Here is a 288,358-nt window from a genome sequence, read left to right on the forward strand (position 1 = left end):
GAGGTGCAAGCAGAGCTCACAATTTGCAGCACCATTCCCAAAATTGATCAGAGTCCTTTAATTTGGAGTCAAGTGGAGGGGCTCAAACAAAGGCTTCACCAATTTTCTCGCAGTCTTGGCTACAGATTTTTATATCTGCTTTAGAGGGTGGAGAAGTGTAGGACTTCCCTTGATATGTCAGGGGTGCGCTACACATAGGAAGCAGTGCTTGGGTCCAGGGAGTGCACATGAGGTTTTTTTAAGCCAGGCAGTATTTTGAGGTGTTCTGATGAATGTTCCCCTGTCAATATACAGAGAATAGAATCAGACTGCATACAAAGTAAACACACTTTGACTGTCAAAATTTTTGCAGTAAAATGTCAAAGTATTTGTAACTATGTTCCAGAATTTACTGCCCTCCCAGAAAGTTGTCACACTTGGAACCAAAAGCTGGCTTAACCCAGAGTAGAAAGCTCTGTAATATTTAGCAAGGCATGGAATTTATATCAAAAAGACAGATCAGATGCCATAGGAGGGGAAGTGTTTATTGCAGTTGACAAAAATATTATGTCTATTGAGGTGGAAACTGAGTCTCACTGTGAAGTTATCTTAATGGTTCTACCTAAACTGAAGCTAATTATTAGATATTTTTACTAGTAATCCAGTTCTGCTGTGACAGTTTTCGAATCATTTGAAGAAAGTATATCCCCAGTAGCACAGAAATACCCAGATCGTGAAATATTAGTTGGAGGTGACCTTAGCCCACTAATTATGAGCTGGGACACCTATGAATTCATTGTGGTTGCTACAGACAGGCAGACTTTGTAAAGTACTTTTGAACATGCTTTCCAAAAACTGTTTTGAGCAACTAGTTCAACAACCCACATGCAATGAACTTTGAAGCAACAAGCAGGCCTGGCCTTATCGACAGTCTCAGTATAGAGACAGGAATTAGAGATCATGATGTCACCACAGCGATGGTGGTTACTAAAGTTATTAAATGAATGAAGAAGACTAGGAGGGTAACTTTGCTACAAAGAGCTGATTAGCAGTTCTTAGCATCCCACTTAGACAAGACATCCTTTAGTTCTAATATGATATATGTAGAGGACTTATGGGCAAAGTTTAAATGGATTGTAAAACATGTTCTAGAGAAGCATTGCCGAGTAAGAGGATTAAGGATAGAAAGACCCACCATGATTTAATAACAAAATATGGAAAATGATAGGGAAGCAGAGACTGTTGCACTCTAAGCTGAAAAACATAATGCACAAATGACGGGAGGCAAAAGTTAGTAGGAATTAAAGTGTCTGTGAAAAGATTGATGTGCAAAGCATACAACTACCACCATTGTACCTTAGCAAAAGATCTTGCTGAGAATCCAAGAAAATTCTGGACCTACATAAAAATCACTAAATGGGCCAAAAACTTTGATCCAATCCTTGTTGACCAGTCTGGTGTGGCAATAGAAGACAGAAAAAGGAAAGCTGAAATGTTAAATTTTGATTTTAAGAAATCATTCACACAGGAAGATCATGCAAACATACTGTCATTTGACCATCAGTCAGCATCCAGAATGAAGTAAATAGTAATATGCTTCCCTGACATAAAGAAGCAACGGAGAAAGGTGAAAACAGGTCTGTATGGAGTCCCAATTCAGTTTAGAAAGAGTACTCTATAGCATTGGCCCCTTACTTAGCTTACATTTATCATGAATTTCTCATCCAATGCAAAGTCCCACGTGACTGGAAAAAAAGCTCCTGTGTGTAAGAAGGGTAAAAGAAGGGGCTACAAAATTACAGACCTATACTCTTAACATCAGTTTGCTGCAGAATTCTTGAAAATATTCTCAGTTCAAAGATGATAAATTTCCTTAAGACAGGGAAGCTTCTGACCATAAATCAGCATGGATTTAAAAAGCTTCACTCAAGTGGAACTCAACATGTCCTTTTTTCACACAATATCGTGTGAATAATGGATGAAAGGCAACAGACAGATTCCATACTCAGATTTTTTGAAATCATTTGATAGAGTGCCCCAATGCAGACTGTTAATGAAGCTACCAGCATATGGAATAGGTTCCCAGATGTGAGAGTGACTCAAAGACTTTTTAAGTAATAGAACTTACTGTGTGGTCCTCGATGGTGAGTGCCCTTTAAGGACAAGGGTATTGTCAGGAGTTCCCCAGGGAAGTGTGATAGAACTGCTCTTATTCTCTGTATACATAAATCATCTGACAAGACAGGGTGAGCAGCAATTTATGGCCATTTGCTGATGATGCTGCAGTGAAAGGTAAGGTGTTGTCATTGAGTGGCTGTAGGAGTATATAAGATGACTTAGACAATATTTGTAGTTGGTGTGATGAATGACAATTTGCTTTAAAAGTAGAAAAGTGTATGTTAATGCAAATGAGTTGGAAAAATGAACCCTTTATGTTCAGATACAGCATTATTAGTGTTCTGCTTGACACAAAAGAAACCCCAACTGCATCCAGTCCCTCCCTCCCCCTCTCCAAGATAGTTACAGAGTGAAGAACGCCTTCTAATTGAGAGTTTGTAATAGTAAAAGTGAAAAGGCTAAATAAAAATACAATGGGCATCAGTTGGACCAACAATAACAAAATAAGGTGAGAGAAATAATCATGTCAGTAGGTGGGTGGGACCAAATGAGTGTAAATCGAGATTCTGCATTCGATGGGGTCTGTCCTGCCCACAGCTGTCTCACCCGTCTTCCATTATACTCAAAGTGTTAAAGATGGAAACAGAATCCACTATTCAAAAGAGTGCTACCCTTAAAACAGAAAATAGGGTGCAGTAAAAATGGGCTAATCACAGCTAAAAACAACTGAAACAGAGTAAAAGAGGGATCATCAAAGCAGCTGGCGAAGATGGTAAGGTCGAGGGTCCGTCACACCGAGTATACACATGCACAGACAGATTCACAGGCATGACCAGAAAATGCTGACTAATGTTCTATGGAGGAAAAATTAGCTTAAAGAAATAGAAGTAGATCTTAAACAAGGAGGAATCAGTTAGGAAAGGATAAACGAACAAGCTAATTCAGAAACAAAACTATGCCCACAAAATTTTGATTAAAAGAAAGAAAACAGGGAAAACAAGGGCAGAAAAAAGGAAACACAAAATAATTGAATAATCATCTAACATTCAAGTTTAGACACTGTCTTAAGGGCAGAGAAGTATAATAATAATCATTAATAACAATGGAAAATCTAATCCAGCAGTGTCAAGTTTAAAAAAAAAATAATCTTGGTACCAGTCTTTCATTTCACTTTAGACAGTACTTGCATAACCAGAAGGAAATAAATGTGATCTTGAAGCCACAAGGCATTAATAATCAACTTCCAGTATTAAATCACATTTTTTTTATTAAAAAACAAAATCATATTATATGCAATTTGCACACATATGGCATTTCAGATTATCCATTCAGGTACTCAACCACTAAAAATATTCTCTGTTTCTGAGTATTTTTCATTGTTAGATTTCAGTCTTGTTTGTGTGCCTTTAAATGACAACACTTCTACCATTCAATGAATGATTACCTTTAATCCTAAATTATTGACAGGTTTGGAGTTATAATTGTGGTTGAGGATGAACAATTTAAAATCATCCTTTGGAAAATGTGTGTCAGTTTTAATGATGTAAGTCATGTTTATAATCAACAAAAATTGTGACTGCAGGGACACCATCTCAGTTTTGAAGAACTAGTGAAATTATGGACTTCATCTTTGATGAAAAGCTGATCTGGACACTACTCTTGAAAAACCTGTACACAAAGAGCCCTTAAAGCTCTAAACATGTTAACAGAATGTTGCTTAAGTCAGACAGGTCCCACTTGTAATTATTCTGTGGAATCTTTCCTCAGCCCAACTAGGCAATGTTTGTACTGTGTGTGGTACTACTTGGCTGGTCTGCTATAAGACCTTGGAATACATCCTCCATGATGCCATAAACTGACATCAATGATCTGCAGAACATTTCCCAAACCTCCATTAGCACCCCAGTGAAAATTTTTCATGACTATCATGCTTCTCTGGTCTACTTAACCCCACAGTGTCCAGCCTTTAGACTCATTGGTCCTCTGTAAAGATATTGTGTTTCCATACCACAACAGAGCAATAAGACCATTTGAAATTTGAGAAAAAGACCCAAGTATCTGATGTGACAGATCTCACTGTTTCAGCACTTCTTCACTTATATTAAAGCCTAGGCTTTTTCCAAGTTCCAAAAAGCAAAAAACCTTGAACACCACTTTTAATTTTTATATAATCTTTTTAAGCATTTACAGATTAGCATTGAACCTTTACAGTTATTTGCATTGATGGTCCATGAATGATGCTATCAGCTTTTCCCCAGGTAGTACTTAAGTTCTTTTTCTCCCCCACAGAAGTTATTGTAGACATAGGCAACCTTCAAGACACTGAAACTGCTGAGTTGCGAGTGATGGTCAGACTCACCATCACACAATTTATTAAATGTACTGAGTGCACAATATGTCACAAAACATATAGAATACGTATCATTTACCACAATGGAAATCAAAGGGTCACGAAGTAACATGAGTATCCAGAGAAATGAATTAATTGATATGAAAACAAGAGTCACTTACAATAAACATTCTTCCCCTGGGCACTAGAATCTTCCTTGTGTAGAGAAAGGTGATGTTTAGGTGGGAGAATAAGTAGCTAGAGGTACAAAATAAGTTAAGGCAGGTTAAGCCAAGAGTTCTGACATGTTAGGCATGGAAAAAATAGGACACATGCACACCTCCACCAATGGGAGAATACAGAAGTGTAAGGTGCTATTGTGTCAGTTTTTGCTGGACATCTCATAACTTAGTGCATTTTACATTCTGACAAATGAGCAGCCTTGGTGTAGCTACATTATTGGTTTCTATTTTTGGTAATGAAGAGAAGAGAGTGCAAAAGATTTTGGTTTTGTCTCTCTTTTCTTGTCTCTTACTAAATTTATTCTGGGAAATATTATAAATCTGATGGAGTTCGTTTTAGATCTTCAAACTACTATTATCTTTTGCTCCTTAAAATGCTATTTATTTTTATCATTCTTTGTTCTGTTTTAACAAAATGGCGAGAATCAGTTTACCTGCTGTTCAGATGCACTTGCAAGAACCATAACATTAATGTCACCCATTCATTCATTTGTATATAATGTTCTGTAATTCCCATTATGAAGAAGAGCCTTCAGAAATGTGGAATGAGTCAAGTTATAAATTAAAAGGAAGCAGCCACTAGACTAGAATTGTATACATTGCATTTAAAAAAGTATCACCAGTGCTGATGTAGTTCATCTTCTGTTATTTATATTTCTAGTACTGTGGTTGTAAATTTCACTGTTCATCTTAACTTCACTCTTATTACAGCAAATATAATTAGGTTTAAATGTATTGCTGCATAAGTGTAAGAATACTAAGGTCTCTTCCTGAAAAAGCTTCCGTAAGATGTTGGTTATCAACTTACTACATGACTCTGTAAAACTAATTTCTCTTTAACCTCAGCTGCATTACCTCACAAGATTATATTATGTAACAGCACTTAAAGAATGTATGCACAGTATGCTGCAGTTCTCTCCTGTTTAAAAATCTATTTACTGGGCTTTTTACTCAATTTACCCGTGTGACACATCAGTTTATTGTCCATCTGGATGTGTAAAAACTTCATCTGTGGAGACTCATCCTGTTTTGCCCACTGATCTCTTACTTTTGGTACCTATAAGTCATTTTTGTTTGTTCGGAACTGCACAATATCAGACTTTGTAAGATTATGGGTTAAGGTGTTTGCTGTGAACCAGACCTAAGCCTGTTCCCTTGTTCTCCTGACTGTATCTGGTATTGATATGATTTAGCACTTTATTAGTACACTTGTGTCATCAGTAACTTTTGTATCTCTTACTGTACTCCTTGGAGCAAACCCAATGCACCACTTAAAGGAACTAGAACACAATTTGGAAAACAAATTTATTATCAGTCAAACTGATCAGAATAAAACACAAGAGTCAGAAATATGCATTGATGAGCCTGCTTAACAGTGTGTTGGTCCACTTCTGGAACTTAATATAGCAACGAGTCTGCATGCCATAGATTCGGCAAGTCCCTGGTAGGTTTCTAGAGATACATAGTATCAGATGTCTATACACAGGTCATACAATTTCCATAAATTAACGACCAGCGCATTTTGGGTGCAGAGCTGGTGTTCGATAGTAACCCAGATATGTTCAGATCAAGTTTATTTCGTAACCAAGATATTATCATGCCCTTCAAACCACTGTTGCACAATTCTGGCCTTGTGAAAAGGCCTGAATGGTTGCAGGCAATCTGAAATAATGTTTACTTACACTGCAGCTTCAATTCCTATCACAGATCCCACGAAAGCTCAAGTGAATCTCCTGCATAGCATAACACTGACCCCACCGACATGTGTCCGGAGCACAGTGCATGTTTTGAGCAGTCGTTCATCTGGATGAAGGTGTATCTGGACATGACAATTGACCTTGTGTGACCTTTAATCTCAATGATCCTGTTCCCACTGCAATCCTAACAGTTGATTTCTTGGGCCAATAAGGGAACACATAGCAATTGAATCTACATTTCAGAAACAGTCATAGAGTTCGTGCCAACCTTTGAGTTAACACAATATCAAATATAGCAGTTTTGAAGAGTTGTCCAATGTCCTTGATAAATCTTTCATGTGTACCATGAATACTTCTTTATTCTGAATTTAATTATATTCAGTGATATCATCTGTTAGTGAAATCCTCCACTTTCTGTTGTTCAGATAACACTCCATCCATGGGGAATGCATTTAATGCCATAGTATTTCAATTTTCATAGTAGAATTGTATGACCTAACGTTTGAAGACCATATTAAGATCACAGAAAATGCCAACAGCTTCTAGAGCAGAATTTTGAGATCACGGGTTGCTTCCACAGTGGAAGAACCTTTACAGAAGCCAAACTGAGTTGTTGTTGGAATATTATTCTCAATATTCTATTGCAAATTATCTTCTCAAAAGGCTTTGAGAACGTAGATAGCAAGCAGATGTATGTCTCTATTTTTATAAATAAGTCTTACAACTGAATACTTCTTTGAGAAAATATATTTCAGTTGGTTACAGAGGTAACTCGAGGAGGGGAGAGAGGGCATTACCAATTCAGCATAAAAGTTTTGCACTTCGGCTGAAATACTATCACAGCAACAAAATGTTTTTTCTGAGCTCTTTAATATTTGATTTGGCAAACAAAACTGATGTCTGTTGGTGGTGCCTACCCAATTAAGTATAATGGATGAGTTTCTGATGATCCGTTATGTTTTCAGTTACTGTTAGGAAGAATTCATTGAATTTAGAGTTCAAGAATTTGAATTTATTACCATTTGTCATATTACTACTGCCCAGCAGGGAACTGACTATCATTTGCCTCGCTGAGTTTGTAATAATACTTTAAATTTCCTTTACTTTGTTCTTTGAATTTTGCGCATAATACTAGTTTTTGCCTTTTAATTCCTGATTAAAACTAATCCTCTGCATTAAAAAAATTCTCTTGCTGGCACCAAATATTTTGCTACCAAATGTTAGCCATCCTTTCTCTCGGTTTTCAGCATAACTGTTGCTGACTCACTTCAAACAGAAAACTAGATTCATGGAGCTGTAAGAATAATTTTGGAAAGAATTAAATTCCTCATCTGCTCTGCATTCTTGGTAATATTCTTCCCATTTTACATCCTGCAAATTCTCGCTAGATAGTGTGACTTGATTCAGCAGCTATGAGTCTGTGAACATTTCCCTCCTTATTTAAACTGTACTGATGGGGACACTTTATTACTATTTGACCACTATGGTCATATAAACTATTTATTATGGGGCCCACATCTGTGCCATGTCAGTTTGTTTCAGACACAAATTGTCACTCGCTGTTGAACTATATCAGTCTTGATAATCTTGTTACGTGTGATACCGAGAGTACAAACCAAAGCTGGATGTAAGTAACCACCTGAGTTGAAATCAAAATTGAAATCTCCACATACTCCAACTTCATAATGAAGTTTAAGACATTTGTTGTTACTTGTCAGTACACTGTCGGGAAAGCTATCTTGTATATTTCTAAGTCTTATTACTGAAGTACTGCACAGAGCTATTCAGTGCAGTACTTCTTTTGAATCCCATCAGACTTTATTGGACTTTTTATTTACGTAGCCACTGTCACTTTCTTAATATTATTCCTACAGCAATGTGATACTAACTTGTATCCATGTAGGTATATTTATTCAGTTCCTACTAATTACCAAATTTTTTTCTGTTTCATATGAGACATCAGTAGCAGTGCCTTTCCAGTTGTGATATGACAAGCTCATCTTTCCTGTTTAACAAACTTGATGGGTGTTTCATATCTTTATGATTTGGTGCAATGTTTTTACCAAGCAGTATTTCAATAATTGTCAGTATGCATCAACATACTGAACAATTAGACACTACAGAAAAAATGGATGCATATCAGGAAAAGTTGGAAAAAAATTTAATAACATAAATAATGTTTCTATTTACTTTATCATTTGTCTCTGTTCAAATACTGTACAAGGGCAGTCAATATGAAAGCTTTGTTACATGTAAATAAAAATATTCTACAATGACTTCAGCTTTGTATATTAACAACAGATTTTTTAAAAAAAAAAATTCATACACATATGTACATATTCTACAAGTGAAGACATTTTTTTACAGTCTTCTGTGGAAACATGTTATTACTGACAGACCCGAAACTGCCACCACACGAGCCATTGAAACTTAATTGTTCCAATTCTATTAAAATAAATATTTTGGTCATCTCTTTAAACTCTGCACAAAATACACAGAGGATGCATAATTTAAGAATCAATAGTCTAAACATGTTATCATATTTCACTGGCATCAGCAACTGAAAAATATCAAGTTACATTATTTTCTCCCCGAATATCTAAAATTTTAAATAATAAACCATCTGAGATACATTTTTACCACACAGTCAGACTAGTAATCGATTAATAATCAACATAATGGAACAGGCAGAATTCTTGCAGTTGTATGGGACCAAGAAAACTACATGTGGTCTGAAGCCAAGATCAAATGAATGGCAGAAAACTTTCAACTGTATTTAATGCAGTTCATGTGACCATGCCACTATGGAAACATTATATCCATAATAGATTCTATTATATATATTGAGCAATATAGGACCTTCATTAACAAAGCCCTTTAACAGAAGTATATATGCTTACAAAATTTAAATACACTGGTTCGATACATATACCTTTTTATATATAAATGTATATAACATATCTGTATATATTTAACATTTGGCGAATTATCCATCACAATGTTGGAAATGAGAATACAAGCTCAGATCATAAGGAATTAAAATGAGAATTTCATTGAAGATTTGAAGATTCAAGAAAACAAGTTTAATTCCTTTCTCCCATCACACACACACACACACACACACACACACACACACACACAAATTACACACTATCTATCTGCTGCCCCCCGCCCCCACCCGCTCTGGCCACTGGCTTGTAATCAGTGTATTAGCCAAGAACCGGTACATGAGCATTTTTGTTTTGTTTTATTGTGTTCTTATTCTTTGTGGCATAAAGTAAAATTACATTATTTCCATTGCATGGACTACCTCACTGAGGGGTACAGCCCAACATTTTCACATTAACTCCACCTCCTAATAGCACCAGACTTTGCAGGAATTAAAAAAAAAAAAAAAAAAAAAAAAAAAACAGTATAAATACTTAGAAGGTACAAGGCTTCTATACAGAGTTATTGTAAAATCTGTGACTTTCTTTGCTGCAAAAACATGCTTGTACAAGCATCAGTCAGCAAATGTCCTAATATACCGAAAACCTAAAGAACAGGAATGAAACTACGTCATACATATTTAATATGATGAGTAAGAGTTCATTTTATGGGAGCTTAGCTCTGATGAAGTTTTGAAGACATGAGGATTTTATGAAATTCAATATATTTTGTGATATGAAATGGCCACTAGTTTAGAAATTCGGTGGGTTTTTTAAAAAATCCACATAAGAGCCTTGTGCAATAAATATTTCAGCAACTTTTAAGTTGCATCAGTTCACTGTACATTTGTTATTTTACATGTTTACAAGTTCAGAACAATAATAATAATAAAAAAATAACAACACACTGCACCACTCATGGCACTATAACCAATGCTCTCACAGCACTCATGTCACACTTCAACACCTAGCACTCTGTCAACAACATAATGAAACCTTTGTGTTTCACTGTTCTCTTCTGTGCATTCCCTTCCCTCCACCTGGCGCTTATCCTCAGACTGTTTTGATTCTGGTGGATGCTGTGTAGGAGGCTGTTCATGAAGGCTTTCTCCATGCTTCAAGGTACTGCATTCTGAACTTGTGCCATCATCCGTAGGCAACACAGGCAAAGGAACAGTGGCTCGCGTGAAGAAAGCCATCTTTTCCCTAAAATCATTAATTCCACATGAAATTTTCAATATATATAAGTTGTGTTGCTCAACAGTAATGTAATTTCACATACTATACTTATGTCTCACTGCTGTAAGGAAGTAAAAACTAATGTTTGCTCTTCTGCAAGTCAACGTGTGTCTATGGATAGTTTTGTTAAACATGCATTGTTACAAATGTTGAACTGATAGAAAAGTAGCTTACTTGAAAGATATGATGTCTGGTTTTCCTTTCCCAGCTTTGCTTTTGCGCAGTTTGTAAATTTCTCTGGAGGTTTTTTTAAGCATTTTCTCTATTTTCCGTTCCTCTGCACTTTTTCCATTTTTGCTGCTTTCCGCCTGGAAAGAAACAAAATTGTCAGTGTTGAGACAAACTATGTACAACATTTTAAGAAACCGGCAAGAAATAAATCTCAACCATTAATAATGCCTTCATGAAGCAACACTTACTCAAGGAGAAGCACTGCAAAACTATGCTCATTGGGCAAGATAGTAAGAAATTTTTAATGTGAGAGGCAATGGTTCTTTTTGGGACACACAGGTGTAGAAAACTTAAGAAAAAGTGCTGAAATTTGTGAAAATGACACAAAAAGGTAAAAATCACACAGAAATAAGTAACTGCCTTGGTCATGTGCACTAGGTGATAAATTCCATCAATGCATCTTTCACTATTTCATATGTCTGTTCTTCATTTATTGTCTTCATTCACAGAGATAACAATCACAAAAATGCAAAATTTCTTCAATTTGTTTAAATTGCTTTTTGGAAGTATTCTACATGTTTCTTGCAGTACAAGCTGCTTATTCCTGTAACATATAGTCGATATTCTAACTACAGTTTTTCCATTTTGAAGTATCATTATATGGCTCACAATGGTCAGAATAAATTTGGAATTTAAAGGGGTCATTATTCATATCTACAGAGAATGTGCTCTCTCTCTCTCTCTCTCTCTCTCACACACACACACACACACACACACACACACACACACACACACACACACAAAATGAAGTAAACACCTGCTGCAATGAAGGCATAATAAATTATACCTACCCAATACAATATATACTACTGTTACTACTAAATAAAAGGATTTTACGGTGCACCCACCCAATACAATATATACTACTGTTACTACTAAATAAAAAGATTTTACGGTGCAGCACCTTTCCAAAAATACAGCTGTTTTCACAAAGACAGGTCAATATATGCATTTGGGGATGTGAAATGAGGCAAGATAAGCACAGTTTGTTGCGCCTCTTTGTGAGATTACTACATTTTGCACCATTTCCCTTCTGTTCTATGCTTAAGCATCTTTCACCCATTTTTATCCGTGTTCTTAATAGATTAGACAGAATTTTGTTCTCCTCCTGAACTGTACCTTAATTATTTTTTTTAAATTGGAAGTCAACAATGGTCAATATATATTAAAAATGTAATTTATGGAAAGCATCGTCTACCAGCAACATTGGCCAAACTCAGCAACAATAGTCAACCTCAGTAATAATGGTCACACTGCAGCTAATAAATCAAATAAAATTTAAAAAATGATGCTGCAACAGTTGAAACCTAAATTAAGTCAGTGCTGGCATGGCTTTAACGGTCTAGTTGGCTGTGTTAGTGTTTTCCCAGAGTGGATTTTTCACAACAAAATCATGCCAAAGATTAAGAAGGAGAAGTTGTGTGCACTGTTACAAGAATTCAAGACTCAGCTCATCGAAACTCATGGCGTTATTCTGCAATGTGCTATCTGTGAAGTAAATACTGCAATCAATGACAAGCATCAAAGAAACAGAATGAACCAGAACCTGTAGAAGAACAAATACTTAAAGAACCCTGAACTTTGCAAGATGAAACCTAACTAAACTACTCTGACATACGCCTTTACTTCAGGGTCTGAAAAGCAGTGGTCATTGAATGAGTTTAGTGTGGATCTTGTCATATCATTAATCCAGTCAGGAATTCCAATCCATAAGGACATTATCCTGCATTCAAATAATATCTTGAGAAGTACACACAAATATCAGTACCAGAAAAGAGCACTCTCAGAAAAATTTACATACAGACAATTTCTGAGAACGTTTTAGAAAAAATAAAAGAGGCAGCCAGCAGACATGAAGTGGGATTCATTTTAGATGAAACTAGTGATGAGCTGCACAGGTATATTTTGAGTGTGTTGGTTTTTCTATTATCTGGTGAATGGGTAAAACCTATGCTTTTTAAAATTTAGCAATTTGAAAAGACAAATGCCTGCATAATGCAATCATTCAACAATTCATATATGAACTTGTGCCCAAGGGGCATACAATACAAAAAATTCAGGTCTGTGGTGACTGATTAAGCATACTACATGCTTTCGGCTTTCCAACAATTACTTGTGCCCCACCCTCAGCCGTGTGACATGTACTGCACATGGTCTACACTTTGTATGTGGAAGCATTGGGAACAATTACAGCACGTCAAATTACTTCATTGCTTCATTACTTCATTCTAGTAACGGCTTCCAGTTATCAAGTTTTGTATCCTGTCATCAGAAGGTATGGTACTTGGATAAGATGCACTGTTTTCTTATGGGAAAACTTTGAAAAAGTCAAACACTTTATAACTGAACTAAACTCAATGGACACAGCAGCCATCAAGCAGGCGCAACAATTAGTCAACAACAAAGACTTTGGGTTGGAACTTTTTGCAGTGTAAGGCTATAAGTACTTGCCTGATGTGATTCACTGTTAGGAAGAAGAAGGTATTGAGGAGGAGGAACTGTGGAAGAAACTGATGTGCGTTAGGAACATCTTTCATGGATTTGCTAAAGAAATATTTGAGTTAAATTTGAAGAGCAATCCAGATGTGGAAATATTTGCAATTCTGACTCAACTTCCTTTAAGGGGGAGTTCCAAGGACATGTTCCACCGCTTTCTGTTTGCGAAGTTTCTCCATATGTAAGGACCTATAGAGATCAAAGCACCAGTGACTTAAATGTGAAAAACATTGAAACAATTTATGTAATCCACTGCAACAGAGCCCTGTAAATGGGACAAAGAAAGTTAATGGAACTGGTTTAAACTCAAACACAGTAATTTCATCTGCATCTTTTTTGCAACTTAAAACCCTTTCACTAGTGATGCCAGCAACAGCAACATCATCATCATCATAACTATGTGGACACCATCTAACATCATGCTTAAATCTGTATCTTTCTTTCACTGAAAGTAAAAATTAAAATACCTTATGTATATTAAGTTATCAAATGCCCACCTGTGCAATGAGATTCTGGAAGGCAGTGTCCTCTATAACCCAGGCTGCCATTTCTGGATCACCCTCAGCACGTGCTGTTTCCAAACGATCCTTGAGGACACGTAAACGACTCAGTTCATCTTGTAACATCTGCAGCCTACAGTGCTGTGCTCGTAAATCTAATTCAAGATCCAGTGATGTACGGGCAGTTGCACTGCAAAATGTAAGTTTCATTAGTTTTTTTTATTTATTTCCTTGTGTGTGTGTGTGTGTAATACTTCAGTGACTCTTTATGTACCTGCTGCTGACTCCGCTACTTGAACTGCGGCCATGCTTTGTTACTACTACAGTTCCTGGTGGTCTTCTCCACCTTAGTGAACGCCTTTCAACTGAATTGCGTTGAAATGGGCCACCTTTCCGATACAAAGGCATTGAACTATCACTGTCACTGCGATTCAACTGCAAAAGCAAAGGACACACATAATTAAAATGTTGTTTATATGTTAAAAATATCATCAAAAATTGTGTTGTGACATTGTAGACAGGTGCAGGATAAGAAAATCTTCATTTGTTTGTGAATCGTGTAAGATACATTGAACAGAGTTTGATGGATTTTTGACTGTTGTATTATTTGAGTCTTGTAGCTTTTGTTTCAATCAATTCACATTAAAGAAGTTGCAACTTTCATAAGTTCGTGCAAAAGGAGTAATTTGAATTTTAAAAACTATAAACACACTCTAGAGACTAGAGAACATAAAAGGACCATCTACAAAGGCTAGGATCATCTATATTGGCTGATTTGATAGTGTACTTTGCACATGAATACATAGTACTGTATGTTTAATAAACAAACTAAAACAAATGCCAAATAAAATGGTTCACTGAACACATGTTATTTACAGAATACATTCAGTTACATACATCTGTTCCATTTTGACTTAATAAGTAATGTCTATTGCACAATTCTTATCACAATTTTGGTATACTGATATTTGAGAGAGTTGTCTTGTGATTCGGTTACACATTTTTGAAACTTTAGTTTTACTTTTGTTTACAGTGGCTTCTTGGATGTTTCTCACTACTCACAAAATAGCAAAACAAGGCATGAGATTCAGTCAAATTTGAATGATTTGGAGGCCTGGAACTGGTTGAAACCCTCCTAAGTAGAATATTGAGCTTGACAGAAAACGAGCACATACTGTTCACCTATGTGTGACATAGTAGCCATGGTCATTTGAAATAAATGCTTTTACTGAAAGCACCCCATGTCATGTAGTAAGATAATAATTGCTGTGCCATCATTGAAAATAGCAGTCACTCTGTTGCATGACTGCAAAACTGTGCACTTCACTGTTAAGATGCATTTGATTGTGATGCAGGATGTAACAACAGTGTGTGAAAAATTCTCCAATGTACTTTTAAAATTTGGTACAGGAACATGCTATAAAAAATTAATCTGTTGGATAATTTGTCCCAAATATCTGCTTTATTTTAAGACTTCATCTGTTATGTGGCTGGAGAATAAACACAAATAAAAACATTTTCATGAGAGAGAAAAATACCAATACCACAAAATAACCAGCCACAGCCACTGATACACAAATATCCATGCCTACCAGTGGGGAAAATCAGCAACTTAGTTAATAGGAGTATGCAGCAGGGCACAAATATCAATTATCTGATTACATATTTAAATTTATTAGCCAGCCATGGAGTACACTATCAAAAAACAGATTTTAGAGACAGCAAGCCAGTTTGTTGCTTCAAATAATTTGTTCATACAACACGTTCCTTAAACTCTAAATCCTCAAACTATACATTGACACTCAATATAAAGTTACGCGTTTGTAGTGTAACACAGTAGAGACATAAATATTTTTTTCAGGTGGCACAAGTGTTCATATTTTTAATGTATAAACATCACTGAGCCCCAAAAACTTTGCATCCCATTTTAAACCCATTCTGCTTATGGCGCAAGGGTGTTTTTCCATGACATTTAATAAAACACATAGGCAGTATGTGCATGTAACTCAACATTGGTTTCTCAGTGAGGCTCTCTCCTGTGTTTACAAAGTTAATCATCCATGCCAAAGGTGGTACTGTTCCAAACATTAAGTATGAAGAATTTTTGAAATAATCTGCATTGCAAGTTTAAAGCTTTGATACATTCAATAGCACTATTAAATAGTTTCTTGTTTTCAGTATTCGTCACATTGTTATGCAGAACAATTGAGAGAAGACATATGAATAGCACTCACCCTGCAAATATACTGATTTCTGCCAATAGCTGCACTAGGGCTAAACGTCTGAGACCGTTTAATGACTATTGTTCGAGCTGACTCCTCTGGTCGTTTCCTAACACCCTTCTCGGGGATAAACACACATTCTGTGTTTGTCTCCTTATCAGAAGTATCTACAGAGAAATCATTTGAGTCCTCCGGTACAGCTGTGTCCTCCTAAAACAAAGTAAGTAAATTAGAGTTTCATGAACAAGTTATAGATTTCTTCTATTGAATGTTCACTGTCTATTATATACAGCATGTTCCAGAAAATTAAATCAGACTTATAAAATCCTGCAATGGAAGAAGTTCTTGACTTACAGCATGCTCAAGTACAGCTTCTAGGAGGTCTTCTTGACAAAATTCAACAATAATTCCATCTTCTTCTTCATCATCTTCATCATCGTCGTCATCGTCATCATCATCCTCTTCATCTTCTTCTTCCTCTTCCTCCTGGCTATCAAGTTCTTCTAATCTTGTGCTTACAGTGGAATGGAGACCTATAACAGAAGGTAAATAGCACTTTAGAGAAATATATTTGAGACATTATTAGGATCAAAGTAAAATTAAATATAGAGGATGAACATTAATAAAATCAACAAACTGCAGGGGCAGATTGCTGACTGGAAATTGAGGGGAAAAGGTCCTAACGAAAAGGCATTGTTGCCACGGTAGATGGCACTGACAAATGAGAGTTTCTCCGACCAGGTGCCAAGTGTTCCTTGTGTGTTGAAAGCTGTGTGATTGACGCAGCCTACTGTAAGCAGCAGAATGGTCTGGTGTTCATGTTGGGAACAAGCCAAAATGATGTTTGCATACAACCAAGCAGGTGGAAATGGCTGACAGCCAGCATGGCTATACCAAAACAGAAACCCTCACAGATACCGACCACAACACACAACATTTCACGCCCTCTTGAGCATTTGTGTGATCATGGGCCCTTTTAGTGAGATAAACGTGCAGGGAAGAGCAAGACTGCAGATCTGGAGGTTTAGGTTCTACATGAGACATACCCTAGTACAAGCTCTATACAAGTGGCCTGCCAAAATGGTTTAAGCGAAAGTACGATTATGTGTACCCTGCATGACAACTGCTACTATCCCTATCAACTGCTATACCATGAAGGCCACTTTAAACATCTGTTGTGACATGAATGCAATGCAATTCGGTACTGTGTTCCAGGATGATTTGTTGGCATGGCCAGAAACATGTTCATAGGACCCTTTTTCCTTCATTTTCAGTCAGGAATCTATTCCTGCAATTTGTCCCTCTGACAACCATGCCTCCATCCTTGCTACCTTCCCTGTTTTCCTTTCCCTGTTGCTTCATAACCTGGGTTGTGAGTAACTAAATCCACTTTCCCTTCTTCCCTTTCTTTCCCCTCTCTCATCCCTGATGAAGGAACATTTATTCCGAAAGCTAGGAACTTAAATTTTCAGTTGTTTTTTGTGTTTCTATCGGCTGTACTGAGCTGAGGTAAGTACTGGCCAGCCCCTCTATCTCTTTGTTAGTAATTGATTCTTTTATGACGTGTTCAGCTACAGAAGGCACCAAATAAAACCATCAACTGGTAATGTTAGAATGTCGATTCTCCAGAATAAAGAAAGACAAAGTTGTACGAGAATGGTAAGTCAGAGTTCTCAGTGTCTTTCACTGTGGCATGCTTCAATAAAATCTTTTCAGTTTACAAGCCCATCACCTCTTGTAAGTTTTGGCTCAATCATCGTTATACTGGGATTATGTTATAAAAGAAATGGCTGAAATTAGAATAAACAGCAACAATTTTAACAGAGACCAGGAGTACACACTTGGTAGGAAATGGAGGCAGGAGTTGGGCATTGAGTGAAAGTAAAGACAGAGGCTCGATGCTTGTAGTGGTGCTGGACCGCAGTTTCAAATGTGGCACTGGTCTCTCGCACCACATGACATCACTTTGTCCCATGGCAGGACAGACCTGCTAGGAGATGCCCAACTTGCCTCAAGCACATGCGTCACTCTGGCCTTCTCTAAAATGTTCCAGATGCTGCCATTTCAACTATACAAGCAGTTAGTGATTTTAACTCTTGAGGATGATGGAGAAGAGAGCTATCAAACGCTTGAGTGTTTTAGTGAGATGGATTGTAAACTGGGAAGAGTTTATTGAATAATAAATCTCATAAATCTTATAATGGTGTGTTCAACTTAGTGACAAGCCATCGGAGGACTGCTGTCCCTCACAATCATACAAGTTCAGTAACCAGTACTGGGCTTTCGGTGAGTTCCTGTGCACTGTACCTTCTGCTACCATCAACAAACTGATATTGAAGTCTCAACTCGATGACATTAAGAATTTTATGAGCCAGCTCCGACTGGAAATTCTGGTAGTGGTTGGTTTACCCTAGCCATCGTTCATTGTGAAAACACCTCCCTTCCTGGACTAGAATCTTTCACCGATCGAGATGTCATCGTCTACAAGATGTGGCATTCTGGTATTGACCCGAAGACTCAAAGTAGACCTAGCTATGTTTATAGTAATATGCCATTTACATTGTATACATGCTCTTGTAGAAAAGATACTAATGATAAAAAAAATTCTTTCCAGTATTATCCCAGAGCAGTAAGAGAAGAAAACCATCCAACATTGAGCTGGGAATTATAGTTATATAACTGAGACTGAAAAAGGATCAAATCTCTAATGTACATAGTTTCCCTAAACCACTCCAGGAGACTGACAGAATGATTTCTTAAGTACTACAATGAGATTTTTTTTGGTATTATGAATTATAAAATAGAAAAAAGCTAGATTGCTGTTAAAGAACTACACTTTGAACCAGTTAAGAGTGATAGCAGAAGCTTTGATTTGAAATCACAAGTACCTGAAACCTTTCTGCTATTTGTTTCTACTTAAGTATTTTGTGATGGCAAGTCTTCTCACCAATGTAAATTATCGATACTAGGTTTTTGCTTCTGATGCCATGACAGTACATGGCAGTGTCTATAAAATAGTGCAGTCCTGTCAACTGAAATCTCTGTCTCTCACACTCACTCAAAACACACACACACACACACACACACACACACACACACACACACACACACACTACTTGGTTTTATTTGACAGTATTTAATTCTTTCCTCGTCAAACATAAGAAAGAACTACACTGTTTTATAAATGTTATCATATGCAGTTTTGTGCTAGAACGGATGTGTTGTACAGTTGAAAGACTTACCTTGACTGCGTGTCAGCGTCGATGTCTGAGATGATATTATTGTAGATTCATCAGAGCTCTCTTCCTTAAGAACTGCAATCTGCTTATTAAATACTGACACATCACTCTCCTGCTTGTCATGATTTTTTGTCAAAGCTGTACTTCCACGTTCCACAACTTGATTTGATGTATTAGTCTCTGGATGCATCAAACGGAAGGCAAGTATATTATACCACTTAATGGACACTGCTTCAGGGCTGAAGTCCGCTAGGCTCACCTGTGCACTGCCCTGAAAGTATATGAACATTATTAGAGGATATGTGTCTGGGTGCATTTATCACTATAGTAATACTTGAATTGTTTTAGTGTAGTAATTGTTGAATTGTGTTAGATGTAGAACTTCATTTAATTTAAAAGGTTTTCTGAATGTTAACTTTTCACTCAGTAACAAACTAAGTAACAGAGAATGATGTTATTTAATGGTTAATATTGCAATTTATAACTAATAATAACAGCTCCTCTGTGTTACAGAATATACTAACCAAACATTCTTCGTGGTTTGCCGAATCAATGTTCCACACATTGACTTGCAGAGTTTTGGTAAGGAGTTTATTCAGTGGAACAGGAAGTGGGAAATTATCTCCAAATGTTGGTTTTCGAAGATCATCAATTGTTTTCGTGCAACAGGCACTCGTCAGTGGAGGAGAATTGGGAAGCAAAGTTGCCTTGATGTATCTGTTTACAAATAAAAGCACACTGTAATTCACTATACGCCAGACACAAAGAAAATAATTTTCAGACAAAACTCTATTTTCCACTCACACTCTGCTCCCATCAGGAATAAATAAGGCTGCTAGGTTACGTGCTCTCTCAATTCCAACATGAAGTAATCCATCACTTATGGAATACCTGTAAAGGGTCAAAATCTCAGTTTAAAAGAAATCCCTTTTTATGCATAAGATTTAAAATGGACTGCTTTCTATATTCCAAATATATGTAGTATTTACCTCAGTTTGATTTGTACTTGAGCAGTTTCCAAGCTCATTTCATCAGACACTGTATGATCAACACCAAAAAATGAGTGCCTTTTATTTGAAGCTTCAAAAACACCTGAATCTCCTGCAACTGATTCATCACTAACAGCAGCTGACACTGATCGAGTATTTGTGCCAGAAGATGGATTTGATAACCCTGCAACCTGCAATGTGAGCACAATTTTTTAATGACATGACTTTTTGTATGCTGAAGTAAACTTCATTTAAGGGAAAGTTCCATATTTGTTGAATAATAAAATGGACTTCAACAGATAACAGATAAATGTTCTGGGAAGACCCAAAATACATAGCACTTATTATACTTTACAGTAGTAGCAATTGCAGTTTGCCAAGAAGTGTTACATCGACAAAATATTTTAACTTTCAAAAATAGCTACAGTAAATCACACAGCAGAGCAATATGTTACCAGTTAGTCCACTGGACGAATGAATATTGGTTTTAGGAGCTCCTCATAGCTGTTCTTCCATTGTAGTTAGAAATTTTTGAGAAATGTAATGTTATTGAGGACAGAACAGTGGCTACAGCATTGGACTCCTCTTTGGGCCAGTAAGTTTTCATGGGGTTTCAGGTCATTATAAGTCAGACTTTCTTTAGTTTCCCTAGCTTGTCTAGTTTCCTTAACTCATCTATGGCAAATGTTAGGAGGAGTCGACCAGAACTAATTTGTTATCTTATCCTCTCCAAAACTAAGCTAGTGTTCCATCTGCAGTAACTTTAACAACAATGGTGCACCGAACATGAATGTGACATGTGACTCAGAAATAATAATAATATAAAAATAAGAAAAAACCACTGTTTATTTTTCTATGTCTACATTTCAGCTCCCCAATTTAGCCAACTACTAACTCCTAGGAAATGACTGTTTTTGACTTGCTAATTGCCTGTAAAATTTTCAGTCTGCCGTTTATAATTTTATCCAAAGTACCTCTTCTTCTTTCGTACTTCTAAAGCTTCACACGACAACCTACAGTTCTCCCTCACTACGGAATTACAAATTTTTCTACAGCATTTTGTAATTAACTTGCTTTGCCCATTAATGTATTTCCTTACTTAGCTCTAGCATAAACTGAAATGCCACAGCAGTTTACATGAAAATAACTCACTTGTAAGAGTTCTTGTGATGATCCCACAAGAGGAGGTGGAGTCTCTGAAATTGGAGAAAGTGGTGGTTCAGGTGTAGGCTCAAACTGACACCTTCCAGGCCTCCCTAGGCCAGAACCCTGCGACATGTTGCTTCCGTGAACAGAGAGTTCCTGCAGGTCAGGTCTCGTGGAGCCAGCTGCTGCCGCAATCAGATCTCGATGACGTATCCTCAGTTCTGCTAGCCTGTCCTCCAGCTGTGCACGATCCAAACAGTGGGTTACTGCACCAGGGCGACCAGGAACAAAACGAATCCATCCTGCATTAGGAGGTGGAAGAGCAGGGCTGCCTGCTGTTGAGGCAATAGAGGGTTCATGCAAAGGTGACACAGGAGGAGATGCAGATGATGGGGACGATCGTGGTGATAATGACGGTTGTGAACGTCCGGGGGAAGGAGAGGGAGTCGCAGGATCACCACGGAGCAATCGTTCCACACGCCTGTGAAGGTCCGCCATATCAACACTTCCTACACCTGAAGAATCGACGGGTGTTGCAGTTGTTTGATACTGTGGTCCTCCGTATATGTCAGTGAAGCTTAACCCAGAGCTGAGAGAACCTTTACTGCTAGTTGTTGACAGGGATCCCAAACTTGAACTGCTGCTCACTGACAAAGTGCTCGCTGACATTGTTTTGAGCTGTGATTCCAACTGGGTCATAGCACGAAGCGCATCACGTAACTGTTGCAGAAGGAGCTGCTTCTCTTCATGAAGCCGCAACCTGATAAAGAACAACCCAAAAACAATAGGTTACTGAACATAGTTTAACAAATATGAGGCCACATTTACAGGTCCTACAGTTTATAGGATCATGCTAATTAAGAAAGTGAAATTTTGTTTTATAAGTGGTCTAATTACAGATATTTTATGGGGGAAAAAATCAATGAGCAGATTCGCACCATATGCTTTACATAAAAAATAACATGAACTATTCCTTCATAATTGTGCCTGTTTCCACCTGCAATTGTGAGTAAACACTAACCACAATAAATCTTCCAGACAAAATATTCAAATTACTGATAATTTGGTAAACAGCCATTTGCAGTACACTGATGTATGGTAATTTGAATTCCATAACAAAACGGAAACTAGTGGAATATGTGGGACAGTGGCAGCTGAACACTTAAAAAGCTAATATATCTAGTTTTCTGCTATGACAATGGTCTGTTTATTTCAGAATTTGTGTGTGTTTCTTACAGTGCAGCAACAAATTTTTCTATCTGATTTGTCTACAAAAATAACGTTTAACAATGAATGCTGTGATACAAAAAACCACCCTCCAATATCTGTATTTTGTCAACAGACCTCTCAAAATAATTTGTTACCACAAACTGTGTGCCCTTTTTCCTGGAAGGCTAACAAAACTATGTGGATTTTATTATCTATAACATTATCAGTTATATAATTGAGCTATACCCTATTGATACTGTTTGACATCACACACTTTTTGTTTTCTCCATTAACTGCCATGAAAATACAAAATATAACAGATTCGCAGAAATATTTAATAGAAATACCCCTCAGTTTTCACAAATTGCGTATGATGAATAAATATTTAAATTATTGTTAGCAAGTTACTGCAATTACTAAATCTTTACACATAAAAATTGTACACTCACTTGTAAAGACTGATTATTACTACACACAAAAAAAAAACATTATGAAAAACAGTCAGGCTAATAATCCTCTTAGTGTGCATTGTGTGTTTGAACATTAAATCAAAGGTTCTATTCTGAAAGACAGTTTTTCTCACCTGTCAGCAATAGCACGATTGGACATTTCAAGTGCTTGATTTAGATCTTGTTCTAGTCGCCTGATCTCTTGTTGAATATCTTGCATCTCTTGCTGACTTCGAGAGCGAGGTGTTATACTTCGCAATTCACGCAACAACTGCTCTTTTTCTTGGAACAGGAGCAACCTGGCCGGAACATTAATCATCAGTTGTATGCAGAAACAGAGTAGTAAAAAACACATGGTAACTAAAACATACATCTTATGGCTACCCTTTAAGTCTGTTCACAAACTGGATGAAGGCAATATCACACTCACATCCATGTGGTCCATTTTTAGCTTACATTCTGTGTGGTATAAATTTAAATAAATAGTAAAAACAAAGATGATGTGACTTACCAAACGAAAGCGCTGGCAGGTCGATACACACAACTGGAATCTGGTGTGAAAAAAGGCGAAAAAGTGTTGGTTAAAGCTGGGTTATGTTGATCCTGTGGTGAACTTGGGTTGGTAGACAACGATGTGCACAAAGGTTAGGTGGTTGTGTTGGTCTGCTTGTGTCTGTGTATGTGTGGATGGATATGGGTGTGTGTGCGAGTGTATACCTGTCCTTTTTTCCCCCTAAGGTAAGTCTTTCCGCTCCGGGGATTGGAATGACTCTTTACCCTCTCCCTTAAAACCCACATCCTTTTGTCTTTCCCTCTCCTTCCCTCTTTCCTGAAGAAGCAACCGTTGGTTGCGAAAGCTTGAATTTTGTGAGTATGTTTGTGTTTGTTTGTGTGTCTATCGACCTGCCAGCGCTTTTGTTTGGTAAGTCACATCATCTTTGTTTTTAGATAAATAAATACTAATGTACTCATAAGTTGACCAAAACATTTCTATAGAGAAAATTTGTTCAAAGCATCACAGTTGGATACACCTTGTCCAAATGTTTCATACTTTCTTTATACTCTACTCGAAACAGTACAGTCTATGAGTAGAAAATGACAAGGAAAGTGTAACAACTCTGTTGGTGGTTCACTACATCAACTTAACAGAGCAGCAATAGCACCCAACAAGCCTTGCTTAAAACTCCAAAATCTGAATGAATTATAAAGAAATAAATGAAACATGCTTAGAAATGATGTTTAAATATGTATAAAATTTGCTACCTACCTGTCCTTATCAGATTCTGCTTGCCCTGGTTGCACTTTTTCTTCCAGATCTGCTAGTTGATGCTGAATATGCTGCACCCTTTTCCTAGCTTCATCGTACTGCAACCTCATACGAGCCATTTCTGCGAGTCTTGTACCAATTGGCATCAGCTATTACGTAAAATAACAATGTTAACAAATTAAATTCATGTGTTGTACCTAATCAATGAAATAGTTGTACTTTTCTACCACTATCAATACTGAAATTATATTTCAGCACAGGTATTGTCATTAATTTTTATAAAAGCATTTAGCTGTCTAAGTCCCAAATTTATTCCTAACACTCAACTAGTAAATCTAAGGAAATAATTAAAAATCAAGTATCACACAAAGCAATGACCATAAAACCATGAACACTGCTAAATGATATAAAATTAATGCATGTTATTGAAGGTATCTAAAGAATGTTCTTGTGTACCTCTCCTGACAGATCGGTCTGTGAAGCAGTACTGAGTTTTTCTTGTGGCAAACTTAGCGTAGAAGCATCTGGTGAGCTCTCACACAGCTGAAGCCGAGTTAGGTCGTCCTTCAGTTTTGCAAGTGACTGCATCAGCTCTGCCTTTTCCTTCTCACCCAAAGAGAGAGACTTCTGGATATTTCTTAGTTCAGTCATAATTGCTTGAGCCTCTGTAATGTTATAGCAGCCTCCTTCATGTGAGCTCAGTTTCTGCTCAACACTGCAATGAAGAGACAGACAAATTTTAGATTGTTCAAATTCATAGCACATCAAAATACATAATAAGATGTGCAACTCTATAATACAGACATTTCATTGAAAGGCCTTAGTAGTGTGGTCCTTCATAATACACATGGCATTTCTATTATTAAAATTTCGTATTTGTGGGGATCCACAGCCTCCAGATATTTAATAAACTTAAACATGGTCCATTATAGGCTGTAACGCAATGTTTATTTAATCATGTGATAGCTAATTTCAACTACCTGTCATTGTCAAGCACCCATAAAACCAACATCGAAAAGCACTACATTGTCTGCATTCATCGCCATGTATAAATTACACTTTACACACCTCACATTAAGATAAAACAAAGCCTAATGTTTTATTAATGTGAGGTGTGTAAAGTGATATTTATACATGGTGATGTATGCAGACAATGTAATGCATTTCCATGTTCGTTTTACAGGTGCTTGACAATGACATTACCATCTACTATGGACCATACTTACATTTATTAATTTCTGTTATTATGGTAAGTTTATAACATCAACACATTTCACTTAATTTAGCTTTTAAACTTATCAACATTGTATTTTAATGAAATGAAAGAAATGGATATTAAAAAACTAACAAACAGGTGAGTAAGGAAATTCAAATATTTGATAATATAAACCAAATTTTGAGAAAAGACAAATGCATTTAAGAATACTGATAATACTACATCCCAAACATCCATTTTCTGGCAGAACTCTGCCACGCAGTTCATGTGAAACTTAGGTCATCAACATAACCTAATGTGATGGAAGAGATACCAGTTTTGAAGATGAAAGAAATTATCATGACCAGTATTTGGTCCTCAAGGAGAGAAGAGGTTGCAGCATAAAGTTCCTGATCACCACACTGTGTGACAGTGTCCTGAATCACACTTCTAATTACCTTTCTGTGACATCTTATGGAATAAGGCCTTTTGACACTTCGTGATCCATGTGTCAGGTGGAGAAATTAAGCTTTGTGGTCCTCTTGATGCTACTCCTTAGTAGGGTATGTGCCAGCAACATCTTATTCTCTTCACCATTAAAATGCAAATACTTCTCTGCACCCAGTTATTGGTAATCATTCCAAACAAATATCCTTAAAAATTCAACTACTGTCATCATGATGTGAAGGGATACCACTTGGTGTGAAGAAAAATAAAATGTTTCCAAGGTAATCAAACAAAGCTTCTGCATTTCCCAGTTACCAATGCCATACAACTCTTTTATTTACTATAACACAAATTTTGCTGAAAATTTGGGAGATTAGCTCATGCAACAAGAAATGAGGGTTGTTAGAGCTGATCGGTCTCCTCGTATTTTCATAAGAGTGATGTGTGACTCTCAACAGACAGCACTCCATCAGCTGCTTCTCTTGTGTACCTGCCTTTCAGCAGGTATCAACTGGATGCACTGCACTTTCCTCTGCCCTTTGCCTTTTCCTTAACTTGCTGGTGACTTTGTCCACTTTTAATGTCATCCGGCATTCTGTGTCATATTATTCTTCTCCCTCCCTTTCCTGTACTTTAATGACTCTTCCTTGCAGGGTATTGTGGAGACATGGTTTAGCCAAAGCCTGAGGGATGATTCCAGAATGAAATTTTCACTCTGCATCAGACTGTGTGCTGATATGAAACTTCCTGGTGGACTAAAACTGTGTGCTGAACCAAGACGCAAACTTGGGACCTTTGGCTTACAGGCAAGTGCTCTGCCAACTGAGCTTTCCCAGCAAGACCCACGACCCATCCTCACAGCTTTACTTCTGCCAATACTTTATCTGCTACCTACTACCTAATCACTTTTCCTCTTTCTCTTTGACAGCTCATGTTCACTGCCATATGATACTACATTCCCAACAAAACATCTGGCATCTCTTTCTTAATGAACAGCATAAAATCTTAATACTTGAAATTAGTTCATGGCCATAACTGTTTATTAGATCTACCCCTCTCCTTCTAAATAAAAGATGTTTTCTCTATTAGATACGCCAGTAGCAACAGTGTACTCATATTTTGATGACCTCACTGCAAAACCTTGAAGCGCAGAATGAATGTAGATTTAAGTTCAAGGGCTTTGTTTTGAATATAAAGGACAATTGTGGGTAATAGTGTGAATACAGTACAGTTTCAGCCATTGCGAAGGATTCGAAGATCGTATTACAGCCAAAATTGCTAAATCAATAATTTGAACATGTCACTTTATGTACACACTGCCAAAGTAAATTTCCAAATTTTTGCTACCTGAAAGAAAGAGGAAACACTAAACTGGCACACAAAACATTGCACTGATTGATTGATGTCAGACTTATTTTCTCGTCATTCATGCCACAAACAAAATTATGTAGTGATTATACAGAGTGCGACAGTGTTCATAGTAGGATACAAAAAACACACCATCAGACAGTAACTGTAATTTATTTATTACCTCTTATGTCAATCAATAGTTAAAGGTATGTCATTTACTAATGTGTAAGTCATTGTCCATTGCGTGGATTAATTTTGAATATGACTCCTGCCAAGTGATGCCACCTCTGCACAACACATTCATCTAGGCGGCATTGGAAGCTTTCCATAACTTGGCATAACATATTCTCTGGGACATTGCTGGCAGCAGTTCTGATGCGATCCTTCAACTCAGGAATGGTGGTACAATGTGTTTGGAACACTTCTTGCTTCAGGTAGCCCAAAGGATAAGTCTGCACATGAAAGGTCAGGTGAGTGAGGCAGCCAGGAAATATCACCAAAATGGGAAATTACTCTACCAGGAAATGTCTGTCACAAGAAATCCATGCAAAATTCTGGCCACCATTTCTGAGTTGAGGGATCACATCAGAACTGCTGTCGACAATGTCCCGTGGAATACAATACGCCGAGTTATGGAAAGCTTCCGACGACGCCTAGATGACTGTATTGTGCAGAAAGGGTATCATTTGACAGGAGCAATACTCAAAAAGTAATCCACGCAATGGAGAATGATTTACACATTAGTAAATGGCAAACCTTTAACTATTAATAGACATAAGAGGTAATATATAAATTACAGTTACTGCCTGATGTGTGTTTTTAATATCCTACTATGTACATTGGTACACCCGTTACTACTAACTAATAAGGCATACGAGTAAATTTAATAATGTAGATAACAATAATACTAGAATGAAAGTACCACTGACAATCAACAGAGCACAATATCACAAAATTATATGGACATAAAAAAGTTTATGAAGCAATAATGGTACTATGTACAGCCAGTGTTGACAATATTATGTCTCAAAAAGTGCTGACTAAGCTACAATTATTAGGTACTTACGAAGAGAGTGTTTCCACTCCTCTCTGGGTGCAGTGCATCTCTGCACGTATTTGTTCCAGCTCTCGCTTCAATCTGGAAACCCTGTTCCGAGCTAGTGCCACATCCGACTTCAGGAGGTCCGGATCATACTTTGTGCTTAAACTGCTGGAGCTGGAGCACACTGTGAAAACAAGGAGTTCCAGGTTATGCTAAACACAAACACAGTGTAAGTAATAAACTACATAAGGAATAAAATAAATGAATCAGAAAGAAAGGCACTACTAAATATGCAATGACAAATGTCAACCCTTTGGAAATGAAAACTTATTTCTCAGAAACACCCACTGGGAAGGAAAAATTAACATACACAGTAAAGTAACAGACAAAACTTTAAAGAAAATGTAGCTATTTACAATAGGACATTAAGCACTATATCTAGTTATAGAAATGAAAATTAAATAAACACACATCCAAAGACAACAATAAGGGATTTTAAACACACTAAAGGTGTATGATATAGTGACAGAGAAATTAAATTTAAGAGATGAAAGATAGATGAATGTAGTGTGTGTGTTTTCTGACGAGATGAGTAGAGAGAAAAAATGAGCAAAGGCATATATGAGTGTCAACAGACAAAATCTGTGAAATAGGTTTCCAATGGGTTGTTACTGTGCAAGGGATGGAATTCTGATCATACCCCATTCCTTCTAGGGCACTCAGCTGGTATGTTGGAGTCATAATTTATTCCGGTCTTGATATTTATACCCCAATTTCTGACTGTATCAAAACTTGTGAGCCTGCTCATTCAGGGCAAGCCCCTGCTCACCACAGTTTAAGTGAAAATAAAGATTTCTGTGTTAGTGAATGAGCTATCTGTCTTTGAGTCTGTCAGAGGTGTAAAATTTGGTGTCGAGCTCCAATGAAATTTGCAATTTGGGAGGGAGTGAAAGGGACGGGGGGTCAAATGTGGGTTAGAGAGACGATCGGGTATGCACTATTACAATAATGTCGTGAACAATTTGGACCACTAATAGCACCCTTGGAAGTCTGCACTAGATACAATGGCAGTTGTGTGCTGCCTGTGGACCACGATTGTTACATCTCGAGTACACAACACCACAAAATAACATTACTTCTAGTAGCGTCCTTAACTGTATCATCCCACAAATGATCATATTTGCAAAGTTAAAAGAAGTAGTGATGAGTGAAAGAAATGTGCCCAGTATTACGTTACTAATCGAATCTCGAAAAAATTAGATACTCAAAAGCATTGTTGAGAAAGTTGGAACACACCTGTTTTGGCATGCAGTTATGCCTGACGCAGGGAGAATGAGGGGGGGGGGGGGGGAGGGGGGCGGGTCAGTAATCCCTCCCAATGTTCACTGAAGGCCACGTGTCTAAACTGAGGAATGTGCGTCGGCCTTCTGACGCAGCGCTCCATTCAGCTGGCCGGATGGACACTTCGAACACCGTTCGGTGTGTCGTAAACACAGAAGAATGTCACGTCGCCCTTGGTTCGCTCACTTGCACTCAAAGCAACTCACTGTTTGAGACGTCGCGACACGAAGAGAAAGTTTTGAGTACTTACAGCTCGTCCGCGACGTGTTCAATGTGGTGAGGACATTGTGCAGGTGGTTGTACTCGTCCTGCGCCAGGTACAGCCTCTGCTGTTTGACGTCGTAGATCTCCTTCTTCGCCTGAAAAAGAATGCGAACAGCGCATTAGTGATGACAATACGGAAAACTGAAAAAATAAGCAAACAGGCTGCTAGAATGTCGAACAGTGGGGGGCAAAACTGACAGCGGGATCGTCCTCGTCGTAGAGGAGGAGGTCCCCGCGGCAGCAGTACGGGTAAGGCGGCGTGGGCCACACGAACAGCATGTCTGCGCGGCTGGCGGTGTCGCCGCTGCGCTTCCCCTGCGGCTACTGCCGGGGCCCGGCCCGCGTGCTTGCGCTGGCCGCTGCGAAGGCCAGGGGTGGCGGAGGGGGAGGGGGGGGGGGGGCATGGATCGCTCGCTCTACAGGCGGGGGCCGGGTGGGGCGGCCCTGGTACCGTCCGTTCCAAATCCTGCAAGGAATGCACTCCGCATTCCAACGACGCTTCGGGGAGGGGGGGCTCTTCTTCCTCGGGCAGCGGAAACTCGCGCACTCGCCCCGTCCCCCGGCCGCTTCATACCAAACAACTCGTCACGAATACAACGCGAGGGTCTCTCGTCATAAACTATAAAAAAAAACTATGCTGAGCTTGATACATCATTGTTGTGAGACGATCTCACCAACAAGTAAATATAAAATATTACCATATTTTATCGTAGCTCGTAGACTCTTATCAAGAGTCAGTTCAATCACTTGGCGATGAGGCCTCTTTGAGTTGGCGTGCAGCGTAAGATCGCTGCAGGTTTTTTCCAGTTCTGTACATCTGGAGCTTCCCTCTGCCAACGGAATCCAGCTGTCATTCGCTAGTCTCCGTCCCATCTGTTCGAAGGTATTCCATTCGGTGTTTTTTGATAAATTGGACCAAAAATGTCCGAGGGGAAGGCCACCAGACAGATGGGGCAGAGGGACTTGCCAAAGACAGCCTGGATTCAACTGGAAAGAGTGGAAGTGGAAAACGTTCTAAGTGTCAGTATTTTTCAAAAACGTGTAGCAGTGCTATTGTGTTGTCGGTGCTCTGTTGCATATCCCTGGACTAGTTCCAAGCGTCAAATCGCGGAGAAAAATGTTTCAAAAAGGTTGGTAGTGGAAGGCATATGGTCATTGTAACGAGCAATGCTTCCCTCAGGAATTCCAATTGTCGATCCAATACTGCTGAATAGAAGATGTCAGTGCATTCAAGACCAGCCGTGTTTATATGTTGCAAAACAGAAGAATTGAGTTGTGTGAGAAACAGAACGCATATCGAAAAAAAATTTCATGGATTTAATTTAATTATTTGCTTACCAAAGAATGTAAAAGAAATGGGAAATGATTTTCTACTAGTTACAAAATATTTCTGCTCCATTTATGTACTTGTATTGTAACAAAATTCATTGTATCTGTATTAATGGCACCTGGAACCAAAACTTTCTTATTAGCACTTAGAACGGGTCAGTTTCCCAGTGTGGCGCTTAGAACGTTCTTAATAAATTATTTATTTTCTAATTTGCCCCATTATTTATTGCAGTGTTGCGGTGGGCAGCATAATTCTGTCGGGCCAGTCATTGGGCGTCCCAGGGAGTAACATTCTAAAATTGCCAAACAAATACAAGGTATACAGTGGATTCTAAAGCGATGGTACTGTCCCACCACGGGCAGCCAAGTAATGCTAAAATTGGCCAAACGAAAGGTGTAGCGGGTAGCGGAATCAATGGAAATCACTTCTAGAAGTATATGAGAATTCCGTTAATTCAGCCTATGATAGGAGTAGACATTTCCTTTTGAACTCCATTTTGAGGAAAAATTTAGAATGTCATTTAGATGCGGCCTATTTAAATTGTCGCTAATTGTCGGTATTACAGCAACTGTACGGGATCTTGTTTCTTGATTTTGATGTTGTACTTATACATTTCAAACACAGTTCCTTGTTTCGTGTCTAATAGAAAATTGGCGAAATGAATGTCCGTGCAATGCCAAGTTTGGCTGCTGCAAACTTCTCCGTCTTTTAGAAGGGAGTGAGTACATAATATGAATAAGAACGCGTGTCCGGAAACGTGTCCAATTACGCTACAGAGCGTCAAAGTTACAGGCGCCGACGCCTGTAAATGTGTGTGTGTACAGGGTGATGATGTCATCAACTTTCAAGGATGATGGAGAAGGATAAATGTATCAGTTTGAGGTAAGGATCCCTGCACTGGAACGAACGAGTCGAAAGTTAAAAGCTAAAACCGTTCTGATATCTCTGACAGTGGAACATATGTACCGGTACTGTTGTTGCTAAGATTGTAGGGTACGAGATAAGGACCAAGACAAGAAAAGAGGTATAGTAAAAACGAGCTCTAAAATGCATTTCTTAAGAGCTATCAGCATTTGTTCAATAGTGGAGATGTGTTTCATACTAGTGGGGATGAACAAGTGCCCACAGCTCCTCAGGTATACAGTTTATAGAGCCCATATGTAATGGACATTTTTCCTTGTTTTGTCCATACTATCTTTGAAAGTTGCCTACTCTACATACTTGGCAACAACACTACCGGTACATGTATTCCACTGTCAGAGATACGATTTTCGATTGTAACTTTCGAATCGTTGTTTCCGAACCAGCGACCTTTACCTCGAACTGATACATTTATCCGTCTTCATCATACTTAAAAGTTTGTAACACCTTCGCGGAATCACCCTGCTTATTATTCATAGATTTACAGGCGCCTTTGCCTCAAACTATGACGCTCTGTAGCGTCGTTGGATGAAGTTTCCGGACATGGGTTCCCGTTCAAAATGTAATGTATTCGCCCTCCTCTACGAGCCCTAGAAGTTTGTAACGGAAATTTCCGAAACCCTGTATATCTCTGTAGTCTCTCTAAAATGGTCAAAAATCTGTTCATAATTTTTAACTGGGGTCAAGTTACGGTTTTTCCTGAAACAGGCCAAACTTTCGCGCCTAGAATGTTTCACACCGGAAAACTGACAAGTACACCTCTTTGTGCAGCGGAAATGATAACACAGTGGCAGACGACAGTGCCAGGATTCCACTGGTGTATTGGTGGTGGGAGGAGTAAAGCCCACTGTCAAATATTGACTGTCAAATGTCGACCATCTTGAATCAGTACTTTCCAGACTGCCTCCAGTGTAGGTGGTGACTGCAACAGCCATCCCCTAGCCCTTCACATACAAAACGTCGACAAGATGTTTCATCACGCATGGTCGCCGACCACTTCCATATCTACATCCATACCCAGCAAACCACCGCGAAGTGCATGGCAAAGTATACATCCCATTACACCATTTATTAGTATTTCTTCTAGTTCTATTGACGTATGAAGCGCAGGACGAATGATTGTTTGAATGACCCTGTGCGTGCTGTAGTTATTGTAATCTTGTCCTGACGATCCGTATGTGAGCGATGCATAGTGGGTTACAGTTCATTCCTAGAGTTATCATTTAAAAGCGGTTCCTGAAACTTTGTTAGTAGACTTTCTCGGGATAGTTTACGTGTATTTTCAAGAGTCTGTATGTTAAGTTTCTTCAGCAACACTGTAGCAGTCCCACGGGTCAAACAAACCTGTGACCATTCGTGGTACCCTTCTCAATACTCCTCGCTAGTCCTATTTGGTTCGAGTCCCATCACTTGAGCAGTATTCTAGGATAGGACGCACGAGTGAGTTGTTAGTAGTCTCCTTTGCGGATTGCACTTCACCAGTAATCTACCAGTAAACCGAAGTCTATCACCTGCTTTACCCACGTCTGTGCCTATATGATCATTCCATTTCATACCCCTACAACTCTGACTCATTGACGTTATAGTCACAGGATAATACGTTTTTCGTTTTGTGAAGTGCACAATCTTACATTTCCGAACATTTAAAGCTAGTTGCCAATCTTTGCACCACTTTGAAATCCTATCAAGATCTGAGTATTCTTCTTTCAGACAATACGCCATTACAGATAACTACATCACTTGCAAAAAGTTCCAGGTTGCTATTAATATTGTCCGTAAGGTTATTAATGTACAACATAAACAGCAAGGGTCCCAACACACTTCCCTGGGGCACAACTGAAGTAACTTCTGCATCTGACGATGACTCTCCATCCAAAACAACATGCTGCATCCTCCCTATCAAAAATGGTTCAAATAGCTCTGAGCACTATGGGACTTAACTTCTGAGGTCATCAGTCCCCTAGAACTTAAAACTACTTAAACCTAACTAACCTAAGGACATCACACACATCCATGCCCGAGGCAGGATTCGAACCTGCGACCGCAGCGGTCGCGTGGTTCCCGACTGTAGTGCCTAGAATCGCTCGGCCACCCTGGCCGGCGCAACCTCCCTATTAAAAAATACTCAATCCAGTTACAAATTCTGCTTGATATCCAGTATGACGGTAACTTTGACAATAAGCGTTGATGTGGTACTGAGTCAAATGCTTTTCAGACACCAAGAAATACTGTATCTATCTGACTGCCTTGTTCCAAAGCTTTCAATATGCCACGTGAGAAAAGTGCGAGTTGGGTTTCACATGATCGATGTTTCGACTTGCTGTCTAATTCCACCACAGTGCGTACGGGATTCCCCCCCCCCCCCCCCCCCAAAAGGTTACTCAGAAGTGTCACGTGACCATGCAGCTGAGGCGTTCGGGTCAATGATTATCTGGCATGAACGGAAGGTGACTGTGGTGGTCCCAACGGTGAAAGGACGTCAAACGGGGAAGATAAGGCGCAACAACAGTTGCGTGAATCCGAAGCCAGGCGCCCGCCGGGCAGCCGCCCGGAGTTGGATGCTCGTAAAAAAGCTGGCACGCCCATCGAGGCCCCGCTTTTTGCGTCCTTCCGTTTTCACTGAAGAACTCGGGGTGACCTGCGAGCGCGCCACGCCGTGCCCCGGGCGGAGACCCAGGCGCGGAGAAATTTATGCCGAGCTGCCGGCTAAAAGAAAACCGCCGCTTATACCTGCGCCGCCGCCACCGGCGTCGAACGGAAGCTGGCGGCCAATTACCGTGGCCGGTGCTACCGTTTACGAGCCTTCTGCCAGCGCCTGCACTTGCGCCCGCGGCGCGGCGCGGTGCAGGACCCAACAATTAGGTACCCGCCCAGGCCCTCTGCTGGCTACGTCCGCTCTTCAACAATTACGTCTACGGAAGCCGGTACCTTGGAAATATCGTCTTTTACAAGAACAATAAATCTCTCGGGTACGACCAAATGCTCTACATCTACATCTACATGGATACTCTGCAAATCACATTCAATTGCCTGGCAGAGGGTTCATCGAACCACCTTCACAATTTTCTATTATTCCAATCTCGTATAACGCGTGGAAAGAATGAGCACCTATATTTTTCCGTACGAGCTCTGATTTCCCTTATTTTATCTTGGTGATCGTTCCTCCCTATGTAGGTCGGTGTCAACAAAATATTTTCGCGTTCGGAGGAGAAGGTTGGTGATTGTAATTTCGTGAGAAGATTCCGTCGCAACGAAAAACGCCTTTCTTTTAATGATTTCCAGCCCAAATCCTGTATCATTTCTGTGACACTCTCTCCCATATTTCGCGATAATACAAAACGTGGCGCCTTTCTTTGAACTTTTTCGATGTACTCCGTAAGTCCTATCTGGTAAGGACCCCACACCGCGGAGCAGGTTCTAAAAGAGGACGGACAACCGTAATGTAGTCATTCTCCTTATCAGGTCTGTTACATTTTCTAAGTGTCCTGCCAATAAAACGCAATCTTTGGTTAGCCTTCACCATTACATTTTCTATGTGTTCCTTCCAATTTAAGTTGTTCGTAATTGTAATACCTAGGTATTTAGTTGAATTTACGGCTTTTAGATTAGACTGATTTATCGTGTAACCGAAGTTTAACGAATTCCTTTTAGCACTCATGTGGATGACCTCACAATTTTCGTTATTTAGAGTCAACTGCCACTTTTCACACCATTCAATATCCTTTCTAAGTCGTTTTAAATTTGTTTTGATCTTCTGATGACTTTATTAGTCGATAAACGACAGCGTCATCTGCAAAAAACCGAAGACGGCTTCTCAGATTGTCTCCAAAATCGTTTATATAGATAAGAAACAGCAAAGGGCCTATAACACTACCTCGGGGAACGCCAGAAATCACTTCTGTTTTACTCGGTGACTTTCCGTCAATTACTACGAACTGTGACCTCTCCGACAGGAAATCACAAATCCAGTCACATAACTAAGTCGATATTCCATAAGTACGCATTTTCACTACGAGCCGCTTGTGTGGTACAGCGTCAAAAGCCTTCAGGAAATCCAGAAATACGGAATCGATCTGAAATCCCTTGTTAATAGCACTCAACACTTCATGTGAATAAAGAGCTAGTTGCGTTTCACAGGAATGATGTTTATTAAACCCATGTTGACCGTGTATCAATAGACTGTTTTCTTCGAGGTAATTCATAAGGTTCGAACACAATATATGTCCTAAAATCCTGCTGCATATGGATTACACCTACTACCTTTCTTGAATATTGGTGCGACCTGTGCAACTTTCCAGTCTTTGGATACGGATCTTTCGTCGAGCGAACGGTTGTATATGATTCTTAAGCATGGAGCTACTACATCAGCATACTCCGAAAGGAACCTTATTGGTATATAGTCTGGACCAGAAGACTTGCTTTTATCAAGTGATTTAAGTTGCTTCACTACTCCGAGGATAGTTACTTCTACGTTACTCATGTTGGCAGCTGTTCTCGATTCGAGTCCTCGAACATTTACTTTGTCTTCTTTTGTGAAGGCATTTCGGAAGGCTGTGTTTAGTAACTCTGCTTTGGCAGCACTCTCTTCGATAGTATCTCCATTGCTATCGCACAGAGAAGGCATTGATTGTTTCTTGCCGCTAACATACTTCACATACGACCAGAGTCTCTTTGGATGTTACGCGATAATTTAACTCTAGCTTACATTTCTATCTGGGATTGTGTTTCGGACGTGCATATCACCAAGCAGAGAAACAGTTTACTTTGTCTAGGTCTGGAGTTTAACGAAAATGAAAATACCACTACGAAAACATGTATACGTACAATGAGATGACAAAAGCCATGGGACAGCGATACACACAGATACACATGGCGACGGTATCGCGTACTCAAGGTATAAAAGGGCAGTGCATTGGCGCAGCTATCATTTGTACTCAGATGATTCATATGAAAATGTTTCCCATGTGATTATGGCCGCAAGACTGGATCGCCCGTAGCGCCTCTCCTGGGCTCGTAACCATGTTGATTAGACCCTGGACGACTGGAAAACTGTGGCCTACTCAGGACGTCGGCACGCTAGCTCCGCGTGTTCAGAGGGCTAGCTGCCCTCTGTAATAAAAAAACTGAGTTAATGGATCAACAACTAATTGAAACGGGTGTCTTTCGACGTCAGCCCAGAGTAGATACAACGAACGAAAACGAACAAAATGAGATTAAAAAAAATAAAAGTTGAGTCCCTACCTCATCTGGCAAGGGCCGATGGTAGCTTACGAATGTGGTGCAGACCCCACGAAGCCATGGAGCTAACCTGTCAAACAAGTCACTGTGCCATCTCCACAACAATAGCGTGAGCTGTGTTTACGTGGAATGGACTGGGTCCTCTGGTCCAAATGAACCGATCATTGACTAGAAATGGTTATGTTCGGCTACTTGGCGACCGTGTACAGCCATTCATGTACTTCATGTTCCCAAACAACGATGGACTTTTATGGATGACAATGCGCCATGTCACCGGGCCACAATTGTTCCTGACTGGTCTGAAGAACATTCTGGACAATTCGAGCGAATGATATGGCCACCTACTGAACATCTGTGGGGCACAATCGAGGGGGCAATTCATACGCAAAATTCTGCACCGGCAACGCTTTCGCAGTTATGGGCGGCTCTAGAGTCTTCCTGGCATGGGACTTTCACTGACTTGTTGAGTCCTTGCCACATCGAGTTGCTGCGATAAGCCGGGCGAAATAAGGTCCGGAACAATATTAGGAGCTATCCCCTGACTTTTGTCGCCCTCGTGTAACTGGTGCATTCGACGAAAGTAAGTGAATCGTTAAATCCCACAGTCTCAAAGTGAGCCCATTTTATTGAGCAGCAGCAGCTTTTTTTATTTCAGGTAAAACTAACTTTTGATCTGTTAACGTACTAAATGAAATTAATGATTAACAAAGTGTTCATTTCTGGAAAAAAATGGGTAACTTTCAGACTACGAATCCAAAGTCTGTGGTTCAGTCGTAAGTCAGTCTTAGGATTTTTTAATCGCTCCTTTCATATTTGTCAATCTGTTAATATGGAAAAAACTAAGTTTCATCTTGGTTCGGAGTCTACCTTAGACTGTAGGTATCCTCTTATGCTGACTGGATAAGCCAGGTCAAAGGTCGGAGATAGAGAAGCGAGTCACTCACGTAACTTAAGTGGTATTCAACGAGTTGAATACAAACCTACATTTTTTTAATTGAAGTAAACAATTATTTGACTAAGTGAGAATTTCCATTTCAATCACGAACGCCAGTAAAAAATTTTTTTAATCAGTTTCCTCTTTATTTCCATATTTTTTTATTATTTGTGACATAACTATAGCTGTAAGAAAGCGTATTATGAGAAATACTTTCCGTTGAAAACAACGTGCTTCGCCCTGTAGCTTCCTTTATGAACAATGACATGTGATTTTACTAACATTACATGACTGTTGTTTCCATTGGATCCAGGCAAACGTTATACATTGCATAATTGCAATTCGTTTTAAGCAGGATTGATGCAAAACAGGAACGGAGGAAGCAGCGAATGGATAAACGTGAGGGTAAGATTCAAAGACGAAACTGTTGTGTACATTTTGCGAGGGTATTCATACTGTCATGTCTTCTATGATTTTAACTGAACAGTCGATGAACACTTTAAACAATAAGTTGTATCAGGTAATTTCAAAAAATTATTACGAATTTAGGTATTGCGAATATCGACACAACTTCCGAAGAAAGAGTATCGTGTGACGCTAGGATAGGGTGACCATTTCATTTTTATTAAAAAACGAGGCATTTTAAAAATTTACAAGAAAACCTTCAACGGTTAGGAAAAACGGAACAAAAAATGTTCTGACAAAATTTTTAATGGACACAGAAGTTTGTCGTTGCATCACGCACTCAGATGAACCCAAAAGACTTTTTACAATTATTCTGCTATACTGTCACCGTATTTTTCGGTTTTATGTACTTAATCAAGAAGTACATTTTCTTTTGAGATTTTGACATAAAAGTAAGGAAATGATACCCCATTAAAGTGTGTTTTGACAGCGAGCAAAGTCTTCACCGTTTCAATCCACTGTATTAGTCTTCAGGCTGCTTATCAAAATGGAACCAATCGAAAATACATATTAATATGAATCGGTATCACTATCAGTGCAAAACATTAACAGTAAATAAACAAAGCCTGTAGAGCAGGTTGTACAAGTGGCGCTTCCCAGCGTATATATTTGCGCAGTAAACTGCTAGCGCAGAATACCTTGGCCAAGTGGAATCACAACAAATCGGGATGTTTGAGCGGCCGGCCGGGATGGCCCAGCGGTTCTAGGCGCTACAGTCTGGATCCGCGCTACCGCTACGGTCGCAGGTTCGAATCCTGCCTCGGGCATGGGTGTGTATGATGTCCTTACGTCAGTTAGGTTTAAGTAGTTCTAAGTTCTAGGGGACTGATGACCTCAGAAGGTAAGTCCCATAGTGCTCAGAGCCATTTTTTTGTTTGAGCGTCCCAAAAAACAGTCGTGACAGGGAAACTTTTTTTGTTTTTAAGAAAGGAACTGCCCCGAGAAAAACTGGACGGATGGATATCCTACGCGAGGAGTGATAGAAAGCCCACCTCTCGTCTCTGCCCAAGCAGAGTCGATGAGAAGCCGCGCCTGCGCAGTGCACACACAACCTACAAGTGTTTGGCCTTCCGCGGCCACAGGAATTTCTGGCACTCCTCCAGGAAATTCCCTTACAAAATCGCCGAGCGACGGCATGTCCACAATGGAATGCAGCCGGTCATTCAAGTTCTCGCCGCAGTGTGCGCGTCTAAATCGGTCTCCTCGTCTTCGCTGTCTCACCGACTCCTTTACTACGTCGAGTTGATTTCGGAACCGTCTTGAACACGAAGGCAAACAACTGAATTACTCGCACTTGTTTCAAAACATCTGCGATTCGCTCAATTTGTATGTACAGCGCCGAAACAATGTGCTTACTACCAACAATGTGCTTACTACCTTCATGAGTCGATGAAACGGTGATAAACTCTCTCTCTCTCTCTCTCTCTCTCTCTCTCTTTCTCTCTCTCTCTCTCTGCTATTCAGGCCGCATAAAATGCGCAATATTCGTTCTATTTTTCCTGTACATGTGTTCTTCACAATGGACAAATGTGTTTCTCATGAAATGCGATGCTATATTACACCATTGCTTCTTTTTCTTTTGTTGGGTTCGGTACCAAACTCGGTAAAAATTGACCCTATATACGATCGCTTTGTTGTCAGTCAGTCAGTCACTCTGCCTGTCCGTCTGTTAAGAACAGGCAGCCGTATCAAGTTGAAATTTATGTCGTATATTAAGATCTGCAGTCCCTGCGAGATGTAAAAACATTAAAGCTTCTACGTCAAAGCAATCAAAAGATACGATCATCTGTGTCACAACTTTTGCTACTCGCACTCATCATGCTAACCTTTCGAAATACTTTCTGTTGATCTAGACTCATGAAATTTGGCAAGAATCCTGGTTTCACTGTACAAGTAAAGGAAAAAATCTGAAAACTATTGAATTGTAATTATATCACATACAAAATGTACTTCTGCCATTGGAACTTAACAGTGCGTTCGTCATCCGCCAGAAGCATAATAGAGAAATATTACTGCTTGTAAACATGTTTTAGGTAGTAAATAAAAAAATATATTGTATTAAATATTCTCTATCTACAATATAAACTGAATTCTGGTGATCGCTTCTTCTCCTTATTTCCTGGATAATCTCTTTAAGTACTGTAGAGATTTTGATACCGTCTTGGAATTCTCTTGCCAGTATCGATACCAATAATATTAAAAAGTCGCAGATTATCGATCCCAGGGATTGGTGTCGCACTTGGCCAGTTTTTTTTTAATACTGAATTGCACACAATCTGAACACATAAAAGTTCATTTATGGGAAAAAAATGAGCTCCCAATTTACATTCTTAATCTTATTTCCAGCCCAAATATCACAGTCTGTCTCAAGACCTGCACAGAAGAAACAGCGGGAAAATTGTACTTTCTTTCGCGACATATTCTGTAACGAATTGTCGTGCTGTGGTGTGGCGGTGCTTATGGCACTCGCCATAAACGAGCGCTGTCGAAACCGAGAGCGAACGTGGTACACTGTGAACGTTGACTATGTACAGCATATCATGACGTGATGCTGTTTTCACAGGCGAGAAGGAAGTAAGTAAACAACATCCACACAATTATAGACTGAGCAGTTCTTGGTACTAGACAAATTTTGAGGAAAAAGTTGGCTGCGGTCTTGGCAGAATAAACATTCTGGAACTCGCCTGAAGCGACTTAGGGAGCCAACGATAACCATCAACTAAAACAGGAGGACTGATATTTGGAACCCATTCCTCCTGTAAGAAAGTCTGGTGACTTGACTACCGCTCTCATGGAGTGGTCATCGGTTCGACAGTGGTTCGACTGGTCGCATTAGCTGTACATTAAGTTTGTGAAAGCTGAAAGTCGACAGGAATTCTCCAGAATTGAATGAATAGACCACGAAGAGAAAGCAAAAATTGGATTAGACCCACAAGCTGCCTCTGTTTGTGTTGGGTGAATAAGTTGTGGGCAGCTGAGGCACTTTACAGGTAGTGCACCGTCATCAGTGTCTTGCAAAATGTTCAGCAAGAACATCTGCGACAGAATACGCCACACGGTTAATTTCTTAACAGTTCTAACTGGAGGGAACGGGTGGCCCCCATGCAGTAGGACTTGCGTACAGTGACACTGCCGTCAAAATATATAGAATTCCGCATGCGGAAACAGTGGAACGACGAGAAACAGTGGAACGACGAGATCCAGACAAGTGGTAATTCCAGTAATGGGTACAAAATGTGCCAACGGCAACTTCCTATATCTATTGCAGTGACTTTGCCTGGAGTTCCTGCTCGAGTAGTTGAATATGTGCCAACGCTACGCGTATACTCAGCGAATAGCATCACCTATCACACTGCAGTCATTGGCTGTGCGCCTGGTCCCGCCGGAGGTTCGAGCACTCCCTCGGGTATGGGTGTGTGTGTTTGTCCGTAGGATGATTTAGATTAAGTAGTGTGTAAGCTTAGGGACTATTGACCTTAGCAGTTAAGTCCCATAAGATTTCACACACATTTGAACAGTTTTGAACCAATCACACCTTCTATTAGTTACAGCTATTAATCAAACAAGATCACAATATGACAGAAGTTATGGAATCCGCAGACGATACCAGTCAATTAGGGAAGTTAAGGAATCCTAAATCACCCTACCGTTAATAGACCAGAGTCTATATTTTTACAAATCAACGTATACCATTCGGCACTCTTCGAAGCAAAGCGGACATTGCTTCAACACTGGGCTACCATTTTGCAGTCGTGTCATCGTTTGGGCATGCACCTATTTGGTCTACGCTTAACAGCAGTCAGATTAACAAGGGAGAGGCATCGCGGAACATCCAAAAAATTATAATCCAACACCTCTTTCATTCAAAGTCATAATGTATGATTCCCTTTATGCAATTCGCAATGGAAAAAAATAGTATTACTCTACAAATTAATTGCAAGAACTCTTTTTTCCAGTAAGTGGGTATTAAAACAAAAAAACGACTTTGATAACATAGACCGCTATTGCAGTTTTTTGCCCTTTCTTTATACGTCTGCAGTGCAGTGACCGAGCGAGGTGGCGCAGTGGTGAGCACGAAATCGCTCCAGGCAAATGCCGGGATGGTTCCTTTGAAAGGGCACGGCCGATTTTCTTCTCCATGCTTGACACATTCCGAGCTTTTGCCCCAACTCTAATTACCTCCATGTCGACGGGACGTTAAACTAATTTATGACATTGTAATTGTAGATCAGATTGCGAAGCATGCAAAGAAGCATCAAAAACACACTTGCTGTCACACATATCCTTTCTATAAGTACACATTGCACATCGAGTCCTAGGTGTCCTTCGTAAGACCCACTCCTTTTTTTCTCATGTATAAATGAACCAAAGTTCACATACGAATGTAGCCCCGCGGTCCGAATTTCACCGTGTATTGCAATAAATTGCACATTTCCGCCTACTCCATACGTTTGTGTCTCTAACAGAGAGTACGCATAGTAGGCAAAGCCTACTGTATTAGTGAATGGTTTTGATCTTATGTTTGCGGTATAAGAGTTACTTACTTTATACCATTACGTAGTTCGTCGCAGCATCCAATTTCAACAATCGGAGCACAGTTATGCTTACAAAGTGAGTGCTTCTTGGGGCTTCTTTAGTTAAAAAGTTACAATGTAACGTATTTAAGTAGGCTATTCGATCAAAAGTATCCGGACACGTTTTAGCGGACATTAATATGGAGTATGGCCACCCTTCGCCTTTATGACGACTTGTACTCTGCTGGGGACACTTTCAGTCGGGCGTCTGAAGATCTGTGGAAGAACTGCAGTCCATTCTTCCTAAAGGTGCGAAACCAGAGAAGGTGGTGTTGGATAGCTGGGGTCTGGAGCGAAGCTGACGTACCTCGCCCCAAAGGTGATCCATTGAGCTCACGTCGGTACTCTGGGTAGGTCAGTCCATTTCAGGAATGTTAATGTCCACAAAGAACTGCCTCATAGGTGCTGCTTACGACAGGGTGCACAGTCCTCCTGATACAAACATTCATGCTCACCGAACTGTTCCTTACTATACAAAGTACTGAGTGACGTGAAATGTGTTCCATGTCCTTCGGAATTTAGCGTTTCCTTAAAGGCGATAAGGACGCCACATCGTAACCACGAAAGTCACCCAGATACCGGAACACCACCTCCTCCGTATTGCACTGTTGGCGCTGCACATGATGGCAGGTAAAGTTCTTCAGACATTCGGTGAACCCAAACCCTTCCATCGGATTGCACCAGGATATAGCCTAACTCATCATTCCAAATCACTCGTTTCCTGTCTTCCACTGTCTAGTGGCGTTGTTCTTTACACCCCTTAAGTGTCTCTTAGCACTGACTAAAAAAATGTAAGACTTATATGGAGCTGCTCGATCACTAACCCCGTTCATTTTGATCTTCTGTTCATGGTATTTGTGATAGCTCGACTGCGGTAGCACATTGGAACTAACGACTGATTCCTTCCGCTGATTTCAAGCGACATTTTACAAACACATTTCGCAATGGTCGACGGTCCCTGTCCAACAGTACGTGGGCTTTGCGCTGGTCTTGGTTTCGTTGTGGTTCTTCCTTCGTATTTCCACTCCACAATCACATCACCAACAATCGCCTTGGGCAGCTTTATAAGGGTTGAAATATCTCTGATGTATTTGTTTCTCAGGTGACATCTAATGACTAGTCAACGTTCGAAGTCACTGACCTCTCATGACCGACCCATTCTGCTGTTACTGCACGTCCACTAGCCGGCCGGAGTGGCCGTGCGGTACTAGGCGCTACAGTCCGGAACCGCGTGACCACTACGGTCGCAGGTTCGAATCCTACCTCGGGCATGGATGTGTGTGATGTCCTTAGGTTAGTTAGGTTTAAATAGTTATAAGTTCTAGGCGACTGATGAACACAGCAGTCCCATAGTGCTCAGAGCCATTTGAACCTTTTTGCACGTCCACTGGCAACACAATAATCCCCGCCACCTTTTATACTGGCATCGCGCCTCTCGTGACATCTAATGGTCAATACTGTATCAGTCATGGGTTTCCGGATACTTATGTTCAGATAGTGTACATATACAATGAGGTGACTTAGGTCATGAGATAGCGACAATCACATATACAGATGCCGATATTATCGCATACACACGGTATAGATGGGCACTGCATTGGCAGAACTGTCATTTGTACTCAGGTGATTCATGAAAAAGGTTTCCACGTGCTTATGGTCGCACGGCTGGAATTAAGAGACTGTTGCGGAATGAGCGCTGGAGATAAATACACGGGACATTCCACTTGCGGCCGTGCGACGGGAACTGACAAACTTTGAACACGGAACGGTATTTGCAGCTCGAGGTATGGGACATTCTATTTCGGAAGTCGTTAGAGAATTCAATATCCCGCGATCCACAGCGTCAAGAGTGTGCCGAAAATACCATGTTTCAGGCATTGCCCTTCACCACAGACAACGCAGTGACCTACGGCCTTCACCTAACGACCGACAGCATCGGTGTTTGCGTAGAGTTGTCAGTGCTAACAGACAAGCAAATACTGCGTGAATAAACCAGTATGACGAATGTATCTGTTACGACAGTGCAGTGAAATTTGGCGTTCGTGGATTATTGCAGCAGACGACCGACGGGAGTGCCTGTGCTAACAGCACGAAGTCGCCTGCAGTGCCTCTCCTGGGCTCGTGGCCATATCGGTTGGACCCCAGACGAATGGAAAACCGCGACCTGGCCAGGTGAGTCCCGATTTCAGTTGGTTAGAGCTGAAGGTTCCGTTCGAGTTGGCGCAGACCCCACGAAGCCATGGACACAGGTTGTCAACAAGGCACTGTGCAAGACGGTGGTTGTCCCATAATGGTGTGGGCTGTGTTTACATGGAATGGACTATGTCACTGGCTGGATATGGTTATGTTTGGCTACTTGGAGACAATTTCAGCTATTCACGGACTTCAAGTTCCCAAACAACGATGGCATTTTTATGGATGACAAAACGCCATATCACTGTGTCACAGTTGTTCGCGACTGGTTTGAATAGCATTCTGGACCATTCTAGCGAAGGATTTGACCATCCAGATAGCCCGAAATGAATCCCATCGAACATTTTTGGGATGTAATCGAGAGGTCAGTTCGTGCACAAAATCCTGCACAAGCAGCGCTTTCGCAGCTACGGACGGCTATACAGGCAGCATGGCTCAATATTTCTGCTGGGGACCTCCAGGGACTTGAATCCATACCATGTCGAGCTGATGCACTAAGTCGGACGAAAGGACGTCCAACACAATTTTAGGAGTTATCCCATGACTTTTGTCACCTCATTCTTTTATACATAGAATGACGGCCGAAGAGCGGATAGCTTCAGTGAAGACTGAACAGGCTATCAGGCTGCTCCACGAAATGAAAAAAAGGAATGTTTGATTTGTAAATTAGTTTCCTAGTATTTCACGATCCATTCCCCTTTTTATTTTCTTTCAAACAGATGATCTGATAATTCTCTCTCTCTATCTATCTATCTGACATCAAGCTTCCCCTGAGATATTACTCGCATTCCTCCTCTTTCGTTGTTTTGGTATGCAGACTTGGCTACCGAGTACTGCTATCTCACTGTTTGAGAAATGACATCTATAGGAGCCTCGAGGTATATCAGAGATATCGCCAGTCGGCAGAGCGTATCTCCACCTCATACGGGGCAATAAGATACAACAAGTACTCCCCCTTGGAGCTCCGCCTTCTTTTTGTGATGTACACACGGCGATGGGATAGACCGCGTAGCCGGCGGCCGCACGTAACCTTGATAGCCGGCCGGGTCCGGCTGCGGCGCGCCGCGCCGCTCAGCGCCGGACCGGCTCGGGCGGGCTCGCCCGTTTCCGTGTGGTCGCTATGCGCCCTGCGTAACACAGGTAGCGTCGGCGCCGGCAGGCGGGCGCAGGTGGCGGGGCGGGGAGGGGGAGCGCGTGGCGCGTGGTGGGGGCCGCTAGCTCGGCCGCGCCGCGCCAGGATATAAAGCTATGCTATGCCAGAACTGTGGCCCCGTTGCCAAACGCTTCCTCGCGCGCGGTACAGTCGCGTCTCTGCGCCAACGGACCGTGAATCCGCGCTGGCGGTGGAATACCTCACAAACAGAGCGACTTTTGAAGATTCCATGCGCCAGTCGTCATCAGTCACAGGCAACTTTCGATTTAGAACTGGAAAATAATCCTAAAAATTTGATAAAAGAGTGTAAACGTCCACAGTATTGTCTCCGTATATTAGCGATGCATTTTAGATTTTTTTATTTTTTTAATGGGGATCAGAAATTTCCTTGAATAAAAATTTTAAGTCCGCTGTGAAATGTGTGTTTGATATAACATTGATAGGTCTAAAAGTGTATCGTTTGATACACCATGGGCGCTGAACACGAATTTTTCTATTTTAGTGGGATCCTATGATTCGAACGACGTTGTCGTACGTTAAATGCAGTAAGCTGTTCGTCTGGATCAATTTCAAAAAATCTCAAGAAGCGAAATTAAAACTGAAATCTGTGTACGTCATTAAGAAGTGCCTTTCTTGCCAAGAGATCACAACGATGCATCGTAGAAGTCCAACAGAATTCTTAATATGAAACAATAACAAACACTAACAGAGGCGGCGCAATAGTTAACACGTTAGACCCGGCGCTTAGGACTGTTTAGCTAGTGTCCGCAGATTTGCGGACAGGCAGTGTCACCTAAAAATATGCAGCACGGTAGCGTCTGCAAGTAGTATTGTTTAAGCTACGTACAGCAGTAGTGACTTCCTTGCTCACTCCCGCGTAATTAATACTGACGTGCGACACAGGAAAGGCAAACTGTTCAAATAATAGTATACTTTTTCTAGTCTATAAACAAGCACAAATTGTTGTCTGGCTTCAGAATACACCTGAAACAGCATTATATGCGTCCACGCAGGTCTTCGCGCAAACACATTTCAAAGAGTTTAATCTGAGGAACTAGGTTTTTGGCTTGTTTCAATAGTATTTAATACAAAATTCTTAAATAGCTTATGTCTACCCAAGAATAACTACATTTAACATTCGGAATTTGGTTAAGAAATGATTTTCTCGGACGTTACTTCCAGTTTAAATATTAAAATATCGTTTTAGCTTGTCGAATTAAAAAGCAATATACCACACTGCAACTGCGGGAAAACTGCTTCCATTTCGAACAACACCCGGTAGTACGTGCAACGCATGTCAGTCTCATGAAATTATCACAAATTATTTCGGAATCTGGACATTCGTCTGCAGCAGTGCTTAGTGCCGATCAAACCCAGAGTCTGAATTTAATCCCCAATTGATCTAACAGGGTACGACATAAACAATGACCCATTTTAAATCATTTAAAACTATTGCTTACCATTGTTGCATACGGCCGCAACCTGACGATGGTGGTGTCCTCGAGTCTGACAAACCCGGATGTCCGTATATCTCCGTGTCCGCGTGTAAGCGGTTACAGTATTTCAGTTTCATACGTAAACACAGACTCACCCGATGGAAATTCATTTGGAATGGCACAAACTTCTTTGACTATATTGCGTTATAGAATAAGGTGTTTCAGTAAGTTCCCGTACCCCTTAAGAAAATGCGAGAGCAAACGTGTAACACCATCGCTCAACCAAATGAGCTGTCTTCAATGAAATCCATTCGCAAAAGAACAGCTGAATTTCAGATATCGGCAGTCGACAAGGCATGATCACATTAAAAAAGGTTTAAAAGTGAAATGATGCAGACCGCTGTTTCTGAATGAGTTATCTGACGACAATGGAACAGCGAGTTGCAAGCTGCCATGCTTTCTTGGCACAATTTCCGTGTGCCGACTGCCAGTGTGTTAATGTTTGATCTGACGAGTGCGCAATACATCGAAAGTCTTACAGGACAAATGTGGTTTTCCCAGGACCTTACCACGCCAGTCAATTCATTACGGAGAATAGTTAAGTCCTATGTGACTCAAAGTCCGTATGCGACTGATGAAGAATTCCGCAAAAGTGTTGAGGAAGTCTTTCGAAGAATAAATTCTGAGATGCTCCGCTAGATGTCAACATTTATCTCTGTGTAAAACACTCTTTTGAACTACGGGTACCGGGACGTCTGTGACACACTGTAGAAGAATTTGATACATCAGACCCTCATCGTAGTGACCGCTGACCTGGAGAGAGAATAAAGAACTGGTAGTAGAACTCTCGACTTGATTTTCTGCTTTTCCCAAGCAGTCGTCTATCATTAGGCTATCCAGGCAATGGCAAAATCCCATAGACCCGTCACAAATTCTCAAAGTCATTCGATGTTTGCTCCTATCTACCGAACACATAAGGGCTTGACTCCCGATTATCGATACAGATTAATTTCCCAAATAACAGGATAGTGACCACCAGGCTTAATAAGAACGAGACATAGAATTTAATCCAGGACTCTCTAGTTATCAGGAAGTGCACTTCTCCCCAAGAAGAAGAAAAAAAAAAAGAAAAGAAAGAGCATCGGCACGTTACCATAACGTCGGCGACGAGCGATACCTTTCCATCACAGTGCAAACATTGAACCACATCCAGCGAAGGAGGCAGAATGCAGGTAAGAAACGAAGTCCAAAGTGTCAGCGAATAATTTAAGGAAGAGGTAACACCCAACAGTATTAGTATTTCACTGTGCAACGTGCGTGTGACTGCTGTTTTAGCAGCACAGTACGACTCTAGCATAAGTCGAGCTTCCTTAGGAAGTTACAAATTACCAAGATCAGTCACGTGGCATGTGACAGAGGGTGTTTACTGAATATTCCCACACTGCGACAGCATTTATTAAAGCAGCGCTTGTGTGCAGTAGTATACGCGAATGATACCAGAAGAAAGCAAAATTACATCTTTTAAGAGATAAGAGCGATCGCGATTGTGTGTATGTATGTGTGTGTGTGTGTGTGTGTGTGTGTGTGTGTGTGTGTGTGTGTGTGTGTGTGTGGGACAGTTTGTGACGACATTATATTCGACAGTCAAGCGATGAGAGGAAGTTCTCGAAGAAATCTCGTTCACCAGTAGTTTTCTTCGAACTGTGCTCCACAACGGAGTTATTAATGGAGGTCATTAACCCTTTATTTGGCAGAAATAATTACTCGAAAATCTGCACGTTTGTGCAATAATCTGATTTCGCCTGAAAAGTAACTTTCCAGTGATCAATTCTTCATCATCTAATTGGTCATCGTCCAACCGATTGTGAAAGGCGTATAGGCTTATTACTGCCAAATAAAGGAAAAATGACTTAACTTAATAAGACACAAAACAGCTCAAGGCATTTAGCGAGTGAAAATTGAAACCGTCTGCTGATTCGTTTCACTCGTCGTAACTTCTTCGACTTGAATTATCGGCAGATGGTGGAGAATGAAAGGCACGTCTTGCGAACCTTCTGAGTAAGCCATTACAGGAGGCTTGAGGGATGCGCTTCCCATGAACAGTGAATGAAAAGCGATGTGATGAGACAAAAACGAGCTGTCTGTAAGGCACAAGACACGGCTGGGACTCTCGTAGCCCCGCGGGCTGCTCCTAACAACCGGCGCTTGTTCTTCGAAATTATCTTCCCGATCGCTTGACCTGGGGTATAATTAACGTCAGGCTTCTTTCAGGAGGCCACAGCTCTCGTGTTGTTTCTTTGGAATGTCTGTAACAGTCTAAGAGAACATTATTCCCGATTCTGAGATGGGGAAGCAGAGATCAACGTCAAGAGGATGTGTACTAGTAACTGGAACAGTCCATCAGCCAGAAGCAATAAGTTTTTCCGTCGCTGCAAAGAGGACCTAGTACCACGAGTAAGCGCCAGGTCAGTAATTATAATCTTGTCCGACAGGACAAACTGTCGATAATCATGTTGCACACCGTCTGCGGCTATGAAAATATGTGTTGTTGCTCGTAGTTTCGCCTTGTTCTTCATCATCATCAGACACAAGAAGTTTTTCCATAAACTAGCTGTGTAGATAAAAGTTGTAATTGAAAAGAATCTTCTGCCTGATGATGAGTAATAAAAAAAAACTGGTTTTCATAGCAGCTGAGGGCGTGCAACATGATTTTTGACCGATTCCTGAAAGCTATGGTTCGCTAACCAGCCTACTGAAAATATTTCGCATTACAAATATAACGTAGTATAAGTGTTAGCTATTCTAACATATACATCACATGGTCAACCGATGTTTAGTTTGTTGGTTGTGCGGTTGCATAAAAAAAGGCTTGAAGAATTTGCCGTAGAGGCATGTACCGTAAATGCTTCAAACATTTTGTAATGTGTATAACACTGAAACTCACTTCTTCCACAACAATGAAACTCATTTCTTTCACAGGACTTACGTGCCGCTCCGACAGAAAATTACTCCCATGTTTTCTTACATCTAAGAAGGAATTCTGGGCTACAGAGGCTCTGTGGGTGGATCAGACCGAAAATATGATTCGAAGTTGCAGACACTGTACTTCTTCAAACCACGAGTTTTCGAAAGCCACAGCAAGTAGACGTTTCGGACAACACAGATAGAAACCTTTCGTGAGCACATTAAATATTCTTAAAATACCAACTCCATGAAAGAAAACAGCACAACACTGAGACGACACCACGCAGAGTTTACATTCTATTTCCGAACGGCATTACAACTGATATGTGAGCTTTTTATTATTCGTTGCACCCAGTCGCTGGATAATCTGTGTGAATTAGCTTATCGAGAAAGTTAAGACAGTCCCTTGTCGTTAGCGGGACTAAGAAAGACGTCTCTCACCGCGGGTTTGACACAATGTTGACAGCTGCATAGTATGCATCGCCCTAATACGCAGGAAAATATACTCTACCGTGCGATTAACTTGAAAGTAACGTCTTTATCATCAGGGTTTCAGGAAAAAGGCGTCCCTGATTCAACGAGTAACAATCGTACTCCATTCGTAACTGGCTCATCTTGATCATAGAAAAAGTAGACAAATATTCAACGAGGTTGTTAATTCAACGAAACTTTCCCTTTACACTTTCCGTACTTCAGCACTATTCTTCTTTGTAATAGGCCTCTGGTGGTTTACACAATTTTCACATCTCTGACGAGTTCTTAAATTCGCTAGAGCGATTGTTGCACGCTGAAGAAAGGAACATTAGTGTTTGTGTTCCGTAGACGACGAGACCATTCGGGAAGGATCACGAGGTCAAATCGGTGTAGATATAAGAATACGGGTGTAGCCTCATTCCGTCGTTCTCCTGAAGTGACTTAGCGAAACCACAAACGCAACCTAAATCTGTATGACCAGATGCAAAAAAACAGTAACCTGCTCTTCCTGTGGGCGAATCTAGCGCTTTAACTACTGCGCCATCACCCTTGGCTTGTGCGAGTAATCTGACATTCTCGTGGCAGAGTGGATAAGACCATATGGAAGGCAAAAACCTAGGGCAGAAACTTTCCTGAGCACCGTAGTGGAAAACCTCTTGCCGCAAACGTTTCTAACCAGCTATAATACAAGCACTACAAAGGTAGACCAGATGCTCCGAAACTGCCGTCGTTTGGCTAGCTACAGCATTATGTTTACCTAGGAACTTAGTCAAATTAATTGGTGTATTTTTTTTAACGCAATCGGTTCATATAGCGAGGACTACATTTTATTAAAGACCGAACACAAAATTTTTATGAGAGCTGTCCAAAATCACTTTACAGTGTCATCCCAATAATTGAAAGCTGATTTTAATGGATGGTTGGCTGGTTGTTTCGGGGAAGGAGACCAGGCAGCGTGGTCATCGGTCTCATCGGATTAGGGAAGGATGGGGAAGGAAGTCGGCCGTGCCCTTTCAGAGGAACCATCCCGGCATTTGCCTGGAGTGACTTAGGGAAATCACAAAAAAACCTAAATCAGGATGGCCGGACGCGGGATTGAACCGTCGTCCTCCCGAATGCGAGTCCAGTGTCTAACCACTGCGCCACCTCGCTCGGTTGATTTTTAATAGACTAAAATGAAACCAAAGGCATGGTTAGCGAACGTCATTTGGAGGCAATGACGATACAAGCTACACAAACTTGTGTGACAAGGGCATTTTCTTTTTTATATATGTAAATATCAAACAACCATCTTCCAACGAGGATGATGTGCAATATTGTTTGCTTACTTTGAGCCAGTTTTCTTCAGGAACGCTACCGACCCAATCAGTACCTCAAGTTATTAAGTCTCCGCGAAATGATGGCGTTGAGTTATGTTCGGCTCAAAACATCAATAGTCATTCGAATCGCACTCACACAAATGGCTGCAATATTTTTGTGTTTCATCACAGCTGCTTGGGATAGTTTCATCGAATACATGCGGAACGAAGGCGATAAGATACGCAGACAACTGACACACTTATCGTTCTCATCGTTATATATTCATACAACGTACATTCCAGTGCTATAGATTTTACAAATCTGAGAAAGAGGAGAAATGAACAAACAAAGGGAACTTGTTTCCAAATAGACGATGTGGCAGCAAACACACGAGTGATGCAAGAGCCAACGACTTGGCTTGTTGGAACTTCGATGATTTTTGTGTGAGAAATAACACGTGTCCTCTCAAGTAGCAACGTCGTAGCCCTTGCTCCTCTCCCACAACCGCTGCTTTGGCACAGTGAGCAAACTGGGGCGCTTCGAGCGCAGCGAACCGTCCCCAAGGAGTCAGCCAGTTAGCTGTGGCCTTCTGCATCCTGCTGCCACCGAAAATGTTAGCCAGCTCCATTGCCTGCAACTTCTTTGGCTACGATTTGCGAACATCCTCTGCCGTAATGGAGTGTACTTGAGTGGCTGTCGGGAATGATTCCGAATGTAACATCCACGGGCTGCACAAAAATTATATTAGGTCTAAGGTCAGGCCGCATGGAAGGTCTGCTAAACGACCTCGAAGTTTAATGTGGACACAAGAAACCGCTTATAAATTTCCAAACCGCGCCAAATGTACGGTGAAGCCCTTCAGCACCGTAAGATTTACGGTCTTGACACAAAGTAAACTAGGAACCGTCATCATGTCTAGAAGTGCCCTCCAGCAGAAAGATTACATCGTGAACTATTGTTGCCCACAAAACTTAGCCCTGCATCGGGAAAATTATAAATTCCATAGACGTAACACTTGTCTGTTTGAGAATGAACTTTTTCTTCTATTTTATTTTAAGAATGGTGTGTGCCGAACCTAGTGAACATCAAGAAGGAACACGAAATGCCAGTCAAATTGACATAAAAACTCTGAATAACAAAGCGTTGCAGCAAAATTGAAAAGTCAGATTTCCTTTTACGTGTAAGCAGTCACGTAGAACGGTGCCAAAGAGGTAGAAGATGTGTGCTAGGGGCTGTCTAGATTAATGGAAGAATTACACCATAGAGTTCTAAAGGTGCAGCCTGACGAAACTGAGAATATTCGAAAACAACTGCCTTCCTGAGAGGGAGAGCTGTACGTGGAACGTGTCAATTGAAGGGAAGCTGCACACATTTCTTGAAATTATATATTTGTGTAGCTACACGGTGTCCCTTACCAATTTTGGAAATTTGTGTTAAGGTCTTATGGGACCAAAATGCTGAGGTCATCGGTCCGTAAGCCTACACACTACTTAATCTAACTTAAACTAAATTACGCTAAGGACAACACACACACTCATGCCCGAGGGAGGACTCTAACCTCCGACAAGAGGAACCGCACCCACCGTGACAAGGCACCTCTGACCGCGCGGCCACCCCGCGCGGCTGCCCCTTACAGATTAGTACTTGTTTACTTATTTATGTTCGAGAATCTATGGTATAGAAGAAGTTGTCAAGGACAAACAATTGTATTGGCATTTGAAAATGTTCGCCAGAAAGTAACACCAATCGTATCTGATTCTAGTATTTGTGAATGTCTCAATTACTCGAAACTTGTGAGGCTTGTTGACAACATCTTAAATCCATGAAGGAACTTCAGGAAAGGTTCAGACAACCTGTCAGGCATCTAGAGATGACAAATCCTATCCCCTGGATTTTTCTGTTGCATCGTATACGAAAAACTTTCTTAATACGACGTCCGCTGTGTAAGACTTTGGAGTGGACCATCGATGAAGTCCAAGGACACACGGAATGTGCTGTTACCATCAGCGATCGTTCTCTTTGGTCCTTCTTAGAACATTAAACGGGTTTTTGTCGGCAGTGGAGTCTGGTGGGCGCCCGCATAGACTTTCCTCTTCTAGGTAACTTGCCTTGCTCCTGAATTCCTTGCAACAATACAAGACGGTGACAGTGGAGGAAGGAAACTCCTCAGATTGCCAAATACAGTGGCAGTGATTCGTCTTTAAACAGTTCTTTGTAGCAGTACTGCACATCACGCACTTTCTCCCGTTTAAACGCTGTGGTTAACAATGATTCGATATCAAGAGAAACAACACAGTGGAAGACTTTCGACTGCTTGGAACAGTCACACATAGTTGAAACTTGCAACAATATGTTAGAGTGAACGCTAATGTCGCTTATATTTCTTGGATTTGTGACACTGGGCCAATATTCGGTTATTCCTTTAAACTGTCAGGCCAAGCACATGCTCCTACGATTATTACTTTCGCGTTTTCAGTCCCTTCACTGGAACTGTGCAGATCGTAATAATGGCTATGTCGGGGACAACTTCCACTGCAATCATGTGTCTGCACGCTTTCATACGAGCTGTTATTAGCTTGACGTTATCGTCACAGCCTCTACGCGGCGATATATTTAATATTTGTTGCAGTTAAATTGGGACACTCAGTGTCAAAGTTATTAGCGCATGGGAGCAACATGCACGATGCTAATTAATTTTCGCTGCTGTATGTTTTCTGCGCAGCTTTTGGTGAGATACGAAGCGTCTTTCTTCAGGTGTCTGCTATCAAATGTTGCACAGTTTCTGTTACACTCTCCCTCGAAGTCATTCAAGCCTGTGATCACTCACGTTACTCTTCTTCTAGACGCACGATGCTCTCTGTCACTAAAAGATAGATCACCCATCACTCATAGTAAAGCACAAATCTGTTTTAGGCAATCTCCTTCGCATACAAACTACAGTTTGTTTGGCTTCTTCTTTCTGCAACACCAGTAAACCCCCGGTTCTGTAAAGAATCGAACTAGCATACCTAAAATAGCTTCAAACGTCTGATTACTTTACAAATGGCATGAAAATGTGTTTAAAGCCTATCGCAAGTTACTAAAGTTCTCTCTTTATCAAACTGGGTGAGTATAGTCTGAGTGCCGCGCGGGATTGGCCGAGCGGTCTGGGGCGCTGCAGTCATGGGCTGTGTGACTGGTCCCGGCGGAGGTTCGAGTCCTCCCTCGGACATGGGTGTGTGTTTGTCTTTCGGATAATTTGGTTTAAGTAGTGTGTAAGCTTAGGGACTGATGACCATAGCAGTAAAGTCCCATAAGATTTCACACACATATAGTCCGAGTAATTTGCAATTTGCGCTCCGTTATAAGCAACAGCCAGTTTTTCACACATCTCAAATGTTTATGACGTCACGTCTCCTTAACAAGGTGTCGTACAATTGTATAACTTTACAGATACAATCAATGGTATACGTGGATACCATATACAAAACGTGTTGTGAATAGAGTTAGTAGTAAAGAAGTAATAACTTAAAACCTCACGCCTGCTGCTGAAGTTTTACTGGATAAACAGCGATAATGCAGTAAGCGATGAACTTTCATCACATTGTAGGGGATGTGAAGGGGGTGGGGGGCGGCGGGTGGGGGGGGGGGGGCGGGAAGGGTCAGCTACAGAAAGTTTCGTAAAAGTTTTAAATTAAGTGTAAAGTTTATTGGAAGTTGCTAAATGCTCTCATTTTAAAATACTGGATGAATAAAGTCTGAGTAATTAGTGCAGCCCCAAGATACATACATAATTCCTAACTGTAGTACTTGTCTTACTGTGTTAAACCTGTAACATAATATTGCAGCTCTTAATAAGTTAATTATGACACCATTTTAGATTTTTAAATTTGGTCACTAATTATATGAAATATTGAAAATCAAAGTTATGTTGCCCCTGCAAGCCAAGAGATAGACAACCTGCAACTGGGGCCCGTAACCCGGGTTAGACATTTAAAATATAGATAGCCTCCCTTACTGTTAGCTACACTCCTGGAAATGGAAAAAAGAACACATTGACACCGGTGTGTCAGACCCACCATACTTGCTCCGGACACTGCGAGAGGGCTGTACAAGCAATGATCACACGCACGGCACAGCGGACACACCAGGAACCGCGGTGTTGGCCGTCGAATGGCGCTAGCTGCGCAGCATTTGTGCACCGCCGCCGTCAGTGTCAGCCAGTTTGCCGTGACATACGGAGCTCCATCGCAGTCTTTAACACTGGTAGCATGCCGCGACAGCGTGGACGTGAACCGTATGTGCAGTTGATGGACTTTGAGCGAGGGCGTATAGTGGGCATGCGGGAGGCCGGGTGGACGTACCGCCGAATTGCTCAACACGTGGGGCGTGAGGTCTCCACAGTACATCGATGTTGTCGCCAGTGGTCGGCGGAAGGTGCACGTGCCCGTCGACCTGGGACCGGACCGCAGCGACGCACGGATGCACGCCAAGACCGTAGGATCCTACGCAGTGCCGTAGGGGACCGCACCGCCACTTCCCAGCAAATTAGGGACACTGTTGCTCCTGGGGTATCGGCGAGGACCATTCGCAACCGTCTCCATGAAGCTGGGCTACAGTCCCGCACACCGTTAGGCCGTCTTCCGCTCACGCCCCAACATCGTGCAGCCCGCCTCCAGTGGTGTCGCGACAGGCGTGAATGGATGGACGAATGGAGACGTGTCGTCTTCAGCGATGAAAGTCGCTTCTGCCTTGGTGCCAATGATGGTCGTATGCGTGTTTGGCGCCGTGCAGGTGAGCGCCACAATCAGGACTGCATACGACCGAGGCACACAGGGCCAACACACGGGATCATGGTGTGGGGAGCGATCTCCTACACTGGCCGTACACCTCTGGTGATCGTCGAGGGGACACTGAATAGTGCACGGTACATCCAAACCGTCATCGAACCCATCGTTCTACCATTCCTAGACCGGCAAGGGAACTTGCTGTTCCAACAGGACAATGCACGTCCGCATGTATCCCGTGCCACCCAACGTGCTCTAGAAGATCTCCGGATCTGTCCCCCATTGAGCATGTTTGGGACTGGATGAAGCGTCGTCTCACGCGGTCTGCACGTCCAGCTCGAACGCTGGTCCAACTGAGGCGCCAGGTGGAAATGGCATGGCAAGCCGTTCCACAGGACTACATCCAGCATCTCTACCATCGTCTCCATGGGAGAATAGCAGCCTGCATTGCTGCGAAAGGTGGATATACACTGTACTAGTGCCGACATTGTGCATGCTCTGTGGCCTGTGTCTATGTGCCTGTGGTTCTGTCAGTGTGATCATGTGATGTATCTGACCCCAGGAATGTGTCAATAAATTTTCTCCTTCCTGGAACAATGAATTCACGGTGTTCTTATTTCAATTTCCAGGAGTGTATATACATACGACTGTGAGTCAGTAATCGTATAGTAAGAGGAATCAGACAGGAGGGCTACTGAGGTACTTTTGATTGGTCGTGAAAAGAATGCTAGAACAATAAGAGTCTTTCGCAAAGTGTGAACTACATGTCATCATTTCGATTTCTTCATGGTGAGGGATTCCGCCTGATTTTATGCAGCCCACATAACGTAACTGCCATGTGTGACAGCAAAGTGCGGCAGGGCCGCCTGAACTTCGAAGCAGGACGTAGGGACGTCCATGATACAAGTGGTCAGGGAAGGAAGCGAGTGTCAACCGCTGATCTTGTTCAGCAAGTAGAATAGGCGATACGGGAAAATTGTCTACGGAGGACAATTCAGAACAAGCGAGGATGAATGTTGTCGTCTGGCATTGTCCTTCTTCATGACAATGCTAGGCTGCACACTGCGGCTAGCACAAAGGCGCTCCTAAGGAGTTTTCGATGGCAAGTGTTTGATCACACTTACCGCCCAGCATTTTGGCACAGACAACGAGCCGCAGACCAGCCCAGAGAATCAGCGTAAAGCACTGGCGGCTGGTATCTATGGAAAATTGCCAAGCAACGGCAGATGTCTACCGTCGGAATGGCGACTATATAGCTGGAAGGTGTAGTTAAATGTTGCACATAAAACATTTTTGTTTTTCTTTGCGGTTTCTATTTCGTGATCGATCGGATCTTGAAGGAAAAAAAATAATAACACACATAGATTTAGTGTCTCTACACTTCTGGAAAGCTATCATGCCTTTATCTAGCGCTTGAGTTTATTAAGAAAATATGTGAAGTACGATATGTAAGCAGAAATGGGACTGCATGTGATTGAGCCATTAATGCAAACCAATTACAACCATCCTCATGTGTTGTGTAGTTTGTGTGTCTGTGTGTGTTTTTAATTGAAACTCTCTTTCTCAATACTCTTTCTACTGGAGGAAATAGCTTTGTACAGCCGTCCGTGTTATGGAGGTAAATGCAGAATTGTTACCTCAGTGAAGTTCAGCAAAAAGCGCCGTTTCTCCAGTCGTGAACGGGACATTGCGTTGTTCAGTTTGTCAACATGCCTCGAAGGGTCAACTCAAGCTTACACCGTGCAGCCACTGTCGCTTTACGATAAGGACTGTCAGCACGAGAAGATGCTCTGCGAATTGTTGAACGTGTGAAGAGCTGCAGTGGTTAGCACACTGGACGCGCATTCGGCACGACGATGATTCAAAGTCGCGTCAGGCAATCCACATTAACGTTTCCCATGATTTCCATGAATCGCTACAGGCAGATGCCGGGATGGTTATTTTGAAAGGGCACGGCCGATTTCCCTTTCCATCCCTGACACAAACCGCTACGTCTCTAACTATCTCGTTGTCGATGGGTCGTTAAACCCAATCTTCCTTCTTCCGAATTATTGAGGATTTAATATGTACTCAAATTGAAAGACAAGGCAGCCAAAATTGGCTGCTACTGAGCAAATAGCGCCAAGTAAAACTCTCGTGCCAGGTTTCGTCTTTGTTTCAAGCTTTCGACTGTCTACTTGTTCCCATCAAAGCTTCTCGCTTAAAAATGAAACTTTAAGCACATTTTAAATAGTTTTTCTAGGCCGCTTCTGATACGCTAGAAGTTAGCATAGTTCCGTTTACACAATTCGTAGCTGACATTGTATCTGTGTCGTATAATGTATGGCCAAGCGGAAAATGTTCAAATGTGTGTCAAATCTTATGAGACGTAACTGCTAAGGTCATCAGTCTCTAAGCTTACACACAATTATCCTAAGGTCAAACACACACACGCATGTCCGAGGGAGGACTCGAACCTCCGCCGGGACCAGCCGCACAGTGCACGACTGCAGCGCCCCAGACCGCTCGGCTAATCCCGCGCGGCGGGCCGAGAGGAATTATGTTTAATCTTAGTGGCGCAGGCCTGTCTTCTTGCTGCATACGAGTATATCGACGAAGCTTGGCCCCACCTGATCGAGTTAACACCGCAGGAGCCGGTTCCGGCTGACTTCTAATTTTAGCACATTTCTCGGTTAGTTCTGCGAAAATTGCCAAAGCAAACATTAAAAAGCGTTAGATCACTATACTAGTCTTTTCAAGGGCTATCAAATACTGTTAAAAATTACTTCCCTGTATTAAAAAAAATATATACAGTTTATCCGGTCCTCACAGATGCGGATAGCAGTAACTGCAAAGTATTTGATGATCAGGATGCTAACAGTGGCTACAATCGATGGCGACAATCATTAAATTTAAATTCAGCCAGTCGCCATACATCAGTGTCCAATACTGCTCCGTATACTGCGAATGTAAAATGACGTCAAAGAGAAAGAAGGTGGTAGTGTCAATGGCCATAAAGTTACATGTGCTGCATATAATGCATCAATATGAATTGTTGAAACAAAATATTGCTGTCTTTGAGAGCTGAAACTTCAACGGTGTCAGACTGCAAGCGTAACGGAAGCCAACTGAAAGACATTTGTTTCAAATTGACAATTCCTGTTGATAAAATTATCGCTGTGTGCTAGTGTTAAAACAATAACGATACATATTGTTGACGGATTAGGTGACAAAGTTGGCGCTCGTTATGAAGACATTATGAAACCGAAAGAGGCAAGAACGCAGGCGGACAATATAATAACGGTTTATTTGGAACGTCAGGCTGAAACAACTTTGCCTGAACTAATGCTGGTAAAATACAAGAGGGATCGTTTTGTACGTAAACGAGATACGAATGTGGCTCAAAAGAAACTTATTGATTATATCATAGCATGAAACACACAGTGTTTTCTTTTGGTATGTTGTCTAAATTTATATGAAAAGAATGCATAATTTGAGTGTTTATGCGAAAAATAATTTAACTCTCGTGTATATAAGATTTATGTGAAGACAATTCACAATCTATCCGAAAAATAGCTCGCTCGCATGCTATAACATTTAACCAGTCATTCAATTTTTTTCGCAAATTTCCAGATTATCCGGGTTTTCGATAATCCGGTTGATCAACAGTCCCACCTAATCCGGGTATTACTCACACAAAAGAAGTACGTGCCCCTCTGCCTGCCATCATTTATTTGCTGTAACCCTTATTTCATTGCCGTGTGCAGGTATTGGCGATGCACCCTTACGCTGTCTCATCAAAAGTATCCGGATGCTCCTATGTAATGCGGAACTGACCAGTAGATGTCACGAGAGGTGGACTCGCCAGTATAAAACGATGTGGGGAATACTTAGATGTCGGTAGGAAAGCAGTAACAACAGAACAGGTCGGTCAGGAGAGCTCGGTAAATTCGAACGAGGTCTACTGATTGGATGTCACTAGAGTAACAAATCCATCAGGGATCCTTGCAAAGCTGCCCAAGTCGACCGTTGGTGACTGAGAAATGGAAACGCGAAGGGAAGGAATTGCCACAGCTAAACCAAGACAAAGCAGACCTCATGTACTGGCGGACAGACACCGTCGAGCATTGCGGACGGCGGTCGTCAAGAATCGCATGAAATCTATGGAAGGAATCAGTCGTGAGTTCCAATATGCTACCAACAAAAGTCTAGGGGACTGATGACCTCAGATGTAAGTCCTATTTGTATTTATTCCAGTCTTCTATTATCCGTCTCCCATCTCTCTCTGTGCTCATCTCCTCCTCCTTCCCTCTCTCTGTCCGTCTCCTCTTCTCCCCTCTGTCTGTTGACATCCTCCTCTTTTGTTTCTCTGTCCGTCTCTCTGTCCACCTCAACCTCTTCCCTTTCTCTGGCTATTTCCTCCTCCCCTTTGCTTGTCCATCTCGTCCTCCCCCCTCTCTTTTCCCGTCCCTTCCGTCTCCCTTCCCCTGCCCATCTTCTTCTCTGCTTTTTGTGTTCATTTAACCTCCCCTGTCTCTGTCGATCTCCTCTTGCCTCCTCTCAATTTGTCCATCACCTACCCAACTCTCTCTTCGGGTTCCACTCCTGTCCCAATAAGAGAGTGGTGGTTTTTACCCACGCAGTATTTATTTCCAGATAGTAAGCAAAATGTGTACCAAGTTTGGTTGCCGAGCAGCTTTTTACCCGTGACTTTACCAGCTTACGCACATATCACATATATGTCACATAAATTTAAGATATTTCACACATATTTGTACTCAGAATTCCCCTCTATCGAATTTCTCTCTGCAACTTTCTGAGCGGTCTAAGGCGCTGCAGTCAAGGACTGTGCGGCTGGTCCCGGCGGAGGTTCGAGTCCTCCCTCGGGCATGGGTGTGTGTGTTTGTCCTTAGGATAATTTAGGTTAAGTAGTGTGTAAATTTAGGGGACTGATAACCTTAGCAGTTAAGTCCCTTAAGATTTCACACACATTTCAGCATTGTTTGAACTCTTTGTTTACGATGCCATCTCCTAAAGTATGTGCAGGTACATTCAATGGTATATGTAAATACTGTCTGCAAAAATGTGTCGCGAAACAGTAGTAAAGAAGTAATAAATTAAAACATAAATCTCGATGTTGCAGTTTTGCTGTACGAACAGAGGAAATGTAGTAAGCCATAAACTATTTACCGTTCATCATTTTGTGGATGCTGTCAGCGATAAAAAGTTTCGTAAAGGTCTCATGTTATCTGTAAAATTAGTTGTTAGTCAGTAGCGTACTGTCATTCCCAAATACTAGATAAATGGAGATCTGGTATTTGCGCGCCATGAGCTACAGTTCTTTTTCACCCTCGCTCCCCCCCCCCCCCCCCTTAAATACTAGATAAATGGAGACCTGGTATTTGCGCGCCATGAGCTACAGTTCTTTTTCACCCCCCCCCCTCCCCCCCTTAAATACTAGATAAATGTAGATCTGGTATTTGCGCGCCATGAGCTACAGTTCTTTTTCACCCTCGCTCCCCGCCCCCCTTTGACACGCAGATGATTCTCAGGCGAACAGCGATTCTTTGCAGACAGTAAGTGATATGTATACTGAATTTGGCTGAAATCGATCCAGTGGTTTAGAAGGACATGTGGAACGCACATCCATTTTTATAACACGTAAGAATTCGCCCCCGATGGAGCTGATGGGTACTGCAGTGGTGCCATAGAGTTGTCCGGCCGTGGTCCGCGTTGTCGGGACAGTGGCGCGGCGCGGGCCACGACGCGTCCGCGAGCCAGCGAGCGCGCGCTGAAATTTGTGGCGGGGTCAAAGTGGGCGCGCGCTCGCCTCGCCTCGCCTCGGCTCGGCTCGGCTCGGCTCGGCGCCGTGGCCGCGCGTCGCGTGCCCCGACTGTACGGCCTTCAGCATTCCTGCGCGCGCCTGCACCGCCCGCCTGCCGCGGTGGCCGCGCAGGCTAGAGAGCCGCGCCGAGCCAGCCAGCCCGCAGCTGCCGCCGCCGCCGCGGAAAACACCCCGCTCTTGTTTATCTTCTTTCCGGAGCGACTGCCCAGGGGGCTCCGGCCATGCCGCATCGGCCAAAGGTCAAATGAGACTGCCGCATATCGCCGCCCACGCACGGGCGCTGCCCTCGCGGACAAGACAGCTCCCACAGATGCACGGTGGCCGCTACTGTCGTGTGCTCTCTCTACCGGACAGACTTCTTCCGTTATAGTTTTCCTAAAGCACAGCACGCGTACTTGCCCCGCTTGCGTATGATGCTATGACAGAGCAGTGACGCGTCGCCAACTTTTAGACTTGATTGAAAGATACCATGCTGTACCCAATGAGCTGCCTGTAAAAATATTCATTTGTAACTAGCGAACCCGGCAGCGCTTCGCAGTTACTACATGTGTGTGGGAATTGCACACACATCCTGAATTCCTTCCTCCCTCCTCTCTGCCCATCTTCTCGTCCTCCCTTTCTTTCAGTATGCCTCCTTCTACCCCATTCCTATCTGCATAAACCTCTTCCCCATCTGTCTGTCCATTTCCTCCTCTCTTTGTGTCCATTCCCTTCGGAATATTCAGTAGAGAATGATGTAGAACTTCGAAGTAAATCCTTCGAGTTCTTTTCGAGATATTTCGTAACGACGTTCCCCCTTTACACATCACATGCATATTTATGTAAGTTGTTGTTGTTGTGGTGGTCTTCAGTCCTGAGACTGCTTTGATGCAGCTCTCCATCCTACTCTATCCTGCGCAAGCTGCTTCATCTCCTAGTACGTACTGGACCCTACATCCTTGTGAATCTGCTTAGTCTATTCATCTCTTGGTCTTCCTCTACGATTTTTACCCTCCAATAATAAATTGGTGATCCCTTGATGCCTCAGAACATGTCCTACCAACCGATCCCTTCTTCTAGTCAAGTTCTGCCACAAACTCCTCTTCTCCCCAATTCTATTCAATATCTTCTCATTAGTTATGTGATCTACCCATCTAATCTTCAGCATTCTTCTGTAGCACCTCATTTCAAAAGGTTCTATTCTCTTCTAGTCCAAACTACTTATCGTCCATGTTTCACTTTCATACATGACTACACTCCATACAAACACTTACAGAAACGACTTCCTGACACTTAAACCTATATTCAATGTTAACAAATGTCTCTTCTTCAGAAACGCTTTCCTTGCCATTGTCAATCTACATTTTATATTCTCTCTACTTCGACCATCATCAGTTATTTCGCTCCCTAGATAGCAAAACTCCTTATGTAAGTATATATTACAAAAATATGTAGCCCATGCCCATCCGAATGTTCATTAGAGTATAGTGTAAAAATTAGAAGTAAATCGCTCAAGAACTTTTCGAGATTTGTGGTAACAATGCTTCCCTCTATATATATATATATATATATATATATATATATATATATATATATATATATATATGTTAAAAAGTATGTAGCGTATGTTTGCCTATGTCCGCCCGGGCGTTAGTTACAGCATTGCGTAAAAATTTGAAGTAAATCTGTCAAGAACAGTCCGAGATTTTCAGTAACGACGTTTCCCGTTCGTATATTGCACATGTATGTATATATAACATATGTAACTGTCAAACAGACTTTTTTGTTATGAAAACATTTGACAGCAGAACGGTCAAACAGAACGCAATTTTTTTATTTTCTTTCCATACCAAAAATACCATTGCCATACATAATTAGCAACGCACACAAAAAAAGAATCAATCAAGACGGTCCAACCATTTTCAGGTGATGATATTTCACACACGCTTTTATTTATACAGGCACCTGATATGGTTTGGTGTAGGCGGTACAGCGAGATGCCCTTGGCCGTCCTTTGCTGTCCAGTATGGGATCCTTACAAGATAGGACTGACGGAGGACTACGAAAAAGTTCCAAGGACGGCAGCTCGTTTGTATAATCGAGAAACAGGGGAGAGAATATCGCGGATATGAAACGCAACTTGATGTTGCAATCATTAAAACAAAAACGTTTTTCACTGCAGCGAGTTCTTTTCGCGAAATTTCCGTCTCTAACGTTCTCCTCCGAATCCAAAACATTTTGTTGACACCCACAGACATAGGGAGAAATGATCATCATAATAAAATAAGAGAAATCAGAGCTCACAAGGAAAGATTTAAGTTGCAGTTTTACCTTGTGCTGCTAGAGAATGGACCGGTGGAGGAATAATGTGAAAGTATTCCATGAAATCTCTGCCAGGCACTTGAATGCGAAGTGTACAGTAATAATGAATATGTATGGGAAAAGTTTAATGAAAAATCAAACTACAACTTGCTCATTACCGGTTTCGGTTGACTAGCAAACATCTTCAGGTCGTGCTTAGTGAAGAATCAATGTCTGCGTCCAATGTTGGGCACAGCACTGTCGTTACCACGAATAACTCAGATTATGGTGAGTTACATTTAGTAAAGATAGTGTTGTAGTCAACACTGTACTTAGGTACTGCAAACATGACCTGAGGGGAAATTAGAGCTCATACACAGGTTTACCGCCAGTCATTCTTCCCACGCACTGCTGGAAGGGAAGCTGGCTGCTGCGGCTGTGCGGTTCTAGGCGCTTCAGTCCGGAACCGCGCTGCTGCTACGGTCGCAGGTTCGTATCCTGCCTTGGGCATGGATGTGTGTGATGTCCTTAGGTTAGTTAGGTTTAAGTAGTTCTAAGTATAGGGGACTGATGACCTCAGATGTTAAGTCCCATAGTGCGTAGAGCCATTTGAACCGCCCCCCCCCTTTTCTTTTTTTTGGGAGGGGGGGGGGGGGACGGGAAGGTGGGGTCAGACAGTGGTACCAGAAGTACCGTCGGCAACCCACACCGTGCACACAGGTGGTTTCCGATCTATAGATGTAGATATATTGAATACAGTTTTCGATATTTTTGAGTTTTGCAAGGGCGAGCTGAAAAGAAGAGTCTCTGAATTTTTTATTTCAAAAATTCTTGAAGCTTTTTAAACACAACAAACTTTATTAAAATTCAACGTCTTTATTCTTCATACCTAAATATCTATTTATCAACATAGTCACTCTGACGATGAACACATTACTCCAAACGAGAGACCAATTTGTTGACACCATCAATGTAGAATGCTTGACTTTGTTAATGGAGCCACAACTCCACCTCTGCTTGCACCGCTTCATTACTATCCTGAAACCCGCGAAGGAATTCTTTAAGTTTCGGAAACAGATGAAAATCGGGTGGAGCTAAGTCGGGACTGTATGGAGGACGACAGATGACGGTGAAATCCAAGGCGTCGGACTGTTGCAGATCTCGCAGCGCTCGTGCGTGGTCTGTCATTGTCATGGTGAAGGAGAGAGTGCGCCATGTATGGACGAACTCTTCCAATTTGGAACTTGATTATAGTACGCTGTTTCTCACGTGATACACGCTACAATTCGTAGCCCTCTAGCGGCAGCCGGCTACAAATACGTAGACACGAATAAAGACGTAGAATGTTAGAACGTTTGTTATATTGAAAAAGCTTTAAGAGATGTCGCATAAAAAATTCGGATGCATTACTTTTTTGAGCGCCCTCGTATTTTGTAAAGAATCATAGTTTGCTTCCTGCCCCTACAATAAAATTATCTTTGATTTTAGTAGGGTCTCCATCCATCCTCTGAGGATCGAACTCATCTCTCTCCGTTGATGATTTTTGGCTCAAATGGCTCTGAGCACTATGGGACTTAACATCCAAGGTCATTAGTCCCCTAGAACTTAGAACTACTCAAACCTAACTAACCTAAGTAGATCACACACATCCATGCCCGGGGCAGGATTCGAACCTGCGACCGTAGCGGTCGCGCGGTTCCAGACTGAAGCGCCTAGAACGGCTCGGCCACACAGGCCGGCTGATGCTTTTTGGCGGGAAGCTTTACTATATGCGAGTTTCATTCACAAACTGTTTCGACGGTCACACCGTTATCGTCACGTAGATGATGTCCTTTTTGCATAACTGCCGTTGGTGACACGCAACGGCTATTTCTTTCAGCATTTCACGAGGCAGCGGTAATGGTTAAGTTGCGTCCTCCATGTGCTTCTGGTAATAACGCCGTGTCGGTGGAAACGTGCCGTGATTATAAAACTTGTGACTGACGCAGATACTGTACTACTCTCACTAGTAGCGCTTCTATGACTGCGTGGAACGTGAGACAGACAGTCGTGACGAGCAGCGAGCACTCACACACATTAAAACGCCTTCGTCCGCGCCGCGCCGCGATCTGCCGCAGCCAGCACACGCGCTCCTCGCTGCCTCCGCCTCGGCGCCCACGGACCTTTCCCACAGCTGTTAATGGCCCACACGGCTGTTACGGCTCTTTAAACGCATCACGGCCAAAGCGCTACGAGCTAATAGTCCTGAGAGTCTGTGTGTGGGACACATGCGCTTAGTGCTGCTGGCTCGCGCAAATATTCGCACACTCACTTGCGCGCCCACACCGGCCCAGCAAGTGGCGAGGGCAAACGCAGTGACCGTCTAGGGCAGCGTTTCTTATTCTTTTCGATAAATGAGACCATCGCTTTTTACGTACACGTTGAATGTGGGAGTCCCTTGTTTGTTTCTGTAGTATGTTTTTAATGCGGCATTACGCAAATGTTTATTTGGAACAAAAATTACACTTTCATGTAGATGTTTTTTCTGATTTTCAGTTCTACAAAATTTCATCGGATTAGGAATAAAAGTGGAGATTTCTACAGGGAGTTTGACAATTACAGGAACAAAGCAAAGGGGCGAGAAGAGAACAATGAAACAAGTACATAATCCCAACCAACACTGGTTATGATGGCTCTGAGCACTATGGGACTTAACTGCTGAGGTCATCAGTCCCCTAGAACTTAATGGTTCAAATGGCTCTGAACACTATGGGACTTAACATTTATGGTCATCAGTCCCCTAGAACTTAGAACTACTTAAACCTAACCAACCCAAGGACATCACACACATCCACGCCCGAGGTAGGATTCGAACCTGCGGTCTTAGCGGTCGCGCAGTTCCAGACTGTAGCGCATAGAACCGCTCGGCCACCTCAGTCGGCCAACCAACGTTGGTCCGGAAACAAATGGCTTCCCCGATACGACGCATTACAATTAAATACATGAATCTTGTAACCTACAATTCAAACCGCAGATATGAAATTGAGGAGAAAATACATTACAACAAATGTACCACGCAGTCAGCATCCAAAGAGGACAAATAAACTGTTGCGTTATAAACACGGTGATTGCAATGGTTTAATACTCAGCTAACTTGACGGCGTAATTCAGCTAGCTGTTGGCGAACAGCACTCCCTGTACTTATTTACGAGCATTCGTGGAGGGAATAAGATCGGAGTTACCTTTACGAGACTTTTTTTTTTTTAATTGGTCACAATACATAATCCCTGAATACGAGAACTTTAACCACTTTGATTACCTGATCTCGTGGTTTACATTATTAAATTTTTAACAAGAGATTTAAAATGTGAAGCAAACTGGATACTGATTCTGGATTTGCGGCAATCGGCTGCCTGCATTTCAGCTATAGGATGTCCCTCTGCATACCTCACAGCTTGAAAACATCGGATCCCTATAACAAGCGGTCATCGTTCTCAAACACTCCACTGTTGAGTGAAAGTTATCAGGGACACTTGGTCTTAAAGTCTACGAAGCCACAATTATGTTTTTTTCTTATTGAGCTGTAGTGTTACAGGGTTTGCGACACTGCATCTGGAAAGATTATACGACTAAAAAGAAATCATGACAGAAAGCGACACTTGTTTGGAAACAGGTTTATCATCATGGTCGTGGGTGGGCTTTGAAACTATAGTGTAGAAAACACTTTCAGAACAGTGTTGCCCCCGCCTCCCGCCTTGTCCACATTAGTCACAATTACAGCTGAAGTTGTGCAGTTACGTTTAACGCAGGAGAAAAAACTATATTACGGAAAGTGTCAAGTTTCCTACGGCTGCGTGCGTCGACCACTTCGATGACGAGTTTCATTGCTTACCGAATTCACGATGCGGTACTTCTTTCTGCTGTCCTGATAACAGGGCCTACAGTGTCTGCTGTTTGTTACGTATTCTCTACCGATTTTCCTCTTATAAGCAAAATTACTTTCCGCTGAGCGTAAGGAGATTTTGCCGGAGTAGTTTTCTACTGTTTCGCCGAGGTATCTGACCAAAGCAGATTAAAATGCTGAATAAAAATTAGCTGAGTACTCTGTGAAGTACAAGACAACTGAAGACGAACATTTCACACATTTCACAAATGGCGGGGAGCGAGTCGTATTTGGTTTTATGTAAGTAAACTCTCTTACATTGAAAGGGAGCGTTGTACAAAGGTAGATGATGGCGGTCAATGCGGCATCTGAACCGCGAACATCCTAATGATCAATTCCAGCGCTTGTCTCCTGCAACACCTCGCTCGCACGTTACAGAAAGTCACTTACATACAGTATTTACGAATTGCCTCATTCGCAACGAACTATTAACCTGAGCACTAACGGCTTCCATATCACTCGTTGGCTGCTTCGGTGTCAACGTACCCTGTAACAACTCAATTGCCATCCACGCGCCACAAAAAGAAGGCAGTATCCATTAGCTTTCGAGGGACGACATTCGCAGCAAAATTTATTATTCAATCAGCAATCGTTAGATGCGCAACCACATACGCGAACATTAGCCAGAAATACAGGGCGGTCAAGTGCGGAAACGCAATAAAAATTAAAGGAACGCCGCAACGGCAGGTCCTAGCGATAAGCGGCGCTGATTGGCCCATAAAGGAACGATGCACTTCTTTATGGCGGTGCTCCGTTAAACACAGTAATACTGTTTTTTTAATACGTTAAATGATCAAACCGCGACTATAATTACAAATCTGACGATAACTGCTAATAATAGAAATGGTATGCGATTAAGTCTTGCGGAACGGTCGCTTATAAACGGGAGGTCAAAATTAAACATTGGACGCCGGACTGCGCCACCATAATCAGCAGCGGTGGAGTGCTGTTTATTACCAAGTTATTACTGGCCACCAAGGAATAGAACTGATGAATCAATTAGCGGTCGCAAATGAGAAATCGATCCCCCGCTTTTCGGTTAGACAATCCTACCGATATTATGGCTAAGAAGGCCTCTGGAAATAATGGCAAGTATAACGAATACGTGACAAAAACTAAAAACATATAAAAAGCCGCAGAACACATACTCAGAGAGGGGCTTTCATACTTTGTGTTGCAGCTTCCTAGAGCGTCACAGCCTCAGACCAGGGGAATTTGCTTTACTTGCTTTCTGAGTAGACGGACAACGTGTGCATTGGTAGTGGTATCTATCGGGCCGGCAAGAAATTGATATTAGTGTGTGGCAGCACGGTAAGTGACAGTCGAATCGTACTACGTGACTCATCTGTTTTTATACAGTAACAAACAGTCTAAAGGTTCGTTTTATCGAACGCAGATGGATTTTTATTGTTATTTGTCTTCTGTGGTTTTTCTCTGTCACCAAGGTCAAATTTTTACATTTAAGTACAAAACCTGACATTTCAGATGTATCTTGCAGCTCTAAAGGCAGGAAAAGAAGAAAATGTAGGTACTATGACAATAGGCACCTGAATTTCGGTATTACGTGTACTATTATTGAAAATGGAGAACGGTCACAAAGTGTCATTTGTTTCAATGTCCGAGCTACTAAAAGAATGCTTCCGAGTAAAATAAGATTACACTTGGTGTCAAATCACGGTAGCTTGGTAAACAACGAGAATAATTTTCCCATATGTTAAAAGAAATTACCGGGAAGTCCTATCACCTACTCCTCATCTTTTTCTAGAAGATGCTAAAACGCTGCATATGATAAAGAGTGCAGGTCGTGCATACTAAATATACACCATAGTCTTTTATGTGAACGCTGATACGTGTAGAAATTCTGTGTATAGCCTACTTGTGGAAGGACTAGGTTCTGCCAACTGAATAATGTCTTATACTTTAAACACACACTGTTGATTCTCAAGTTCAGATGAAACATGTCTGCTGGGCTCTGAACCACTATCATACAGTGTCGTGAAAACACGAGTAAGCACTCTCGAACTAGGTACTCTGCTGTTCGGAAATTGTCTCCTGTATTCTCTACAAGCAGCAGCAGAGCTTCCATTACGAAACTCTCACACATATATCATATCAGCATACTCGGCATGCGGCACACTTAAACGATTCAGTTTAAATTATCACCAAATCACAATTACAGTTGAAAAGTTCAGATGTGTAAACTCAAACACAACTTAACAACTTGAGCTTCAAAAAAATAATGACAAACGGTAAATAAATCCATAGCAAGTGGAATACCAACACGTGAAATGAAATCTCTGTAAACAATAAAAAGGGGGCGCATCTTAAACGGAATGTTTGATTCGAATTAATCTATACCATAAGTTTCTGAAATATTTGCTATTCCTCCTGAAACACCCCGTATATTTCTATACAGCAACGTCGGACTGTAAACTTATCTGCCTGCGAGTTGCGTCGGGTCCCAAAGTGCAGGGAATGTGCAATCAATTAAGAAGAAAATGTGCAAAAATCTGTATGCGTGGGAATCCTGTTCTAACTTGTAATTTATTAGACTTTCCCGGCGATTTGATGACATCTCGTGGAAATCGGGTTTTCTGCCGGATATCAGCGTTTTCCAAACACGACGCTGATATCCGGCAGAAAACCCGATTTCCAGTAGCTGTTCTGACTTGTCCAGTAATCGATGTTTCTTTTGGACTGGGAGCACGATAGTTTGTAGGGTTTTTATATTTCAGCAAGTACTGAGGAACTGCTGCAGTCGAAGTCGGCTAGTCATAAAGAATGTATGAAATTGGTTCACGAAACGGTGTGTACGAAGTGGTTAGAATATTCTGCGCCTTCATATCATGAATCGCGTAGGGGCACCATTGCGAAGTTTCGAATATTGCTGTAAGGGTGGAAGAAATTAATCGCCATCTTGTCCGTGTTCCTCGCATAAATGTAACCAGAAGAACACGCGAAAGGAAAACTACTCGTGGTATCTACTGTGTCCGTTAGACTAGCTTGTAAACCTTCGGGAGTAATACCAGAAGATGTGTATTGTGCAATGGATACCTGTTTCATTAGTAAAGGATCTCCACTTTTATCGAACGTGATTTAGTGGCTTCATTTTTCTATGCTGAATAATCTTAAGTGTGCTGTTTGATTGTAGGTGTGTTGCGTGTATATTATTTCATTAACAGACCGTTCTTTTAAATAATTGTTTAGATTCATGAAGTTTTGTGCTTTTTAGTTGAGATGTGCTATTTGTCTGCAGTGTGTCTAGTGTATTTACCTATCTACTTAATATTTTTTTCATATGGTTTATTATGATGCGTGTTTTTACTTTGTGATGTATTATTGTCTGCGTTATGTCACACATTATCCAGATGGTATACGAGAAAAAATATTAATCAGATAGGAAAATACACTGCATGCAATACAAAAAGATAGCACATTTGAAATGAAAAGCACAAAACATCATGAATCTACAGACTATGAATGATTCTTCTTTATCCGAATTGAGCCGAATGGACGCAAGAGTCGGACAGAGAGAGTAGACAATTTTTTCAAAAAGCACTCATTCAAGAAACGTCGCAGATTTGTTTCTCGTGAAACTGGTAGTGAACCAACTTAAGTGGTTTTCGAAGCATCGTTTGTTTCAATCACCCCACCGACAAATAATTTAATAAAAATAGTATCAACAACGAGAGCACGAAATCGTGGTTAATATTGCTGTCACTCTGGAATGCATGCTCTAGTCGGAAGCATTTCATTATTACCCATTCTTACACCAATACGGTGAGAAAAATAAAAAAAGCAACTATACAATGGAAAATATTAGAGACAGATATAGATTACAAGCTGGCTAAGCGTGTGTGCGTTACTTTCTAATAAAAATCCGCAAAAAATTACTTCTAAGAACATCAAGATGAAGATACTCTATTGAAGAGAATGACTGCACACGAAATATAAATTTAAAAAACATGTAGCTTACATAAAACCCGCTGAATGGAAATGAAAATCAGCATAACATTCAATCATTTTGCTGTGATGTACCCTTTAGCCCCGAAGCAGTTGAAGCATTACAAAAATAATCTTTTGAAATATTTTAAAATTAAATAAAAAGATGATTTAATTGGGATTATTACGTTTTCTTATTGTAAAAAAAATACATCTTAGACTACACTCCCACTTTTTAAATTTTGAAATCGCATTAACATGTGAGCACACGAATACAGGAAAGAATACCCAAAGTTCACGGAGGAAATGGATGGTATCAAATGCAAGCCAAAAGCCCTGAAACGGATCCACTTGTACTGTGATAGAAACAGCTCTTGCAGTCTTTATTCCGGTAACGCGCCTGTTCTATTGACAAGATATCAAGAGGCTTTTTACTGCAGCATCGGCCCCACCGAAAGTCTGGCCGCCGGGAATAAGGGAGTTCCCGCGCAACGTACGTGATACGCGTGTTGCCTACTTGCCGCGCCCGAAGGAGCTTTCCGAGATGACAGGCAGCGTGAAAAAAATTTCATTGATCCAACGCTTGCAGCCCATGTTCGACGACACGCTCAGTTATATACTGTGTATACATGTCGCCACTAATCACTATTCCACATACGCTTACTAAGACTTATTTTTGCTGCATTCGATTACGAAGTAAAATTATGTGCATCCGCGCAAAATGTGCTTAATGTAACAGCATCTTCACAGACTTACAAAAGCAGAATTATTTATAACGTATAAATTGAAGCCAATTCTTAATTTATAACCGACTGCAAGATATTTCTAGATTCCTTGCACGAAACTGGAACCTGAATTTTATAAACTTACACATAAGAGCAAAATATTTGTTTTCTCTGCCTACCAATTTACAGTTTTTAACACTTCCATAACAGTCAGTCTCCCTAAAGTCAAACTTGCGAAGACCCACAATGCTCTAATTCGAATACAACTTGTATTCCTATTACTCTGCCCTGGTATGTTCGCTACATATTATAGTAATATTTTATCAAATGTCGTTCAAATTATTTATTAGTAACATCTCTTGTAGGCGAACCAAAATTACGCGAAGTCCTGCAAATGAACCGAAGATTTTTTTTTTGCTTTATACATAAATGACCCTACGTGGTTTTCATTCTTATCCCCAAACATTGTTATTGACTCTTGCTTTTATAACAGAATGCAGTTTGGAGTAATCCTATCATCAAACGCCAAAATTATACATATAGTAGCTCTCGTAACTTCACATTTCTCATGTTTCTGACCAGTTGTTAACAGTTCCACATGGCTAAGAACTTCACACCGTATGGAAATTGGATTTCGATTTTTAGTTGATGATTTTATCTTCAGATAACAGTAATATTTTTGAAATATCTGGAGTCTTATATATTATCATGCGCCAGATAGTGACTTCACAATATCAGCGATTGCAGATCTAGCATAGTGGCGCTGCTGGACGTACTTGCGTGTCTGCCATTTTACTTACTCTCTCACTATCCTTGCGTAACTAGAACTGATAAAGACCCTGATAAAAGAAAAATCATGACGAAGGAAACTAAACTGTTGCTCCAGCATAAAATTTACCAGTTCAATTTACGGAAACGCGAGTAATAAGCCTACAACTCTGTATTCCGACGCATCTGCATTTACATGCGAGAAGTGCAACCGTTCGTGATATAGCCTTATCTTCAGAATTTAGTTGTTTGTAAATATTCAAAGATTACTTCCGGATGGGGTAATGATTAGTTTGTAATTGAAATGCATAGCATTTGGTCTTGCAGTTTCACCAACTACCTAACTTAGTAGCAAAGACAGAATATTGACGTGACCGGATGGTGTGCAACGTTACAAGCGTATACCTGGGGGGCAGAATAATGAAGTGACGGATAGCTAGTTGTATACAGTAACACCTTCTGTCCTCAGCATAGTTGTCATATCGCTCTGCTTCCTCAGCCGAGGGTCACCAGTTAGTTGCGGACAATTGCCGCTCGTAACGTAATTGTTGTGATTTGTTCCTACATGTTCTATTTTTTGTATGTGCTGTAGCTTTCTTTTTCGCGTTAATACCTGCTTCTGGGATTCGGGCCCGGGTCGAATCGACTCAGCGTATTAACAACGAGAGCCGATGTGCTGACGACCTGAGTGTAGGATTTAGGATGTTCCCAAATCCAACTATGAGAATATCAGCCTCGTATTCGCAAAATTTGAAAAAAATAAAAAATTAAAAGTGAGATTTCTGAAATGCTTAGAGATAATACCGAAGTCTGTACCATATGTCAATCTCAGAATTATTACGTGATTTTTGTATGTGACACAGCCTTTACACTTCATACTTGTTTCGAGAAAAATGTTGATAAAATTTGAAAGGAAAAAAAGCGCTATCTTTCCATGCTTATACAGAGGTAACTGAATGCTACACAAAACTTTGGAAAGACACATTCCCGGGTGAGCTATTTTGGCAAGCAACGAAAAAACGGTATTCAACAGTTTTAGAGGTATGATGCGATAAAATTGACCCTATTTCTCTGATGGGAAATCGTCACCCACATCAAAAATAATAATAAAATAATTCAAGGCTTAAGAAACAGCCTAGAGATCCATGCCGTACATGAAGTCCAGGTTTTTCATAAGATTTTTGTAGGGAAGAGAGACTTAGAAGAGAGATTCTATCGCTCCGGAGCAAGGAGCAATGTGGCGGCTGCTTGCAAACAGTACAATGACAACTTCGTCACTTTTGACCTAAAACGAAAGATGCCAACTAATTTAAATCACACTATAATTAGTACGCTTCGTCGGGTCTCTTCTAATGACAGGCAGACAAGGTCGCGTACATGGGTAATCTCCACATAGAATCGTAAAATTCAAATAGTTGTTACGATACAGTATCGCCATCATTATGTGGATAAATTAAAAGAGGACTACCTAACAGTGTTGTTGTGGTCTGCAGTACGAAGACTAGTTTGATGCGACTCTCCATGCTAGTTTAAATAAATACAAGAAGCTACATCCATTTGCACTTGCTTCCCATATTCAATCCTTGGTCTCTCTCTATAGATTGTTATCTTCAGTATTGTTCTGCATCACTACATTTCAAAAGCTTCTATTCTCTTCTTACCTTAACTTTTACGCTCCACCAAGACTACAAAGACGCTACTGACAAATTATCCATTCCGTTCAACTGCTCTTCCAAGTCCGCACTGTTTCTGATATATCCACAATGTCATCAGCAAACACCAGTTCTTTTATTACTTCTCCTTGAACTTTAATTCTGTTTCCAAATGTCTCCTTGGTTTCCCTCACTGCTTTCTCAATGAACAAATTTAATAACACAGGGCATAGGCTTCAAATCCTAAAGCATACCATTCTGGAACTAGTGCAGCTCTTTCCTATCCTTTGACCCTTATAACTGCTATGTGGTTTCTGCACAAGTTCGGAATTACTTTCACTCTCTTTATTTTATATTTGCTACCTTCAGAATGTTAAAGAGTGTAGTCTAGTCAACACTGCCAAAGGTAGTAAACGCTGTAAAAGTACTGGTTGATTTTTGCAGAGAAGAGAACAGCGACCAGCCACTTTTAATAACCTTAATTATTCACATAAATAGTGCCGTTACCGGTTTCGGACCGACAGGTTCAACACATTTATTGCTGTTTACGTCAGTTTTCACTTTTTATTCCTCTTTACGGTGAAAATTCCTTGGGGTGCCCTACCACCAAAACATGATGTGAGAAACATTCTGTTTGACTGTAAATGTACCTAATAACAATTTAAAACAATGTAAATAAATCATTAAAGCGAAACTGTTTTAGCTTTACATTACATACGCCTAAAATTCCGCGCAATTACATTGCAATGCTCGCTGCTCGTGTTTATGCAGTAGATTCATAAATCCGCTTGAAGAGATTGAAATATATGTATACAAAAGTAAATCACAAAAGAGCCCTCAATGAACAGACTGAATTAGCCAATGCAACGTCTTTTCAAATTTCATTCACCTGTTTTCCTTTTTGAAACATGTATTAAGCACTTATTCCTTCGACAGAAACAACACGCAGACACTACCTCAACATGAAACAGTACATAAATATAACAGATTGCTTAGTCGTGCATTATTAGAACAGTCTAACTGATTTAAACCTTCAACTAGCAATGGCATTTTAATATAATGTCCGCTGTCGTAATACTTATTTATGTACTACTGTCTCTCATAGTTTACTTTCTTTCCAGTGTACACCGTAATATTTACGCAATGCCATTTCAATAACATTTTTTACAAACTAGATTCTTTCTTTATCTTAATTATAATAAGTGACCTCACTGAAAACAAATTGCATGAAATGAAACTTTTATACTCGGTTAATTTCTAGTGTCACATCAATGTACCTATTGAAATATTTCTGAGAGAGAAATTCTGTAGCACTGTTAAAGTTGTGATATCGCCATCTTTCTAAGCATATTCCCATGTTACGAAAATTTTGGTGTGTGTGAGTGGTGCTTTACACAATGTGCATTCATATAAATAATGATTCATACGGTCTTTGCTACTGCATGAACACAAGCAATCTGCATCGCCATGTAATGACGCGGGATTTTCCACGCAAGTAACGTAAACCTAAAACAGTTTCTAATGATTTATTTACATTGTTTTCAATCGTTATTAGGTACAATTACGTTCTAATGTCTTCGTTGTATGGCATCACAACCCTTAGAAATTTTCACCACAAGGGGGAATAGAAAGTGAAAACTAATGTAAACAACAAGAAATATGTATCTTAAAGAGGAAAGACGCCTGATGATGAACCTGTCGGTGTATGTGAATAAATAGCATTATTACAAGTGGCTAGCTGCTGTTTTCTCCTTTATAAGAATCAACCAGTATTTTGTACACAGTCACGGTCTCACAATGTCAGTTTCCACAAAATACCTATAGGTTTGCCTTTCTTCAGTCTATGTTTTAAGATAAGTAGTAGGGTCGAGATTGCCTCGCGCGCTCCTCCTACATTTCTCCCGATCCCAAACTGATTTTGCCCAATGTCGGCCTCTATCAGTTTTTCCACTCTTGTCATTGTTTCGTGTACGATCGACATCCCCTGTCATAGTAGTATTTGATACTGTGACGAGGTAGGCAGAGTCAGCGGTCGAAGTACGAGGCGAGCTCTCGGCCGCACCGCGGGAGAGCAGGCAGGAGCGGGATGTGGAGGCGGCGCGGACAGCGGAGCTCTGCCGCTCGCCTGATTGCAGTCGGATTTACGGCCGGAAGCGGGCGCAGCGCGGGGCGCGTGGCCGTGGGAAAGCGCTTTCCCCCCCTGCTCCCCTTTCTGGGTCGCCTCGCCGCTGCTGCTTCCTGCGCCCATCTGTCTGCCGGGCGGGCGGTGATGCAGGCGGCGGCGACTCGCGTCTGCTGCTCGTCTTGCTCCAGCTAACTCGGGGCTTCCGCTGCGGGCGCATCTCGCTGCATTCTCGCTTACGACCAGCGCACCGGGATCACCCCTATGCGACCGTACCAATTGCTCTAATCCACTATCTGATCTAATATACCCGGACAGCCCTACGGTATGTGGAACTTACCACTAGATGACATGAGAGGTGTACTCGCCAGTATAAAAGGAAGGGGGTGGGGGGAGTATTGCATTGTCAATAGAGATATAGCAAAATGGGTCGGTCAGGAGAGCTCGATTTCGAATGTGGGCTAGTCATTGGACATCACCAGAGTATCATCAGCGGCATGTCAACCCTTCTAAAGCTGCCCTTGTCGACTGATGTTGCTGTGGCAGTGAAACACAGAAACACGAAGGAACAACCGTAAATAAACAACGCCTGGCAGATCACACGTACTGACACACAGGGAATGCCGAGCGCTACGGAGTGCGGTTGTAAAAAATCCCACGAAATCAGCGAGAGGAGTCACTCGTATGAGCTCCAAAGTGCTACTAACAGTCCAGGTAGCACAATTACTGTGCGTATGGAGTTAAAACGAAAGGAGTGCAATGGTCGTGCAACTCTGCATTAGCGAGACATTACAGAAATGCAGAGGAGATAATGGCAGTGCGAGAGAAAGAGAGGGAATAAAAAGTGAAACATAGTTGACAGTAATAGAACAGTGCTAGGAAAAGAGTAAAGGGGGGGGGGGGGGGAGCAATAAAGAGAAAGCGAAAGTGGAAATGGGCGAGAGCTAGTGATAATGAAAGACAGAGTAAATGACAATGACAACGACAAAGAGAGAGACAATAACTGTGAGAAAAGACAGTAGCAGCAGTAGGAAGGAAGGAATAAGGTATCAACAGTAAGAGAGAGCAAGGGGGGGGGGGGGGGGCGGTGACAGTAACACAGTAACAGGAGACTATAATAGTATGACAGAACTAAGGGGACTGTAGCTGTGACAATTGCAGACACAGAGACTTAATGGCAACGAATTCGGCTAAATGAGTAGTGAGGAAAGTCAAATAGGAGTGTATGGGTATGAGCGACTTAGAGCGATAGACTAGGGTGTGTGAATGAATTACAGTTTGGGGAGCTTGTGGGAGTTTGAGGTTAGCTGCACGTTAAAAAAGGCACGAATATGTTCGCATGCCAAAATATTTGGAAAATTTTTAAAGGAGCTGAGGAAGGTAGAATGAGGCAGTCGTTTCCTAGTCTTCACTCAGAGACTTTTAAATAATCAGAAACAGTTTCGCATTTTTTGTGTTCACCTAGGGACATTTTCCCGCTGGTAATTTTTGAATCAGTTGTTAGCTGATACTCTGATTATATATACGTTTAAATATTGGCACTGAGCGTCGTTTCCAAAATTTCAACGTTTTGGTGACTGAAATTTCTAAGAATATTTTTTAACTTTTTAATTTGTTGTGGCACGATGTTGTATGATATACGCACCCCACTCTTTATTTTCCTTTAATCTGAATTGCAGATATCTGATTATGGCAGTAGCCAAAACGGCGCAATAAATAAGGAAATTCATTTAACGATCCACATAGGTCTTTTTTAAATATATATTGGGTATCTGCAGCTTAGTAAGCACACGTACGTTCTACTGATCGCGCGAAGCGGAACGGAGGGTTGAAATAGTCGGTACTCACCTCGAGGACGTCTTGCGCCGTCTGCAAGTAGTCCCGCAGCATCGCCTCCTGGATAGCTCGCCACTCGAGGCGGGGGTCCTCCAGCTGCGTGCATTCTGTAACCACGGATACACATTATAGCGGGCAAGTGCTCAGGAACAGAAACAAGCAGATAGCGGTGCAATTGAATCAGCGAATTGCCTCTTCGATAAAGTATCTCTTGAGGTCCACTGTGATACGATGTTACCTAGTACACAATCGATGTATTCTGTATCCTATGGAAAGAATTGACAAACTTGTAGTGAGAGGTGTGTACACTAAATAATAACATATAATAATTTCGCATCACTTTTCTCCCCAGGGAAAAGTGACCTACAGTTTAACGTGGAATCTGAACCACGCGTCGTTTCTGACATGTCTCCACATCACTGAGAGGTGAATGCTAAGTTAAAAAGTAGAGTTAAAAATCCGAGCCCCGGGGGAGATTCGATCCCGCGATCTTTCACCATCTAGGCACGCACATCACCGCTACACCTCAATGCCCGACACTGCGAGCGATCAAAACTGTGTGATAGTTACTTTTCGCAGAAAAATTATGACAAATAGTGCCATTATACGCGTTATTGCAGATCACCTTCTACACAGATAGCCGAAAAAAACTCGGATAATCCAAAACACACATGTTTTTTACCGGTAACTGCCATTTGCTTTATTTTTCATAACATGTCGTCTGGACTACCTGTTTAGTCTTATGTTGTCAGAAGTTGGCGTAGAAAGCCGAGAGTCCGCTCAAGTGAAATATAAAATAAATATTATTGTGGACCATCAATACTGTATTATTCAGTTTTAACTTATTTACAAAATTACAACAAAACGCACTGTATTTCGAGTCACTTTCCCTCAGTTCGATTTTGGAAAATAATCGTCCTTTTAGTACTGTTTCAGTTTTTCAATTACTTTTTCCCCGACGTCGATTCTCATTTGCCGCAGAGTTAAAACATTGTTATAGTAAAATGAATTTTGTCCCGCATAATCCACTAACTAAAAACGCACTCCAGTACCTCGGTGTGCATGATAACGGTTTCCTCACTCGCCTAGTTTTCGCTGTGCTCTACTGAACGCACTTTACTCATTGTATCCGTGTCAATTAGCTGCTCAAATCTCCGCTTATTTAACCACTCAAGGATGTTTTCGTTACCATCCTCTTCAAAACCATAGATTTTTATTCTGAACGAAAATAATCGTGGTATAAAGGGCAATCAAAAAGTTTCGTTATGAGGGCGTTGTAGCGTATATGCACCGTAGCGCAACTCCGATGCGGGCATATAAGCACCGACACGTAGGCAAGAGATTAGTATGGGATTCGTGTCTTTCCGAAGTGGGTGTGGCAAATGCGGAAAGGTGATCTATGGTGACGTTAATACCAAAGACGTCCAAACAGGACCAACGTGCTGTTAACTCTTTTCTTGGCAAACACTGGTAGACATCCTAGGGAAAACGTATATGCGGCAACACGTGTGTCGAAAGACATCGTTGTGTAACGGTGCGCTCCGCCACGTTCCATGCTGGTCACTATTCGACACAAACCGCCGGTCAATGTAGAAGGCCAGCCTCAACCATTATCAGAAGTAAAGCCAACAAATGTGAGAGGCACTCGTTCACCCGTCCAACAGTCTTGATATCTTCCCATGCGATTGTCACGCCTTCAGTCCCTTAAAAAAAAGCCTTGAAGGGTCGACGATTCCTGTCGGACGACAATGTGCAGTAGGAAATTACTGAATACTTCACACAACATGGTGCCGTGTTTTACCAAAGGGGTTTGTTCAAACTGCTGCATCGTCGGCGACGTTGCCTGAACAGAAACTTTTTTATCGCCACTTATAACAACACTTCAGGCTTCAGTCGTTTTTAAAACGCCGAGCTGTGCACGGACATTTCTCAGGCTGGATAACAGCATTTTTGATAATAGGGACGTTGCTGATAATCAAACCTCCCTAATAGAGTGGCTGTAATGCGGTAGAGATCCTCAGATACTGTGCGACAAATGTTAAATTCGGTTTTTATGCGTGAACATGCTGAATCCTGCAAGTGCAAATAGTGACGCGGATGTTCGCTTACATGAACCATGAGTACAGGATCTTCGCCATGTTCGTTCAGGGCATGGTCTCGGAAATAGGGATTCAAGAATGTGCGTGAAGAATAGTTTATAGAAGTGACTTAAGATACTAGAGTTGGCTGGTACGAGTTTATCTGTTTTGGTGATCCATGCCGGTATTCCAATCGATTATCAACCTCTGGTTTCAAATGCAGGAACCTGTTAGTTACGAAATAATGCGGTTAGAAAACACACTGGGTAACGCCACGATGGCGTCGATTTCCTCTAGTAGGCTATCACAGAAGACGGAGACTTTGAAGATTTTTGCGACCATCCCGCAGCAGGAGGATGGTGAGAGATGCGGACCCACTGGCCAGCATCCACCATCCGGCATCCCTTTTTTCGGTGCGCTGTCGCAGACAAGTGTGGGCCCTTCTAACGCTACATCAGACGCGCCGCCGTCGGGTATTTTTACGGCCGGCACTTTTGAGGAATTTAAAGCCAGCAGGCGGTGTGGCGTGGCTTGGAGTGGCGGCTCGTCTGTGTCGCTCACCTCTCTCGCCCGTCGGGCCACGAGCCGCTCCCGGCCTCGCGATGAGTTTCCCCAGCACCCCGTGAATGTGTACAGCTACTGCTGGACTGGGTGGCAGTAATTGTTGGAGGTTCACATGAAGCTAAGTCTTCTCCAACGCTAATGCACCATCACTACTTGGGAAAAGTTTCATGTGGGCGTTTCATCAAATACTGGAAACGAGCATATCATTGTTTTTGAAAATCACGCGTTATAATCAGTCCTTGCTGTTGAATGCATGGATGACAGAGTGTAGTTTCGATGCAGATGTAGTACTGAGACGACAGAATCCACGGGATACCTACTAACATCGTATCGGACCTCCTTTAGCCCGGCGTAGTGCAGAAATTCTACGTGTCGAGAACTCAACAAGTCGTCGGAGGTCCCCTGCAGAAATATTGAGCCATATTGTGTCCTTAGCCGTCTGTAATTGCGAAAGTGTTGCCAGTGCAGGATTTTGTGCACGAACTGACCTCTCGATTGTGTATGTTCTTCAAACCAATCGCGAGCAACTGTGGCCCGGTGACATGACGCATTGACTTCTATAGAAATTCCATCGTTGTTTGGGAATATGAAGTTCATGAATGGATGCTAATGGTCTCCAAGTAGCTGAACTTCGCCATTTACAGAGACAATGATCGGCTCAGCTGGACCAGATGACCCAATCCATTCCATGTAAACACAGCCCACACCACTGTGGAGCCAACACCGGCTTGCACAGTGCCTAGTTGACAACTTGAGTCCAAGGCTTCGTGAAGTCTGCGCACTCGAACCCTGCCATCAACTCTTACCAACTGAAATCGGGATTCATTTGACCAGGCCACGCGTTTTCCAGTCGGTTAGGGTACAACCGTTATGGTCACGAGCTCAGGACAGGCGCCGCTCGCGACGTCGTGCTGTTAGCAAAGCACTCACGTCGGCCATCTGCTGCCACAGCCCATTAACACCACATTTCGCCGCACTGTACTGGCGGATACGTTCATTGTACGTCCCACATTCATTACTGCGGTTGTTTCATGCTGTGTTGGCTGCATGTTAGCACTGACAACTCTACGCAAACATTGTTGCCCTCGGTCGTTAAGTGAAGGCCGTCGGCCACTGTGTTGTCTGTGGTGAGAGGCAATGCCTAAAATTTGGTATTTCTAAATACGTCCACTAGGGAGCAATCTAACGGCTGTGTTCAGTTGCGCGGGAAGGTTAGTGCTTCACTAAGTAGGCCTACAACTGAATTTAACTTTTAGTGTCTTGGCAGAAAGTAACTGAATTGTCATTGCGCGTGGGTATTCACACGTGAAACTACGGTGCCGCTGCAGTATTCCACGACCAGTGACGTCACTTCAGTTGCGATTTTCAGCGCGAAGTACGAATTCAGAACTTCCGTTGGAGCCAATGACGTGCGCTCCTAACATCTTTGAGATCTTCAGACATTTTAGGCGTTGTCTGCTAGAAGATAAAGATTCTACGTTTTATACGACGAAATGGTCAAGCTAACGGAATGAAAAGACTACAAAACTACTGTGACAGAAAAAAAACCGCAGCAGCAAAAAATTAAATAATATAGCGTAATGAAATTTCGGGAATGCATCTGTCTAGGTAACATATTTAAGTGATAAACAATTGAAAATATTACAGGTTAATGTAAGCAACAGATAAGCCGTTACAGATGTGAAATGCTAGTATATTAATAACCGAAGAAACCGCTAGAATGTTGAGTGCAAGCACGCAAACGTGTTTGCATTTGTTCTACATGCGTCGGATGTAAGCATGTGGGATGGAGATCCATGGCTGTTGCACCTGGTCGGTTAATAAAAGGACAGTTAATGCTGCTGTGGATGACGCTGCTGGAGTTGTCATCCGATGATGTCCCCTATATGCTGGACTGGAGGCAGATCTGGCGTTCGAGCAGCCAAGGCAAGATGTCGACACTCTGTAGAACATATTGGGTTACAACAACGGTAAGTGGGCGATCGGCGGTATTCGCCGCCAAGTGATACCATTCCACGGGAGTAGACTAAAGGACAACCCGGAAAGTTCACCCTGTCTATTCTTTCAGCAACAGGCCAACATTACGGCACGATTTTTACAAACGCAGCCACAACCGGGGAGTCGAAAGGACGCGCGCCCGGCGAGCAGCATAGCACGCGACGCGTGCCGAATAAAGCGGCGCAGGAATGCCCCTTATCGAGCGCCCGTGATAACCGTAATAGCCGGACGACGGGCATTCCGGTGCTATCGCCTGTCCGCTGTCTCGTCTTTTGTTCTGGACGGCGCGCCCAAACACAAAGGCAGTCTGTCAGCGCGGCCGCAACAGGCGAGCGCGTTGACCGTTCTCTCCGGAGGGCGACGTTTTGACGAGGTCGATGGCAGCTTTCCTAAACAAAAGGAGCGCACCCGTCCCACTCGACATAACCTCTTCTTCGTGAGACAATCGCAGGAAAATCTTATGCATATATTCGAACCCGTGTGGATCTCCTATTCTTTGTTCAAACGATAGCCAACATGGGTAAATTGAACATTGGTTGACTGATGTTTCTAAATATACGACTATATTTGATGCTGAATGACAGAACTCTTCGAATTGTGGGGAGAATCGCCCACACAATGGACACCACAGGAAAGTAAAAATCGAGAAACAGCAAGTAATGGGCCAGTGAGGACCGACCCATCGCCGTGTCACTCTCCGCCCATGGCGCACTGGATGTGTTATCTATATCTACAAGTAAATGATTACTCTACAATTCACAATTAAGTGTCTAGCAGGCGATTCAATGAACAAGTTTCCAAGTTACTTCTCTACCATTCCACTGTCGAACAGCACGTGGGAAAACGAACGCTTATATATATATATATATATATATATATATATATATATATATATATATATATATATATATATATATTTCGATTTTCTCACTCTGAGGAGAAAGTTGGTGACTGAAATTCCTTGAGAAGGTACTGCCGCAACGAAAAACGCCTTTGTCTTCATGATTATCACCTCAATTCGTGTATCATATCCGTTTGGAGCCACCATTTCTCCATCAAGTAACTCTTCAACTGCTATCACGACGCTGAGCGCACCCTGTACCACCTCTCCCACTAAGGAAAAGTCCTTGACAGTAGCGCGACTCGAACTCTGGTCCTCCAGATAACAGCCAGCTGCACTGAGCTACGGAAGCTAAAGCAATACAATAAAAACGCCTCAAAATTTAAGCTTCAACATCAGTCGTCTGAAACGTATACACATTTTCGTTTCTATGCAGCACTTTCAACTGCTCGACTTAACCTTTTTGGATCATATAGGCGCGTTTGGTGTCACCTTACATCAGTAGCAAAATGTGGCGGTACCCCATCATGCATGGACTACATTGCACAAACATGGGCCATGGTTAAGATTTGACCCCAATTAGATGGAGCTTAATCGCACCGTGAAAACTCAGTCATGTTTGTACTACGTAGAACTGTATTTCATACAGAAATTAGTGTCGGGTCACAACCACACACCCGTACTTACCTCGCAAAAACAGCCCGTTTCTGGGTTCGTGTTTTCCAAACGGTTTTGCTTCTGTTAGCATATGTTTTAACGCCTGTCAGTTTTCACTATTATCTGTACTACATCTCGTGTGTCTGATTACTTCACCATTATCGATAGACAGTAGCATTTTCTTTAAGTGGTGTATGCCTTCTAATACCATTTATTTTTTGAGAGTCGTATGGGCGTCTTGAACAAAAGAAATGCTATAGCCACTACAACCCTCATTATAAGCGTATTAACATCGCCGCTGGAATATCAGTGACCGACTGCGGAAATTCTCGTGCTTGTCTCTTGTAGACATGACCTTCCTCCATGTCAGCACTGGAGACGCTCATCAGCTGCTTCAGAGGGCAACACAAAGAAAGAACGCGTCTCTCCACCCGGCCTCTTCGCTCGACTGGCGGCACAGCACATTCCTGCGTCAGTCGTGACACGTGCGAGTTCCGCCATTCTAGTGTGCACGTGTGTTGGCGTGACAGTGATTCACGGCAGCGCTGCTGAACCGAGGGCACGAACGGCGGCTTCCTCATATCAACATCGTCGGTCCAGAGTGCCAGCAGCAGATGATAGCTACAAAATACGAACTTCAACAGCCGCCGAATACAATTATTGTTATATTTTATTGCAGCTGCTCGAATAGAGGAGAGGATAAAGGTGGTATTGTCTGGTAGTGGTAGTAGAATAAGGGCAGAAGAAATAAAAATCATTTGTTATGCTGACGATACAGTTCTGCTACCATAGAGTGAAGATAATCTACAGAAACGTTTACGTATATTTGATATCGTTTACATATATTTGACATGCGTTCTACGGATCGGAGAGTGGAATGTCAGATACCTTAATCGGACAGGTATGTTAGAAAATTTAAAAAGGGAAATGGATTGGTTAAAGTTAGATATAGTGGGAATTAGTGAAGTTCGGTGGCAGGAGGAACAAGACTTTTGGTCAGGCCAATACAGGGTTATAAATACAAAGTCAAATGGGGGTAATGCAGGAGTAGGTTTAAGAATGGATAAAAAAAAATAGGAGTGCGGGTAAGCTACTACAAACACCATAGTGAACGCATTCTTGTGGCCAAGATAGACACGAAGCCCACGCCTACTACAGTAGTACAAGTTTATATGCCAACTAGCTCTGCAGATGATGAAGAAATTGAGGAAATGTATGATGAGATAAAAGAAATTATTCAGGTAGTGAAGGGAGACGAAAATTTAATAGTCATGGGTGACTGGAATTCGTCAGTAGGAAAAGGGAGAGAAGGAAACATAGTAGGTGAATACGGACTGGGGGGTAGAAATGAAAGAGGAAGCCGTGTGGTAGAATTTTGCACAGAGCATAACTTAATCATAGCTAATACTTGGTTCAAGAATCATAAAAGAAGGTTGTATACATGGAAGAATCCTGGAGATACTAAAAGGTATCAGATAGATTATATAATGGTAAGACAGAGATTTAGGAATCAGGTTTTAAATTGTAAGACATTTCCAGGGGCAGATGTGGACTCTGACCACAATCTGTTGGTTATGAACTGTAGATTAAAACTGAAGAAACTACAAAAAGGTGGGAATTTAAGGAGATGGGACCTGGATAAACTGACAGAACCAGAGGTTTTACAGAGTTTCAGGGAGAGCATAAGGGAACAATTGACAGGAATGGGGGAAAGAAATACAGTAGAAGAAGAATGGTTAGCTCTGAGGGATGAAGTAGTGAAGGTAGCAGAAGATCAAGGAGGTAAAAAGACAAAGGCTAATAGAAATCCTTGGGTATCAGAAGAAATATTGAAATTAACTGATGAAAGGAGAAAATATAAAAATGTAGTAAATGAAGCAGGCAAAAAGGAATACAAACGTCTCAAAAATGAGATCGACAGGAAATGCAAAATGGCTAAGCAGGGATGGATAGAGGACAAATGTGAGGATGTAGAGGCTTATCTCACTAGGTGTTAGATAGATACTGCCTACAGGGAAATTAAAGAGACCTTTGGAGAAAAGAGAACCACTTGCATGAACATCTAGATCTCAGATGGAAACCCAGTTCTAAGCAAAGAAGGGAAAGCAGAAAGGTGGAAGGAGTATATAGAGGGTCTATACAAGGGCGATGTACCTGAGGACAATATTATGGAAATGGAAGAGGATGTAGATGAAGATGAAATGGGAGATATGATATTGTGTGAAGAATTTGACAGAGCACTGAAAGAATTGAGTCAAAACAAGGCCCCCAGACTAGACAACATTCCATTGAAACTAATGACGGCCTTGGGAGAGCGAGTTCTGACAAAACTCTACCATCTGGTGAGCCAGATGTATGAAACAGACGAAACACCCTCAGACATCAAGAAGAATATAATAACTCCAATCCCAAAGAAAGCAGGTGTTGACAGATGTGAAAATTACCGAACAATCAGTTTAATAAGCCACAGCTGCAAAATACTAACACGAATTCTTTACAGATGAAAGGAAAAACTAGTAGAAGCCGACCTCGGGGAAGATCAGTTTCGATTCCGTAGAAATACTGGAACACGTGAGGCAATACTGACCTTACGACTTATCTTAGAAGAAAGATTAAGAAAAGGCAAACCTACGTTTCTAGCATTTGTAGACTTAGAGAAAGCTTTTGGCAATGTTGACTGGAATACTCTCTTTGAAATGCTAAGGGTGGCAGGAGTGAAATACAGTGAGCGAAAGGCTATTTACAATTTGTACAGAAACCAGATGGCAGTTATAAGAGTTGAGGAGCTTGAAAGGGAGGCAGTGGTTGGGAAGGAAGTGAGACAGGGTAGCCTATTCCCGATGTTATTGAATCTTTATATTGAGCAAGCACTAAAGGAAACAAAAGAAAATTTCGAAGTAGGTATTTAAAGTCGATGGAGAAGAAATAAAAACTTTTAGGTTTGCTGATGACATTGTAATTCTGTCAGAGACAGCAAAGGACTTGGAAGAGCAGTTGAACGGAATGGACAGTGTCTTAAAAGTTGGATATAAGATGAACATCAACAAAAGCAAAACAAGGATATTGGAATGTAGCTGAATTAAGTCGGGTGATGCTGAGGGAATCAGATTAGGAAATGAGACACTTAAAGTAGTAAAGGAATTTTGCTTTTTGGGGAGCAAAATAACTGATGATGGTCGAAGTAGAGAGGATACAAAATGTAGACTGGCAATGGCAAGGAAAGCGTTTCTGAAGAAGAGAAATTTGTTAACATCGAGTATTGATTTAAGTGTGAGGAAGTCATTTCTGAAAGTATTTGTATGGAGTGTAGCCATGTGAAACATGGACGATAAATACACTCCTGGAAATGGAAAAAAGAACACATTGACACCGGTGTGTCAAACCCACCATACTTGCTCCGGACACTGCGAGAGGGCTGTACAAGCAATGATCACACGCACGGCACAGCGGACACACCAGGAACCGCGGTGTTGGCCGTCGAATGGCGCTAGCTGCGCAGCATTTGTGCACCACCGCCGTCAGTGTCAGCCAGTTTGCCGTGGCATACGGAGCTCCATCGCAGTCTTTAACACTGGTAACATGCCGCGACAGCGTGGACGTGAACCGTATGTGCAGTTGACGGACTTTGAGCGAGGGTGTATAGTGGGCATGCGGGAGGCCGGGTGGACGTACCGCCGAATTGCTCAACACCTGAGGCGTGAGGTCTCCACAGTACATCGATGTTGTCGCCAGTGGTCGGCGGAAGGTGCACGTGCCCGTCGACCTGGGACCGGACCGCAGCGACGCACGGATGCACTCCAAGACCGTAGGATCCTACGCAGTGCCGTAGGGGACCGCACCGCCATTTCCCAGCAAATTAGGGACACTGTTGCTCCTGGGGTATCGGCGAGGACCATTCGCAACCGTCTCCATGAAGCTGGGCTACGGTCCCGCACACCGTTAGGCCGTCTTCCGCTCACGCCCCAACATCGTGCAGCCCGCCTCCAGTGGTGTCGCGACAGGCGTGAATGGAGGGACGATTGGAGACGCGTCATCTTCAGCGATGAGAGTCGCTTCTACCTTGGTGCCAATGATGGTCGTATGCGTGTTTGGCTCCGTGCAGGTGAGCGCCACAATCAGGACTGCATACGACCGAGGCACACAGGGCCAACACCCGGCATCATGGTGTGGGGAGCGATCTCCTACACTGGCCGTACACCTCTAGTGATCGTCGAGGGGACACTGAATAGTGCACGGTACATCCAAACTGTCATCGAACCCATCGTCCTACCATTTCTAGATCAGCAAGGGAACTTGCTGTTCCAACAGGACAATGCACGTCCGCATGTATCCCGTGCCACCCAACGTGCTCTAGAAGGTGTAAGTCAACTACCCTGGCCAGCAAGATCTCCGGATCTGTCCCCCATTGAGCATGTTTGGGACTGGATGAAGCGTCGTCTCACGCGGTCTGCACGTCCAGCACGAACGCTGGTCCAACTGAGGCGCCAGGTGGAAATGGCATGGCAAGCCGTTCCACAGGACTACATCCAGCATCTCTACGATCGTCTCCATGGGAGAATAGCAGCCTGCATTGCTGCGAAAGGTGGATATACACTGTACTAGTGCCGACATTGTGCATGCTCTGTTGCCTGTGTCTATGTGCCTGTGGTTCTGTCAGTGTGATCATGTGATGTATCTGACCCCAGGAATGTGTCAATAAAGTTTCCCCTTCCTGGGACAATGAATTCACGGTGTTCTTATTTCAATTTACAGGAGTGTAGTTTGGACAAGAAGAGAATAGAAGCTTTCGAAATGTGGTACTACAGAAGAATGCTGAAGATTAGATGGGTAGATCACATAACTAATGAGGAAGTATTGAATAGGATTGGGGAGAAGAGGAGTTTGTGGCACAACTTGACCAGAAGAAGGGATCGGTTGGTAGCACATATTCTGAGGCATCAAGGGATCACCAATTTAGTATTGGAGGGCAGCGTTGAGGGTAAAAATCGTAGAGGGAGACCAAGAGATGAATACACTAAGCAGATTCAGAAGGATGTAGGTTTCAGTAGGTACTGAGAGATGAAGAAGCTTGCACAGGATAGAGTAGCATGGAGAGCTGCAGAAAACCAGTCTCAGGACTGAAGACCACAACAACAACACATATTTGAAATGGCAGCCAAAAATCTAAATATGGACATATCTGCTCGAGAAACCAAATGTATGATAATGCCTGCGAAACCAATTAGTTCCAAATCGAAGTTAGTTAGAAAATTATTTAACAAGCAATGGCATTTAAATACCTTGGTATTGAACTGTCCAGCAGTGGAAATGTCGCAAAGGAGTTACCGAAAGAACGGAAAAAGCAAACAAAGTAGCAGTGTATTTAAATGATATAATTTGGCAAAAAACAAATACCTAGGAAAGGTGTAAAGGCAAGAATATACGAAACAATGATGAGACCAATTATAATGTGCACAGCTGAGACAAAACCAAAAACATCAAAAATTAGAAGACTTTTTGAAACCACGGAAATGAAAATTTTGCGGAGGATTGCGCAGGAGACTGCGGGAGAGGGAGAGGGGGAGAGAGAGAGAGAGAGAGGGAGGGAGGGAGGGAGAGGGAGAAGGAGAGAGAAGTGAAAGTATTAGAAAATAATGCAAACTGGCTCCATTAATGAGAGGGCACATTAGAAAATGCAATAACGTAGCGAATACATAGACAATATGGATGAACGGAAGATTGTGATAATCGCAACAAATAAATCACCATCCGGCCGTCCAAGGGAAAGATGGAGGAGCGACAACCTGAAGGTTGACTGAAGCATACTGTTATCTGACTTCAGCCTAGGAAGAAAGGAGGAGGAAGAAGAAGAACAAGAACGAACAAAGACAAGGGGAAGAGGACGAAGCTGACAATACACAACAATCCCTACTTTGCATACATACAGTAACTCACTGGCTCAAGAGTACATACTTTGTCGTTATTCTATTCAAGAGTGTTTGTCAAAGTACAGACGGTAGGTTCGGGGTGAACAAAGGCGAAGAGACTTGCATATTTCTATATTATTCGGAACCTTTGATCACTACTTAACGGACCCCAAGCTATGTAGAGTTACGCTGTATGGAAAAAGCTTGTAACTTCAGTTGCCCCTACTCGCTACTGTCTTACGTGTATGATACCAATGGTCAAACACAAGCAACTATTACTATTGTCTTTGATATCTACCCACTGCGCTTGTCCATTCTCAAATTTGTGTATTCTTCCAGCTAAAAATAACCCGCTTCCTCCCACATACCGACGCAACGAAGAAATGGCTCAGCCAGACAGCAAACACCTGTCTCTGAATCATTGCGTGAACGTGCCAAGCGGAACGTTGAATCATCTGGAGAGCTCGCACTCTGAGCGCGATCGCGAGCACGCAGTAACGAATTGCGCCACAAACATTGTGTTATTACTCTTCGTTTTACTTTTCTCGGCAGATTTTTCAAAACAGAGGCTATCTGTGCGCGCCTTCAGTATTTTTTTTTTTTTTTTTTTTTTTTTTTTTTTTTTGCGACGAACAGATAGTTGTTGCAGTGTCACAAATCTATCATAATCGTCTTCGGCTGTGGTTTATGAAACAGTCCTTAATTTTGTTGCATCAGGATTGCGATAGGACCACCGTAAGGTTTACCCTTAAAGCTGGACTTAAATTAACTACTCATGAGGCAACATGATATCTTTGTATGAAAAACAAATCTGAGGGTATATTATTATTAGATAGCGCTCATAAGTAATATTGAGTGGTGTTGAAGTAACTTAGGGAATGCAGCCGGGTGACGTCATCGACAACCGCCGATATTTCAACAGTGGCACACCCTGTCACGGCTGTGTGAAGGTCCTAATCGTCGGAAAATCTCCCCAACCTGAGATGTTTTGCCTCTATTGGCTGGACATTGTTACTTGCGGTCGATGTAAACGACTTTCTTTCCCTATCAGCGTCATCTGCGCCTGCGTTGCTTTGGTCAAATTGTTGGCACCATTTCACCACTGTCGGACGCTACTTTGCATTTGGTTCTTAATAGTGCCAGAATTTCACGGTGAATTTGCCCACAGGAATCATACTGTACCACGTAATTCAACGTTGGAGAGCACAACCAGTTGTCGCGATATTTTACTCGGACGCTCTGATGCGCCTGTTTTAGTTATCACCCGCAAACATTATCACGCTACTTTGACAAATAACAGAAAGAAATAAGAGTTCCGGCGCCAGGGTCTCAACAGTTTGCAGTTCACCTGCTGCAGGTTCCCAGTGACCTTGGTCGAGCAAGCCATCAAAGCAGGTGGCCCGAGGATGGGTGGAGTTCGCAGTCACCGCCTCTCGCACGAGCGGGAACAACGTGACTGCAACTACACGGAGTAAACGAGATTAGTTCCGCGCTAAAATCAAAACATGCGGTCGCACTGTGAACATTAACTATCCAGGACTGACTACTTCGAGGAGCTAATTCTCCAACAGGAGAAGATCTCTACTTCGTGACAAAGGTCAGGTTTATGTGATCGCTGTTGCTTTTATTATTGCACTATTGCAGTACAGATACACCGAAAGTGTTGTACACTCTTAACAGGTTCCCCTCGGCACGTGTGTTTTAACCACTTGCATTGGCACTTAGACGTCAAGTAGTGAAAGAACGTATGCGAACACAACTGATGTTTTGAGAAATATGTCTATGTCAGTATTTCATATGTTCACTTACATTATTTCAAGCAAATGTTTAGTTTTTTGATAAATAACACATCACTTATGACTCCCGTGAATGTGATGGTCATAACAGTTTGTCACAGGGTGCTTCTGGTATCTTTTAAATTCGTTAAACTTCAAACATCGACTGTACGTAAATGCAGACCTTTACAGCTGAAGGACGTCGATGGGTAATAGAGCAGACACATCTCCGTATTTTAAAATACTTACACTGTAAGAGCTATATTCTTTATCTTGACGGTGCTCCTTTACGAAACTTGAGAACTTGGGAATCTTCCACTCCCGTATAGCAGAAATTTTGTCGTCTCATATATATATAATTTTTTCGGCTCATATATATTTCTTAAATAGAGAAAATAGCGCCTTAAATATTTCTAGAAAGACCTGGCCTACTCAACAACGTGATTTTGTTGGACATAAGCTGATGCAGTTAACCTTTCTACGACAACGTAGATATCGGCAAAATGTTGAGCAAGAAAATCGGACAGTGCGGAAGAGATGAGCGGCGACTCTTCTAGGACTATTTCTTCTTGTCTTTTTCGCTGGACATCAGGATGTGCGGTGTAAAAATAGACCTCGAGAAGAAGAACCTCGCAACGCATCGGAGACAGACCGCAGAACTTGTGGACGGCTGCCTTCCATCACACAGAAAGAGCGTTCTGTGAGATGATACAGCCAGTGCTTTCTCGACAGAGCGTCGAACTGTTTACGTTCCCCCTACAGGTTCGACGCAAATCATCGAACGACATAGCTTGTTCTGCAATAGGGAGTATAAAAGAAGAAATCGAATTTTGAAGTAGGTTTCGCAACATTCACCACCTGCATCCATTTTCGAATTAGTAATTAATTTGTTTTCGGTAAATATGTTCAACCCCTTCCCACTACCCCCTCCTCGATCAAATCACGGCGAAAATTGTTGCGCAGCATGAGCTACATAAAGCGTAAGGCCAAAACAAGCAAACATAATAGTTTAATAGTTGGGAGGGAACTAGAGTTATGTGAAAACTGCAAAGAGTGATCTATTTCGTTGAAGAGAGAGATGTTTCAGATAATATAAGTTCACATCTACGTCTACATATATACTGCGCAAGCCATCGTCCGGTGCGTGGCGGAAGGTACGTTCTACCACTAATAGTCATTTTCTTTCTTCTTCCACTCGCGAACAGGGTGAGGGGAAAACGACTGCCTATGTGTTCCCATACCTTATCTCGTTATCTCCGTGGTTCTTAGGCGAAATGTATGTTGGCGATAGTAGAATCCTTCTGGAGACAGTTTCACACGTCGATTCTCAAAAGTTTCTCACTACTGTTCTCGAAAAGAACGTGGTCTTCCCTCAAGGGATTCCCATTTGAGTTCCCGTAAGCATCTCTGTAGTTCTTGTGTTCTGATCCAACCTATCGGAGGCAAATCTAGCATACCGCTTCTGAATTTCTGCGACGTCTTTCATTAATCCGACCTGGTGGGGATCCTAATACCAGCGCGACACCCAAGAATGTGCTGCTGTAGTGTTCTATATGTGGTCTCCTTTATAGATGAGCTACACTTCCCTGAAATTTTCGCAATTAACCGAAGTCTACCATTCGCCTTCCCTATTACGATCCTAATGTGCTCGTTCCATTTCATATCGCTTTGCAACGTCACACAAAGATATTTAATCGACTTGACTGTGTCAACCAGCTGACTGCCAACGCTATATTGGAACATAACGGGATCCTTTTTCCTACTCATCTGCATTAGCTTATATTTTTCTACATTCATCACACCAACTGCAAATTTTGTTTAAGTCATCCTGCGTCCTCCCACAGTCACCCACCGACGACACTGTCCCGTAGACCACAGCATCATCAGCAGACCGCCGCAGATTGCTATTCACTCAGTCCGTCTATCATTTATGCATAGGGAGAGTAACTGCGGTCCTATCACTCTTTCCTGGTGCACACTTCACGACACATTTGTCTCTAATAAACTCTCGCCATCGATGAGAACGTATTGATTTCTAGCCAGTGACATATCACGGGGAACTATTCCGTGTGCTCATACCTTCGTTAACAGCCTGCAATGGAGCACCGTGTGAAACACTTTTCGGAAATTTTGTAATATGGAATCTGCCTCTTGTCCTTCACCCATGGTTCGCAAGATATCATGTGAGGAAAGTTTCACGCGAGCGAATCTTCCTAAAACCGTCCTTTACAGTAAAGTCCATTGTTTAAGACTAACACCAAACTCAAAAATACTTCACCATTTAAGAACTAATGACGTCAATGAAGTGGTTATCACAGAATAACGGTACTCAGTTTATAGGTAAGGTTGACATCAACCCCGAGGTTGTTATGAACACCAAAGTGCGTTAGTACGTATGGTCTTACAGAAGCTGGAATGCCGACCTTAGAGCTGGCTCAGCCAGCCAGCCTACAGTTTAACGTGGCCTCAGAGCCGCGTTGCAAGTCAGATTACATCCGTCATTAATTTCAGACACCTACACTTCAGCATAGCTCCGTGCCTTGAGAGATTTAACAGAAAAATAGTTTTTGCGCACACCCTAACATCATAACCACGTAGTGGACACTTCCTTGCGTATACTATTATTAGTCATCAGCTGGTACCGGCTGTAGCTGCTATTACAAGTTGCTACCGTGTACCTACATTGAAAAACTGCTGCAGTAAAAACATTTGAGTTATAAACAAAGTGTATACAAACGAGTCCCAATCGCCCGGGGCGCAGACGAGCTGCATCGACGAGGTAATTCGTGCCCGCATTCCAAAATAAGAAATAATGAAGCACGTAACAGACATTAGACACGCGAGAGCCTCGGTTTCCAAGAGGGACGGTAATAAGAACAAGATGATAACTATGGTACACATTATGGCTCCCAAAAAAGTCTCGGCAGAGCCTCTCTGAGAGAGGTAACAGCCCATCACGAAGCGCTGCGGCAGACGCCTGAGGAACGCCAATAAAAATATTGTGTTACTGCTCGAGGCATCTGGGGCGAATAACGTCAACGAGGAAGCCCGTACCCTATAGGTACTGTCATTAGCTGTCGACTCGTCACAAGAGTCGATTTTTTAAACAAAATTTCTCAAAGCATCCTGAATTATATTAGCATTTAAGAGGTGATTACGACGTACAATAGTAGAGTAAAGTGTGTAAGACTCCATACATTTGAAGAAAATCACAAGATTATATCGAAATGGTATTAACGTTAACTACACCGGTAGTATAATAAATTTCACAAATTTCGTGTTGTTTGTGAGAAACTGGGTAACAGCGATCAAAGCAATTTTAGGACCGAGGCAGAACAATTACAGGAATTATTGACTTCGAACAAACAGTGCTTCTCCGGTGACCGAACGACCATCAATAGCAACTTTATCGGTGGTACATGAAATTCACATAGCCAACAGCTCAGAAGCACTGAGAGATAATTCGCTGTGTTCTAGAATCTACACTCTACACAGTTCGTCTCTCGCACAGTGTTTAGTCGATGGTTACCGCAGTAAAGAGACAACACCAGTTCTATTTCGATCTGATCTGCAGTAATACAGCGCTGCTGAAGTTGAACGCCTCACTGGTAGCGAGGTCATCAGAAACGAAACATACAGATGGGAAACCATACGCGAAGGAAATAGCCACCGCCGTATCGGTGAATCGTCCCTGTATGAGATTGAATTCATTTAGGAATCTACTTTTTGGCTGACGACAAGAAACTGCTATTAACATGTGGGCGGATTTAGTGAATGATAACTCAGTATCAATTAATTGGATCAGTGTGGACTGTGTGGGGAATCTGCAAAGGAACTTGTTGCTCTAATTGTTCGTTGACAAATGTGGGTTCACTTTGCTGACATAAGTAAGTTCACCACAACTGGGCAACGATTCATTTTGTACACGGTTCTCGTGAGCCCCACAACAGGAAAAGAAGTTCTATTACTTCGTCGGTACTTTCACCTAATCTGATCCTGCTAGTTTTTTATTCTTATCGTCACTTAAGCTTTCGCAGGAAACTTGCAGTGAGCACAGATGAATTCTTGCCAAGAATCGTTACCATGGCTGTTCTTGCCCGAACTACTTCAGGACCGTATGAATGGATGCACTGTACTTACTCCACAGTATCCCTCCGTATAATAGATACGGCCAAACTTCCCTAAAGTACAGGAAATTATACTCCGAGAAAATTTTCACGAAACAAACATCGGCGCTGCAGAAGCAGCTGTGGAAAAAATTTAAACAGAACTTATATGGAACAGTCTACAGCTTGGAACCACTGCATATTGTCCTTTATGTCAAAACAACGATAATAAACGCACGGACACGGAAAATCCTCCGCTTCTTCGGATTTGACTTGTCCCGCTTCGTTTAAGAAACCAATTGCTAAACGATTCTTCGGGATCTATTTCAGTATACAGAAAAACAGGAGTGAATGAAGGTTTTGTTCCATGTTCATTGACACTTACTGACAGCTTTAAATGTCGCTCGCTCTCTACCATTTCACAACTCTCAATAGCTAACACTAGGACAACTCATTCTATCTGTACGATTCTCTTGAATGTGATAGCAAGGAACTCAATTAAATGTTTCCGGAAGAAAAGTTTGAATGGCAATGGCAAGTTTTCTCAATGATGCACGCAGAAAATATCCAACGGTGGAAATAAATTACTCAATCTAAAATCATTGTTACAATTATTTTGAATTGAATTTTCGTAAAAATAATATTTTAATACTTCTTCCAAGAGAGAAAATGAAATAGATAAACGACCAAACCGAGTTATAGAAGATGAGAATGTAGTTTTTACTCGGAAGGCTCTGGAAATAGCAAAGAAATATAAATAAATAGTGATGGCGTGTTCCTTTGCAGGATGTCCGACGAGTCGCCAGTCCCCTCTTGAATTTGCAAAACTGGGGAAAAAAACAGTTGCTTTATAGCCATCGCTACTTTGAAGCTGATAATGCACGATCATATTACAAAATATCAGAAAATAAAACGATATAGTCCGATATTTGCAGTTCAAAATGGCTCTGAGCACTATGGGACTTAACTTCTGAGGTCATAAGTCCCCTAGAACGTAGAGCTACTTAAACCTAACTAACCGAAGGATATCACACACATCCATGCCCGAGACAGGATTCGAACCTGCGACCGTAGTGGTCGCGCGGTTCCACACTGTAGCGCCTAGAACCGCTCGGCCACCCAGGCCAGCCCGATATTTGTTACTGAAGTATCTGATGACGTAGAGCAGAGAGCAGCCTATTGTGCTTTGTTCTTACCGTTTTTAAATTCTGTGTATGGTTCTAGCTGTTATTTTCTGCAGAATATGAGATATTTCGCAGTTCATACAGTAGCGCTGTGCTCTTCTGCTCCAAAGAAATAATTGTGCGATAATTGGAAAGGTACTCGCCTTCTCATGTTATGATATGTGCCTGGATGTAGTCGCGAGATATGCGTACGAAGCAATTTTTTAAAAAGCCTACTTGAATAGAAATTCTTTTTGGACAAGTCGCACACGTGGTTAATATCTCAGTTAGACAACACCACGGTCGGCAATGCGTGCTCTACAACGAGCTCCCTCGCTGGCCGCAGTACTGTAAGAAGTTCTTGCGGTAGGGCGTTCCATTCCTCAACCAGCGTGGCTGTCAGCTACTGGATGCAAGTGGACGTCTGCAATACGATTCCCCAACGTATTCCACACGTTCTCGATGGGATTTAAAAAGGGGGCACTACCAGACTAGACAATTCGTCGAATATCCTCTCGTTCCAAGAGATTCTCCGCATGCACTGTGCAATGCGGTTGCTCATTGTCATCCACAAAAATGAAGTCAGGCCGAGTGCACCACTTAAAAGTCGTACATGGCGAAGGTGTACAGTGCCACAATAACATTGACAGGCGAGTGTACAGTACACATTTGGAGGCCAGTATGATCATGCAACATTACGCCTCCCCAAACAACAACACACGGAGTGCATTGCGGTACCTCCCGAAACAGTCCTCCGGCTGCGTCTGCTCTCTTCCGAGAACAGCACGTGAGTCCACTCATCGAAGGTCGCGTCAATCTGCTCTTGGCACCATCGCAGACAGTTCCGCCGATGTGCGGGTGTCAACGAAATAGGACGTACATGTAGGATGGCAAAGAGACTACCTCCATGCAGTCGCCGTGGCTCAGCGGAGCCTGCGATTGCATGCCTTGCAGTCATGTTAAATGTGGTTGCTATTGGCCCCGTTGTCTGACGCGGGTCCCTTCTTACCCGTGGCGCACCGAGCGAGGTGGTGCAGTGGCTAGCACACTGGACTCGCATTCGGGAGGACGACGGTTCAATCCCGCTTCCGGCCATCCTGATTTAGGTTTTCCGTGATTCCCCTAAATCGCTCCAGGCAAATGCAGGGATGGTTCCTTTGAAAGGACAGGCCGATTTTCTTCCCCGTCCTTCCCTAATCCGATGAGACCGATGACCTCGCTGTCTGGTCCTCTCCCCCAAACAACCTAACCCAACCAGTGGCGCAATGTAGCGGTCACCTGTTGATTCAGTTAACTCCTCTCCTTCGGGCCAGCAGTTGCTTCGGTTCAGAACGTTCCCCGTGCACCTGGAACAACGCTGTGAACTATGTCAAATTTCTGGGCTACATCCGCCACACTTCGTCCTACTTCCAATTCCCCGATATGTTTTCCCTGTATGAAGACATCCAAATGTTGTCTCTGACTATGTTGTAATGAAGAACAGCATCACAGTGCACCGTAACTGCTCGCTGATTGCCACCCGTTGTCTTTTCACGTCCCTTCAACTGCCACGAGTTGCCGGGCCAGCTCTATCTGACGGTACTGTCACACTCACCATGTGGTCACACTCGCCATTTGGCGTCCAGCTTTCTGTGCACAACTGAAAGATCTCTAGCAACATGCTTCCGCACTTTCATTCAATTCCACTGAGTTGTCGATACAGTACGTTAGTTTATCCATCTCGTTCTTATTTTGCAGTGCAATGTGCCATATATTATTTTGATCCAGGAGTACGGGAACTTCTTGTACACCTTAAACAACGTTTGAACCTTGAAATATGTATATATCACTTGCTTAAGAGAATCTTCATACGGGTCTTTGTTAACAACCGACTAGATAAATGGGAACTTAGTTGTGCTTAATGCTAAGCACGAATAGGCTTACGAAGTTCAGAATAAGTTGCTGCGTTGATTTATACATGTTCATTTCTCTTTAAGCTACAGCTGGAATCAAATGTCAGCAAGCCGGAGGCAATATTTAGCTTGAGTCCGGCGCTGTTACGTATTGCCGCCCAGAGCAGAGACCTCTGCGAGCTGGGCTTAACTGATGGGCAGCGCCACGTTTTGGCGTTCCCAGCACTGAGCGGCTTGTTTTACTCGCCTGCACAGCTGCTCCACCGTCGCACCGTGAAACTGTAGCTCCATCGCCACATCGCGAAACAAATTACCGACCCCAGCGATCCCTCAGCGAGGAAAATGCCGGCAAGAAACTAAAACAATTGTCTGAACGTAACACTTCGCATCGGTAACTGAACGTTAGGCGCAAACGTTTGTTTTCCGTTAGTTCATCCATCTCGTTCTTATTTTGCAGTGCAATGTGCCATATATTATTTTGATCCAGGAGTACGGGAACTTCTTGTACACCTTAAACAACGTTTGAACCTTGAAACGATCCCTCAGCGAGGAAAATGCCGGCAAGAAACTAAAACAATTGTCTGAACGTAACACTTCGCATCAGTAACTGAACGTTTGGCGCAAACGTTTGTTTTCCGTACGCTTCCTTCAACAACCTCGCTAATGGATTACAGCTACACCTCTTATCAAGCTGCAGTAAAACGCAAATGACGCACTTTTAGTTTCACAAAATCATTTGCATATTTTCACGTGGTCAAATTTAAGCAATGCTTCGCTTCTCTGACATTAGTTTTCATTGCAAATACTTCATATCGTTCGGAAAGGATGGGGGACCCACTATATCTGTGCATAAGAGCAGCTATCGCTAACCGTAAGATGTCCTGGCGATACCGGCAGGGGGGTGGGTCGAGCGGTTCTAGGCGCTACAGTCTGGAACCGCTCGACCGCTACGGTCGCAGGTTCGAATCCTGCCTCGGGCATGGATGTGTGTGATGTCCTTAGGTTAGTTAGGTTTAAGTAGTTCTAAGTTCTAGGGACTGATGACCTCAGAAGTTAAGTCCCACAGTGCTCCGAGCCATTTGAAAAATTTGTCCTGGCTATTTCGATTCTACTTCTGATTCGCGACGCTGTTTACACCAACTATTTCTTCCTTCTGAGATGCAATTCGTCAGAAACAGACCCATATGATCCAAGTATGTTACCATCGTAACATGAGAGGCTCTTCAAACTAATGTGACAAAACCTTGTAATGTGGAACGTTGAGTCTTACTAGATATTGTTTTTAGTGTTCCTAGATTTCTTTGTGCATCTGATGTGGAAATTTAAAAAACAGCATTGTTGTAAGCCTCCACTAATTCATGTAAATGAATTGGTTCGCTGTTCATTAACTGCTGTCATAAATATTTTCATACACAGCACGACCTCGTATTGTCCACTTATGTGAGAAGAGACAGTGCTCAAAACGTGTCAGGGTGTATAAATACACAATAAAATTTTTATCTGTTGTTGACTACAACATTATCCTTCCACATCCCAGTACAAAGAGCACTGTGAACAGCGTACATGTCCCGTTGTGTTGCCAAAAAATATCAGTATCAGTTTGAATAACGCTAGAACATGTAGTATGTAATGGATACTGACAAGCAGCTAGTGCAGTCACAGCCGTTTCTCGTGAAACTTGAAAATTATTCCGTCGTCCGCCGCGATTCTCCTTGTAACTAACATTCCAGATGATCCTGGGTTCTAAAAGCTTCCAATAGTGTTGTACCTTCCATTAGTGATGTTCTTTGCTTTTTGATTAGCCAGCCAACGTTAACTATACTAAAATGTGAATGTAGAAAGTATTCGCGTGTATTTGAACGTTATGTACCTGAGACCAAATTAATACGTACAAACGTCACACTGACTGTACTGTCACAGTTAAGTACAAGAAGGCTATTTTAAAATGGTAGCATTAGTTCGTTTGGTGATTAATAACCACAGTATATCATCTGTTCCGAGTTCCATTATGTAAAAAATTGTGTTTCCTTCACCCCTCCCACTCCATGAAACACACACACCCTCTCGTTGTAGACAGTTTTTGTTTGTCTCTGTTCTTGTACAAAGTGCCCACTAACTAAGACAATAGCGTACAGGAATATAATTATGAAAAGAAATTCAATCACAGAAGATTGCTTATTCGAGTTTTATTACTCCCCTTATTTCCGCCTCTTGACGCTCACGAGAAACTTCGAAATCGTCGCAGGTGAGGCAAAATCTTAGGTAGCGCACACAAGAAACATACACTGTGGCAGCAGTACGCTGGAAGTAGAATCAGCTGAGGTATGTCGCTACGTCTATACTGTAGTCGAGATACTACGCCATCACGATTGCCCCAGATACGAATCTCATCTTTCTCTCGTGCACGTATGATACTGAGAAGAGGAAACACTTATAAGTGGAGAGTAGCTTTGAGATTTGTTCTTGCTTATGTACGCTAACTCAAGGAGTACACGACGTATTGTTGAATTACCCCCCCCTCCCTCCCCAACCACATTACACCAAGACACCAATTAATTCGTTTCGTTCGAAACGAAATACAGAGAGACTCTGAATTAAGGTGTCCATCATGCACATTTGTTCTTAATTATGAGCGGAACGGTTCTGAAGGAAGGCTACGACTATATTTAGCTTCCGCTATTAGGCTCGTAACAGTTCCGGTGATAACGGGGACTAAATCGATATCTGATAGTTCGTGGCACTTGGACTCCATCACTCACCATCGCGTACTTACTTGGGTGTAATGTGACACGTGGTGGACAAGGACTGTTTACCACGAGTATAATTCATGAGATCTTTCCGTAAATTACACTTCTCAATGTTTTATTCATACACGTTCGTTGGCATGGGTGTAGTTACAAGAGCCCTGTAAAAGAAGCATCGTCAACAGTTATGTATTGCGTCTGCAAAATGCTTTCTACCAACTATATCAGTCGAAAGATTTCTTCCACAGACACACTTATGAAATGTGATCCCAGTTCTCTCTACATTCTACATTTCAAGTCACTCCTCCCACAGACAGCAACTGAAAAGCTGGTCTAATAATGAAGTAATCAGCTCAGTGCAGTGATGACGCGTGCCGTTAATCTGCGTGCTCAAAGATAACAAGTATATCATTTCGAGCATCATGTTACTTATCACGAGTAGCTATTTCAAACTGCTGCAAAAAAAGACCAACATGAGTAGCCTCACACCTAGCCTCAACAATACCTCGACATCAGTTTCACGCTGGGAATGGCACGAATCCATTCCAACGTATTACAAACTTTCTGAGGACCGATGCTTAATTTTACATTACCCATAGTTGCCTTTGGCGGATTTTACACACCGTTCTAGACAAAAGCAAAGCTGTCAAGAAAGGCACATACATAAGTGCTGTGACACTCACTAGCGATAAATGAAGAGGATAGAAGATTTTTACACATGCAGAAGAAACACAATTATTACTGCTTTCGTCATTAACTCACAGCCGAGAGGCCTGTAGTGCCATCTAACAAACTCTAGCCCGACTCAGCCGCTTATGCTTGCGCGCACTCGCGCTTATGTGTGTGTTTCGGTGGGCGGAAGGGTGGGGGGGGGGGGGGGGGGATGCGTGCTTGCGTACGTACGTGTGTTCTTTCCACACATTCGACTTTTCATCATCGAGCTACGAAAGTTAATTATGTACTTTTGGAATAAAATGAAATGTTCCGAAAATGTCGGATTTGGATGGTTTGGCTTGTAATTTGTTCCGAACGCGTCAGTCTGAGTGCACTTGACTAGTCCATCCCTCGTGCATACAAATGTCAGTTTCTGCCTAGTGTACGTCGGGTTGACTATTTTTCGGCAACGATGTTGAAAGTTTGTCAAGTGGATGCAGGGGAGCTACCAGAGAACTGAGCCACCAGTTTCGTTCACTTCAATTTATTCTTAGAAACGATTTCTGAACGGCAAACATTTCTGTAACTGCGGAAGGCGGCCTGATTTCAGACGCTTCCAACTGCTCGGAAGCCTAGGAAATATGATCTACGACTTAACTAAAGCAATTATAGCTGTTTGTGCATCAGTTTTTTGACAAAAACGTAAAGTAGAACCCTGTCTCCGCAATGAAATTCTGTTCTACCCAGGACAAAAACATCAAGGTAAGGATACATCTAGACTGTAGGGTACGCTGTCTTCTCGCAGAATAGAATGATTGATTATGAGTACATTCCACAAGCGCAGCGTCAGCAATGGTATTGCATCTTTTTTCCTTGTATCGAAGAGATGAAATAGTTGGCAAATGATCAAAACTGGATGGGGAGTGACGCATGGTAGTTTTACCATTGCAATGTGACTGCGCAACCACCGCGCCATTCGCAAGGCTCTGTTAAGCACCGCACTACATTCCACTGTCCGACAGTCATGATAAATCTTCTAGAATGAAACCTTCAAGGTAAATCTTACTCCCTCACCCACTGTCCCGCAATAAAAATTCTCACACAGGAAAAATATATACTGGTATATTCAAATGTCAAGACGACAGTTATGTGCGTTTTCTGAAGACATTTTGAAAATAAAACTACTATGTATGAACGGTCGCATCGCTGCCGTATTCTGCCATGAATTTAGTGATTTTAACGAATTGAAAACGGTTTTCTTTGGTTCAGTTTTTTCGGCACAGTGGCCCATGTAAACTCTCCTTAGCGTACTGAACCGTTACGACTTAAGGTTCGATGTGGCCACGTTTAAGAATGCAAGAGGATACAGTAGTTTAGGTCTAAAATCTAATTAGTAAATATTTGTGATTACAAGAGCAATTACGTCATAGTGTACACAGCGTCTTGTGTTCGATGCACTGCTTATCGTTTCCGGAACAAAGAAAGGCAACGGCGATCTCAGTTATTAGGACTTTCGTCCAGTAGTTTTCGCTCAGACTATTCAATCGAGGATAATGACAAAGACGCACCGTTCTGGAGGTTCTCCTGTTGCAACATAGTTTCTCCTGTTGCGACATCTGATACGACGAACATCTAAGCACTTTCCGTGGAGATCATTCGAAAGTACCGACCAAAAAGGCAAAAATTCGATTTATTTTTTTTATTAATAAAGCGCTTACGTTCAGATACAGCCAACGTAGAAAGGCAACATTAGAACAGAGGAACTGAAACGACAGTAGTTCCATCTAAGACGCTCAGCAGTAGCATGAGTGACATTCACAAGACCTGTCTGGTATAAATAATTGTCCTTCCTCATTCTTCGAGCAATGTTGCATTTAACAGCACATGAACTATTCGAAGAAATTTTGCAAAGTTTTAATTTGATGATTTTATAAATTTTTTAGTTCAAACATATTCTTCTTATGCCTGCGTCCCGCATCGGCGCAGGGTCGGCAAGGTTATTAACAGATTTTGCACGGTTAATTTAATGGGTGACCGGATACTCTGCCCCTTCCCCCTCCTCCCGCGACACAATATGTGTATCCCAACTATTTGCGAGTAGAGTTATTCATATGAAAGTGCGCGGAAATTTTCTAAATGTCTGCGAATCGTGTAACTAAGGCGGAACCTGGGTTCCAGCCCGGTATTCAGTTGGGATGTGGGAAGCCGCCTAAAAGCGTCATCCAGGCTCGCCGACACACCGACTCTCGTCGTTAATCCGCCGGGTGGATTCGATCAGGCGCCGGCGCAGCTCCCCGTTCCCGGAAGCAACACTTCAACACACACGGCTGTAAGGGAACGATTATTATTATTTTTTATTTTTTGAGTTCACATATATTGAAGTGAAATTCACACGTGTGTTTTGTCTCAGTTCCTCTGACGAATGTCTAGAGAAGAGCGTTCTAACTACCAGTTCTGAGACACCCCTCATGAGCCTTCTACCGCCAAAATTTGCCTAGCGAAGACTTCGTGTCGAGGCAGTATTCTGTATGTCAACACCGGTAAGAATGTAGAAATAAAGGAGTCGGCTTAACAGGTGCCCGATATGAGACGGTGCGATTGGAAATCAAGATAGCGATGCTCTTGAATGAGACTTTCTGATAGCGAAGACAATTACTCTTCAAAGGCACTCGAGCACGACGTGGAGAGATTAGCCGCATTCCACAGACAAAGTATTACGACGGCACAGCGATCACCGCAAGAAATAGTGCCACAGATGACATCGAGCTACGATAGAATAAAATCAGTATGCTCTTATGGAAGTAAAAGTAGTTGTGATAGATAGGCATCATCAGGTGATCTCTATCTTTTGCTGTTGCTAACTATCATTTGCTTGTACGTGATCACTTTTGGTTAGGGTTTTTTTCGTAATTGCGAGTGGCACCATTTTAAACTGTTTGTGCTTGCTACAACCATGTCTAATATTTAAATCTTCTGCCTAGATTCTTCCAATTACAATAGGAATACTGCGATATTTAATCATGAGAGAACTAGTACACAAATTTATGCACATAGCGCAAATGGAAATGAAATGCAGCTTGACACTGAAAGTAAAATAAAAAATGTGTGGAGTTCATCTGAAAAATCTAAATTTTGTATTCGAGAGTAAAAAAGGGGCAGAAGGACAAATAAATTTATAGAACAGGTATAAGTTGACTTCGTCAAAGTAACTTATGCAGTTGAAATGCAAACAGCTGAAGTATATGGGGAAGGCCTAAAGGGAAGTCGGCTAGGTTTCCGGAGCTATGTGCTACTATACGGCTACGCAAAGGTCACGCAGTCCCCATAAATTACAGGCTCGTGTTTCGAGGGAGCGGAGCTGGCGTCCGAGAGCGTCCCAGATACGTGCTATTAGACCCACACAGGCGAATTTGGTGCCTAGGCAACAAAATTAGTTCACTATTATACTCCACAAATCACTGTAGTACTAATCTGGTCTTGTGACACATATAGTTATCCTGCTGGAAGATGCCATTGCCGTCGGGTAAGAAATCAAGCACGGAGGCATTCAGGTGGTCCGCAACGATTTTACGCAGGCCAGAGCTATCATGATTTCTTCGAATCATACGACAGGTCCCATGGAAGTGCTGGCGAATATTTCTCCTAGCATAATACTGCCACCACTGTCTGAGTTCGTGTCGCGGTGAAATTTCGAAACAGCTGTTCGCACCTATAACGGCGTATCCGGGCAAGATCCTCGACATGGTGTAACAAAAAACATTATTCATCAGACCAGACGACACGATCCGTTAATCCATGGTCCGATTTCGATGATCCCGTGCCCAGTGCAGTCGTATTTATGATGATGTTGAGTCAACATGAGAACACGTAAAGGTCGTGTTGCTGTTGAGTCCGATGTTCAACAATGTATACTGAACAGGGGACTTCGAAACACTTGGGTACTCGGTCGCCAGATCTCGCAAAGATCGCTATATACCTTGCTTTTCAGAGCGGGCAAGCCTCCGACTTCCAACTGTTACGAGGCATGGATGTTCAACGCCTTGTAGCCTACTCGTAAGTCTCATCATCCTTCAACCACTTAGCCAGAAGCACACGATAGTAGCACGCGAACAGCCGATGAGCTTGGTCAGAACAGATGATGGTGATGTTTGGTTTGTGGGGCACTCAACTGCGCGGTCATCAGCGCCCGTACAAAGTCCCAAGTTTTACACAGTCCAATGTTTTTACATAGTCCAATGGAGACACTGTCACGAATGATAATGATGAAATGATTAGGACAACACAAACATCCAGTACCCGGGCGGAGAAAATCCCTAACCCGCCGGGAATCGAACGCGGGAACCAGTGATCCAGAGGCAGCTAAGCTAGCCACTAGACCACGAGCTGCAGGCAGTCGGTACTGAGATACTCCCACCCCGGTGTCGGGACAACTGCCTACCCTTTGTGAAAGTCGCTTCCGTCCAAGAATTTCCCAATTTACTATTTCCCCATTAGTCTCTGCTTCGCTTATATACCTTCCTCACCGCTTCAAGCACCCGCAAAACTATCAGGTGACAATCTCGCAGTGATCATCAGCGAATATTGAGAATTGCGTTTTGCTTGAAAATAATCTCACTACGCTTCAATTTCAGATTAGGAGGCAATTGTGTATTGTGTATTGAACCGGGGACCTAGAAACTACGGAGAGGCTTCGTCCCAGCCGTAGCCCTCAGTGGTTCACAACCCCACAACAGGCCACAGGCCACAACACACCCACCTCACAGCCGCCCCACACCGAACCCTGGGTTATTGTGTGGTTCGCCCCCAGTGAACCCCCAGGAACGTCTCATACCAGACGAGAGTAACCTCAATGTTTGCGTGGTAAAGTAATTATGATGTACGCGTACGTGGAGACAGTGTTTGCGCAGCAATCGCGGGCATAGTGTAACTGAGGGGGAATAAGGGGAACCAGCCCGCATTCGACGAGGCAGATGTAAAACCGCCTAAAAACCATCCACAGGCTGGCCAGCACACCGGATCTCGACACTAAACTGTCAGGCGGATTCATGCCGGATACCGGCAAGCCTTCCCGCTCGAGAAGCAGCGCTTTAGACCGCACGGCTAGCATATATATGTGGACTAGATTTGTGTGTTTAATTGCTGCTACAGATATTACGCCCAACAAAACATATTTCTGAAAGTAGAAATTGCACACACATCGTCGTTGCAAACGTAAATTCCGGGCCAGGCGGCGTCGCACTGATTGCCTGGCACGTCGGATGCTGCCGCTATCTCACATGCCACAGTCAGCGAGTGAGCGCGAGTCCTTTGGAACGCGGCCAACAGTGGCGTGACACACGCGTCATTACTCCGGGTTCGCGTGCGAGACATCAGCACTCGCCTGGCGATATGGGGGCAAAGGTCGCGTGCTACGAGGTCCTCGTGATGTATCTCGCGGTACCAGTACGAACTGCAGCCAGAAAGCAAACGTAGTGCCTTTTCTTCGTCATCGACCTCCGCCCGTTTGTTCGCTCACTGCAGACGAACTTTGGATTCTTTTAATAGGGACCGATGTTGGAAGTCTTAGGAGAAATGCTCAGTATTGGAGGAATGCTCAATATTCAGGGATATGACAGGAACGCTCATTTGAAGCAAATAATTACATATGGGCACATGCCCTAATCCGAATGGTTTATGAGACAGAGCACTTTAAATGTACCTTTGTTTTTGGGCTAGTGCGCGCCTGTGGATCTTACCCACCAAACCTCTTTCACATTTTATTCTAGCCCAACCTACCTCGGTGCTTTCAACTTCTTTTCCCGGGACGGCTTTCTGGCATAGGAAGAGGAGTGGACCCAATATTGAACCCTGTGGGACACTTATTGTGATTTAGATCCGGTCACTAAGATTTTCTACCTTCCGTTGTTTAAATTTGTCTTTGTTAAATACGATTTTATACATTTGTGCGTAAAGCACCACTTCCATAAATAACAATATTTATTAAATGTGTTCTATTTCGGAAACCATACGGTAAAGGGCATACGTCCATAAGAAGTTTTTCCTAGCGTTTCTCTAATATCTCTGAATACTGACCATTCCTCCTGGGACACTCTTTACAAATACGTGGTCTGACCTGCTCGTAAAATGTAACAAGCATTGCGCTAGCTTGTGAAAAGGGGAAGTGGACACCACAGATAGATACGGGCGGCGGATTAATTATCATGGGCTGGTAAACTAGCCAGTCTTAGTATGGTTTTCGACGGTTTCCCACTCTTCTTTACACAAATACTGAGTTGGTCCTCCAACTTCTGCCTCAGATAATACGAATATGATACAAAAACCGTTTCAGTACGATAAAACGAGTAACAAAAGTTTATATGATGCACAGACAGACTGCGCACATGGCTTCCCTCTCCCACATTTCCCTGACGAGTGTGGCGTCAGAACGTGCTTCTGACAAACGCTAAGAGAAAGAAAGCACAAAAGCAAGTTATCCAATATCTAAAACAAGAGCCACTAGCACACAGTAATCACGGTGGAGAACATGTAGATTCTTTGTTGAATGAAACCAGAGAGTGATTTGATGCAAATAAAACAAAAATACATTGAAACAAAACGCAGCCCCGCAGTGTAACCGCGCGGCCCCCTTGTCACGGCTCGCGCAGCTCCCCCCGTCGGAGGTTCGAGTCCTCCCTCTGGCAAGTGTGTGTATGTCATCCTTAGCGTAAGTTAGTTTAAGTTAGATTAAGTAGTTTGTAAGCCTAGGGGCCGGTGACCTCAGCAGTTTGGTCCCATAGGAACTTACCACAAATTTCCAAATTCTACCACCAACCAGAATCAGGCAGGTCTATACAGGCCACAAAGTCGACTGACCAAGACACGAAATAGTGTCTCAGTGATGGCCGTGATAATGTTCAGTCCATACCAGTGGACCTGTTTAATGCAAAAGGCTTTAAAAAACACCCATTATACTCCATGAATAAATAGTGACAGAACAATGATACCTAGTTTGTACCTCAATGTTAAGACGGTAGCAATGACTTTTACAGGAGCAGTGTCTTCGGGCAGCCTGGCCCGAGCCGACTAACATACTCGAAGGGTAACTTTCACTTCTGCTGGCATGACTCCTGGCAGCGATGCCTTCCAATTCATCTATTGCAATTTTCAGCATTCATACGACAATTCAAACAGCAATTCCTGTTTTTTTTTTTAAAGAAGTCTCGCAGCATTGTTTAACAGTCCACCGAGAATACTGCACATCAAGAGAGAGCCAAGAAAAAGTCTAACCCCAAAACGAACCTAGTAGGCTCCGGCCACAACTTTCAGCATGCACGGTATATCTTTCCTCCACTATCAACCTCAAAACGTGAAAATCTTTGCCCTAATCGCAATCGGAAAGAGATAATTCCTCCTCCGAATCTTTGTCTCAACAGGTTCAGAAATTGGGTCTCGTTTGTGTGCTTACTGACGAGCTGTAAGAGACTTTTCCACAAGTGGTGCGTTTTGCTATACCAGAAGGAGATAAGTGGTCTTATTTTTGGAGAAGGCTTCTAATAACAATCCGGGAATAAGCCCAGAGCAGGATATGGGACGAAGAATAGAGCAAACTTTTCCGTATGGCCATAGGTCGCAAATACAGCACGCTCGCGCTATGGCCGTAACGATAGTTAATGAGCGATGAATTCGCAGACGTGTGTGCATTTGAACTACCAGGGAAAAGCTTAACACTTGCTATGTAAAAGACTACAGTTACTAGTTAACTAAGCTGAAGATGAAGCCAAAGCTACACAACTTTCCATTTCCTATCCATAGCTGCTTATTTTAGATGCAAATTTGCTCTGATGTCTAGTGAATACAATTTGACTATTAAATCAAGTACGCAAAGCCATTCATTTGTTAAGAGAATAAGGGTAAAATTATTAATAATTAAATCTACAGAAGGCATGTTTTAATTGTTGATAATGTACAGAGAGTATGTGCGAACTTTTATTCCTATTTACAGCACATAGTTATTGGAAAATTTTCCTTATTAACACTTAGTTCTTTCTGCAGCCTTTGTGCAGCAGATAGAAGCGCAGTATGTTTCACATGAAAAACTTAACCCCTGCCTAAGGAGTCTCTACTCCAAACATCCTTAAAAAAGAATACGGGCTGTTCCGTTCGAGCAGACAATAATATAAAACTCAGATAGAGCCACAAGTAGTTTTTTGGGATACTGTTTTTCTTTTTTTTTATAAATGAAGCTACACGTCAGAATCTGTTATAGATACCTCTCTGTTTTTCAAAAATTATTTCCATCACATCTGTATACGTTTATTTTACGATGAAGACAGCGCCTAAATTTATGACAACAGATATTAAAATGACAAAAGATGTTTATACTTACGATTAACATGGTTGATATAATATGATCCTATCTGTGGGTCATACGCCTCCTCCCAGCCAAGAGGTAGTTCGTTCCCGATGCAGTCCGCGAAAGTCTGTGGCTTCGTATACCTGCAAGTCAAACAAAACAAATTACCGTATACACATTTTGACTGTGAAAAGCTTTATAAACATATCTAAAAATAACAGAAGCACGTAAAAATGAATTTTAGCGCACATTCTGAAACTGTTTTCGACCGTGGGCATTACTGGACGATATTACAAACATGAGTAAAATGAGGCTTCCCCCTGATACAAGTTCTGATGCAACAGTATTTTTTTCTTGTGATGTAAACAAGTTATCTTCTGCATCTGAGCCACTGTCCTAGAAGAGGTACGGTCATTGGTGCCGCAAATTCTCGGTCTCTGGCATGTGACTAAGAAATCTGCGCCAAGAATCCGTATTATCCCAGATACAAACATATAAAACACAGAGTTATCTTACGCTTATGGGCCAGCATTTTACTTTGCGTCTGTTGTTATTTTGCTCACATTTACTTAGAAACCAGCAGACAGAAAAAGTCTCTGTTTCCCCGTTCCACAGGCAAGGGCATTATTTCTTAAAATGTCAAAAGGCGATACATGTCACACGCATATGCTGAGAAGCCCTAAAAAACGACGCAAGGAACTGAAATGCATCAGTTTTCCATAAGCGCAGAGGAGGAAATGAAAGAAGGCACTCATCCCGCAATTTAGGTAAAATTAAATAGGGTCATAAGCAAAATATAATAACAAACTGAGTCCAACCAAGTTTATTTTATCCTTTTTGGCAGACGACCACAAGTGTGCATAAAATGTAAAGTTGTCTCTGTTGATGCACGGAAACATACACTGTAGAAAATAAAAACTTTTTAACATTAATTGTAAAAAGACGTGTAAACTCGACTGTAGGTGTGGGCTAACGTCCCACACTTTAGGAGGCGAAGTAAGATCACGTCTCTCGTTAGACGAAAATGCCCACATTCCTGAATCAGAGAACACAGCGATAAAGTTACTGCCTTATCTCCGACATTCCAGAGATAACTCTTAGCTGGCGAGAGCTTCCTACATTCTCAACAACACGTACAGTCTGTGTGCGTGACACATACAGATGAGAGACAACACACGAAACTACTAACGAAGGACGACTCACACTATGCTATCAGAAATAGTTTCACTAATCTATGTGTGACATTACGTCAAGTGCTAAACGGGCTGGCTGAGAAAACGAACAGCGGAACTCCTTGGTATAGGCTACTACCGAGAACTACTGAAAAGTCTATGTACACGAATAGCTCTGATTTGTTTTGCTTCGGTTATAATAACTACACTATTTCTACATTTAGTAGTAGAGAACGGCACTCCAAGTATTATACGGTTCTTTTTTCTTTTTCTTTTTCTTTCTTTTTTTTAAGTAGGGTATACAACGTTTGCAATTCTTGGTAATGTGATAACTGTACAACCGCCTCCTACAATTAAGATATTGAAACAAAGCAGACTAAGTGTATTTTCGGGTAATTCGGTTGAGGATTGGGCTAAATCGGAATATTAGCAAATCGGCGCCACCACTGTCTGTCAAAAGTACGAGTGATTCAGCCACGGGCAACATGACGATTTGAGGCCAATTTTTTGTGCTTGGATTGTAAGCAGAGATCTCTGACTAAACCTATATCGGATAACAGTGTGTCGGCCAAAGATCATCGTACGACAAAATGTTGTCCACGTAATGACACTAAAATGCAAAATAAAACACTTCCAGTTCTGCACACTGACAAGCAGACAAATTATTCTACTTTATTTTCACTTACGGCTTTATTTATATACTGATAAGACAAAAATGTATGACCACCGGCTTAATAGCAAGGTGGGCAACCTTCGGATCGCAATACAGCAGCGTTTCTGGACAGCATGGATTAGACAACCCTTTGTAAGGTTTCCGGAGATATCTGGCACCAGAGGTCTACACAATTCCGGTACAATACGGGCCCGTGGTTCGTGGACGCTGAGATGGTGCCCAACAGCGTTCCAGAAGTGTTCCATCGGGTTCAGACCAAATGAATTTGGTGGCCAAGACATTAACGTGACTTACTATCAGGCACAAGCACTGTTTCGAGCTGTCATTTAACTGGATGACGGCGTATCCGTACACGATCATTGGCCTGGAGTAACAAGAAACGAGTTTCATACGGTCACGCGACGCGTTACCCTTGATCCACGGTCCAGTCTCGATGATCCCGTGTCCACTGCAGTCGCAACTGACTATATGTTGGGTCAACATGGGAAAAAGCAGGGGTCGTCTGCTGCGTAGCCTCATGTTCAACAATTTATGCTAAACCGTGTGCTAAGGAACAATGGTGTCTCCGCTGTCACTGTAATCTGTCGTCACATCCTACCCTGCTCTAAAGAGCGGGCAAGCCTCCGAATTTCATGTTCTGTGATGAGGCGTGGATGTCCAACACCTTGTCGCCTTCTCGTGGATTCGCCGTCCTTCAACCACTTTCCACAAACACTCCAGACACCAGCACGTGAATAGCTTCGCCGGTTCCGAGATGTTCGTTCCCAGGCTCCCGGCCGTAACGTCCTGCCCTCTGTCAAGGTCGCTTGTATCAGTGACTTACCCCACTTGCGCCCCTCGTCGTCACTAAAATAATTTCCCCTTCATGTCTGCTGCGCTTATGGTCTCCCATTATCGCGTCATGTGCCAGCAACGACACGAGTTGGCATCCCATTTCGCGGTGGACAGTGCCCATAATGATAATGTTCTTTCTGTCTTAGTGTGGCGCGAAACGCAATCAAGAGATGCAGTACAGATCGACAGAAGCTGTATCACCCGAATCTTTAAGTACGTGTAATTCTTAAAGTGAGGAGTCTCATTGTAGAAGCCACTTCAGCGAAGTTCACAACGTTCACTCAAACACGCCACTGCTGATGATAAAACACTACGAAGGAACTGCGGAAGTAGTTCTTAGTCATTCATTTAAGGACACCACCCTCCCGATCGAAAACGAAATATATCCTTTCATACTCTGTATCTGCAATAATGCACATACACTATGTTGCTATTCAGAATCACAGAGAAACTTACTGTAAATGTGGCAGGGTATTTCTCTCAATAGGGTATTAAACGGCAAGTTATCAGGATTTTTTTCAGGCAATTGTGTACAACAAATTTAATCGTAATTTTTATTGCCATTTACAGGAACAAAATGTAACAGAGACCGCAAAAAGATTAGTTTATATGAAGGAAGGAATTATTCTGGTTGTGTGGGCGTCATCTTATGAAGCAATTTAATACTGCGCTCCCACGACGCTTCCCCGTTTTAAGTACTATTTATTTATTCTCGTATAAGAAACATACATATTATACACAGTTATAACTATATTACTTTTGCCCAGAGTTGGGCACTTTCATTCCACATTCTGTTCCTTGATAAGTTCAGCATCCGTGCAGGAGGCTGAACACAGCCAGTATTGAAGCATGTGACGAGCAGTCTGGTCTTCTCCACAGTCACATTGTGATATCATGGTCAGTATAGCCCCGTCTTACCAGATAAACCTTTGATCTGCCAACTCCAGATCTCACTCCATTGATGAACTTCGAAGTCGTACATTTCTCATCATAGCCAGCTGTTAGAATATTTCTGATACTCTTTTCCTGCCAGGGGGAAGGTACGCTATAGCCCTCCATAGTTTCTTTCTCTCCTCGTTCGCGGCTACATCTCTTCGAACTGGGGGTGGCACTATCCCTGCAAAGTGGTAAAGCCATTTGACTGGAGTGCGTTTCAACAACAACTAGCAATTAATCCTTAATGACGTAACGCGTGTTGGCGCTCGTCAGGATCTTCGGTCGACGTTTAGTGGGTTTTTCCGACGTTCCGCCGCCGGGGAGAGAGACTAGCGTTACCAAAGATTGATCATTCACTGTCAACAAAATGACAAAAAAAAACACAAAACTAACACCAATGATCGAGATGAGCCCTAAATTTTTGACCTGAATCACTTACAGACTGCTCAAAACTTCTTTCACCGGGGCTGTTATGAGTATCAATTGAAACTACAAATTACAGTCAACAGTCACAATTATTTCATGTCCACTATGCGCTCCGAAGGGTTAAACCTCCATCGTCAGGTGGGTTTATGTCTATTAATGGGACATGCATTTATTGTATGGACGACTTTTGGGTAACCTGCGGCATTGTCTGATAGCAAAAGACAAAACAGAAGACTGTTTTAGTCAAGGCTCAATATTATGTGGACGTTTTTGATTCCATGAGTGAACAGTAAAATAAGTTTGAATATCTTTCAGTGGTCAAGGCCACTGAATTCGAAGAAGAAGGTCATCATGACCTCACGTCATGACACCTTTTCGAGCCCAAGGGCAATCGTCAAAGCCGACATTGGAAGAATCCCACATCTCCCCCTGCCAAGGAAATCCAAAGCTGTTCACACAAGTTCCGGTAAGGTCATGACGACTTCTTCTTCGACTGTAGAGGCCCTCTGCTCGTCGAGTTCCACGAACATAGAAGCACAATCAATGCGCAGCGCCATGAAGACACTTTGCAGAAACTGCGACGCACCGTAAAATAAAAACGCTCAAGAATGCTGTCGGACAGAATCATCCGGTTGCACGATAACGCCCATCCCACACTTCAGAGAGTTGGTTGGGAAAGACTGCAACATCCTCTATATAGCCCGAATCGTTCACCGTGTGATTTTCACATCTTTGTCGACTTAAAGAAAGACGTACGTGGACGTCCGTTTCAATCGGACGAGGAAGCGCAAGAGTGCGTGCGAAGAACCATTCCATGGTCCCGTTGTGGCGAGTGCTCGGTTTTCATTTGATTGCCCCTCGTAAAACAGTGTTTTGTTTTTCGTTTTCTGCTACCAGACAGTGTTACAGATTAACCAAAAGTTGTACATACAATAGGTACATGCCTTATAAATTGACATAAACCCACCAGATGACGCATGTTTAAGCCTTTTATACGTGTACTGGACATAAAATAACTTGCGACTGGTTACAGTAATCTGCCATTTCAATTGATGATAATTTTCTTTTTGTCAAACTGCTTTATAGTATGGGAAGCAGACGACAGGAATCTGCAGGCACGCAGACGTCGTACGTTCAGATACGGGAGTTGCCCATCCAGGTAGTGTTGAGATCACAGAATGGCGAGCAGCTGGCGGGTAATTTAAAGAGCGTGGACGGCGGGCGGGTAGGGGAAGATCGCGACACGACCAGTACAGTACGGCCCAGCTCTGCCCGGCGCATTGCCGCGGCCAGTTGTTCAGCCGCCTGTGAAGGTCAGCGTGGGAGTCGCCGCTGCCGAGGACACAGTTTCGAAACCCTGCGGCAGCCCCCATTCTTTGCCGGCACAACTCGCCTTAGGCGCCTCGCGAATCGTTGGGATTTCTCCGCCTGGCCTCGGAATCCTAACGCCCAGTGGAGCGAGCCATTGTTTTTGACAGTGCCTCTACCGGAGAAATCCTCGGAAAACTGTCAGCTTGACCAATCGAGAATCCAAATTAGCTGATACACAAGTGGATGTATCAGTGAATTTCACTCTGATCAGAAAATCGTTGTAAGTTGTGAATGGTTTGTAGGCAGTAGCCGCTTTATGCTCACACGGAAAGATTTGCTTATGACGCCACGTTTCCTCGTGCGTGTAGATGACCGCATAGCACGGGTTTGCGCACCGAAGACTTAACCAAATAGATTCTGTCCGATCCAACTGTTTCACGCTTCGTTTATAACCACATTCACCAACTTTAAGATGTCACCGTGACAGTTGGCGCAATGATCACTGGGCTCACGTTCTTTAGCAGCGGGTTTTAAAGTCCTCATCCGCCCTTCCAGATTAGAGTTTTCCGTGGTTTTCTAGAATCTCTAAGGCGAATGCCGGTATACTTCCTTAGAATAATAATGCTGCCTATATCCTTTCCCATCCTTGTTCAGTACAAAATTTTGCTCCATTTCTAATGGATTCCATATTGATAAGATGTTAACGCTCACTTTTCTACGTTTTGGTACGATGAAAAAGATCACAGCATCTTTCACTAAACTGTGCGTTATGCAGTGTTATTATTATAGTGAGACTAATATTTATGCCAAAATCTGCACCAAACAAACGGAGACTTTAAACAATGAGGGAGTGATTAAAATCTGTTAGACCCTTAAAACAACCCATCACAGATGACAGTTATGAAATTCTCAATACTATTTTCGCCCACTATGATAGGTCACAGATCTATAAAGAGATTTATACAAAACACTGCTGTCGAAGTTTGCAAATGAAAACATATAAAGATTCCTGTTCAGAACGGAATATACGACGACCAGCATACAAAGTTCAACAGCAATTCATGCTTTTGTAACTGCTTACAAAATCTACGGCAGTCGGAGTATGGCGAACGTCTTTCGAGGAACCGCTGAAGTTTCCATCGAACCACTATTTGATAAGTATGATTCCGAAAGAGCATATAATGAAGAGAAATTTGAAATTAGAAACTTCCGCTCCTATGTACCTTTCAATCATAATATGTACTTTTATCACCCCGTTTCAATCGCCATTCCAGCTCTCGACTCAGGAATTGATCTAAATGGCTAAAAACAAATTGGGTTTGAAAGCCTGGTGGAAGACCTGCAACGTTTTGCATCGTAGGCATTATCGTAAGTATGTCTTGCAGCGAACGGTTCCAAACGACAGAAAGAGACCACGAGTTAATCAAGTGCTATGACAATGAATGAAATTATAGTTCTGTAAAAAGCGTATGCCACTGAGCTCTGGGACGTATTGTAGATCAATACAGCTCCATTTCTTCGAAATGAAAAGTTTATCTCTGGAAACCAGCATTAATCTGAATAGACTAAGTACTAAAAATAGAAATAAGGTTACTGTTTATCATTTCGACCTGATTTCCATTAGAGACTGCGGCCACACTACTATCGGGCTACGACCGAGAGGGAAATGGGTCGTAGCCTGGCATTTTCCTGAAACGATTTATGAAAATCGAAATAAAGACGCGCAAATGGGATTTGAACCTCGCTATCGCCGATAAGTGGATGCACTCAATCTCATGAGCCAGATAGATAGATGATAATTAGCGGCTGCAAAGATTGGAAACCTGACAACGTTGGGAGTGTTTATCCTATGCCCCTCCACGCTGCAGCCTATGTCGCCTTTGGCAGAGGATGATTCGGATATCTTCAGCATCTGATCACGGAGCTAAGTTTTATTCCCGATAGTAGGCCATTCCCATACCTATATCTCTGTGTACAAGAATACCGAAACAAACGGTTTAAACTAAAAATAGCAGCACATACTTCAAAACTGTACAAAGATTTCTTGTTAGAAGAAGTGAAATGTGATTAATAAAGAGGCTACGAAAGCCAGCACAGTGCATGTTACCGAGCGAGGTGGCACAGCTGTTGGCACATTGGACCCGCGTTCGGGAGGACGACGGTTTTCCGTGATTTCCATAAATCGCTTCAAGCAAACGCCGGGAGGCTCCCTTGAAAGGGCACGGTCGATTTCCTTCCCCATCCTTCCCTAATCCGATGAGACCACGGTTTGCTCGCCTTCCCTCAAATCAACCAACTAACCAACCAACCAACAGCGCATATTCCGCTACGCTACCCAGTATTTCCATGGCAATGAAAGTGGGACTGAGTGGTTTTGTCTGAAGATGATAATGTAATATATACACTGGTGTGCAAAACTTTAGGACGAAATTGACTTTCGCACGATGTGACTCTGCCAAGTAACATAGCTCAAGGAAAATTGGACCGTACATCGCGCGGCCGCTACGGTCGCAGGTTCGAATCCTGCCTCGGGCATGGATGTGTGTGATGTGCTTAGGTTAGTTAGGTTAAAGTAGTTTAAGTTCTAGGGGACTGATGACCTCAGATGTTAAGTCCCATAGTGCTCAGAGCCATTTGAACCATTTTTGAACACCCTGTAATTCTTCTTCACTTCCGCTCAGGATAGCAATGTGATCAGCAAATTTTATCACTGATATTCTTTCACTTTGAAATTTATCCCTACTCTTCAACCTTTCTTTTATTTCCGTCTTTATTTCTTCGATATATAGATTGAAGATGCCTGTTCTACACCCTTTTCAATCCGAGCACTTCGTTCTTTTCTTTCACTGGTATCATTCCGTCTTGGTTCTTGTACACATTTTATATCAACCGTCTTTCCCTATAGATTACAGATAGTTTCCTTAGAATTTCGAACATCTTGCGACATTATATTGTCGAACGCTTTTTCTAGCTTGACAAATCCTACGAACGAGTCTTGATTTTTCTTCGGCCTTGCTTCTATTATCAACCGCAACGTTAGAACTGCAGTCTGTCGTCTTTACCTTTCTTAAAGCAATACCGATCGTCGTCTAGCGTCAAAATAATTCCCCGACACAATACGCACAGCGTGATAGCTGTTTGAACAGCGAGGTTAAATTTGACAAATTTATCTGTTACATCTGTGTGTTTGTTTGACAAACTAAGCAGCGAATTTGAAAAACATGTGCGCTCGTTTCAAAAAATGGTTCAAATGGCTCTGAGCACTATGCGACTTAACTTCTGAGGTCATCAGTCGCCTAGAACGTAGAACTAATTAAACCTAACTAACCTAAGGAGATCACACACATCCATGCCCGAGGCAGGATCCGAATCTGCTACCGTTGCGGCCGCACGTTTCCAGACTGAAGCGCCTAGAACCGCTCGGCCACTCCGGCCGGCACGCTAGTTTCTATGGGTCCTTACGCGATTCCACAGTTCATTGTTTCCTGAGGAGTGTCACACAGTAATTTGAAACGAAATGGCTCAGAATATTCCTTTCCTTTAACGAAGAGTTCACTTCCCCATAGAGTGTATCAGGATTCCCCCGAGTTTTCAGAACTCTGCGAAAGTTACCAGACTTTTCCAGTGAATCCCACTTGCCGGTTATCCAGTTTGTCAAATACGTCGCCAAACTTTTACGAGCGGTAAAGGGTGAGGCGCAGCGCGCCCGCAGAGGCGCGCGCCGCGGCTGCCGCGCGGCGAGGTGTCGGCGCTGGCCGCGCTCCCCAGAAGCCGGTGCCATCACTTAGCCGGGCGGCGCTACGTGGCGCGCACTGCTGCGACCGGAGCGCGCGCATTCCAGCGAGGCGGAAACGCGGGCCGGCCAGCGGCTGTGGCAGCGGCAGCCGCATTCCTCGCTCGTGGGAGAGGCTCACGTAAACACGCCGCACCTGCCGGAGCACGGCGTGCGCAACTGCGCTGCCACATGCCGCGTAGCTCGTGGAATCCCCGCTTTCCGATGACAACTATTACTTATCGCTAAACTCCCTATTACTAGTAAAAAATACAGGATGTAGGCGCTCGCTTGCCAACATATAAGATGCTATCTGTAGCAACAGGAATCGAAATCACGCAAAGTGCGTCAGTCTATAACATTCTTGTAGCAATTGTACTCTTGTCCAAAGCTAAGAAATATTGCAAACGTAAAGTACCATGTGTTGTGTAGATGGCTCAAGACGTCCACAGCAGTACCGCAGAGAGTACCACTACACTCTCCAGGCCCCTTCTGAGTTCCGCGATGGTGCTCGCTAATCGTGTCTAGGGCTGTTGATAAAATATCTATATTCTTCCAAATACAATCGATATATACCGGCGAAATTTCCTTCCCCGGTATAAAGTTATCGAAATGGTAATATCGAGTGCCAATATTTTTATTTTATACTATACTTATTCGCAATTTTCGGTAAATAATTGAAACTGTTCTTTTGGACTCGTAGTATAACATAATTGTACTTTCACAGTCTGAAGAAGTCTTACAACTTTTCGAGCTTTCATCACGTCCAGTCTTTCTCTTTAACTCAGTAGAACGAAAAACCAGCCCAAGTTGCACTATTTACTTTTCATTCATTTGATGACTAGTTTGGGGTCAAGACCCATTTCCAAATCATCAAAACAAAGCCAAAACTGGCATTCCTGAAGATGTCGAAAATGTGCAATGAACATTTACAATGCATACCGATCATTTACAGTGACTGTGTGAAGCAAGTGTAGGTGGCACAAAGAAGAAGTCCGATTGCACTGGGGGTGTGTGGGTGTGGATGGGATAACAAGATTTCCGATGTGAAGAAACAGCACACCAGTTGCGTTAAAAAATAAAAATAAAGAAAGAAACAATTTTTAATGCAACTAGCGTGCTATTTCTTCACATCGACGTTCTTCAAAAGCAGTTGCTAAAAATGATTAATAAAAATCTAAATGACAAGACTGGTCCTTGCAGTGAGTGGAGATGTGTGAGGGGAAATGCTGACGTAATCGGCGCTACGGACAGGAACTATAACGTTTATACCTGCCGGTGTGCCGAGCGGTTCTAGGCGCTTCAGCTAGAACCGCGCGACCGCTACGGTCGCAGGTTGGAATCCTGCCCGGGCATGTATGCGTGTGACGTCCTTAGGTAGGTTTAAGTAGTTCTAAGTGCTAGTGGACTGATGACCGCAGATGTTAAATCCCATAGTGCTCAGAGCCATTTGAACCAATAAATACGGCATCCATCATGCACATAATTTTCCTGTACTTAATTCTATGCAATTTTGACACTAAGCTTCGCTGGCGTTGTAGAAATGAGGAAAAACAGAGAAGACGACATGATGTGTTCCGGACCAATCCCATATGTGACGAAACCGAATGACGGACCCATCGAACACCTTTCATTGTGCCACTTACATGCAGCTACGATTATTGACACAGTGGTTCCCACCAAGTGCGAACGTGCATCGTTTTCCTTTCATTTCTTGCTCCAAGAGGGATAAACAGGCTGCTAGCTTGTTGATGTACAGAATATCTAACAATAAATCAGTACATAAACATACAGCTCTAAAACCAGCAGTGTATTTACAATACGCAGCCGACAATTTCGTAGGCCGTCATATCGACATATCTAAACATCGATAAGTTTCCGATATATCGAAGGGCGATAATTACATTCCTTTAAATATCGATGAATCGGATACTCGATATTTTTAAAAATATTAACCGTCCTAATAGGGACTACCTTCTGCTTCGGCCGCCACGTCCACCAGCAGGTCAAATTCATCTGTCGATAGGTGCCAACCGCCAGCGAGAGCGCTGTGAACAGTGGTCTTCTTTGCTTCCGCCTAATACTGACTGGGATGCAGATCCTTCCACCAAGAGACACAAAATACGACACGATGCCGACACACTCTTAGTTCCTGCAGTTCAGACGTTCTCACAGTCACAGCATTTCCTGATTTAGGCTGCGAAGCACAGATCCACTAGTTCAATTCAGAAGACAACAGTTCCCACTTAGCACTCACTATTTGCGGAGTAGTAGGAACAGTCCACAAGAAATGTCTTCACGAGTATTTTCAGTCATAGTGGCAATATCATAGACTGCCAAGGGAGAGCAATGTTACGGAAATTTCATTGCATTTCATGCCAGGGATGGAACTGTTAACCGCGTTAAGTACACATTCCGCCACTTGGACTTCGACGAAAAGGAGCTTACTCCGTGAGTTTCAACGCATACAGGGCAACCCGCAACTCCCTACCTCCTGTAGGAATATCTGAAACTTTTTCATACGCCCTGCATACTCGTATTACTGATTCATTATGTATCCAAACATGGCATGATATGCGGGAATACGTTTATTAACTGTTAGCAACACAGTCTCTAAACATAAATCACTAAACACAACTTCGACCAACAGTGCAATACTTCTCCTCAAAGCAGCATGTCAGCGTGCCTTGGTGATTCACAGAAGGTTATTTAAAACCCGAGCTGTGTTTTTGATCAACATTTTCCTCGTCTTTCTACTTGCGGAGCCGGTATTTTGTGTAAACGGCCGTAAATATTACAGTCACATAATAATGTAGCTGATATCTCATATACCCCATATCGTTCGTGGAAGGCAAGTAGTCAACAGTTCGTTGCTGTTGGCTACCAGATATAACAAAATGATTCAGCACCTCTTTTTCAGTGATTGTCGTGCCTCTGTGGGTGAAAACATATGATTCAAGCATCCAATTGAAGTGACATCATACTCACAACTCATTAATCATGATTCGATGCAGACGACTAGAAAAGAACAGTGACTAAGTCTCATCCATATAAACAGTGTTAATTTGAATTACATTTGCTTGAAACGATGTACAGCAAGGTTTTCGGGTTGCACAGGCTTGTATTTCGGAATAAATTTTGTCTCTTATAATTCTGGATTGATTCCACCGGTTTTCCCACTGGTAAAGGGTTGCTTTTTTTTTATATAATACCATTAATTTCAACTCGTGATGGTATGATATTGTTTGTTGGTGTTGTGTTCATTGCCTCTTTGTCTAGTCTGGTTACATGTTCATTGAGTATTATTCCTGAGAGGCCAACTTCGTTGTTTTTTAATTCACTTCTTGCCTGATATCTCCTGTAAGTTTTTGAGGCGACTGGTTCAAAAAAATGGTTCAAATGGCTCTGAGCACTATGGGACTCAACTGCTGTGGTCATCAGTCCCCTAGAACTTAGAACTACTTAAACCTAACTAACATAAGGACATCACACACATCCATGCCCGAGGCAGGATTCGAACCTGCGACCGTAGCAGTCGCACGGTTCCGGACTGCGCGCCTAGAACCGTGAGACCACCGCGGCCGGCGGAAACTGGTTCACATTAGTCGATTGCAAAGGTTGAAGTGTAATATTCGGTGAGACAGTTCTACCACACGCCATTGCTACTCGAGTAGCAAATGCTTCTGCGTAGAAGACAGGCGGTACTTTAGGGAGTGATAATTTGTTTTTTTTTAACTCTGCCTTCTGCAAAACAAAATAAACTGTTTTCCTATTCTTTACGCAAATTTGGTTCGACACCTACATGCCAACTATAATGGGTCTTGTTTCATTTGTGAGATGGCATTAATTGTAAAGATGGAACTGTACAGGCTGGCCTACATTTATCAGTTTTGTGACTTGACTGCACGTCATCTTCATCCTAGGTGAGTTCTTTTGTGCACTGGTGTCCCAAGAGGAATAGTGAATAGTCGGGGATATGACAGAAACACTAATTGAAAGCAGAAAAAGTCTAGTAAACATTGTCTCTAAAACGCAAGCATTAAGAGCAGTGAGCACTTGCTTGTCTTCGCTACTGTGAAACACATGTCTTCTACTGAACAAATAGTCATACCTCTTAAGGTATGTATTTTAGATCACATGCGAAGTAGGATTTTTTTCTTTTTTGTCCATATTACCTCCCACCAAAATACGGAAAACAAAAACTGCTCCATAGCATCAAAGACGAAGTAGTGCTCATAGCTATTAAGGCATACATTATATAGCTCACTTTACAACATATCTTTGCTTTCCATGATCGTACCCGTCATTTCCCGAAATATTGAGCATTACTGCTGGGATACCCTGTAAACGTTGTTTTACGTACGTTTTTCACTTCACTATCACCTGTTACCACAAGGTTTCATCGACAAAATGGGATGTAAGAAAAAATTGGTGTCGCCTCACTCATCGAAAGTTGCTACGTTTATGTCGCCCCTCACTTGTTCCTCGTGCTGCGACAAAATCGCAACGTCTCTTCATGAGTGTGGCTACACAACTTTCTTTCTTAAATTACGTTTGTCTTATATCTCGTTTTAGGCTCCTGTACATCTTTCGGTAAAAATGAAATCCTTTAGGACCACGCTGTTGTCCGTTTGTCTGTGTGTCCGTCTGTTCGACGGTTAAAATTTTTTTTTTTTCTCAAGTACGGGTATATGCCTGAAATTGAAATTTACGGCACATTGGCGGTGTAAGAGATTTAAGCTTGTCATTCAATGCAGTGTCAAACGATACGCCGATGTATGTCACAAATTTTGAAACTCGCAAACTTACTCTTCAAAACCTACAGCGTTCTTCGAATTGACCTGGAGTCATAAAATTTGGCAGGTAGCGACTGAGACATTCGTAATGGCACTGAAGCAACTTCTCAATACCCTAGTCATACAAGGCAGCCGCCTGTTCTTTCCGCCAATTCCCCACGCTGATCTGCAGCTCGTTGTCCGTACCAAAATGTTGTTTTCATGGCCTGCGGTTCATGTGAGCAGAGATGAAAATCAGAGGAAACCAAGTCCGGGCTGTATGAGGGGTGATCACACACTTTGCATCAAAAACGCTGGTAGGTTGGTAGGACGTGCTCATTCCCGCTGCAGTGTGCGGCCGAGAACTGTCATGTGCAAGGAAATGCGTGACAGTTACGTCGTGTCGGCTGCATTACATCAGGCGAAACCTCTCAGACGCACTCGTACTTGGCGGTAGGCACTATTTTGTAGACGTCTTTACGTGCTCATTGTGCACTCGGAACTGAAATGAGCGACTTGACGTGATCGACGGTTATACTAGAGACACCGCCCAAACTATCTATGCAAAGCTTCATCGGATTTTCGCTGTAGTTTCCATTTCGCTATCGATCTGACCTTGCTTTCTGAATAGCTCTCGTGCGTAAGAAGCTCGAATGGAACCCCCGGAAAGCCACTGCAACCAACACCGACCCAAAGGAAGGCCTCATGCTTGTTGGTGACGTCACGTCAGCTAGGCGCGACGAACGCCAAGTCTGTTGCAGGCAGAAATGCCTGGGCGTGCTTATCACTTTAAATCTCTTATTTTTGGACAAAATGTTTGGTATCGTTTTGGATTCTGCAGTTTTATTTAGGTGAAATATTTTCTTACTACCGTAAAGCTACAAATGAAGATCATAGTTCTGTGTTACTGAATCCTGTCGCAACAAACGTAGATCAACATGAGAAGATACTTTGCCCCATTGCAAGCTTCGGAAATTTTACATTCAAGTAACTATATTTACTTAATCCATTTTGTTATCGAAACTTACCCCAACCCCCTTAAAATTAACTCGTTTCTTTTATTTATTTATTTATTTTCGTTTGACATCGTCACTGGAAATGCGAACTAATTTACATGTGTAAATGTCCAACTCTTTCCAGTCATTAGATTAGAGTCGTTTTCAACGAAAGGAGTTCTAAACAGAAAACAAAATAGCTTCATACATCGAAAATACTGCTGAGCTTAAACTTTTTTAAACATGCACATTAGAAAATATAAATATTCCCCTCTTGCAACTGAAAGGAGAAACTTTATAAGATTAAAAACTTTTATTTGATAAAACAAGTATCTCTCTTTTGCCTCTTCTTCTGTCCTCCACCCCCTCCCCATCGTGTACAATCGCAAGATATTCAGTGCTTCTCACCCCATTGTCAACCAAGATACCTAAAGAAGAGCACCAATATGTTCACAGTTTCTTGTAAAAGCAACCTAGTACAAACGTAACTTCCTCAGATTTACAAATAAGGTAAAGAAGCACGAATTCTGTTGCTGCTGGACCATGAAGTTGTTTTTGTATGTCAATCCTTAAAACAGGTGGAAATTTAAGTTCGGGAGTACACTATTTGCTAGGAAGTGTAATGAATTGCACAATTAATTGATTGCAGAAATCTCTCAGAACAATGTGTGTTGGTCAATTACCGCCAATAGTTTCACATCTTCCTGTGTCAGAGAGGGAGGCACCACCATTATGAGTATGCCTGCAACGGACCTGGCGTTCGCCGTGCCTAGCTGACGTGACGTCACGAACAAGCGCCGAGGCCTTCCTTTGAGTCGGTGTTGCTGCGACTCGCACCAGGACAATTTTGTGCATTTTTTTCTATTCTACGCTGCACGGCTCACAAGCAGCAGCGCTTCAGCTGGAGGCGAGTTCCTGTCAGTGGAGGCCGGGACCGCTCAGCTGCCCGGGCGTCATTACCGGTGGTTGGCAGCGGTGCCCGGCGTGGTGCCGCTCGAATTACAGCGAGAGTGGTAAAGCTGACCGTGGTCCGCCTTACGTAATGACGGCCGGGCCGCGCCAGCGACAGGCCAGTTCGCGGGGCTGCCGCAGCGGATTGTTACGGCCAAACTCGGGCTGACGCCGCATACCTCGGCGCGGACAAGTAAGCAAATAGTTCCCGGTACAGCAGCCGCGCTGCATGCCATTCACGCTCGGCCGATCTCAGCACGTTATTCCGGGAAGCGAGCAGCGTCGTTCTCGCCGTCGGAATTCTCACTACGCGCGTTCGACGAGCGGCAGCTAGCAGCCTCCGCAAGTTTGTGGCATTCGGCACATTATTCCGAGAAGCAACGTCTCTGGTTTTTCTCCCGCTGTATGGTAACAGTTTAAAAGCTGATAGCGTTACAGGTGATCGACGACAATGCTTGCGATCACAGGTTTTCTTGTTCTTTCTCAAATCCGTACCTATACTTTGAAAAATGGAAGTGCTGAGTGTCGCATAGCTCACTTCCTTTTGTACCATATAATATCGTTTATTCTCGTTTGTTGGAATGTTGAGAAAACGATCCTTCTATGTCTCTGCGCAGGCTGCATTTAGACTCACGTTACCTTGCACAAGCATCTTATGGCGCATAACCGAAGAAAGCTTTCTTCTGTAAAGTACTTCTACTGATATAAAACACCGATATGGATCTGAGGAAGTAGTTCCTGGAGTTTAATGCCGAAAGCAGTTACTACACACTAATTCATCCATGATTCCAAGAGAACCACGGTATAATACGATACAAACATCACGGAGTTTCACGACAGTTATAGCACAGCTGAAATTTAATCATTGGAGGTTCAGCAAACACCTCTGTTGTCAGGTCAACCTAAGCGCTACGCCTCTATGCTTTTGCGGAGAGGATGAAGACACAAACCACATATTTCTACTTGTCGTCGGAACACGTATCATGTAAACGGAGTTGCAAGTAATCTTCGGGTTCTTGGTTATGAGTTCCCACGCAGCCTCCAAACCTTTTTAGCATCCAACAATATAGCAACGTACAAACTACCGGACGAATTCGTCAATAGTGCCAACATTAAAATATAACTCCCTCGGCTGTTACTCAAAAGCTGTTGGTAATTAGAACACCAGGGAAAGACCTAAGTTCAGTTAACTGACCATTCCCACGTGCTGCTCAGCAGAAAATGGTACGCTTAGCCCCTAGGTGTATGTCACTATGTACCTCATATAAGTCTGTATCTGGATTCTGGTGTAACTACACGTATGGCTGTAATACTAACGGCGGCCGAAGTGGCCGAGCGGTTCTAGGGGCTACAGTCTGGAACCGCGCGACCGCTACGTCGCAGGTTCGAATCCTGCCTCGGGCATGGATGTGTGTGATGTCCTTAGTTTAGTTAGGTTTAAGTAGTTCTAAGTTCTAGGGGACTGATGACCTCAGAAGTTAAGTCCCATAGTGTTCAGAGCTATTTGAACCATTTGTAATGCTCACAACTTAAACCAAAGTCTATTTTTAATTGTCAAAACATACTTGCAATATAACAATTCCAGTGTTTATGAGGCTGTGTTGGCACATTCCTAAAGCCAATAAATTAAGAAAAAATTGAGCATATGGTGCACGCCATTGTATGGAAATGTAACAGACGCTATGAAATACTAAGAAGAAAAAATCGGAAGCATTTGAAACAACTGAATCATGCTCCTAAGTCACTGGTGCGAACGAGATAGGACTGATAGAGGACATGAAGAGTATTCTAAGAACCGCGTTACGTTTCGTCAGAGGGTCATGTAGAAAGCGCGAAAGCGTCATGAAGATGCTCAGCTATCTCCAGTGGCAGCAGCTGCATCACGCGCGTTCTGTTTCACAATGTGCTTCACTGTTACAGTTCCGAGAGCGTACGTTCGTAGAAGTCAACCAATATATTATTTCCTACGTATATCTCGCGGAAAGACCAGTAAATTAAGAGAGATTTGACCTCATACGAAGGCTTACCAGCTATCTTTCTTCCCACGAAACTTTCGCGACTGAAACAGCAGAAGAGGGAAGCGAAGTGGTACACAAAGTACCCTCCGCCACACACTGTAATGTGACTTGTGAAACACAGACGTACATGTAAAGGTAACCGAAAAATGTCAAAAATTAAATGGACTGATAAAGTAAGAAATGAAATACTAAAAAAACTCGGGAATGGAGTCTATGGAATGCCCTTACCAGAAAAATGAGCAGGTTCATGGGACATCGGCTAGGGCATGCACGAATAGTTAACGTGGCGCTGGAAGGAGCAGTAGAAGGCAAAATTACAACAGACCAAACTTAAAATAAGCAAAGACATCAGAGATGATATTGGAAGTAATATTTACACAGAGATGTAAGGGTTAGGACTGATAACATAAAAAAAATCTTCAAAATCTCTATGATTGTGGCGTACTGTGCGCCGTAAATTTCGTACTTAACTCTTCCCTGAAATTCGGTTCTCGTATTTTCCAGCCATATCTTCGATTTGGAGCGTCTGATAGTTGGCTTCTCCAGCTTTACTGTGACCCACATAACTCCTTTTAGTGTATACGTCCTATCTTACCCGTCAGTCTAGCTTAACAAGCGAAGCGAACCACACTCTAATTTCCATAAATCAGGTGCCCGTTATCCCATTATCCGTCTTTGTGTGTGTAGTTCAAAAAATGGGTCAAATGGCTCTGAGCACTATGGGACTTAACATCTGAGGTCATCAGTCCCCTAGAACTTAGAACTACTTAAACCTAAGGACATCACACACATCCATGCCCGAGGCAGGATTCGAACCTGCGACCGTAGCAGTCGCGCGGTTCCGGACTGAGCGCCTAGAACCGCTAGACCACCACCGCCGGCGTGTGTGTAGTACCGTTACACAGTGTAAGAGTTGTGTGCTTGTATACGGAATATGTCTGTCGACTTAGTAGTTGTCGTGATCGAATCCAAAATCGTCTAAAACCTATTTTTTAGTCTCACTATTTCAACACGCCACTGCTTATTGTTCCAGTCCCCGGCCCACTTATCTCTCCTGCAAACACTAGCTTTGCGCTAAGCGAATGGATCGATGAATGCATTAAATATGTATTTTATGCACCAAGAAGGCACGGCAGTTCGATTGGATTTTCTGTGTTACCAGTATAATATGTCTATAAATACGCGTGTATCATTTCGACAGTATCTGGTGCGCGCATTTTCTCGACAAGGCAAACGTCGACCAATCATGGGAACCAGGGACAAACTTCAATTATCTACTAATATCTTCCGCAGCTATTTAATGTGGAATAACTATGCAGATTCCTAAGGAATTTTAATTCAGTCACTTCTTTCGGCCGTTACCTGAGTTTCTCTGTTGGTCCGGGGGTACTTACCCAGTCGCATTAACAGAAGAGAGAGGGAGAGATGGAACGAGGGAGAGAGAAAGTGATTGAGTGTGTGTGTGTGTGTGTGTGTGTGTGTGTGTGTGTAAGGGACAGAGATGGAGAGGCAGCTAGAGAGAGTCTCAGGAAGAATGTTAAATACTCAGAGATATCGATGGAACGATCAGCAAATCAAAAAAGTCTAATAAACACAGGTTCTAAATTGCATACCTTAAGAGCTATGTTCATCTTCGCTACAATGAAACATCTGTCCTACTGAACAAGCTCTCATAACGCTTGAGGGATGCGTTTTAGAGTCCTTGTTTACTACACAATCGTTTTCGTGTTTTGGTCCATACTACCTAATCCCGAAAAATGAAACGCAAAGAACTTGCAGTAGAAGAGCTTTTTGCACAGTACCGAAGATGAAGAAGTGCTCATAGCTACAAAGACATGCATTTTAGAATCCATGTTTACTAAACTTTTTGCTTCAAATGATCGATTCTGTCATACCCCTGAATATTGATCATTCCTCGTGGGACATCCTGTGTATAAAAAAAGAATATTTCATATGGCAGTCAGATAAACAGACAAACCACCAATCAGTCATTCCATTAATTGGACCCGGTTCTTTGAAAATCTATTCGTGTCTCATTTCCAGATCAGTACCGCAAAAATTAACAGCGATGGAAAAGCAATTACTTCATCCAACACAGGAAGTTTCTTATGTACGAAGTTTCTTGTGTATGTTGAATTACGACTCCTTAATAGCAAAGAAAAAAACGCCCCGTCGATAAGGATATCATCAGATTCGGAGCCCCATAATTCCCACGGCGTTAAAATTAGAAAGAACTCGATCTCCTACAGATGGGCAGCGACAGTCTTTCTGTTCGTGAACAGAATACTAAGACGATAAATGAATTTGCACACACCGTACACTCCCTTCCGGCATACTTTAGGTGACATCCAGAGTACGGTCGTAGATCTACAACATGCTGTTCTGTTAGCGAACACTTACTGACTGGAAATGTGGTGGCACCCAAGTTTTGGGTACAAAACGCTCGCTCAAATAAACAACAAATGTTGAAAATTCGTCCAGGTACCTCTCTCCGAATGCTAATATTCTTAAAACCTCATGAGAATATGTGCCCAGTGGGAATGGAAGTTAAAAGGCTGAGATGGGAGGCAAATTGTTTCTGACTTGAATTCGTAATCGTCTTGGAACTTAACAATTTCTAGTCCGGTTACTACTTATGTTGGGAACACATAATGACTTTAATTTCATCTTAACTCGTCTTTGAATTAGTGACTTATAAAAAAATTAAGTTTCTGATAGCATTAAACTAATTTTACGACGTATACATGAAGAATGACCTACGCGTGTAAGCTTGCGTCCTCTCACCTCAGCTAATTCTGTGACATGTTCGCAACGGTCTTGCCTCGCGTCGTTACCTTCAAAGTTGGTGACGTACGAACGCTACGAAGCTGACAGCAAAAGGGCCAAATCGGATACGTGTCCGTCTCTTCCGCGTCAGGTGAGGCTTTCACTTGTCGCTTCGAGTATAGCCCTGCACTGATGATAGTGGAGGGAGAGGGGCGAAGGGCAGGGCAGGGGGAGAAGCATTAGAATGCGGAAGACGCGGCAGCCAAGACAAAAGCAGCTCTCGCGGACACGGAAGAGGCGCGTGTTGTCAATCATCTGTCGAGAAGCAGTATCCGACAAATTAAGTCATTTGTTGTTCAGCTGTCGTGAGAAAAAGAAAAAAAAAATCAGGCTCCTCTTATGTTTGAAAACCTTCAGAAGTATAAGAGATAATATACAAGATGAAATCAAATTAAATATCTCGCTACATACGCGAGTGTTCGGCTTCGGATAGGAACGTATTGCCCACAGACGGCAAGAGAGATGAAATCATGGCTTGACACACAGTAGTAGTCGTAGTAGAGGGTTTTTTGGGCGCACGACAGCACGGTGTTCAGCGCGCTAGACACACAGTTCTAACGACTTACAATAACCTTTATGACCCTCGCTGCAGGCGAAAAGATGCTGCTGCGATGTATCGCATATGCCATGTGGCGTAAAGATTAAATATCTACTAGAATTTTCGTTTAAAATACGATTCAGTGGTCACAAATTCTCAGATGAAAATACGAAATCCACTTGGAATTTTATAAACCGTGGACAAAATATGAACTCACACCATCCAACGTTTTTACATTCGAATGCAAAAATTGCGATGAAAGCTATAGGAACTAAAATGTACAGACATTTTACACACACGGAAGTATAAAATTTTAATTGGAATTAGTGTGGGAATATGCAATATGATGCATAAAACGACTACTTTGGAGTCATATATGCAATTACCTTTTGTAAACTCGATCTGCATGTCAGTACATTAATCCATTCAAATCACTTTGTATATTTAACACAGTATGCCACATTCAATGCTTTCACTTTACTCTCCTTAGTAAACATCACATAATTCCATGATGAATGAAAACACCGCTGATAGCTGGTAAAACTTGGATGTAATTGACAACACTGCTTCGAGCACCATCTTCAAGTGCAACAAAAATTATTGCATTAAATTATCATAAGTGAATCCAACATTCTCAGTCAAGGTACCACCATTCAAAGAATACTGTCAATATTTATTAAACTAGACGAACAAAGGCTATTAGTTTTTTTTTAAATGCTTACAATTTCTCTAAATAGCAATGCCTAAACTAAGGACGTTGAGTTCACCTATGATGGATTAATACAAATATTTTTGTTGCGCCTGAAGATGTGAACTTAACGCCGTGCAACTGGTAGTGTCGTTAATTAAATCGAAGTTTTGCCATCTGTCACCGGTGTTAGCATTCATCATGAATGTAGCAGCTACAAATGCCCTCCATATAAAATTGCTTGTGATCACATAATTCGCCTTTTATGTTAAACTGTTAACTCAAATAATGAATGTGTGAAGACGAAACTGATGTAATCACCTGAAGACGGACATACGCTTGCAACCGTCCTTTTTTTTAAAAAAAAATAATAAAATAAACCGCGTTTTAAACGTGACTGTCAGCGGATTTTCTTTATTATTGCCCTTTAAAGGAACAAGCACGGAGTTTACCAGCAACCATTATGGATAAAATTGACGGTCGTACACGTTCATGGAGAGGTAAAGTCGTTTTATAAATGTGCTGTTTGCTTGGTCTGAAACGAGTAGGCGATTGCGTTACCGCTAAAGTTTGCAGAGGAGAACACGGTCATTCTAACGTAGTCTGACGTATGAGACAGTAGATATCACTCTCCGAAGTGCAGCGGATCACGATTTACTGTCCTCTGCGAAGACAATTTCGTAAGGGTTACTTATTACATCCGCATTCCTTGTTCCTGGGAAAAGTTTCCTACGCGTCGGTTGCAATGCGAGCAGAACTGCAGAGCGAGTCCCGGCTGCTACTGAAAGGAACAGGTGTGCTGCAACCGGCGGCCTGTTCAAGGACTATCTGTGCTGCAGCAGAGCCCCTCGCGAGCCAGCGGGCTTACTCACCAGCGCCAGAGCGTGCGCGGAGTGAACTCCAAAGCACGGTCTGTCGGTGCGCCGCGGCCAGCCGAGTCGGCCATCCACCGGCGTCAGCGCTGCGGAATGGCATTCCGAGGCGTCACCACACCGCCATTTCCTCCGTGGTCACGCGTTTCCGGATTTCCAAGTTTACGTACTAATCACCACCGACGAACGCTCGTATAGTGAGATTTCGCTTGCATGCTCCGCATAACTGCCACGTACTTCCTCCAGACACCGTGTCCTCCTACACATTTCGCAAACGCTGTTAACTCATGAACGAAGACAGTGAAAACAATTTCACTGCAATGATATTATTCAATGTCTGTGGCGCTCCAACAATACACTATTTAATTTCAAGTGGTGCCAGTATTTATTGGTGATCCCATATGTCTGAGATCCTGTCAAAATAAAAGGTTGGTTGGTTTGGGGAAGGAGACCAGACAGCGTGGTCATCGGTCTCATCGGATTAGGGAAAGATGGGGAAGGAAGTCGGCCGTGCCCTTTCAGAGGAACCATCCCGGCATTTGCCTGGAGTGACTTAGGGAAATCACGGAAAACCTAAATCAGGATGGCCGGGACGCGGGATTGAACCGTCGTCCTCCCGAATGCGAGTCCAGTGTCTAACCACTGCGCCACATTTCCGTAACCTGCCAGTAGAAGATGAGAACCTTCTAGGATGGAATGCAATGAGCTGCTAAAGATACATACTCCTATGTGCCGTTCCACCTGAAGAGGATTTTTTGTCAATGAAACCGACACCTCGATTTCTGTCGAAATGCACGTGTCGCTCATATCGAGTACATACATGAACAGTGTAAAACTTTCGAAATGACAAATTTCAACCCACCAAAAGCTGCTATATCAATAACTTTCTATTTCCGATCTGTTTCAGTCATAGGTGATCATCAGGTCTACATACTACTGTAAATATAGGCTGCAAAGCCAGTTCTTTGACAAGAGACATACTAGCGAGATGCAAGAGCCAAATGTACAGTGGGTCTACAAATGGTTCGGGGTTCGTTGAAATCTTGTGTACGAAAAAGTCATTATTATTGCGCATAATGACTGTGGATGAGCTTGGTAACATTTGTAACCACCTCTTCACGGTTTTTGACTGGTGTCTCAAAAAAAAAAAAAAAAAGCACATAATAAAGTCTAGTGGTGTTAAATCGGGCGAACTGGGAGGCTGCTCGGAGTTCACCACACCCAACACATCTGCGCCCCAACACTTTATCTATATATCGCCTGACTGCCGGAATGGAATGCAGCAGAACACCATCCTGTTGGAAAAAAATCCTTCGGCGCATGTCAGAGGACTTTTTTTCAGACAGCGTGGGTAACTCCGTTTGCAAAAATTGTAAATAATTGTGTCCATTTACTGGGGGAGGCAGAAGTCCTCACCACCAATTCCTGCCCAGACGTTTACCGAAAACATTTCCTGGTGACCAGGTTCTTGAATGTAATGACGATTTTCATACGCACACTTGTTACCGCCGTGACCGTTAAATACTGCTTCCCTGGTAAAAATAGCCCCATTCGTAGACAGGATGAAGTAGGGAAAATTCAAATCGATGGGACGCAGGCACCTAGACACAAAAATTTGATCGCATTGCTTAAACTTTCATCTCTTGGGTTTTTTTGTGCACGGTTAAGATGTGCAACATTCCAAAGAAGCCCATAGTATCATCGAATTCGTGAGCTGCTGCTCTGATACTGGTTGTAGATATCGTTTTCGAACACTGGAGTACTTCATCAAATTACAGAATCTTCACTGTTCTTCGCCTTCATGTATCGGCTCCCTGGTAGCAAACATGTCCGTTTCTGTCAGTCGATAGTCCACAGTCCTAAAACTGCGGGCTGTTAGCGCACTTCTGTTTAGGAAATGCGCAGCATATCATATCACCTTTTCGCACCGAGGACAGCATCCCACCACTCGGTGGGCAATGCGTGGGTTGGCTAGCTCGTTATTTGTAATACCTGTTCGTAGGACACCGGTGCAGTGCAGTACCCGGCAGCACAACCACAACACAGCAGCAAGTTAGTCATACAAAACCCGTCCTGTTAGACACACCAAAACACGGCTGCTCGCCGGACAAACGTCTGCGCGCTCGGTGCATTTGTTGCCTGTGGTCATTCAGAAAAATTTGCTCGATTCGTCGTCTCTGTATTATCCTGCACTGCTATTGTTAATATAAAGTACCAAGCTCAGGGAATGAGCGTAGGAAGAGCATATGCAGGAATCCTGCATCTTCCCTCACTGCAAGATAAAAGTGGAGGTGGTTTGCCTTTGCCTTCCTCTGACATATTATGAAGTATTTCTCTATGTCGTGTGGATAACTGTGATATTTGTGTTGTCACAGATGAAGGGAAGGGAGAGGGTGAAATCGGGTGCCGTCACATAACCTACTCCTCTCGAAAAGTACCACTGGGGGCCACCGAGTTTAACGACCCCATCAACCGTGGCACACGCCCTCACTTCAAGAAATACTGCGGATAGATTTGGAGTTTAATCCAGGGCGCTGGTGCAAAGACTAGTGATCAGGAACTCCACGCAACCAAGTCTCCTCTCCCTGCGAGCCAAACACTGAGAGTGAAAATTTCATCCACCACCAGGAATCGGACCGTCCCATCTCTGAGTCGCGCGCCAACGCACAGACGTGCGGTAGCGACCTCGGCTACGGAGACAGGTTCTACCCTTGTTATGTGGTTGTTTACCGAAACAAGAAATACTCGTCGGTAAGGAGTTATCCGCAGTGCTTATTTGTAGAAAATAGAAATCTTTTTCGCCTGTCGATCGCTGTTTTTATCATCTCAAACTGACCAGTTTGGGGCAATGCCGCCCATCTTCAGAAGATTTCTCGTGGCTACAGAATAACTAGTCTCAACAGACAGACAGTTGGTTATGACAGTGAAACTGGTACCGTTTTGTTAGCACTGGTTACCATCTGACGAAGACAAATGATTTAAAAATGGGCGATACAGTTCGAAACCAGTCAATTTGAGGTAATAAAATCAGCGATCGAGAGACGTAAAATAGCGTACACTATGTGACCACAAGTATCCGGACGCCTATTGCTGACATTAATTTGGAACGTGTGTCCACACATGGCCTTTTTGACGGTTTTAACTCTGCTGCGTATACTTTCAATCAGGTATCTGAATGCCTGTAGACGAATGACACCCCATTGTTCCTCAAGAGCCGAACTCTAACTCTCGCCGCAAGAGTGTTCTTTGATTTCAGGTCGGGGCTCTGGGATGGCCACTCCATTTCAGGAATGTTATTATCCAAAAACCGTTGACTCACAGATGTTGCTTTACGACAGGGTGCATTGTCATGCTCATAACAAACAAACATCGTCTCCGAACTGTTCCATTACTGTACGCGGTGCACAGTGGTGTAGAATGTGTTCATATTCTTTCCTATTTCGCATCTCCTTAAGCGTGATAAGAGGATAACACCCAAATTACGAAAAACATACCGTAACGCTACCTCCAGCGTATTCAATCTATTATTATACCGCACACAATAACGGAAAACGTTCTCCAGGCATACGCCAAATCCAGACCATTTCGTCTAATTGTCACAGGGTGATTCATCACTCCAAATCACTCTTTCCTGTTCGCTCTTTACATCACCTGAAGCGTCCTTTTGCACTGAGTACAGAAACGCGTGGCTTATGAGGAGTTGCTCGACCACTGTACCCCATTCTTCTTAGCTACCTAAGAATATTCTTTGTGCTAACAGAACTGCTGGTAACATTTTGGTGCTCAGGAGTGATTCCTTACGTTGATTTGATGCAATTTTTTACGACTAACCTCCGCAATACTCAACAGTCCTTATGTGTCAGTATACGGTCTGTCTGGTCGTCGGTTTCAGGAGAAGTAGTGAGCTGTCCTAATCGACCCTTTCTGGTATTACTGCTCCTCTACTGACTACACATTACTCTCCGCCTCCCTTTATACTGGTGGTCAATCCCGCTTTGCACAGGGTTGTCCGGAACACCTTTGATCGGATGACGTATTACCTACATATCTTTTCGTCCACCCTGCATAATTACGAGTGGGCAGCAGTCGTTAATGAGTGACAGCGAGCCGATGGTGGCGCCTGTTGTTGCGAAACGGCGCGGAGAGGCGGCAGGTGGCGTGGCTAGCGGACGCTGCTGCGCGCCGCGCTGCGTGCGAGGGAGAGCGGTGCAGGAATGCTGATGGCCCGAATCAATTTTGCAATGAGCCCGCAGCGCGCTGCCAAGGCCAGCCAACCCGCGGCGTGCCTGCACGCGCCGGCCCCACCTCGGCTCGCCTCGCCTCCTTTTACAGCACCACACCACACCACATTGCAGTCGGTGCTCCTCGACCACTATAGCCACCGCAGCGCCGCTGTCACAACGCCGCCGCGGAAAACCTTCGCCTCCTCTTCGCATGGCACTACAGTCATATGAACTGATAACCACTAGACCGCTTCTTGTAGATGAATATCGCGGTTTTAACGCTTAAAATGTAGCGTTTATTACAAATTCTTATAAAATACGGGGCAGTAAGAAACGTTGCCGTTCGAAAGCCCCACCATTCCAGTCAGCGAAAATCGCCATGAGCACTTAGACAATCATCCCACCGAAGCACCATTTTGAAGATACCCATTTGGCAAAACACCGTGTCCCGCTGCGTGATGAAGTCCGTAATTGCCTGTTGCACATTCTCGTCCGACAGGATCGCCGACCCTTTAAGACCCTTTTTAACGTACCGAAAGCGCCATAATCGCATGGGGAGGGATCACGACTATAGGGCGAGCGGTCGAGTGTCCGTCAGCTGAGATGGCCTTCCAGATCGACCGGCGTCTTGTGTAGAATCGCGAGCAGCGCGGGACTTGGCGAACTATTGCACAACAGTGACAGGCATGCTGCCCCATGCACATTCTTCTTTCTGCAATGGATGTCTAGCGGGTTGGCCCTTCGGCTATCGAGAAAAGAACAGGAACATGTTGGATCTGTCTGGACACATTTGGTAAAAATGTCGTCATAGTTTACGTTTCCCCATTTACCGCACGCACGTCGGAAAGACACGAATGTCACACTGAACCCTTGCCTACGTGCCGGTGCTTATATACCTGCATCGGAGTCGCTCTACGTTGCATATACGTCGCAGCAACGCCCTCAAATAGAAACTTTTTGATCGCCCCTTACAATAAATTAAATGAGAGAGCAACTCAAACTGTTTTTCTTTTAAGTGTCAATGTGTGTACCATTCGTCACATGGCACACATCGAGTTGACATGCGAGTTCTTCCCATACCTTGATCAGTGTCTCTGGAGTAATTGTTGCAACAAATGCTTCATTACTGTCTCTTAAGTCGGGCAGATCAGCTGATAGGGGAGGGGCACATGCACATGACCTTTTATGAACCCGCAGAGGTAAAGATAATATGGTGTCACATCGAGTGAACGTCGACGCCATGCAAAACAAGCTCTGTCATATGGCCCCCTTCAGCCAATCCATGAGTCAGCTACAACATTGTTTAACAAATCGCAAACTGAGTTATGTCAGTAAGGCGGCAGACCATCGTGCTGTCAAAAAGTTCTGTGGTTCAGCTTCTTCCAAATGTGGGTGATGATATTTGGTTTGTGGGTCGCTCAACTGCGCGGTCATCAGCGTCCGTACCAAGTCCCAATTTTTTCACAGACCAATCGAGCCACTGCCACAGATGATGATGACGCACAAACACCCAGTCCCCGGACAGAGAAAATGCTCAACCCGGCCGGGAATCGAACCCAGGACCCCGTGATCCAGAGGCAGCAACGCTGGCCACTAGACCACGAGCTGCGGACTCCAAGTGTGCGAAGCGCTATATTCCTGCTGTATAAGAAACAGCTGCTTCACGTAAAAGAAAGGCTCATAAACATTCCTCCCGAATAGGGCACGAACAACATTCAATGTAGGGGAGTCTCGTTGCAATTTTACCATGTCGTGGGGATACGCTCATCCGCAGATGTGCACATTATGTGTGTTCACATATCGCTGAGGTGAAACGTCAATTAATAACTAAAGATTTTCATAGTGATGCAGCAGTATTTCGTTTTTCGCTCGTCATGGACTGTGCGGCTGATCCCGACGGAGGTTCGAGTCCTCCCTCGGGCATGGGTGTGTGTGCTTGTCCTTAGGATAATTTAGGTTAAGCAGTGTGTAAGCTTAGGGACTGATGGCCTTAGCAGTTAAGTCCCATAAGATTTCACACACATTTTGAAGTATTTCGTTCGCAAAGTTGGCACGTAAAATTTGGTCCGTAACCTTTCGAGCTTGTAACAACTGCAAACGATAAGGAAGTAGTTGCATTCGTCTGACTACCCTTGCGAACTGATTTCTTGAGTTTACGGGAGACTCTCTCACTCGTTCAACACTTTCTTCACTCACTCTTGGGCGTCCTATACTTTTCCCTCTGCAAAGAAAGCCGGTGTCTTCAAACTGATAATACCTTCTACGAATGTAATATCACTTGGAGCACTGCAATAGAACTTGATGCGGAACACACATTGCACTGTTGCAACAGATTGTCATTGCAAACAGTGAAATACTAAAAGTTTTCTATTTCCTTGATGCCACCTTTGTTACTATTGTTTTCCACCAGAAGCCACACGAATCAGTGCATGTGCATTCACACAGGTTTACAAATGAAACTGACTTGCTCTTTCATTTGCTGCATTATTTATAAGTTGAATGCAATAAATGCTACAAAGCCTTAAAAGCCGATATTCGTTTAGAAACACTCGGTGCATTAAACCAAACAATTATTCAAGTTGGTTTGTGGACACTACGACTCTGGAGATGTACCATTAGACATTCAGAAAAATATCATCAACACAGCATTGAAGATACCAAGGGCTAGGAAGTGCGAGAACTACTGCACGATCTGCTCAGCTTAACGTCCTATTCATCCAAGTTAGTGATAAGAATCATTTACAAAAGGATGGAAAAGACAAATCAGGATCCATTATAGAGCGATCAGTTTGGCTTTAGGTAAGGTAGGGAGGCAGTTCTGACGTTGTGCTTGGTAACAGAAGCAGGTTACATGAAAAATAAAAAATAAAAGTAACAGCACTCGTTCATGGGTTTGTGACATAGAAAATGCGTGCTATATGTTCGAAATTGTCAAGTAAACCGCCGTAAGCTACAGAGGAAGACGGGTAAGTAACAGTATGTACAAAAAACGAGAGAAAACAACAAGAAAGAAAGGACGGAGTTAGATTAGAATGAGTGTTAGACAGTGATGTAGCCTTTCTCTCCTAATGTTCAACCTCTACATCAAAGGAGCTATGACAGAAATAAAAAAATGGTTCAATTAAAATTCAGAGTGAAACGACATAAATAATGAAATTAAATGATCGTATGTCGTTATTGGCCAGGAGACCTCATCTGCGGGTGTTCGGCCGCATAGTGCGAGTTTTTTCTATTTGATGACAGTACGGTGACCTGCGCATCGATAACTATGAAATGAAACAACAAGAACAACACAAACATCCAGTTAACGAGCGAAGAAAATCTCCGACCCGGCCGGGAATCGAAGCTGTGATCTCGTGATCTAGATGCAGCGACGCTAATAATTTGGGGGATGAATAATAATAATAATAATAATAGTAATAATAATATGGCCCATAGTGTTTACAAACAAGCAGTTTTAAAATAGCAGTTTCTTTCTCGCAGCTCACACTAGATGCATAATTGATGTAGGGCTGTCTTTTGTTTAATGATTTCGTTAAATATGGAATTTAACATCGTGCTTGATACTTTTAATCACTCAGAAATGTCATCTGCTTGAGTTATTATATCTGAGTGCTGAGAGAGATTTTGGCTCATTGAGTTAGTTACGTCTATCTTGTGGGACTCTAATGCCGCTAGACTGCGACCTGCTGATAAGATTCGCTGATAGCAAGGTCATCCTCAATGAAAGCGAGGAAGAATTTAAGGACCTGCTGAATGGGTTCGACAGTCTAATGGGCACATACTGTGGGTACAGAGAAAACTAAGGAAAGACGGTCAGCGATAAGCTTAACATATAAACTGGAGGCCACGAAGTAGAGGAAGTGAGGCAATCCTGCTATCCACGAAGCAAAAATAATATCTGAAGCAAGAAATAAGGATGACTTGAGAAGCAGAGCAGCTCACGCAAAGAGGCACGCCTCGTCAAACGAAGTCTGCTAATATCAAACATCGGCCTTAATTACAAGAAAAAATTTCTGAGAATAAACGCTACACAGCCAATGAATGTAGAATTTTCTGAGTGTCCGGCGAGTTAGGTTCCTTTCCTAACACTTACACTGTTCTTTTAAGCACCTACGTGTATATCTGTATTCAACCAAACTACTATATTGCCGATAATATTACCACACAACACAGTCGGAACATGGTTCTTAAACTTAGTAAGATAATGACACAATGTAGTTACTCCCACAATATAGTAACTGGGCTCGTAATTCGAGATAGTCGGCTTGATTAATTCCCTTGGAGTAATTAAGCGCAAAACTAGACGAAGATGGGAGCCGAGTACGTCGACAGAATGCTTAGATAGAATTACAAAAAAACTGTATTTTTTCGAGCACCTGGAGACTCTACTAGAGTGAACGGGGCTTTAGCATTAAATTAGCTTTAAATATAAGAACAACTGCTCTTAAACTGTTGCTCCGTCAGCACGAGGAGTATAGTATGTGTCGTGTGACTTAGAATGGAAGTAGTCTTTTATGCATCTCGCGAACAGCACTCTTTCTTTCCACCCACAATATATGCAGGCTACTCCTATCAATACAACGCGACAACGAGTTAGCTTATTTCTTCTAAAGATGATTTCCTAGAATTTTCTGTCTCATCAGAGTTGCCATTGTTCATTTGAGGCGTGACAAAATTAAGGTAGTGATAAAAACGGTCGTTAGCCGAAAACGACTTAAACAACTTATGACTCAGAAACGAGAGATGTAATCGCACCAAATCACAACAGCACAATCAGTCATTCGGCTGATATCGCCTTAACTGATATGTGTCGTCAGTCACGCAACAAGGTCGTCACCGAACGAATGAAATCTAGATAAAATAATTTCGTAACTGGCACTGCACGTTTCTCGTGTGGAATAAGTACTGTGGAAACGTAAGCGAAGCATCTTCTTTTTAAAACAAAGAGAAATTAACTCACCAGTTAATTGCAACCTATAGGTTCCATATATTGTGCATAAGTTTAGAACCAAACTGTTATTCTTTTTCCTCGACTTGTTAAAATTCATCGTACCAAATGAGACTTTCAAACGGCTTACTGACAACACTCGAAGCCAAGTAGTAGTGAAAACGATATTACGGGAAAGCTGCACGTAATATACAAGCGTTTCTATACTGTGACGTGTCGCGTTTGTAGTGAAAACCATTTACTGATCTCAGTTATAAGAAGCAGAAGATGTGAAAAAATCGTACCGGCTACGTAGGAAATAGGACAGTGTTCTGTCTGTGAATGCAACGAACAAATGACTTACTGTCGATGTTAGTGAAACTCCGGTAAAGCGCCCTGCGTTTCAGAATACTTGCAAGACTTACTGCGCTCAAAATGACTGGCGATCCTAACAAATGTAAAAGTTTCATGTGACGATATTCCTGTCCGTGAAAGAATGTTACTGCCCAAAGTAAAAACTGTTTATCGTTCACAGATCTACTCTGTTTACTACGTTAACTCTTTCTCCTGTACGAAGTTATTACTAAAGCAACATGTATTTGCCTTTAGTTATCATTATTACGTGATACCAGCAACAGTACAGCCAGACGTGTGACATTTGTTTTCAACGCTATTTCAGGATTTTAGCTCTCGAAGAATTTCGTGCGAAGTCTTCTGCTTTGTTTGATTTTACGGAAAACATCTATACAGAACGCTACTTAACAGAAAGATAATTATCTGATTGCTGACATCAGCAGCCATAAACACCGTGGTTTTGTGCCCAGCAATGAGTGCGAGACGTGCGAACACCAACTCTTCATTCCAGATCAGAATGAGCAGTCATTACTGGCTTCATCACAATTACCGCCTGAAAGCGCCATTGCTTATACGCACATATGTGTATTATGGGAGACTCGACTTTTGGATTGACAGCCTTCCTCCTGTTTAGGCATGCACGTCCCTCTCTCCTCCTCGTAACCAAGCATGTTAGAAAGAGAAAGAGAGAGAGAGAGAGAGAGAATGGGAATGGGAATGGGAAGGGAGAGGAAGAGGAGGTGGAGGAGGAGTAACCTGGAAGAGGAGAGAGTGCCGGTCGCTACCGACAACTTTCACTGACGACGCGTCTGTAGCTGACCGATGGATAAGTTACAGAGCATTCATTTGTGATGCAACGAACGACCCATAGCGCGAAATGCCGTCGAGGAACAAACATGGCATTTAGTATACCTGTGTTTCGTGTTCTTACGAAAATCGAAAAGCATTAAATAGCACAACGTGCTGGTGTTTTCCAGCCACCATTAATAACTTCGCAGCTCATGAGAAAACCAGCATTCATAAAAAGGTGACGCAGATTCTTTAACGGTAATTGCTGTAGAATATGCAACTTTTCTGCTAGAAGTGGTTCACAATCGCGCATGAAAAACGACACACGCGACAAAATCAATGGGGAGTATTGCACATTTTAAACGTTGTTGACTATTTGGACAGGATCAGTAACCCTATCGCGACTTATTATTCTGAAATGATTCCCGTCACGTACTATTTCAGTCACTGCAAACTCATCCTCAAGAAAAGGAATTTTAAGAAAAATTATTTCGTAAAACAAGAGCAAATCATCGCCGATGATGAGACACTGGTGAAAGCAACTGAGTTTAAAGGGGGCCCACCACAACGTGCACAATTTTAGATTAGGATCCTTTAATTACTTTCAGGGCGCAGAATCCAGAATATTATGCAGAAGTCAGTGATAAAAACCAGTCAAGCACCAACATTCGCGATTTATTCACACGTAGGTCCAGATTTAGCACTATGGAACTGTACAGACCAGAGTTACGAGACGAACTATAGATATTTTAAACCTCTCTCTGCACATATTCAGACGCAACGAAAGTTGATAATAAGCTTTTCCTTTCGATGAATGTAATCCGGAATGGAAGGGGAGAGGATGCGGGTGGTGGTGGTGGTGGTGGGGGGGGGGGGGGGGTAGGAGAGCTACTGTTTTAAAATGTACAGTGAATTAAGGAGTTTTTAATTTCGTACGTAGTTCCCATTTCCAGTTGGCAATCTACTCAGCACATAACTTGTTCTTTCTTGCTTTTAACTGTTGCCACTTCCCCTCTTTAGTGCACTGCTTTTTTGAAGAATAAGTTGCTTCACTTATCAGATATTGTTTACCTTCACCACTCCATATTCAAGTTGACTAGTCTGTACTACTTTTCCTCTGTTTAACAGGACAGCCCTGACTGCAACTATCCCTCTATATTTAGGTCACAATACCTAAAACTGACTTTTTTTCATCATCGATTGTAATGCATGTGTTTTTAGCAAAAGTATTGCATTAAGGTTTTGCGAAATAAATGCAAACTCTGTAGCTTATAATATTAAATGGTACAATCTACCGATCAATTCGTATAAAGCTGTACTAGCGACCTTAGGAACAATGAGTTCTGTACTTGTTGGACCGCGTGGTTCCGTATTACTGTATGCTGCTAGTGACTGTAGCTATGTTCCTGAAGTAGCTATCAAAATATTTATCATCATTTATCGTACTTTTTATTTTTCACAGATTCTATAACAATCAAAGCATTTAAAAATAAATATAACTCACGTGTATTTGGCCTCGGATCAAAAGTAATTATGACTTGACAATACCATTTTTCCCCAAGCACTGTGGCTGTCTTTGGCTCGTTAATAGTCACGAAGTTCAAAGAGATTCACAGCCGATTGTATTTACTATTGTCAGACCACTAGATGCTTAAAATGCTTAACGTTAGAGTTTTAGTTGCAATTGCAAATGAGAAGAAAGCAGTGTGAATGTAACAACAAATAATTTTTAAAATTTTATTTTTTTGGTGCTTCACAGCCTCAGCGCGTTTTGAGAATGAAAACATGGTCCAAATAGGCTGTTATCAGTTTACTATCCGCGAAACTGGCCAGTTTCTACAGTGGGTCTTTTTCAAGCACGTATTTTAAGCTGCACACTTCATTTCACATTTCACTTCATTGCTAGTACAAGTGGATAGGTATACATCGTATTTCTGTGCGTATGTGACACAAAAACAATACAACAGAGTACATAATTACGTCGATTAGCCTACTTGGATCATGTTTTCATTCTCAAAATACTACAGTGTAATAGTTGAGAAGCACATCATAGGATAAACGGCTCGTAGAAAATGTATCCACGATGAAAGTGAGCCGGCCGTCGTGGCCGAGCGGTTCTGGGCGTTACAGTCTGGAACCGCGCGATCGCTACGGTCGCAAGTTCGAACCCTGTCTCAGGCATTGATGTGTGTGATGTCCTTAGGTTAGTTAGGTTTAAGTAGTCCCAAGTTATAGGGGACGTAGTTCTAAGTTCTAGGGGACTGATGACCTCAGACGCTAAGTCCCTTAATGCTCAGAGCCATTTGAACCATTTTTGATGAGAGTGAGGAAGGATAATATTGTAAGGTAACTTGTAATTGTGTTTTTAATGTGATATTTTGTCAATAACTATGTGAGACCACAAGTCAGTTCTTACAAACAAAGCAACCAGCCACTATTAATAACGACATTTATTAAGAACGAATAGTAATTTATCGGTTTCGAACCGACGAGTTCGTCACCTGACGGCTGTTCACGTTGAAGATTACGTTCAGCTTGCGCTTCATTTGTAATGTTGGCTATTTTTTTGTCGCAGAGGAAGTTCCTTCGGGTAGTGGTGTCCTAAAGCAGAAAACGATTTAAAAATAGGTCTACTTTATTTGAATTGGACCTAACAATGAATTAAAAGAACACAAAACAGCTTTCTAAGATACAAAATAAATCGGCAAATTATAAACTTCTTCTAAAACAGTCAACTGTGTAGTAAAATTGCTCAAGTTTTCCGATGTGAGATACACAAATGATTCAAATGGCTCTGAACACTATGAGACTTAACTTCTGAGGTCATCAGTCGCCTAGAACTTACAACTAATTAAACCTAACTGACCTAAGGACATCACACACATCCATGCCCGAGGCTGGATTCGAACCTGCGGTAAGATACACACAAAATCAATTCAAGTATTTATTATCTCAGAAAGCTGTTTGCTTCAATTCATTTATAGACTAAACTGCAGTAGTCACATCGTATTTTTGCTATAAGGTACCACCAACCCAAGGGCATTACGACGAAAAACAGTCAACATCACATGTACAGCAGAAGCATAAGCTACATGCCTGTCTGAAGAATAACTTCCTGGTTTCAAAGTGTTAAAAACGCTGTTTGCTTTTACTGATGGTTTTTATTTGTTTTTTAAAATTAACCTGTAACTGTACTACTGGCTTAACATTTTCTACACCGTTTTGAAAACTGACGCGAGGGCAAGAAGATACGCTGCCCGACACTTTGGAGGCTGCACAGGCCATCGCATCACATCGGCTGAGAGGAGCGCACGTAACAGAGGCAGCCAGCGCGCGCAGAGCGGCCGGGAATTTGTGAGGTAGCCTGTATTGGTGACGTAGCACACGCCTGCGGCCCGAGGCCGCGTGGAAGGGGATCGGAATGCGGCGGCGGCGGCCGCGGCCCCGCCGGCCTGCAGGAGGGGCGGCGCTGGAATGATGTGCGGGGTGGGGGGAGGTAGGGTTGGGAGGGGGGGAGGGCAGCGAGGGGCTTTCCTTCCGGGGACATTCCTGTGTGGCGGCCGCGCAGCCTTCTGCCGCTGCGGCTACCGCTGTGCCATCACATCGCACAGCTGCTCGTCGCCCGCCGCGCACTTGCAGAGCGCTTACAGTGGCCACACTGCTGACTTGCCCAGCTCACTTCCACTCTTCGTTAGCGCCTGCAGTCGGACGCCTGACTGACTTTATCCGCCTACAATGTTCAGCCACGTCCAACAATCGGGCACGGATTCTCTCTCCAGTGGCCAAACATATGACGCAACATTCCTCTCGCTTTCCGAAGAATCCTGATTTCTTCCACAGCGAAACAACCATTTTAATTAGTAAGAAAGGAGAATTAATAATATTTTGATCAGCAAAATTGAATAAATTTTTCATTCTGCACCACTTGATATGATGAAGGGCAACTCTTCTACAACTTCATATACATCTGTACTCTGCAAATCACCGTGAAGTGCATGGTACAGGGTACGTCCCATTGTATAAGTTAACGCAGTTTCTTCCCGTTCCATTCATGTACGGAGCGCGGGAAAAATGGTTATCTGAATGGCTCTAGGCGTGGTGTAATTATTTTAATATTATCCTCACGATCCCTATGTGAGCGACACGTAGGGAGTGGAGTATATTCCTAGAGTCGTTATTTATAGCCGGCTCTTGAAACTTTCTTAGACGCTCTCGTGTTGGTTTACGCCTATCTTCAAGAGTCTGCCCGTTCAGTTTCTTCGGCATTTCGGTAAGACTCTACCACGGGCCAAACAAACATGTGATCAAACATGTGATCATTCGTGCTGCTCTTCTCTGTATAAGCTCAATATTCCCTGGTAGTCCTATTTTCTACGGGTCCCACCACACACTTGAACAATATCCTAGGACGGGTCGCACGAGTGATTTGAAAGCACACTCCTTTGAACACTGATGGCATCAATAAACCGTGTGTGTGTGTGTGTGTGTGTGTGTGTGTGTGTGTGTGTGTGTGTCCTATGTGTTTTCGTTTTGCGTGGTGCACAATTTTACATTTCTGAACATTTAAAGGTAGCCAATCTTTGCTTACTTTAAAATCTTATCAAGATCTGACTGAATATTTATGCAGCTTCTTCCAGACAGTATTTCATTATAGATGACTGCATCATCTACAAAAAGTCTGTCATTATTAATATTGTGCGCAAGGTCATTAATATACAACACGAACATCACAGGTCCCAACACACTTCCCTGGGGTACACCCGACGTTACTTCTACATCTGACGATGACTCTCCATCCAAGATAATATGCTGCGTCCTCCCTACCAAAAAGTCATCAGTTCAGTCACAAACTTCACTTGATACCCCATATTATCGGACTTTTGACAATGAGCATAGGTGAGGTAATGCGTTTCAGAAATCAAGAAATACTACATCTGCTTGAGTGAATCTTCCTGAAGGGAGAATAAATGTATAAATGTGAACTAATATCCATACATAAACAAAACAAGGAACGCCAAGGTCTATGTTGTTTACATAATTAGTGGTAAACATCTCAAGTTCTCGAATGTGTGTGTGTGTGTGGGGGGGGGGGGGGGGGGGGGGGGGCAGCGCGCCACAAACTGCGAAACTATGTGATACGAACGAGCACGTGATTTATGTATCTGGAAAGGCTAGTGGTAGGATTTTCGTTGGTATGTGCCATCTGGTACAAGAACCAAACATGGGACGCTATAACAGAAGAATAAAGTGATTGTCAGTTAAACATGGAAGGGAGTATGCTGTCGGTTCGCTGTTATGCGCATATGGCTCTAGTAGCAAGTCGTTCATACATTTGCAATTACAGTTTTGTTTTGACATCATTTTCGTCGTATCCTGCCCACTCGTCTAATATAGGGTGTTTAGGAAGCTGTTTCCTTGGATAGCTAGACCAGTTCATGCAAATATTATTAATAGAATTTATTACAATAAGATACATTGACAACACTTAACTTTGCGCTTTCACAAAAAGGTGTCGCATGCAATTGGCGACATGCAAATAACCAATGTCCTTTGGCACCGCATATACAATTTCAATGCATCGCGAAAAATGGGAGAGAGTGTCATAGAAATGATACAGGATTTGGGCTGGAAATCATTAAAAGAAAGGCGTTTTTCGTTGCGACGGAATCTTTTCACGAAATTCCAATCACCAACTTTCTCCTCCGAATGCGAAAATAATGCAGAAAAAATCGAAGGACACAGTGATCATAACGATCACATGTGACTAAACTTAACGAGTGTTCTTCGGTCTTGGCAATCCAGAATATTTCCACTGGGACGAATGACTTTTAGTTTCGACGACATATCTGTAAATCCATGTTTCGTTAGTTGGTATGACACTTTTCAGCAGTTTTGCATCCTTGTTGACCACCTTTACAATTCTCTATTATACCAATCTCGTATAGCGCGCGGAAAGAATGAACACCTATATCTTTCCGTACGAGCTTTGATTTCCCTTATTTTATCGTGGTGATCGTTCCTCCCTATGTAGGTCGGCATAGTGCACCGTGAGTTCTTGCCTCAAGGTCGGACGATCAAGAAGGAATACTATTTTGATATTTAACGCTGTTTGCGTAAAGTAGTACGAAAAAATTCGCCCGGATTTGTGGCGAAACCATCATGGCTTTTGAATCACGGTAATGCACCTGTTCATATTCCGTTGCCTCCTCCTGAAATTGCGGCCAAAGCCTATGTTACTTTTTTCTGCTATCAAAAATAATGAAAACCTTAAAAGGCCGTCGTTTTACAAGCACAGACGAGATTAAAAATGCATTGCTGAGAGACAAAAAGCTGTCACAAATATCGAGTACCACAAGTTTCGACAATTTGAAAGCGCGCAGGCAGGTACTATTTTGAAGGGGATAACATCGATGGTATGAATGAAAAATAACTGATACACTCGCGGTTTCTTTCTTTCCTTTTTTTTTCAACACACCTCGTATCTATTTCTTTTTTTCGTCGAAATAAAAGTAGTGCCTCTGAATTTTTTATACGAAAACTCTTAAAGCTTCTTTAAACAAAACAAACGTTATTAATATTCTGGAGGAGGAGCAAAAAATGGTTCAAATGGCTCTGAGCACTATGGGACTTAACTTCTTTGGTCATCAGTCCCCTAGAACTTAGAGCTACTTAAACCTAACTAACTTAAGGACATCACACACATCCATGCCCGATTCAGGATTCGAACCTGCGACCGTAGCGGTCTCGCAGTTCCAGATTGTAGTGCCTAGAACCGTTCGGCCACTCTGGCCGGCGAAGAGGAGCAAATAAGTGTTTAACGTCCCGTCAACAACGAGGTCATTAGAGACGGAGCACAAACTCGGATTCGGGAAGGATTGGGAATGGAATCGGCCGTGCTCTTTCAAAGGAGCCATCTCGGCATTTCCCTGAAGTGATCTATGGAAATCACGGAAAACCTATATCAGGATGGCCAGACACAGGATTGAACCATCGTCCTCCCGAATGTGAGTCCAGTGTGCTAACCACTTGGCCACTTCGCTCGGTGTTTAATATTCTGCATCTTTATTCTTCATCTCTACTATCTATTTATTTCTCGACATAGTCACCCTGGCGACGAACACATTTCTCCCAAAGTTAGACGAGTTTGTTGTGACGTCTCTGTAGAACGTTTGACTTTGTTGACGAAGACACAACCTCATTTCTGCTTACACCGCTTTATTACTATCAAAGTGATGTCGTCGAAGGTATTCTTTAATTTCTGGAAACAGATGAAAATCCTACGAGGCCAAGTCGGTACTGTACGGTGGATGGTCGGTGACAGTGAACCCATGGCATCGAAGTCGATGTCGCAGCGCTCGTGTATGACCTGGCACTGTCATGCTGAATGATGGAGAGGGTGCTCCGTGTGTAGACGAACCCTTCGAATTCGATAATCGATCACAGAACTCTGTTTCTCACGCAAGGACATTGTTACGTTACACACTAGAATTGGGAGCGCTCTAGCGGCAGAGGACTGCAAACATGTAGAGCTATGAGCACTTGTTCAGTACAAGGAACGTGTTTCACAGTATCGAATGAATGTGCCTTAGTGCCCACTTTTATTAAACATATTTTTCTTGTTTTGTTCCATATTACCACCTCTCAAAATATAGAAAGCCACGAGCACTCTGTAGAAAAGACTTTTCTCACGGTGGTGAAGATGAAACAGTACTCATAGCTTGTGAGGTACGCATTATAGAGCACATGTTTACTAGAATTTTTTTCTTGTTTTGTTCCGTAGTGCAACCTCCGAAAATCTGTCGGTGGAGTTCTGCTTCACCTTAGACATGGGCGTAACAGCAACTTACAGTGGTCAATACAAACCGACTTTGTGTTTGTTACATGTTCTACGCTATAATGGTGAATATGACGTGTATTTTGTCCAACAGCAGCAGCAGCAGGAAGTATGGAGAGTTCTGGCTAATACCAGAGAATGACCCCAAATATCAAGAGGCCTGCCACGAACAAAGACGCTTCCTCCAATGAGTAGACGAAGTCAGGAAGCCCCTAATGGGAAAGCGTACGTAGTGCCCGCCCAGTGAACACAGCGGCAGCGGGTAAGCTCTCCAGCCGCACCGCTGCTATTTGCGAACGAGGAGCCGCTGGGCTCGGCTTGGCGTGACGGACCGGGCGATAGCCTGTGACGCAAACGGCCGTGACCTGGTATTCCATTGCTTGCTATCATCGGCGGAGCAGAGCACGTGTTGTCCTGCGCACAGGCATTTCTTGGCGACCTTGCGTCGTGCGCTGCTCAAACGAACCGGTTCATCGACGGTCGAATGAAATCAGCGTGCTACGGCGATAAGCAATGCAGCATCAAAACTGCGAGATATACATGATACCAGTGCCAAATCTGCAGATTTGAGCACATTTTTGCTTTGGGAACGCCAAGGGCACGCAGATTAGACGATCACGGGCGAATTTCTAAGGGCAACGGCTATTATGCAGTCGATGGAAGGGTAATACTAGAGCTTGTCGAAAAGACATCCGCAACAATACGACGCCTTGGGTTCACTGTCATCGATCACCCTCCATACAATACCGACTTGGCCCCAACCGATTTTCATCTGTTTCCAAAAATTTAAGAACACCTTCGAGCACCTTTCTTCGATGGTGATGGAGCGGTGCAAGTAGCAAAGTCAAACATTCTACAGAGATGGTATCAACAAACTGGACTCTCGTTGGGAGAAATGTGCTTCTGGCCAGGGTGACTATGTTGAGAAATAAGTATGCAGACATGAAGAATAAAGATGTAGAAGATTCTTGAAATTTGTTTTATTCAAACAAACTTTTAAGAGTTATCACGTAAAAAAAAACTCGGAGGCATTACTTTTCAACACGCCCTCGTGTTACAGACGTGCGTGAGCAGTGCTTTAGCTGGAATAAAACATTTATGGGAACTCTTCTTTAACGAAGTACGTAAGCCGGCCGTTGTAGCCGAGTGGTTCTAGGCGCTTCACTCTGGAACCACGCGACCGCTACGGTCGTAGGTTGGAATCCTGCCTCGGGCATGGATGTGTGTGATGTCCTTAGGTTAGTTAGGTTTAAGTAGTTCTAAGTTCTAGGGAACTTATGACCTCAGATGTTAAGTCCCAAAGTGCTCAGAGCCATTTGAAGTACGCAAATGCAGATACTAATTCCGTTTCCTACCGGTACTATTAGAAACATTCCATGATTGTTAACTGCAGTAAAATTTATGTACACAAAGTTCGGCATAATATGCCTGGGAACGCCGTTCCCACCCAACTGGAGCATTGGCGCACCCTTGTACAGCACCCAACAGTCATTTCTATCGGTCCGGCTATCGCTTTTAGAGTGTGAACAGCTGCTGCCAGACACGTAGCAACTGTAAGAAGAAAACAGGTCTTCTTCTTAAGCATTTGAGTTAAGAATCGATGTAGCAGCCTGCGTTAATTTCGTAATCGTTAGTACGGAGGAAGTTGAATCTGAAGTGCATTCCAAGCAGAAATTTCTCTCTTTCTTACACCTAGTAAATTTAGCACTTTGATTTCGTTTAGAGACAGTAGAATTGCTGTGTTACGTCAATTTAAACACCGAAAGATACACATAATGAATGCATTATTTCGAACTTTTTGAGGCAATGTCATCTTTTCATTAACAGAATCTTCCTAAATAGGTGTTCAACTGTACTCTGCAGTTGCTTGCGTGGTGACGTGATAAACTTCCCAGAATGAAAGATAAACACGAAAACAAAGATAGATATGTACATAATGATTTCCTCATCAAAACAATATCTCTTGCAACTAAAACATGACATTTTGTGTAAGTCATGAGAGGTCACTGAGTGGACTTCAAATACTAGTAAGTAGTCAGCCACAGTTCTTCCTAAGGGTGAAACAGATTTTCTTGCTACGAAATATATTTTTTCTTTTCATGAGTTAAATCACAGCCAGCTGTAGCAGTTCGCAAAGTTACTAAATAATTGGGACAAACGCGTAATGGCAGGCAGAGGTGATGACGACCAACGGTTATACTGTTGCGTCCAAAGTGATCGCGAGCTACCACGCGACTCCGCCTACACGCCACGAAATAGCCTACTTGCTCCGCACCCCTCCCGATCGCGTCCCAGCCGTGTTTACAAACACTTGCCGGACAGGTCACGTGACTAGTGAAAGGCTGGCGTCACAGCATCCCCGCTGTGTTCCCGGAACACCACGCCCTCACCCTCCAGCCCGCCAGCAGCTGGTCGTTCTCCCCCCTCTCTGCCCAAGCTTTCGTCTCACACACAAAAGCGACCCCACCCCTCTCGAGGGAGAGTCTGGAGCCGGCTGCATTCCAAGAATGCTTGGAAATCCTCAGCCCTGCCTTGGGCTGTTTTCCTTTTGTGCCTGGTCTTTTTGTATACACACTGGAATAAACAACTTCTTGGGTTATATGGCCTGTCTGACACGCAATCGTCAGGACGAACGTCATGTGCAGAGTATCTCCACTTTAATTTCACTCGTCTAGATTCTCTGTGAGAAAAGAAACATTTACTTTAGCACAATTTTCCACATGTTATAATAAAGCGAAACCTTTTAACGAAGATCAGGAGACACTTTTGCAGATTCTTTTCGTAGAATTTCTCCGTCTCTCACAGTCATATTACACTAGAAAGCAGCAAAACGTGAACAGCAAACGCATATGTTAGTGGTATTGATATAGATTACCCAAGTGATAAAGTACTACGCCAAATTTTCGATCGAAGATTATATTACCAGTAAGTTAGGACTACAATATTCTCTACTTTCAACGCCATTACAGATGAACCATTTTTCTGTTGAACACGAATGGGGAAAGTGAGTATACGTGGTCAGTTTGCATCCACTGCACGGGTATTCGCCTGAAGTAATTCAGAGAACCCGTGGGAAACCTAAATTAGGGTAGACAATCGTGGATTAGGACGCCAGTTCTAAAGACTATGAGTGCAATGTCTTAACCATCGTTTCACGAAATAAACACACTCAACATGTCGACTTTGTGCACATAAACAAATACACAGATAAACTTACGCATCCTGGACGCTTTCATATTTTTGTCTGGACCATATCATACCTGGATTAAACGGAGAGTCGTTCCCAGAATTCGGTTCGGAGCAAGATTTTCGCACGGATGTTTCCTTGCTTTGTTGTGGCGCTTCAGAAAACGAGAAGTTTCAACCCAAAGCAATACTCTCTCTTTTTCCTGCCTGAGTAGCATTACGGCTTAATCAAGGAATGACTTCACCGTATAAAACATACCGTTTAAAAGTACTACAGTATGTACTACATATACTGTATTGTAAATAAGGAAACATTATTGCAGTTAAATTCTCCATAGGCGAGGAGCACATCTACCTTCTCTTCGTTTGGTGTAATCGCGCCAACCTTCAGCTGAAAACGGCTGACTGAACGATCGGTGTGCAGCTACTTGTGTTTCCAATTGTTAATGTTAACTTCATCAAGTTACCTTGGTTACCTGCAGTACATGCTAGTACAGTAAGGGCGAAAGAAAGATTGGGTTTAACGTCCCGTCGACATCGAGGTCATCAGAGACAGCACAAGCTCAGACGGTGTGATGCATGGGATAGGGAATCGGTCGTGCACTTGCAAAGGAATCATCCTGGCATTTGCCTAGAGCAATTTAGGGAAATCACGGAAAACCTAAATCCGGATGGGTGGACACGGATTTGAATCGTCGTCCTCCCGAATGCGAATCCAGTGTGCCAACCACTGCGTCATCTCGTCCGGTGCTAGTACAGGAGAGTCAAAGTCAATTTTGTGTCAAGTTTAAAATAACGTCATGTTTATGTGAATGGTACACTGTGATACGTTCCTAAACAGGTCTTAAGGAGAGCCGGGCGGGGTGGCCGAGCGGGTCTAGGCGCTACAGTCTGGAACCGCGCGACCGCTACGGTCGAAGATTCGAATCCTGCCTCGGGCATGGATGTGTGTGATGTTCTTAGGTTAGTTAGGTTTAAGTAGTTGTAATTTCTGGGGGAATGATGACCTCAGAAGTCCCAAAGTGCTCAGGGCCATTTGAACCATTTTTCTTAAAGAGAGGAAGTGGATTACCGAAGACAAAGTACAGGGTGCTTTTGAAAAGGAAGTACCCCTTTTTATATTCTCGTAACGAACACATACAAGAAAGGCGATCGTACTAGTTAATTTTTTCCCTGGTAACTGAACACATTTGTTTCACAAAACGTTATTTGAGGTGGTAAAGATGAATCAGACACCATATACTTCGGATTTCGCTCTTTTTTTCGTGTACACAATAATACTTTTGAATTTTTGTTAATTCATAAGCGCATAGGAAACTAATTGCAATATCAACACAAAGTAACTTGGTTTTTCTTTCAAATTTCAAGGTAAAATGGCGAATAATAATTCTGTTCAACTAAAGAAGTGGCCAAATATGGAGATATGTGGCCAATACAGCAGAATGATCATAAATATCATGAGCTCTCCTAAGAACACTGAAACTTCCCCCTAATAGTAGTTTATTTAATTTTTCCACGTTCCTCCTTGATCATTTTAGCACAATGTCGAAATGGTTCCGTAAACAGGACACGGCACCTTCCTACCACGACTATACTGCAAGCTCTAACAACCCCCCTTACTCCCCCCCCCCCCCCACCCTCCTCCTCGCGCCCCAAAACGAAGTGACGTACACCTTTAAGCTAATTTGACTATATGTGACATGTCAAAAGTACAAGAGCAGTATTCCAACCTTTGCGCCAGCAGCGCACTACGAAACGATGTATCGGAGCACGTCTGGCGAGCCTACCAATATTCTCCCCATGCTCTTCCGGCCTCACAGATGTTGTCCAACCATTCTCCGAGAGTAGGCAGCACCTCCTGGATAATAGATATTGCGGGGAGTTTGAGAGTGGTCTTGGGAAGCTTAACGTGACAAGCTGAGTCGAAGTATACGACGGTTCGGTTGACGCTATTGGTGGGGCACTTGTTGCAGATGAAGTGCCAGTGCAGCAAGGCAGGCAGTGGTGCGGCCAGGGCAGTCCTGTTACGCTCCGGGCTAACGGAGACGCGGCCAGCGGCCGGCCGCCACACGTCAGTCTCTGGCGAAGCAGACGCGGCACACTGTCGAGCGCTCTGCCGCCGGCTCGACCGCATTGAGGTCACTAAGCGCGGACACCTCCCTCAGAGTTCATGAGGAACTATATCTACTGCTAAACGACGATGTCATGGTGTCCAAGGGTAGAGTAGACAGGGGTTCGACGAGGGTGGGGAACAAATCAGCTGCGATCTTTTGAAGGTGTCCTTGTAAGATAACAGGAAGTCAGTACATCATTATTGCAACCACCTTGTAGATGTGAGTAAAGTTATGAGCTGCGAAATGGGGGAGAACGCAACAGGGCAGCGGTTATGTGCGCCATGGGTTCTACAAGCTTTTGGTGGACTCCAGAAGCGTAAGGCAACAGGCGTCTACGCACAGGACACCCAATTCCCGTAAATTACGGGCTGGTAGTGAGTCGAAACAAGGCCCCCGGAGTAGACAACATTCCATTAGAACTACTGACGGCCTTGGGAGAACCAGTCCTGACAAAACTCTACCAGCTGGTGAGCAAGATGTATGAGACAGGCGAAATACCCTCAGACTTCAAGAAGAATATAAAAAATCCAATCCCAAAGAAAGCAGCTGCTGACAGATGTGAAAATCACCGAACTATCAGTTTAATAAGCCACGGCTGCAAAATACTAACTCGAATTCTTTACAGACGAATGGAAAAACTGGTAGATGCAGACCTCGGGGAGGATCAGTTTGGATTCCGTCGAAATGTTGGAACACGTGAGGCAATACTGACCTTACGACTTATCTTAGAAGAAAGATTAAGAAAAGGCAAACCTACGTTTCTAGCATTTGTAGACTTAGAGAAAGCTTTTGACAATGTTGATTGGAATACTCTTTTTCAAATTCTAAAGGTGGCAGGGGTAAAATACAGGGAGCGAAAGGCTATTTACAATTAGTACAGAAACCAGATGGCACATAAGAGTCGAGGGGCATGAAAGGGAAGCAGTGGTTGGGAAGGGAGTGAGACAAGGTTGTAGCCTCTCCCCGATGTTATTCAATCTGTATATTGAGCAAGCAGTAAAGGAAACAAAAGAAAAATTTGGAGGAGGTATTAAAATTCATGGAGAAGAAGTAAAAACTTTGAGGTTCACCGATGACATTGTAATTCTGTCAGAGACGGCAAAGGATTTGGAAGAGCAGTTGAACGGAATGGACAGTGTCTTGAAAAGAGGATATAAGATGAACACCAACAAAAGCAAAACTAGGATAATGGAATGTAGTCAAATTAAATCGGGTGATGCTGAGAGAATTAGATTAGGAAATGAGACACTTAAAGTAGTGAAGGAGTTTTGCTATTTAGGAAGTAAAATAACTGATGATGGTCGAAGTAGAGAGGATATAAAATGTAGACTGGCAATGGCAAGGAAAGCGTTTCTGAAGAAGAGAAATTTGTTAACATCGAATATAGATTTATGTATCAGGAAGTCGTTTCTGAAAGTATTTGTTTGGAGTGTAGCCATGTATGGAAGTGAAACATGGACGATAACTAGTTTGGACAAGAAGAGAATAGAAGCTTTTGAAATGTGGTGCTACAGAAGAATGCTGAAGATTAGATGGGTAGATCACATAACTAATGAGGAGGTATTGAATAGGATTGGAGAGAAGAGAAGTTTGTGGCAAAACTTGACTAGAAGAAGGGATCGGTTGGTAGGACACGTTTTGAGGCATCAAGGGATCACAATTTTAGCATTGGAGGGCAGCGTGGAGGGTAAAAATCGTAGAGGGAGACCGAGAGATGAGTACACTAAGCAGATTCAGAAGGATGTAGGTTGCAGTAGGTACTGGGAGATGAAGCAGCTTGCACAGGATAGAGTAGCATGGAGAGCTGCATCAAACCAGTCTCAAGACTGAAGACAACAACAACAACAACAACAACAGTTTGTGGGTGCGGAGTGGCACATGACACGCTCCAGACATGATTTCACTATCTTGCTCCTCAACCACTGCAGCACGATTCCGGTTTTGTGACACAGACAGTTATCCTGTTGGAAAATGCTATCGCCGATGGGGAAGAGATCAAAAATGAAAGGATTCCGGTTGTCCACAATAATATGCAACTAGTCGTCAGCAACTCCCACGGTGCCTTCTATCGCTACCAAAGGTCCCATCGAGCCTCGTCCGAATGTCCCCCACAGCATAATACTGCCGCTACGGGACTGCGTCACTGGAGTGCCGGATATTTACCGTCGCAGACATGAGTTCACTATAACGCTGCTGTAGCATGATTCTGGCCTTGTGGCACGGTCAGTTAACCTGCTGGAAGATGCCATCGCCCGCGCGAAGACATCAAGCATTAAGAGATGCAGACGGTCCGCAATAAAACTCACGTAGTCCACGCTTGTGACGGTGCCTTCGGTAACTACCACAGGTCCACAGAATACTATCAGAATGTCCCCTACAACACAGCAGTGACCCCACTGGACCGCGCCGGTGGCGTCGTGCGCGTTCCGAACAGCCGTTTGCCTAGACGACGGCATTTCCGGACACGATCAGCGATATGATGTAACAAGAAACGTGATTCATCCAACCACGCAACACGATTCAACTGATCCACTGTCTAATCACGATGACCTCTTGTCCACTCGAGTCGTATTGACGATGTCTCTGGATCAACATTGGAATACGCACTCGTCTTCTACTACGGAGGCACATGTTCGACATACTGCTCTGAAGGTGTGCTACGAAACACTTGTGCTTGTAACAGCCTCGTACTCAGTCGTTACGTCTGCCCATATCGCGGCCTATCCTCCTTTACCGACGGGCAAGTCTCCGACATTCACGTTCTATGATGATGCGTGAATGTCAAACATCTTGTCGCATATTCGTGATTTTGCCGGCCTTCACCATTTCTGGATGGACGCACATGACAGTGGCACGAGAATTGACGACCAATTTAGTCGTTTTCGAGATGTCCGTACCCAGTCGCTGAGGTCATAACCATCCGTTCTTTGTGAAAGTCGCTTCTGTCAGTGGATTTCCCCATTTGAGGCCCATATCGTCGCTGGAATTACTCTCGCGTAACGCCGTCAGGCGACGTCCATTCTAGCGATGGGCAGTCGTAATATTGTTTTGGTTCGTCAGTGTGTTTTACACATTGACACACGCGAAATCCGCTGACCGGTCTTCCACTGCTCAGGGATCACGCTCTTCGGCTGGGTTGCGCGCGTCGTTACGGTGTACTGCAGTGACGCACGAACGCGAACGCGCTGTGGGTGTTTCCGGAATGCGGCGCGCACGCAGCGCCGTCAACTCTGACCTTTGGCGCGCACGTCGCCCGTCCGAACGGCTCGGCGCTCGGCCGCGCTCCTGAGCGGACCTTCGCCGGTTACGTCCAAGTCGGTGGCAGCTGCTGGTAGCGTCTTCGACAATTCGTAGTTGATACGGTAAAAGCGGATATGAGAGACTGGCGTCGCAAATTAACCCCTGTTCACAGTGGACATCAACAGGGCGGAAGTCTACATTAAAGCTTCTCGGGAAGCAAGCTTTGACGTCGGCGTTGCTTGGAGAAGGTGACGAGGTTTAATCGAAGCCAACAAATTCCATTTGTTTCTATGGCCTTTTCGCGTGTTCCTTTTGACTTTTGTGTGTGTGAGTGGGGGGGGGGGGGGGGGGGAGGGCGATTAAACGGTGGATGTGCTAGGTGCCAGTCTAGTTGGAGATGGTGTGTGGACTATTGGCGGAGTGCATTTTCCAACCCAGTTGTCGGATCTTAAAATCTTACTGAAAGTGGTTAGGTAGTTATAGAGGTTTTAATCATAGACTTTGTAGTAGTGGGAAGTTTGGCACCGTTTCGGGCATGAAAGTTAGACTAGCGAACCTCACGTAGACTGTGTTGACAATGCAGCAGTGAAGATAACCAGTCTGGTCCTCCAATAAAGATTTCCGACCAAATACGTCGTGTAATTTGTCGCGCTCACCGCGCATCGTCAAGAGTGTGTGGTTTCTGGTTCAAAAATGGTTCAAATGGCTCTGAGCACTATGGGACTCAACATCTGTGGTCATAAGTCCCCTAGAACTTAGAACTACTTAAACCTAACTAACCTAAGGACATCACACACATCCATGCCCGAGGCAGGATTAGAACCTGCGACCGTAGCAGCCGCGCGGTTCGGACTGAGCGCCTAGAACCGCTAGACCACCGCGGCCGGCTGAGGTTTCTGGTCGCGACTATATCTCTGAGAGCGGTTGGCAGAAAGCAAGGAGGCCATTGAGACGTAACGCACACTCTGATTGTTGCAAGAATGGGGAAGGAAATTGACCGTGATCTATCGAAGGAACCATACCGGAATTTGCCTAAGTCAGGATGGCCGGACGTGGCTTTTAACCGTCGTCCTTTCGGGATCAGAGTCCACGTACACACCACTGTACGTTTCAAATATTACACCGTCAGCAGTCTCTTTAGCTCCATACGAGGATCTTACAGAATATAAAGAACTGCCGTGTGTGCAACTAATGCTGGGGACATAAAGGCAATCCAATTGTCTTCATTATTTACTGTTTTCCTTTTGATCTGTGGCGACAAAAATCAAACGAGAGTGTAACTACTGTTGCTAATGTATTATGCTTACAACCACACCAATTTTCCTTGAAACGGCGACGAAAATCAACAAACGAAACGAGTGCGTAGATAGCGAACCACACAAATGTAGACTTTTTAATTGTGTGGAAACACGTCAGAAAGTGCTGCCAAGATCTGGATTTAACCCAAGAGTGAGTGACATTCCCACTCCTTGCAGTAATTTGAAGCTGCACGATTATGCGCTACATAAACTTTTTTTTTCACTGTTGTAATGCTGATGACACTTGGGAATTCAGTTGACACCGACTACCCTTAAAAAGTAGGGAAGATGGTAGTGAAATGGCTTTTCGACAACGATGTCATATACCACTAGCCCTGTTGCAGAAGGTTCACACTAGCTAAATTGCATAAGGAAACCGAATGCGATTTTGCTGAAAAAATTACCCCAGCATTATGTGACTTGTGGGTACCAACGAGAACCTAAATCTGGATGATCATACGAGGACTGGAAGTCAAATTTCTTTTCGTATTTCAACCCCTGCACCATCATACACACCTCAGACATAGCACAGAGTCGATAACGTTACTTTGAGGCTCTGCTGAAGAGAAAGGACGGGAGCTGACAAGTTTCTTGAGGTATACCACATTCACCTGGAGCCACACATTTATGGTTAGATCTCACAAAGGTACCAAACTGTGGCAATATTATACTATTCACCCGCTATTCCAAATAGTCTCAGACATTTCCTGCGGAATCAAGATCGGCTTATGTAGCGAGCCAGTCAAGCTGCGATAGTGGGTCCTAGCGCTCGTCAAGTGAGGAACGTACGAGTGCAGCTCTGTCAATATGGGGTTTTTTGGAAGACGAGACTGTCCGTAGCATACTTATCATGAAGACGTAGAGGAAAGGTCAACCCTAGGTTATCGGTAATGTTAAAATAAACATCATGTTCATATTTGTAGAACTCTGTTGTCCCTCGGATCGCGTCGTAAGTTCTGCACGATATTTAGGCAAACAGACTCGCTCAAGGTTATGACCTTAAGATGCCAACGAATTTGTTTGCCGAGATACCGTGGAAAACTTACGCCTTGGCTGGATGGTCATCTAATCATTCTGCAAGTTAGAAATACACCGAGAAAACATCGAACGGCGTATTGTAGTATATGTCCACGGGAACCTGAATGAGCAGACCCACGTCATGGTACGAAAAACAAAACGAACGCATGACAGGACCTGTAATATAGCACATTAGCAGCTCGCGGGCTTGTGGTTAGTGCTGCTGACTCTCGATTACGTGACACTGGGTTTTATTCCGAGCCGGGTCGGGAATTTTCTCCGCTCGGGAGTGGGTGTGTTTGGTGCCTTCGTCATCATCGGTGCGCATGTCGCCGAAGTGGAGTCAAATAGAATGACTAGCACCAGGTGGCTGAACTCCCCAGAAGGGACTTTCAGCAGAAGATGCCACACACACATACACACACACACACACACACACACACACACACACACACACACACACTACGCACGGCAAAACGCTTCATTTGACCATCGGGGCGCTCTACGCCTTGTAGCATTGGAAAGGCGTTGTTTCGTCCACTGTAGACGCGCAGCTTCATGTGCTCCAGTGACTAATGACCTTTTGCGAGGACCCATGTCCATTGCATACAGTTCCCCTCGCTAGGTTCACCCGAAAACTGGTTGAAATGGACCTGTATTCAGTGACAGCAACAATTCCTAGGAGGCCTGAAACCGATTGTCACTGTGAAGCCTAACACCCGTCTCCGGTCCCTCTCGGTTCCTGTCTTCTTACGACAAGCGATCCTACACGGCGGACAATTTGATTCACAATGTGATCGTGGGTACGTCGAAACACGAGAGCTCCCTTCTGTCATTCTGTCACCCACATCGACCTGTCTTAAGCCGTCCTCTCATGAGACGTGAAAACGCACGTGGACGCTATCTCCTTCAACTCTTGTCCACCTTTTGTCTTCTAAAAGATTCCGGGTCTTTCTCATTAACTAAACTGAATTATTACCTCCAGTAGTCGGTGTTTTCATAAACAATGTATTGCTGCAATTCTTGTTGCATAGGCCAATGACTGGACTCGGCCAGACATCATAATATCCTCTTCCATTATAATTAAATTACCAAACGAATTCCGATCTTGAAACGTGTGTGATGAGGTACGTTACTTTACAGGATGGTAGTCAATACAACATCGAGAATGTGGATATTATACATGCGAATTTACGCGTTCATTTTCATACAGAAACTGTATGATTTACGCGCCAGATACCACATACCACCGCTGGAGAGCGGTGAGGTCGCAAATTTCGATGAGGAGCACGTTATGTTCCGTGAGATTTAGCAGTTCGTTTCAGAGCGTGCAGCAACCATGACGGACGCCACGTCTGGTGCGCTTTGCGATGACAAACACGTCCCATGTGAAGACGACTTTACTGCGCTGAATCCATATACCCGACTGGCGCATACACACCTCTTCACTGCCTTGACATAAGTCAGCAGTGAAGGACCACAGGACCAGTTCTACGCCGTCTACAGCAAAGACCAGTGTGCTCTTTTAAGGTGGTGACTAATATTTAGCTGAGCTTCGGCTAAGCACAGACGACCGCTTGCCTGCGAGTAGAGTGTGAGGGAGCGCAGCGTGTGCTGGCTGGTGTGCTGGCGCCGTCCGCGCACAGCGTCTGGAATGCCGGCCGCGCCGGCTGTGGGGCGGGAGAAAGTCAAGCCCGGCTCGGCTCGCCTCGGCCGGGGCCGAACGCGGCGCCGCCGCAGGCCCTCGCAGCCAGCAGCCGGCAGCCGGCAGCTTCCCGGCCCGGCGCTTCTCTGCTCCTCGCATCAACTTTCTCGCGTGCCTCCCGCGCCACGCCGTACCGCGCCGACTAGCGGCCGACATCTGCGCACGGGGTCGCGCTCGCCAACCTACGGCCCATATCTGCCGTCCCTCCTTCGCCCAACGCAATGCAAGAGACACGACAAAAGTACACTGCTCAAAAGCATTAGGGAACACGACTTTGAGCGTCTCCCACACTCCAACTGAGCAATAATTGAGGACTGGGTACGTTGTCAAATATAATCTTTCAGCAAGTAAATATACAACAAAACATAATTATATCCTCGACCGCTTACGTAAAAAGAACTGAAATGTCCGTCCGACATGTGGAAAACGAAGTGGAAACGATCATTCATCTAACATCCTGGGTACTTTTCCTTGGACTTTGGGACCTTCAGTACAGTGTACGTCCTCCGCTAGCGTTTCTCACTCTCTCGTACCTACGTGGCACGCTCCGTATAAGTCTATAGACGTCAACATCTGGTATCTGTTACCATTCTTCAATGAGAGACCATCAGAGTCTGTGGTGGAACAGGATGACTACGAACATATCTGTCAAGCATGTCCCACATATGCACGCTGGGGTTTAGGTTGTGACGCACCGCCGGCCATTCTATTACTTCAATGTCCACGCTTCGCGAAACAGCCCTGCTGACGCCCACCACGTAGGCCTTGGCATTTGAAGAAACCACGGCGCGCAGCACCCACCAAATGGTCCAACGGGATCTGTTCGATGTAATACTTCGTCGTAAAGCGACCATGGACAGCGACAATATACGTATGGCTGTCAATACTGAAGCCTCCCAACAACATCACAGAACTCTGGAAACGTTTGACAGGTACCATTCCGCAAGGGTTTCCGCATAGCTTGCGTCAGAGGACCCGTTTGTGAATAGTACTTTTCGCCTATGATGAAAGCTGGAACACGACGCCACAATTAGCATACAGCAGTACATGGACACTTCGCAAAAGCTGAAGCGAGGCATCAAGTCCAAACGCCCAGGGATGGTGACTGACAGCATCACTGTGTTGCAGGATAATGTCCGCCGACATGTAGTCAAGATTGTTTCGACTAAGCAGTACAAGTTTCGCTGGGAACCCCTTACACACCTTCCCCGTATCATCTATGATTTATCTTATCTTCCTTCTCCTTACGCGAAATGTACGTTGGCAGCCGTATAATCGTTCTGCAGTCCGCTCCAAAGGCCGGTTCTCTAAAATTTTCTCAATAGTGTTCCCCGAAAATAACGTTGTCTTCCGTCTTGGGTTCGCATTGGAATTCACGAAGCACCATTGTAACAGTCAAGTGTTTACTGAATCTAGCGGTGAAACAGGCAGCAGCACGCTTCCGAAATAACTCGATTGAAGTCTTTCTGGTACTGATCGCAAACACTGGAGGAGGTCTCAAGAATGTGTCACGCTAATGTTCTATATACGCTTACCTTCGCAGATGAACGACACTTTCCTAAAATTCGCCCCATAAACCGAAGTCGACCATTCACCTTCCCTACTTCTCTATTTATTTGCTCGTTCCATTTCATATCGCTTTGCAACACCATGATATTTAAACGACGTCACATTTCAAGCAAAACTCTACTAATGCTGTATTCCAAAATTAGGGAATTGTTTTTCCCCTCATCCGCATAAACTTACAGTTTTCTACATTCAGAGGTAGCTCCGATGCATCAAAACAATTCGAAACTTGGTCTAAGTCGTCTTGTATCCTACTGCACTCAACAATGACACCTTCCTTTACATCAGAGCATCATCAGCAAACAGCCGCAGATTGCTGCCTACCCCGTCCGCCAAATCACTTGTGTATGTGGAGGACAAGAGCGGTCCCACCACTTTTACCTGGATAGCTCCTGACGATACCGTTGTCTCCGAACATTCGCCGTTGTGGATAACATACTAGGTCATATTACTCAGGAAGTCTTCCAGAAACTCATATATCTGAGAACGTAGTCCGTATACTCGTATCTTCGTTAACAGCCTGCAGTCAAACGCTTTTCGGATATCTAGGAATATGGAATCTGCCTGTTGCCGTTCATCCATAGTTGGTAGTATACCACGCGAGAAAACTGTAAGTTGAGTTCCGCACGAGCCATGCCTTCTAAGCCCGTGCTGATTTGTGGACGGAAGCTTTATTATACTCGGACTCAGAATATGTTCAAGAATTCTGCAGCCAACCGACGTTAAGGGCATTGGACAGTAAATACGCGGGTCCGTTCTTTTACCTTTCTTACAAACAGGAGAGATCTGCGCTTTTTTCTAGCCCCGTAAGTAAGGGGCCACATGCCGTGAGTGTACTCTGTAAAACCGAATTGGGATTTAATCCGAACCTGGCGACTTATTTGTTTTCATCTCTTTCAGGTGTTTCTCTACGCCAGGAATGTTTATTACTATGTCGTCCATACGGAAACCTCCGCGATGGTCTAACGACAGTTAGTGAGTGATTTCTTAAATGCGAAATTTGGAATTTGCGCTTTTTTGCTGTGTTCTATTGCCTGCTACTTTCACAGTTTCTAAGAGTGTATCCCAGGCAACATCATCAAATGCTTTATCCAGCTGTTTCGCTGCTTGAATCTATGTCCAGACACGTTTACAAATACGTGGGTAGCAGGAACTTTGTTTTTCTTTTTTTTAAGCAGTATTCTTCCAAGTAGAAACCACCGGCACGATATCTCTGGCAGAAAGCAGCCTCGCCGAAGCCAGAAGTGTGCCTCGGACTGAGAGGATGGACGCGGCTGGCGCAGCTGCAGCTGTGTGGCGTGAGCGAGCTCGCGGCGGCTCGGCGGCCGCGTGGCAGCTGTTTGTTACACACGGCACGCGTTATCTCGCCGCTCGCATTCCTCGGGTCAGCGCGCCCGCCCGCCCAGCAGATAGGCCGGCGGCGGCGCAGGCCGTACAACACGGCTGTCTGCCACCAGCGCCCGCTCTCCCGTCCTTACCATCAGCCTAAACTAAAAGTTCGCACAAAAACTACCAGCAGCTACTGTTGTTGTTGTGCTCGTCAGAAGTCTGGTATCATGCTGCTCTCCACCGTAGTCTCTTCATCTCTATGTAGCTACCGCAGCTTATATATCCATACGAGCCTGCTTAAGGCCGTCCTGTCAAGGGCCGTGAAAACATACTTGCACGAGGATCTGGTGACGTCACAGCATGGAATTCAGAGCCCCGCAACGAACTTGTGACGTCACACTGGTTGCCTTGTCTGACATACCTCGCAAACGCTCGGCTATGTCTGGTACCAGGCGGAAAATCAGCACGCAATGAAAAGGTACCCAATTCAGTCCTTAATTTGTCATGTGTTATCAACAGGTGCTAAGTATTAAGTTGGTTTTAAATAGTAACTCGCTCCCCACTGCAGACAGTCGTGGCAACTCGTACGACCTTGTGTCACGTGCTGTGACGTACCCCACAGGGCCCATATATCTCGTTGCCCCAGTGGAATTCCACGTTTCACTACATTGCGAAGTGTGAAATGAAGAATTTGGCATGGCAGATTTTTGCCTCCTGGAGAGAAACTTCGCTAATGGGATGGGCTTTGGTTTTATGTCACAAGTAAAACCTACAAGACGCCACACTGTGTACGTTAAATTACGTATTTGGTATTTTTTTTATTATTACAGAGAATGCGAAATGAATATGAGCTGTTTCAAAGCATCAGCACATTGAGGATCACTTGCAAAAGCATCGTTTTAGCTACAATTAGTTGTAATAAAATGTCAGGAAACTACACGTCCGTAGTTAAAGGGTTCCCATATTTGATGCTTTTATTGTTATAACTTGTGTGCTATGAAAGCATACTCTTTCAGTGCTACAGCACAATGTTGGCTATAAAAAACGTGGCGTTTTTGCTGTAATTCGTAACAGTTAAATATCAAACAATGAAATTGGTAGACACATCCGTTACAGACTGTATACTATACACGGTGATTCATGTGCCCCCACCGAGCAAGGTGGCGCAGTGGTAAGGCACTGGACTCGCATTCGGGAGGACGACGGTTCAATCCCGCGCCCGGCCATCCTGATTTAGGTTTTCCGTGATTTCCCTAAATCACTGCAGGCAAATGCAGGGATGGCTCCTCTGAAAGGGCACGGCCGACTTCCTTCCCCATCCTTCCGTACACCGATGAGACCGATGACCACGCTGTCTGGTCTCCTTCCCCAAACAACCAACCAACCAACCAGGTGCCCCCACCACTGGGTTTTAAGCAACCCACAAATCCTTCAGATACCGCGTGCAAGATGCCCAAACTGTTAGTCCTATAGAAAAATGAACAGGACCCTCTTCAAGGAAATTTAAACGAGTTAAATTCTGTACTGGGATACGTTTGCGCTAGATGTCATAGTTTTCGTATTATTCAAGAAAAATCTACAAAGTGACCTTCAAACGCGTTTTTCTTGAGTAACTTGAAACCCATGTACTCCAGCAGGAGTGTATCCCAATACAAAATTTAGCTACATTAAATTTGCTACAAAAAAGTTCTATTCATTTTTTCTGTAGGACTAATAGCTTGCGAGTTGTATAAAACCGATCGGTAGGGGCAGCTTATTCACCCTGTGTAACTGAGGCGCCGCTACCATATCGAAGTTGTAGCGTAGTTGATACTGTCGTGAATTATAGAGAGACAGATGAGCATTCGTCAATAGCCATTTGTAAATGATTCTGGGTCTTTCTTACTAATTTAAACGAAGTATTATCTGCAATAGTCGATGTTATTTGTTATAAATCATGTATTTGCTGCAATTCTTATTGCATAGGGCAACGACTGGAATGTTTCCCCGTGGCCAGAAATCTTAACGTAACTGCAAGTCTATATCAGAAAGTAAATACCAGTTATACACTGGAAGTTTTTGCTATTTTGAAACTTTGTGTACTATGTACTAACTGCCTCATGTTTGTATCTTGCCAGTAAATGTTGTCTTCAATTATGGTGAGCAGCTTCGAAATAATCTCCTCTTCCATTCAAATGAAATTACGAAACGAATCCCAATGCACGTAAATTCAGAGTGATGATAGCCAATACATAAACTGACATTAGACACTATGTTCAATTTAAAACCGAAGAGGTGATGAAGATTGAGTTCAGTTAACGAATAAAATCTACTAGTATGTTTTTCAGATCATTGTACACCATTATGCAGTGTTCCTCTATCGGCAATTCGCTGTCCATGCCATCGACGACTCCGGAAGTTTCTTCGCGATTTTCCCCGCACTTCTTCGATAATCGCTAACAGAGTTAATGCAAATATTTCTTTACGAAGCCACTGACCGTCTCATCTCACAATGCGTTAAATGTATTCACAGTTACCGCGATGACTTTTGTAATAATAAACAGCTTAGTTTTTCATCTGTCTCGTTTTCATTTGACTATCCCTAATATGCTGTACTGACTAGAGTTGTTCCCAGAAACTAACACAACCAAATTATTTTGTTGAAAGTAGATATTTTTCCTAATTTACGTAATTGTTGCTTACTGCTTTATCACGATCTCTCAGGCTTCAAATGGTTCAAATGGCTCTGAGCACTATGGGACTCAACGTCTAGGTCATTAGTCACCTAGAACTTAGAACTACTTAAACCTAACCAACCTAAGGACATCACACACATCCATGCCCGAAGCAGGATTCGAACCTGCGACCGTAGCGGTCCCGCGGTTCCAGACTGCAGCGCCTAGAACTGCACGGCCACTTCGGCCGGCTCTCAGGTTTCTGCCAGAAGAGTGCCGCAATCGTACTTCACATCTCCCACACATTACAGCAACCATGAAAAATGTATCAAAATAACTTATGAATAAGAGATGATATTTCGTGCTCGATGATTAAATTATGCGAGGATATATTTTTCTAACGCAGATTTTCCAACCAGCGAAACCGTCAGTAGAGTGAGGTGACTGCGCAACGTCATTCACTGTGAGAAATTTCAACAGCGGATTACCTCTGGGAATTCCTGAGTAATTCGTTTAAATTTCTCTGCTGCGGTCACGCCACCGGAATTCTCCCGGCCGGGTAGCTCTAGTCTGGAATGTCGATGAGGAAACTGAGTCACTGTTGACACATTAATGTAACAGTGGCTGGCCTTCAGCTCTTCGAAGTGGAGGAATGAACACAGCACTCCACTCAATTCTCTAGTTTTAACGCTGCAACAAACAGAAGGCTTTCGGGAAAAAAATGGTCAACCGACGACGTAGCGAAACAATAACTATAGCGTTGCTGCCGAACAGTCTTATGTCTGCGGAGCTGAGAAAATGAGTTCCAGCAACATCCGAGAAAGCAAAAATCTTTTCACGTCATTTATGGACAAAAGATGGGAATCTGAAACATGTTTGGGGACATGCAAAAATGTACAGAATTGTCAGTGAGTCGCATTGTATGAAGCTGAACGTCACTTGCTTAGAACTATCTTCTAGTACACGGAGCTACTGGCAGTGCCTCTTCATTCCGTTATCGGACTGCACACAGAGAGGTCGTGTGCGTCAGAAGATCCTTACGTGCTTATCTCAGCGTACCAGTACAGTGCCATGGCCCTCCATATGAGCCGCGACCAATGAGACGTACAACGATTCTGCGAACGGTGATGATGTAATTGCACCAGAAAAGTAGCATGTCTAGACAGCGTATATGTATTCATCAAAATAGTGTTACATCGAACAGTTACGAGAGGTCGTCGTAAAATGCAGCCACCCAGTTTATCTCGCAATGCAGAACATTTGAATAAGTTATTAACATTATAAAACGGGTAAGCAAAAACGATATATTTCTGGAGGCCAAGAAAGAAGTGCATATGTTGTTTTTGATACATATGTAATTTCCTAACACGTTTGGAACAAGGAGATACAAAGTGTTTTCTATTACTTTCACGGTGCTAAAATCGCGTATATTATTTACGACGCAGCTGTGGTGTGTTCAGAATTTAATGACAGGCGTTTTACACAACTGCAACGAGTCAGAAGGGTGCTTCGATTTCATGAGAATGTAGGATCTAAGGAAATTTAAAGCACACTCTACTTGCTCGTCACGGATGGAAACACGTTGCGGACTTCGGAAACTGTTACATTTTGGATATCAAAACCTTTGGTCAGCTGCCGACATACAAGATTTATTACCGAGTTTCGAATGGCAGAGTGTTAACGAGTAATACTGGAGACTCTGTGAAAGATGGGAGGTAGATATCAGCTATTGTTTGCATTATGTTGTAATGTTGTAAATGTAAGAGGGATTGTGAGTGTTGTTCCTACTTCCATAACAATAGGGCAAGCACTTTGACTACGCCAGGATTTTTTGATATAATAAACAGTAATGCAGAAAACATGGTGCGTGTGTGTGTGTGTGTGTGTGTGTGTGTGTGTGTGTGTGTGTGTGTGTTACTACGTTACGCTACTGTCTTATGTGACGTAAGTAGTTCCCAAGAGAACATACATCCGCAAAACGCGGATATAAGCCGAAGCACTGCCCCACTCAGATAGGCCATATCACCTAGTTCGCCAATGCCAAAAAAAGACAACATCACAACTTTGGTACAATCGCCATCCAAAGAGCCCAATCGACATTCCAATAATTATGTTAGTCATCTCTCACTGGGAGCTGGATTAGACCACGTTCGGTACGCACACTGCAGAGCTTTCCTTCAGACATGTGAGTGTGATATCGTCTTTGTAACTGGTTCAGAGAATATGAGGAGGGCAAGCACCGAAGGCAAACTTGACGTCCCCTACGTGATGGGCGGAACGCCATCAGCAGTTTCACATCATGAGTTACTGTGAATAAGTGACGAGCTTTGCCGAGGTTATTAACGTACGCCAGACTGGTGACCAGGAGCTGTAGGCCGCCACATCGCATCCCCTTATCTTGCACCACGACAGTTCGAACCGTCTGCCTCTGGAATGTCAGCACGTGACAGTGTGTTAGCAACTTGTGAAGGAACGGTTCACAAATGAGAGTGATTCATAAATTACATCGCAAGAGAAACAGATAACGATGGAAATCTGTACATGTTACTAAGTTAAAGCCAGCCACCCCTGCCACGTTTTTCTGTCTCTGTGTGGTGACTATCTCAGGCAGGAACTATTGTACGAGTTTTGACACCGTTTTCACTAATAGATAAACTGATTCAGAGACAGATTTGTGTATATAAACTGCGTATTAATGCTACGCCAGACAAATCGTCCAATAGTAGAGACTTACTGCTGCACGCGCGAAGTCGGGGCGGGTCGTTAACTAATTCTAAAGAGACAGGCACCGCATCGTACGTGATTTCCTAAATTGTTTCGATTGTAGAAAAATTTACTGTCTTCCATATGGTAGTAGGAACATTCTAATTATTCTTTTCCATTTTATACAATGCATACGGGCTTCACACAGGAAGTCATTGAGATGTTCGGGCTCGCCTGTGAAGCAGTCTTAAGCGTGATCACATGTGACGCGTTTTTCATCGCGAAGCACGTCAGATGAGATTTCCGTCGTGGCTGTCGCACGCTCTAAAACGACCTGCGACATCTCACGAAACGTGCTCCTCGTAGTGATTTACGACCGCGGCGTCCACCAACGACAGTTCTCGGCTGAATCTGACGCGCACATCACACAGTTTCTTTACAAATGGACGCGCGTACAACCTCCGTTGACTCTGTTAGCGCTTTCGAAGAAGAGAGGAGAAAATCGCGAGGAAGATTCTAGACTCATCGATGGCATGGACAGCTAATTGCTGGTAGAAGAACGTTATACAATGCAGCACGACGATCTGAGGTACCTATTAGTAGAGATTATTCGTTAACTCAATTGAATCTTCAATTCATGGTCGGTTTTAAATTCAATACATTTAAAGAACTGTGTCAATTACAGTTAGCGCATTCTTAATACCCATATTCTCCATCTTGTTGTATTGACTACCATCATTCTAAAAAAAAAAAAAAAAAAAAAAAAAACGTACTTTAAGTTACAAGATCGGGATTCGTTTCGTAATTTCATTCAAATGAAAGAGGAAATTGTTCTGCAGCCGCTCACGGTCACTGAGAAAGACATTTACTGGGAATATACAAACACGAGGCAGTACACAACACCAAGAGATAGATACATATATTTTCTACAATGATACATGTCAACAGTAACTTTCTGTATGTAATGTGTGTTTACATACTGACGTAGGCTGGCAGTCACATTAAGATTTCTAGCCACTAGAGAAACATTCCTGTCGTTGGCCTATGGAACAAGAATTCATAATCAGTAACGTCGACTAGTGCAGATAATACTTCTATTAAATTAATAAGAAAGACCCGGAATCTTTTAGAAAACAGAAGGTGAAAAAGAAATTGGAAGTGGCTAGCAGCGAACGCAGTACCTGTCTCTTTACAGTTCACGATATCATCAACTACGCTACAGCTTCGGTATGGTAGCGGCATCTCAGTTATGTAGTACACGGTGTAATAGATGTATCTACAAATGTCGTTATTTGATGTTTAACTATAACAAAATGTACCAAAAACGACGCGCTTTTGATAGATCATTAGTTTGCCGTAGCATTGAGACGGTATACTTTCATAGCACACACGTTATAACACTACAAGCATAAATACAGGAAGCCTTTACCTCCCGTTACGTAGTTTCGAGTCATTTTATTATAGCAAACAGTACCTCAAATGACGCGTTTTCGAGATGTACTCAATTTGCTGATACTTTGAAATAGCTTCTATTCAAACCACGTTCTTTATAATACGGAGTTTAACTTCGAACATTATGGCGTCTCGTAGGTTCTGCTTGTGACGTAACACCGATGCCGCATCTCACTGCCTACGTTCCTTTCCATGAGGCTAAAATCTGGCGTGTCTGATTCTTCACTTGGCGTTTCGCAGTGTAGCGGAACATGGAATTCCACGCTCTGACGCCCCCAGCTCCTCGTCCACGTACGTTTCCACGTCTTGTGAGAGGGCGGCTTTAAAGCTAAACTGCCGGCCATGCGTTCAACGTGTATCGCCAGTGAGGCTAAGACACGGCACATTTCCTGGCAGCTGGTCGCCCCTGCTGTCGGAGAATCCAGAGGCGGCTCGGCTCCCCAGTGGCTGTCTGTGAGCGCCGCTACGGGCGGCTCACCTTTAGAAAAGGCAGCGGGCGGCGGGCGGCAGGTATTCGCAGCTGCCGCGTTCCAGCGCCGGCTGCGGCTGCCGCCTGAGAAAGTCCGCCCTCCAGCTCCAGCGCCACCCGCATGCCGCAGCCGGCCTCTTCCAGCGCGCGCTCTAGACAACTCTTGGCTTTCCGCCTGGAGCCATACTTCACGTTGGCTTTGTAACGACGCAGTGGCCCCTCTACACAACCTGTGCCTCTCAAGGGAAGTGGTACTCATTATTGTCCAATTCGGTGCACAAACGTGGCACTTTAACGAATAAAACAGCGTTTATACACTGAGGTGACGAAAGTTTTGGGACTGTCATATCGCATATACAGATGACGGTAGTATCGCGTACACAAGGTAAAAGGGCAGTGCACTGGCGATATGTCATTTGTGCTCAAGCGATTCGTGTGTAAAGGTTTAGGCCGTTATTGTGGTCACACGACGGGAATTAACAGACTTTGAATGCGGGGAGGTTGGAGATAGAGGCATGAGACGCTCCATTTCTGAAATCGTCTGGGAATGCTATATTCCGAGATCCACAATGTCAAGAGTGTGCCGAGGATACCAAATTTCGGGCATTACCTCTTAACACGGACAATGCAGTGGTCGACGGCCTTAACTTAATGACCGAGAGCAGCGGCGTTTAAGCAGATGTGGGACGTACGATGAACGTATTCGTTAGGACAGTGCGGCGAAATTAGGCCTTAATGGGCTATGGCATCAGACGACCGACGGGAGTGTCTGTGCTAACAGCACGAAGTCGCCTGCAGTGCCTCTCCTGGGCTCGTGGCCATATCGGTTGGACCCCAGACGAATGGGAAACCGCGACCTGGTCAGGGGAGTCCCGATTTCAGTTGGTTAGAGCTGAAGGTACCGTTCGAGTGTGGCGCAGACCCCACGAAGCCATGGACACAGGTTGTCAACAAGGCACTGTGCAAGACGGTGGTTGTCCCATAGTGGTGTGGGCTGTGTTTACATTGAATGGACTGGGTCCTCTGGATGTTCGGCTACTTGGAGACCATTTACAGCCATTCATGGACTTCATGTTCACAAACGACGACGCAATTTTTATCGATGAGAATGTGCCATATCACCGGTCTGAAGAACATTCTGAACAATTCGAGGGAATGATTTGGCCACCCCGATCGCGGGACATGACTGTCATCGAACGTGTATCGGACGTAATCGAGATGTCAGTTGGTGCACAAAATCCTGCACCGGCAGCACTTTCCCCATGCCTTTCGTCACCTTAGTGTAAATGACCAACGTGAAGGTGCCCAACAAGATTTAAGTTAGCTTGGAGGACACCTGATGATGCCTCTACTGACGAGGACAATTGTGGTTTCAGGGGTCTGCATGGAACATTCACAGCAACTACTCGACGGCACATAGGGGGACTTTTCTTTCCTTTTTTTTTTTTAATCTCACCATCGACTTTTGTGATGGAGGCACTGAGTTGCAGTGACAGGTAATAGTTTTCGTTCTTTCTATCTTTTTTCATTTTATATCAGTAAGGGCAGGGCGGACTATTATACGTAATAGGTACGTTCAGCAGGTGGATAAATAAAAGTGTTGTCTGGCATAATTGCAAGAGGTGAAGGGCCGTGTGGATATGTATAGTTCATTATCAACTTAAAACACTAGCACTGTTTATCGCTCTAATGCAGCAACGCAGTTGTTATCAAGCACTCAGCTATAACCTTTCAAGTCCATAAACCACTTCTATGTTCTTTGATAAACCTTTACCGCACCCCAGCATGGACGTTAATTCGCAGTTTGTCTACCAAGAACCTGTGGAAGCAAGGGGGAGTGGGGGAACAGACCGGCATTAAAAAGGTTGTTGGTACAGTTAAAAGCTTGGCAGAAAGGATGAAGATGACAATCGACGTAGTTTTGTTATTCTTAATTTGATATAGATTGCGCAATAACGTAGGGCAGTGCCAATCTGAATCATAGTTTTGCGTAGTTGTATTCAAATTCTTTGTAAAGTACTAATGTGTCATTACTACAACGCCAGAAAAGACTGTTTCTGGCAGTCTGCCATCAAAGAAATTTCTTTCGAAGTTGCTGACGGTTTGTCAGAAGTGCGCAATTTCATTTTCAAGAGTCAATAAACCAGTGACTGCATCAAAAAGTGGTTGCACCACTCTTCAACACGATATACATGAAGCACTGCCGAAACAGCAACCAGAGACGGCAACATCGACGAAATCCGCAGTATGGTATTGGACGTTCGCCATACAAAAATTTGTGCAATAGTTGACACCATACGCATATTACAAGTGCTACATATTACACCACAAGAATTAAGTACAGGAAAATTATGTGCATGATGGATGCCGTATTTATTGGTTCAAATGGCTCTAAGCACTAAGGGACTTAACATCTGTGGTCATGAGTCCCCTAGAACTTAGAACTACTTAAACCTACCTAACCTAAGGACAACACACACATCCATGCCCGAGGCACGATTCGAACCTGTGACCGGAGCGGTCACGCGGTTCCAGACTGAAGCGCCTAGAACCGCACGGCCACAACGGCCGGCGCCGTGTTTATTACCTACTGAGCAAAAGCAAATCAAGAATTCAATTTCTCAGAAAAAGTTTTGAATGATTAGGAACGAAACTAATTTTGTGCGGCGATTCGATTTTGTGCGTACAACGCAAGTTCCACGCTACATGACAGAAACAAAATAGTATAGCAGTGGATGGGTGCCGGCGGCTCTGCACCGGAACAAGTTACGTAGAACTGAACTGCTGGAGACGTTGTTTCAATGATTTCTATGAAGCAATAAGCAATCTAATTAATGGTTACCTCGCAGAGGGCAAAACAATAACTGGAGGATACACCTCAACTTTTCAGCTCAACTAGTAAGCTAGGAGTGAGAAAAGGCGTCGATTAAACAAGGAACAAAGATCTTAATGTATCAAGACTAGGCACCTACACACAAAGGTCCTTTAGGGCAGTAGTAAAACTGCGGAATCTGATGTCTCAGCTGTTGGGAGATCTCCCCTATTAACTACATATCTAAAGAACTTCGAGGCGGAAGGCGTTTTAAACCCAATGACGTGGCTATAGCACTTGTATATTCCAGGCGGTAAGCAGTCGAATTTTAGAGGTGGGAGAAACGATGGACACAAAGAATAAACTTAAAATACCCATCTGCTCACACGCCGGCAACATTTTGCTGTATACTCTGTCATCTTTTGACTTACCACAAAAGCATAACTCCCTGTTTCTGAAATAACGTGGAAGAATGCTCCCGACTTTACAAACATATAAACGGCCGATTCACTAAGCTGTGTGGTTAAATGAATCGTGTACCACTGCATACTTGCTTTGAAAGTTATAAACTATGGAATACAGTGCTCAAAGAATGGGGCGTGCAGCACTCTTCCCACTAGTTTATGGCCGAAAGTATGCTCGAACAACAGTAAAGCTGTAGGGCGGCTTTACAGCAGTAAGAGTTGGCACAAGTAAACATATAGGTAGACTCCCTCCACAGGTCCTAGAGAGTCCATCAGTGCCGACCGACTGCCGTGTCATCCTCTGCCGATGGTGTCACTGACTACTCTCCCAGCTGTTGACAGTTTTCATGAGTGGAGCCGCTGCTTTTCAATCACTTAGTTCCTCAAACAGCCTCATGAGGCTAACTGCATCCCCGGTTCTGTCTTCTCATCGAGGAAACATACCTGGCAGTACCGGGAATCGAAACCGCGTCCTCCGCTAACCACTCAGATACGGAGGCGGACAAACCTAACTCCAACTCTAATTTTTCATCAGAATAGCATTAAACATTTACAATACAGGACGGTTGTGCCGAGCTCTGAACGCACGTCTGAAAACGGTTATAGTCAAAAAGGTTTGCTAATTGCTGAAACCTTAAACAATTTGTTGCAGTACAATACTTCTACTTTTCAAATGCACTTTCTATTCAGTCGAGGTAGAGACCTCCTTTTGAAACACTTCCAATTAGTCAAATGTACATTCAGCACCGCATCTAGCGATTGACACAAACGCTAGCGACAGTTCGCTCTGCTGTATGTAGGCTCTCACAATCCTATTCCACTGACTTCTAATGTTTCTGTGTTCGAGAAATTTTCGTAGTCCTCGCGTGCTACAAAACGCCATAAAAGCTACTACTGTGTTACTACAGCAACTGCCATAACTCAGGGACTGTTTAACAAGCCTCTCCACGGGGTGTCAGCGGGATAATGAGAGGAGCTGGCCGCTGCTGCCGAGTACGCTGCGGCTGGCCTCGGGGCGCCGACGGCCACCGGGAGCCGAACGTCGTTCTCGCGGTCATCCAGTCGAATGCTCCACCATTCTATCGGCAAGCGTATACACCACGACATAATACATACTGGTAAATGTACCCACGATACTGAGTTAGAGATCGCCGTCCGTTAACGCGTGGGTTATCAGACTTCCTACAGGCACCTTTCCAATCAAACGGACAGTACGACTGCTCTGTCACGAGTATCTCCTCAGGAGGTGCACAATTCATTATTTAGCGTGGAAGGGTGAGATGATGTCGATTTGACGGTGCGTGTGCGTGTGGTACTGCTGTAACAACAATAACTGCTAACTTCTTACGCTCACTGTTAATGTGCGGTAGTGGGCTCGCTCTACTCTTATGTCACTGTCGCTCAACAGTTGCACTCCTCTGCATTTTTCCTATTATTTGTAAATCTCAACAGAAGCAACACGATTTTCTAAGTCCTTTGCAATAATCGGTATGATTTACGTACTGTTAGCGCATTCGATACGAAATGGGTGCTCAAATGGATGATAAAACTGAAGTGAATCCTTCATGTGAATAGAATAACTAATAACATTAAAATAACAGAAACTGCAATATCCATTTAGTACGTCATACTTGTGCCCCTGGGGTATTCGGTAATAACGAGATGAGTGCGAGCCACACATATCTCCAAACGGTTAACAATGTCTCTTGAAAATCGAGAACGCCACGCAACGATTTTCGCGTCTCTCTTTTATAATTTTGGGCCCATTAATTTTTTTATACCTGCAAAGGAGAGCTCTGACAACTTTTAGCAAAGAAGTCTTGTCGCCACTGAATTATTCTGCCTTATAAAGAGAAAACGCCTAGGTAGTTTATGGCTGAATAATGAGCAACGCATAGTTTGTTTGTGGCCGGATGTTCTTTTCTCTCGTAATATCCGTATATATGGCGACAAACAGCGTCTTGTTGGAATAGGTCCAAGTTTATTAATCGTTTTCCTATCTTCTTTTTAGAAGGTGTCCGTAGCTTGGATTAACCAGTTCCTTTCTGTTCGGCACAGTATTCTTTCTACTTCCGTTAGAAGCAGTAGTTTCGCATCGTAGTCTCTCCCCACTTCGAAATATTCCCGTACCTCACAAATTCACCTATCGGACCACGCAGAATGTGGGGTGTGCAGATCGCGGAACATTCCATTTAGCAACCACACTTACCTGCACACTTCCTCCGCTGCAAACTCCAGACATTTTGTAACGCAAATGAATTCGGCGCACAGAGAAAGAAAACACAAGACGAAAAGGGATCACGGCTGTTTACATGTTACTGGCAGCAAGCCTCATCTGCAACTGGCTATCAGATCAGTAGTGAAGCGGTTTAACAACGGTGAGTGGAATAGAAGGCGCGACCGAGCGCGTTCTTCGATTGGCTCGTGCTATGACAACAGCTTTGTAAACGGCTGGAGATCAATTACGTTTTTTAGAAGGGAAACGTCTAGACTTGCTGCCACAAGTTTAATATTCTTTACGACAGTTGCTTCGGCTTTGTTGGCATTCTAAAGCAACATTTAGTTTGGTTTCCCTTCTATATTGTCTCTACAGTAAACTGCCATTGTATAATTCGTAGTGATTATGTGACTTGTAGGAATTATAAATGGATAGATTATATGTTGACAGTTATTTGATAGTTCGTTTATAAGTAAACGAATATCAAATAAGTGTAACAAAAAGTACTACTACGAAGTAAACGAACTATCAAATACGCTTCGAAACGTATTCCATTCGTTTATAATCTCTACATTGCACGTAATCAGAGCGAATTAGACGATGACAGTTTACTATAATTGCAATAAGGACGACAAATCAAATTAGACGTTACTTGAGCATAACAATAGAGCAGAAATAGCTATGGTAATTAATATTACATTTCTTCCACCTTCTCTGGACCTTTGATTTTTAAAATGTTGTTTATGGGGTGTAGTATGCTGCGGACCAAATGAACGAGAAAAACCATTCACTTTGTCATTCTGATGCAGGTATAGTAAGCGGCAACTGTGTTTGAGATTACGGAGATTCGAAAGTTTTGCACTATATGTATTACCCAACTTACGACAGATCTGGAACTGGAACAGACACCTACGATCAGCAGTTAAAACTCTGATTAAAACATTTTGGTTATTTGACGTTTGTCACCCGGCAATACAACGTTGCCACTCCAGTAGTCAGCTGCGCCTCGCTACAAGACCGGGACAACAGGGAGAGGGCAGACAACTCGGACAGAACACAGTTTTTGCCTGCTACGGGCGGCGACAGTTAAATAGGCTGCCGGAAGTGCCAGATAACGGATTACGCCAACACGCACCACACTACTTGGAAACCGCAAGTGGACTGTCGCTCTGTTGTGATGCGTCAGAAGCGGCGGACAGTTCGCAGGCGACGTTGCGAGCTCTTACTGACGGAACTAAGATACAAGGTGTGTCAAATAACAAGTAACTGTAATCGGACTTCATTACTGCAGTTTCACTGTTTCGGGGACCGAAGATAATTCCTTCAGAATTTATCAGATTCGTAGTGAACGTAGCGTCTCGTAAGTTCAGTGTCGAAAAAATTAGTCACCTTTCCGACGACATCACGCTAATAAGGCGGGGCTACACTGCCTCTACTCTTAACACTGCCTCTACGGCCTCGTTCCGGCAACGAACAAAGTCCAAGCTTCATGTGCCTCACATGCAGCCGAAGCCCGTCGATGATAAGCTGCCACTGAACTTCCAAATAGTGGGGATCAAAAATTAAATGTGTGTGAAATCTTATGGGACTTAACTGCTAAGGTCATCAGTCCCTAAGGTTACACACTACTTAACCTAAATTATCCTAAGGACAAATACACACCCATGCCCGAGGGAGGGCACGAACCTCCGGTGGGAGGGGTCGCGCAGTCCGTGAGACGGCGCTTCAAACCGCACGGCCACTCCGCGCGGCTTCGGTTGAATCAATGAGGATTTTGTTGTGGGACATTGTGAAATATTCCCGCTCTAGTCCCTCTAGTTTCACGAAGTTCCCTAAGGTTCAAATTGGCGTCTGTAATGTAGGTGTACTCCAAGCACAGAACTGCCATTGAGCTTCTTTCTGCGGAACACCATGGCATCCTACATATTCATAGGCGCCTGCAGAGTGGTTACGATGATGTGGCTGTGAGCAAAAGCACGCTGAATCGTTGCGAGAAGCGCTTGTCATCATCGCAACAAGGTCACGCAAAACTGTCCGATCTCCCGCGTGCCTGCGGTGACTCCTGCAGTGCTGGAACGTGCGGACAGTCTCATTCGAGATGATGGACGGATCACAATCAAACAAGTCGCTGCTCAGCAGCACGTCTCTATTGGTAGCGCCGACACACTCGTCCACCAGTTGGTTACCCAAAGATGTGTGACGGCTTGGTTCCTCGCCACTTAACAGAAGACCATAAAGGGCAGTAAAAGACAGTCTGTGAGGAATTGCTTGCGCGTTTCGAGGCACATAGTGACAATCTTTTGTCGAACATCACAACAAGCGATGAAACATGTGTTCATCAATTGGGATCGGAAACAGGTCATGGAGTGGTGCCACACCACCTCTCTCCCGAAGTTCAATACCGCACCGACAGCCAGTAAAGACATGTCTTCGATCTTCTTGGACTCTGAAGAGCTCTCTCTTGGTGTAATGATCAGCTCTGCAGCATATTGTACTACACCCAGGAAAATTTGAGACGATTTCAGCCTGTTGGTCGCCACACAAATGCAAACGAACTTTTCCTTCTCCACAACAATACAATTCCTCAAATAGGTCTGCACACAGGAAAGGAGCTCACAAAACTCCACTGAACTGTTTTTCCTCATCCAGTTTACAGCTCGGATGTCACGCCTTCCGACGTCCATCTGTGTGGCCCAATCATGAATGCACTCCGCAGGAAGCGAAGGGGAGTTTACTGATGCAGTGAGACGTTGGCTCCGACGTCGACCAGTAGAGTAGTGCAAAGTAGGTATACAGGCTCTCCCAGTAATGTGGCATAAGGCCGTCGCATTCAACGGACATCATGATCAAAAATATGGTTTTATAGCCAGAAGAGAGGGAATAGTATGTTGTACTGTAACCATGTAGAAAACCAAGCTTCTTTCAGAAAATAAATGTATTACATTACTTACTGAACGCCCCTCGTATTTCGAAACTGTAGTCACATTATCAACTGGTACCAATTCTCTGCCATCTACGGCGCTACAAAACACACTCATTTTGCTCTTTTAAGTGGCTAATACTTTGTGGGGTGAGCAGCTTACAAAGGCTGTTTCAAAGTCTTTCCATCAAACGTCTAGGGGTGATAGATCACGTCACGTGGAACAACTTTTGTTAAAGACAAAATGTTCGAGACGCTCCCTGGCGAGGTGCAGGTGTCTTTTATTATCTGTTACGCTCCTGAGAGGCAGCACGGCCTATAATTCGGTCCTCTACTCCGTGTGAACGTGCGAGGCCATTCCTGGTTTGCTTCTAAAACACCTTTCCTCGCTTAGATACACTCATTTATAAATTACTATCAATTTTCTGCGGTACGTGGTATGCTAACACAGTACACCTCGGTATCAGACCCTGCTAGGCCGGTGAAATCTCGTCGTTCCAGGGTAGGTGAATTCGTTAAAAAGAAGGCTAGAATTGAAAACGTTTTATCTGTAACGTTTGATACAAAGACTGTGAAACAGCATGTATACAGCAACCTATACTTTCGTCATGTGCCTTGACAATTATGTTCATAAAACGTCCGAGTTGCCACATAAAAGAGGCAAGTCACTTCGGAAAGAAGACGGAAGAGTGAGAGTCGAGGAGAGCAGGGCGGGTGTGGGTCGCTGCGACAGGCTGCAGCCGAGGAAAAAAACTCGGGCGCTGATGAGCAGGGAGCATCCCGAGGCGGCGCTGCGCGGCGGTTCCCAGAAATCGCGTCATTTGGAGGGCGAGCCCCGCGCCTTATGACGCGGCGCACAGCGGCGCGCCAGCCTGATTGCCGTCCCACCGCAACCGTCAGGCCTGCCAACCGGCTACTATGCGCGGCGCGGCGAAAGGCACGCTACCAACCGCTGAGCTTCCGCGGAATCTTCGAGCAGCTGACGCAGTGTCCACGAACAACCGATCGTAAATATTCCTGCCATAGACGCCCTTCCTGCGTTACCCTCTGTAATCGTACAAACATTACGTAGTTCCCGTACACGCAAGGACACGTTAACTGAAATTCGCTGCCTAGTATCGGCGGATAAAAACTATAATTGAGTGCATGTGTCCTTAAGAAGAAGGCTGCAGGTTCCTTCGGGCATGCATGCTTGTCCAACAGAACATTACACTGTTCTTCTTAATCACACAGGCACAGGCACTGGAATATTGTACCGTACTCACTTAGCATGTTTATCGGAAGAGACAGGGAAATTGAAAGAGATTGTAAGATGACTATCAACAATAATAAAACGAGGATAATACAGTGTAGTCGAATTAAATCAGGGACCATAATAATAGCGTGTGACTCAACGGCTGAGCGCAAGTTTGTCAATTGGACGCCACTTGGGCGACTTGCGTCTCCCGAATCTACTCCAGTTAGTCAGCCGGAAACAGATTATCATGGAGTCCCGACCAAGTGTCATTCCTGGCGACTCTTCACATCGTTGAGACGTGAAGGCTACATTAGAGGAAGACTGAAAATTTCGATCCCGCAACCTTTCGGTTGCCAGGTATGCGATTTACCGCTAGACGACCAGCCCCAACGTAAAATCAGATGATATTGTGGGATTTAGAATAGGAAATGAGACACTAAAAGTATCGCGACAAGAGTTTTGCTATTTAAGCAATAAAATAACCGGCGATGGCCCAAGTAGGGAGGATATAAAAAGCAAACGGGTAATAGCAAGGGAAGCTTTTCTGAAGAAACAGAAATTTGTTAACATTAAATATAACCTTAAATGTTGTGAAGGAACACTGAGTCGACGAAAGTCACGACCGATATGCACACACACAGATAGCGGGAGTACCGCGTACACAAGGTATAAAACATCAGTGCATTGTTCGAGTCGTCTTTTGTAAGCAGGTGATTCACATGAAAAGGGTTAGGGCGTGATTATGGCCGCACGACGAGTATTACCAGACTCTGAACGCGGAATGCTAGTTGGAGCTTGACGCAGGCGACATTCCATTTTGGAAATCTTTAGAGAATTCAATATTCCGAGATCCACAGCGTCAAGAGTGTGCCGAGAGTACCAAATTTCAGGCATTACCTCTCACCACAGACTACACAGTGGTCAACGGTCTTCCCTTAACAACCGAGAGCAGCAGCGTTTGCTTAGAGTTGGCAGTGCTAGCGGACAAACAAAACTGCGTGAAACAGCAACAGGAATCAATGTGTGACGCACGAAGAACGTATGCGTTAGGACAGTGCGGCGAAATGTAGCGTTAATGGGCTATGGCAGCAAAGACCGACTAGAGTGCCTGTACTAATGCACGACATCGCCTGCAGCGCATCTTCTGGGCTCGCGAGTATATCGATTGGATCCTTGACGCCTGGACAATCGTGGCCTGGTCAGAAGTCCCGATTTCAGTTGATTAAAAGAGATCGAGTAAGGCTTAGATCCCATGAAGCTATGCATCAAAGTTGTTAGCAAGGCACTGTGCAAGATGGTGGTGGTTCCATAATGGTGGAGCTGTGTGTACATGGAATGGACTGGATGCCGTGGTCCAACTGCACCGATCATTGAATTTTTATAGATGGCATTGCACCATGTCAGCGTGCCACAACTGTTAGTGATTGGTTTGACGGCGGAGGTTCGAGTCCTCCCTCGGGCATGGGGACCGAGCGAGGTGGCGCAGTGGTTAGCACACTGGACTCGCATTCGGGAGGACGACGGTTCAATCCCGTCTCCGGCCATCCTGATTAAGGTTTTCCGTGATTTCCCTAAATCGTTTCAGACAAATGCCGGGATGGTTCATTTGAAAGGGCACGGCCGATTTCCTTCCCAATCCTTCCCTAACCCGAGCTTGCCCTCCGTCTCTAATGACCTCGTTGTCGACGGGACGTTAAACACTAACCACCACCACCACCATCGGGGAATGGGTGTGTGCGTTTGTCCTTAGGATAATTTAAAAAATGGTTCAAATGGCTCTGAGCACTATGGGACTCAACTGCTGTGGTCATTAGTCCCCTAGAACTTAGAACTACTTAAACCTAACTAACCTAAGGACATCACACACATCCATGCCCGAGGCAGGATTCGAACCTGCGACCGTAGCAGTCGCACTAATCCGGACTGCGCGCCTAGAACCGCGAGACCACCGCGGCCGGCTAGGATAATTTAGGTTAAGTAATGTGTAAGGTTAGGGACTGATGACCTTAGCAGTTAAGTCCCATAAGATTTCACACACATTTGAACAATCGATTGGTTTGAAGATCGTTCTGGACAATTCGAGGGAATGATCTGGCCACTCAAGATCACGGACACAAATACCATCGAACATTTATGGGACATAATCGAGTAGTCAGTTCGTGCACAAAACCCTGCTCCAGCAACACTTCTACAGTTAAGAACGGCTATAGAGGCAGCATGGCTCAGTATTTCTTCACGGGACTTCCAAAGATTTGTCAAGTCCATGCCACGTCGAGTGTTATACTATGCAGGGCAAGAGGTGGTCCGATACGATATTATGTGTCTCACGACTTTTATCACCTCTGTGTATTTTTCTGCAACTTGGCCTTGTTCGAATGTGAAACGTCAGTGCGGAATACTAACAGTTCAGACAAGAAGAGAACAGAAGGTTTTGCAATATGGTGATGGAGAGGAATGCTGAAGAGTAGATTGGTTGATCGAGTAACTAATGAGAAGATACTGAATCGAATTGGGGAGAAAAGAAATATATATATGATACAACTTGATCAATGGAAGAGTCGGTTGACAGAACAAACTCGGAGGCATCAGCGAATCTTCAATTTGATGACTGAGGTAAAGTGTTTGAGTGGCGAAAGAGGGGGGAGGGGGGCGGTGTAAAAATTGTAGAGGGGACGAGGCTTGAATACAAATGGATGTAGGTGGTACTATTTATGCACTGGACGAAGTGGCGCGGAGAGCTGCATCAGACCAGTCTTCAGGGTGAAGACCATAACAGTGGCGTGGTATTTCAGACGGGAGCGCGGCAGCGGTGACAGCGGCCAGCCGAAGCGGGGGGGCCGGGCGCAGCCAGCGGTGGGAGGTCGTCAGGCAGGAATGTGCGCGGCCGCTCGCGCCGCTTTCGACACAGCACGCTTCCTTTCCACAACAGAGCCCGCAGTAAACACGGCGCGCGCCTGCCGGCATTAACCCGAGCTCTTCTGACGTCAAAACGCAGCTGCCGTCACCTAGTGGGTCACGGAGGACTGTTTGCGACCCCGCCGGCACCTCCGCGCTACAAAAGGAATGCGGAGAGAAGAGACGCGAAGCGAGTTTTGCTTCGACAGTGCAGTCTAGCTGGAAAGCAGTGGGGTCACTCTACTTGAAAACGATAACTTCCTATTAAGGTGTGGCATCGGGCTAAATCACTGAATATACCAGTTCCGCTTCGTTGAAGTATGGATGTGTGCAGGGTGATCCCGAATTCCTGCGACAAACTCTCGAACCTTTCTCAAGGTTATTTTCTGTTAAGATGAAAGGGAATCGTGCTCGCTGTTGGCTAGTAACACAGTAACGACGTAATGATAGTGTATTTGGTTTGTAACACCAGTTACCTTCGTTTGTATGAAAATATCTTCGCACCAATGCACGAACCAAATGGTACAGCACAAAACACAGGGTAACACAACAGCTATCGAACGCAAAGGTACACTGCTCTGCAAAAGGATATCCATAAATTAACATATTGACTACTCGATGGAAATGATTAAAAGTACGGAAGCATGTTGTCACAGGTCTCCCAGTCTTGCACACAAAAAGCAGGGTGTCACACAGCGATACTGGAGCTAGTCTCGTTAACACGAGGCAAATGAAGAAATGGGACATCAGCGAGTAATTACAGTGGTGGTGTTCTTCATTGCAAAATGGCCTGGAGACGAATGTGGATGACTTCACACGGGGCAGAATCATTGGGAAACAGGAAAACGGAACAAGTGTACTGCCTACCGCGTTGTTTCAAGCGCATGGAGAGCATTCAGAACTACAGGCACTGCCGTCCAAAGGAGAGGAGGTGGTGGACCACGGTCGACTACAGTAACAGATGATCGCAACGTTCAGGAACATTCAAATTGGGACACGCGTCAAACAGCGGGTGCCACTGAATCCACTTTTTACAGGACTGCAAACACATGGTAGCGATTCTGGACGTACCATCATACGCGAGAGGTGCGAAAGCGTAATGCACGCAGGAACATTGTCGTACATGATCGTTTTGGTGGTCCAGGTGTTATGTTATGGGGAGGTATAATGCTGCACGGGCGTGGAGACATCCCTATGCTTGAAAACGGTGCACCTACGAGTCAACGTTATTGTGACGCTGTAATCCTTCACCATGTGTCGCAGAGACGCATTTCCACATGCACCAATGATCATGCCCCAGTTGTCAACCGCGCCGTCGGAGGAACAGAACCACAAAACTCCTTACCCACCATGCATCCAGCATGGAAGCACGCTGAAGAGCCCTGCACTGTTTCTCAATGTTCTTCGTTTGGTTTCATAAAACCGAAAAAGACAGCGAAACAAGAATTAGGCGTGGGACGGTAGTAAAGATCGAACTCAAGCCAAAGGCTAAGAGAACAACTGAAACTAACTGTATCTGGCGGGCAGCTTGAATTTGGGCACGCAACGGTCTGAATGGGTAACTTCAAACCTAATTAACTCGCAAACGACGCGAAGTATCGATGTTTTTTAACAACTGCTTATCAGCACAACCTACCCTGCAACACCCTTACAAGCTTTTCAGGCTGATTCTGACCATCCGTATAGGTAGGAGATGCCGTATAGGTAGGAGATGAGGGAGTTTGGGTGCCGTGCGGCAATGGCTGGCCTAGCAGATGGCGACCTCCAACCCGTTAAGCCGCGCCATGTCCTTGCGCGATGCGCACAGGGCTTTCCTTTTCTGGCGCCTCGCATACCGCGCTATAAACATCCCACAAGCGCGACCACAACATCCGGCGGTATGAACGGCTCTGCGGCACACGGGGAGCGCTAAAGCAGACCGCATGGCCGCTGCCAGGAAAGGACGCCGCAGTACATTCACGAGTCTGCCGACAATACGCCAGATGAAGCATGGCCACCTGTCTCATGCAAAAACTGACAGCACTTTGGCAAGAGCAGTAGGGAGTAGTTGAAGTAGATTATTTCCTTTCAAACTTCGTTGGGCGCTAACCAAAATAGGAACTTTTCCGCTGGTGCTAAGTTTAATTGCGTAGCATGGAATCCAGATCATTACTTTTAGAAAATGTCTTTAAGACTTAAGTGTGATTGCCGTTGACAGTTACACTGTATTCAGACTACTGCCACCAGGTCATTTCACAGCGGAAATGCCAGAAGGTAGACAAAGAAGTTCAGCGGAACCGTGAAAGGTTCTTCCATGTCCAACAGTCGATTAACGGTACCAAATACAGGGTTCGGCTTCAGTAAGTCCGTAACTGTAAACAGATAATGTTTGAAACGATGATGCACTTATTGGAGTACGCACAGGAATATAAAGACTGGAGGAAATCGTTATTTACTGTTTCCATAGTATGTACTGAATATTCAGTTCTCATCACGAACAGGAAGCTGTAAGGTCACTACACAATTAACAGATATTAAAGATAATCTAAAAATTTCTGAAAAAAGTTATTTGTGTCACCTGTAAGCTGTCCATTTAACGTATTATGATTTACCATGCTACGTATAGTAGGTTTCATGAGTATGCATGGTTACGGCTGACTTCTCGAAATTGCTAAGCCGAAAAGCGTTCCTATGTCCTTTGTACCTGAATTGAAGGACCTATCTGTTTGGACTACTTAGCTCGCATTACAGGAGTTACATTGAAATTTGAACTTATCGACCCTGTTGTATTTGTCGACCTCATGTCGTAAATTGTTTCTTAGCTTTAATCGGAGCGTATTGTTAAATATGGCACCGGCTTTAAAAGATTTGAAATATTAGCCACTTTCTGAGAAAGATCACCGAAGTCTGGAATTGTGACTCTGTCAGCACTCCGCGCGGCATTCTCCTTCACATTCGTGCCCTGTTGCTCGCGTGTTAATTTATTCACAATGCCTTCATGGTAACCGTTAGCTCTGGCTAGACATTTTGTTTTACAATGAAACAACTAATTATTGTTCTTGTCTATGTTTCAACTTCGTCAGTTTTAGAAATTCTAGTACAATTATTTTGATGATGAGCGCTACACCTTCGAACGAGTACATTCTACTGCATTTAAGCTGTAAATAGGTGATTGCGCTGACATTTTATCATTGATTTTTCGAACCACGACATCATATCCATTGCGGATAACATGAAAAGTATGAGGGCGATCAAAAAAGTTCCTGACTGAGGGCGTTGCTGCAGCGTATGCGCAACGAAGCGCAACTCCTATGCTGATACATAAGCGCAAAGATGTAGGCAAGGCATTAGGGTGGCATTCGTGTCCTTCCGATGTGTGCGCTGTAAATGCGAACACATGAACTATGGTGGGGTTATTACCAGATACGTCCAAAGGACAGACCGATACACATCCACTGGAGAATGAAGAATTTATATGACGCAGCACGTCTGTCGGAAACTACGGTTGTGGAATGGTGCGCCAAGTTCCGTGCTGGTCACGATTCGACATAAGACGCCGGTCCATTTGGGACACCAGCCTATCCATTATGGACAAGTGGGAGACATTCTCGCCCTCTTCTTATAATCCTGACATCTTCCCATGCGAATATCACGGCTTCGCTTCGTTGAAAAAGGCCTTGAAGTGCCGAATATTCCTACCGGGCGATGATGGGCAGCAGGCAGTCGCGGAATTCTTCGCGCAGGAGGACACGGCGTTTTTTTTTTCCAAATGGTATCTTCAACCCGATGCGTCGGTGGCATGGTTACCGCAAGGCGCAAGCCGATTTCGTCTGAGTGACACACCGATTGGTCTTCGAACGGGAACTTTCTGATCGTCCCTTACGATCGGTTCGACGTGCTAGTAGCACCGACTCCTTCGCAAATGTGGCGTTGACAGGAATTATTAGCACGGAGAATGAGAATAACAGACAGGATCGAATAGTCGATGGTACTAAACTAGGACTGGAAAAGTAGCTTATCGGCGGCACGTGGGAGTAGTGATCAGGGCCACTACGTCAGAAGGCGCGTTGTCTTGTGTACGTGTGTGTGTGTCTGTGTGTGTGTGTGTAGAGGGGAGGGGGGCGAGGGGCCGTTTAGAGGAGACGAGCGGGCAGTGGCAGGTGAGTCACAAGGCCGAGGTATTCCGGGAATCGATGCAGCACGGAGCAGTTCAGAGCAGCAGAACGGGCACGGCACGGTGCGAGAGGACAGGAGGCGGCACTCGGCGCCCAACAGCCAGACTGTGGCCGGCGCTGTGCTGTCGTTGCCGCTGCCGGCGACTTTCTCCGGCTTCCTCTTGTGAAACCGCCGGCCGCCGCATTCCACGCGTCCGCCGCGCAACCGACCCACAGATAAGCTGCCACTAGTATGCACTGCGGTCGCTCGCTTAGCCGCCGCTCGTCTCTCATACGACGTTACTGCGTAATGTCTCCCGCGACGACAGTTAGCGAGCCTATCGCAAAGCGTCCGTAGCCAGGTCGCAAACAATTTTTCATTTAACAACAGATTTTACATCCAGGAAAATGGGATAGCTACGGACACTATGGCGGATATTTTTACATGGTTCAATCACATTAATGCGTCCAACGCGTACGTTCGATATCAACGTGCAACAATTACTCACCCACAGACGGCAGGTTGCAGGCAGTTCTGGCAGTGTTGGGAAATTATGGTGGGGACGCAAGAAACAGGTCAGTCATTGTAATGCGGAAACGGAGTGATTTACCTGTGGTCCAAAAGGGCATACGTTGTCCTCGATGGTGGGTGTTCATCGGAGGTGAGGGTATCATCTGGAGTGCCTCAGGGAAGTGTGGTAGGTCCGCTGTTGTTTTCTATCTACATAAATGATCTTTTGGATAGGGTGGATAGCAATGTGCGGCCGTTTGCTGATGATGCTTTGGTGTACGGGAAGGTGCCGTCGTTGAGTGACTGTAGGAGGATACAAGATGGCTTGGACAGGATTTTTGACTGGTGTAAAGAATGGCAGCTAACTCTAAATATTGATAAATGTAAATTAATGCAGATGAATAGGAAAAAGAATTCTGTAATGTTTGAATACTCCATTAGTAGTGTAGCGCTTGACACAGTCACGTCGATTAAATATTTGGGCGTAACATTGCAGAGCGATATGAAGTGGAACAAGCATGTAATGGCAGTTGTGGGGAAGGCGGATAGTCGGCTTCGGTTCATTGGTAGAATTTTGGGAAGATGTGGTTCATCTGTAAAGGAGACCGCTTATAAAACACTAATACGACCTATTCTTGAGTACTGCTCCAGCGTTTGGGATCCCTATCAGGTCGGATTGAGGGAGGACACAGAAGCAATTCAGAGGCGGGCGGTTAGATTTGTTACTGGTAGGTTTCATCATCATGCGAGTGTTACGGAAATGCTTCAGGAACTCGGGTGGGAGTCTCTAAGAGAAAAGGAGGCGTTCTTTTCGTGAATCGCTGCTGAGGAAATTTAGAGAACCAGCATTCGAGGCTGACTGCAGTACAATTTTACTGCCGCCAACTTACATTTCGCGGAAAGACCACAAAGATAAGATAAGAGAGATTAGGGCTCATACAGAGGCATATAGGCAGTCATTTTTCCCTCGTTCTGTTTGGGAGTGGAACAGGGAGAGAAGATGCTAGTTGTGGTACGAGGTACCCTCCGCCACGCACCGTATGGTGGATTGCGGAGTATGTATGTAGATGTAGATGATGATTGGCTTTCGGACCAAGGGTGCAAGCATTTCCGAAATGGCTATAGTTTTACTGTGAATGGCAAAATGTCGCTAACGAAAACTGGCGCCGAGGCAACTGTGATGTACAGCCCAGGTCATAAATGACAGGGGTGAATGACAGCTGTTGAGATAAGTATGGGCGAATAAACATGTGATTATTGAGTAGCTGACAGCCCAGACGAACCATGAGGATACCAAATTGTCCCCTCAACGACCGTTCAACGAAGTTTCTTCGTATGATCCGCAGCAGCAGATACCTGATTATGTACCCTTGCTGACTGCTGTCCATCGGCGACGAAGGCTGGAATCTGTACGCCAATACCGCAACTGGACGTCCACCTAGTGGTGACAGTTGGCCTTTTCAGATCAATCACATTTTATGCCGCATCGGACAGATGGTCATGTGCGTGCACGGCTCTGCAACAATCGTCGGAAATGTCCTGGACGTACGAAACAGCGCTGTGGTCGGGGGAATGTTTTCGTGGCATTCCCTAGGGTGATCTTGTCATTCTGGAAGGCACAAAGGACCAAGACAAGTAAGCGTCTGTCCTTGGGGACCACGTCCATCCCTCCATGCAGTCTGTCTTTTCTCGCCACGAGGGCACCTACCAGCAGGACAACGCAGCATGTCACACAGCTCGCAGTGTACGTGCGTGGTTCGAAGAGCACCAGGAGGAGTTTGGCGTGCTCCCATGGCCACCAAACACACAGGATTTGAACCCAATCGAGAATCTGTGGAACCACTTGGAGCGGGCTGTTCGCGCCATGGATCCTCAACCGAGAAACCTAGCGCAGCTGGCTACGGAACTGGAGTCGGCAAGGCTCCATATCCCTGTCGGTACCTTCACAGAACCTCACTGCCTCTCTTCCTGCACGTCTCGCGCTGCGAAGGTGGTTCTTCAGACTTTTGACAGGTTATCACGTTTAATGTGACTGGACAGAGTAGTATAAAGAATGAAGTTGGCAACATGATAAGCAAATTTGAACAGGCGGGCTTTCTCGTGTGTGTGAGTGAAATGTTATGGGACTTAACTGCTAAGGTCATCAGTCCCTAAGCTTACACACAACTTAACCTAAATTATCCTGAGGACAAACACACACACCCATGCCCGAGGAGGACTCGAACCTCCGCTGGGACCAGCCGCACAGCGGGGTTTTGTAAAATACAGTGTACATAATGTGAAGCGAAATATATAGGACGTAAAGGCAGGAAATTTTCGGCAACACATAGGAAGCATGCACACGCTTTTAACCTGCGCAATTATGGCAGGACGGTAGTTCCCAAACACATATATGAGACAAGTAACCCCCTGAAAGAAGCAACAGAGGATATAGTGGTGATGCGTGTGGATAAAAAAGGTGTGGACGATCTGGCAGAGATAAGCATTAGTATGGTGTCTCGCTGTACCCTTGTAACCTCTTTGTAATGTTATGGAACGGCTGACGGGTCAGTGCAGTCTATCAGAGCCGTACGTATGTTTACGAAGTGGCGCAGCATGGGCAGGCAGCTGGTGTCACCGGTGTTCACCGCAACGCTTTGGTGGATGTGCAGTAACATGGATAAGCGGAACAGGGAATCAGGTAATTAATATGTTGTGTGACAAGGGCCTCCCGTCGGGTAGACTGCTCGCCTGGTGCAAGTCTTCCATTTGACGCCACTTCGGCGACTTGCGCATCGATGGGGATGAAATGGTGATGATTAGAACAACACAACACCCAGTCCCTGAGCGGAGAAAATCTCCGATCCAGCCGGGAATCGAACCCGCGCCCGTAGGATTGACAGTCTGTCGCGCTGACCACTCGGCTACCATTTAAAGTAAGACGAGGACTTCCAAGTCCGAATAAGTTTAATTTGCTTTTATATTTTAACCTTGTATGCTTTTGAACTGCATTTTATTTAGGATTCACTTAGACAGCCAGATGATGGGAGATTGAACCTCGAAACGCGTTGCTTGTAGTTCTCCGCTAAAATATTATAACCTCACAAATGTACAGCGTAGCATAGGAATTTTCTTTCACCGTATAAAGGGCATGGGAATAGTGCAGCCACTGGTGATTTATGCCCGGTAACACGGCAAGCTAAGCTGCACCTTTACGAAATTCGAATGCCGCCACTAAATAGTCCCGCCTATAGACGACTTTTGACACAATCCGTTGGCAACGAGTCGAGTCTAGCGTTGTTGTGATTAGTGCTTTAGATACAGTTCGAAGGGAATGGAGTTTAGATTAATGGTTCGTCTTCATAGACGTTGTTTCAGCGTAGCATATGATATCAACATCCCTGGGAGGGGGGGGGGGGGGGAGGGACGTGCGAGAGGGGGGAGGCAGGGGGAGGGAGGGAGGGAGAGAGAGAGAGGCTGTGACGTAAGGCAATCAGCGCATACCTCCCACAAAATCAATAATCGAACTTGTCCATTTTCTTCTTAGTTGAGCTCGTTCCTCACCCTTTCTAGCCTGGATATCCTTGCAGATCGTCCCCAAACGGCTATCTCAGTTGCCATCGAACTTTTCATTAACTGGGTTCCAACTGTCTGTACTTCTAATCCGTATGTCATAATACTTGCACTGAAAATCCGATGATGCTTTGCGGAAATGTCTTGTACAGTGTCTCTGGTAGGACCATCGATCGCATCACAACGCACTTTTCAGTTCTGAACCGACATTGATCACATACAAATGCCTGGAACAATAGCGTCACCTGCCAAGTGTGAAGTGTGGGCTGTCATTCGAATTCTTCATTCTGAGTGGTTTCCGCCTGATTTCATGTAGCACACATAACGTAACAGTCGAGTGTGACAGCGAAGCGGGGCAAGAGTGCAGGATGTAGTCACCTTCCTGATGCAGGCTGTAAGGCAAGGAAGCGGGTGTCAACCGATAATAATGTTCAGAGTGGGTCAGGCTATTCGAGAAAATCATCTATGAAGAATAATACAGAACAAGCGAAGAGGAATGTTGTCATCAGGATTGTCCTCCAAGGCAATGCTCGGCCGTACACTGTAGCTACAACAAACACGCTCCTGTATTGTTTACGATGGGAAGTGGTTGTTCACCCACTTTACAGGTCGGAATTCACTTCCTCTTATTCTCATCTGCTCACATGAACCACTGCCCATGAGGATAGCATGTTAGCACAGACGACGAGCTGCAAACCAGCGTAGATAATTGGAGGAAAGCAGTGTTTTGGAAAGCTGGTACAACACTACGAGAAATCGAATGACACTATATGCTCCTCCAGGTCTTTTCAAGTATCAGATATCTATTATGTATATAAGCAGACTGAAGCGACGAATGAAAATTTGCACCAAGGTCGGGATTCGAACCCGAGTCTACTGCTCACTAGGCAGATGCGCTAACCACTGTGCCATCCTGACACAACGGCTTTGTACAGCTGCTCGAACTACCCTAGGATGCACTCTCTCCACAGACCAAATTCCCATTCACGCCTCAGCCCAGTTGGTATTCTCCCTACACTCGAACAGCATTGCAGAGATTTTGCAACTGCATTGGAATAGTACCTCAGCAGCGTACTGGTTAGCGTATCTGCCCGAACAGGAAACCTGGATTCGAATCCCGACCGTGGCACAAATTTTCATTTATCGCTTCAGTCTCCATGTATATTGCTACGAGGAATGTCTAAGTCGGATGGAGACTATGTAGTTGCAAAGTGTATCTGAATGTTGTAAATGAAACATTTTCACTGTGGTTTTTATTCGCGATCGGTCTGGCCTTGAAAAACGAATAGCCCTCGTAATTGCACTGAAGATTGTTTTTTGTGCCCTTTCCAATCTGTCGCTCTCATAAAATACCATTTAATGTTCCAATAGTGAACTTTCCTGCATTTACTCTTGAATTAATTTCCTTGCCTTGTTTGCCATCTTGTGGGATTTATACTTCAAGATATGTGTGGTAACAACCATTCGTCCCGTGCTACATACGTGAATTTAATGGGAAGAATTTACCAAAGGTTTTGTATATGGCTGTAGCAGCAGATCTACAGAAAGCAAGCACATAATAATTGGCATATAAGCGGTCCGCGGGCGACTGGTGCCTTTCACGAGGCGGGGAAAATAATGGCGCGCTTTCATCCAGAAGGTCGCCGTGGGTCTGCAGCGTGCAGCAAATGTGGCCCACCCATACCCATACACAGGCAGTAGTTAACAGTGCCTGCTGTAGAAATTCCTAGCATTCGCGTCCGTCCACACGACGACGGCAACTTTACTATCTGACAGCGCTTGCTGTACCCTGTGAGGCTTCGAAAGCGCTACTCGCTCGCTACCTTCTAGGCAATCAGTTCTACAAAGTAGAACAAATCTTTAGAAGCATCAGCAGAAGGTTTAGAGCAAACATTTAGCACAATTTTCAACAACTAGAGCAAACATTTAGCACAAACTACGGCTCACTGCTTATTTACAACAGATTAGTCAGATAACCGTAAGACGAAATCAGTTTACAATTTTTATTTGCACGTCACAACTGGTGACAGAAGGAAGGAATATTTCAACTAGTACCACAGTTAAGTGGTTAAGAGAATTGACTCACTTTCACAGGAAGGGCGATTTAAAGTCCTGCCCGGTCAACTAATTTTAGGTTTTCCATGGTTTCCTGCAAGAAGAAAGTCAGTACCAAGACTAAGTTATGTGTGCACCGTTCAATCTTTCGACCAACTTTGTTGTATGGGAGCGATAGCTAGGTGGATTCAGGTTACCTTATCAATAAGGTTGAGGTTACGGATATGAAAGTAGCTAGGATGATTGCAGGTACTAGTAGATGAGAACAATGGCAGGAGGGTGTCCACAATGAGGAAATAAAAAAAAAAACTGAGAATGAACTCTATAGATGTAGGAATCAGGGCGAACAGGCTTAAATGGTGGGGTCATGTTACACGCATGGGAGGAGCAAGGTCACCCAAGAGACTCATGGGTTCAGCAGTAGAGGGTATGAGGAGTCGGGGTAGACCAAGGAGAAGGTACCTGGATTCGGTTAAGAATGATTTTGAAGTAATAGGCTTAACATCAGAAGGGGCACCAATGTTAGCACAGAATAGGGGACAATGGAGGAATTTTATAATGGGGAATATGCTCCAGACTGAACGCTGAAAGGCGTAATCAGTCTTAAATGATGATGATGATGGTTTCCTTAAATCGGTAAGGCCAATGCCGAAAAGGGCACTTGTTACAAAGCTTAGCAGATTGCCTTCCCCATCCTTCTACAAATTCGCTTGCGGTACAGGTCACATAAAGTCGTGGACCACAATAGACCGAATACGCCTGAAGTATTTCTGCACATAGACTGGATCAGTTGTGTAGACTGTATTACGGGCCGGATCCACTGGCATTCTTCTAGAACGTTTTCGCCCCAGCAAGCACTAGTTACCTGTAACGTACTGCTACATTCTATAGTGTGTGGTTCCTAAAACTAAGATCAGGGGCGATTCCTTCATCACTCGCATTCAGTCAGAGTTTGCTCTCTTTGGATAACAACTTACACGGAAGCTTAAATTCGAACTTTCCTTCTTTCCTTTTAGTCTAATGAACCCGCTACTGGGACAAGGAGCGTGCTACCTCCTTTTCGTTAAACTACTGTTTATTAATCTCCAACATGGTCCAGGAAAACGAGGTCAGTGAATTACTTTTACTGAAACTATCAAAGTTGCGATAAGAAATGTTGTTTACTAGCAGTGACTAATTTCGGACAAGATGTCCATTATCAAACCATCGTCTTCATCGTAAGTACCGAAACAGAACAGAACCAATACATCTGCAAGTAACCGCAATTGGAAATCGTGAGTAACATGTACGAAATCATCTACAACATATTACCAACGCTTCTTGCCACATAGCACCAGAACAATTGACACATAAAGTTATAGCAGCTTATTTTGCACGTTTTCTGAAGAATTTGGAGTAATGGCTCTTCATCGAACTAGAAATATCCTTCTATGGTATTAAACATCTCAATTTTACGACGTCTGCCGCGTCAGCGTCTTAGTAGAAACATAATTATTACTTTGCAACGAAACGATACACATCATAAAAAATAATTACATCCTAAGAAAAGTGACATATTTAAACAACTCATTGACAAATAGTCGGACTAAGCACGTTACCAAACGAGTGAATGGCTTTAATACTATGAAATGAATGAAATCTTGGCCTATTTATAACTAAGAAAAAGTACACGTCTGTAATCTACAGTCTGCCCGGTTATTGTAACGACTTTGTTCTGCCATATAAAATATACACTGTTTGCGGGAGCGTTACCTTAATAAATCGAGAGAATTCTGGTCTGATGAAGGTTCAACAACAAATAGCTACTGTAGAACCAGATTTTGTATCGGTGATTCTATTCACATCGAACACACAGCTATATGTTTCTCACACATAGACAGCGTCCTTTTATTGCTGCTAGTATGTGGGTAGCGTGTGCGCGCGCGTGTGTGTGTATGTGTGTGTGTGTGTGTGTGTGTGTGTGTCTACATGCCTGCACGCTCCCGCAGAGCTGAAAAGGGTAATTGCGACCAGCATTCCGAGTAGCTTACTACTCGCGAAACACAATGCAGCTGGAACGCTGACAGCGTGCAATTTTCCGACGATTGCCTAGTCTTACCGCAAGCAACTGCAGTTCCAAGAATCTTAAAGAATAAGGACATTCCAATACACCGTTTTCGTTTTACTCGTGCGCTGGTTCTAACGAATGCTACGAGCAAGATGCCACCCTCTCCGGTCCCCGCGAATCGAAGAAAGGAAATATCATAGGAACTTAGTAACACGCACGGAACTGGAAGACACGAATCTGAAGCGAGACTAGAGCAAGGGGAAGAGGTTCGATTTGAACAGCTCGTATTAATGGAAGAAAGTGATCGGCATTACTGCATGCACGTCTACCGCTGACAATTTCTGTAAAAATATGGGCGCTATCGGGTGTGAGGAAAAAGGATCCAAAATAAATTATAGTGTAGATATTTTTGTTTGCAGCGCTCTGCCACACTCATTACGCTTCACGACGGCGTCCAATGTTCTGGAAGGAGGAGACAAGAGAGAGAAGTCGAGTCCATTCGACGTCATCTTACGCACGAAGTGGTCCGGCCGTGTGACGCGCGAGATTCTAGACAGACTTTTAACTCGAAGGCCGCGTCCCCCGACCGCATTCCAAAACGCGGGACCGCAGGCGGGCGGCGTTGCTCCTTTGGACCCCTCTCCGTGGCACGCAGCCAGTGGTCCGCATGGGGAAATCCGCAACGCAAACGGCTCGGAGCTGGACCCACATCATCCTACTCGAGGCGAAACAACCTGGGGCTCGCTACTGGTGCAATATCTGTACAGTCAACTGATGATTAGTACACCTGTAAAATATTCCTACATAAAGTAAGTACTTGTGAGTGCACAAACCACACAGTTTGTGATTCGTGTTCCAAGCACATAAATCACCTACTGCGCCGGAGCTTTGCTTCAACAATTTCTTAACGATATTTTTCATTAAACAAAACAGGGGGGGGGGGTTAAATTAAACTTCCGCTATTTGAGATGTCCCCCATGAAAAACTAGCGATCGTAGGACAATGAAAGGTTGTTGTTGTTGTTGTTGTCTTCAGTCCTGAGACTGGTTTGATGCAGCTCTCCATGCTACTCTATCCTGTGCAAGCTGCTTCATCTCCCAGTACCTACTGCAACCTACATCCTTCTGAATCTGCTTAGTGTACTCATCTCTCGGTCTCCCTCTACGATTTTTACCCTCCACGCTGCCCTCCAATGCTAAATTTGTGATCCCTTGATGCCTCAAAACATGTCCTACCAACCGATCCCTTCTTCTAGTCAAGTTGTGCCACAAACTTCTCTTCTCCCCAATCCTATTCAATACCTCCTCATTAGTTACGTGATCTATCCACCTTATCTTCAGTATTCTTCTGTAGCACCACATTTCGAAAGCTTCTATTCTCTTCTTGTCCAAACTAGTTATCGTCCATGTTTCACTTCCATACATGGCTACACTCCAAACAAATACTTTCAGAAACGACTTCCTGATACATAAATCTATATTCGATGTTAACAAATTTCTCTTCTTCAGAAACGCTTTCCTTGCCATTGCCAGTCTACATTTTATATCCTCTCTACTTCGACCATCATCAGTTATTTTACTTCCTAAATAGCAAAACTCCTTTACTACTTTAAGTGTCTCATTTCCTAATCTAATTCCCTCAGCATCACCCGATTTAATTTGACTACATTCCATTATCCTCGTTTTGCTTTTGTTGATGTTCATCTTATATCCTCCTTTCAAGACACTGTCCATTCCGTTCAACTGCTCTTCCAAGTCCTTTGCCGTCTCTGACAGAATTACAATGTCATCGGCGAACCTCAAAGTTTTTACTTCGTCTCCCTGAATTTTAATACCTACTCCAAATTTTTCTTTTGTTTCCTTTACTGCTTGCTCAATATACAGATTGAATAACATCGGGGAGAGGCTACAACCCTGTCTAAGGTTATGAAAACATTTTTAAGGAGAAGCGGAAGGGAAATAACGCATTAACTATTGAAAGAAACACATTTTAATTTCCGGATGAGAGGGCAACATTCGTTAATTGCGTACAATGTTTACGTTCCAGTTTATACGAGTTGCTCAATGTGACGACCATCTTCATCCACGACAGCCTAGAACAGCACTAGAGATTGTTCACAGAAATACTCAGCTATCAGGACACAGCTCATGCACTCCAGCATTCTGAGCCGTGGCAACAGTAACTTAAACAATTTCTTTTTTTTTTCCGTAATGGATCAACGAAGTTTAAACAATTTGTGGTGTAATTGGCCGTCGGTCTCTACCTGGATCAATTCCCAAATCGCCAGTTAATTCGAACTTCCGAATCATGTTCTTGAACCCTAATCATGACGCTAACACTACAAACAAAGCAAATCCTGTACTCTGAACATCATTCCTATAAAGCTGGGTACCCATACGTCAAGTAGTACTGCGTCTATACTGGCGCAAGCACCGAAAGTTTAATTATAACACTCCTGTAAATGAAAGTTCAGTTGCTGGAGCGACAGAAATTCGTTCATAAGGAAGTACATCAGTTGTAGGTATGTGCACATTTAGTATGCACACAAAACTCAGAAGTAAAGTTAATTTTGACAATGCAGTTTTTACAGTATTTGCTGAATTTTCTCGTCAAGTGAACATTCTGACTCTCCGCGTGCGTTTTCATGTAGTCAGTGTTCGCTGGAATCCACTGAAGGCACTCAGGACTATGGGACGTGGCGTTACGTGAAATATTTATGAAAAAAAAAGTCCAGTGATGGTAGACGATAAGTAAGCAAGGAAAACCTGATCAGAGGAAGAATATTAAGTAGTTGTACGTAGGAAAATAAGGTACTAAGGAGATATTAAGCAGACTGTGTACGGTTCTAAAGTATCTCAAGTGGTTAAGGTTAACAATCGCGTTTGAATCATACGAAACAGTAACTGACCCATACGTTTCATCTAAATTTTCGTGATTTTTATGCGGAATATTCCAGAATGACACAATCTAGAGTGAAAATAATACTGTGGCCATAGTGAAACGTGTGAGTGCGAGTTGAAGCAGCCACAGTGACTATATTTACATACTCTGTTCGTCTGTGTTATTGAATATAAACCACATACATTCTACTATCTATCTGAATCAAAAATGAATAACGTACAGCTACAATTTAATCTAACAGATGACATGGGATTGGTACTGATCAGATGAACACAGCTCATATTCTTTTCTTGTTTACCTGTATATTGCGCGATCTTCTCCTCCCCCTCCTCCCCCCCTTCCAATGAATTCTTTCCGATTGCCATCAATTAAATTTGCGATCACTAGACGAGTGGATGGGTAACCTTACACTGGACAGGATACTTCGGAAAGACTTGGCAGATATTAACTTAAGCGAATATGGCCGTTTGTCGTCAATAACGATAGGCATGAAAGGGAAGCGATAGTTGAGAACCAAGTTAGACGAGGTTGTAGTCTATTCCCAGTGTTGTTCAACGTGTCCATTCAGCAAGCAGCACAGGATACCGAAAAAATATATGGAAATAGAGGATCAAAATTCAAGAGGGGCGATCAGAAAGTTCCTGTTCGAACGCCGTGAAGTCCAGAATCTATGTAACAATCGGGCGAACTAGCCGTGAGCACTGAGGCAAATCTTCCCACCGAAGCACCAGGTTGAAGATACCCGCTTGGTAAAACGCCGTGTCCCGCTTTGTGAAGAACTCCGTTACTGCCTGCTGCACATCTTCGTCCGACAGTATTCGTCGACCCTTCAAGGGATTTTATGAGGGATTGATGGCGTGTTAAGCGCATGGGGAGAGATCAGGACTGTAGGACAGATGCTCGAGTATCTCCCATTTGTCCGTAATGAATGAGGTTGGTCTCCCAGGTCGATCGGCGTCTTGTGTCGAATCACGAACAGCACGGAACTTGTTGTACCATTCCAAAACGGTGTTTTCGTCAGACATGATGCCCCAGACACATTCTTGATCCTCCAATGGATGTCGCCGGTGATCGGCCTTCGGCAGTCAAGAAAAGAATAAGAACACATTGGTCCTGTTTGCACGCATTTTGCTAATAAGGTAGTCACAGTTCACGTTTCTGCATTTACCGCACGCACGTCGGAAAGACACGAATGCTCCTCTAATCCCTTGGTTAGGTATCTGTGGTTACATACCCATATCGGAGTCGCGCTACGTTGCTTATACGCTGTAGCAACGCTCTCAAACGGAAACTTCTTGATCACTCCTTATAAATCTATCACAGACGCCAAAGGATGTGGAAGAGCAGTTGTACGGAATGGGTAGTGTCTCGAAAAGATGAGCATGAACAAAAATATAACAAAGCTAATGGAATGTCGCTGAAGTAAATCGGGCGATACTGAGGGAGTTAGAATAGGAAACGAAATACTATACGTAGTAGATGAGTATTGCTATTTGAGCAGCAAAATAAGTCACGATAGCCGAAGTAGAGAGGATATAAAATGCAGACTACCAATAGCGAGAAACGCATTCACAGAAAAACAGAAATTTGTGAAAGATAAAAATAAGTTTAAATGTCAGGAAGTCTTTTCTACCGGTATTTATGTAGAGTTAGGTAGTGTACGGATTCATAAAAGCGGACGGCAAACAGTTTACGCAAGAAGACAATAGAAGCTTTTGAAATATGATGCCAGAGAAGAATGCTGAAGATTAGACGGGTAGATTGAATAACTAATGAGGAGGTACTGAATTGAATTGAGGGAAAAAGAAAGTTGTGGCAGAGATTGCCTAAACGAAGGGATCGGCTGATAGGGCACAACCTTAGGCATAAAGGAATCGTCATCTGGTAAATGGAAGGAAGTGTGCTGGGCGAGGGGGGGGGGGGGGGAGGGAGGGAGGGGTACTGTAGAGGCAGACCAAGTCTTGACTAGAGTAAGTTTAGATTTAAAAACTGCTACCTGTCGGAGATTTTGTGTTATTGGGCAAATGTTCAAAAATGTTTGTTGCTGCATACTGAACTCCTTTCTGAGAAACTGACAGCTTTAACAGTGGGTAATAAAGGTCATTTTTCCCTCTGGTTTTGTATTATGTACATTACTGTTCTCCTCAAGTTGTGATGGATTGCTAACAACGAATTTCGTTACCGAATATGTATATTGTGACGGAGCAGTTAAAATGCCTAGCTTGTTGAGGAGGTACCTGCATGACTTTCGCGGGTGAACACAACAAATTATTCTTACTGCTCGCTTTTGGGTAATCAGTACTTCCTTTCTAAGTAGTGAATTACCCCAGAAAATTACCCAGGAAGTTAATTGGTTTGTTTCCGAGAGAAACAATTATACGAAGAGCAGAAGTATCGGATCTTAGTTGTGTGAGAACCTCAGTAATACGCTTCTTCGAGTTCAAGTTTTCATCAATATATGCACCCAAAGATTTGGAGCATTCTACACTACGTACTGACTCCTGCTGGTGTGCTACATCAGTTGTTGGTATGACTCTTATTAGTTGTAGCCAGGACTCGATGTATTGTGTTTTTCAAAAATTAGGGAGAGTCCATTTTCAAAGAACCACTCAATAATTCCAGAAAGAGATTTTCACTCTGTAGCGGAGTGTGCGCTGATATGAAACTTTGTGGCAGATTAAAACTGTGTGGCGGACCGAGACTCGAACTCGGGACCTTTGCCTTTCGCGGGCAAGTGTTCGACCAACTGAGCTACACAAGCACGACTCACGCCCCCGTTCCCACAGCTTTACTTCTGCCAGTATCTCGTCTCCTACCTTCCAAACTTTACAGAAGCTCTTCTGCGAACCTTGTGTTAGTTCTGCAAGGTGAGGACGGGGCGTGAGTCGTGATTGGGTAGCTCAGTTGGTAGAGCACTTGCCCGCGAAAGGCAAAGGTCCCGAGTTCGAGTATCGGTCCGGCACACAGTTTCAATCTGCCAGGAAGTTTCACTGAATAATTATTTGGAAAATATCATTTAGCAACTCTTCTGTTGTTTTTTCTCTAATGGGATTTGTTATAACACTATTATCGTCTGCAAAATGTACCAATTTTGCGTTTTGAACTGTGAAAGTTCATTCATATAATAGGAGTGGACCTAAAATTGAACACTGTGGGCATCCCTTTGTGATTTTATTTTTCCAGTCAATAAAATTAAGCTGGTTCCAATGGACGTAGGCTGCACTATTCGTGCGGAGATGAAGAGGCCTGCACAGGATAGACTAGCGCGCAGAGCTGGTGAACGCAACAACAACAAAACGGTGGTACGATTGGTTGCCTCCTGCTTGAAGATTCGACAGCTCGGAAATAATGAGGTTCTGAGAAGTGGGGAAGGGTACACTGGTAAAGCGGACAGTACTAGAAAACGCTGTGTAGTAGGAAAAAGAACAAAATAGTATTTGCCGCCAACTTGTGTCACGCCTTGGGTAGCCGTTCGAGACGGGTCCCCGGACGGCGTGAAGAGAACTCGGGCGGCCAGGCTGCGCGGCGTGGCGGGAGGTGGAGCGGCGGCGCAGCTGCTGTTGCGCGCGTGTTTCCCTGCAGATGGCGCGCGTCTCCTTGAACTCGGCGCTGTGCGGCGCGGCGCGCCTCGCTTCGGCAGCCGCGACCTCCCAGTTCCATGTACAAGAGACGCAAGGTCGAGCGTAGGAGGCGACACCGAGACGGGCGACAGCCGGGCCGGGCCGGGCCGCGTCGCACCGCCTCGCCTCACCTCACCGACTCCCCGACCAACACTGCACCCACCTCACCGTCCACCCCTTTGCTCAATGTTCAGCATTCGCTGCAAGCGTTCGTAACATGAGATCAAAATGTCGTAGACAATGTACAGTTTCCATTTCGGCAGTTTTAGAGGTGCCGGTAATTTACACGGAAACCCCATCTACTAACTAGCCAACAGTAATCACACAATAAACTAAATCTACGAACTGGCTGAACTTGGAGATTGGACCCCTCTTCACGGCATTCGCTTCAGAACTACTACAAATTCGTCTGGCAGCAGAGCGCGCCGCTCGAACTGTCAACACAACTGGCACTGCTAAGAGTATACAATGCTGGTGACTACTTTGAAAGTCAGCAAAACTGTGAAACACGTATCTGTTTTGTACGAGCTGTAAATAAATAGTTGCCACTATTAAAGTTCCAATCCTCGTATATATAAGAGCTTCCATTAATTTCACTCTCCAAAACGTTTTAAAATCCTTGTAAATATCTCATCTTTATGTTAGTATTTTTTCATCTAATTTGGTTTTACTTGCCAAACTGGCTGAAGAGCAGATTGGCTATATCCCTTCCCCGCCCATATGGGCAGAGGGGGATGAAATAACAATAAAGAAAAAAAAGTTCCCGGTGCACTTAGTACGTAACATCCAATTTTTTACTGAAGCCTTTCATTATAAAAATATTACGTTCAGTATTCCAATCTCAAGCTCGTTGCATCACAGTCGTTAATGTCAAAGTGGAGTACATGAAAGGAAACTTCCCGAAGATAACGCCATAAATATCTAATCCTTTCAATTCCAGAAGATATGTGTCACTTGCTGAGAGACAACATCTGTGGGCAGCTAGAAGTGATAATCTTCAAACTTTAATGAAACAGCTGTCTGCCTCTTTGAGGTACTCCGGATTGGCCCATCTGGAAATCACTGAACAGGCTGAGATCAACTGTTGGTAAAGTCTGGGACCAACTTGTCAAATGGGGGCTTCCCAAAGGACCGACACAATATGAATGCAGAGGAAAAAGGCGCAAGGCAAAAGGGCGTCATCGCATTCTCCTTGTTGAAACTGCTGACAGCTTCGCCTAGAGGAGCATTACGGAAAGGCAGTTACGTTCAACATCCCTTACAAGGATCTCAAATCGACGATTAAGAAAGTTGCTTATCGCGACTGGAACTGTGAATGCACGTACCCCAGCACTATTAGGGCTGCCATATAGCCGAACGTCTCTTCTCCACCGTGGTTCGCCTCGGAGAAGTTCAGTAGACGTCATGTGACGTCCATCATTAGCATAAGGCAGGGACACGGGTGTTTCCACGTCCACCTACATCAGTTAAAATTTTTTACTTCTGGACACTGCGATAAAAAGACCAAACAGCAATGGGGGATCTGAACCACGTCGTATTGGCATGTACCAAATACACGGCAGCGGAAGCAGTCCTGTACAGGAAATTTCCCGCGACCGTTTACTCCCTACCCACTAGCATAACTGCTTTTCTTTACCGGTTAATACTATGTGATCAAAAGTATCCGCACACCTGGTTGAAAATGACTTTAAAGTTCGTGGCGACCTCCAACGGTAATGCTGGAATTCAATATGGTGTTTGCCCACCCTTAGCCTTAGTGACAGCTTCCACTCTTGCACGCATACGTTCAATCAGGTTCTGGAAGGTTTCTTGGGGATTGGCAGCCCATTCTCCACGGATTGCTGCACTGTGGAGAGGTACCGATGTCAGTCAGTGAGGCCTGACACGAAGTCGACGTTTCAAAACATCCGAAATGGGTTCTATAGGATTCTGGTCAGCGCTCTGTGCAGGCCAGTCGATTACAGGGATGTTATTGTCGTGTAACCACCCCACCACAGGCTGTGTATTATGAACAGGTCCTTGAAAGATGCAACCGCCATCCCCGAATTCCTCTTCAACAGTGGGAAGCAAGAAGGTGCTTGAACCATCAGTGTAGGCCTGTGCTGTGATATGGTGTTGCAACGTATACAAATAAGGAAAGTCTGAACAGCACAGTTGAATTACTCATTCTCGACAAAGTAAAACTACCTTTAAACCGCTACATAACACAGTCATCTTCTCAAAATAATTTTCTGCATCAGGAAACTGACTTTGAAATGATCTTCTTTAAAATCACAGAGAAATTAAGTGACTTTCTAATTTAAAAATACAGCTAATGACCCTTCTCCTACTGCAATAGGTATCTTTTCCATGTATTTGTCTGCTCATTCTTGTCAACACCTTCTCCCCCACCACTTTTGCCTCCACCTTATGACAGAGTCCTGTAATGAAAGTCTGTCCTTTCTTAGGGCTGTTGTCATTGTCATTTCAATTTTCTCTTTCTTCGCCTTCCCACAGATTCAAATGTGATAAAGTAATCAATATTACTGATATTCTTGACACCTTTATTATTATTATTATTATTGCCCATTAGTATTATTATCCAATGTTATTATTTGTGTTGGTAACTGTAATTGTTCTCCTAATAATTTCTCAGATGTAGATAATACAACTAGAAGTGTGTGTGATAACTGAGAACTTTGGATCTGTATTTCTTGGTTTGATTTAAGAGAGGGCATTAAGAAGACTCTGATCTGGTCATACTCCATAAACAATAAATGAATAAGTAACGTGATGCAGAAATGGTTGTATCTAGAAAGAGAGGGATTCAAGTAACCGTTCTGATTGCAGCATTAGTGGTTTCCTCAAATCGGTCTCCTCCACATACTCTTAGAAGTTGTAAAAGTTGTATGTGTCCTCGAGCATATAGATGTCTATCTCGTGTCTGTAAACAAAATTTTGTATTTAAGGCCCGTAGAGGCATCATGGGTTTCATAAACAACACGATTCCTTGTAGCGGATGCTCGACTCATTTATATGAAAATGATTCAAATGGCTCTGAGCACTATGGGACTCAACTGCTGTGGTCATTAGTCCCCCAGAACTTAGAACTACTTAAACCTAACTAACCTAAGGACATCACACACATCCATGCCCGAGGCAGGATTCGAACCTGCGACCGTAGCAGTCGCACGGTTCCGGACTGCACGCCTAGAACCGCGAGACCACCGCCTTTATATGAACATACCTCACAAACATCAGTCTCAGGTCTAATCCCTTCACTAACACTGGATAATAGCGACATTACCTGAATTCTAATTCCATGACACTGCGTGCATTCTTTAGGTGACAATGGTTAACATATATACCACCAGTAAACAACTATAATTACCATTAATAACTGTTTTTCTGCTGCTTCGTTGGTAGGAATATTTACCACATCATATTTTAGAGCAGATTTAAAATTCATAATCAGGTTTATTGTATTCCCAAAGGGTACATTTTGACACGTATTTGTTAGGTTTGAAAAAAAAAAACTGTTGTCATTTAAAGGGTTTCTTAATGATCGGCACACGGCTGTTACATATGGCACGTACTATCATATGACTGCTTCATATGGCACTCGTCTCTTCGATATTACCGTAATGCATGCGTATATGACCTTCATAAGTTGACCCGAAATTCGGAGACAAACCAGTTGGCAGGGCCGACATCAGTAAAATTCCAAGAGTAGCGCCAGACGACCTCGACTTCCGGTACCTTGACCTGACGAAGGATGTTTTCCCGGTGCCACTACAACAAACACCGAATACAGCATCGAAGGCGACTTTGAACAATCATTTCATACAACTCGGTACTATGGTACCACCTATGATTAAGAACATAATCGGTGATCGAGAGCAGAATAAAGGCTGATGAAAAGTGATTCTCGGTAATTGGGAGTATTACGGAGACGCCAATGCACAATGAGTTAAAACTTCAGCAACATATAAAATGAAAGTACGTCTTGAGTGCCGTAACAAAAAACCACTGTCAGTTATTCCTTCCAATAAGTGGAGAAGAAAACCAAGGATGCACAGTGCAGTTTGAGAATAATGGTACTTCCGACATGAAACTCGACGAAAATGGGGACATGAAGAAAAATATAAACAAAAGGAAGACAAAGACAGTAAACATGCTTGTAATGATTCATCTGAAATACTCTAAAGGTAAATGTATAAAGCTATCGTCACAGGACAGCAGTTATAGATTTCCTGCGTTGGCTATAAGAATCGCTTGGGCAGAGAAGCATTGTACTACACAGGATTTTAAAAAACTGTATCAAACAAAAGGTTAATAATTCTATTATACTGTGCTACGATCGCTTCATGCACAGGAGTTAACTTCTGCGATATCATCAGCAGTTTTCTTTCCTTTTGAAGTTTAATAAATGCTGTTGAAAACTAATGTTTTGTTTGTATTTACATTCTATCTAAACATCATTATCTGATGCAGGGCGTTTTCAACTAAGCGGCAAGAAAATAGTTTAGATAACATGCAAATATAAAAACAGGTTTTGCGATGGTCTTGCGCGAGTGTTAAACTTTTTGCCATGGTAAATTTAAGAAAACGGCGATCATTTCATAACACTTGCAAAACACTTATGGGAAACCATTAACAAACCACCATTTTTCATAAAGTGGTAATTAAATGTGACCTACTGTTATTACTTGGAAATACTGTGAAAGTGTGCTACTTGTGGTACCCAGTAAGATGACTGTGAGGTCAAGTCAAATTTTGTGCTGCCTCCTTCCTCCTAATGTTGTTTTCCGATGACATAGAGTTTCTGCTGAGTTTGAAAGGTACTGATAGGATATATAAGACGAAGAGTTGAGTCGGTCGGTGAGGTGCGCGCTGATGCCTCAGAAAGAAACTGCAGGTGAAAGGCAGATGTCCAGTTTCGAGAGGAGATGAGGGTCTACGTCCCGTCGACGACGAGGCCATTAGGGACGGAACACACGATCAAACAGGTGAAGGAAATCGGCTATGACCTTTTCAAACGAACCATGCCGGCAAAGTAAAGCGACCAAGTCTGGGTAGTCAGTCGGAGATCTGAACCGTTGCCCTCCGTCAGGCGCCTCCTTTCACACATAATTGCAAACTTCCAGATTTGTGACCACGACCTCTCTTATTAAAGTGGATTTTGCGTTTGATATTAAATAGTTTACTTGAATATCTTGCACCGTACAAGCAATAAATGCAGGGGCCGGTAAGAATCCCTCCACGGTAGCGTATTCAGAAAACTCATAGAATAAATTCTGTATACGTGATGACAGTACAACAAAACACACAATTCAACAGTGTCTTACACTTTTAAGAAAAAGCGTGTCTAACGCTGCAGTGTACGCCATCATTTACTTCCTTCAAAAGAACACATTATTGGGAAGATAAATCGGGATAGCTACATTTTTGTTCGTTTGACAGGGGTAAGATTCCTATAACGAAATTTCACATGGAATTGTTAGATGGAGTGGCCGAGTATTCTAGAAGAAAAGTTTGCAGTTTACACATGAAAACATATGATCTGTCGTTTGTCGTCTTTGTTGGACACTAAATAAATAAACGGAATAAAGTGATTTTATTCACAGACACATAATCCTAGTTTATTGTCGTCTTTTGCTAACACACTGCTACTTATATCTACGCACTTATGCTTAAATACTAGATGAGCACACATAACTGTAAAATTTTCATGCCGATAATACTGGATCTAAAAATCCTTGAAAATATGAGCTTCCATGTTAAAGCCAATAAAAGAAATACTATTGTATTACATGCCATACATGAAAGATTTCTTTTAACGCCTACGTCTCATACCTACAAATCGTACATATCTTTCATTATCACGCAGTAAAACTTTACGAATTCATTAAATGGCCTCATAAACTTCCAAATAGCACAGCTTTTTGTCTGGTCCCCAGAATAAGGTGTATATAGCATGTGTGTGTATCGTACACGACTGCCACTAATAGCTCCAAACAGCAGATTTCTCTATTTTCTGTTATGGACACCACAGTGAATTAAATGAGTAAGAACTGAATTAAATGTTGTCACGAGGGTGTTTGTGCATACTTTTCCATATTCATACATTATCTCGGACACAGGTAGAGAAAAACTGGAGGAAAGCACTATGCTACAATGATATTTGCCTCAGGGGTGTCACAAGGGTATTTAAAAATAAAATACTTGACTTCTCATTATTTGCAAACCACATTATCCAAGAGTCAGTATTCATTTCATGATGTACTTCGTTCTGATACAGTTTGGGATACAAAAAAAAGCGCCGTTACTGTACGGCTAGATTAGCTGTAGGTGACAGTGTTTCCTGTCACACACACTAACTGCAACCTTCTCTCATGGATATTAATGATTTCTCGATCCTATTCTGAGCATCAATTTTCATCAATGCTTACCATCATTAAAATCTGAAAGAAATAAAAAAAGTTTCAGATCTCTTGGCTTTAGATTGTACGGTCATTATGCGTACTTCTCTTGACTTGCTCAGTGAATGTCGCTTACGTTCAACCCGCACATACAAAAACGCAACCTCAGACGTCAAAGCCTGACACTTCTTAGAATAAGTAACGTCCCATAACTGAATATTAGAACTCTGGGGCGTCACTATGGTAGGAAAAAAAGCTTCCTGGAACAAGCGAGACCTTGTAGTGAAGGAAACGTTTAATACTCACAGCTGAATTTTATTGGAATTCTTCACAGAGGTCCCTGTATAACAATTCGATAAGACCAAGTAAAGCATTCGCGATCACATCACACAATACTTATCTACAGAGATGTAACTTATTCGTTAGTCGACGTGAGTTACGAATATTGTACATGCTGTTACAAGTTAAATTAGCACAATTAAAAAACAGTATAAACGAAATGGTCGGTTATTAGCTACTATACGCGCTGAGCGAACGGAACTGAACTCATCAATAAAAGCAGCTAGAACATTTTATCAGATATTTGATACAAATTTAAAAGAAAATTTAACTGAGACCGTCCAAAGTATCATGACGTCAAACAATTACTTGTCCTCCTGAAATGTCTAACACTGGGATGACGGCTGCATGCAGCCAGTGTCAAACAGCCTTCGCCTTTCATGCTGGTGTTTACTATTTATGTATCTGTAAACTGAAATTGGCAGTTTCTGTTAACACACTGAAGCCTAACAAATACATCGTCGTGTGCTAATGAAGCTGAAAACAATTTTGTCCTGTATGGGAGAGGTTCAATGCACAGTTGAAGGCAACAAGTAAACACCAAATACTAAGCTGCGTTTACTGTGGGAATCGAACCCTCTGAGCACGCCTGCCGACTGCGGTAAGGCACGCAGAATATGGGCGGAGCTACCCCGACCCCGGTGCAGACCGACAACGCCAATGGACAAGGGTGGCGCTAGCTGCCCCCACTCCGGAGCGCAGCCCCCAACCGTCTGCAAATTCCTGTCGGACGCCCGCTCTTGCCCTTGACACCCAACTGCACGGGGTGAGAAGGGATGTAAACAAACGGCGTGCGCTCCACGGCCACACCCCCGTTTCCCCGTGTCACAGGTTCCTGCGCTATCAACAATGGTAAGTAAACAGAAGAGCACTTCTGCGGCCTGTTGCAAATATACGTTTACATGTGTGAACCGCACGCACGGTGCCGTCAGTGAAGCGCAAATGGAACGACGGCAACGCAAACAAGCTTCATTTTAACTACAATGCATTCTAGGCAATCGCTATAGATTGCCTTCGGGAAAAACAGCAATTCCGAGTAAATTAGAGAGCGCATTAAAAAAAAAAGTGTGTTCCACCCCAGTGTCCGTGTTCACCTCAGATGAAGCTGGAAAAAAAGTTGTTTATGCACCGGTGAATGAAACACTATCCTCGGAGATTTCTTAAAATGTAAACGTCGCCACAATGGAACAAGAAGTCAAAGATGGCAAGGCATGAAATGGTGCGAAACCTTATGCACACTGCGAGCCCGACGAGACGAAAAAGCTAACGCCCATCCAAAAATAGAAACAAAACTTCTGGAACCTCTGGCTATTACGAGACGCTGGGACTGCGCCGAATGCAGAAAACTACTTGCCGCAAGACGAATGTAATCTGTGAATGCAATGAACATACTACATAATGCAGTGAAAAACCTTTTGAAACACACATTCGCGAAGAATAACACCGGCGTCCAATTTCAAGTTATAACAAATTGGTCGTGCGGTATCTTTCTCGAAGCCAAACACGATGTGCTAATAGTCACACACTGCGTCAATCACTATTTTCGTGGACGTGTTACTTAAATCACGAATTATTTTTTCGCGTAAATAACTGGCAAAACATTGATATTTTATGTCTTACATACTGCAAATCAAATAGCAACCCTTTGTCCAAAGCGCACGGCGAGAAACACGAATCCACACAACGAACGTTAATGTTCTGTTTTGACAACAATTAACTAGGACCAACGAAAAAATATTTACAGTTCACTCATTCGCAAAGTTATACAATATGTGAAACAAATGTTATGGCAACACACGGCGTGTTTCCATGGAGATGGCAGCACATGTGCTTAATCGAGACGAAATTAATCCCGAGTTTTGTATGTTATTATTTAAATGCTTTAAATGACCAGCAACTCACGAGAGCATTAATCAAACTCAGGCTGAAATAGCACAGCGAACACATTTTGCAGCGCTTCAGCGGATGACGAGACACAATACAGCAGAAACATTTAAGGAATTCGGAGATTTGACGTGGGGCTCCGCAGGGTTAAGTCGCTTTTTCAACTCACCTGTCTCGCGGGTCAATCCACGTTGTTTTCTTGCTATTATGATCGATGAAGTAGATCTTCCCATCGTAGTCCGTTCCAAAATCCCAACCGTCGGGCAGAGGTATCTCTCCATTTCGTCTCCTTGGCATATTTCACTAGTTAAATCCATCCAAAAGTATAGCAACTGGCAATTCACAATCTAGCTACTCCGCCATGTTGAATACCTCATTATCATGAGAAGCGTGACGTCACCTTCAACTCATGTTCACCAGCCAATCAGCGCTCAGATGCCTTGGCAAAGGAATGCGCGTATTAACATAACCATGAAGCAACTTGAATGACTGCTGTTCGGCCTCCTGTGGCCCCGTGGACTCCAGCAGAGACTACGAATAGCCCTCTCCAAACAAGTTGGTCGTCGAACACGGTAAAGGCGGAGACACTCGCCCTCTTTTTTCGTTCCCGCACAACGCTGAACAAGTACTTTACGCTGTACACGGCAAACAAATGTTAACTGTCGTCGTACAAGGTTGTCAAATACCTTTACGCAATTCAAGGCACAAATGTACACAACGAAATCACGCTCGTATGAAGTAAACACAGACAGTTCGGCGCTCGGCGCAAGAGTGCAATGGGGCACCTGCGGCCGCTTTGCGCGTCGGCTGCTCACAGTTGACGCATACCTCACCCACTTCGCTGCTGCGCCTCGAACCAGCGCCATCTGTGATGAAACATCTCAACTGCGTGCTTTAAGGCCAAACCCAACATCTGATTTCAAAACACTGCTGGCGAGTTGCTACGACTTCTCTCTGGCAAATCACGTAAGAAATGTACGTGTTGTGTTATCGAATGATACACTGCAGGCGTTCGTCTCTATAAGACTACTGTTAGAGACAGCTTTGTCAGTAATTAGACTGTTGTTATAGGCATTACGTTTACATATAATATTTTGGATAACGCAATAGAAATATGCGAGACCAGCAATTTTATTGCGAAATGAGAACAATAAAATAGATAACTGTGGAATATTAACGATAGTTCTCAAAGTTACGCGGTCTCGTAGAAGCACGGATAAAAAAGTCGAAGAGCTTAGTCGCTTTTCCTGTGTCTTGAAATGCTCTATATTAATTTTGGAGGGAAATATTTTTCCAGCTTTTCCTTTTCCCCTGCTTCTTGATACATTTTATCATTTTCGCTTCTTTCTTCATTTTGTTCTGAGTGAGGCGTAATGTGTGTCGCGGATTGTCTCAGATTTCTGTATTGATATTATGGTCTATATTTATACTAAGGCAAGGCAGCTATAATATTTTTTTAAATTTCATCTGAATGGTTGCTCGTGCTACAAAAGAAAAAAACGAAATAAGGAAAATTCTGAAAAAAAGCAGGCCGGTAAACCGATACGCTAAAGCTGGAGGACCATGTACAGTGAACAGCTGTGATGACAGTGCCTTAGTGAGGGAAAAGAAATTGTATGGATCTATTTCGCGTATTGTTGTGGTGGTTTCATGCAGCTTGATGAAGCTTAATAAGCTTAATAATTTACCATTATAATCAGTGCAACTTATGAAGTTTAGTAATACACCATTGTAGTCAGTGAGTGTCTGTAGAGGGACTATGACATCATCTGCGACATGCGTAGCCGAAAGTAAGTCTTACTAGGCGACCGAAGTCTCTGCTTTCACTACACTATCTTATCGATGCTTTCCCTTTCGTCCGCAGTGATGCGTCATTTCAAGGATGTGTGTCTGCAATAGCGTTCTGAAAGGACCCAACGTGTGACTCACCGTGTCCCTTAAGAATTCCTGCGTCCATGGTTTCGTGAAAATAACGTGTTCTGGTTACAACCGATGTCTTTTGACGACAACACATGCCCTTATTTAACGCCGATGACGGCTGTGAGTGGCAAATTGACACGACCCTTTTCAGTGTGTTATGGGGTACAGTACGCAAGAAGGTTCTTATACTGGAAAGAACACAAAAGAGTTGAGTGATAAAGTTTCAGATGCGGAAGGGGGAGGGGGATATGAGAGTCAATACCTACCCCCCCCCCCCCCCCTCCACCTTCCCGTCACTCCCAACGAATTTCTATTTTTCCATATATCACTTTCTAAACTTCCCAACCGTCCTTCAGAGAACAAGGTAGCACGCAAAATCAGAGTCAACTAAGACGGTAAGAAATTCAGTAAAATTACTGGCTATATTGAATACAGCATACTTTTCAGCCCGTTCCTGCTAGCCAACGTGCCATGATCTTACGAACTGACCGGCCACAGAAAACATTTTAATCGGCAGCCGAATTAAATCAGGTAATAATGGGGGAATTGGATTAGGAAATGACACACCAGAGGTAGTAAGTGCGTCTCTCTGTCTGGGCAGCGAAACAACTGATGATTGTCGAAGTAGGATATAAAATGCAGGAAGAAAAGCATGTCTGAAAATAAGTGTGTCAGAAAATGTTTTGTGATGGTATGTATCTGGAGTGTAACCTGAAAAGTGGACAATCGGCAGTTCAGACACCAAGAGTAAAGAAGCTTCTGAAACGTGAAGCTACGGCAGAATGCTGAATATTAGACGGACAGATCGAAAAAATAATGAGGAGTTTGAATCGAATTGAAGAAAAATAAATTTTTGGCACAACTTCCCAAATGAAGGGTTCAGTCGATAGGATACAACCTGTCGGATCAAGGAATTGTCAACTTAGTAATGAAGGATAATATGCGGGTGTAAAAACTGTAGAAGGGGACCAAGGGGTGTATACATTAAGCACATTCAAAGGGATGTCGGTTGTAGTAGTTATCCAGAGGGGAACAGGCTGGTACATTATTGAATAATGCGGAGAGCTGTGCCAAACTAGTTTCTGGACGTAAGACCTTCACAACAAAAAACACAAGCGCTCATTCAATGACCTACCGAACCTGCTACCAGGACAGTGTCTTATGGGTTTTATGTATTTGTGTAAAGTAGGATAGCTTTTCGGCATTAAATTGGTCACTTCCGGAAATCGTGTGAAATTGCAGTCGCAATCATGCTGTTACAATTACGTCATACTTTTGGAACAACGCGGAAAACATGAGCATAGCGTAAAAATTACGACAGTTGCGGACCTTCTTGTCAGACTAAAATGTATGCCTGACGGAGATTGGAGCCAGGGTATTTGCCTTTAATGAACAAAAACAAAATCTGTCAGGGGCAGAACCAAGAAGGATTGGAAGGGTGGGGGTGGGGGAGGGAGGAAAGGATGTATTCATAGGGACCACGCCCACCTTCCAAAGAATATATACATATTCGAATAACCATTTTGTAAGGTACGACAAATCAACTTTGGTTTTACTTCGTTGATTTAATTTTCGTTGCTCCCACACTCCCTTTATTCTTCGAGAGTGTCGACCTTTTCTCCTCGGGTCCAGTTTCTTCCATCTGAGGACTTCTTTCTTTCCTGAAAGTCTGCCTTGGGTGCTGCTTCTCTAAAAAGTTTTATGTTATCTGTTATAACTATTCTCATTCCACTACTTTCCTATCTTCGTGAGGTTCAGTAAGCCATGTGCGTTTGGATTTGTAATTGTTTAGTAAGGTGAAGGTCTGGTCGGTAAGCCCGTTATTATCCTTTCGGTACATGTGTCCATAAAACTGTAATCTTCTTCTTGTCATAATAATAGTTGGCTTTTCCATTTTTGTTTCAGCTCTCCATTTGCTCTTAATTTGGATCCAGTTTTGTGTTCTAGGGTAAAGTTTTTTTATTACATGTCTTTTTGTCGTACGTAATACCCTTTCCATTTTATCTACTCTGTTTCCTATTGCTATCTTTTCTTTTATGTTGCTTGTTATCCATTCTCCTAGGTATTTAAAACAGTTTGTTTTATACAAACTGTTGTTAAGAATGTTAAGGTTGTGGGAGGGGGGGTATCACTGATATTTGTCATGATCTGTGTTCTTTAAAATGATATCTCTAGTCGCATTTTGTCTGCTTATTTCTGTTGTTCTGCGATTAGCAAAGCATATTTTACTAGAAGCGTTTATATTTTTACATATACCAATTTCCAAGGTTTTCAGCTAACATTCGGAAAACAAAGTAGCATTAGAATCAAGAGGAGAATTATAAGGCAATCGGAGTTGTGTAATTTTTTTTTCTTTACATTTTAAGAAACAAGGGGTGATGTGTGATAATACATTAGAGAAAACAAACTTCTTTGCCAAGATCACTAATAATAACCTTTATTCTCGATAACCGGTTTTGGTAATCATTTTTATCATCTTCAGATCTGGAAAACATTTATAAAGTGTGACTATATACAAAACAATTGTAATATACAGTACCAGCAAATACAAACAAAATAACCACAAATACAACATATCTCGACAGACAAGTTATTGCATATGACAGCAGTAAAAGTACGCTTTCGCAGGAATTGGCAGGCACGTAACAGACTAGAAGACTGATGCATCGGCATGTCAGAATTAAAACAACTACATACACTGTTAGCCACAACACGTATGTCACTCACAACGGAGCATATCATGATAGCTAGAACGCAGCTAGACTGGCAGGTGGTCAAAGGTTAAGGATAGGCGTTGACAGTTGGACCGATAGGTGTCGCTAGTGTAACATTTATTTCTTACTTAAAATCAGTTATGTGATTACATTACAATGTGGGCTCCTATCATGTCATTAAAATAGCGGTGTAAGCTGTGGTTATATCCAAAGTAACGACAATGTACACATTTGAATACATTCTTATTTTAATGATGATGAGTGCATTGTCGTTACCTTGGATGTAATCAGAGCTGATATTGCTATTTCAATGGCAATGTAGTAAGCCCAAATTATAATTTTTACCCATGGATTTCTAAGACACGTAATTTTAAAAAAAACTATTTTAATGGCTTTTACGTGGGTCTGTAGTTTTTGTAACTTGTTAAATCGTGTGTTAAGCAATCTATTGTATATCAGTTTGCAGTAGCTATATCAAATATAAATTAAGCTTCTACATAGGTCCATTGAGTAATTACGACTATAAGAATATTTCTTTTTTTATGATCTGCTTTAATTATTAATTGTCAATAATTTTTAAAGATTTTTTAGATTTATTTTCGTCCAGTTTTTAGCTAGCACACTGTGCTATATAATCACAAGACATACAAGTTACACTAGCGATATCCGTCGGTCCAGTTGTCAACGCCTGTCCTTTCCCATTCACCGGCTGACAGTCTGTTGTGAGTGACATAATACAGATGTGTGTGGTTCAAATGGCTCTGATCACTATGCGACTTAACTTCTGAGGTCATCAGTCGCCTAGAACTTAGAACTAATTAAACCTAACTAACCTAAGGACATCACACACATCCATGCCCGAGGCAGGATTCGAACCTGCGACCGTTGCTGTCTCGCTGTTCCAGACTGCAGCGCCTAGAACCGCACGGCCACTACGGCCGGCAGATGTGTGTGGTGAATAACTGTCTATGTAGGTGTTTCAATTCTGACATGCCGCTGCATCAGTCCTCTAGTCTGTTACGTACCTGCCAATTCTGAGAAAGGGTACTTTTACTGCTATCATTTGCAATAACTTGTACGTCGAGATATGTCGTATTTGTGGTTCTTTCTTTTGTACGGTAGTTAGTACTGTATATTACAATAGTTTTATATATAGTCACACTTTATAAATGCTTTCCAGATCTGAAGATGGTAACACTGATTACCGAAACCGGTTATCGAGAATAAAGGTTATTATTAGCGATGTTGGCGAAGAAGTTTGTCCTCTCTATGTAATTCAAATATCAATCCACCAAAGCAATTAGATGCAGCTCTCAAAAATTGTAGAGAATGCAGAGTTTGAATTTATCGGAGCGTATTTTAACATCCCAAAATCTGGTCCAGTATTCAAAAATTCAAAATGGTTCAAATGGCTCTGAGCAATATGGGACTTAACTTCTGAGGTCATCAGTTCCCTAGAACTTAGAACTACTTAAACCTAACTAACCTAAGGACATCACACACATCCATGCCCGAGGCTGGATTCGAACCTGCGACCGTAGCGGTCTCGCTGTTCCAGACTGTAGCGTCTAGAACCGCTAGGCCACCCCGGCCGGAACGGTCCAGTATTCGGCAGGTAGTGTAGCCAAGAGGCAAAATGCTCGCCTGCAGCCATGGGCGGCCTGGGTTCAGTTCCCTACTGATGTCAATTTTTAAGACAGGTTCGACGAGCATTTCCGCGAAGCGTAAAATACCCTGAAGAGCCAAAGAAACTAGTACACTTGCTTAATATCGCGTTGGGCCTCCGCTAGAAGGCGGAGGAGCCGCAACACGACGAGGTATGGACTCGACTAATGTCTAAAGTAGTGCTGGAGGGAACTGACACCATGAATCCTGCACGGCTGTTCATAAATTTGCAAGAATATGCATGTCTGGGGAGCCTGGTGGCCAGTGCAAGTGTTTAAAGTCAGAAGAGTGTTCCTGGAGGCACTCTGTAGCAATTATGGAAGTGCGAGGTGTCGCATTGTCCTGCTGGAATTGACCAAGTCTGTCGTAATGCAGAATGGACATGAATGGATGCAGGTGATCAGACAGGATGCTTACGTACGTCTCACCTGTTAGAGTCGTCTCCATACGTATCAGTGGTATCAGTGGTCCCATATCACACGAACAGCACACGGCCCACACCATTACACAGCCTCCACCAGTTTGAACAGTCTCCTGCTGACATGCAGGATTCACGGACTCATGAGGCTGTCTCCATATCCGTACACCTCCATCTGCTCGATACTATTTGGAACGAGACTCGTCAGAAGGGGCAACATGTTTCCAGTCGTCAACAGTCCAATGTAGGTGCTGACGGGCCCAGGCGAGGCGTAAAGCTTTGTGTCGTGCAGTCATTGCAGTCATCGAGAGTACACGAATGGGCCTCCCGCTCTGAAATCCCATATCGATGATGTTTCGCTGAATGGTTCGCACGCTGACACTTGTTGATGGCCCGACAATGAAATCTGCAGCAATTTGCGGAAGGGTTGCACTTCCGTCATGCTGAACGATTCTCTTCAGTCGTCGTTGGTTCCGTTCTTTCAGGATCTTTTTCCGGCCGCAGCGATGTCGGAGATTTGACGTTTTACCAGATTCCTGGTATTCACGGTACACTCGTGAAATGGTCGTACGGGAAAATCCCCACTTCATCGCTACCGCGGAGATGCTGTGCCCCATCGCTCGTGCGCCTACTAAAACACGTTCAAACTCGCTTGAATCTTGATAAACTGCCACTGTAGCAGCAGTAACCAATATAGCAACTGCGCGAGACACTTGTCTTACATAGCTGCAGCGCGGTATTCTGCCTGTTTACGTATCTCTGTATTTGAATACACATGCCTATACCAGTTTCTTTTGCGCTTAAGATTATATGAAGATGGAAAAAAATGAGCAGCGCTAGAGACCGGTACTCTCTGTATCCCTGGTTCGAGTCTCGTTTGGGTGATTATGGTTTTCGTTTTCTTTTTTTTTTTTTTTTCGTTCAGTTCGAATAACTACGTCACTTAAATATAATATTTGGTTATTTCCAAGAATGATTGCCTATCGAAGTCGCTGGGTCCAAACGATACATATCGAACGTGCGATCGTAAATCAATCATGCGACTCCGGTAACGGGCGTTGTGATCAGTTACTTGTAATCGGCATTTTTATCTGTTTCCCGTTGTTCCCGTAGTTGCTCTAAATTACATACCTCCGCGAATTTTTTGTAAGTTGCTAGGGAAACCCAGACGATTTATGCCGTTAGTGAGTGGGATATCTGGTATTCTTGATGTTTCTTCGGCGGATTCTCTCACATGGAAAAATCTAATTCCATGTTCATCCAGTGTAGAAAATTGTTCGACTTTTAGTCGCAAATATGGAGTACTACCGGACGAGGAAAGATGGGATTGTGTAGACTGTGGTGGTGCGAAGTGTGTAGAACTTCGTAAGAACAGTTTCGATGCTGAAATACCCTTACAATTTCATTATTTCATTGCGGACAGTGCGGAAAAACGAACGAATATCAGGAAGAAAACATGGTTCGACTCTTCCAAATTATCCATCCAGCCCACTGTAATGGACTTTAACATGAGGACGACACCGACGACGAGTAAGGTAAGTTGTCTCCTTTGCAATTACAAGTATTGTTGTAACCCTCTTCCTTTGTCATTGCTGTAGTGACCACCGCAAACACAACGCCCGCCACTAGAGTTGCATGATCGATTTACGATCGCACGTTCGATATGTATCGTTTAGACTCCGCGACTTCGATAGGCAATCATTCTTGGAAATTACCCATTCGTCAAATATAATTTCCAATCACATTAATACGACCACCTGTCAAAAGCTTGAATAACCACCTTACGTAGTGTGTACCGTTGCGAGATACGCACAGCAGTCTGCGGTGTTCTGGAACCTAGGGGGATGTGGAGACATGCCGATTTCAGTGACGTGGCCAGCTGCCTATGTTTCTCAGTTGATGAAACAAGGTGCGAACCACCCGATCGAGGGCGTCCCACAGATTCTCAATTGCGGTTAAATGCTGGCAGTTTGGTCTGCACAGGAGTACGGTAAACTCTTCCTGATGCTCTTCGAACCACGCACGTACGTTAGTGCGTGACACGCTGCACTGTCGTGCTGGTAGAAGTCATCGTGCCGATGAAAAACAAACTTGCATGTGGGGGTGGACATACATGGTCTCCAAGGTAGATGCATACTTGTATTGATCCATAGTGCATTCCATGAAAACATTTCCCGGACCATTACCCTTCCGATGATTGTCACAATTGTGTGCTTTCAGATGTTTCACGTTGTAGACACCAACCGTCAACTGCCCGATGGAGTATAACACATTCATCTCCAAAGGCCACCGGTCGCCTCTCAGTTGACGTCTAATTTGTAAGTGGGCTGCTTCTGTGCTGGCAGCGCTGTGTAGCGCTTTGCACTGGATCTCTGCGCTTTCTTTGTATGAGACTCTGTGGCTGGTTGGACTTGTTGTTGGAAGTTAATCGCCAGTAGTGTAGGGCAGTTGGAAGTTAGTCGCCAGCAGTGATGGAAGTACTGTTGGGCAATTGGAGGTGAACAGCCAGCAGTGATGGATGTTAAATGTGAGAAGTTAGTATTGATGGAGGGTATTATTCATGATTATATCTCTTTGTACTGGATGTCAATGACGATTTATATTCGTGTTTGAACTGGATATCACATCATTAAGGTAAAAAATACATTATTTGGTTTGCAACAAAATGTTTCCTTTGCAAACCACATGCCTATTAGTAGTTAGTGGCTTTAGTAGTTAGAATCTTTTATTTAGCTGGCAGTATTGACGCTCGCTGTATTGCAGTAGTTTGCGCAATGAAGATTTTCGTGAGGTAAGTGCTTAATGAAATGTATAGGTTATTGTTGTGTTGTTGTGGTCTTCAGCCCTGAGACTGGTTTGATGTAGCTCTCCATGCTAATCTATCCTGTGCAAGCTCCTTCATCTCCCAGTACCTACTGCAACCTACATCCTTCTGAATCTGCTTAGTGTATTCATCTCTTTGTCTCCCTCTACGATTTTTACCCTCCACGCTGCCCTCCAATGCTAAATTTGTGATCCCATGGTGCCTCAGGACATGTCCTACCAACCGATCCCTTCTTCTAGTCACGTTGTGTCACAAACTTCTCTTCTCCCCAATCCTATTCAATACCTCCTCATTAGTTACGTGATCTACTCACCTAATCTTCAACATTCTTCTGTAGCACCACATTTCGAAAGCTTCTATTCTCTTCTTGTCCAAGCTATTTTTTGTCCATGTTTCACTTCCATAAATGGCTACACTCCATACAAATACTTTCAGATTATTGTTAAGATTTCTTTTTAGTCAGGGCCATTCTTTTGAATTAATTATTTGAAGTCAGGTTGTAACTTTTTTGAGCAGTCAGATTGCGTTGCTCTAGAATATTGTAGGTCAGTGTTGACATGATAAGAAAAAGTAAAGAGAGCGTAGGCACAGTAGGTTCTGTTATGCTCAGCTGTTTCAGAATCAAATAACCTAGAAGTTTCATCTTCTCAGTCATTCAGCAATTTAAGTACAGACACACACATTTAAATAAAGAAGTTTCAAGTTTCTGTACTGGCATGCAATTCCAGCCTTCGTCGCCGATGAATAGCAGTCAGCATGGGAGTACGAACCAGACGCCTGCTCCGGAGGGCGATATGCAGCAACGTTCGCTGATCAGTCGTTGAGGACACAACGTTGATACCCCTTTGGTCCATCTGGGCGATCAGTTGCTCAACAGTTGCACTTCTATTCGCCCGTCGACATCTCTGCAGCCGGCATTCACCCCTGTCATCCATGACCCGTGGTACACCACAGCCGTCTCGGGGCCAGTTTTGGACAACTTCATTTTGACTTTCACGGTATGCTTTAATACGGTGTCATGCGAAGTGTTTATAACCTTAGCCAATGTTCCCTTTTGGACGTCAGATAGATATCTGCGTTTTCGCATTACGACGGTGACTACACTGTATTCCGCGCCCCCCCTCCCCTTTCCGTCGACACACTTTATGTACCTTCTACTGCTAGTGCTACCAGCTGCAGTCTGCGAGTGGTTATTGCACATTAACGTTGAACATAGGCGGTGGTCATATTAATGTGACTGGGCAGTGCATGATCGGGCTCTTCCTGAGCACGTTTAAATCTAATGTTGTTTTTCAACATTCCGACCAGGGCAGAAGCATTCCCCAAGGTAGTGTTACAGGCCTTTTGCTGTTCCTTATCTATATAAACGATTTGGGAGACAATCTGAGCAGCCGTCTTCGGTTGTTTGCATATGACGCTGTCGTTTGTCGACTAATAAAGTCATCAGAAGATCAAAACAAACTGCAAAACGATTTAGAAAAGATATCCGAATTGTGCGAAAAGTGGCAGTTGACCCTAAATAACGAAAAGTGTGAGGTCATCCACATGAGTGCTAAAAGCAATTCGTTAAACTTCGGTAACACGATATATTAGTCTAATCTAAAAGGCGTAAATTCAACTAATTGTCTAGGTATTACAATTACGAACAACTTAAATTGGAAGGAAGGCTAACCAAAGATTGCGTTTTATTGGCAGGACACTTAGAAAATGTAACAGACCTACTAAGGAGACTGCCTAAACTACGCTTGTCCGTCTTCTTTTAGAATACTGCTGCGCGGTGTAGGGTCCTTACCAGATAGGACTGACGGAGTACATCGAAAAAGTTCACAGGAAGGCAGTACGTTTTGTATTATCGCGAAATATGGGAGAGAGTGTCAAAGAAATGATACAAGATTTGGGCTGTAAATCGTTAAAAGAAAGACGTTTTTCGTTGCGACGGAATCTTCTCACGAAATTCCGATCACCAACTTTCTCCTCCGAATGCGAAAATATTTTGTTGACACCAACCTACACAGGGAGGAACGATCACCACGATAAAACGTTCGCTGAACAGTCGTTGAGGGAAATCAGAGCTCGTACGGAAATATTTAGGTGTTCATTCTTTCCGCGAGGTATACGAGATTGGAATAACAGGGAATTGTGAATGTGGTTCGATGAACCCTCTGCCAGGCACTTGAATGTAATTTGCAGAGTATCCATGTAGATGTAGATATAGAAGCAGATCCGGGAGGCAGAATATTGTGATCGAGTTGCTCTTGAATTCTTTGGAGGAGAAATTTGTGGAATGTTAAAAGTAATCATGACAGCAAGTTACATTGGATGGTGGGGACGGATGAGGGGGGGGGGGGGGGGGGATGGAGGGAAGGGTGGCGGAGAAGGAGGAAGTCGAAATAGTGACCCGCCAATAGCGTAACAACGGATCCGCGCCTCCTTTTTGCCAGATGAGCTGAACAGGCAGAACACAGGCCACTCTACATGCAGAACATTAGTGGGAGGCATCTCCGCTAGCCCAGAAACGTAAGTTGTCTGAAGTTTCTACTTTAGAGGTTATTGGGCAATAACTGTGTAGTAGGAACTACCGAGCTGCCAAGCACTGTCACAGACTAATAAAACATCACAAGTAAGCACTTTCAATGAATTAGAACTCAAAGTAAAAGCAGTCAACTGCCTCATCGGTGACATGTCTCGTTGTGCTCTTGTGCATTAGCGACTGTGTTGATTTCACATCTACACCCATATATATCCTCTGCAGACCACAGTTAAGTGCTTGGAAGAGGGTACTTAGCATGATAACACAACTTAAAGAGTCATCACATTACAATCGCGTATGGAGCGCAGGAAGAAAGGCTGCTTAAATTCGTCTCTGCGAGATGTATTTAGTCCAATTTTATCTTCATTGTTCCCGCATGAATGATACGTAGGGGACTGAAGAATATTTTTAGGTTCATCACTTAATATTGGTTCTTGAACTACTGTAAGTAAGTGTTCATGGGATAATATGCTAAGCCTTCGAGAGTTTGCCAATTTAGATTCTTCAACATTTCTGACTCCCTTCTGTGAGTCAAACAAACCTGTGACCAATCGCGTTACTCTTCTTTGTATTCGTTGTGACATCAGACTGACATATCGCTGTGCTATATTGTCTTATTCTGTGCCACTACTTCATGGTTATTGCTTTGTGAGTACTGAAGCTGTGTGCTTGGTAGAAGAGCTTTTCGCTTTTGGCAGTGGGACGGTTTCGTCGTGGACTCATTTTCCTGTTGCACTACAAACCGCAAAAATAAAGTACTTACGAACAGTGGCCCGGGAAATGGACTTCTGGTAAGAAGTACGTTTAAAAGTAAAGTCCGACCGCTAGAAATTTACCGAAAGATTCACACGGAAGATTTAGTATAAGACTCACGGCCATAAATTTCTGTTCATTTTTCTGTGCGCTATATGTATTCTTATAACATTTGGTGCCGACGAACTTGTCAGAGCAGCCTTCATAGAATATGACGCAGGGGGCTAGCCCAGTGCTGAAGTTCTCAGCAACTCATTATCCTCAGAAGATAAAGTCATTGCTTGCTGTCATTGTGTGCGAAGTTCGTGTTGTTGAGAACTGCTCCAAAAGTTTCCAACGGAAGTTCCGAATTGTCTGATCAGCGCGTGCTGCAATATAGAGGCACGCGTTGTCATGAGTTCGATTTCAGTTCGCTGCTTTTTTCGTTATTGCTTCTGTTTGGCACGTCTAAGTTTCGAAAGTGTGCAGTAGAACACCTTGGATGTTATTGAGATTCCCGGTCACATGAAAGCCAGCAGGCCAGTTTGTCCCCAAAACATTACGGGCACATAACGTTTGTTCGAACGTTTTCGGCAACGAGTAGTCTGAACGATGCTACTGAATAAAAATTCTATTAGCCTTCACAATAAGGCAAGAAGACCAGGATTCATTATCATTCACTGCTTGAGAGAAAACTACCTTCTCTCCTTCTAATTTCGTCCCAAAAATGCTTATCTAAATGTCACGCTTTCTGTTTTATGTGTCGGTGCCAACATCTTTGCTACCAATCTTGTAATTCTTATTTATGAAGCGATCAAAAAAATTTCAAATGTGTATGAAACCTTTTGGGACTTAACTGTTAAGGTCATCAGTCCCTAAGTTTACACACTACTTAAGCTAAATTATCCTAAGGACAAACACACACACACCCATGCCCGAGGGAGGACTCTAACCTCCGCCGGGACCAGCCGCACAGTCCGTGACTGCAGAGCCCTAGACCGCTCGGCTAATCCCGCGCGGCGATGCGATCAAAATGTTTCAATTTGAAGACGTTGCTGCAGCGTATATGTAACGTAGCGGGATTCCTATGCGGCTATATAAGCACCGACATGTAGACGAGGGATTAAAGTAGCATTCGTGTCTTTCTGACGTGCGTGCGGTAAATGCGGAAACGTGAATCATGGCGACGTCTTTACCAAATCCGTCCAAATAGGACCAACGCGCTGTCATTCTTTTCTTGGCTGCAGAAGTATAAACACTGGTAGACATTCGTCGGAGAATGATGAATGTGCATGAGGCAGAAAGTCTGTCGAAAACCACAGTGATCGAATGGTGGTCGATGCTGGTTGATTTAGGAGACTAATCAACTCAAGTGGGGGACACTCGAGCACCCGCCCAAGAGTCCTGACCTCTACATCTACATCTACATTAACATCTATAGGGATACTCTGCAAATCACATTTAAGTGCCTGGCAGAGGGTTCATCGAACCACCTTCACAATTCTCTGTTATTCCAACCTCGTATAGCGCGCGGAAAGAATTAACACCTATATCTTTTCGTACGAGCTCTCATTTCCCTTATTTTCTACCTGCGTGTTACCATGCCTTCAGTCCCTTAAAAAAGGGTCGACGATTCTTGCCGGACGAGGATATGCAGAAGAAAGGTACGGACTTTTTCACGGAGTTTTACCAAGCGGGCATCTTCATCCTGGTGCGTCGGTGGGGCGATTGCCTCAACGCTCACGGCGATTTTGCCTGACTGGGTAACCGGTTCTGGACTGTATGGCTTTCGAACGGAAGCTTTTTGATTGACCATTATAATTCAGGGACTCTGCAGCAGTGAAGCCCAATGTTGCCAGGATATCCTCTTGGAAATTTCGCATCAATTAAACGAATTGTAAAGCGGCAATTTTCCAGATATTCTTCACTTATAAGATCTACAAATTACGCTCCATAAACGCTACGTCTTTCACTTTTCCCTAATCTCGCACACTTGTAGGGACTTGCATAAATGTAAAACACTAATGATTTACTTCACACTGAAAGTCTCCAAACGCCAAACAGTTCGCTGTGAATTAAGCTGCATTATGCCCTCTAGCACTGAGAACTTGAATTACTGTAATACAGGTCGCTACTAGCCAAATTCTTGGACAAGGAAAGATACTGACTATGGCACAGGGAGCGCAGCTAAACTATACTCTTACATTGTTACCCTCCCAAACCTTTTTCTTCACGGGCAAATGTAGAGTGAACACACCATCGAACTGAAATTGCACTGATATCTTGTAGCCTTATCTATAAGTCAGAGTAAACATTATGTGTATCCTTGTAGCTTTACAGCAGATTCTCCAATTATCTGACCCTTATCTGCAGCGTTACGTCCTGAATGAGTGATTCAGTGCACAAATATGGGATTAAGAGCCGCTGATAGTTGTTATTTCCAGAATTCATTGATGTGCGGATCAATAGGAACGAATTCTTAAAAACAAATCGCAATGGCTGTCACTGAAAACATTTTTCGAAGTACAGTATGCTATGGTAATGATAAGGAAACACAAAGGTATTATTGATGTTATACGCGGATGGGTGAAAAACCTGATTGTGAATACGAGGGGTGTTTGAAAAGTCCATGTAAAAATAAGATCTCCTTACGTGTTTGGGGTAAACCTTTTATATTTTTCGACATAGTCTCCTTTTAGACTTATACATTTCGTCAAACTCTGTTCTAATTTGTTGATCCCTTCCGAATAATTGGAATTGTCCAAGTCTGCAAAATAGCTTTTAGTTACTGCAATCACCTCCTCGTTTGAATAAAATGTTTGTCCCGCCAGCCATTTCTTCAAATTGGGGAACAAATAGTAGTCCGAGGGAGCCAAGTCTGGGGAATAGGGTAGGGGGGGGGGGGAGTGATGTGAAACGAGTTGGAATCCTATTACCATTAATTTTGCGACAGCAACTGCTGAGGTGTGTGCTGGTGAATTGTCGTGATGCGAAAGGACCTTTTTTTTTATCCAATCGCCGACGTTTTTCTCGCAGCTCGGTTTTCAAACGGTCCAATAACGATGAATAATACTCACCTGTAGTAGATTTACCGTTTTCCAGATAGTCGATGAGGAATATCCCTCGCGAATCCCGAAAGAGAGTCGCCATAACCTTTCCGGCCGAATGAATGGTCTTCGAATTTCTTGGTGCAGATTCTGCCTTGGTAACCCATTGTTTAGACTGTTGTTTGGTCTCAGGAGTATAGTAATGTATCCATGTTTTATCCACAGTAACGAAACGACGCTTAAAGTCCTACGGATTCTTCCTAAACAGCTACAAACCATCCTTGCAACACTTCACAGAATTCCGTTGTTGGTCAAGCGTGAGCAATCGAGGAACCCATCTTGCAGATAGCTTTCTCATGTCCAAAGTTTATGCAAAATATTATGTACCCGTACATTCGAGATGCCCATAGCACTAGCCATCTGACGCACCTTAACTCTTCTGTCATCCATCACCAAATCATGGATTTTATCAATGATTTCCAGAGTCGTAGCATCCACAGGGCGTCCAGAACGTTGAGCATCACTTGTGCGCTTTTGGCCACTCCAAAACATTTGAAACCACTTATAAACTGTTCTACTCGAAGGTGCAGAGTCACCGTAATGTTTATCAAGCTTCTCTTTAGTCTCCTGAGGCGTTTTGCCTTTCATAAAGTAATGTTTAATCACCAAACGAATTTTTTTTCGTTCATTTTTTGACAATCGCTCGACTTCCTTGATTCATACGAATGCCAAACACAAAAAAATAGACCAATATGTCTGAAACTTGGTGTGCGTTCTTTCCAAAGATGCTACTAACTAAACTTGACCTCGATACGCGCCGGTGGTTCTGACTTTTCACGGACTTTTCAAACGCCCCTCGTATTTAGAGGAATGTGACAAGCATACTGTTACTCGCGGTTTAAGAGACGGTAAGGGACGTTCAATGAGTAATGCAACAATTTTTTTTCCTGAAAGCGGGTTGGTTCACTTAGGATTCCAATACACCACATTATTCCCCATTTTTTGACTACAAAATCATATTTTTCAACATAATATCCGTTCAATGCGACGGCTTTATGCCACCTTACTGGGAGGTTCTGTAGGCCCGCATGGTACCACTCCACTGGTCGACAACGGATCCAACGTCTTGCTGCGTCAATAACCTCCCAATCAGCCACGTACTGCTTCCCGCAGCGTGCAATCTTCATAGGGCCAAACAGATGGAAGTCTGAAGGCGCGAGATCCGGGCTGTAGGACGGATGAGGAAAAAGAGTCCAATGAAGTTTTGTGAACTGCTTTCTGGTGCGCAGGTTTGAGTGAGGCCTTGCGTTGTCATGGACAAGGAGAAGTTCGTTTACGCTTTTGTGGTGACCAACACGTTGAAGTCGTTTCTTCAGTTTCCTGAGGATACATAATACACTTCACAGTTGATTGTTACACCGAGCCGGCCTCTGTGACCGTGCGGTTCTAGGCGCTCAGTCCGGAACCGCGCTGCTGCTACGGTCGCAGGTTCGAATCCAGCCTCGGGCATGGATGTGTGTGATGTCCTTAGGTTAATTGGGTTTAAGTAGTTCTAAGTCTAGGGGACTGATGACCTCAGATGTTAAGTCCCATAGTGCTTAGGGCCATTAGAACATTTTTTTGTTGCACCGTCAAGGCGCACAACAAACAGAATAACTCCTTAAGAGTCCCATAAAACCGTCACTATGACTTTACCAGCAGAATATGTGGCTTTGAACTTTTTCTTCGGAGGAGAGATGGTATGGCGCCCCTCCACGAATTTCCGTATTGTTTCCGGTTCGATGTGATGAACGCTTGTTTGATCGGCTATTGAGATGTTCGAAAATAAATTTTTACAATCAGCGTTGTAACGCACAAGTAGCTCCACAAAGATGGTCCTTTGCTGTTCTTTATTGTCTTTTGTTTGGCAGAGAGGAGTACCCCTACTGTTGAACGAGCGTTACAGCACTACCATCATAGATGTCCATTTAAGCACCAAGATGTTTGATTGCGATCCGTCAATCATCTGTCTTTTTTGTTATGGTTTTAGGGTGCAAAACTGCTATATGGTCATTAGCGCCCGTGCTGTAGCTTAGGGAAAGGTAATAAATAAATAAATAAATAAATTTGCAAATCAGCAGCAACGGGAGCGAACTCAAAAAGTGGAGAAACTAAAACAATATCTACATCTACATCTATATGCATACTCTGTAAATCACATTTAAGTGCCTGGCAGAGGCTTCATCGTACCACCTTCACAATTCTCTGTTATTCCAATCTCGTATAGCGCGCGGAAGGAATGAACACCTATATTATTCCGTACGAGCTCTTATTTCCCTTATTTTATCTTTGTGGTCATTCCTCTCTATGTAAGTCGGTGTCAACAAAATATTTTCGCCTTCGGAGGGGAAAGTTGGTGATTGGAATTTCGTGAGAAGATTCCGTCGCAACGAAAAACGCCTTTCTTTCAATGTATTCCAGCCCAAATCCTGCATCATTTATGTGACACTCTCTCCCATATTTCGCGATAATACAAAACGTGCTGCCTGTCTTTGAACTTTTTCGATGTACTCAGTCAGTCCTATCTGGTAAGGATCCCATACCGCGCAACAGTATTCTGAAAGAGGACGGACAAGCGTAGTGTAGGCAGTCTCCTTAGTAGGTCTGTTATATTTTCTAATTGTTCTGCCAATGAAACGCAGTCTTTGGTTAGCCTTCCCCACAACATTTTCTATGTGTTTCTTCCAATTTAAATCGTTCGTAATTGTAACAGAAGGAAATCTTAGAAAACTACTACAGAAGGGGGGGGGGGGGGGTGTTTTCCCCAGAAAGAGCTTCAAATGACGGACGTCATCTCACTGACACTGATAAACGTCAGGACGCGATCGGCTGAGCGCGTGTCATCTGCTAAAATGGAAGACAGATCAGGCGACAGCTGTAAACGGGCGCGTAGCGGAGTTAAATAGGGGTACTGAAGTAAAAGGTGTCTCACCGTCCACGACTGACAGCAGTGGGGACAAAGCGGGGGAGGGTCGCCACTTAAAAGATGGCGATGGCTAAAACGACAGTGCCCTATCCGGAGTCTCGGCTATGACGATGTTCAACGACAAATTTTTACGATTAGCGTTGTAACGCGCAAGCAGTTCCGCAAAGATGGATTTTTGCTGTTCTTTATGGTCTTTTGTTTGGCAAAGAGGAACTCAGTGATGTCCATTTGAGCAGCCAGATGTTTGATTGCGATCCGTCAATGATCTGGAATGAGAGTGTCTGCACGTTCCAACATTGCAGGAGTCACAGCTGTGTCCGGCCGGTCGGCACGCTGAAGATCGTACAGGTTTGCGCGGCCTTGTTGCAATGATGACGGACTTATCATCCAACGACTCACCGTGCTTTTGTTCACTGCCAAGTCTCCGTAGACGTTCTGCTAGCTCCTACGTATATCTGACATGTTCCCGTTTTCTACCAAATGAAACTAAAATGACAGCTCACTGCTTGAAACGCACCTACGTTACAGATGCCATTTTCAAGGCTACGTATAGCGTCGCCACGTGTTGGAACTTTATGAAACTATAGGGACTGAAGCGGGAATATTCCGCATTGTCCCACAATAAATTCAGCATTTTTACAACCGAAATTGGTCGAGAAAACAACGCGTTGAATGCCTCTCGTAATAATGAATATTGCCATACTTGCTTGAAGGGAAAAGTACCGACGAGTGAGCATGGCGTGCTCTGGGTTTTATGTTTGAAGTCGTCGATAAGATGTTCAGTAACATCCGAGATACTTTCATCTGTTGACGGTGGGTTCGTTTGTAAGTGAAGTATGGATCGAATGTCTACTATGTACAACAGGTACCCGCTGCAGCGGTTGACGACTCGTAAATACCGAGGAAGATCTGCGCACAACATCCCATTGACAACGAACTCATTAGAGTGGTAGCTCAAGTTCGAATAACTCAAGGATGGAGAAGAAAACAGGCAAACATACACACAGCCTGACATCGATCATGCGAAACTCAACTCACTCTCTTCTCACATAACATCTTCCTCAGTGCCACGGATAAAGGAAACCAAAGTTGATTTGGCGTTTCGATGCTTTCCAAAAGCTATGCCGGCCGCGGTGGTCTCGCGGTTCTAGGCGCGCAGTCCGGAACCGTGCGACTGCTACGGTCGCAGGTTCGAATCCTGCCTCGGGCATGGATGTGTGTGATGTCCTTAGGTTAGTTAGGTTTAAGTAGTTCTAAGTTCTAGGGGACTAATGACCACAGCAGTTGAGTCCCATAGTGCTCAGAGCCATTTGAACCAAAAGCTATAAATTCAGCATGACATCTAAGGAAAATACGTTGCTACGTGATATCTGACCAGCGACTGGGGTTGGGTGGGTTGCAGTTCGTTATCTTGGGTACAATGTCATCTGAAATAATGTGTTATGTCCCTGCTGTCTGCAGTTCACTTTCTACGTTACTGACTTAGCTGATAGTATTAACTGCAGTCTTTGGCTTTTCTCATATAATTCAGCTGTCCGGGGAGAACCGCAGTATTGTCCAATCAGATTCTGACAAAATATCCACCTGGTGCAAGGACTGGTAACTTCCTCTTACTCCTGAAAAAATAAATGTTGTTCAGTATGCAGTAACAATGGTAAAGATACGCAATGGACCGTTCACATAGGCTCTGGTGTAGATGAAGCAAAGGCAAGTAACGATTCGTTGTTAGGAAATAGGATACTGCACTTTGTCTACAAAAGATAGTCACATTTCCATAGACCATTTGAACGATTCTCTAATCGAAATGATGTGGAATGAGTCAGTTCATAGGATATGTATACAATATGAGTGCCTCTGCCTGCTTAGCTGGGTGGTAACGTGCTCTCCTCCCATGCGAGCGGGTCCGGGTTCGATTCCAAGCCTGGCTGGCGATTTTCTTTGCTCGGAGACTGGGTGTTGTGTTGTCCTCATCATCATTTCATCACCAGCGCACAAGTCAACCAATATGGCTTCGATTGAAATAAGACTTGCAATTGGCGGCCGAACTTCCCCGGATGAGACTTCACGGCCAACGATGCCATACGCTAATTTCATTTTTATCGTTAGTGTTATTATTAATGAACATATTATTTTGTAGTCCTACCCATGTCGCTACTCTTACAAACGAGTTTCTTTTGTTTTAACAGGCTAACAGAGTTTAGACAGAAATTCGCCTATGGAATAGAAGGAGCTTTCCAGCAGAAACCATTTTAGATTAGATTTAAAGCTGACTTTGTTCTGTATACAAAATGCTTCTATCACATATTTATTAATACTGCTCAAGTATGAGACCTATATGAGGTCGGACTAAGAGGAGACATCAAGAGTACACGAAGAATGGCTCTGCGAACGGTCAGAGGTTTGTTTAAGCGGCGAGAGAGTATGTACACAGTCATTAATTGTATGGAACGTGAGGGAACCGTGAAGTACGGTATAACAAAAATTACCCTCTGCCACGCACTTCGCAGTAATTCAGAGAGTAGTGATGTAGACAAGATATTTTTTGAACGTAAGCCCAAAACTGCAAATTTTTTCAACCGAAGTACAGCAATTTCTGTATTTCGGCTCTCTTAGCAAAATCGATTCTAAGGCCTTACTTTCCATGTTGTAGCTACAATTTAATATGAACTACGTGAAACTCACTAATCTGTTCATGTAACTAGCAGCCATTTTCCTTTATATTGTGACGCCATCAATTCATGAACAGCTGCATGTACGACACTTACGATCTGCACCTACAACGGTTTATTAGAATCATTTACATGTGTTAGTACGCAAAATAATCAAAAGCCCTTTTTTGTTGTTTTTTTTATTGCAATATGCACTCAATTCCCCACATACTGACCGCAAATAAGGAATTTACCTGCGAACAAAAAAGGGGAAAAAAAGGATTCTAATCGAATCAAAAGGATTTTCTGGTGCCTCATACCACAGGACGAACGAGAGGACAGAGCGTGAAAACCTTGGAGTGGTAGTGGAGCAGACAGTGCATCGAGATCCATTGAGGTTATCATGCTATTAGTCTTCAGAATTTTCATAATCCACAGCACTTGATTACCCAGACTTTTCCTGCAGCCAAGCCACAGTGAGTTCGTCATCCTACATAATTACTACTGCCCGTCTGTAATGAATCCCCTACTAAGTGGACGTTCAGCTTTAACAACATAAAATAAGAACTTAAAAGTACCGCAGCGAGGAAGTCTTTCGACAAAGTTCGCGGAGATACGCTGCGTTAATGTGACCATCAATTATCACAAAAGGGAAGCGGTTGCAAAAGCCCAAGCAATTATTTTATACGGAGTATTAGATGTGTAATCTAGAAATGTCAATGCAAGTAATTTGTGGCTACCGTTGACATTAAGGACGCGTCTTAACTTACGCCCGCGCGGTGACAATCCCAGGAAACCGCTGGTGCCCAGTGGTCATCAGTAACTGTTTACAGCTAAAACACCAAATCAATATTTTATGTCAACCGACATGTGACGTTCTTTAGTGTCCCATAAAGGCCAAGAGAATTTCATTCGCAATAAATAACGGTGATGTTTATCACACTGGGAATTTTTAGACGGCACGGGAAGCTTCATTGCAGTAGTAAATGCTTGCCTAAGTGGTGAATAAAAAGTTACGCAGTAGATAATTAACTACACATATCAACAAGAGTGTTTTTACGACGGTGACTATTAAAAGCATGATGGGTCAAAAATTCCGATGTCTATGGATTCATCTGAGGTAAAGTAATCACGTACATCTCGGAGACAGGAAGAGGTATGGAAAACTGCAGGAGACTCTTCAAGTAAACTGTTGACGTTGTGGTATTCTGTTGGCCTGCCGCTTACACATAACATCTTGTTGACTTCCAACGTGAACAAATTGTCTGTGCCCGCTTACTTGCTGGTTGCATGACAGCAGTTGCAAAAATAATAGGATTATATACACTAGACAGTAAGGGAAAACTTAAGTCTGCTAAGCACAATAACGGGAGAAAATTTAAAGTTACTGGTAGGGAAGGTGGACGTGAAAAATATTGCCTTAATAAGCGTCTGGCTCAGGCGTTCCCAAACTTATGCTCTGACGGAACACTTTGAGAACCCTGGTACTTTGATGAAACACCTTGTTTATTTTGAAGGTTAATAATTTTTTTAAATGAGAAAAGCTTCTTTTATTCAGTGATTACTTAAATTTTAAACCGTGGTTAGTAATTCAGAGATCACAATAAATTTTAAAAATATAACTTGTATCGTCAAAATTTCGGAAAAAGCCATTTATTGACAGTTTATTTTTTATTTTTCTTTTATTTTTTGTCTTTGTGGAGCACCACTTACTCCCTTCCCACGGAACCCTAAAATAAACATTCATTATAGAGCTTACAGTGATAAATCTATTAGAAACAACGTTAGTTCTAAGAAGACTTTTCTGTGGTGCAAGGAATATAAATTATGGGCTACTGACTACAGGAAAAATGTTATACGCCCTAACGAGTCCACCGCAGCACTTGTTCACATCCGTAGAAGCATAAGAAGAGTAAAGTCTCGACAGTTGCCTTCCAACCGTATAACACGGTGGAGGCCCACTACTGAATAAGTACGTCAAACTATTTTACGTGGCAACAGTCATTAAATGGTGCAAGAATTGTAACCAAAGAACATGATAAAGCTCTCCCACACACGTCCGGATTCGTTCAAGTCCGTCAACAAAAGTATTTCCCGCGTGTCAATGGAATCAAATCTTCAGAGGTTTGTTGGCATAAAATATCGCAATGCGAGCGTGACATTTCGGAAAGGCTGCTATCTCTTTTCATCTTCTGCCGAAGATATCGTAGCAGCAACAAAGTATGCCAAGTTGGTGGAAGTGAGTGACAACAATGCAGTATGACATCAAAGATAGCTTCAGAGTTATGGACGAAACGGGGGCTGAAATTGCGGGTAGCAAGGCAAAAACAGAAATGCAAAACTCAGTTTTCAAATATTTGAAGTCCGTCACAAATGAGAGCGAGGATACTGCCCAAATTTAACTCTCGCGCCACTCAGAAGATAGATATTAATGTCAGTGGTGCTGAGAAACAGCTGAAATCGCTAAAATTGAACACATGTTCAAGGTTTGGTGGAATCCCTATCAGTTTCGCCTCTGTTTTGACTATAATTCTACAGTAGATCCCCCTAACATAAAACCGTGCCCAGCAATTGGAAGGAAGTACAGGTCACACCCATCTACAAGAAGGAGCCGAAGTGATCCACTAAACTACCGTCCATATCCTTGACATCTATTTGGTGAAAAAGCTTAGAAGAACTCTTAACACAAACCTAATGAGGTATCTCGAACAGAATGACCTTCTCCACGTGAAAACACTGATCATTTGAAATCCAACCGGCACTTTTCTCATCTGACATGTTAAAAGCCATGGATTAAGGTACTCAGGTAGATGCAGTATTTTACTCAGCACCACACCTACGCTTATTATCACAAGTACGATCGTATCGGGCATCAAACGAAATCTGTGAATGGACTGACAATTTCTTGATAGAAAGGACGGAGCAGGTTACCCTGGACGGAGAGTCATTAACGGATGTGGAAGTAACTTCGTGTGTGCCCTTGGGAAATGTGTTGGGCCATTGTTGTTCATGTTGTATGCTAATGACCTTGCAGACAATATTAATGGTAATCTCAGGTTTTCTGCAGTTCTCTGTAATGAAGTAGTATCTGAATAAAGCTGTACAGGTATTCAATCGGAACTTAATGATATTTCAAAGTGGTGCAAAGACTGTCAACTTGTTTTAGATGTAGAGATACGTACGAGGGTCAGTCAAAAAGTAATGCCTCCTATTTTCTTTCTACGTTTAATTGTCAGGAAATTTAAATGCAATTACATAGGTTGAAAACCACAACATTGAGGATCATTTTGTCATTTTTCAATGTAATCTCCGCCCATCTCTAAAGTTTTGGTCCATCTTTGAACAAGGGCATGTATCCCAGCACGGTAAAAATCACAGCTCTGCTTCCTAAGCCATTGACGCACGGATGTTTTGACGGCCTCCTCATCTTCAAAATGAATCCCACGATGAGCTTCTTTTAGTGGCCCGAATAGATGGAAGTCTGATGGTGCCAGGTCAGGGCTGTATGGGGGATGAGGCAAAACTTCCCATCCAATTTTGACAATCTCGTCAGAGGTGTGACGACTGGTGTGTGGTCTTGCATTGTCATGCAAAAGAAGAACATCTGCCATTGATTTTGTTGGGCGAACTCGCTGAAGACGTGCTTTAAGTTTTTTTAGGGTTGTGACGTATTGAACAGAATTTATTGTGCATCCCTGCTCCAAAAAATCAACCAGAATCACACCCTCTGTATCCCAGAAAACTGTTGCCATAACTTTCCCTGCCGATCGCACAGTTTTGAATTTTTTCTTCCTCGGCGAGCTTGTGTGACGCCACTCCATTGACTGCCTCTTTGATTCGGGTTCAAAAAAATGCACCCATGTTTCGTCCCCGGTCACAATTTTTTTCAGAAACTCATCTCCCTCCAAACGGAAGCGCTGCAAGTGTTGGGAGGCTATTGTTTTCCTTGCCTCTTTATTCTGATCGGTTAACATTCTTGGAACCCACCATGCACAAACTTTTGAGTACCCCAATTGTTTAATAATCGTGATCACACTGCCTTTACTAAGAGAAATAATGCGACACACTTCATCTGCAGTCACCCGACGGTCACCACGAATGATGTCATCAACTTGCTGAATGTTGTGTGGAGTCACTGCACTCACCGGCCTGCCGCTCCGCTTTTCGTCAGTCAACGGTGTTTGCCCTTCAGCTTCCTTACAACGACGAACCCATCGTCTAACAGTGCTGACATCCACTGTCACAACACCATACACCTTCTTCAGTCTTTCATGAATGCGTATGGGCGTTTCACCTTCTGCATTCAAGAATTCAATCACACAACGCTGTCTCAAACGAACATCGATGTCGGCCATCTTACAAACTTCTGCTGTGCTCCCACCTGTTGACACAGAAAGTTACTACTGCAGTGGATTGCAGAAGAAGGTTTGAGGAATGGCGCCAAATTCAAATTTTTCACTTAACTTAATTTTTTTAAGTAGAATAAAAATGGGAGGCATTACTTTTTGACCGACCCTCGTAAAACTGTACACTTCACAAAAAGAAAAAACAATGTGTTCTATGACCATAGTATCAACGAGTCACAACTGGAATCGGTCAACTCAATCAAATACAGTTTGCAGGGATACGAAATGGAATGATCACATCGACCGAAGCCGGCCGTTGTGGCCGAGCGGTTCTAGACGCTTCAGTCCGGAACCGTGCTGCCGCTACGGTCGCAGGTTCGAATCCTGCCTCAGGCATGGATGTGTGTGATGTCCTTAGGTTAGTTAGGTTTAAGTAGTTCTAAAGACTAGGGGACTGATGACCTCAGATGTTAAGGCCCATAGTGCTTAGAGCCATTTTAACCATTTTGAACATAGGCCCACTAGCAGGTAAATCTAGAGACAGACTTTGGTTCATGGGTACAATTCTAAGGAAATGCGGTCAGTTTGCCAAAAAGATTACTTACGAAATACTTATGTGAACTATCCTAGGATGTTAGTCAATTGTGTGGGACCGTACCAAACAGGACTAACAGGGGATATTTAACACATACATAGAAGGGCACTATGAATGGTCACAGGTATGTCTGATTCATGGGGGAACGTCAATGATGAATAAATGGTAAACTCTCGAAGATAGTTGTAAACTATCTCTACTTACCAGTTTTCAAGTACCACCTTTAAGTGATGTATCTAGGGATAGCATCGACCTTTTACAAATCGCTTCGTTGGGGATGGCAAAGTCAAGATTGATTTAATTGCAGCATGTACATAGGTATTTGGAGAACCTGCGTTTAATATGTGAATGGAACAAGGAGAAGTCCTAATAACTGGTACAGTAGACAGTGCCCTCTACCGTGCACTTCGCAGCGGACCACAGAGTATAGATGTAGATGCAGATATCATGTGACATAGTCATTATCCGATGCAGACGTTTCCGATTTGGTCAAGCAAATCTGAACGACGAAGGACGAAGTGGCAGAACATATCTTTGTGGAGATCCAGAAATGGGAGAAAAGTGGAGGCACTTGAGGTTGAGGAGTGGCGTTTCACGATCAAGACGACAGGGGAAAAAGTTAAACTCGGTTTTCAACATCTTGCACGACATTTCAGACACGGCAAAAGTCACTGGCTGCATGGATGCTCGTATTGCGCTGCGGTACAGGCACTGTTCATACGAGGGGTGTTCAATAAGTCCAATTCACCTTCGACCGCCGCCTTTTCTGGACGCCCCATCTCCGGATAGTCCATGCCAAGGCACGTACCTGACTCCGCCTCCTTAAACTCCTGCCTGGCTGTACATGGGGTCTGGACCCCTCCACCATCCTCCACACTTATTAATCCCCCATCCGACCCATCCTTTGCTATGCAAACCCCATCTAGAATTCCCTCCAAGAAGTCCCTCCAAATCCTGGAACTCCATGCGCTCCGCCTCGCCTTTCATATCTGTCTCCCATCCCCCACGTGGATTCTATACAATTTGATTCTCTTCCTGGACATCCTCCTTTTCCTCGAACACATACGGACCCTTTACACCTCCCGCAAGCTTGATCCTCCCCACCCGCTTGCCTCTCCCACCCCACCCACCCCACTGCCGCACCTGTACCATTGCATCCCACCTACTCTCCATCTTCACACTCTCCGTACCCTTGCCCAAGGTGGCTTCCACCAACTCCCCCTCCTTCTAAATACCCCTCCTACCAGATCTAATCCTCCCCTTCCTCTCCCCCTTCCCCCCTTTCCTCCAGGGCTCCCTCTCTCTTCTTTCTCCCCATCCTTTCTTCCTCCCCCCTCCCCGCTCCCATTTTTCCCACTTCCTCCCCCCCCTCCCCGTGCTTCCACACCTAACCCTATCCTCTCCCTTCTTTTCTCCCGCTGGCTTCCGCCGTCCTCTGCCCCCTGCCTCCAGTGGTAGCCCCCCCCCCCCTCCCTCATCTCATCAAATGTGTTCACTGTTTTCTGTGCCAAAGGTCGTCACCAGTGTTTAGTGCATTGGTGTTTTCCTCGTTTCTATGCGTCAGTGTTATATTCGGTGTGCTCCTTCGTTCGAGTGTAAAACTGGTTACCTTTATTTGTGTGCACTGTGGACCTTGTTTCTAAAACCAGTGAGTTCCGACGAAAGTCTTCATTACTATTCTTAACATTCATTTATTTCTTTTTATATGTCTCCATGTTCGCTATATGTTTTTTCTGTTGGCCAAAGAGCGGCACCTGTACGCTGCTGCCGGTCCACCTGTGTATAAAGTGAAAATACAAAAAAATACGTTCATTTTTGCTCTCGTCCAGTTTCCGTTGAAAATAAAGAATTTGTTGTGGGATAGGGTGAAACATTCCCGCTTCAGCCTCTTTAGTTTCATGAAGTTCCGATAGTTGGAGGCGCTATAAGTAGCATTCAAAATTGCGTCTGTAACGGTAGTGCCTTTCAAGCAGATAGCTGTCAATGAGTTCCTTTTCGCGGAAAATCAGAGCATCGCAGATATTCATAGGGACTTGAAGAATGTCTACGGATACCTGGCAGTGAACACAAGTACGGTGAGTCGTTGGGTGGGGCATCTGTCACCATTGCAGCAGGGTCGCGCAAACCTGTCCTATCTCCCGCGTTCCGGCAGGCTGCACTCAGTTATGACTCCTGCAGTGTTGTAACACTCGGGAACTCTCATTAGAACTGATCGACGTATCACAACCAAACACTTTGCTGCACAATTGGTCGTCTTCGGTGGAAGTTCTGACAAACTCGTCCACCAGTTGGGGTGTGGCATGATCTCGCATATTCCGGCTTCCACCTCTCGGGTCCGTTGAAAGGTGCACTCAACGGAAGGTTATTGATGCAGCAAGACGTTGGCTCAGACGTCGACCAGTAGAGTGGTACTACGTGAGCATACAGGCCCTCGCATTGAGACTGCGTAAGGCCGTCGAGTTGAACGGAGTTTATATGGAAAAATAGGCTATTCTAGTCAAAAGAGTTAGAAATAACATGGTGTATTGAAATCCTGAATAAAACTTAACCTGCTTTCAGAAAATGAATTGCATTACTTACTGAAGGCACCTCGTAGATATACAGCAGCAAACTGTTGGCCACAAAACCGACACCAAGAAGGATACCAAATAACGAAATTTTTCTTATTGTGCATACCGTAAAATGTTAGGGTTGCGAAATCTGGCACACAGAGCTGCCAACTCCGGCAACTATAAGGGCTCTAATCGAGTCGGAATGAGGTTGGATGACAGATTTATGTAGATGCGTCATTTCATCCTTTTTCAGCTCTGTGTCAGTATTCTTTAATCATAGTGACTGGAAAGAGGTGACATGCCACTTTCTTGTCAATCTAAGACCAGATGTTTTCAGTGGGTGAGAGACCTGGAGAAGTGCTGTTCTTGACAACAGTCGAACACCCTCTGTATCGAGGTACACCAGGACAGCACAGGCAACATTTGCATTATCTTGTTGAAAGATAAAGTCGCAGAGATCTCAAAGATAGGGTATTCCCACCTATCTTAACATTTCAGAAATGTAACGTCTGCTGTACATGTTACGGGTCATGCGAATGAGAGGTGATCATGTTGTACACCCAGCAGCACCACACACAATCACGCAAAGTGCTGGACCCGAATGACGATGCAATGTGGCGAAGCGCTTTCCCATCGGAGCCTCCAGGCACGGATATATTCACCGTTACGTCGGAATTAGAACTGGAGGTCATCTGAAAATACGATGTGGTACCACTGCTGTGTCCAGTGTTGTTGGGTACATCAGAATCAGCGCGCCTCTCTCTAATGCCGCATGAAGGGAAGATGTGCTGACAGTCCACGGTGCTTTGGACGTCGTCGCAGTTACTATCTGCGTGAATACTTCCCTTGCCGAAAGCAAACCCGTTTCAAGATTCCAAGCTACGTTACATGGCTGCATGGATGAACGAACATTATGTCTGTCCTCTCGGGCGCAATTTGCGTGGGTCCATTGAGATACTGCAGAGCTTGAGTGCAGCCCCATGAACCAATCGATTCCATATACGCCTTACACTCAAGGCATTCCAGCCAACACAATCAGCAAATCACGGAAAGCTAAACGGCAGTTTCCATGAGGATACCCCCTTGTTTCCACAAAGACCATTAAGATAACGTAGTCCATTTGAAATGATCGTTTCAAAAACACTTTGGGTTATTTTCAGAAATTCCTGGTTTCCGAGGTGATGGTTACGCAGGAACGTAACAGCACAGCTTAAATGTTACGGTACAGTCTTCGAATTTTATTTTAAGACAAACGTCCGGCTACTTGATTTTTTCGTAACTTTCTTTGGTCGTTCAGGTGAAAACAAGGTTTACTGTCTCGATACGCTTCGATCCTATCACTGTCGAATTACGGGTTTCCTTTTTACTCGAGGCATAACACAATCTTCTCTCAGACAAACAACATTCAAATGCGATATCTGAATGCCCCCCTCCGATGAACCATGGACCTTGCCGTTGGTGGAGAGGCTCGCGTGCCTCAGCGATACAGATGGCCGTACAGTAGGTGCAACCACAATGGAGGGGTATCTGGTTGAGATGCCAGACAAACGTGTGGTTCCTGAAGAGGGGCAGCAGCCTTTACTGTGGTTGCAAGGGCAACAGTCTGGATGATTGACTGATCTGGCCTTGTAACATCAACCATAACGGCCTTGCTGTGCTGGTACTGCAAACGGCTGAAAGCAAGGGGAAACTACAGCCGTAATTTTTCCCGAGGGCATGTAGCTTTACTGTATAGTTAAATGATGATGGCATCCTCTTGTGTAAAAGATTCCGGAGGTAAAATAGTCCCCCATTCGGATCTCAGAGCGACGACTACTCAGGAGGATGTCGTTACCACGGGAAACAAAACTGGCATTCTACGGATCGGAGAATGGGATGTCAGATCCCTTAATCGGACGGGTAGGTTAGGAAATTTAAAAAGGGAAATGGATGGGTTAAAGTTAGATATAGATAAAATGAGAATTAGTGAAGTTCGGTGGCAGGAGGAACAAGACCTCAGGTCAAGTGAATACAGGGTTATAAATACAAAATCAAATAATGGTAATGCAGGAACAGGTTTAATAATGAATAAAAAAATACGGAAACGGGTAAGCTACTACGAACAGCATAGTGAACGCATTATTGTAGCCAAGATGGACACGAAGCCCACGGCTACCATCGTAGTACTAGTTTATATGCCAACTAGCTCTGCATATGGTGAAGAGATTGAAGAAATGTACGATGCGATAAAAGAAATTATTCAGATACTAATGGGAGATGAAAATTTAATAGTCGTGGGAGACTAGACTTCGATAGTAGGAAAAGGAAGAGAAGAAAACGTAGTTGGTGATTGTGGACTGGGAGTAAAGAATGAAAGGGGTAACCACCTGGTAGAATTTTGCACAGATCATAACTTAATCATAGCGAACACTTGGTGTAAGAACCGTGAAAGAAGGTTGTATACGTGGAAGAAGCCTGGAGACACTGGAAGGTTTCAGATAGATTATATAATGCTAAGACAGAGATTTAGGAACCAGGTTTTAAATTGTAAGACATTTCCAGGGACAGATGTGGACTCTGACCACAATCTATTGGTTATGAGCTGTAGATAAAAACTGAAGAAACTGCAAAAAGGTGGGAATTTAAGGATATGGCACCTTGATAAGCTGACTAAACCAGAGGTTGTAGAGAGTTTCAGGGAGAGCATAAGGGAACAATTGACAGGAATGGGGGAAAGAAACACAGTAGAAGAAGAATGCCTAGCTTTGAGAGATGAAATAGTGAAGGCAGCACAGGATCAAGTAGGTAAAAACACTTGGGTTAACATAAGAGATATTGAATTTGATTGACGAAAGGAGAAAATACAAACATGCAGTAAATTAAGCATGTGAAAAGGAATACAAACGTTTCAAAAATGAGATCTACAGGAAGTAGACGTAAGTTTCAGTAATATATAAAATCTCCACATTCTTCGTTCAATTCCATCGAAAACTATTGCAACTGACAGTGGAATAATGCGTGTGACTTAAGAAATTTCACTATTCAAACCACCGACTTCTTCACGTGCTCCATGCCCGCAAATTTAGCATAATGGGCTTATTGATGTACAGAACAATGAATCCCGCAGTCGATCGCTGTGATTTGTTGCTCTCTAATTGTCAGTTAAATCTTCGAGTTCTTTTTGCATGGAATTGTAATGTCGTTCCATAGCAAATTTACAGCAGACGTCGATTAATCGATTGCATAATACACCACTGGCCATTAAAATTCCTACACCAGGAAGAAATGCAGATGATAAACGGGTATTCATTGGACAAATATATTATACTAGAAATGACATGTGATTACATTTTCACGCAATTTGGGTGCATAGGTCCTGAGAAATCAGTACCCAGAACAACCACCTCTGGCCGTAATAACGGCCTTGATACGCCTGGGCATTGAGTCAAACAGAGCTTGGATGGCGTGTATAGGTACAGCTGCCCATGCAGCTTCAACAAGATACCACAATTCATCAAGACTAGAGACTGGCGGATTGTGACGTGCCAGTTGCTCGGCCACCCTTGGCCGGACGTTTTCAATTGGTGAGAGATCTGTAGAATGTGCTGGCCAGAGCAGTAGTCGAACATTTTCTGTATCCAGAAAGGCCCGTACAGGACTTGCAATATGCGGTCGGGCATTATCCTGCTGAAATGTAGGGTTTCGCAGGGATCGAATGAAGGGTAGTGCTACGGGTCGTAACGCATCTGAAATGTAACGTCCACTGTTCAAAGTGCCGTCAATCCGAACAAGAGGTGACCGAGACGTGTAACCAATGGCGCCCAAACCATCACGCCGGGTGATACGCCAGCATGGCGATGACGAATACACGCTTCCAATGGGCGTTCACCGCGATGTCGCCAAACACGGATGTGACCATCATGATGCTGTAAATAGAACCTGGATTCATCCGAAAAAATGACAATTTGCCATTCGTGCACCCAGGTTCGTCGTTGCGTACACCATCGCACGCGCTCCTGTCTGTGATGCAGCGTCAAGGGTAACCGCAGCCATGGTCTCCGAGCTGATAGTCAATGCTTCTGCAAACGTCGTCGAACTGTTCGTACAGATGGTTGTTGTTTTGCAAACGTCCCCATCTGTTGACTCAGGGATCGAGACGTGGCTGCACGATCCGTTACAGTCATGCGGATAAGATGCCTGTCATCTCGACTTCTAGCGATACGAGGTCGTTGGGATCCAGCACGGCGTTCCGCATTACAGTCCTGAACCCACCGATTCCATATTCTGCTAACAGTCATTGGATTCCGACCAACACGAGCAGCGATGTAGCGATACGATAAACCGCAATCGCGATAGGCTACAATCCGACCTTTATCAAAGTCGGAAACGAGATGGTACGCATTTCTCCTCCTTACATGACGCATCACAACAACGTTTCACCAGGCAACGCCTGTCAACTACTGTTTGTGTATGAGAAATCGGACCGCGCGACTGCTACGGTCGCAGGTTCGAATCCTGCCTCGCGCATGAATGTGTGTGATGTCCTTAGGCTAGTTAGGTTTAAGTAGTTCTAAGTTCTAGGGGACTGATGACCACAGATGTTAAGTCCCATAGTGCTCAGAGCCATTTTTTTGAGAAATCGGTTGGAAACTTTCCTCATGTCAGCACGTTGTAGGTGTCGCTACCGGCTCCAACCTTGTGTGAATGCTCTGAAAAGCTAATAATTTGCATATCACGGCATCTTCTTCCTGTCGGTTAAATTTCGCGTCTGTAGCACGTCATCTTCGTGGTGTAGCAATTTTAATGGCCAGTAGTGAAGATATTAAGAATTCTCATCCCTCTCTTCTGTCATTCCCATTCATTTTTAAAGCTTGTAAAGACAGGTCCCTAGACTGCCTCTTCTTGTGCGAGCAGCCTCTGGATCTGTGATCATCCGTCATACCACGAACAAATAGCGAAGGATAAACAGCGCTTGCACCAGATTCTGACGAACTGAAGAGACTCGTGCCGACTGAAAAATGCCGCCGCGCAATACTAAATAAAATGCTGCGCTGTTCCGAGTACTTCCGAGAAGGACCGAACAAAGCTGAGGCAGGCCGAGCTTCGGACCGCACGCGGCCCTCACATCCGGTTCTCGTGCGGTTTGGCACGCCGTGGCCGACCATGCTTTAACCACAATATTGCTACCGACTTACTTCGGTTGCGCTAAAATGCTAATCATTTGCATATCCAAGAACGTAGAACATTTCATACAAATTTGACGTATGTAGCTTGCTGCCTCTACGGTATTGTAATGCTCAGCAGTGTATGTTTTGCACTTGGAGGAGTCTGGTAATAAGGCAAAGAATAAAATCCAAATATTTATTAGCGGCGAGGTGCAGTGCTATAAACAAAACGACGACCTTTTTCAGCTGTTGCCAGATTACTTAATCGCCAGCACAGACATTGATATGCAATGTGAATGAAATTATTCTCTATGTGAAACCTCCAGAATGAGGTTATTACTCTGCAGCGGAGTGTGCGCTGATATGAAACCTCCTGGCAGATTAAAACTGTGTGCTGGACCGAGACTCGAACTCGGGGCCTTTGCCTTTCGCGGGTAGGTGCTCTACCATCTGAGCTACCCAGGCACGACTCACGCTCCGACTTCACACCTTCACTTCTGCCAGTAGCTCGTCTCCTACCTTCCAAACTTCACAGAAGGTCTCCTGCCTTGAAGAACTAGCACTCCTGGAATAAAGGATACTGCGGAGACATGGCTTAGCCACAGCCTGGGTGATGTTTCCAGAATGAGATTTTCACTCTGCAGTGGAGTGTGCGCTGATTTGAAACTTCCTGGCAAATTGAAACTGTGTGCCGGACCGAGACTCGAACTCGGGACCTTTGCCTTTCACAGGCAAGTGCTCTCGCTCCGGCACACAGTTTTAATCTGCCAGGAAGTTTCAGGTACAAACCTATACATGAACTGTCTATTTGCGAAACTTCTTAGTTGTGTTAGAAGGATTTATGCTTTTTTAGTGCAACAGACTCTAAACTTTAACACTTTTGATCCACTGTACAATACTAATAGACAATTTAGTCAGTTACAAAAATAAATTAATGTCCTGTAGAAGTCTAGGTTTTATTTAACCTGACAAGATTAGGGCCATCGGGCCCTCTCTTACATCTAACCAGGCATTCTACTTATTTTGCTTCCATATGTTTTAGTAGGCATGTTAAGCTACATCTAGTACAAAAAGGGAAATAAACAGTTACAGAGGTACACTTGGAAAAATACATACGCATGCAGTTTATAGTCGTAGATGATGAGTACTGCTATGAGTAGACATTATGATAGAGAGAGATTTTAGATAGCAGTGCTAGCAGCAGGGGTATGAGTGAGACTGATGGTGAAGGGAGGAGAAGAATAGGGATATGATGAAATACAGTTAAGGAAATATGAGGGAAAAGAAGATTTCGTGGCTAATGGAGATAGAAGAAGAGGAAGAAGAGAAAGGAGCAAGATAGGCGACACTAGCTTTGCTATTTGACAGAGGGGAGGATTGGCCTTGTAGATTAATTTTGTCGAAAACTTTATGAGTAAGATAGTAGGAAATGCTTCAACTTCTTCTTAAAAGCAGCAGGGGATTGAATTTTGCGGAAGGTAAGGGGCAGTTTGTTCCAGAGGCGGACAGCGACAACAGAGGAGTTTGTAAATGCTTTTTTTTTTGTGCGTGGGCACAGTTAGGATACCAAATAACAGTGACCTCGTGTTTCGATTATGATGGCATAAAAGGTGTTTAATCTCTGAAGTAAGGTACTGGGGTGGTTGCGTGACGAGGAGACGGTGAAGTAGACATAGAGGGTGGTAGTTATGTAATTTGTGCGGCCGCAGCCACCCTAGCTGGGAGCATGAAGCACTGACATGAACATATTGGCGAATGTTGCAGGTGTAACGCACACAGGCGTTCATGGTTAGTTCTAACCGTCTTTTGTTTTCACTACTCATGCCCTGTTGAATTACATCACAATAGTGAAAGTTCGGTAGAACGAGTGCCTGCACGAGCTGGCGTTTCACGCCCAGTGGAAATACGTTCCGAAACTTTTTGAGAGCATAGAGACAAGAGGACGTCTTCCAGCACACTGCGACTGTATTCTCTGCCCAGTTGAGATGCTCATACAAAGTTACACCCAAGTTCTTAACTGTTTTCTGATATGGTATTGGAATACCGTCGAGCAGAATAGGAGGCAGCCGTTCGCGGAAATCTGAACTTATTAATTTCTGATGAGCTATTAAGATTACTTGTGTCTTCTTTGCACTTAGTTTAAGCCCCAGATTTTTCGCCCATGTCACCACTTAAGACAGTGTCGCCAAAGTCACTGTTCATAGATTCAAAATGTTCAAATGTATGTGAGTTCCTAAGGGACCAAATTGCTTAGGTCATCAGTCTCTAGACTTATACACTACTTAAACTAACTTATGCTAAGAACAACACACACACCCATGCCCAAGGGAGGACTCGAACCTCCGGCGGGAGAGACCGAGATTCAAAGAGCGGACAACTTTCTCTGTAACACGGCTGAGCCAAATTTGAAATCTTTGTTTAAATATTTAAATAATAGGCAGCTGCGACATTTATATAATTTAGAAGTAGTCATGCACCATAATATCCCGTAACGAAGTCTCAAAATGTGTTTAAAAAGGGCAATCTGGACACTGCAACGTTCCACTAAGTTTCAGACTCAGTAAGATCACTCATTACGTAAGCAGTGGGTTATCAGAGGTCAGACTTAAGAGAGTATTCAAACACTGACGAGGTCGCTGACGGTGTTAAAAACATGTATACACACCCGAAAATAAAATTCTATAGCCGGCCGGGGTGGCCGAGTGGTTCTAGGCGCTACAGTCTGGAACCGCGCGACTGCTACGGGCGCAGGTTCGAATCCTGCCTCGGGCATGGATGTGTGTGATGTCCTTAGGTTAGTTAGGTTTAAGTAGTTCTAAGTTATAGGGGACTGATGACCTTAGAAGTTAACTCCCATAGTGCTCAGAGCCATTTGAACCATTTGAAAATTCTATAACCGTTTTGGTGTCTCTTACTATTCCTTTATGGATCTTCAATCTATTAAGAAAATAATGATTATCTTGAGGTTGAAGCTCTTTTGCCTGTGTTTGTTTTAACAATGCATATGTTTTAGAATGGGGTTCGCCTTTAGCAAAACACAGTTTTGTTTTTTATCCCAAGCATGTTTCAATGCAGTTGCTGCATCATTAGTGCGTTTTTTATTTTATGGCTGTTAAACATAAAGAATGTTCTTTATTGTTTATATAGACGTAAAGTTTAGTTGATATTTACATTTATATTAACAGTTTAAACACAGCGACTTCAGAGTATTTATTTTCTTTGGATAATAGTTCTGTTCACATCACGGCGTATTTCTTTCAGTTACCATCAGTAGCAGTTCGTTCTTTGTATGGTACAAGTTTCATCGAGCTATGTTACTTGGCAGTAAAATAATATGCGAAAGCTACTTCCGTCCTTAAGCTTTGCACACGACGGTATATTGATGGGGTCGGTCCGCGGCCAGTAACTCCTCCCCCAGGTGCGATCATCCACTGACCCACTGCAGGACTCAGACAGTAACGGAATAATTCATTACTTCTAGCCAGAAGTCATAGTAAAAGCAGAAAGGCTAAAAACGTAATGAATATTAGTAAAATAAGATGAGAGAAATAATGAGGTGATAGCGTACAGTAGAGCGTCCCCTCGGCACTGAGAAATGCAGCGGGAGGTGTCCCTCCCGCAAACGTCCAACCCCAAATCCGTTACAAACTATTAAAGATGGAAATGAAACACAGAGAAAGTATAAAAACCTCTTCAACTGTTCTTACGTGATCCGGTAGTATTAAGCGGACAAGGAATCCTTAAGGTCATTCCTTCATCGGAGATCTATCAGATGGTCAATTGTTACAAGATACGACAAGGTACGACAGAATAAAGTAATTAAAAACAGAGTAAAAGAGGGATAACCAAAGCGGCTGGTAGAGGAGACAGGTTCGAGGGCACCCAGTGCGCAGTCGTAGGATCCCAAACAAGTTTTCCGGCCGGTGTGGCCAAGCGGTTCTAGGCGCTTCAGTCTGGAACCGCGAGGCCGCTACGGTCGCAGGTTCGAATCCTGCCTCGGGCATGGATGTTTGTGATGTCCTTAGGTTAGTTAGGTTTAAGTCCTAGGGGACTGATGACCTTAGCTGTTAAGTCCCATAGTGATCAATTTGAACCATTTTGAACCAAACAAGTTTGTGATAGTTGTACCGAGTGACATTCATCTGGAAATGGAATATGTTGAAATTTCTAGAGCCCACGACATTTCAGATAGTTATCGATGTCTTTGTTAACTCACAACCAAACTGTTACAATCCAACCTAACTTTGATCTCGGGTTAAGCTATAGATCAGTCTCTTGCCACAACCACTTCTGTTTCTTTCACAGTCGTTGGGCTCGCCAACTCACGATCAAACTGTCACAACCCAACCTAACCTAGACCTTGTCTGAAGATGGCCGAACTAGCCTGAAACCGGTAAAGGCAAAAGTAAATTTTCGTAGAAAAGTGACTGGTTCTAATTTTTCAACCTTTCAACATTTATTAAAATTAATTGTGTCTCAGACTGGAGCATGCTCTACTACACTGCTAGACAGGACACAAATTCTTAGTGCGGCTGTATGCTACTTGCAAAAAGCCGCACATCCGGCAAGAGCCCCAGGCTTCGCAGAAGGTTCTCTTTGCAGATGTGTTGCTCTGCACAAGTTTCTCACCCAGGGAGGTGGCGCAGTGGTTAGTATACTGGACTCGCATTCGGGAGGACGACGATTCAAACCTGCGTCCGGTCATCCAGATTTAGGTTCTCCGTCATTTCCCTAAATATCTGCATGCAAATGCGGGGATAGTTCCTTTAAAAAGACAGGGCCGACTTCCTTGATCATCCTTCCCTAATCCGATGGGACCGATGATCTCGCTGTTTCGCCCTCCCCCCCCCCCCCCCAACCCCCAAATTAACCAACCAACCAACAAACTACAAGTTTCTCGTTCTCTCCGTACCAACACCGGGCCCTCGCTACAAAGCAATTAAGAACCTTACAGCTAAGAATAAAAACCACTTTAGAGGCAAATTTCTGATATTTGTAAAATACAGTAATGACTTATTTTACAAATAAACCTCTTCCAGCTGTATATGAATGTTTTTTTATGAGAACACGAACGCTTTCGTGATATCAAACATCATCTTCAGGTGTACATACGTCGTTGAAACATTAAGCCCGTAAGACGAGAACGAGGGGACTGAGCCTTCTCTAAATAAATACGGTTACACGCTACAAGCAGTATTTTATTTAGACAAAGTCGAGTCTCCCTTCTTCCAGTCTTATGGGTTTAATGTTTTCATGACTTATGTACATCTGCAGATTTTCGTAGGCCTTTGTCCCCACTTCAACGCGGGGTCGTCCTTGTTACTATGGACTATGGACTTTGTGGTGTTGGTGGAAGAGGGTGACTGGATGCCCTTCCTGTCGCCACCCCCCCTCCCCCCCCCCCCCCCCAGGACTAAATTAGTGTACCGCAGTTGTCTGCGTCTAGTCTAAGCCATGAAACAGTGCGAACGTTTTCAAATGTCTGCGAGTCGTGTAAGTGAGGTGAGACGTGGGGACCAGCCCAGTATTCACCCAGTTGGATGTGGAAAACCGCCTAAAGACCACATCATCCAGGCTGGCAGACACACCGACCCTCGTCGTTAATCTGCCGAGCGGATTCGATCCGGGGCCGGTGCGCCTACCCAAGTCCAGGAACCAGCGCATTAGCGCCCTCGGCTAACCTGGCGAGTTGAAGATGTGATATGATACCACGAAACCGTCGTATTCCTATGAATAAAGATTGCAGCTCTAGCAGTTTACTCGTCAAATATGGATTACTCATCTGTGGCTGGCCACAAAATAAAACTATATGTAACAGGAATGAGGTATCATATCAAAAAAGGAAGCAGGAAGGAAGATTAGGTTAAAAGTCCCACTGCCGACGAAGTAATTAGAGAGGGAGCACAAGTTCGAATTGGGAAAGGGCGGGGGAGGAAATCAACAGTGTTCTTTCTAAAGGAACAACCACGACATTTGCCTAAAGCAGTTTATGGAAGGCACGGGAAACCTCAATCCGCATAACAGGACGAGAATTTAAACGGCCGTCTTCCCGAATTCGAGTTCAATGCCTCACCACTGCGTCACCTCGATCTGTTAGAATCGTATTCCTCATTCTGAAGAGGAGTTGCCAACGGCCTTGCCGCAGTGGTAACACCCGTTCCCGTCGGATCACCGAAGTTAAGCGCTGTCGGGGCTAGCACTTGGATGGGTGACCATCCAGTCTGCCGAGCGCTGTTGGCAAACGAGGTGCACTCAGCCCTTGTGAGGCAAACTGAGGAGCTACTTGATTGAGAAGTAGCGGCTCCGGTTTCGGAAACTGACATACGGCCGGGAGAGTGTTGTGCTGACCACATGACCCTCCATATCCCTATCCAGTGACGCCTGTGGACCGAGGATGACACGGCGGCCGGTCGGTACCTTTAGGGCTTCATGGCCTGTGCGGGAGGAGTTTTGAAGAGGAGTTGAGTATGGAAATCGGTGAAGATGCAATAAAAAGCATTACGATGTTAGACATATGCGACTTGCACTGTCCATCCAAAGAGTTCCGAGTCAGATTTTATTCCTGGCATCGACCAGGCAGTTGTGAGCAGATAGTGTTAAGTAGTGAAGTGCGAAATTAGTGTGTTAATTTTGTTGTATCACAAATCGTAATGAAGCGACACTCTAAATAATGTGCTCAAAACATTTTCCAGGATGTTTCGAAGAAGAGAAAGCGTGTGTAAAGATTGTCTCGCACACCTTGACCTCAGAACAGAACCAACAACATGTGGATGCCGGCCGCGACTTGAGTGAAATGCAAAGCGTGGAAAATTCTTCTTTGGATAACGTCATCGCTATCAGTACGTACCTACCAGAAATCGTCAAAGTGGAGAAATCCACATGAAGCGTCAACGCTTTGACGACACACATGACATTCAAACCAATATGACGCGCGAATGGAACAACACCACAAAGAAAGACTTGTCTGGCAATTTTACATCGTTCTTTGAACGTTCTGTGCCTTGTATTCAAGTACGAGGAGACTGCGTAGAACGTCTAAAGTATTAAAACCACCATCTTAACTTTTCTCTGATTTTTATTTGTCCAGTCTCGGAACATTTTGAACTGATGGTGTTATCTACTTGCCCGTTGATATTCTGCTCACACAAATGTCTGCGAATCAATAAATTGTATGGTATAGTCGACATTTCGAAGATACTGATTATCTGCGCAAACATAAAAGTACTGCTTACTACGCGTCTCTGAAGAGACAAAGAAGAGAGCTATAAAAAGCATTACGCACAGCGCATGAAAAGTAAGCTGCAAATAGCAAACTACTGTCGACAGGTCATAAGATTTCTACGATGATGCTTAATCGTGGAAACTGTTCTGTCGCTAGCTGCAAGGAAAGTAGCAGCGGAATGACAAGGTCAAATGATACGATTTGAGTGACGCACGAACTACTGAAGGACAATGAGTCTGCCAAACGTCTGGTATTCTGTGTGAAAGCGTACCGCTTTGTTTCTGTCGAAACGAGTATCACCGACGATTTCGGAACTGCTCCACGGAAACATCTTATGCTGTGAAGCACTACTGGAAATGTACATAAAGTTATGTTCGGGGTGAGCACGAAATGGAAGATATGATACCTTTTCCTTCAGTGCCAACACATTGATAAGTGAATTACATTTCACACAACGTTGCATAAACAGAGTAGCCGAATGTTTAGCGTCGCTGCCGTTGGTGCGGAAGGACGGAGTTTGAGTTTCTGAGGTAGGCAAGTCTGAAATGGGATCCGCTGAGCCTCGTGAGACCAAATGACGAGCTATTTGGATAAAGAAGCAGCGGCATCACCAGGGTTCTTATAGTGGCGATAACGGCTGGAGAGACTGGAACATACTGATCACATGTCCCACGGTGATTGAGTGTTCTTCATATTGCCCTGCAGGCAACCTAAGGCCTAGTACGTGAGTGCTTTTCACACAATGAAGTGCGCACTGTTGTTACATATGAAAAGAACGACAATTTTAGATTAGAACGAAATGGACTACTACCTCATTTGAGCTGCTGTCTCAACGCATTGCGATTGTTTTTTAAATGTGCTGATGGCGATTTGCCATTACTCAGGTAGTCGCTAGACCTTGCCGCCTTGCAGTACATGCTACATTAATTCTAGCAATACGAAGGCGTTTTCCACCGGGGACCTAGAAACGACGGGGAGGCTTCTCCCGCCGTAGCTCTCACAAGGGAAAGGCCTCAGAGACGGCCAACCGATTCAGCTCAGATTTGGTAGGTCGGTTATGTACAACCTAAAACGAAGGATTCTAAGATATTTTGGGTCAACACCCCCGCGTTTTTGAGAAAATCACCCCTAAAAGTTGTGCGATCGACTGAAAATTGGCGGGATCGATAGATAATTGTAAATAGAGCATTTTTCATCACCAGGTATGGGGTCCGAAAAGGCATACTTTTCCAGAAATCGAGGTAAGAAACTTTTACAACTGCCCCTTCTGTACCCACATGGTTAAAGCCTGTCGTCGACAGCGCCGAAAAAAAATAGCGCAACGGCGAAGGTAAACTGGCTGGGAATCGGAAAACCCGGGTTCGAATCATGAAGAAACCTAGCGGATGTTATTCTTTTAGTTTGTATTTTTCCATATCTCAATTGATAGGTTAATAAGGTAAGTAAATCAATAAGGAATGATAATAATATCCTAAATGCCGTGAGTTAGTATTAAACTTTTAAGCGTTGTCACATGAAAACAAATCCCTCCTCACGAGGGATCACAGGTAGCCAAACGTGGGACGCTTATTTACAGCGAGGCACGGGACAGAATGCACGCGTGGAGAGTTATGTTGTCCCGGTTGCCTCTTCGTCATATCATAGGGAAGGAACGGTGTAGCTGTCGAAATATTGCATTCATTAGATGCTCTTGGTGCCGTGAGTATATTTGTTTCGAATGTTTATATGACAAGTACCATCCATCTAATTGTTCGAAGAAAAGTGAGGACACGTAACAGTGACTGGAAGAGCCATTGTAAAGTGACCTGGCAAAACATTTTAGTTGTTTACTATCCCAAGAGGTTTGAGAAATTTGTCTACCTTATTATTATCATTCCTTGTTTATTTGCTTACCTAATTAACCCTCCTATCTCTATCAATTGAGATATGGAAAAATACAAACCAAAAGAATAACATCCACTACGTTTCTTCGAGATTCGCAGCCAGTTACCTTGGCCGTTGCGCTATCGGTGCTGTCGGCGAAAAGCGTTGACCATGTGGGAACAGAAGCGGCAGTTGTAAAAGATACTTACCTCAATTTCTGGAAAAATATGCGTTTTCGGACCCCGTACCTGATGATGAAAAATGCTCTGTTTACAATTATATATCGATCCCGACAATTTTGAGTCGATCGCACAACTTTTATGGGTGATTTTCTCAAAAAACGCGGCGGTGTTGACACAAAATATCTTAGAATCCTTCGTTTAAGGTCGTACACAAGCGACCTGCCAAATCTGAACCGGGGGATGAAACGCAGCTAACTTTAAATGCAGACAAATATAAGTTATCCGGATGAACAAACCTGTAATGTTCGGTTACAGTGTTACTAGTGTCCTGCTTGACACAGTCAAGTCCTTTAACTATCTGCATGTAACGTTGCAAAGCGATATGAAATGGAACAAGCATGCGAGAACTGTGATAGGGAAGGCGAATCGTCGACTTTGGTTTATTAGGAGAATTTTAGGAAAGTGTGTTTCACCTCTGAAGGAGAGGTGCGACCCATTCTTGAGTATTGCTCGAGATCCGTACTAGATCTGATTGAAGACATCGAAGCAATTTAGAGGCAGTCTACTAGATTTATTATCGGTGGTTTCGAATAACAAGTAAGTGTTACGGAAATGCTTCGGAAACTCAAACGGGAATTCCTGGAGGAAAGGCGACATTCTTTTCGAGAAATACTATTGAGAAAATTTAGAGAACCGGCATTTGAAAATGACTGCCGAACGTTTCTACTGTCGCCAACATACATTGCGCGTAAGGACCGCAAAGATAAGATTAGAGAAGTAGGGGCCCATACGGAGGCATATAGACAGTCGTTTGTCAAATGGTTCAAATGGCTCTCAGCACTATGGGACTTAACATCTGAGGTCATCAGTCCCCTAGAACTTAGAAGTACTTAAACCTAACTAACCTACGGACATCACACACATGCATGCCCGAGTCAGGAATCGAATCTGCGACCGTAGCGGTCGCGCGGTTCCAGGCTGTAGCGCCTAGAACCGCTCGGTCACTCCGGCCGGCCGTCGTTTATCCATCGCTCTATTTGCGAGTGGAACAGGAAAGGAAATGATTAGCAGTGATACTGGGTAGCCGCCGCCACGCACCGAGCAGTGACTTGCGGTGTATACAGGGTGTCCTATTTATCTTGACCACCCTAAATAACTCTTTTTCCAGGTGCAAATTATAAAATGTTTCAAGCAAATGTTCTGTAGCCGTCAGGGGGACATCAATCAGCATGCTTGCTTTCGTTGTAACTTCGTGTTTTGCAAAGATGTGAACAGCGGTATGACTTTTTTAGATGGCACTCTGGACTTTTCTCGGTAATTCATTTCGTCTCCTAAAGACGTATTCAAAAATGTATCACAATGTGCTACTCACTGAAACACAACGTCATTAATTACATAACACAACATTGGCTCCCAGCGCTTAGTGCAGGTGCTCAGGGTAACGGAACCCATCCACGTGCTGACGTTGACAGAGGTCAAATGTAAACATAAGTAGAATGCACACCCGTCATTCCGTCAACCATCGTCACTTGAATGGTTATTTGAGTATGGTTCAAATGGCTCTGAGCACTATGGGACTTAACTGCTGTGGCCATCAGCCGTACTGTAGCGCCTAGAACCGCTCGGCCACTCCTGCCGGCGATTATGTGAGTAGAATGTACAACAGCGAAGATAAGGTAGAAATGGTACTCATCTATGGGGAATGTAAGTTAGCAGAACAGTAATTGCAATACTATTTTCTTATGTACGCGTACATTTAGTACAGTAGTTTAGTCCTTTTAAATGGCCGGCCGGAGTGGCCGATCGGTTCTAGGCGCTACAGTCTGGCACTGCGCGACCGCTACGGTCGCAGGTTCGAATCCTGCCTCGGGCATGGATGTGTGTGATGTCCTTAGGTTAGTTAGGTTTAAGTAGTTCAAAATGGCTCTGAGCACTATGCGACTTAACTTCTGAGGTCATCAGTCCCCCAGAACTTAGAACTAATTAAACCTAACTAACCTACGGACATCAAACACATCCATGCCCAAGGCAGGATTCGAACCTGCGACCATAGCGGTCGCCCGGTTCCAGACTGTAGTGCCTAGAACCTCACGGCCACTCCGGCCCGCGTTTATGTAGTTCTAAGTTCTAGGGGTCTGATGACCTCAGAAGTTAAAGTCCCATAGTGCTAAGAGCCATTTGATCCAAAGTCCTTTTAAATACTGTTGTATAGATCAGGCATACAGTAAAGGCTGTCCTTCTTACAAACTGCATCGACATAACGTTTCTTTTGTTGTTGTTGTTAATGATGGTGATGATGACGGAAGGCGAAATGCTACGCAGGCAGCGGAACTATACAGAGAGCGAAATCCGGACAAGAACCCACTTTACCGACGGGTGTTTTCTCGTCTTGTTGCGACCCTTCAGTAAACGGGAAGTTTCAATCCACGACAACGGAATTATCGTAGCATTCGCACAGAGGACGCTGCCGAAATTACTGTTCTCGCTTCTGTTGCTACGAATCCACATGTGAGTACGCGACGGCTTGAACACGATATTGGCATTCCTAAAACCAGTGTACATCGTATTCTTGCACGTCACCCGTTCCATCCTTACCATATACAGTTACATCAAGAATTACATAGGAATGATTTCCAATATCGTGTACAGTCCTGTCAGTGGACACAGCAGCAAATCCTCTCCAATCCGAACTTCTTCTCCAGTGTTCTATTTACCGATGAATGTTCCTTCCCAAAACAAAGAACAGGTAAATACGAGGTACATGCATTATTGGTCCAACGACAACCCATAATAGCTTAGACAGGTGGAACATCAGCGTCAATGGAGAGTTAACGTCTGGTGTGGGACGCTTGATACTACAATTATTGGCCCAATTTCATCAATGAAAGTCTAAATGGCACAGCGTATGTCAACTTCCTCAGACGATTTCTTCTTCCTCTTGTGGATGAAGTGCTGTTAATAACCAGAATGCTAATGTTGTATCAACACTATGGATGTCCAGCACATAATGCCTTGCGTGCACGTCGTGTTCTGAACCGAAGGTATCTTGCCAGATGAATTGGTCGTGGAGGAACAGTTACTTGGCTTGATAGGTCTCCTGATTTAAATCCTCTGGATTTTTTTCTTTGGGGATGCATTAAAGACGTTGTCTATCGTAACAACTCCAGAGGACATGCAGGAACGTATCGTGCTTGCTTGTAATTCTCTTCAGCAGGCAACACTGGAAGCAGTAAATAATTATTTCATTCAACAAGTGCACCAATGTAGCGGTGTCCAAGGTCACCACTTTTAGCACCTTTGAATGTTCTGCTCCTGGGCAATGGTACAGGTAAGTCAAAGTCTATTTTGTGTTATATTTTTACTTGGCTTTCATTTGTTTTCTGACAACTCTAGCAAGTGGACGAGTTTTTGATCCCGGACTCAAAGTCAATGTTGTGTTCTGTAATTAATAGCGTTGTGTTTCAGTGAGTGGTACACTGTGATACATTTTTGAATACGTCTTTAGGAGAGGAAATGAATTACCTAATAAGAAATACAGGGTTCCATTTAAAAAAAAGTCATATCGCTGTTCATATCTCTGTAAAAAAAAAAAAAAAAAAAAAAAAAAAGCTACAACGAAGGCAATCACGCTGATTTATGTCCCCCTGACGGCTAAAGAACATTTGCTTGAAACACTTTATAATTTGCATCTGGACAAAGAGTTATTTAGGGTGGTCAAGATAAATGGGACACCCTGTATATGTAGAAGTGGATCTTCCACGGTGCATTACGTAACCTCACATGGCGAGAGAAGGGAGCATGTGATATCCCCAGGAACTCTGACAACATGGTCGTTCTCGTCACGGTGTTACGGTGTGCAGAGAACTAATGGTGCATTGGTGTACTGACCCCCAAGTCTTTGAACACGCTCCACTCACTAGTCAACATTACTATGACATTGTACTACTTCCCCATACGTGTCGTTTCAGGAGTGCATTCGGCTCCGACTTCATTTTTGTGGAGACAACGCGCGACCGCGTCGAATTGCACAGGAGGAGACCTCTTGGAACGAGAGAATATTCAGCGAATGGACTTGACTGCCCGTTCCCCCAACTTACATCCCATCGAGCCTGTGTGAGATGAGTTGGGGAGACGTTTTGCACTCATGCAACATCGACCATACAGCAGTTTTCAAGACGCTGGTGGATTAATGATATGCCCTACCACACAGACACCTTATAACGTTGTGGGCGTCCGCCCCTGGTAGCTGAGTGGTCAGCGCAATGGAATGGCATGCCTAAAGGCTCGGGTTCGATTCCTGGCTGGGTCTGCTCAGGGACTGGGTGTTGTGTTGTCCTTATCATCACATTTCATCCACATCGACACGCAAGTCGCCGAAGTGGCGTCAACTCGAAAGACTTGCACCAGGCGAACGGTCTATCCGACAGATGGCCCTAGCCACACGGCATTTCCATTTACCTTGTGGGCAGCAAGGGAGCATGTTGCAGAGTATTTATTGCGATCTGTGGTGATCACACACCCTATTAAGAACCATGTCGCCTTTTGTAATGTCCAGGGGACCATCATACAAAAGTGTCATTTATGTTCGTCTTATTGTTTATTTCTGTCAGTTACATTCTGCACTACACTGCAGCAGTTTTCTCTATATATGCTTCAAGTTTCAACGAGCTTTCTTGCTCAGCAGTGACACGTCACACGAAAGTTACTTCCCTAAGTTTTGCCCCACAGTGTATTTTTCGCAATCCAAGTTGACACTGGGACGTGAGCGACCGTAAATGGAAAATACCTTTACGGTTGCTCTCATCAGTCAACGCGCGAGTAATACTTTTAACATTGAAACCTAAAGGGGGAAAATACAGTTATGTCGCTAAAATGACACGATGAAACGTACATACACTTTTAAATTAACCTAAACTGCCAATTTATTGTAAGAGCAAAAATTTCGTGATAGTATGTTTCACATAAATGTGTTCGGTATGTTTGTGAGCGTCAATAGCAAGCAGCAATTCGTCCAGTCTGCAACTAATACTGCACGGCAACGTCCTCTGTGAGGACTATCTTTCAAATTTTACAAAAGCTATTAAAGAAAACGTTTTTTTGAGCCGAATAGCTTTTTGTTTCTCAAAATATTTGTCTTTAAAATTTTTCGCTTTCCCTCCTAGAAAAACATAATCTTCACAAATTGAACTAGTCTCGTGCTGCAGACGGAGGACGACGGTTCCAACCCGCGTCCGGCAATCTGGATTTACGTTTTCCCTGATTTCGCTAAATCGCTTCACGCAAATGCCGGGATGATTATTCCTTTGAAAGGGCACGGCCAACTTCCGTCCTTCCCTAATCCGCTGGGACCGATGTTTGGTTCCCTCTCCCAAATCAGCAATCCTTCCAAAGGTCGAGGTAGCAGAACGACGTGTAACATAGCCTAATTCTTTCGTTCACGTCATATTTCAATGCACTGTTAATGTTAAATGCAATTTTTGTCATAAAAACTAAAACTGAAAGTTATATTCAGAAAACGTATAGGAGATGACTGACAAGTCTCTGACATGTAGTTTGATACATATGATGTACACATTCCCGTACATAAACTGCGAAAAACGCAACTTTTACCTTAGTAACATGTAAAGAATACTGACTAGAAGCAAGTGTATCCAAAACGATTTTTCGCGAAATCTTAAAACTAATTTTTCATTCCCCGAGAAACTAATACGAATTGTTCCCTTTCTCTTCCCCCCGCCCTTCTCACCTAGATAGGCTATATCCAGGACATGTTCTGGCATGTGTCTGCATCCGTTCCTTCAACTGTTCAACAAAATTTCAGCGTGCTCCAACGTTTTGCCTTTTGACCGAGCGTTAGAACGCCTCTATAATAAACTCCACACTCCCTGCTACAGAGCTGATCGAACTTGATAAAACATGTCACAGGATAAGGCGGATTAACAGGGGCATATTAACACACCACGACAAAATGTTCCTTGGAAATACGAATATTCTCGTTTCCTTTGTGTCGACGTAATAACTATAGTGCCTCTGATGGTTAAGTGCCGATCTTCCTTCCTTCCTAGTTTTTTTTTTCAACGCCTGCATCACAGTGCCAGGATACCACAGCAATTTCCTTCGTATTAAATAACACAGCGGCAGTTGTAAACTGAACTTGTCGGTGAAAGATAAATTTGGTTTAAAATAACTTTGTGATCGACGTTTCAGTGAACCGAGGAATGTTGCAAGTTTTGTAGGTGCAGAGAACTTCTAGAGGCCCGTTAGTAGTGGATAGCTGCATGCCATAGCGATCGGTCAGTCACAGACTTAGTTTATTTTAGCTACAGCAGTTAATTCACCGAACTGTTCTAAGCAAGGTAAACAGCTAACGACTGGGTATTGTCAGCAAATGTAAGGCGCACCTAGGAGAGGGAAAACAATTGTTAATTTGAGATGATGTACGCAGTACCTGTTTAGTAATGGCACAGCTTTCAATTAACGTAAATATTTCGTGATTCAATAGTTCTGAGATCCTCGATACAAAAACGTAACAGCATTCCTCATCATCTGCGTGAGTTTAGCTGGTGTCAAGAAGGTGACAAGCACTCAACACGATGAACCAGTCAGTGAAGGATCGATAGACCACAAATGTGTTACACTGTAGAATCTTAGAACGTATTCTGAGCTCAAACATAGTGAGATATTTCGAACAGAATGGCCTCCTCCATGCCAACCACCATGGATTCCGACAACATCGATCATGCAAAACCTGTCTTACAGATGTCTCACATGACATATCGAAAGCCTTAGATCAAGGCAGTGACGTAGATGCAGTATTTCTTGATTTCCGAAAAACATTTGACTCATTACCACTTAGGCGCTAATTATGAAAAGTACTATCATACGGGGTATCAACCGAAATTTTTTACTGGATTGAGGAATTTTTAGGACGGATGACGCAGCATGTTACCTTGAATGGATAGTCACTGTCAAATGTAGACGAAACTTCGATTGTGCACCAGGAAGGTGTGTTGGGACCCTTGTTGCTCATGATGAATATTAATTACCTTGCGGAAATGTTGATGGTAACCTCAGACTTTATGCAGATAACGCAGATATTTATAGTGAAGTACTCTCTGAATGAAGCTACACAAATATACTCAATCAGATCTTGATAAGATTTCAGAGTGGTGCAAAGACTGGCAACTTGCTTTACATGTTCGGAAATGTAAAATTGTGCACTTCACAAAACGAAAAAAATGTAGTACCTTTTGGCTATAATATCAGTGAGTCACAGTTGGGTAGGCCAACTCTTTCAAATACCGGGGTATAACATTTTGTAGGAATATTAAACAGAATGATCACATAGGTTCAGTAGTGGGAAAATTAGGTGATAGACATCGATTTATTGGTAGAATAGTGGGAAAATGAAATAGGTCTATAAAGGACATTGCTTACAAATCACTCGTGCGATTCATTCTACAATATTGCTCAGGTGTGTGGGACGTACGAAATAGGGCAAACAAGGGATATTGAACGTATACAGAGAAGAGCAGCACAAATGGTCGCAGTTTTGCTTGATGAGATACTGAAGAAACTGAACTGGCATACTTTTGAAGATATACGTAAACCATTCTGAAAAAACCTGCTCTCAAAGTTTCTAGGATTGCCTTTAAATGGTGACTAGGAATATACTACAACCCACTATGTATCACTCATATAGGGGCGTCAGAAGAAGATTAGACTAATTATAACGAGCACAGAGGCATCTGAACGCTTCATTCGTGAATGGAACGCAAAGACACCATAATAACTGGTACAGTGGAACGTACCCTCTGCCATGCACCTCTCAATGATATGCAGAGTAGATGTAGACGTAGAAAGCGGCCAAGCTGGCTCTTAATCTCGTCTACATATATAAATGTGCTATCATAAACACTCTAAATTAAATCTTAAACATAAATGTATGTAACTCAAAAAAACATGAAAGTAGTTACAATAAATTGCTAATAGGACTTCTTCAAAGTGACATAGATACATGGCACTATATTTTTCAACAGTCACCAAGTCGTCGGAACGTTCCATAACCAATCGTTCAAGAGGTACCCAAGAACCGCTGTGTGAACGTTCTCATCGTCGAAAAATCTCTCTCTTCCCTCTGGCGTTTATCGAAAACGCGAAAACTGCACGGTACGAGAAGCGCACTTTATGGCGACTCAGCATCTCTGCGGCCTTGGTCATATTTCACTACAGCTGGACGCGACATTGCGTTTGGTCCATGTACCACAAGGATTTCACGCTGAATATGTGTGAAATTTAGACGATTTTCCAACAAAAATTGTTTTGAGCCGCGTACTTCAACTTTAGAGTACGTTTCGAGTTACCGCGCCATTTCACTCGCACGCTACGAGGCACCTGTTACCCGTACTGGAGCAGTGCTGCCTCTGTAGGACACACGGAACATGTACTCTCCTCTGACAATGCGTCACCCTTGTTGCCTAATGACCTTAGCGGGGGACGAAATGTGTAACTTAATTTTCTGAAGCCCCTACGTAATTTTTATCCACACTCTGTGCTAAAAACAGATTTATAACAACTTGATTACATGTTTCAGTCTACCAAATATTCGACATAAAATTAAATGCCACACTTTCTAATTATTGAAACAATCATTGCAAAATGTTTCACCCCAACCGCAGATATGAACACTTGCAGTGACCACCAAACACTGAAACGTACTACGGACAATGCTCAGAGTATCAAGTAGAGCTGCAATCGCCAGATGATTTCAATTGCTCCAGATACCTCTGTATATTAATCCACTTACCTTACTAGATAGGCGAACAGCAATAGGAATCTCCTCTTCGTGTGACGGCGCGACGACGAAAAAAACAGCAGCCCACAAATAAGCAGCATTAATAACGCGTGCGAAACACAGACTGATCATTGTGAAAGTAGCGTCTAATTGCGGCAACAGCAGAGAGCAGCCAAGGGAACAACCGAATTCGAAGTCAGCTATTCGCTCAGACAAACACGTGGTCCGTCCCCTCCTGTTGCGGCAAGCTAGCGCTGCTAACGGTAAACGCATAACTCGCACATTGTGCTGGGATACCTCACAGGTCTCCGTGAACGGAAACACTACAATTGATGCCTAGTGCATTCTAGATCTTGACTATTGGCCAAAAGTAATCTATCACAAATGATACTGTTTTGATGGCTACTGCGCAAAGGGAGCCTCATAGCTGTCGTAGCCTCGTAAAAGAAACTGCGCCAGCAGTCAGAAAGGGCAAAGACGTAAATCAGATCGCGGTCATACGACGAAAACTTTAGTTTTCTGACCTACTTTTTTTTAGGCAGGGTCGGGTCAATCTCGCGCGGAGCCCGTAGCACTAATGAGTTGTAACCAATGAGTTCTCATATTTTTTTTAAGAAAAAGTCTACTATTTTACTTCTATATAATACTTGATGGTGAATTTAATACGATATACACACTAACAGATTTACACACTAACAGATGCTGTCCATCTTGGTTTTTGAACCATTATCTCAGCAAGATAATCAACTTTACTAAAGTCGCTAAAACTATACCTGTTGTTGTTGTGGTCTTCAGTCCTGAGACTGGTTTGATGCAGCTCTCCATGCTACTTTATCCTGTGCAAGGTTCTTCATCTCACAGTACTTGCTGCAACCTACATCCTTCTGAATCTGCTTGGTGTATTCATCTCTTGGTCTCCCTCTACGATTTTTACCCTCCACGCTGCCCTCCAATGCTAAATTTGTCATCCCTTGATGCCTCAAAACATGTCCTACCAACCGATCCCTTCTTTTAGTCAGGTTGTGCCACAAACTCCTCTTCTCCTCAATTCTATTCAATACCGCCTCATTAGTTATGTGATCTACCCATCTAATCTTCAGCATTCTTCTGTAGCACCACATTTCAAAAGCTTCTATTCTCTTCTTGTCCAAACTATTTATCGTCCATGTTTCACTTCCATACATGGCTACACCCCATACAAATACTTTCAGAAACGACTTCCTGACACTTAAATCTATACTCGATGTTAACAAATTTCTCTTCTTCAGAAACGCTTTCCTTGCCATTGACAGTCTACATTTTATATCCTCTCTACTTCGACCATCATCAGTTATTTTACTCTCTAAATAGCAAAACTCCTTTACTACTTTAAGTGACTCGTTTCCTAATCTAATTCCCTCAGCGTCACCCGATTTCATTTGACTACATTCCATTATCCTCGTTTTGCTTTTGTTGATGTTCATCTTATATCCTCCTTTCAAGACACTGTCCATTCCGTTCAACTGCTCTTCGAAGTCCTTTGCTGTCTCTGACAGAATTACAATGTCATCGGCGAACCTCAAAGTTTTTATTTCTTCTCCGTGAATTTTAATACCTACTCCGAATTTTTCTTTTGTTTCTTTTACTGCTTACTCAATATATAGATTGAATAACATCGGGGAGAGACTACAAGCCTGTCTCACTCCCTTCCCAACCACTGCTTTCCCCTCCACTCTTATAACTGCCATCTGGATTTTGTACAAATTGTAAATAGCCTTTCGCTCCCTGTATTTTACCCCTGCCACCTTTAGAATTTGAAAGAGAGTATTCCAGTCAACATTGTCAAAAGCTTTCTCTAAGTCTACAAATGCTAGAAATGTAGGTTTGCCTCTCCTTAATCTTTCTTCTAAGATAAGTCGTAAGGTCAGTATTGCCTCACGTGTTCCAGTATTTCTACGGAATCCAAACTGATCTTCCCCGAGGTTGGCTTCTACTAGTTTTTCCATTCTTGTGTAAGGAATTCGTGTTAGTATTTTGCAGCTGTGGCTTATTAAACTGATTGTTCGGTAATTTTCACATCTGTCAACACCTGCTTTCTTTGGGATTGGAATTATTATATTCTTCTTGAAGTCTGAGGGTATTTCGCCTGTCTCATACATCTTGCTTACCAGATGGTAGAGTTTTGTCAGGACTCTCCCAAGGCCGTCAGTACTTCCAATGGAATGTTGTCAACTCCGGGGGCCTTGTTTCGACTCAGGTCTTTCAGTGCTCTGTCAAACTCTTCACGCATTATCGTATCTCCCATTTCATCTTCATCTACATCCTCTTCCATTTCCATAATACTGTCCTCAAGTACATTGCCCTTGTATAGACCCTGTATATACTCCTTCCACCTTTCTGCTTTCTCTTCTTTGCTTAGAACTGGGTTTCCATCTGAGCTCTTGCTGTTCATACAAGTGGTTCTCTTATCTCCAAAGGTCTCTTTAATTTTCCTGTAGGCAGTATCTATCTTACCCCTAGTGAGATAAGCCTCTACATCCTTACATTTGTCCTCTAGCAATCGCTGCTTAGCCATTTTGCACTTCCTGTCGATCTCATTCTTGAGACGTTTGTATTCCTTTTCGCCTGCTTCATTTACTTCATCTTTATATTTTCTCCTTTCATCAATTAAATTCAATATTTCTTCTGTTACCCAAGGATTTCTGTTAGCCCACGTCTTTTTACCTACTTGATCTTCTGCTGCCTTCACTATTTCATCCCTCAGAGCTACCCATTCTTCTTCTACTGTATTTCTGTCCTCCATTCCTGTTGTGTCATACTTGTAAAGGCACATGTTCTAGCAGTACAGGTAGAATATCCCGTATGAAATCATGATAACGTGCTCCATTGAGCGTAGGTGGAAGAACATGGGGCCCAATCAAGACATCACCAACAATGCCTGCCCAAACGTTCACATAAGATCTGCGTTGATGACGTGATTGCACAATTGCGAGCGCATTCCCGTCAGCCCACACATGTTGATTGTGAAAATTTTCAATTTGATCACCTTGGAATGAAGCCTCATCCGTAAAGAGAACATTTGCACTGAAATGAGAATTGACACATCGTTGGATGAACCATTCGCAGAAGTGCACCCGTGGAGGCCAATCAGCTGCTGATAATGCCTGCACACGCTATACATGGTACGGAAACAACTGGTTCTCCCGTAACATTCCCCATACAGTGACGTGGGCAACGTTACCTTGTATAGCAGCAACTTCTCTGACGCTGACATTAGGGTTATCGTCAACTGCACGAAGAATTGCCTCGTCCATTGCAGGTGTCCTCGTCGTTCTAGGGCTTGCCCAGTCGCGAGTCATAGGCTGGAATGTTCTGTGCTCCCTAACACGCCGATCAATTGCTTCGAACGTCTTCCTGTCGGGACACCTTCGCTCTGGATATCTTTCTCGGTACAAACGTACCGCACCACGGCTATTGCCCCGTGCTAATCCATACATCAAATGGGCATCTGCCAACTCCGCATTTGTAAACATTGTACTGACTGCAAAACCACGTTCGTGATGAACAATAACCTGTTGATGCTACGTACTGATGTGCTTGATGCTAGTACTGTAGAGCAATGAGTCGCATGTCAACACAAGCACCGAAGTCAACATTACCTTCCTTCAATTGGGCCAACTGGCGGTGAATCGAGGAAGTACAGTACACACAGACGAAACTAAAATGAGCTATAACCTGGAAATTAATTCGACTACATTCCATTATCCTCGTTTTGCTTTTGTTGATGTTCATCTTGTACCCTCCTATCAAGACACTGTCCATTCCGTTCAGCTGCTCTTCCAAGACCTTTGCTGTCTCTGACAGAATTATGTACCTACTCCGAACTTTTCTTTTGTTTTCTTCACTGCTTGCTCAGTATACAGATTGAATAACATCGGATAATTATATCGGATAATAAAAAACGAGACGTCTAGCGAACAGAGGGTTAATAATGAAACTCCAGACAGCACAACCTTCAGATGCAATCTGCAATTATAAGAATTGCTTAACCACTAACAGTGTCACATTGTTACATAGCGATGAAGTGCAGCAGATTCTTACTGGTTCTCTCACAATCTATCGTGGGACACACAGTTCCCAAAGGTAGTGGAAGGGTTAAGCCGAAAATTCAGAAGGAAACTGAATGAAATGTGTTAATGCAATTAACACAAAAGTTGTGTGTATTTTAGTGTGAAAACACAAATCGTACATTATTTTCCCACTAACATTGATCATACGAGGGGGTATGGTAAACTTCTAATAATTATCACCCGCAAACTATTTTGCTGTATTAAAAAATTTTGTCCGTGTTATTATTAGACCCTCATCAGTACATGGTGTTGAAATGTCCCGTTGGTTGTAACCTTTATAATTTTTTTTTCTTTTTCATAGGGAGTGCCATAATGACTGAGGCGTAAAATGGAGGAAACTGAGGCTCATAGAGTGATAAAGTTCCTGCATTTCAAGGATAACAGTGCCTGGTAAATCCACGATAAGATGTCGGCTGTTTATGGAAACGACTGTCCACCTTTCTGCTTTCCCTTCTTTGCTTAGAACTGGGTTTCCATCTGAGCTCTTGATGTTCATACAAGTGGTTCTCTTTTCTCCGAAGGTCTCTCTAATTTTCCTGTAGGCAGCATCTATCTTACCCCTAGTGAGATAAGCCTCTGCATCCTTACATTTGTCCTCTAGCCATCCCTGCATAGCCATTTTGCACTTCCTGTCGATCTCATTTTTGAGACGTTTGTATTCCTTTTTGCTTGCTTCATTTACTGCATTTTTATATTTTCTCCTTTCATCAATTATATTCAATATTTCTTCTGTTACTCAAGGATTTGTACTAGCCCTCGTCTTTTTACCTACTTGATCCTCTTCTGCCTTCAGTACTTCATCCCTCAAAGCTACCAATTCATCTTCTACTGTATTCCTTTCCCCCATTCCTATCAATTGTTCCCTTATGCTCTCCCTGAAACTCTGTACAACCTCTGGTTCTTTAAGTTAGTCCAGGTCCCATCTCCCTAAATTAGCACCTTTTTGCAATTTCTTCAGTTTTAATCTACAGTTCATAACCAATAGATTGTGGTCAGAGTCCACATCTGCCCCTGGAAATGTCTTACGATTTAAAATCTGGTTCCTAAATCTCTGTCTTACCATTATATAATCTATCTGATACCTTTTAGCATCTCCAGGGTTCTTCCATGTATACAACCTTCTTTCATGATTCTTAAACCAAATGTTAGCTATGATTAAGTTGTGCTCTGTGCAAAATTCTACCAGGCGGCTTCCTCTTTCATTTCTTGGCCCCAATTCCTATTAACCTACTACGTTTCCTTCTCTCCCTTTTCCTACACTCGAATTCCAGCCACACATGACTATTAAATTTTCGTCTCCCTTCACTATCTGAATAATTTCTTTTATTTCATCAAACATTTCTACAATTTCTTCGTCATCTGCAGAGCTAGTTGGCATATAAACTTGTACTACTGTAGTAGGTGTGGGCTTCGTATCTATCTTGGCCACAAGAATGCGTTCACTGTGCTGTTTGTAGTAGCTTACCCGCATTCCTATATTCCTATTCATTATTAAACCTACTCCTGCAGTACCTCTCTTTGATTTTGTATTTATAACCCTGTAGTCACCTGACCAGAAGTCTTGTTCCTCCTGCCACCGAACTTCACTAATTTCCACTATATCTAACTTTAACCTATCCATTTACCTTTTTAAATTTTCTAACCTACCTGCCCGATTAAGGGATCTGACATTCCACGCTCCGATCCGTAGAACGCCAGTTTTCTTTCTCCTGATAACGACATCTTCTTGAGTAGTCCCCGCACGGAGATCCGAATGGGGGACTATTTTACCTCCGGAATATTTTACCCAAGAGGACGCCATCATCATTTAATCATACAGTAAAGCTGCATGCCCTCGGGAAAAATTACGGCCGTAGTTTCCCCTTGCTTTCAGCAGTTCGCAGTATCAGCACAGCAAGGCCGTTTTGGTTATTGTTACAAGGCCAGATCAGTCAATCATCCAGACTGTTGCCCTTGCAACTACTGAAAAGGCTGCTGCCCCTCTTCAGGAACCACATGTTTGTCTGGCCTCTCAACAGATACCCCTCCGTTGTGGTTGTACCTACTGTACGGCTATCTGTATCGCTGAGGCATTCAAGCCTCCCCACCAACGGAGAGGTCCATGGGTCATGGGAGGGAGGGGGGGGGGGGGGGGTCAATGTATGTTGACAACACTCCAGATACATTTACTCTATGGATGCAGGGGGAGATATTACACGAACAAGCCATGCAGTGTACAGCCAATTGGGGTAAAAAAAGAGGGAGTTGTCATTACGTCACTTGAAGCCGACGTCCGCCATCTTACGTACCCCAAAACATTAGGTTCACGACATTTGTATCTCCATGGTTCACAGCGGTGGTTCTTCCCCTGATGTCACTCTGACGTGTCCGTGTACAGTTTCAACCGCAGGGGTACCTATCGGCTTTGTGGTCGTCCACCACATAGCATATGGTGCTTTGATTGTGTGGAGAAGTAGCTGTTGCATCAAAAATGCCAGCTTGCGTCGTTTATTCGGGCGTACTAATCTATCCGATCGTAATCCAAAGTTTAAAGAAAGTGGAGCCAATCAAGCAATATTTTCTTTTGTCTACATAAATTATGGGCGCGCTGTTTATTTTTATTCTTTCCTGTGCTTTTCGTTAGCTTTCAAACCGCAAACGCTCCGACATTCGAGCAACACTGTAGCAACGGCCTCGTTCCACACAACACACCGCTATGTGACTGCGCTGTCTTTAACTAAAACACTAACAGCATGGTGGCATATTTACAAAAATTGATGTTAATATAAAATGACTCGTTCCATGTTATTACGATTACCGTACAAATGTTATTTGGAACATGAAACTAACTATTGATGTACCGCAAAACAAGTTATAGGCTTATATACTTGGAAAACCTGGAAATGAAATTCAAAAGTAAAGCGAAGCAGGTGATCAAACAAGGCGTACATTACAACTGTGCAAAACTGACATAGTTACTGGAGAGAAATATTCCGGGAAAAGCAGCAAATGGGTTACTGTTGGAAAGGTAGGTTTATATGTTACATATCATTACTAAAAATGACTTACATACATGTTAATGCAACATATCCATTTTACGCGGGCTAAGCCTTCAAGACGGTTCCCTTAACCACATTTACAGTATTGCACAAAGCTGCAACACGTTTAAAAATTATTTTGTTTTTTAACCTTGTAAATTGCTGTTATTGGTCACAGGCTGAATGAATTTGTAGAGTGAGACTAATGCATTGATGCCGGCCGCGGTGGTCTCGCGGTTCTAGGCGTGCAGTTCGGAACCGTGCGACTGCTACGGTCGCAGGTTCGAATCCTGCCTCGGGCATGGATGTGTGTGATGTCCTTAGGTTAGTTAGGTGTAAGTAGTTCTAAGTTCTAGGGGACTAATGACCACAGAAGTTGAGTCCCATAGTGCTCAGAGCCAATTTTTAATGCATTGATAATCTACTGAAACAAGAACTCTATTCTGCATGTTCTATGCATTTCTGTTCCTTTTGGCATTTCAGTCGTTCACTTTGTTGACATGCCTTCTTCTTTGGCTCAAATGGCTCTGTGCACTATGGGACTTAACTGCTGAGGTCATCAGTCCCCCAGAACTAGGACCACCCAAACCTAACTAACCTAAGGACATCACACACATCCATGCCCGAGGTATGACTCGAACCTGCGACCGTATCGGTCTCGCGGTTCCAGACTGTAGCGCCTAGAGCCGCGCGGCCACTCCGGCCGGCTGCCTTGTTCTTTCCTCATTACACACATTTATGAGCTGGCTGAGAACACGTAGGTAAGTTTTTTGAAACGTGAACATTAAAAATGTTGTGCAAGCGAGCTGAAAAAGTAACGAACAAGAAGCAGCACCAATAAGCAAACAAGGATAGGTTTCGGAGTTTCAGCTTCATTTGCTATCGATACAAACACAGTAAAAGTGGAAATAAATGGATTACGAAAGCACCGTTTCCACTTCACTTCCTTCTCTTCCTGTTTATTCGAAATATATCAACTAGAAAGAAGTTACATTAACGAGGCCAAATATGTCGTATCACTAGAGCAAATATACATTCAAGAACAGAAAAACGTTCGAAATTGCCTTTCTACTCTAAGTTATTCATGTAAGCACTATAACTTTAGTTATTTAAAATAACTGTTGCGTGCGGATCCGGCCGGAGTGGCCGAACGGTTCTAGTTGCTCCAGTCTGTAACCACGCGACCGCTACGTCGCAAGTTCGAATCCTGCCTCGGGCATGGATGTGTGTGATGTCCTTAGGTTAGGTAGGTTTAAGGAGCTCTAAGTTCTAGGGGACTGATGACCTCAGATGTTAAGTCGCATACTGCTCAGAGCCATTTGAACAATTTTTTTTTTTTTTTTTGCGTGCGCACGATAGAAATAATGAACAAAAAGCAATCGTAAGCAGTAGTCCGCTAATGTTTTCGGCTATTGAAGACGGCGGCAGGCACCGCGCACTCGGGCTTCAAAACAACGTACAGCATTAAGTCTATAGTGCCGTCTCCATTCATTTTTATATCCATCGTACAGCTACAATCGCGACACTCTTGCTCACTTCTGCCACTATGCGACAGCATCGCTCCAAGCGGCCGGTAACTTAAACTTACGATTACTACATCGAGTGACAGCAAACAGGATCGTTTACATTAATTTGTGACATAGTTTTTACAATGGGGAGAATGTATAGTACCATAAAAATCGACAGTAACTAAAAATGACACCACATTTGCCTTTTTTTCGTTTACTACAGACGATGGGAGGTGTGAATAGGTACAGTTAATTTACGATTTTCTTGTAACCTACAGATATTTATTGAAGAATGTCGTATTATTTTAAGAACTAAAATTGGCTAGTAAATGGCAGAAGATCTGACCTTTTGCAGAAGGACGGCGTATAGCTACTCAATAAAATACAGTTTTGTTCACTGCACTTTCTGTCAAAACAGTCAATGCGAAACATAGGAAACTTGTACGGAATGCAGCATCCACATTATTTAACACACCAAATAAGCAAACACAACTGTAGCTGAAAGGTAAACAACAATCGCATTATAACAAAAAATTAAAAATAGTAAAATTGTTTCTCAAAACAGCCAGTAATCAGTCCCACTATTGTTGCTACATCCGAGTCACTAACGGCAAGAATCTTCAACACATTTGCTTCTGAAGCAAAAGTAACGACGTTTACAAAATATTCCTGCCTTGGAAAGTCGTCTGAAGTGTAAGACTGTGCAAATCGTTAGACTCCATACAAAACTGTTACGTGTCAAGGAAAGCGCCTTTCATAATAAGAACAGATAACAACAGAAATATATGCTTTTCATGGGTGAAATGCGCGTTTGTGTTCCCACGATTTCAGAGGCTTAAGTTGCAGTAATACACGTATTCGAAAGTATTTAGTCATGAATAAGTTATAACTTGCGGCACTGAATCATAGGATACGGCTGTTTTAACATTTATTTCACGATACTTCACGTATGACGATAATTTATTAATGCTTGGAACGCAAAATATAATAACTATATCGATAAATAAGTAGAAAAATAATTAAAAACCAACATAAATTTTACGTCTGCTTTCTCCCCGCTTGGTGCAGTAGTGTCGTTCCAAATGTCAGACGTCAGAGTGTGTTGCGATCGTATATGGTAATTGTGGTACAACTTCATCGAAAGCTTTGAATTGCTCTATAAACAAAAATTTTGTTGTGAAGTAATTTTATCATATTTTGATTACAGATTATAGTGCTTTGTTGTATATACTGTCTGTAGCAACAACTATAAAACGCCAGAAAGCAGAGAATAAGCTCTTAAAATTATGAAAAAGCACTGTATGAAGAGTCGGCGATACATACTACCAATGTGATACTTATCACGAATGATCACGACAGTCAAAGTACACAGATTTTTTTTATCATATTCGTGCCTGAGATCAATCGTATGGTATCATTACCGTTTCGACTTGTTATAAATGCATGATGCAGAATTGAATGCGATATACAGTAATACTTCAGCCGAACAACCCCTTAGTAGGGCACTTAATGTAAACATATTTGCGCTGTGATTGTCGAAACTGAAAGCTACAGTTAGAAAAAATGTTCAAATGTGTGTGAAATCTTATGGGACTTAACTGCTAAGGTCATCAGTCCCTAAGCTTACACACTACTTAACCTAAATTATCCTAAGCACAAACACACACACCCATGCCCGAAGGAGGACTCAAACCTCCACCGGAACCAGCCGCACAGTCCATGACTGCAGCGCCGCAAACCGCTCGGCTAATCCCGCGCGGCTACAGTAAGAGAACTGTAGTTTGCACGACGACACTATATTCCGATCCAAGGACGATTGCGGTTCGCTCAGGTCAAGAAACGGACGAGGCTTGTTCCGAATGACACTTGCGGTATGCGTATACACGTGGTTTGCGCTTGATGAAAGCGTGTCCTGCAGATTACGTCTATCACTTGCTTGAGTAGAATTTGTCGCTCACCACCACCATCAGCCAGGACAACTCGTAAAAAATGGAATAAGAATTCTCTAAATACTAAGCAACGAACTCGTTTAATGCTCACTTTGGGTACGACATTCACAGGTGAGCGCTTGGAACACTACTGAAAGCTCGTTGGCTCTCAGGAAATGCGTGACGTAGGTGCACAGAATGAGCCTAAACTTGAACGCCATCATTTGTGACTCTCAACTATAGGTCAACGTAACTGCACTACCGGATATTGCTCACTTGCCGCGCAACTATTTGGTGAAATTTAAACACTTTCGTATGGTTGCAACTTTCACAGCACTAGTTGCCAGAGTATTGAAGTTGGATGTTTCGGCAGAGTGTACACAAACTGAAATATGAAGTGGGGAACGAAAGAAATTGTTCGCTTTTTGGGTACATAAGCTCTACGTGTGTGTTTTGGGGATTTTAATGATGTTGACCACAAAAATAAACACTTACATGGTGCTGCACTTAAGGCCGTCGTACGCGATCTGAACATGGATCAATTGACAATATCTGAGCTGCAAAGCAGCGTTCAAACTGTTAGGACTTCGTCTTCTTCCTGGAACGTTTCTGTTTACGCAGGTCGTTGACATAGCCTGTTTATAACTTCTTTTTTCTCCTACAGTCTATCATTTAGCATTTCCTGTCATTGCAGTCCTCATCGGTCCACTTCTTCCTTAACCTGGTCTCTCTCCATCTTGTTTGGAGTCTTCCATTCGGTGTTCGTCCGGATTCTGTTATTTTAAAGTGGCCAAACTAGTTAAGCCTATTACTGTCCACAGTTTCTTTTAGGGACTTGATCTGCTGGATGGTTGGTATTATTTTATTTCTTATACTGTCCCTTCTCGTCTTACCGAGGATCGCTCGTGGAAAGTGCATCTCTGTTAATTGTATACTGCTCAGATTTTTCTTTGTCCAAGTCCAACATTCTGAATTATAGGTCAAAATTAGCAGATAATATGACTTGTACATCATGCTCTTTGCTTTGACAAGTAATTTCCAATTTCTAATCATGTTCGACAAACAGTAATAAAATTTCGAACAATTTTATGTTCTCTCCGAAATTTCGTGCTTGATATTTCCTTTCTTGGTCAGTTTACATCCTACATAGTCGAAAGCATTTACTTCTTCAATAATTTTTTCTTTGAAAATTACATTCTTCATTTTTTTCACTTTTCCTTCATTACTTCACTTCTGGTTAAGCTTATATGCCTGCTTCTTCAATTACTCTCTGCCAGGTGCTTAGTTCTTCCATATTGTGCTCATTTTCTCCCCAAATCATCGCACCATCTGCATATGCTATAGTTTTCATATCATTTGCTGCTCACTCTTGTCAAACGTTCCTTATGATGCTGTCCATGACTATACCAAAAATCATGGGTAAGCGTACATTTCTTTTCGAACTCCTCTGCCCGTTATAAAGAAATTCTGATTTTTTGCGATCTATTATAATACTGTTCAAGCATTTCGTGTACATGTTCCTGATTCTCAGTTGCATTCCTTTTGACAGTTCTAGTCTATTCGGAACTTGCCTTATCTGTTCGCTTCTAACAGTCATAAGCCTTTCTTTCTTCTATGAATGCAACTATGATGTCTTTCTCAAATTCCCATTTCTTTTCTACAAACTGCCTGGCTATAAATACAGCATCTATAATTGACTTTCCAGGTCGAAATCCTTGCTGTTCCTCTCTTAATTGTTGTTCTATCAGATTCCGATTTTCTGTAAAATTATCTTTTTCATGCAGTGGCACAGAGCGCCTTGTTACCCTTCTGAAAGATAGGTACAACAATTGCCTTTGTCCATTCGTAACGAATCTTCTCATATGTCTGTATTATCCTAATTATTCTATAAAGCCACTGAATTCCGATGGGTCTTGCGGCTTTGATAATTTCCGCTGTGATGCTATCTACTCTAGGTGCTATGCCATTTTTCATTTCTAATACAGCTTTCTCTACACCCAATATCTCCAGATCTTCTGTTTCTATTTCTTTCGTCTCCCTCTATCTCATCACGTGCATTTAATTCATCCTGTCCTTCATCCTTCGGAGTACAAATATACAAATGAATTAAGAAAAATACAAGGAAGCAAAACATTTGGCTGTGGAACAGTCCACGTCTACAACACTAAAATCCCGTGGGTCGAGTTGGCCAATTTTTTTTTAAGGAAAATAGTTGACAGGAGGAAAGACTACAGACTTATGGAAATCTGAATTCTGTTCGATATTCGTTTATTTGAAACGTCACAGGAGTGCTTCCTATCCACAGATTATTAAAATATCTTCTAGGGTCTTCCACCACAATTGATGTCAGCAAGGTCGCTGAGCAACGGAGCTGACGTCTTTTCTTCATTCAGTTACGAACCCAAACATGTTTCTTTTTTTTCTTCTTTAATCTTTCGTCTTATGCAGCGCTTTCACAAAACAAGCATTAACAAAGCCAAAACTCGTACAGTTGCCCAAAATTTCATTTTACACATTGTTACGGCATTCACAAAACGACGAAACTGAGGTGTGCATTGGTAGCGCCGTGTCTACTGACATCTACGAAAACACCTGCGTGCAGATCGTTTCACGCAACAAGTGGCGCAGTCCAGTGTTGTGTAAACTAGTCTTTACCCCTAGATTACAAAACCCTCGTAAAAATTACGATTGCAAAAGAGTATAAAACAGGACATTTTGTATTTAATTTGGTTTGTAACATATCAATGGAAATCTAATATTTGTAATTAACTAGTGCATTACCTACAAATTATGAATTCCTTTGAATAAAATGTCGAGTAGTAACATTTTCCCGCCTTTAATGTTCTAGGCTTAACTCCGTTGATGTGCCATATGTTGGCACATTATTGTATAAAGCCACAGCTCTTCCGGCCATGTTGTATGGGTGTCCCACCTGAGAGAGAGAGTGCGCGCCCAGCATCAAACTACTGCATGTTTTATAAAATTGATGCCTTCGGCTCATCCTTGGGGCACCCATGTGGGCCAGGGTCCGTGACGGGTACCAAGAGCTCGACATGCCGACTGTCTAGGAACGTATCATCTCCCACGCTAGCAAACGTTTGGACGAAGTGGATGTGCTAAGCCTTTGATAAGACACTTGGACTACACACGGGCAGTCGCCCCTGCTCGCTGGCGCCGCAGCCAGGTACCTCGATCCATCGTCGAGACGCCACAATAAAACATTAAATAAAGTCAAATGAAATCAACTCGTACCTCACACTGCCTCAACCTTCACCCCAGAAGGGTTCAAGGACCACTCCTAGTTCACAGCCCTTCTTACGCCTAAATAAAGAGTAAATTGCCCATTTACCTGTCACACAGGAAGTCCAGTCACCAAGACGGCAGCACTTCTGCAAACAACGACAAAATGAAAGCACGTATTCGTAGTGTGCGGGCCGGCCACACACGAGCGCCATCGGGAGGCGGTGGTGGGGAGGAAAGAAGGACGGGCACAGAGTCGGTTGAAGCCAGCTGTGAGAAACACCAGTGTGAACAGCAGCAGCATTTGGTACGACATGATGGACAGCTGTTAAAAGTGTACCGTAAGGAGTTGGCTGACGGACGGTACGCCCTGTGTGTCGGAAGCAAAATGTGTGGCATAAATTGCAAGACACATTCCTCACACGTAGGCGAAGAAATTATGTTATATGAACATCAGCCTGGAAACGCTTTGTTTCCATGTTTCAACTCATTTTCCCCAACCCATTAATCGTGGGAAGCATGCACGAACAGAACGCACCAGCATACGACGAGCAACTCTTTCTGACAGGAGATATTCAATATGCCTCAACCCGTCGCCGTAGTGAATTTCGGATGTAGTGATGTATCCTTGGAGTATTGCGTATGGTTTCGCAGCCTTTCATAATACAGGTACGGAGACTGAACATTTTGTATTGGGCTACCGTACACAAGAAAAAATGGTTCTGAGCACTATGGGACCTAACATCTGAGGTCATCAGTCCCCTAGAACTTAGAACTACCTAAATATAACTAACCTAAGGACATCACACACACATGCCCGTGGCAGGATTCGAACCTGCGACGCGCGGTTTCGTACTGAGCGCCTAGAACAGCACGGCCACCGCGGCCGGTCCATACACAACAGCTTTCAAATGCCCTCACAAATAAAAGTTCAGTGGATTTAGGTCCAGAGAGCGTGGAGGCCAGGAAATTGGTCCATCTCTACCTATCCATCTGTCATTGACTCTGTTATTTATAAACCGACGGACATTAACACTAAAATGAGAAGGTGCACCATCGTACATGAAGTACCGTACAGCCGGCCGCGGTGACCGAGCGGTTCTAGGCGCTTCAGTCCGGAACCGCGCGACTGCTACGGTCGCAGGTTCGAATCCTGCCTAGGACATGGATGTGTATGATGTCCTTAGGTTAGTTAGGTTTTAGTAGTTCTAAGTTCTAGGGGACTGATGACCTCAGATGTTAAGTCCCATAGTGCTCAGAGCCATTTTTTGAAGTACCGTACATGTTTTGTCCTACAGCTAAAGGCGCATCTGTCAGCAGTTCAGACTGAACATTCTCTACGAATTTATCATAACTTCGTCCGTGGAATAACGTGAGGCTTACCAATCACGAACAATACCGGCCAAAAAAAATGACAGAAAATTTTTATGATGACTTGCTTAGGGACTGACGTCTGTGCATACATACCGATTGTGAAAATTTACCATATGATCTCGTTGAGACGACGCATCATTGTGAACCTCACCGTTGCACTAAAATTGGGGCTGACACTTCGTTGAATAAACAATTTACAGAAGAGTACCGGTGAAGAAAAATCAGCTGCTGATGGTGCCTGCTCACACTATAAATGCTATGGATACAGCTGGTCCTCGTGTAACACTCGCCAGGCAGTCATGTGGTCAACATTCAGTGTTGTAGCTACATGTCTTTTACTGACAGTTGGATCCTTGTCAACTGCATAAAGAATTGCGGTCTCCCGTTGCGGTGTCCTCGATCTTCTAGGCCTCTCCCGGTCGCGAGTGGCAGGTTTAATGCCCCTGTTGTTTCAAACGTTTTCCTGTCGGGGCACGGCTCATTCGTCCTGGAAATCTCTACCGGTACAGACGTAGAGCGCTAGCGCCATTGCCTTCAGCTAACCTCGACATCAAATGGGCAACTGCCATCTCTGCATTTGGCTACACTACCATTGCACGAGCCAAGTCTATTATTAATTCTACGTAGTAATCTGTATGATTTCAACGGTCTTATTGATCGCTGGAACAGCTGATGTTACCTGTAAACAAGCAATGAGGTACGTCGCATGGCAACAGGGTTGGTTCAAATGGCTCTGAGCACTATGGGACTTAACACCTATGGTCATCAGTCGCCTAGAACTTAGAACTACTTAAACCTAACTAACCTAAGGACATCACAGAACACCCAGCCATCACGAGGCAGAGAATCGAACCCGGGAACCCGGGCGTGGGAAACGAGAACGCTACCGCACTACCACGAGATGCGGGCGACAGGGACATGTAAAACAAAACACTGGTGGTGCACAACGTAACCATGCGTCATCAAGAGTGCATGTTTCCCATGATTTTAACGTTCTTTTCTTGTGTGTTTCACATAATTAGTGAGTTGCAGAAAGCATTTCTAGACTCGTAACAATTTCTTCGTCTGCGTGTGACGAATGTGTCGTGCAATTTGTGCCGTACATTTTTGTTACCCCCTGTATGGCTGAAATCCAATGATGATTTGGCCGATGGATGAAGTGATGCTAATGATTTAAAGCTCCGATGCTGCAAAACTGACGTGTGTAGCTGGACACGCAGTTAAAACGGTACGTGTGAGGTTGTTGGTGAGCGTTATCGTTGTTTATAGTGCTTTGCATGGTTTTGTTAGACGACCTGTACTCTAATCGATGGGGAGCCACCGCACGTAATTTATGTTGAGAGCCACTTTGTCATTAATGAAGTGAGTCAGTGTTGTAGCTACATGTCGAGTCCCGGCCGCAGCACAAATTTTAATTCATTTCGTCTGCTTTGATCATTATCGTAGATAATAAAAAGAGACTTAAATGACTCAAGGAAACATTTAATTATAAGATCTATAAGATCACCAAAGGTACAAGGACGTCCCATTACGTCCAGTGCTGGGATGCTTGCCAATATCGGAGAGCCCTGGCAGGAGTGACATTATGTAAGGGATTAATGAATTGAAGTTTTTGCTGAGGAGGGCACTCGGCTTAGGTAGTTAGTGCAGCAATGTTCAGGCCGGCTTTCGCCGCCGTGCAGTGCGGACGTGTTGTTGTTTCCGCCTGCGGAGCGCGCGCGCTCGCTGTTGTTTACATTTCAGCGGCCGTCACTTACGTGGCGCTTAAGTGCACTAGAGCCATGATCAATCGTTTTCGAAAATCAACTTTACGATTCAATTTCTGCAACGAATACGCACGACCAAAGGCCTTGGAAGTGGAACGCTTCCTACGCGACGTTGCTAAGATCCCAGCTTCCGACATCTTGGGCATCCATTTGTCCATATTAAGCAGTACTGTGTACGTGAAAGTCGTCTATGACGCGGTGTGTGAAAGAATACTTCGTGACACCAACCATGGATTACGCTTTTGCCACGCCCCTACGGCACTGTACATGGCCACACTGTCGAACGCTGGGCGCAATTCCAAAAGTACCCCGTTCTTAACGGTGTACGGCAGATCACCATCGACCTCCATCGCCTCGTCCGGCCATCCTGATTTAGGTTTTCCGTGATGTCCCTAAATCGCTCCAGGCAAATGCTGGGGTGGTTTCTTTCAAAGTGCAAAAGTGCACGGCCGACATCCTTCCCTAATCCGATGATACCAATGACCTTGCTGTTTGGTCTCTTCCACCAAAACAACCCCAAATCTTAATGTAAATTTCTGCAGTTATCGCTTTCTGCTAGGTTCGTACTGATAACACAAAGACACGTCATCCGTGAAGATTTTTTTTTTCAGAAAATAATTGTCAGCCTTTTGCATTTCAAGCCGCTCCAGACGCCCCCGTACCGTTGTTTTTGTTCGATGTCAATGTGTGCGGGACAAACTTTGCACACATTTTTCTCTTCTTTAAAACATTGTGGAGAATGTCTGAAATGCCTCATTTACAGACATTGCTCCATTGCGATTTGTGGCACAACAACGTTGACACACTACAGCCGCGCATCCAGTAATCAAAACCGTAACAAAACCACTCTCGGTACTTTTTGGATAGATGGTGTAATTAAGTATAAGAAAACTATTTGCAAAACAGGCGTGACGTTTGATGAATGCTGATTGAAAGCAAATGTGTAATATTTGGCCCATTGTAAAAAGAATCCAATTGATTTCGTGCGCCCAACATTTTACTGAGGTGATGGTTTGCAGCTTCTCTAGAGAAAAGACGAGGTAATGAAAGCAGTGAAAGGATGATTAAAGTATGATGCACAGTAGATGAGGAGGTTATCAGAGACGGAACAGAAGCTCAGACTGGGGAAAAATGGGAGAAGGAAATCAGCCTTGTCCTTTTCATACAAACCATCATGGCGTTTACCTTAAACGATTTAGTGAAATCACAGAAAACCTAAATCAGGATGGCCGGACAGAGGCTTAAATCGCCGTCCTCCCGACTGCGAGTCCATTGTCTTAACCAGAGTGCCACTTCCCTCAGTACAAAGCAACGAGTAGATACAGGTGGCTTACAACCAAAAAGGTCGAAGTCGATAATACTTGTTTGAAAGGCTGGAATTAGTGTTTTGTGCGAAGCCGAAAAGATTATCATCGCTGGTTACCTATCAAAGGGTAAAATTAAAAAAAAAATTGGTGAATTTTACACAAATACACTCTATGACGAAAAAAAACAAAAAACCGACGCATCACGAAGGAATTATCCGAATGGGACAGAAATTGGTAGGTGTGATGAACGTATACAGACAAACAAATAATAACAATCCCAGAAAAATTAATGATTTATTCAAGAGAAAGAGCTTCACAAATTGAGTAAGTCAATAACGCGTTGGTTAGGGTGACCAAACGTCCCGGAAAACCGGGATTGTCCCGGTTTTCATCCCTGTGTTCCGGTGTCCGGAAAATTTGTTTCGGGACGCTCAAAAGCGCCAGAAATCAGTTTTTAAATACATTTCGTGAAACTTTCTCAAATTTTTGGGATTTCGCTATATTAAAGCAAATACAACACAAGAAATTAATATATTTTAGCTTATTTGTCTAAAACCTCCATTGTCCCATATTAGTAATCACAGTATCAGTATTGATACACTCAGGCAATAATTTACTTTGAGCGGTACTTTTGCCAACAAGTAGTAAGTTGTATTATTGTAACAGAGCTAAGAAACCGTCCGATTGTCGCCTCACTTACACACTCATTGTCAGAACAGTGTAGTAGTTGATGTTTTGTCAGACAAACTGCAATAGTTTTTTCTCATATTAGTGGTATTATTGCTGCAGTACTGTGAAGCGCAATGCCGAAACGTGCCTGCAATTTCAGTGACTGTTATTCCAAGGAATGGAATTTCATTAAG

The 288,358-nt window shown here is 43.3% G+C and overlaps 1 protein-coding gene across 1 annotated transcript; it reads right to left on the reverse strand.

The window, feature by feature from the left end:
* Positions 1–8,539: 8,539 nt before the first annotated feature.
* LOC126282188 (protein kibra) lies at positions 8,540–217,904 on the reverse strand. Its single transcript, XM_049981718.1, has 19 exons — positions 217,255–217,904; positions 113,480–113,589; positions 80,749–80,843; positions 29,905–30,013; positions 28,338–28,497; positions 24,736–24,994; positions 24,280–24,428; positions 23,147–23,311; positions 21,361–22,114; positions 20,209–20,399; positions 20,024–20,110; positions 19,744–19,936; positions 19,223–19,490; positions 16,335–16,513; positions 15,993–16,190; positions 14,033–14,193; positions 13,756–13,948; positions 10,706–10,839; positions 8,540–10,498 (listed from the first exon to the last, which is right to left on the reverse strand). Exons 1-19 carry the CDS (start codon positions 217,380–217,382, stop codon positions 10,246–10,248), a joined length of 3,786 nt encoding a protein of 1,261 aa, XP_049837675.1. The 5' UTR covers positions 217,383–217,904; the 3' UTR covers positions 8,540–10,245.
* Between the last annotated feature and the right edge of the window lie 70,454 nt (positions 217,905–288,358).

This window comes from Schistocerca gregaria, chromosome 7 (genome assembly GCF_023897955.1).
Source record: "Schistocerca gregaria isolate iqSchGreg1 chromosome 7, iqSchGreg1.2, whole genome shotgun sequence".
Lineage (NCBI taxonomy): Eukaryota > Metazoa > Arthropoda > Insecta > Orthoptera > Acrididae > Schistocerca > Schistocerca gregaria.

Bases quoted from the DNA above. Each gene is read 5' to 3' on its own strand.
- LOC126282188 (XM_049981718.1), bottom strand. From the start codon at position 217,382: ATGCCAAGGAGACGAAATGGAGAGATACCTCTGCCCGACGGTTGGGAT. The intron at 23,312-24,279 runs GTAGGTAGCAAA...TGTTCCGGCCAG, and splicing joins GCAGAATCTGATAAGGACAG to GTTGCTCCTGTTCCAAGAAA. The intron at 16,191-16,334 runs GTAAGTCAAGAA...ACTTTGTTTTAG, and splicing joins AAGCTGTACTTGAGCATGCT to GAGGACACAGCTGTACCGGA.